We start from the raw sequence: 263,482 nt of genomic DNA on the forward strand, positions 1-263,482 counted from the left end.
TAAAAGAAAAGAAAAAGGCTACTGGAGATCTGATCATCTTCCTTTTGGCAGAAAAAACTCAGGATTTTCTTGCATGCTTTTCAAAATTGCTCTGCCATAAGAGGAATTAACCTATGCTGCAGCACCAGGAAATCCCCATTTTGCCTTGAAACTGCTGCAGGGTCAAATATGATGATATTATTTCTTTCTGCAAGCACAGAGCTCATAATTTCTGTGGTGATGAACTCCCATCTCCCTTCCCCCCCTGCCTCTTTTGCTGAGACCCTTCCCCTTGTGTTTGCAAAATTAAGTTTGCTGCAAATAAGAAACTCAAAACAAGAGAAGCAAAAGAAAAGAACCACAAGTTCCATATTGTTTTTCCTGTGTTATTTAGAAAGCCTCCTGCTCCTGTGGCAATCCAATTATATTTGAAGCCTGGCTCATGACTTTTGAATACTCTCTGGCACAACAGATATCCTTGGGGACCCAGAGCAGGCTCTGATCTTCCATAAACCTGTATTAGGTTAATACATAATTCACCATTTAGAAGACAAATAGAGGGACAGCCTTTCCAACACAAATTCTTTGTTTACTTTTAGGTGATAGGAAATACAGAGCCTGTATTTGAACTCTGATTAAAAATTTTATTAGCTCAACATTTCATATCACTGGCTAACAGCACACATACAAGTATGTGTTGTATTCATTTGGATTTGCATTTGCTTGGGTGGTTTTACCTAAAATGCAGCCATAGACACTTACAGGATAAGAATTGTCAATAAAGTAATCCATATACTGAGGAGATAAATCCCTACCTGGAGCATAAACAACGAATTTAAAATTCAGAACCATTGGCATAAAAGGTTTTGAAATGTGCCTACAGGGTAAGTGTCCTTTTGAAGCTAAGAGCAGGTAGCAAGAGGAAATTAGGAGACATCCTTCCACACTGAGCTGTGGCCTGGGAAAGCAGGAGACTGGCCAAAGTGTGCAACTATGTTCCCTCCTCCTGAGCACCCTTAGCTACACCCTTGAAGTAACACCTGAGGGCTGTTTCAGGCTCCCTGCTTGTTGAGGAGAAAGTTTTACTCTTCCCCCCCACCACCTTCTGTGTTTTTAAACTATTTTCATTGTTATGATAAAATTTTGCATAAAAACCTGCAGGCCTTTCCCAACGAACCAGTGATCCCAGACTCCAAGGCTTTGTGATTTCCTGAGTGGGGAAGCACCAGAGCAGCAACCTCAGCTCCTTCTGCAGACAGATTCCAGCTGACTGCAGTGCATCTGCATTTTCACTGCTTTTCTGTTCACTGACCAAACCAAGTCAAGGGTCAGGATGGCAGAGAAACATCTGCAAAGAAGAGAGCACATTTCTTCCTTCTGCTGCTGGAAATTCTGGCTAATTTTGGAATGCTTTTGGCTATGGCAACACGACAGTTCCAGCTTTGTGCTATTTTGTGCCTCCTGTGTTTTTTCCTTGCAGCAGGGGAAGTGGGAGGAGAGGAAAAAGATTTTCCTTGGCTTAATTGTTTGTGTCGGGTAAACTCTCCATAAATCTCTTCTTGAGGAATTCAGTTCATTAAAGCCCAATTAGACACCAATGGCTTGATTTACCTCATTAAGGCTAATTTAAATTAGCAGAAACAGCAAATTACTGTTAGGGATTTATAGCTAGAGTTTTCGTGGACTGTTGACAGAAAAAGCAAAGGATTTACTTTTCACTCACTCATATTTTTGAGCATAAATACACATTAAAAGAACACTTACTAAACCTGGAGTCAAACTGAACTTGCAACAGGGAAGACATTACCAAATAAAGTAATTTATCTTTAATTCTTTTGGGTGTATGTGGTGTTTAGATTTTTTTTGAGAGGGGTTGTTCAATTGGTTTTTTGGGGGGTTTTTTGTGTTTTTTGTTGTTGTTGTTGTTGTTGTTGTTTTCTTTCAGTTTTTTTGCTGTTGTTGCTTGTATTTTTTAGAAATAGTAGCACATTTTTCTTTGAGATATATTAAGGGAAAAGACAAAAAAAGGAAAATAATCTGGATGAGTTTTTCCTCTCTCAAAAAACTTGTAGTAAAGGAACTAGCATTTGCATATGTTGCATCTGCCAGCTTTGCAAAAGCACGTTTGTTCAGTTTTGGAAACAATTATATATGCAAGAGTCTGTGCACACATGATGGAGAAGAGTATGGACACTATAATGCACTTGCCATTTCAAGAATTTTCACAGTAAGTCTTCTGAGTAAAAAATGACCCAGGAACAAATCCACCTCTTTCAGAGGCCTGGATCCATGTGAAAAGGAACTTCGGTTCTTTTCTTTAGCAAGCTGAAAATGTTATCACTATCCTAGAAATGGCTGCTTGAGTACAGCAGAAAAGCACCTACACACATTTATGCGAGTCTATAATTCCTTAATTTGGATTCATAAAGTCAACTGGTGTTCCCAGAGGCCTGTATGCAATCCAAAAGTTTGACATCTGACCTATACTGCTCATCCAGTCTCCCTCTCAGGTGAAGAAATATGCAAGAAGACTTTTACAGGTCCCCTACAAGAGTTCTGTTGTCATCTTGTCTTTATTGCCAGATTGCATGCTACACTACTGTGTGTGCTGGGGGTGTGTTGCTTTAAGAAGGCAGAAGTTAAGTTAGGTTGTCTTTTTTTTTTCAGCTTAAAATCAACTGTTATATGGTACAATATCTTGGAGGGTTTACTAGCGGAAAAATGTCAAGATTTTTAGTAGTCATTGGTATTGAGTTTGCATGGCCAGGTTTTGGTAGTGGGGTTGCACAGGGGTAGCTTCTGGAAGACGTTGCCAGAAGCTTCCTCAATGTTCAGCAGAGCCAATGCCACCCGGGTCCAGGATGGTCAGGCTGCTGGCCAAGGCTGGGCCAACCAGAAATGGTGGGAACGCCACTGTGATAGGAGATAAAAGAAAAGGAAAAAATTATTGCACAGATGTAACTGCAGCCAGAGAAGAGAAGGGTGAGAATACGTGAGTAGAGCAGCTCTGCAGACACTGCAGTCAGTGGAGAAGGGGGGAAGAAGGTGTTCCTGGTGCTGGAGCTGGGATTTCCCTGCTGCTCATGGTGCAGATTGTGCTGAGGCAGCTGTGCCCCTGCAGCCCATGGAGGTCACTGGGAGTGCAGAGATCCACCTGTAGCCTGTGGAGGGGACCCATGTTAGAGTGGATGGATGCCTCACAGGAGACTATGAACCTATGGGAAGCCCATGCTTGGTCCTGGCAGGAACCTGCAGATCCATGGAGAGAGGAGCCCACACTGCAGCAGGTTTCCTGGTAGGACTTGGGACCCCATGGGGTTACCCACGCTGGAGCAGCCTGTGCCTGAAGAACTGCACCCTGAGGAAGAGTGACCCATGTCGGAGCAGTTTGTGGAGAACTGTTGCCTGTGGGACTCATTTTGGAGAAGTTCAAGAAGAACTGTCTCCTGTGGGAGGGATGCCATGCTGGAGCAGGGGAAAAACTCCTTTCCCTGAGCAGCAGCAGGAACAATGAGTGATGAACTGACCACAACCTCCATTCCCTGTCTCTCTGTACTGCTGAGGGGGATGAGGTAGAGCTGGGAAGGAGGGGGTAGTGGGGAAGGTGATTTGAAGGTCCTATTTTACTTCTCATTATCCTGCTCTGATTTTGTTAGGATTAAATTCAATTAAGATCTCTAATTCAAGTCTGCTTTGCGTGTGATGGTATTCAGTGAGTGATCTCTCCCCGTCCTTATCTCATCTCATGAGCCCTTTCTTACATTTTCTCTCCCCTGTCCAGCTGTGGAGGGAAGGGTTAAGAGGCTTTGGTGGGTGTCTGGCATCCAGCCAGATTCTACCCACTATCACACACCACACTCCAAAAACTATACTAAACTACAACATGGGGACAAATTGTGTGTGTGTGTTTGTGTATATATGCACCTATAATACCCCATTTGACAAACAAAGGCTGTAATAGTACATCTTCTGATGTATGCAAAAGGTCTTCCCTGTGAACAGCCAATCTCAGGAATTATTTCCACCCCAGATTTATATTCACTCATCTAAGGTTGCATGTACTTAAGATAAAAATACTCAGATAACATTTGTGCTTTTTCAGCCTAAGACTCTTAAAGGAGGAGGGACAGGTTGCACGAACCAGGTAGTTGAGCATTTGAATTCAAATGTCGTAACTGTAGTAAGTAATAAAGTTTTAGATATAGCAGAAAATTGTAAGTTTGGATCACAGTTTTCTCTTGTACTGAAGATATTGCAAAGATGTGCTCTGTCAGAAAGGGTTTCTGCTAAAACATCAGTTCTCTGCAGTTAAACACTCAGGCTACAGGCTGGGAGCTCATCAAAGCCATTGAACCATGTCAGACAAATCAAAAAAGGTAGGTATGCATTGAGCAGTCAAGAACAAACACAAACATTATAACAAAAATATTTATCCATCCCAAATGGAAAGTTATTTCTGATATTCTGAAGAGCTAAAGCATTAATGGCAAGAGAAGATAAAACATAACTGCTTCCTCAAGGTCACTGAAAGTTCTGTTGAAGGCTTATAGTTGTGTCTTAGCAACAGAGATAAATCATAACCTTCTACTTTTGGAAATTCATCTTCAAAATACCCATAGTTGCCACAGCTCTCTGTTCCCATTGCTCTCTCTGACCCATCTCAGAGTGCTTGAATGGAAATAGGATGCTGAGAAAAGACTGTGTCCCAGATCTGGAAGTTTCTTGGTACTTTTTAAATCTCCCTTCTCCGATTTTCCTAACAGTCATTGCTAAAAAATGCCTATCTCTTCTGTGCCACAGATTACTTTGCTTTTGAAAGCAGCGTTAAAATCTAATTGTTACATCTGGTAAAGTTTTCTCTGGTGATGTTCATGGGAGAAATTTGGAGATCATTTTACACAGAAACCCAGAAAACTGTGATTGCAATTTAAGTCACGTGAAGCCAGTTCTCTCAATTAAACTGAATTTTCACTTCTCCCCCTAGAAGACTTAGTATGTGAAAATTTGCACATGCCAACTAAGGGGAATTTCTTTTTAGGAGCTGTGCAGAACAGCCTTTCTCCATCACTGTCTGGACTGTGAATGAGCATACATTTACCCCAAAGTTAAAATCAGCAATTAAACTTTTAATACTCTTAACAATGTGGTCTGGCAAGCAGCTGAGCTGGTCTGAGTCTGCTGTTGCCAGAAGGCAGTACCTTCACCTTGTTGTCCCTTCTCTTCCCACACTTCTTCCCCAGCCTCATCCCCTCTTGAGAGCTGCAGCCCCCCTGCAAATCATCCACAGTCCAAGCAAGAAGGGAAAGCAGAAACTGAGCAACTGCCTCAACATAACACATTAGGCTGGCAGAAAAGAGCAGACCAAAATTCTGATCTCTCAAATGCCATCCCCCTTAACAAGTCTGCTCTGTGCCTTGTCTAAACAGTCCCAGATAGGTCAGCAAGGGAAAACAGGAAGAGGTAAAGTAAGCAGAAGGTTTCTTTTTCCCTCCTCCAGGAAAACAAAATGGTCAAATCAAAAGAACTGATTATCTGCTTATATTAGATGAAGGCATTGACATATAGAGATCATGCTCCAGTTTGACAAGTGATACCAAATAATACCTGGTTTATGCAATTCCCAGGGGAGTGCAGCAGCTCCATTTTTATCCTGATTTTGGAAGAGATGGGACTCCTGCAGCTGTGGTGTCCATCTGTCCATCTGGCTCTCCCCACCATACCCAACCACTTTTGAACCCACTGGCCAACTTCAACTCAATGTTCACGAAAAGCCATTTCTAAACAGAGGAGAAAGATACACAGATTATTAGTCTAAGAAAAACAAGGCTGCGGTCTGTGGTTATTCAGGAAGCAGAGGAGAGAGATCATGGTACTCTGGGAGATTTAGGAGACACAGGCAATTTAATGATACTGAAGCAAGGAGTAAATTGAGCTCAGGCTATGTCACAGGAAACAAGACTGCAGGAATCCAGGTTTTTTAATCCTATTCTTTCTTTCATGGACGAAAAAGTGTCTTTGTGGAGGTTTTGAAAGAGCATCAAGTGTTTGAATCTTTCCGTTCAAAATCTTGTCTTCTGTGTGATCTTTTGCTTTCAAAGAGGCAGTAGGAGATCATATGTTTATGTCTTTTGCGGATGAAGATCTTACACAGAAATAACTGATCAATGCATTTATATAATTTTGAGTCTCTCATGTGCAGTTTTCCAAAACAAAAAATAAATGCACATACCCGCAACAACATCTGTATTTATTTTGGCTTTTCAAAGTGATGTTCTACAACTTTCTACCAGTGTGTTTCTAATTGCTTAAGTAAATGCAACATCATATCCAAAATTTGAAATGAGACACCATAGTGCCTTTCCTAATTAGGAAGAGATGCTTCTGCTAATTTTTTTCCCATGAGTCAGAGGCAATGCAATAACATTCCTGAGCAATGGGACAAGTTCAGAAGAAAGCCTATGATCACAAGCAGTTGCACATCCTGTGCTTTGGAAATTAATGAACAAGGTATCTTTAAAACAGCCTTAACATTTTTGAGTTCATTCAGAAATAATGCTGACTAACATTCCTTTGTGATTGAAAAGTTCAGGTAAAGAAAGTCAATTGATTAAGTCAATGTCATAAATTTTATTAAGTAAAGTTTTTTATGCCTGGAAGAGCAGTGGAACCCCAGTGGAACCGCAGTCAGCTGCTCTGGCTGGAGGGACTTCAGGGTTTAAACAAACCTGCCCACAGGAACCAAATTCTCCTTGTTGTCTAACAGCTGTATCATAACAAACTGAGGCATTTCAGATCAAGCAGTTTCATTTTGGGAAGAGTGACAGAATGCTTTGGTATATAAAACAGGCTGCATGAGGGATATCCCACCTGGACTGTTCATCTGTCCTATACCATGCAGACTAGCCAACAATAAATAAAAAAAAAAGAGGTCTGAGGGAAGACATTTGCCTCCAGTACTTGATTAATTAGTGCAAATTAATAGCTGATACGTGATGAACTGAAAAGTCAGAGCTGAACATTTGTATTTCTGTGCAGAGGTATGCAGGAGCAGAGTGTCTCAGCATCAGTCAAGAGAAGAAAAGGAAAATGCTCCAAGATGGCTCTTGACCAAACAGACATGCAAAGGCCTTGCAAGCTTTCCTGGGGAGCTTGGAACACTGCCTCATGTATTCCAGATGTAACCTACAAGACTCATTTGTTCTGATGATGGCTAGATAGGGATATTTCATACAAAGATCTCAAATGCTAAGTGACTAGTGCTTAAAAATAGCCATCACACAAGCACTGTTCACATCAGTGAGCAGGAGATCTGGGATCAAACTTCACAAACTTTTACTTCTGGCTCCATAAAACATGAGAACATGACATCAAGAATGGCACAGGATAACTCTGCTTGGTCACCACATGAGTTTAGCAACAGCTCCTCACCATTTTCCTCTGTAATTTACCCAATGCTAACTTCTCCAGCTCTTGGTTTTTTAATCTATGAAATAAAGAGATTCTAAACATGACTCAAGTTCTGCAAGACCTGGTTTGTTAGTATTTATGAATTTGCTCTGGAGTGCAAAAATGTACATCTCATGAGACTGTATCAGGGCAACAGACTTTCTGAACAGGAAAAACTGTGCTGAGATCCTCTTGGGATAAGTAATAATTATTATCCAGGCACCAGTATTTAGCATCAGAAGATTGATGGGTGATCTTGCAGAACTGCATTGCCACTTTCTGCACATAAAAGTGTAGTTTTATGAATATTAAATGTATGCTGTATGACAGCCTAGAGAAATGTTCATGTTTTTGGTAGATTTTTAGATTAACTGTAATTTTTTTTAATTTTATGAGGTATCTTCCCCTCCAGGATTGATTGTTATCACTTTCAAAAACACAGAATGTCTGAGAAGACAGCTCATAGGTAAGTGCAATATAATTAACAGAATCAATCAAAGTAAACAAGTATAACAAAACTTAGTAAAACCAGCAGCAATATCCAATGTGTTAACATCCCTCTTCACAACATCAGCTCCTAATAAAAAAAATCACACAATGACAATATATCTTGAATAGGAGACTTTACAAATTGAATTTATTTACCAAATAAATTCATGTGAAAAGACTCTTAAATCTTGCATATCAAGGTGGAATAATGATGATGAAAGAGTAAAAAAAGCAGAAACTTCATTGGAAAAGGCAAGAATTTTTAATTTATTTCAGTGATCTAAATGCTAATTATAGTGGAATTATTCCAACTGCTACAGAAATTCTTAAGCTTGCAAAACATATATACTACTTACAGGTCTTTTTCTAAAAAATAAGAGAAGACTTCTGTCAACTGAAACAGGCAGTTTTGGGAGAATAAATAAAAAGCTGTATTTTTCTCATGATCATATAAGCATAACTGAAAGTGATTAGTTCTTTTAACTGCAAAATGAAAGTCAATGTTTCAAGATAATATGATGCTAAGGTTGTTGCATGCCATCTCCATTTTCAAAAGTCTATCCTGGAGAAAAAAAAGAACTCTATCACAACTCTGACTCATGGATTGCTTCTGAAAGTAGTCACCTGAAATGATGAATGATTCTAAGCTATGAATTTTGCTTCAATTTGTCCTAATACGAAATACCAAGAAGGACGGTGATGGTGGATGAGAGGCTGGACATGACCCAGCAATGCACTCACAGTCCAAAAAGTCAGATGTACCCTGGGCTGCATCCAAAGCAGTGTGGCCAGCAGATTCAGAGTGGGGAGTCTGCCCCTTCTGCTCCCCTCTCATGAGACCCCACCTGGAGCATTGCATCCAGCTCTGGGGTCCCCAGCACAGAAAGGACATGGGCCTGTTGGAGCAAGTCCAGAGAAGAGCCACAAAGATGATTAGAGAAATTAAGCACCTCTCCTATGAGGAAAGGCTGAGACAATTGGGATTGCTCAGCCTGCAGAAGAGAAGGCTTTGGAATGCCTTAATTATGGCCTTCCAGTACCTGAAGTGGGCCTACGAGAAAGATGGAGAGAGACTATTTATAAAAGAAAATAGTGATAAGACAAGGGAAATGACTTTCAACTGAAGATGGTAGGTCTAGATTAGATATGAAGAAGAAATTCTTTACTGTGAAGGTGGTGAGACACTGGAACAGGTTGCCCAGAGAAGCTTTGGGTGCCCCATCCATGGAAGTTCTCAAGAAAAGCTTGGATGAGTCTCTGAGCAACCAGATTGAGTGGGAGGTGTCCCTATCCATGGCAAGGGGGTTGGAATAAGGTGATCTTTAGGGTCTCTTCCAACTGTAATCATTCTATGATTCTATGGTTAAACTAGATGTTATTTATATTTTGTACATCCTACAAGATAGGATGTATTCAAGCATTCTTTTTCAGCTGAACATTGGCAGTAGAGCTTCTTGGATATGAAAATATTTGAATTATCTAATGAAATGTGGGGGGGGGTGTTATTTAGAATATTTTTTCTTGTGATTTTGTTTATGAATAATTTCTTTGGTTGATAGAGACATGGCTTTTTCAGCAAATCATACGATGACAACAATGTGATAGATAATTTATAGATAATTCTATAGAGAGGTGTTCATGGGAAGGAACAGAAGGAGCAAAAGAAGTATGATGAATAATAAATGAAAAAGAAATAATTTTCATGCACTATCTTGCACTAAAAAAAAATATAATTTCCTCTGCATTTCCAGCCCCTTCTGGGAATAAGCATTTACGTCTTGAACAACTGAACTAAAAGATTGAATAACCAGTGTACAATTTTTAGTGTTTTGAACAAGTTAAACCTCTACATTCCATTGTTTTCTGTACAAGAAGTGACTAAAATAAGGGAAATCGGTTGGATTTTAGGATTTCAGTGTGCTAATTAGGCTCAGAAATATTAGGACCTGGATACTAGGGTGAAGCTGCAATTAACTGAGATTTAATGAGCTGTGTAATGAAAAGTGGCAGGCCTATGTAACTTTACAGCCATAATTTCCTGATTAGATGAACTCCTAAACACTGCAATCCTGTGTCCTACCCCAAGGCATGTTGACCCTTCTAGCTGGCCAGAAGAGAAACAAACTTTTGCCTGCAAAGCTTTTAGGACCTACACAGTATTTTAGCAGCAGGAAATTCCTATAGTTTCAGGGCAATTTCTCACTCTGATCAGAGCAAGCATAATTTTCCATGCTAATCTAAACATTTTTTTTCTGCTCCTTTTAATCTAGTTTATGTGGCTAGGAGTGTTTGTCTGATGACAAGAGGATCCTCTGAAGTAGCCACGGTCGGATAGGATATCAAGGGCATCCAGTATCCACAGCCACATCAAACACAGTTTGGGTGATGGAGAGGATGCACAAAGAAAGCCCATAATAAAACACCTCATAAAAGAGGACCAGAAATGCAACCCCAGAAAGAAAGCAAATCCCAACTTTAGAAGAACTCTGTTTGTAACATTCATGAACATCAAGGGAAAAGTCTGCCCGATAAACCATGGGCCAGAGAATCAAGTGACTTGTTACCATTAATTGTTTCTGACTGTCTACTACTTTTAGCAAATTCTCTCAAATTCTCAATTTCTAAAATTCTACAAATTCTCTCTACCAATGTATTCCATGGGGAATATTAGAGATAAAAATTATTTGAAGATGATAAAGTCCTCAGATTCCCTGTGGGAGACCATAACATATTTCTCATGCTTTCAAAATCCAGTAAAGGTAAGATTTTCTTTTAAATCTTAAACTTACTAGGATAGAAAAACTTTTACATGTGCCATACCTGTGTAGTCACTTATATTTTTTTTCCTTCATTCCTATGCCTCCTTCAGCACAGAGCACATATTGGCCATGACTGATAAGCACTCAGTGGATTGGGCCTTAATTTTACCACATTTTTTTCCCACCACCATCCCCTGTCCTATCCTTTCACTTTAACAGAATTTATAGTGAACAAGACTCAGAGATAATGCAAAGATAGAACACCCAGAATATTTCAAAATGCCTATATCCTACCTAGAGTGAGATTTGACCAGAATTTAAATATCTGGATGTTTAAGAATAATAAAAATCTCCTTCTCCTGCAAGACATTTCCTTGGAGGCACCCAAGACCTTGCTAGACACTGGCACTGCCAGCCTGTTCCTGCAGCAAGAGGCTTCACTGAACACTGAGTTCCCACTCATGTTTGGGCATGGTACAGAAATTCTGCATAGGCCATGGAGATACTGAGCTGCTGGAATGTGGCAGAAAGCCCATCAGCATGGTTGCATCCTTGGAAAACATACACAAACCATATATACACACAAGTCATGGCACTACCTGGCACTTCAAAAACATCTTTGGAAAGTGGGTGGCAAGAGAGGGAGCAATGAAGGAAATAGATGGAACCTGGTGTTCCCCAAATGCCACATCTGCCATCTTTACTGTCATGTATTTGTTATGGTGGGTGTATAAAGCCAGCTCTTATCAAAAGCGCCAAGGAGATAATAACTGCTCTGATTTGTAGTTCAGAGCTTCTGGGGCTGTGAAATGTGTAATGACATGGAATTCTTCAGCAGTGTTGCCAGCTGTGATATCCCTCTGCCTTTCTCCACTGCCTGCCTCTCTTTGCTTCCTCAGTGGCTTGACATGCAATATAATTATATTTTTCTGGGGTTGATAGCCAAATAGACTTTTTTTACTTTGCTTTTTTTGTCTTGTTCCCCAAGCTGGTGCCCAGCCTGGCTGACAAGTAGTCACACTTATGCAGCAGAGAAGGCACAGCTGCTGTGACAAGGGAGTAGGAGTATATTAAGCCAATTTTGCTACAAGAAGAGTAATGTGTAATGAGATTGTGTGAGAACCATGACCTTATCTAGCTGTGAAAGGAGTCAAATACAATTGTAACTCAGTTGACATCCTTAGGAAATAATTGCCAACTACCTTTTGTGCAGGAAAGCTGGCCTAGTCCTGGACAAATATTACCATGCTTCACTTACACTATCACCAACACCTACAGCTATTCAAAACTGCCACACAATCTCCACTATTTAAATAATTAGGCAAGGAGGAACATGATTAAGCAAGACAAATTTTGTATTTAAAGATTGCAAGTTCTTTGCTGTGGAATTCTCCTGTAATCAACTTCCTGTTTTATCCTACCTGCTGGGACAGGAGGTAGGGAGGTTGCAGGCAGGGCTCAGGACACAGGTCCCTTGTGCCAACCTTTTTCTGGGACATGCCCCTCACTCTTTTTTTATCTGAAATAGGGAAAGGCAAATAGCAGCAATGGAGAAGGACAGGGATTTAGTTGATGAATGCAGTCTTAGGGGCCATGATGAAGAACAAAATCCAGTAGTGGGAAGTGTCTCTGGGGGAAAGGCAGAGCCATGATCCATCTCTCTTTGGAGAACTCCAACCCAGGACAGAGTCTGTAAAGGGGAATCCCCTTTTCAGCAGCACTGTGGATTGTGTTGAGGGAGGGCAAAAGTGGGAAAAGGAAGCAACAAAAGGTTGAGACATTTGGTTACTACTGCCTTTGACCCTGGCATGGCTAGCTGCCTGCTCCTTTTGCAATTTTGTGGGGACGCTACATCTTCATAAAAATCAGAGTTTACAGATTGCTGCTGGCCTTAGTTCTCTTTATTTCTTTGTTCATCTTGCTTGCACACTTCTCAGGTTCTGCAGAAAAGGCTTTAACAGATGGGTGGATAATATCCAACTATGACAAAAGCTTTCAACAGTCATCTAATGTTCCAAATGAGTAACTCAGTGTGGAACACAAAGACCATGGAATGAAGTGCCAATAATGATTATATCCAATCTTTCCCAAATAACTGCCACAACATGCACAATTATGCCTTGCCAAGTAACCCGAGAGTGAAATGTGATGTACCATCAGTCTTTGGGAGATAAGCAGAGGCGTCACAGAATTCACACTAGCATGACACAGACCAGCAAATCATCACATGCTCCTCACAGTTTTGGGATTTTGTGCCCCTCTTACATACTGGTGGCATAGCAGAATCACTGGTGAGTGGATAACAGGAGTTTGCTATGTTAAAGTCATTTTATGAAACCTGTTTCTCAGCCACTCACAGGGATTTGAAGGATAAAGTATACCATTCACCTTTTTTCTATTTCCAATTAAAATCGCAGGAGCCAAACACTTAATGCAAGAAGATTAAATGTATGTGAATTATTTCCTGAGGTCCTTTTCTCATTTCAGTATGAACAATGCAGCCAAAGTTGTGGGAAAGCCTGGATAAATGGCTAATTTGCTCATGTGCCATACTTTAATCACTGCCTAAACCTGTTGGAATAATATTTCCTTGAAAGTGGCAGTATAAAGCATATTCTAGAAAAGCTTAAAAAAAAATCTGTAAGCAATGTAATTAAATACTTCACCTTCAACCTGCAAGAGAGAAAGGTACCAAATTATTTTTTTGCCTTAGAATCAGCTTGTAGGCAATCATATGTCCAAGTAACAGAGAAAAAACCCACAACCTAATCTCCAAACCATAGCACAGAAAAAATATACCCATGAAAAAAACCCATGTCCTATGCTCAAGCAGCAAAAATGTTTTCATAAGATTTTGCAATTTTATCTTCAGTAAAATAATATGAATTAGTTAAAATCCCTTCTGAAACATTCTGGAATATAACATGATTTGAGACGAGGAAGCAGCAAGAGTTTTTGATCCCTCCAGAGGACTAAGTCTAATATAGTCGTCTGTTTTAAAAGGCTTTCCAGACAGACTTTCCTCTAATGCAGCAACTGCCTCATAACTGACATTTATCAAAAAGATAAACTGGTGGAAATTGTCCATCCCTGTTCCAGCATGAGCAGTGCATGAAGAGTGTCATCATTTGGAAACAATCACCTTCCCTCTGTTCCCTCCAGTTTCATCCAGCAATTCCAGTAGTCCTCTTAAAATAAGATTTATATCAGAAAACGCTTTCCCAGGAACTCTTTAGCTCAGTAATGCTGTTGCATTTAGTAAAGAACTACATATATTGATAATGCCCCACCAACACAATCTCTGGAATCTAATTTTCAAACCCAGCTTCTGGCAACTAATCACAAAAGCAGCTTTCATAATAAATCCACCTGCTTTAGCTGCCACAGTAAATACTCTACTACGATCAGGGCAACATGGAGCTAGAATCCCAGCTAGTGTCTTGAATTGATGGCATTTTTAACCTATGTGCTACAAGGCAATGCAAAGGTTGTTCAACTGCATAGTTCTGTATCTGTTTCATTTTCCTTGAAGTTCAATCTTAGTTTGAATTTCCTGAGGATGTAATGCTTATTCTTGTGGTAATTATCTTAAATGACTGATTTATACACAAACTCAATTGCAGTTTAATGCTGTCTCTAAACAAAAGGACTTCCTTCAGGTTTTTGTTCCTTTTGGGAGGTTTGTTTGTTTATTTGTTGGTTTGTTTGTTGGTATTTTGGGGTTGTTTTGGTTTGGTTTGGGTTTTTTTTAATGAATAAATTTATGTGCATAATTGAAATTTAAAAAGTCAAAGAAAAAAAAGTTGGTACAATAGTTCTTTGAGATTATGTACCAGGAGAACACATTTGAGCCAGCCAGAGGAGCTGGGGTGATTTCCAGCATGGACTGGCCAGGTGAGAAGAGTATTGAGGCTCATGGGCCTTGGAAATGGTGAAGGCAACAAATTTGAGAAGCTGCAGGAGCCTCAGAGGTGAATTTTGGGAAAATAGATGGGTAAGAAATTGTGAACAGTGTAGAAAACAAAAATTGCAGTGAGGGCTAAAATCCCCAACTCTGGGGCATTCAGAGGAGTAAATAAAGTGACTGAGGCTGGAAGAGAGATCCTTCCTTCCTTCCTTCCTTCCTTCCTTCCTTCCTTCCTTCCTTCCTTCCTTCCTTCCTTCCTTCCTTCCTTCCTTCCTTCCTTCCTTCCTTCCTTCCTTCCTTCCTTCCTTCCTTCCTTCCTTCCTTCCTTCCTTCCTTCCTTCCTTCCTTCCTTCCTTCCTTCCTTCCTTCCTTCCTTCCTTCCTTCCTTCCTTCCTTCCTTCCTTCCTTCCTTCCTTCCTTCCTTCCTTCCTTCCTTCCTTCCTTCCTTCCTTCCTTCCTTCCTTCCTTCCTTCCTTCCTTCCTTCCTTCCTTCCTTCCTTCCTTCCTTCCTTCCTTCCTTCCTTCCTTCCTTCCTTCCTTCCTTCCTTCCTTCCTTCCTTCCTTCCTTCCTTCCTTCCTTCCTTCCTTCCTTCCTCTCTGATTTTACTGATTTTTAACAAAAGGAGATGTCTAAAGGTCTATGTTGCTATTCATAGCAAAGACATTTTTTTCTAAATAAACATTACATTTCATCAAAGAGGTTTATTTATTCTTATTTAAGTTTTATGCCAAGTAATTATTAAATCTAGTAATATTCAAAATTTTGCTCTTTACATTTGGAGTAAGTGTGTGATGTCATTTGTACTTAACAAAACTCTTGAAAGCAAAATTTTACTCATACATGAGGAAGTGACTCATCTAAACAGGAGAGGGAAGTGACTGAATTATTTCCTAGCAAAAAATTTCCTTGGAGAGAAAGAAACTCACACCAAGCAGCCATAAAACATGACAATGGCTGGAAATTAATTCAGACATGTACAAAACTAAAGCATATTGCACAGAGCTTGAGCTAATTGTAATCACTCGGTTTAAACCCCTTCTGGCAGTTGCTTTGGTTTGGATTTGCATTCTGCAGAGATAAGCTGAGTGATACCTGCCTCAGCATGTGCTCAGTCAGGATCTGTGTGTTGGTTCAGTCCTCACTTCCAGCTTGCAGCATGCAAGTTACAATCTGTGACAGGAATTGTTCTCCATTTTGGAGGACAAAAACATGTATCACTCATCAGCACAGAAGCTGTGCAGCTAAGAAGCTTTGTAATTAAGAACCCTCACAATTGCATCCCATAATTTATTCATAGTATCAATTACAGAATTCCTGGTAGAGGAAGTCAAACTAATTATATTTTTTAAAATTTAAATTAGTTTCTTCTGTTCAATTAAGGGAAGCCAGAAGCTCTTCAGGGTACCCATACTGCCAGTGGCAAAGTGTAATAGCTTTGCAGTGAGACAGTCAGCTGGAGCAGCTGCTGAAGAACACTCTGAAAAACAAAAAGCACCAGTAAAACAATGTTGACCAGCTTCATCTTGGAGAGTGTCGGCTCAGCCTGCTGGGTACTTGAGTGCTACTGGCTTTATACATGGTTGCAATTCTGCAACTTTAAAAACAGACAGAATGAGCAATATATTCAATATTCAATGTATTCATCACTTTCAGGGTGATGAATAACCCATCTCTGACCAGATGAATAAATGCAGATGGTTGCTTGTAAGGTGTGTGCTAGGGACATCCTCATTCTAGACCCAAATCTTCTCCTGTGTCCTCCTCATCACCTAACAATGGGCAGAGAACAGCAATTTCCTAGGGCAGACCCCTCAGATGCAGGAGGGGAAAGTTTTGGCCCTGCAGTCCAAGAGTGCAGCTGAGCTGTGTGTTCATGCCATCCCCATGTGATGTGGGTCCTGTCACACCCTCCACGCTGGCACTGATGGTTCAGGGGCTGAACTCAGCAGAGCTCCCCTCTTACACCCTGGGCTGCATCACTGCCTCCCCCGTGCTCATTCCTCTGGTCAAGGACATCACTGCAGCTCTTTTGTGGAGTTGGAGGGAGAAGGGAACCATAAATTTGCACATAAAATGAAAGATGCTTTATTATATTAGATCCTCTAAAAAACCCACAATTGCTTGCAAGGAGAGTGATACAACAAGCAGCATTTCTGAGAATGCTATTGGCATTTTCTGACATACTTTCAATTACCAAATAAAAAAGCTCTGGGCATGCACTTCATCTGCAACTGCTTATGCCCTGAAAACAGAGCAGAGGGCCCCAGGACCCATCACAGCAGTTATTACAGGACATTCCTTCACATATCCCACACAGTGAGTTACAGCGAGCTGTATTATAAATCCAGCTGTATTTTTAGGTGCATTAGTGGTCGCTTGACTACAACTGAGTCTGGTCAGAGTTCAGATGATTGGTGGAGTTTTTTTATTCCCCACTTTCCTCCTAAGAGCTAGGATATTTCACTCAAAAAACTCCGCCCTGCAACTTCCATCTACTGACTGGAACAAGGGGAGTGTGTGTGTGTGTGTGTATTTCTTTCAGGCAAATATCCAGAAAAAAATTATATACTTCCAAGTAGTTTATCGTATTTTCTAATTACAAACACAGCAGGTTACCAGATCAAGCAAAACCAACACCTTATCTTGGATCCATTCCTCGTGATGCAACAGTAACTTCTGGTAAAAACTCAGTGTCTGGATCAGTGATTTGTGCATGGCTAGGGTACGGGATATGGGATATGGGATATAGGCAGTATGTAACCAGCAGGGAAAATAATTTCTGCACAGAAAAAAGACCAGACTATGTGGTTAGAAGTTCTTGTATGCATTAATGCAGCTAACAAGGCTTTATTGTCTTCATCACATTTTCAGTTTAAAACTATGCAACTACAGTCCAGTTGTGCAAAGTGTGGTTTCTCACATGGGTGAAGTAATTCAGTCTGGGAGCAATGAAAATTTTCCAAATCACTCTACTCTTCAGGCTCCTGTTCTAAGGAAAATTTCTGTGAACAGAATAAAAATTACCTCAAACAATGCAATCAGCACCTATTTCCAACATCACAATTATCACATAAATAAGGAAAAGACTCTCCTGATTTTTGAAATCTCTCTTAGCACTTCAAAGTTCGACATCATTTGATGCATTTTATCTTTTTTTTTTAAATCAGAATAGAGAAAATGGCAAAGTAACCCAGCTACCTCTCATGACCCAGAGAAATACATGTTTTCTAACAGAAGAGAAGGTGAAAGATTTTCTTTGCAAAACAGTCATGCTTCAGTTACCACATCTGCAATCTCCCTTTCTCCCAAGAGAAAATGTCACAGGGAAGCAAAGGTGATACTCATTGTCTTTCCTCCCACTCTGTGAGAAAGGGAGTGAGTAGCTGTTTAAATTTACATTTTATACATGCCAGGCAATGAATTGAAGCTAATTGTATCAAACCCACTTCCAGCAGTATTTTAGCCTATTCCTAGTCATTTGAACTCCATGTTCACAAGGTCTTCGCTTCTGGACTGTACCATGGGATGCAAAAATGTAGTTTGTACAAAAGGGCTGAATCACTTGAACTATAAATTAAAATGTTAGTCTTCTAAATATCTTTCTAGCAAAAAGTCCAAACTTTAAAGTGAGTTTGTATCTTCCATCAGTCATTTATATAATAACCTGCTATTAGCCCATGTCATTTATCTAAACCTCTTTTCAGATGCAACACTTACAAACAAGAGTCTTTTAAGAATTGTTTTTTCCCCTTTCTGGATAATTCCATAGAGAGTGTGAACATCTTCTGACAGGCAAAAAATGATACCTGTAATATCACTTTCAAGCTAAGAAATTCAGTCTGAACTGAATTATTCTGCTCTCCCATGAAAAATGGAGATTCCCTTTCTTTTAGAGTCTTTTAGAGAAGACTCTAAAAAACCAGATTTATATGGGGACCCAAATATGCAGTTATGACATGCTCTTATAAAAAACTTGGCTCATTATTGTGAAAATTCAGAATGATCCTGCCTCTAGAAGGGATTACAACAGTTATGAGGCAGGTAATCAGATACCTCATTTCAGCCTCTAATTTCATATCCAAATGCCAGAAAAACATAAGCAGCAGCTTTCAATGGTTTGACTTCAAGCACCAAGATCAGATCATAATCCTTATCATTTATGCTGGTCATAGCCATTCTGAGTGAGTCCATTGCAATCCTCAAATAACCCCTGCTCTAAGGGGAAATGCCTTCACTGAAATTGAAGTGCAGGAGAAGTCCATGACTTTGCAGTACAGCTGTTTCTGAGGATGGAAAGAAATTTCTCTCCAACCAGAGACTAAGCTCTAGTAAAAAAAGTGATTGGGTTTAGATAAAAAAAAACTATCAATAAACTCATTAATGTATAAAATGCCATTACTATCAGTCTCTGATAGTCTAAGCTTATACAAAAATGAGTGTGTAAGTCAAATATTATGTGTTTGAGTAGCCTCTTTGAAATCAGTGCAGCTCCTCCTCCTCTTGGATCAACATACACTGAAATGCATGACCACATGGCAAGGATAAACCAAATTTTACACTTGCTGCATTTAGGCTATTTCCTAGTGCTGGTATAAGAATAAGACATCTATTTACATTAAAACATGTTTCTTTTCTTGCACACCAACCAGGTGGCACAGCAAGGTGATTTGTTTGAATCATACTGAGGGCTTGCCTGGCAATAAAAGACATTATAGAAGTTAATATATTCTTTAATAGTCTGAGAGAGGGAAGGAAGATAGTTTTTACTATTATATAGCCAACCATATAATATCTGGAGAAACATACTGTAAACCAAGATGGATGGCTGTAGTTAAAATATAACCTCCCTAATAAAAAATTTTCTTCTACATGAGTTTGTTTTCTAGGTCACATTCTGTAAATTTAATTTTCAATCTCCTTCCAAGTATTAGTATTAAATGACTGTTTACATTTTTTTATATCAAATCCACACTGAGAGAAGAGAACACTTTCATATTACTAGTTCAATAATATGGCACAAAGTGTTCCCCCACACCTGGATGGAATTGAATTACTTTTTAATTTAAGCAGTTTCATATTTGCAAGCTAACTCTAGTATACAGGGAGGAGTCAAAGGTTATCTATTCTCCATGGAAGCTAATTTAGGACTATTTACACAGTGTAGGACGGGTCTGTTAAGATTTGTAATTTACTCACAGTCATCCAACACTCCTTTCTGTCTTTCATTTTCTATAGTGGACTAAGGTCTGCACTTAACCTCAGAGAAAATTCAGTCTGAACTGAATTATTCTGCTCTCCCATGAATAATGGAGATTCCCTTTCTCCCCCATTCTCCCCCTGCACCTCCTCTTCCCCACTTCCTTAACACTAGGTTCTGTATGGTTTAGTTTCTTGGTACCATTCAGTTTGAAATATTTAGATGTCTATGAATTCATGACATTTTTAAGCCTGCATTCAACAATACTTGAATTTGTGCCCAGTTCAAGGTGTTCTCAGAGAAGCTTTCCAGTTTGGATTTTAGTTCAAAAGACTTGAAACTAATGTTTTTCAAAGGGATCTCTTCTTTGTTTCCAGCCCTAAAAATAGGGCTAAGGGAAGGCTTATACATGCCTGAGTAAAAGTCCCTGCAGAGCTGAAGTGGACTATACTTACCTGTGTTATCATTGCAGTAAAAAATACTCATTAGAAGACAAATTCCATTACTGCAGGTACAATTCAAATAAATAGAGCAAAAATGTGACTTTTTCAGCTAATTTACAGCTTCAAGAATAGGCTTATAAATAGTTTCAACTATTATTTTACAATTGTACTAGAAGAAAATTTCAGCTATGTTGAGTGTTAGCTAATTATCACAGAACTTCTCCTTCAAAGCAATGGTGATGCAATTTATTTTCCTCCACAGAAACCAATAAGCATTGAATTATTATTTGTGTTCAGCTTCTACCATAAAAAAGCAGTCCTTGAGTTTGAACTTGTCTTATAAAATGGCCTGGCATAAATTGGTGTGAAGTCTTTCACCTTGTTTAGATTTGAGGTGAGTGATAGCACGATTTATTTCACTGTTTTAACAGAGGCCTCATCAGGTACATTAAACCTCTTCTAAAATTGCTGTTTTTCACCTTGGCTCCCCATTTTCCCCGGGCCTCCCATTTCTAAACACCAAAGTTTGTGGTCACATGAAAAAGCATTGAATTGGGTTTAGAATTGGTCTGGAACACCTTGTGTTGCTCTATGACATTTCTGTCACAAGTTAGTCCTTTAAGATGAAACAGTAGGCTCAGAAAAAATAGATTAATGATACCTTCACAGTCACACTGAACTTCTGAACAAATATCCCTTTTCTAGCATACTGTGATGGCTTTTATTACTCACACCAGTGTAATGTGTGAAAGAATCTCTTGGATATACTACATCAGAGACAAAAAAGCTTCCTTTTAAGGATTCCCACATTACTTCATTTCTACTGAGACAAAGATTAATGTATTCAGATAGTGCAAATCAGTTTTGTGGTCTTATTTTTTTTGTCTTTTTTTTTTTTTAATTGTGAGCTTATGAAAGCCACCTTTAAACATTTTTTTCTTTCTATTTGACACCCTGTGATTCAAAACATTTTTTTCCATGAGTATTGATTGGGGCATTAAGAGAAAGACAGAGCAACCCTGTAGAAAGGGATCTGGAGGTAGTGGTCAGCAATGGGCTCAGCAGGAACCAGCAGTGTGCCCTGGCAGCCCATCCTGGGGGAAGCTGTTCCAATGGCATGAGTCTGAAACACAGAGAGGAAAGGTTGTTGGGAAAGATAAAATCCTTTATTTGGTGAGTTTGGAATTGGCTTCTGTAAGTAAAGATACAAACAAACAAACAAAACTGTAGGCCTTTGGAGAACGTCCGCTGTCACAATTTTAGAGCTGGATATCCCAAAATTTAGTCCCCCAGACAGGAGTCAAACTTTGTTTTCAGCCACACAAATATGTCTTCACTGGAGGTGAACAATGGCAGATATAATTTTTGAAGAAATGACAAGCTGCCTATACATGGACAAAGATAAACAGGTGTTTATCTGACCTTGCTTCCTAGAGTGTCTGAACAATGAATTTTCTTTAAAGAATTAGTCCTTGTAGCATTCCTATGAGATGAAACAAACACCTTTGCCTACTTTACAGGGGGACACGAGCACCTGAGGCCCCATGGCCTCAGTGCAGGCCTTGAAAGGCATTGAGGTTATTAGAAACAGCCAGCATTGGGCCTAAAGAGGGTATTTGTGCCAGGTGAATCTGTGCCTTGCCTACGTGAGAGATTTTCCAAGTTTCGAGAAATGGGAATATTACAGCAGTTTATTATTTGCACATATGCAGCCGTATCAGCAAAATGTGCACTTTATGAGAGGGATTTCCCAAAACCAAACAAGACACATCAATACATGCTGTCAGAAGCTGCTAGGTCATATGAAATTTTACCAGGCTACTTTCTTCACCTGCTAACTGAGTGCAGAGGTATATCACCATCTCAATTTCCCTGACACAGCTGTCTCAGTGATATGGATAGGCTGCTCCAGGGCTGGGTGTGGAGTGGGATGATAGCCTGCCCTGGCTGCTGAGAGGGCTGGCACTGTGCTGCTGGGCCAGGAGAGAGGAATTTTGATAACCATTGCCTAGTTTTCTGAAGTCTTACTCACAGGCTGCATGTTTTGGCCCAGATCAAGCATGAAGTGTCCAAGGACTTGGAGGCAGGTGTCCAGCTTTCAGCACTCATGCCAGTCAAAACCTTTCTCTGTGGTGGATATGTTTCATGCTCCAGCCTTATCAAACTGGCTAATTGTTCCTTTCCAAGATGAGTAGTGTACTGCCAGACCTCTTGGAAGGCTAAAAATAATGCTGCCTTTTTTTTCTTTTTTTCTTTCTTTTTTTTTTTAATGTAGCATTTGTCTTCATTTATTGCTTTCTTTTGCTTATGTTAATGAGCGACAGATTTCTGTCTATTAAATGTGTAGTAATCCAGATACATGAGATGAGCAACAGTTATAAATAAGATGTGAAAATACTTATTGAAAAGCAAAGTTACACATTAGGCATACAAATGATAGGATTATGACAGTCGAGCTTGCTGGAACTTTTTTGCAGTGTATTAATTTGTGCTTAGAAAATGTCTGTGCCATAAGCTCCAACAGCTACGACCTGGTATCCACCAAAGAGCTCAAGGCTTCCTCGAGATCTCTGCTCAGCAGCGCCTTAAAACAGAGCCACTGCTGCTGAATGTGAAACTCATAAAGCATGTGGTCAAGCCCACATCAGCTCTCCCTAGGCTGCATATCTTCTGATTTCCATGGGATAAGTCAAACCTTCAGGGCCCACAGAGCCTTAGTTAAAGAAATTAAAACAGCTCTTGAAAGACAGGATTGTACAAACAGATTGTGAAGGGGCTCTGTTTGAAATTAGGCCAAAGCAAACACTGAGGCCAGCTCTTCCTTTCCCTTTGGTTGCGTCTCCGCCCTCGGCGCCGCTGCAAGGGACACCTTTTCCAGACGGCTCCTGACCTCCCTCACGCCCCTTGCTGACCCCCAGCCTCTCAGATGGTTTTAATTGCACAAGGCCGGCTCAAGGTCCTTCAGCACATACTTCAGTGGCATCTCTCAGTTTCTTCTCCTGGATATTTTTAAAGGCTTGCTCAGCCAGCTGCTGGATGTGCCTCTCCATCTCTTGTCCCTCAAGTCTGTCACTGAGGGGACTCTGCAACCTACATCTTTCAGACAGACATGCAAAATCCAGTACAGGTTCCTGGAGAAGGGATGTTTTACTTCTAAAAGATAATTTTAATTTGCTTTTGGTAACTAACAAAGACCTGAATGTCTTGGAACACATTTTATATAAGTCAACAAAACAGAGAATCAATTTGGGGATGTCTGAATTTTTTTTGACAGCTACTAGAGGTATAAATCTACCAGAAAATAATTTGAAAAATGGCTTTTCTTAAAGTAGGATAAATGAGTCTACTTAATTGCAAAGAGAATAGAGATAGAAAGAAAAGGTAAAGTTAATGCTACCCACATCCATAGGCAATTTCTTTGACATTGATCATAATCTGGAGTGTAGGATTATAGTTGTGAATTTAGCACCAGATAGTTGGTGCAGATTTCCCATCCTAAGATTGAAGGATTGGAGGGAGCACTGGGGTGATTGAATCAATGAGGTCTTTTAAAATGAGATCACATGGTCTGTTTTGTGTTAGGGTTGAAGGATTTCTCTCTTAGACTACCTCACAATATTTTTAAATTCAGCTTTCATAAGGTAACTATAGATTTCTGGTCTTTTTTGTTTCTATTTTCTTGCATCATTTGCCTAATCTATTCCTAATGGGCAAAAATTACACTTAGTGGCATAACCAAAGGGATTCCAGGTTCTATGGGCAAAACTGTCTAATCATCTAGAGGATTTGAATAAAAATATCTCATTATGTACAATAGAAATTGAGCAGTCCACATAGAAACCTGATCCTTTGAAAGTATTTTTTTCAGAATTATTTTAGTCATTATCGAGGAACACAGAAACATGACATGCCAGCTTTGTTTTCAAGCTCCTAATTCACCATGCACAACATTGGGTCTATTTAACCTGTGTCTAAATTGGTCATGGCTGCAAAGAAAAAGGCCAATGTCTGAGCAGAACAACAGGTGCAGAGCACCTGGAACAGCAGCATTCAGACCAATGAACTGCCCTATTCATCCCAATGAGCCCAAGGTGTAACTTTATGATACAACTGAGCCTCTCTGTGCAAACTGCTCACAAACAGCCCTTGCCCTCCTCCTCTACCATTTCCTTTGAGCCAGCTCAGGCATTGGCTTGAGAACAGAGTAAAGCAGATCAGAATTATTACATGGAATATTTTTTTTTCTAACACATCTCTATGCCCTAAAAGAAGAAAGGAAGAAAGAAAAGACTCTTTTCCACGAACTGAGAGGATAAGGAGAAATGGCTTGGAAATCTGTGACTTGCAAATGTATGAATCTGGCAACTTATTCCTTTCCTCAGGTGATATTCAGTATATGATTAAAACTCTTCTATTTACCTTGTTAAAGACCCTTGAGCAAGCTCTGATGGTGCTGACATGTCCGTGCTGCACTGGGACAGGCCATTAGCCACAGCATCATTGTGCTACTGTGCAAGCAGCCATGGATGGAAGAGAAGAGGGGTTCAGCCACCAGCAGGACCCCAGTGACATGGCACCTCACTTGGGACTTTGGGCTGGCACAGAGGTCACTATGTTTTGGGAATGACATACTGTACACTGCAGCTCCCTGAGGAGCTTAAACCTGTTATCTCCTCCTCTCCCCAGCTGATGCCCACCACTGTCCTGGGAGAGCAATTTTGCTCATTTCCCATATTCACCCAGTCAGGAGGTGCATGATCCTGGGGAACAGACAGGACTGACTGGGTTAGATGGCTCTTTTTGCCATCATTATACAGGCTTAAGCCCATGAGAACTTTCTTATATATGCGGGTGGTGACTCCACATGACATTATGAATGGCATAACTATGCCAGCAAAACTTTCTAGACTGGCCTGCCCTGTTTACCTTGCAATGTGGTGGCCTACATTGCCATTATTTAGGAGACTGATTGATTGCCTCTCTTTGCTTAACAGCCTGGTCTGGACCAGAGTCCTAAGAAAACAGGTTGTGCACAACTTCCAGACACATAATTTCAGAGTCTTAGATGAGCTGCAAATGGTAGTGGTCCACTCTTTTCCTCCTAATGTACCCTTTGGGCTCTCTGGTAGGAAGGTTTTGCTGTTAAGTTATAATCAAAATCAATGACCCATCAAATAATAGAGCAAAACTTACTTGTCTCTGCTCTAAATTTCCTATTTCATACAGTGACTTTGCCACGGTGTCTTCAGGAAATCAAATGCTGAATGAGAAGCAGCTGGCACAAACTGAATCTGGCAGGAATACAGTAATTCTGGTCAAGCTGGATTAAGAGAAATGCTTCAAAAAGTATGTGGTACATAAATATTACCTTTGCTTGCCTCTATCTTGCTCATGCCAGCGTCGATGTCCTAAATCATGCTAATCTCATCAAGTTAGAAAACCCTTAGAGGACCAGCAAAATATACTTTTGACTTTCCTTCCAAGAGAAGATCTGATACCAAACTGCTTCATTGTTCTTGATGCTAGAAAAGTGAGGGCTGGAGTGAAGAGTCTCATTCTGGCAGGAAAATGCAGCCTACCTGTGCTGGCAGCTGCAGATGTCCCTGCTTGTTCAACCATCTCTTTGTCTTCCCAGCATTGCTGGTCAAATTTCAAAATTTAATCCTCACATTTCACCAGCACCTCCAAATCCAGCTATCCGATTTCCAAGATTAATTATACAAGGCCAAAAGAAAGCATTTTTCTTATCAAAAGGAGTTTAGTTCTCACAAGCAGAGACTGTGGAATAAAGTCTTAGCAGTTAAAATGAATTTAATTTACCCTTAAAGCATTCTTTATCATTTCTTCTAGGACAAAGATTTTCTCTTTTTTTTTTTTACTGTGGGCATATTTTCATTACCGTAACTGCACTTTTGCCCAAGGCAGGAAGAGATTTCCTGAAGCACAAACAAACAAGCAAAAAAAAAAAAATAGTTTAGCATAATTTCCTCAAGGTAAAGTAAAATCAGTGAACTAGGGCTTCTTTACTCTTATAAATCTGAAGAAAGGCATAGGTTCAATACCATAAAAATCCAGGTAACCTATAATATTTCCTATGAGCAAAAAAGCTGAAGGTGTCGTATTTTATTCTGGAGGTGGACAGTGCTTTGCAGGAACATGAGACAGGTTTCTCTTTCAGGAAATGAGAGACCAATTTTACTCTAATGTGTATACGAGTTATGTTGGTAGGTAATCAGAATGGCAGCATACATTCCTTTACAAAGAGTAGAGTCTGTTTTAATGCTTTTCAAAAATAAGCAGCATTACTAGTTTATATGTCTTTTCTGACCTAAGCTGTATGGATTAACCAATTTCTGTGAAAATAGGCTGAGTTGTTTTCCAGAAAGTCAAAGCATAATGAAAGGAACCTGTCCCAGGCATTAGTGTTAGACACTGTCTAACCCATGCTAAGATTTCTAAACAAAACCAACCATTGTCAGAGTGTTTTTATGCTTTCTGTTGTTCATTACTACTGCAGCAGTGGCTTTCTTAATGAAGAAATCAAACTGGAATCTGACACTTCAGAGTCCGAGTAGCTGCAGAGAACAGAACTATAATGAAAACAATATCCTGGGAGCAGAGTTTCACATGTGGTAGCAGTTACTCCTGCTGCCTCTCCTCTCCCAGCACTGCCTATCTGCATAATCATGGGCTGCAGAGCGAGTTCAAAAGGCTTTTCTGCAGAGGAACCCCACACTGCCTCGGCTGCAGCACAGCACATCCCTGCATGGATGCCCAGCAGTTAGAGCTGAAGGCAACACCTTGACTCGCTTCTGTCCTACAGAGCAGCAAAGCTTGGGCTAGGGTACACTGAAAGACAGACCAACTCTCTTCTGTCCACTTGGTCACCTAATTATTTTGTCAAGCCTGTATTAAATACTGCAACTGACTCAAGAATTCTCTGGCCCCCAGATTGCTTGTCCTGCTTTTGTAGGTGTTGTTATTTCCAGGCTGCCATGGGCTGAACTGGCTGTAGATCTGGTATGATACAAATATTACCATATTTGCATTTTAATACAACTCTGTTTAGAGCAAGAATCAACACTTGGCTCTAATCTCATAAATTATACTTTGCCATTAGCTTCAGGTGGTCCAGGATTTCACCTCAGACTTTAAAAATCAAACTGTCTCCTTATATACATTCTGTATATATATATATATATATACGGTCTATTTATATATGTTCTAGACCAGTAAGTTAAGTAAAGGAACAGATCAGCCATGTCCTTTAAAATTCACTTCTGACCCCTTCCAAAAAATTGATTCTGACTCAAACTACTCCACGAGAGAAGAAGGACCCTCAGATGTTTCACTGGAGAGTTAAGTGAAGCAGACTTAATAGTTACCATGCTGTTTCTTCTACAAGTCCCTCAAGCCCATTGTGCTGTTGCTGAATAAAGGATGCCTTGTGCTCCCTCAGCTGGTTAATTCGTGAACGTTTCCCAGAGCTGTGCTGTTACTGGTGCTTGAATTTCCCGCAGCTTGCCAATGTCTTTACACACGCAAAGATATTCGTCTCTCCAAAAAAACAAAAGAGCTTACAGCAGCGATAACAGCACGGTTTGGAGAAGAAAAATGACCCAGTGCTGGGACACTGCCTGTGATCTTGAGTTGTCTGACAGGGGTATCGAAAGATAACAAATGAAAGCAAACATCCCTCTCATGTCCACACACTTAATTAGACTCTACCCTGACAAAACCCTATTCTTTAAATGAACAACCTTAAACCCATAATTCTGTGCTCTCGTGCAGCACTTCACATGGTATTGCAATTAATTCTGGAAAATAGTGGTTTTTATTATGGAATTCCCTGAAGTTTTAATTTTTTGTTTTGTTTTGTTTTGGTTTTTTTGCTTTTTTTACTGCTATTCTCAATGCATTTTTATTATTGAAACACTGGCCTCTCAGTGAAAAGCACGCAGGGCTGACCACAAGCTCTCAGCAGAGAGAGCAGCAGCCTGTGGAATCCATTCACTGCAGCAACCCGGCATAGGCTAAAATAGAAAAGTAGCAAACTTCTCATCCACTCAGCTGTGGTTTGTTTGAGGTTTTCCTTGGGATACCAGGAAATTCCATTTTGTCTCAGTACCTTTTTATTACCAAGCAAAATTATTTGCCATTATCTTTTATTCAATTATTTCCTATACTTATTTTTCTCCCTTTGCCTTCCCTTCTAGGCAAATCTAATTGAAACTTGGTAGGCCTACTTTCTCTTATTAAGTTACTGTAAAAATAAAACACAGTTTCAGTACGTTTAATGAAAATATGCAATTAAGTGTCAGCAAAGGAAATTTAATAATTCTGTTTAATTTACACCTTTGAGTAGATTAAAGCATTATATGCTTTCAACGTAAGTGGAGACTTCCTTTAGATGCAAAGAAGAAAACAAAGGAAAAGTAGGGCCTCTAGAATCTAAATTCTCCAGTGAGCATGTCTTCCATTTTTTGTGTTTCTTTATGAATAGTCATGTGTATTACAGGTGTCTTCCATGAAAAGTTGTGTTGGATTGTTTGGATGTTTTCTAGTATGGTCCTGGTATTTGCTTTTACTAAACAAATAAGTTGAAATAAAGTCATAGGAATCTAGCTATTATTTTGTCATGCAAAACTGTCACTAAATAGGGCTTCTACAAAAGCAGCTTGTACCTATAGCACCAAATTTGGAAAAGAAAACTTTTTTTTTCTCTCTCCATATCTGAGACACAGCTAATATTCTACAGAAATAACAAAATTTCTGTAAGCAATTTGGTACAGAATCTACTTAGAAATCAGATTAAGAAAATTTTGCAGGTGCATTTGAAATCAGAGGAATGTAGCTATCTGCCAGAGGCTCCTATGGAGACTGATTCTTGATTCTACTTAATTCCAAAGTTGTCTTTATATTAATGAAAAAATAATTGCACAGTCTTCAGAAAGGACTCAGATTCTTTTCAGAGTTCCTTGCAAGGATAAGGCCAATTTGGCACAGGAGAATAATAAAACGTCAAAGTGAATTGAGTGCAAGTTGACAAAGGAGACAAAGCAGCAGCCCTGGCAAATGAAGAATGTGTTTTTCTCTGGGTATGGCAAGGCAGTGGGGATACCAGACCATGGTCAGATGTCTTTCACTTTTGCTTGAAGGTCCTTAAGGATCTACAGCACGAGATATCAGCTTTCAGCCAGCCCTGAAATGTGAGCCAAGGTGATGCTCAGGGTCCAAATCATGGTGGTTCGTGGGGTGAAGGCCACAAAAAGAGCTGGCCTGCAGCTTTTCTGAAGCATTTTTAAGGTCAGATATTTAGATAAAATATTTGTATACCTCTGGGTCATCCTTGCAGATAGCCACATCACACTCTCTAACCAGAGGAAGGAAACCCAGCAAAAGTCTCAGAATACTACTTCCCTATGGAGTGAATGATGGAAAATAAAAGCCTTTCAACCAATAGAAAAAAGCCTTGCAGTAAATTATTTTAAAACATAATGTCTAGCAGCACCTTCTAGAGAGCTTCCAGATAACTCCAGGACTCAATTACAGATGAATTTGCTAATTACCAAATACAGTGGGGGCCTAGCTTTACAAATCCATGTTTCAAGATCCAGGCTTGCCTAACAGCAGAAACTGTTACATATTCTACCAAGAGGAGAATCCAGTGAAAATCCAATAGTACTGTAAAATCTCCAACAATACTTTCATGGACTTATTGTAATAAAGCATCCTATAAAAGAACTGAGATGAAGAAGAATCTATTGCAGTCAAGTCTCTAATCTTAAAATGTAAATCCAGTGTGTAACAGAACAGTAAAGCAAATTTAATCTAAAATTTATCTCTAGTAAATCTGGGGAAGATGGTTAATAATTTGTCACATACACTTTAAAAGCAATGGTATCATCTCCTGATTGATAGACTGCTGCTCTGAAATAATTTTCTGAAAGAACTGGGGAGAAATGTGCATAAATTGAAAGATGTGTGTGACTACTCTCTCTGTAAGGTATAGAGAGAATTTAGACCCACCTTTTTGTCAGGTGATCTGCTAATCTGGTTACAAAGCTGAAATATGCCAAGAGAGACCTTAAGAACCAGACTCTGATGCAGAGAAATTACATTGTACTTGAAATGCTTCATATTCACCTAAGACAAGGAATACAGGATTTAGAACAGAAAAATGTTCCTATCCCTCTTTACCATATGAGGATCCTAAATTTTCCCTATCATCATTCTGCTCACTGGTGTCTGTCAGAGAGTAAAGCAATGAAGATTTATTTCTTGAGCTCCCAAGTAGTTATAAAGTAAGATAGTTTCCAGGGACTGGGGGCTGTTTTATCTGAAGTAATTTCTCCAGTCACATAAAAAAAATTTTTCTGGTAACACAGAAATCACTAGGAAAAAAATCGGTAAATGTACTTGGACTATAAATAAAAATACAAATCAGGCTTATATAGGAAATGTTCTCCCAATTCAATCAACACATTAAAAGTACATTTACTTGAAATAAATAGCAGAGTTTCATATAGTTGTGGTTGTTTGGATTGGTAGTCTTATGATTAGAAAACTTATTTTGCTATGTTTATGGCACTTGAAAAGATATAACTGTCTCATTACTTGGTGTTGAAAATATAACTCCAGCCTGAGCAGTCATCTCATCCAGAATTCACATAGTTTGTGGGAAATGCAGCCAATACTAAAGGACATCACAGGTCACAACATTTCTAAACTGACCTTTGGAGGCAGCAATTTTTTTTTTTTTTTGCAATGAGATGATATTTAGAATTTCCTGGCTCATTTGAAGGAAATCTGCATTAAAGCTGAGCTAAGTTCTGTTTTCTTAATTCTGCAGCCAGCAAATAGGTACCACTGAGTCTCAGTGGAAACGGGATATGACAGTTTTCATCTGGTGAAGTTATAAACGATATTGTTGAAGGAAACAGATCTCTCCTTTCAAGAAGACAGAGAGGGAACTGCAGCTGGCTTTGGCTTAAACCCTGGCCATAAAGAGGGCTGTTTTCTCTGAAGTGCTGTATGCACCCCCCGGTTACAAACATGGTTAAGGTTGGAGAAAAGTTTTTTAGGCCGCAAGGCAACCATCAGCAACAACTGAGTATTTAAGTGAAGGGATACAGGGCATAAAAATGGCCCACCAGCCCTTAATTTCCTGTAGCTAAGCATGCCTTTCTGGAAATTTTAAACTTGCTTTTACTTTTTTCTCAGTTCTAGGAAAGGGAACAGCATTAGAGAGGGGGGAAGATGCGTGAAATAAAAAAAAAAAGTGAACCTATGAAGAGACAGCTGAAATCAGTTTTCTGCACTAGCCTTTGATTAGCTGTTCCCCAGCTTTAAACCCCTGAAGCTAAAGGAACTAAAAAAACCCATCCATAAACAATGAACGCTTTGAATTAGCTTCTCTTCATATGTCATGCAAGAGGAGAGGAGTGACGTGCCCACAGTGAATAGCCACAGAGAAGGTCAGCTGGAATCTGCAACAAAATCCAAGGGTGGAAACTAGCAGCTAAAAGCATCTTTGGGACAATTAAGGAAAGCTGCATAAAAGTCAAGACATCTGTTAATTAAGCAATAAAACACTTGTTAATGCAGGAGAACAGCCACAGTGTAAACCCTCCTGAACATGTGGTGGTGGTGGTGATGGCTCTGAGCTCTGTCCCTGTGCTGCCCAACACTCCTGCCCCACTTCCTTCAATGTTCAGCCTCCTCCAATATGAGCCTTCCTGCTCAGGGATGAGAGGAGACAACAGATCTAGAGGAAAGTAAATATATCTAATCAGGAAATTCATTCCATCCACCAGGAGATTTTGTTCCTCAAAACACCAGTAAAGCCTCAAAACACCAGGAGAATATCTGCTTCAACTAGGAATAAAAAAAAGGCCAAAAAGATATCTGATCAGTTGATAATATAGTATCCATTCTGAAGAATTCATTAACACTGAAATCACTGTCTTCTTCTGACACATATACAAACAGGCCTGTAAATATCTAAGTGGACTTTTCACTGACTGTGTTTATTTAAACAAAAAGATCCAGGCTGAGGCTTGCAAGAGAGCCAGTGGAGGCTTCTTTTTTTAAGAAAAAAGGAAACATCTACACCATGATGGTAGCAGAAGAGTTTAAAGACTTAAACCAGAAAAATCTTAGGAAAAATTAATTTATTTTATTCCCACTTGTTCATGGGAACTGGGTACTATGGTTGAATTTTTATAAGAATGAATTACAAGGCAAGTGATTTTTCTTTTACCACTTTGAATCATTACTTCCCCATTATTTTTCCCTGAAGTTTTTTATTTCTGATTTTACTTCAGTTAATAATTTATATTATGGGTATTACAGACAATTTGGTGCCCCAGAGAGATTTCTTAACACCAGTGATTATCACTAAAAGCACTAGCTTCTACAGGGCCCCTTTTAACATAAATTTCTTTAAACTATAAAGGGGAAAAGTATGAAATGGAGAGATTTTAGAAATTGCCCAGGAGATGTTAGCAGTATCAAATTCTGGGAGTGCAGAGGGCAAATGTTTAGAAAACAGCAATAATATAACCTAGGAAGCAGTATTTACCTGTACCAAAACCTTTCCACAACATCTTCATTTACTACACATCCTGTAACATTAGCCCAACTAAAGCTAATTCCAAACTAACAATAAAGAAAAATCTAGGGCACATGAGAAAGAAAAGCCTGCTCCTAGCTCTTCATCACTAAACCAGCTTGCAGGGTTTTGCTCATTTTTCCTTTTACCATCTAGAAACTAACATCATGTTGCTTCTTGATATTAAAATGGATAAATTATACTTAGGGCCTCTAAATTTTATGGAGAAAAGATTCTCTTGCACTTTTCTCTTATGGCATTCTATATAAGCCCAAGAAGATGGAAATCTGTATTCAAATTTGTCAACCTCTTTTTAAAAATCAGAAAGAAAACCCCAAAGTGCTTTGGATTTTCTGTCAGCTCCTTAGCCATTATGCTCTCACCACATTCCGGGAACAAGGGGTCTTCCATAGGCTGCAGACTTGCATACATCAGGAGGAATTTTTTTTTTTAAATATAATTTCTCAAGCAAGAATGATAATGTATGTAAAAGTGAAGTTGCTCATTTAGCCAAAGAGGTGCTCAGAAAATTTTTAGATGGTTATAAATAGATGTGTACTTTCATAGATCATAGAATCATCAAAGAATCATAGAAGGATTTGGGTTGGAAGGGACCTTAAAGATCCTCTTGTTCCAGTCCCCTTGCCATAGGCAGGGACACCTCCCACTGGATCAGATTATTCAGTGCCCCATCCAACCTGGCCTTGAACACTTCCAGGAATGGGGCATCCAAAGCTTCTCTGGGAAACCTATGCCAGGGCCTCAACACCCTCTTTCCTAATATCTTATCTAAACCTGCCCTCTTTCATTTTAAAGCCGTTCACCCTTGTTCTGTCACGACATGCCCTTGTGAAAAGTCCAACAAGTTGCAAAAGCCTTTTATGCAGCTGTCCCTCTGCCGGTGCATGCACAGGGCTCAGAAACTTGTCTCCAAAGGTTTCTATGCTTCTTAAGAACCTCTTGCTGAAGGGATGTTGGCAAGTACGGACCATTTACCTTCAGGTATGAAGGAGGAAATTTGTATTCAGTGTTTGTGCTTACAAGGTAGTCAATAGAAAACCTGGATGTACAAGGAAACTTGTTTATTCACTGATAAAAGATTCTTTTTTTTGTCAGCCCTGCCAATTTTTGAATGATGGAATTTTTCTATTAAACAAACCAAACAAACAAACTACTACAGAACAATATAGTAGATGTCTCCCTATTTTCTTTGACACGTGCTGCTGATTTCAGTGCCACATGTAAGAAATAACTATAATGCCAGTGTTATAAAATTAATATGACCATGGAAAATGTGCACAAGAGACACAGTAGCTACTGTATTTTCCCAGTATGTTCTGCATTATCAGTGTTGAAGCAGTTATAAATCCTGGTTTCAGTTACCCAATTTCAGCCACATTAAGTTTGTATTTTTCAGTCCAGAGTTTTGGCCTAGGACAATTTAGAGAAGAATGTTTTATGATTTAGTTTTTCAATGATTTTCAAGAGTTACCTTAAAACATCCTGGTAATCTTCCCTTGAAACATCTCCTATGTTTCTGGCTTTGAAACTGTACTTTGGCAGGATGATTACTCTCCACTCTGTCCAGAGGAAGTAAAGCTGATCTGGAGAGCAGTGAGCATGGGAGAAGATGGGATGGTAGATGGGGAATGGAAAAAGAATACACAGATGGTTGGCATGAGGATGGTGGAAATGGTCATTTTCCCTCAAAGGCTGGATATCAGTGTCTCAAAATGGAGAACATTAAAACTGGAGGAGAAACTGCAGGAGGAAAAGTTTGAGAAGGAGGTAGCAAGGGATAAGGAGGAAGGAACAGAAAAGGGATGATGCTGTGGGGAAAGGTGAAGGTGGCAAAACAAAACATGTATGAGCAGCTGAGGAGTCCAGCAAGCAGCTGATATGGGGCTGGAAGCACTAGGGAGAAAATTTAGGTGGAAGGCCTGGAAGGATTGGCTGGGTAAGAAAAATTATACTGGAAGATGAAAAAAACTAGGGAGGAAGATACAGAGCCAGAGGGAGAGAGGTTTGGCAAAGAAACACATGGGCAGGAAAAGATAAAGCAGAAGGTCAGACCAGGGGCTGGAAAGAAATCTCAGAAGAACCTATGCCTCATTGGATAAACAATAAATAGCTGCCTTGTTCAGGAAAGTCTTTTTCAAGTGAGGAGTTCAAAAGATAGAAGTTTCAGATTAAGGCTGTCTGTGTAACCCTAGCTCAATCTTATTTGGGGTATTTTTATCAGAACTCTCACTCAGATTAGCAACTGCTTTCTTTTCATGGCACTTCATCATTACAATTAAATGAAATTATTATCCTCGCATAACGAAGAAAACACAAAGCAGACAATGTTGGTGAAAACATTTTTTCAAAGAGTAAAAGTGGCAGAGAAAGAGGGATAAGAGAGTTCATTGCAAAGAAAATGCTACAGCATACTCTGGATAAGTGAAAGCCATTAATAACTCCATACTCTTCTGAAAATTATATATAATGCAATATAATAACCAGGAAAAAAATTGTATCAAAACAGCAAATAAACAGCAGCACACTGGAAGGCAGGAAGAAGCTTAATCAGGTATATCTATTTAAGTGCAAAATTTAACTGTTATATACGTTGAATGTAGGGGGAAAAAAAGATATTGCAGAGCTAGGAAAGTTAAAGAGGCTACAGAAGAGTGCAGACAAAATATTTAAGACCAGTTTGAATGTTTTGGATTTGCACCAATAGTCTATATATTGGATCCTCAGGATTCAGGCCCCCTTTACAGTCTGAATCAAAAATCCAGTCAGGAGATTCCAATATGAAGTAGAAAGGCCAGAAGTTATGGGGAGTACAAACAGTGAACATTCAGAAGAAGGTGTATTTTAAGTTTTCTACTATGGTTCCCAGTAAAGTTCACTGTGCTTGTACTCACAGGGCAGCAAAGAAATGTGGGTGCTACCAACAGTGCTATTTATTCTTATAAATGCAACAAAACCCTTCAACCAGGATTCAGCCCAGATAATAATGCTGGAAGGCAGCCTATTCCAAGATAAAGAAAACAGAGGAATTTCTGAAATAGTCTGCCCTATTTCTCAGAAACTTTTAAAACCTTCTAAATCCTATTGTCAGTGGTGACAGAAGCTCTCTTTCCCATGACATTCTCTCAAAGTCTCTGCTGATAGCAAGAGTTTGGAGAATGAATGGAGTTTAAAACCCAGTCTTCCCTTATCAAGAAGCCAGGAAAAAATAAAACCCAAAATAAACCAGAAAAGATGTAGTGAAGTGTTATCCTCTCTTTTAGTCAAGTGTTTTTCCACCTTTTCTGATTTAATGGAAAAAATACCCCATTTAGGGGTCACTATTGCTCGAGAATTACAGTCAGAAAACAATGTTTAGTGTCCATTGAATTCTTTTGATGCCCCCTGCAGGCCATGACGGATAGGAAGCCTGAATCCTCCTTGGAGAAATCCTGGAGGTAGTATCCAAATATCTATTTTATCAAGGAATACAGCTGCTACCAGTTTAGCTTGCCTCATGAACCTACTGACACGAAGTCCTTCCTGTTCCAACACGCAGAATCAAAATGTAAAGCAGTTCTGGATTCCTTCCCACTGACCTAATTAGGCAGAGTAACGAAGGCTGGGGAGCAGCACAGCACAGAGATGTGCAAGGCCAAATATGGGGGTAAAACTGGAGACAACCCTGCTACGTGGGGCTTGCAGGGGTCTGCCCCATCCCTGTGGGGATGCGCAACTTGGCTGTTTTCTGTCCTAAAGATACCAATCTCTTGTCTAGTGCTTTCGCCTCCCGGTGATAGTGACTCCTAGAGATGAAAAAACTCCTGGAATTAGTCAATAGCACAGCATAGGTGGAGTCAGACACCTTCAGGAAGCTGAGGGTTTCCCAATAGGGTGGCTTCTCCACACAAAACACCCTCCAAGACTTCACAGTACCTGCCTGAGAGTCTTGCTAGGCTCTCCTCTCCAACTTGGTGCAGGTTCAGGATCCTCAGGGACAAACGTGATAAAACTGCACTAGCTGGTTATTTTTCATTACTTTCCTTTTTAACCTTGGAGACTACACACTTTATTCATTTCTCATAAAGAATCTGTTTTGCTAGCAGTTTGGATGAAATATGCAACTTCAGTACTCAGGAGGAGAGAAAATCTGTAATCACACATCATTAAGTGAATCACCCCACTAGCCCAGCAGCATGTAATAGGATATGGCATGCCATGGAAACCTGCTTTAAAAAGTTAAAATGAGGCTTTCTTTAAAAATCGGGATCAATCACTCTTTTTTTTTTTTTTTTGAGAAAAAATACATAAGGTGTAGAAGGCATGAGGCAAAATGAGGTGGGATAATTCACCATAATAAAATATTAAGGGTATAGATTAAAGAAGAAATAGAAGACAGAAATTTCTAAAGGATGTTTGTGAGATAACTTGCAGGGAAGTGAATAATACTGAGAATAGATAATTAGCAATGGGAAATTAGTACAAAAGAATGTAAGGTTCTCATAACCTTTTGTTCCTGCTGTCATCTGTTTTTCAGGAGAAAAAAAAGCCCTCTGAGACAGGTAGTCGAAGTTTGATGGACGCACACAAGCTGATCTGGGATCATTCTAGACTTCTTAAATCAACCTACAGCAGTCTGGAGCCAGCATGCAGCCAGTGAGAATGATATGGGTAGGAAAGAAAGGACACAAGGTGCAAGCAAGTCTCTCCAGAGGAATCGCTGCTATTTTCTGGTTTTCGTTAAACAGATGTTAACTCCAAGCTATTCTGTGTGCTTGTTTGATAGCTAGTGTCTAAGGTATAGTGCTTTTCTTCTGAAATGTCATCTTCCTATTGTGAACAGTGAAATAACTGCCATGCTGAGGTTTTGGGGGTGGGTTGTTTATTTTGTAGAGTTTATCTCTGCCAGCCTCTTGCAGGATAACTCTGCCTTGGCAGAGAAGCACTCAGAAAAGATTGCTGTTTCAAGTCTTGCTCAGTTCAGGGAAACCAGAATAACTTTTCACTTTTATTCCTTGGAGGCGACCAACCAAACTTAATTTCCTTCCCAAAGAATGAGAGGAAATTAAAACAAGTGTTTAAAAGGAGTGGAGTAGATGCTTAAAACATTTGTGAGAGAGTCAGTTTTAGTTAAAGCACACATATGTACACACACACACACACACACACACACATATACACATACAGAGTTATTGGGTAAAGTTTTCAAGGCATCACATATTTGACTCATATGCTGAAAATTAAATATATTTACAATTTAAAGCACTTCTTTGTACACAACATTATTCACCTTAAGACTTGTTCTGATTTATTCTACTAACTGAGGTGGCTGTGCTGATTCAGAAGCAAAAGAAGTGGCTGGGTGAGTGAAACTACAGGCTTAGGCAGACAGTAGTGTGTAGTTGTTCACTTGGACAGGGTGTCAATGGGAAGACACTGGCCATTAATTTTAGTGAGTATGTCATTACAAGACATAAACTGATGGACAGAGATTTTTTACACACGATGAATGGAAAGAGAAGAATAAGAAGGGGATAGGCCAACATTGTGTATCCTGTTCCCTGAGCAAATATTACCACCTGGGTATCCACAATTCCAGAAGCTGATTCTTTCTTTACAGGCTGTTAAAGCAATGGAGAATAGGGGATATCCACGCCATCAGCACATTAATTTAGGGTAAGTGCCACAAAGACTTTGGTTCCCACTCCCATCTGTGGGATGTCCAGCCCACGGTGCAGTGAAAGTTGCACAGTGGGCCCTTAGGGCAGTGAAGAGGGAGAGTCATTAAGCTTGCTAATAATCTTGTTTCTTCTGCCATCAGACACTTCATTTGAACTAGTTTCTTAGGATCCTGGCTTCTGCTAGTTATTTAGAAGTAATTTGGAAAATGTAAGCTCTTTTTAATTTGTTGTGAGAGAGAATAAGACCAAAAACCTGTTCAGTCAACACAAATTTTAAATCTCATTATTTTGTTTTCCAAATTTTCAGAAAAATTTCAGAGCAGAGTCTCATAATTCCAAGAATCCCTTTTAAAATTAGCTGTTTAACAGTGCATTTAGTAATATTTTAAGCCCCAGCACAGTTAATGAAATCTGCTGTTTCTGAGCAGTATATGTCATTGCAGTCTCATTTAATCTCTTGCTTTGATTCTTAAACTCTTGCAGCTTCAGAAATTGGCAGTGACGGGGAGCTCCAGATCCCTGGTGAAGAGTCTATAAAATAGTTTTAACTGCTGCCATTTTCAAAAGAAAGGGTAAGCAAGAGCAGCTGCTCTGGGTGTCCTCTGGGTGGCTTGCAGTCCTTTATCTCTCCAAGCAAAGACTTCTGCTGACTCCTCAGGTTCCAGGTATGCTCAGCAAAGCCAGGAGAGCTGTTGTTTTAGACAATGTCATTTAATCATCCCAGGTAGGAAAATGCATCACAGATCTGAGACAAGAATCTGCTGCTGTGCTTACTTTGCTCTGCTTAATGGGCTATCATGTCATTCTCTTTTATCTCCATCTCAAGATGGTATGAGGAATCCTCCAGGCACCCTTTATCTAATGCCTCCTGCAGAACAAATTGCTTTAACTTCTTTAAGTTGTTCTCACTTTCACAGTGATACAGCAGAGGAAAAGAAAGTTTCTGATGATTTACAGCAAGAAGTAGATAATGTGCCCTCCTGGCAACACTGAAGCAGAAAATTTTCATAAACACATTTCTTAAAGGAATATCAGAAACAGCACATTGCAACTTCAGAAAAGCCTCTGCTACAGACTTTGTATTTATGTCCACAACCTCTTGCAATTTGGGATTTTTCAGCTCTCAGGGAGAGATCTAAGGCTGCTTTTCCATGATAACACAATTTAATTCTGAATTTTAGAAACAGCATTTCTAAGAGGTTTTATGTATTGATGCCACAGTTCCCAAAAGATAGAAAATTATAAGAAAAAATATTAGCAAAGACTAGGAAGGGTAGAGCAGCTGGAAAGTTGCCTGCTGGAAAAGGACCCTGGGGGTGCTGGTTGGCAGCACCTGTATATGGGTCACTGAGTGCCCAGGTGTCCAAGAAAGTCAATGGGATCCTGGTTGTGTCAGAAACACTGTGGCCAGCAGGACCTGGGCAGTGACTGTCCCCGTGTACTCAGCACTGGTGAGGCTGCACCTCAAATCCTGTGCTCAGGTTTGGGCCCCTCACTGGAAGAAACATATTGAGGGCCTGGAGTGTGTCCAGAGAAGGGCAACAGAGCTGGGGAAGGGTCAGGAGCTTATGGGGAGCAGCTGAGGGAACTGGAGGTGTTAAGCTGGAGAGAAGAAGGATGAAGGAGGATCTTCTCATTCTCTACAGCCACTTGAAATATGGTTGTGGCAAGGTGGGGCTTAATCTTTTCTCCCAGGTAACAAGTGTCAGGACAACAGAAAATGGCCTCAAGCTGCATTAGGGGAGGTTTAGATTGGATGTTAGGAAAAATTTCTGCATGGAAAGGGTTGTCTAGCATTGGAACAGGCTGCCTAGGGAAGTGGTGGCATCACCATACCTGGAGGTATTTAAAAGATGTGTAGGTATAGCACTTTGGGACAGGGTTTATTGGTGGACTTGGCAGTGCTGGCTTAATGGTTGGACTCAATGACCTTAATGAGCTTTTCCAACCTAAATGATTCTTTGGTTCAATGACTCTAGGTATTTAGGTCAGAAGTCTTTTTTCTTCTGTGTATACAGTGCCCTACAAAGAACTGCTCAGGAGCTTGAGACTGTGGGAAGAATACTGAAGGAAGATTTTAGCTAGATAAAATCTCCAGGAAAAGGCTCGTGGACTTGGTAACAGTAACATTTTTCAAATGCATGTTGGTTTCAAAGAAATATTTGCCTAGTACAGCAAAATAAGCTCCATCATTTTGACACTATCGAAGTAAAGGGAAAAAACTCCTAATTCTAAACATTGTTTCATCTAAACTGGAAATAGGTTTTCTGGCTGTTCTAGAATTTCCAGCAAATGAGAGAAAACCTCTATTTTATGGACTTTGGCTTCAGATATTATTCCAACAAAGAATAGACAGTAAACCTTCCTTCTCCTGACATGAGATTTTGCAAATGAAAAAAAGGCAGGACTTTTTTAAGTTCACTTATATTTCCATAAGGATTAAAATAGAACAATATAACAAGTGGATGTTAGGCCCTCTAGAATGTTCAGCATTTTAAAATAAAACAGCATAAAAAAAGGGTACCAGGCCCTGTCGAAGGTTCAGCATTTTCACAGCTCAGGGTTTGGGAAAAGGTAGTCTACAGATGGATGTAGTTCCACAACACCACATGCTCATATCTGGCAATAAAAACGAAAACCTGCTGTTCATTTGAAGACAGGATCTGTGGCAAGGTACAGCTGTTTGTTTGAGCTTCAACACTGAAAAATAAGCCAGATAACCAACAGCACAAGTTTGCACCCACATCCTAAACATGTCCATTCAAGGCTTTAATTGCATTTATAACACAGACCAGAAAATATGCTACAGGAGGGCTGGAACAAAAAACAGCTTCTGTGACTAAGAGAAAACAGACATGTGTGTGCTAATTCAAAGAGCCAAGAAAACTGTGAGGTTGGAAAAGATGGGAAGAAAGGTAGCAACAGCCTGAAAATAATATTAATATAGCTCTGTGAATAACTGATAGTTTTCTGGAGATTGTCTGAGTCCTAGGGAGAAAAGCAAGGAAAAGGCATTTTTTGTTGCTGAAATGAAAATCTGAAAGAACTATTTGGTGAGCAAAGTCACTTGGTGGTTTTGGACACAGGATAGTCCATTCAGCCTCAACGCTTTTGGAACTGAGTCAAGAGAAACAATCTAAAGAAAGGGTTGGAGTCAGAAAGTTGCTTGGGCTGTTTAAATGACTCATTAGCTAGAACTCTCAGCCAGCAGAAGAGATTGCCAGATTTTATTGATTCTCCTTCTTTCAGAGGCTGAAACTAGTATCTCTTGATCCTCTGGAGAGGTCTGTTTTGATTTTCCTTTCTCTATGAAAGGGCTGCAACAGGCAGTTCCATGCTCTAAAATAGTTTACCAGACAGTCTTTGAGTGAGAAAACAGAAGCTGAAGTGTTCTCCCTCAAGTCCATGGAGCAAAGATACATCCCAAGGAAAACAAAGAAATAGAAATACTTCTACACTCATCTATAACTGCAGTTTACTGAAAATCTTCACAAATTTACAAAATATTGTAGATGGAGACTCATTCATACAAAGGCTGAACTGTATTACAAGCAAAGCTGTTTCCTTTATGTTGCTCTTTACAGATTATGCTATAGGCCAAAACAGGTTAGACAAGGGCCTTGGTTAATCAGTGGATTAATTTGGGTTCAGCAATTATGTTGGAAGAGAGATGTTCTGTTTCATAAGCTATTGCAGTATTCATTTGGACACTACAGGCTGTATCAGAAATAAGCTGGTGGCTACACCTACAGATATTTCTCAGTCATAAAAGGTGTGTAAGCTTATATTGTTCCCTTGATCTGCCTTTCCATTTTTTGCCTTAAAGAAAACATTGCAGGAAAAAGCAGTTTAATTGTAACATCCCTAAGAAAAAGCTGCACTTTGCTCCTGTATCTGGATTAGTGGAAGTGATTCATTTGAAGATGATACTATCTGTTCAGCAAGCATTGTTCACTCCCTGATTTCTTTACAAGGCAGGAATCAACGCTCCATTCACCAGGTATAAAACATTACAATTTAACTTGTGAGCATATTCTGATTTCCTGGCATTACTGCTCCATAGACTTCTCTGAAAAGTTACTTCATGCAAATCAGCCCTGTCCTTTACCACTGGCTTAATGCTGATTGCACAGGCCATGGGAAGAAAACACTTCAGAGCAAATCCTTGTCCTAGCACTTCTTGCAGCACATCAGCAAGAAAGCAAGGCTGAAAATCAGTTTCCAGGAATTTCAGACATACATGAAACCTTAAAGAAATACTCACTTTCTCACTGGGGTTCTCAGACTAATTAAGCTGACGCACTGTTCTTGCAAAAGCCTGCTTCTGAAAATTAGTGCCCTTTTGAAAATTAACTGATATTGAAGGAATTTGACAGCAGTGGCAACCTGCTGTGTTTCTCTTGACCACAGTCCAAAGATATACCCTCTGGTTAGTGTGATCAGTAGGATATCACTATCTCACAGCTATACACAGAACCATTAGCCTACATTGTTGCCTCTCTCCTGGAGCAGCTGCAGGTGATATGGATGAATACTATCCATTAATATCAGTTATTATGATCTCATAACAAAATCATACATGGAAGGGTGGGTGTTGGGATTTTTTTAACCCAATCACTTACTTCCACATTATTGTAGAACGATAAAGTCACAATTTTATTGCAAAATTAGGCGCTAAAATTCCTAGGAAATTAATCTCTTTTCAGATGCTGAAGAAAGTGCAAGTGTGCAATAAAAAGACTGGTTTTTCTTTTCACACACAGCCTCTATGACAGAGCCAAGTATTTAGTATTCTAGGCCAGACTCCTCAAATCAGAGCAGCTACTTGCTACTCTGCTGCCTGGCTAATCTATTAAGCAGTCTTAATCTGACAAATGAAGGACAACGGCATTTTAGTAATGGACTTTCTATTTGCTTGGGAAGCCTGCAAAGGGGCTCTGAGCACTGCCACTCTCCTCCCAGTGCAGAGGAAGGCATGGAGCTCTCCCTGGCCGGGCTGACAGCAGCAGGGTGTGCAGGACACAGCAGCAGCTCTGGCAGAGCTCTGTGAGCTGCGGCGTGCTGGGAGCAGCGTGCGGCATCGCTCGGCTGCACGCCAGCACCCAGCCATGGCTCTTCCCTCTGGCTGGGCTCCCACAAACACCAAACTGGCAGCGTGACTTTCTTGCACTGGCAAGGCTAAAATTCATTTATCCTGCTGATTTAGGGTGTTAGTCACTCTGCCAGGACCCTTGCCAACCCTCAGGCATTCTCCTGCATGATTTCCCCCAAGGCTGACTTTTAGACTGTGCGTATGTTGGTCCAGTGCTTATTTTTGTTCTCCTAAACATTTTTTAAATTCCTCCCTCGCTCAGCATGGTGATACCTGATGAAAAGCAGGTAGTTATAAGGCTATTTAAAGGCCCCTTGCCCTGCTGGCCTGTGCTGCTATAATTCTTCAGCAAGTAAAGGAGATGGATCAGAAAATAATGCAAAATAAATAATGCAAACACTTTTGCAGCAGTATGAGAAGCATATTGGTTCCACTCACACAAAATCAATCAATCTTTAGCAAACAGACCACCCATCACTGTGAGTTTTTCAGGGGATTTCAAGGAGGGAACAGTCAGTAGGAAGGTTCTAGTCCTGAAAACAAAAATTAGAGATTAGACAACCAGGGTGCCCGAGGGCACTTCTGATATAAAATATCAGATTTAATCCCCATCCTGCAGTGTTTCAGTCATCACTCTGCATTTTCCTGGGTGCAACAATCTGAAAAGCCTGGGATGCTTTTTTTCATGGCCTTTCCTTTTTTGGAGGCTGGGATGGATGGGAGGCTTTCATATCCACACCTGTGGAAGGACTCGCTGAAAGCACAGGAGCACACAGAGGAATGAATGAATGCACCAAACCAGAAATCAGGTGCAGTACCTTGTTGGACCAACACAAGTTATACAGCTCCTTCCTTTTAATCCATTTAACCCTAGCTGCAACCTTTTGACTTAAAAAAGAGTTGAAGCAAGGTGTTTCTGCTGAAGATGTTAATTTTTTTATAAAGTTAAGTCCCTAATGCAGAGTTAGGGAAACAAGTGGAATTCACATCAAAATGGGAGCCTTTGATTCAGCTCACTGCCTAAAGATAAGCTTTCTGACATGGGCAAAATGTGTGTCTGTCAGCTAGATATTTTTCCAGCATGGTGTTCATGCGTTGCCTGTGTTTCAACCATCTGGTGAGCACAAAATTCCTTCAGAAAAGGCAGAGACAGCGGCAAGTGCGGCAGAGATTTGCGCAGTTTACATTACAGCTTTACACCCAACCGTGAGGCCGCAGCACCGCGCCCTGGAGCAGAGCTTGGCAGCAACCACCAGCACGTCAGAGGAGACCAGACACAGCCCTTGCACTCACAGGGACCACATTTCTTCCTCTCTTGGCAATTGACACAGATTTTTGAGAGCACACACATGAGGAAAATAACCCTGAGCAGACTGTCTGCGGGAGGTGCCATCAAGGCTCTTGAAAGTGCTACCACAGTGCACCAAGGTGTCCCAGTCTGGTTCAATCACTGTTTTCACAACATAGCAGGAGCAAGACACAGGAAATTGTGTGAAAGGAGTGACAGCGTGGAGAGGACACTAAAACCTACTCTAACATCGGTTAGGGAAAACTAACGCAAATAAAAGCTGGCAGGCTGTAACAAGCAGGGTGGAAGATCTGCTTTCAGAAAACAGGCAGGAAAGGTGTGAGGGAACATAACTTCCTTTTATAATTGTTGGTTCTCCTACCTTGGCACAAAAAGAAAGCACACAGATTTTATCCTCTGACTGACTCCAGGTCACTGGAACAAAACACTTCCTTTAATTTTAAGCACAACTGCTAAACAAAAATTCTCTACTCCTGTAAGAGTTGATGGTAGGTAAACTTTCCCCTTGTCACCTCTGAGGTGTTCTCAGAGGAATGTATCATTTAGTGTGGCTGGGAATGATGCAATCTGTCTCCTTTTGGCAATAGATATTTCTGTCCTCCTTTGATAATTTCATTTAAAGCTTTGTGTGAGGCAGAATGGTCAGTCACCTACTGCCATCCATGTTTCCCCATTCTCTTCCACTGTTGCAGCTTAGAATGTTTAACAGGTTGAGCCAGTTCAGGTATAAAGGAAGGTGGATCTAAAATCCTTCACTGTGGTTTGTCATTACTTAAGGCAATTTTTGGTTTTGGCAGTGTCATCATAAAGCCATCAGAAATTTGACCCCATTTCATTTAAAGCAGCCAAGATTTTATTATAAGGTGCATTGAGATGACTAAAGTAATAATATCCAGGATTCCACATCTCAGAGTGCAGATAAGTATCATAGAGGAATCAATTAAGTGATTTCTGGAAAAAAAAATTGGGTCTTTCCTATCGCCATCAAGTAACATGGAAATGCTCTGAAGTTTCACTGGGTACCAACTTACAGTTTTGAAAAAATGAAAAACTTCCTCCGGCAGAGGTCTTCCAGATGAGTGCAAATCAAAATATTGTTAAGATAGCAGGGAACAGATATTGGGCATAGACCCTATGCAGAACCCTTTGTATTTTCAAAGATTTACACCTAAAGTTGGTGATTTTCACTGTTGGTTTTGTGATTATACAAAGGGGATAGGAAGACAACCCTGAGTGGTATGTTTCTTGAGCAGTTCTGCAAAGGTGAAGAGTGTAAGAACTTGGCATCCAAAACTGCTCTAACTTGACAGCAAATCTCAAGACAAGGACAAGCTACGACACTTATGTCAAAGCTGTTTCTCAGGAAGTAAATAAAAGCAGACATCTTGCAAGAGGTTGGTTTAAGAAACTTGAGATTTTCTGTATCTTTTACCTACAAGTAACCAACTCACTGAGGAGTCCTTGGTTTTTCATATGAATGACAGACTATTAATTTTTAAAAGGAAAGTTCTGTTGAGAGTGGATGTGATACTGTGAAAAATGGGAAGGCATGTTGCATTGCCATCAGTTCACAGCTCTGACATAAATGCTATTTTATTCACTTCCATCCACAACCCTAAATAATACAAAGGATACAGTTTACAGAAACTAAATTTCTCTACAATTAAATTCACAACCATGGAATTTAATACTGTACTCAAAATCAATTTATTTCATTTATTTTTCTGGGCAAAAGCAGAGTGTGAAATTTCATCATACATGTTTGTTCCTGCAAAATTACTACTATAATTAAAGAAGGATCTTGTGGTTAAGACGTGACTAAAAGACAGCAGTGACAGAGGATGTGTATAGCTGCTCTACAGCTTGCAGAAGTTCTGGTTTGAGTCTTCAGAATTAGGATAACTTAGTCATAGCATAAAGTAGACAGGATAATGTGTATTAAAATCCATCTGCAGAAATAATTCATAACTGTGCATTATCCCAAATGCAAACTCAGAGCAAGTAGATATATTTTATTTTTTTGAAAATGCATTTTACAAGTTTAATGAATACTAGAAGCATCAAGAAGTTCAAGGCACTGCACTGGGACTTGATCTAGGAGGTGTTTTGTTTCTTTCCTATAGTGTAAACTAGAGAAGTTTATAGTACCACTGATAGACAACTAATGCATTTAAATTGTTGAACCCTCGTGTTTCAATATATGCTTAATAATCAGAAGGCCAATATCATCACTGAACACATTCCAACTGCACTTAATGCAATTAACTGGGTTTTAAGAGAACAGAATTGTAAATCCAAGCATACCTAGTGGACAGAAAGTATAGATTAACCTCAGTTCAAGGGGGGAAAAAGTGATAATTCGTTCCTTCATAATATATTTTTCATGTAGGTCTCATATTTTAACAGCTTTAACCAGAGTAATTCCATGTTACTCACATGCACATCAATTGTAGTGAATCAAGGCTTGCAAATTGGAATTTTATTAGCCATAGCAAGGTTAACAAGTAATCTTTCAGTGTAATACATCAGTGTTATTTACTCTTCCATTTTATCTGACAGAGGCTCTCGATACCCTCATGAAAGACAGAAATTATTCAGCCTTAGTGGCAACTATCAACACATGTGGCCAATTGGTCTTGAATGAAGAAGCCACAGTGGCAAAAAAAGTTGGCTTGAATGAAGCCACAGTGGCAAAAAAAAAAAAAAATTCACAAAAACAACTGCACAGCTTTGCAACCCCATCAGAAACCTGAAAGCCTTAAGCAATTAAATTATTGTATCTTTCTGCAGCAAAATCTCCTAACTAGTTTGGAACTAAAGTCACAGTAACCAAAAATTTCCTCCCTTGAAGACAACTGATGATATTTGCTCTTATGTGTTAATCTGTTTGAAAAAAAACAAAGTCTTCATTTAAAAGTGCATTGGCTGCTGCTTCTAGGGGCTAGAGCTACATGTGTGGTAATTGTTATCAGCTTGTGAAACATATCCAATATGATAGTGAGAGATCCAAAGAAAATAGCTAAGCATTAATTAAATCAACATGCTTTCAAGATGCCAATACAGTTGTGTACTTCTAGAGCACAGATCAGCCTTTGACTCCTGTGCAAAGTTCTAAATCTCTACTTTGAGCTTGCACCCACTTTTCTTTACTTGAGAAGTCATTCTGGACAGTGGAGGCTCTTTAACAGGAAACAGCCCACTGTTATTTTAGAGCTACTCACTTTCTACAAAGTAGCAGGATTTCTTTCTGAAATATATTTTTTGAGACAGTGACCTTAATGGAGAGACTCCATGCCAGCAACAACTTAACTGGTGTGTTGGCTTCCAGACTGGTTCCAATATATCTTTATGGTAAACTTATTTGCACAATGTGTTTTGTCAGGACAGACTGAGAGTCAATGTGCTCCCCTTGAGTTTGTAATAGATTTGGATTCTGGGATTTATTTGAAAAGCTTATTCAACCATAACTTTGGTTGGAGAGATTTGTTTGGCTTCTATTTTATTTTAGGTGTTAAAAATGCTAGAATTTTTCTTTTAAGGGAAGCGTAAGATTCCCTAATCCATTCTTCCATTACAACGGTGTGAAGAAAAGCAACAGGGAGATGGAACTCCTATGACAGTGTGACCATAATTGAAGTGGAGAGAAGGAAGTACCTTCTCTCACCACACCTACCCAGGCCTAGGAACTTTTTGACCCAGGGAGCTTCAGAAAACCTAGAGAACACCTGAGAAAGTCCATAACATTTTCCATTTCAATAGCATTGAACTGGCCAAGACTGTTTAGATTCCTCAGCTCCAAATGTCTCAGCCGCTGCAGGCTCCTGTTTCACTGTACATGGCACATTCTTATGAAAAAAAACCAATTTAAATAGGTTAAGATTATTCTCAAGCATAAAAAATGCTCAAATAGAAAAAATAAGACTGTATGTAACATATCTTCCCTGTGTGATTACTGAGGCCATCACAGGGCAATTGCCTCAAACAAAATGAAGTAAAGAGAATAGATTGGCCAAGTAAAACAAACCCCTCATTCTAATCAAGCGGACTAAAACTTGTAAATCAGATCTTGTTCTCTGAACTTTGTATTTTGAGCAGATGGAAGATTTAGAAGAACATCCAATTTTTTGAAGCTCTGGCTTCATCTGCTGATGGGATTCAGTTGCAGCAGAGCAGAATCAGCTTCTCTCTCTAAAACAGAAACCTATTACCTGAATGGCAGCTGAACAGCTTTTTGGGATCTGCAGATGACACTGATAAAATCCTGACTTGCTATAATGGAACCTAAGTCACTGAGACATCTAGATGCCTAAATTTAAGTGTCCTCATATCATGGATCCTACTCATTCCAGGGGGACTTGGATGGTTCATAGTAACCCTTCTTGAGCCACAATTTCGCAAACTAGATCATCCAAGGACCTAGAAGGTATGTCAAACCCTAGTTAAGCCTGAAAGACATTCAGAAATCAAATCAAGGAGTAAAAATAAAGATCACAAACCGTAGTTTTCACTTTCCACCCTATTTTGAGATATATTCTTGCAATTAGAAAGAAAAACCAAGACAAAATCTAAAAAGTGCAACTAAACATCGAAAGATTGCATCTTGTTTCAAGGTCATAAAGATATTCTGTGGCATAGTGAGCTTATAATACAAAGCAAAATCCCAAAGTTTAGGAGAGCTAACTATAGTTCTCAGAAAAAATCAAAGTATAAATCGTTCATGAATTGCAGTGAAAAACTACTGTCCACATTACTAAACACTAAAATAAATCATACTGAAAAAATAATGCTGATTCTAGATTTTGATAAATCTATTTCTTATGTAATTTCTCATCTGCTAATTTGATCATAAGTTTTTATCTGTTAATACTGACTTGTTTGCAGAGTCGAGTAACTTCAATGAATCCTGCCTCTTGATGCTGTCGATGGCATTGGTACAAGCTCTTTTGATTTCTTCACTTTTCTTGACTTTTAGGCTTTAAGCTGAGCTCACACATGTTTTATTCAGTAGAGTTCTGTCAAATTATTTTCCAAGAGTGTATCTACAACAAGAGATTCACAATACTACAGGATCCCTCAGTCTCTCAAGTTGCAGGCATTCCCTCACCTCACACCACTTCTGGGACAGTTAGGCAGGCATTACTGACACGCTCTTCTATTCCTCTTCCATTTGCAGCTGCACCTCCACTGCTGTCCTAGGAAGTTATAAAGCTTAATCATTCTCTGCTAGTGAAAGATCCATAGGGGATGCAGCTTCTTAGAAACTGGTCTAATTTATTTGATGCCATCATCCCTCAGGGAATGGCGTTTACGACTGAGTTGAATGTTAATGATCAGCATTCCATGTTCTAAAAATGGCGAAAGGTCTATGGAATAGTCTCTGTAGCTATTTCTTGGATGCAATCTCAAGGATAAATATTAACAGGTCCTCTATAAATATAATAATTTGCCCTGCAAAAAAACCACTTCAAAGAGTATAAAATCCTTCCCAGCATCTTACATGTACTAAATCAGGCACAATAATGACTCCCTGTATAATGATGGTATTAAATTGTGTCTCAAATTCGTGTAAGTGAAAATTCATTTAGTGTTTTTCACTTACAAGCATCACAGGAAAACGAGTTGAGACAGTCCCACTACTGGCTGTGACAGAAACATTTGTCTTCTAATGTCTGTAAATATGGAAAAAGGAAATAAGAATTGATTGATAAAAATTTGAATGGAAAAGAGGTTAGCCATTTATCGGTATGAAGAAACTACTATCACAAATCTAGTCTGAATAATGCACCATACTGAGACAGAAAGGTTTCCATACAGCCCAAAGATGAAATCAATAGTCACAAAACTCAAGTTCTAACTGAAGCTTTTGATAACTACTTTCTGATTCTAAAAGAAGTAGTAAAAAGTCTTTTTTTAAGAGACAAAATATTGTAAGATTCAACTAGCAACTAATGCTCTCTATTTCCAATTCCCTGAGAACAACAGTATGTGAGTTAATTTTAACATGTGGAAAGAACATTTAATTTTATCAGAAGGAAACAATGAAGAATCTAATTTATTCTCCACATGTGTGCATAACCCCCATTGATATTAATAAGAGTTAAGCAGCCTATGGAGAGGAAAATAGGGCTCCAGATGTGGCAAAATGTTTTAAGAAAATTATGTGCGGCTTTCTAATGACCACAAAAATTATTTCTTTTTCTGTATCAGTGTAGAGAGAAAAATTGCTTCATATCCAGCCAGTCACGAAATGTTTCTGGATTTCCTGAGGCTATGTGTGTATGAGCAGTGGTACACACACTCACAAATGTGTATATGGATGGTGTCTCATGGACACACAAGCACATCCTTCTCAGTTGTTGCCTTTTTCAACTAGGGAGATCCATGGCACAGGCTTGTTTGAAATTCCATTGCTCTTCCTACCGGCTGCTCTTCCCAGCAGGGGTAAAAGAAGGAAAATTTTGCTTAATTCATTTTTTTTAAGAGAGTCTTTAAAGTGCTGTCAGAGGTAGCCAACAGGGCAAATAAAGGCTGGTGAAAAACCTTCTTTGCCCTACACTACATTTGACTGTAATTCTACAAACTTTGGGGAGTGTGGAGGGTTAATCTTGATTAACCATGGGCAAATTTCCTCAGTTTCCCATTGGCACTCCTGAAGTGGGATGTGTTTTTACTTAATCCTTAACATTTGTACCAGTTACTTCCATTTTCATTTCAGGATGAACTGTGATATAAGAGATTGGTCTTTAGCAAGTCATTCCATCTAATTATTCATTCTTTGAGGCATTTCCTTCTGAAGACATAAAAATACTTTGCTGTTTCTATGGTAGAGCTCTTTCTCTTAATTTTCTGAACTTTATGAGAACACAGTGATCCTTATGCACTTGTCCAAACCAACCACTGCTAAACAGAACCTCTGAAGACCCTGAAAGGGTTGTCCTTTTATTGGTGTTCACAGCAGAATTTTAACTGAATGTCATTCAACTTTCTTTTCACAGCATTCCCTGGGGAACTGCCTGAGCCTTGAAATCCTGCGCTGCATGTTCTCTGTAGCCAAGAACTTGCAACTGAACCAAATCATCCTCAACACTTTTACAGCCCCCATTCTGCCCGGCTGAGCTTATGACATGTTAATGTTGTTTGCACACAGACACTTATTTATGACTCTTTTACATAGCTTTCATCCAATTGTAACTTTAATTTATTATGCAATTTTAGAACCAAACCATTTGAAGTGCTTGCCTCTGATAAAATTCCCTAAAATTTGCATTTCACATAATGTCTTTGCATGCTTCAAAATGTCAGAATAATAATGAGAGCAGGACTTCCAAGGTTTTGTTTCCCTATTACATCAATGGAATGAAAGATAGGTTGGGTATAGGCACCTCTGTTTACTTTCCTTTTGAATCATAGACAATAGGATCTTCAGTCACTGATAAAAGCTCATTTGTACTCCGAATGTTTTCCTGTCCACTTAAGCTGATTTTATATAACATGCAAAATGACTATTCAATATTCAGTTAATTATGCACCAAATGGAGTAAGCCAAAGAATTAGCTTAATCAAGCATTCTTTTTTTCCTTAGGAAAAACCCCCAGACAAACTAATCCAACTAGAAAAAAAACCAAAACCAGATAAGAGCTATGACAGGTATTGCAGATAGACTCCTGGCTTGACTGTCAGGAGACATTCATTTCCTTTTTGATGGGGCTGTTTACCTCTGATGGTGGTTTTAAACTGGAGATTTCATTTTGCCTTCATTTACTTTGTCAGCTTTTTCCGTTGTCAGGCTTAGATAGTTACTTAGCAAATTTCTACTCATGCTACAGGCTATATATATATATATATATATATAAACACATCTGGTATATATTTTTACAAGCTTTTCATTTAAATGTTTCCTCAGTTGTGCTTTTACCCTTGTAGGTAGAGACCATATATAAATATACATATTTATAGCAAACTACTTATGGAAATATTCTTTACAATCTGTTCATCAAAATGTTTCTTCAGCTGAGCTTTTATCTTTGAAGTCCAAATACACACCACCCCATCATCCCCCTCAGATCACAAATAAAAGGATTAGAAATACAGAAATTCTGCACTGGGACCAAGACCTGGCCTTCCCTTCAAAGAAAGTCAGGATTGTCACATAATTAATTGGACTTGACTAAGGAAATTAAAAAGGGCCAACAGCTCAAATTGTTAGAGTTCCTATCCCTATTGCTCACTGTCTATACTCATCCATAGTCGTCTATAGTCTGCATACAAGATAGCTTTACCTGGTTCTGAGTGAAAGATAAATCTGGATCCTCTTTTCCTTATATATATATTTGGTGTGGATGCTTAAACCTACAGCAAAGCATCTCAGGCAGAAGATAAATCATTGGGAAGAGTTAACTAAAGAAGCAAGGTAATCCGTGATGCCATATCTTAAAATGAAGTTGAATTTACTAAAATCTGGGTTTTGCCAGGATAATGGTTCAATACCTAAGACCTGCAGAACATGTTGGATATTTACACTTTTCTCAAACCCCTTAGAGCTCAAAATCCCATTTCTAACCTTCTTCGTGACTGAGAAATTATAAGAAGAGATTTGTTGGTAAACCTGTGGTTATCTTGTGACTGTCCTTGGTGGAATGGTACTAAGAGGTGTATGGGGGTTTTATTGTATGAAAGGATGTATTTTCATTTATAAATGCAACAAAAGCTTCAGTTTTTGACTAGGAAGATTTGTCTCTCCTGGTTTATTTCCTCCTCCCTCTACTGCACTAAAAAAAATATTGACACTACCTTGTGGCATTGCAGTTTTTACTCTGGTGCATTATAGTTTTCAAAGCACAGTAATTTTTATGATATGTGGTAGCTTAAAGGAAAAAGCAGTATCCAGCAGGGAAATGAAGGGTGAAACACTGGCCTCTTTGAAGTCAGCGAGAAAAACTATTACTGCCTTCAGTAGGGGCAAGGTTTCAGTCTAAGCATTCAGGGAGAAACATGGAGCTGTGTATTGATTTTACCTCTTAGGCAAAACTGTAGAGAAGAGAAGGGAAATGCATTCATCTGGAATCTAGGATGGTTAATGTCAGTAGGCCTTTAGGAAATTGTGTTACATAGATGAATGGTATGTTGGTCCAATCAAACATCCAAAATGTCTACATTTGACCTCCAAGTCTCTAAAAGAAGAATAAAGAATCCAACTGCAAAACCCATTATATGCTGTAAGGTTTCTGTTTACATATGTAAAACAGAGCATCCAAATCTGAACATATTGAAGAATAAAACAGCCAAGTTTGAGGCTCCCCCAGCTTATATTTGTAAATTGCAAAGTATACCCAATACATTTAGACAGTATTTTGTAAAGGAGCAGTAAACATTTATAAATAAAACCCATATTAATATGGGAATTCTCTCCTAGTAGCTGCCCCTCTCTAATTTAAGATATTTGTAGCTAATTAAGGGAATATGGTATCACAGTTAAACTGGAGAAATATTGAGATAAATAATTCATGAACATCTGAAGTAAATAACTTCTAAATAGATACTTTGACTAATTTTTTTTCGACAAATAAATGAGCAAAGCTTTGTTTTTGCAATAGTCTGATGAACTGAAATTTTCAGTTCTGTAGCTGAATAGAACTTATTTTGGACAACTGCTGGTTTAATTTCTAAAGCTTCATAACACACAACTCAGGTGACAAAACATACAGTTCTACCACTATTTATGAATGTAGAGTATCTGAATACATTTTTGCATTCAACTGTTCTCAAATCCATCAGCCAAAATTTGTCAATACCAAGAAATAGTGAGAAGGCTTAAATAGCAAAAAAATTCATTAATTAAATCTTAGTAAGTATGCATAAAATTCACATACAAGGTAAAGATGACAGGAGAGTTGAAGTAGCTCTGTTCTGAACCCCACTCTTTCTTGCTTCTTAATGAAAGAGTAAATCTGAGGCTTTGATATCACTGCTTTGTCATGGTAATTGGGAAAGTGGGAATTCAACGTGATGACTTTACTGCAGGTTGAAGAAAGGAGAGATGTTGAACTACGAGGAAAAGAATTTATTTAAACGGCAATCTAGAGAAAAGGCCAAAGGTTAATAAAAGCTATGCATTGTACACTACGGAGTTTCTTTTAAAGTGTGATGTACTTGAAACAATTCTATATGAAAATCTCAGTTTATGCCCATTAGGCCCATACTTCTCATTGAGTTTGTTAATACATAGCAAGATAAGAATTAGAATACTCAGAAAAGGAGACTGATTATTGTTGTTAAGTTCATCAAAATTGTTTCTATTCTTGTATGTTTCACCTCTTCACCTACATCAAATTATGTGGTAGTGCAATTGCTTCCAATAATTATAAGAAGTGGAAAGTAGCTCTTATACAAACATGACCTTCACAGTAGATAAGGACCTATTCTGTTCAGAGAAAGGCAATACAAAACCATGGAGAAAAGTCCTCTTTTCCTGTGTGTGTAGGAATTGTTTAATACTAGTTGCCTGGACCAGCAAAGAGTTTCTCTGTCCAAAATTATTAGTTTTTATGGTTCAGTAAAAAAATTAGACACATGGTTAAATATTTAGTAGCTTTGTGTTCCACCTCTAGAAAAATTTAAATTAAACACTGTCATGTTCCAAAGTAAGAACATAATCATGATGGAAAAGAGAACTATACTGCAAATAGTCAGGACTTTCAAATTGTATTCTCTAAGGCAAAATATTTGAAACTTGTTGATTGTTATTAAGAATGGTAAAACACACTGAAGTTCAATTTCACCTGAACTGATTCTGTATAATTTATTTTTTATAATAAAATCTAATGGCAGTTACATAGCTGACAGGTAATTTCAAAACCTTTATCAGTTTCCAACTACAGCTTAGAGCTCCGCAATAAAAAACTTTGAAATCAACATAACAAGGAAATTCTCTACCCCAGCAAACTCCCTATCTGAGGTTTAATTAAAATAGGATGTATGAGACAGGAAGAAAGAGGAAAGGACAAGTAGGATGGATGTTCATAAATTAGTCATAGCAGCAGCTTTAGCTCTCACAAATGATGACCAGCCCATTTGCTGCATGTTTTTTTGCAGAGCTAATAAAATTCAATAGATGCCTCTAGTTTGTTCACCAATTGAAGGTGCAGAGCTAAAAACCGCACCAGGCATTAGGGGTCTCAAGCCTTCCTCTTTGGAGTATGAGGAAAAAAGTGAGAAATCGCAGAGAGTCTTGAACTACACCACCACCTGCTGTTGCAATCATTATGACTCACATAATTTATTCATACCCAAATACAGTGTGCATCTGCTATTTATTGATATTTTGGTTTATTTTTCTTATTATAGCTTCTGCTTATATTGAATCAAGTTCCCAAGTACTGTGGATAGTATATAAATATGGATTATATGTTGCTTATAGAGGCCTTTCCCTTTCACAGCATCAAAGAATGAAAAATGCATTTCCTCCCTTTCCAGCTAAGCAATATAAACATCAAAGGAAGGATTAGAATTTTAGGTCTTTGCACACTAAATCTTTGTGTCATATGTCTTGCTGTCTTACACAGAACATTTATATTTCTATACCTATTACGTAATCAGAGCAGTCAGCCAAACATCTTCACTTTCCTCTTATTTGCATAATTAATTAAATTCCAACATTTTTGCCAAGTTATCTACACTCACACTGAAATAACAACTGCCACTTTTCATGCTGAAATGAATTCATTACCTGGGATTCAAACTGCTGCTCTCCCTGCCAGGTGAAAGTTTACAGCACACAGTCAGCCCCTGCTCCTCTGCTACAATATCCCAGCCAATGTCAGATATTGTGGATTATGGCAGATTCCAGAAACTTAATCCCTGATGCTGTGACTGCAAAACCAGAAGGGCCTTGAGGATTGTGCTGCAGCCACCTACAGGGGCCTGGCTGCCAGAAGGCAACACAAACCTTGGCTGTCATATGGCATGGAGAGGGCTTGAGGCTGAGGAGGCTCAAGATGTGCTGATTTCAAGCCAGATTCTTTTAGGAGGGTTATTATGAAATGTCCCTGTATAATGGAGACTTTAACATCTCAAATATAGCAATATAAATGATTGTCTGCCTTGGATTAATTTCTTTCAGATGAAGTAATCCAGGCTGATACAGAGATTCATGTTACTGCAGGCCTTATCTAGTGACTTTTTTTTTTCTCATCTATACTTGTGTTTTAAATCTCTTTTTCTGCAGCAGGAAGCATTCTGCCAAGTCAGTAAAATGAAAGAAATTCTATGCAGAGGTCTTTTCCTCCACTGTGAAAGTGCCTACTATGTCTAAAGTTGAATGAGAGGAAACCAGCAAATTAATATGTGGATACCTAGCTATGAAATGAGCCATTTGGTCAATAGGCAAAAATCTGGCTTCCTGAGAGAAAGCAGCACAGCTCTGCCTGTTTTCCTTTATTTGTTATTTCTAGGTTTTCAACCCACTGTATAGAAGGGACATTTTATCACATGGGAGCATTATCAACTATTTGTCAGCTAGGACTTGTCTTCACAAAGTCACTGCAAGTCAGCTATGGTAGTGATGGCCATGCAGAAGGCAGGTGGCCTTTCTCATCTGCAGAGCCTTTTTTTGAAATAAGGACACAAACTAGTACATACCAGTTAGCTGGGGAACCAAGGCCACTCCAGAGGTAACTCCACAGCACAAAAGCAGCACAGACATGTCCTCAGCTGTCAAAGTCATTATGTTTTGCACCGATGGCTCTCCAAATGCAGGTCCTCACCCTGCTTACCCTTACAATTTTACCAAAATACATTCTTTCACCAGAGTTTGCATGACAATGAAATTATGTCTGTACCTACACAGTAACAGGTTTCAAAACTCATGGTGAAAGAAAGTAACTTTCTAATATAATTTTACTTATTTTTTGTGTTTGGTTCAACAGTTCTTGGCCTGCAAGACTTATTATTTGCTGTAATTCCATGGTGTTCACTCATTTTTGTTTATTGGAGAGCAAAATGTGTGTGAACTGTTTGAAAAGGAGTTTCACCATGCCAAAGTATGAGTGGATAATTAGGCTACAGAAATAATCTTATACATTGAAAGTTTGGAGAAACACTTTAGGTATCTTCTGAGATTCATTTTTTTAATCAAGCAGCAATGGGTTTGTGTTCCTTTAATATTCCAGCTATTACCTTGAGCTTCCCATATCTATTAGTTTATGGAATACAATGGCCTCTTCCACAGTGAGTCAAATATTTAAATTATTTCAAATTTCATGCTGCTAACTGAGTTTTAGCATTAGGCGGGCATTCACGTCTTTGGTTTATAGACTAGGACTGGTTTGCTGAAACTTTGTTCTTCAACAAACTCTTTTATCTCTTAATAAAAATAAATAATTAAATAAGATTTTAAAAACCCAAAACCTAAAGAAACAACCCCAAAAAACAAACACTGTAACTGTGTCAGTAAAACAAGATTGAATCAATCTAGAAGCAAGGAAATCTTCAAGGAATCTTCCCCAGGAATGAAAACCAGAAAAGCTTTCAGATCTTTCTCATGCTTAATGCAAAGTATACAATTTTATATTTTTCCTTTGCAACTCACTGTCAATGTCAAATGCAGTGTTGTAAGGTCATAATACATAAGGAAATGTGATTTTTCTGAGTTCCTCAAAACTTTCGGAAGCTGTGACTTCTCATCAAAGTGCCGATATCATGGAAGCAGGCAATAAATTTAGTTCTATAGGGAGGGTAAAGTTTTATCAGTTTTTATTAGATTTTTATCAGATTTTATCAGTTATATGAAGCATACACTTATGGAAAGCCCAGGAATAGTTTACATAAGAGTTTACCGTTTAAAGTTTATTTTTGATACTAAGTGTTTATATCATTAGTAATGGATATATCTGGGCTCTGCCAAATTAGACTACAGTTTCTGTAGAATAGAACTGAGATTTTATTGCATTGTCTTTACTTTTGCACTTTTTGCACATAACAAGACTACTTCTTGTCATTTAAATTTGCTTCCCCTTTGATGTAGTAATTTCCCCTCTAGTTCAATGGCTTTTATGTTATTTGCTTGTAACAAGAAAAAGGCCATCCTGTCTTGAAAAGTGAGTTTCTTTTAATCTACAGTACATTTCACTTAACTTTACTAATTTACCTTTCAGTGTTGCAGCAACTGAGATTACACAACCTCATACCTGCTGTTACCACAAAAATTGCCAACAGTTGCCGGTTGATAATTTCAAAGGTACACACACTCATAACCAAACATGTTCATACTCATTGGTTTTGGATACAAAATACACCATTTTCAATTACTGGGATATCTGGAATAATCATTCGCTGAATAAATTGCTCTCTTGATTTATCCAGATATATATATGGGTGAAAGATAATTTAAATTAGTTAAGGAAATTCTTTTCTGCCTGCTAAGTCTCAGCAGAATGAGGGGGTTTTCTCTCTTTCAGGTTATTTGCCCCTGTCCCTGCAGGTTCTGACATTGCTGTTAACACCACCACATTTCACCAATCATTTGAGACACAACTCCAAGAGTTGCTGGAGAGACATGAGGGCAAGAGAGTGCTAGATTATGGAGGGGAAAATGAAGACACAGCAGGCTACAAGGAGGCAAACACTGGAAAGAGATATAGCAGATGGAGCAGGAAAAACGACCACGTAGGATACAAGGGAATCCCCGTTTGACTATTTGAAACATCACACACATTGCAAGTAAGAATTTACTAGGACAGTCTTGGTGTTCACTGTACTATTGCAGTATTTTCCTACATCCCAGGTATCAGCCTGGTTTTATGACCTATCTGCCTTTCTCATTTTGTCCTTAACATCCGGTCTTCAAGATGCGTGACACAAAATATTTGGCCACAGATCAAAAAGCAGTGACACGCCTGTCCCGGTTTTATGTCCGTACGTGGCAATTTACAGATTAATGGAGTTAGTGCTAAAGCCTGGTTTAAAGCTCGTTCCTCCTCACCACGGAGCGAGCCGTGGTGACAAAATAAAACCCGGAGAAGCCAGCTGGCCTCGGCGGCGTTGCCAGCGCTGCCGCAGGACCCCCGCGGGGGCAGCGGCACCGCAGCCGGGACAGCGGCACCGCTGCCGCCGCCGCCTCCGCCGCTAGAGGGGACTCGGGACCTGCTTTGCCGAGGAAAAAACGGGAACGGGCTGCAGCTTCTAGGGAGCTCGGGCCGCGTTTTGGCTCCGCGGGAAAAGGGAAGCGGCCGGGCGCGGGTTATAGAGCGGGCAGGCGGTTTGCACGCTGGTTTGGGACGCGGAGGAGCTGGGTGGGTAAGGCCAAAGAAACTTTAATGCGCTTCCTCGCTCCCAAAGCAACTTTGTGTTAGAGACTCCCTGTTATGAAACATGGAAGGCTTTCATAAATCAGCGTCATGGCAAATAGGTTTTAAGCTTCTTACAGATCCCGTGCCAGCAAGACTGTGTGCCATGCCATTCGGGCGCCCACCTTCCTGTAGCCACCCACGTTTTTAAAGTGAGATGGAAGCTTTGGCTGGCAATAAAACATTGGAAAAGGGAATGAGAAGGACAGACAACCGGCGGAAACCTTCAAGTGATGCTTTCTCGGCTCTTCTTCTTTCCCACTTGCACACTAAGACACAGGGCTGCGAACCCGGCTGGTCGGCCAGACCCTCCCATGGCCCCGTTGGATGCTGCAGCCGCCCCCCATGTACCCCAGAGCCCCCGGGCCGGGACCGCTGCGGGGGGACGTGGGAGGGAGAACCCAAACTGTGGCCAGGCCGGAGCCCCGCACTCGCTGTGCACCTGGCAGGGCAAAACCCCCTGTTGGCGTCGGCCTGTTTTATGGGGTTTTTTACTAAGAAAAACGGATGTCAGAAGGAGGAAAAAAAATGAAGACGAAAAAAGGCGAAGGTGGGCGCTTGCCCGGAGGGAGGGACAGCCCCGCAGGAACGGAGGGAAGCCCGCGGGGTAAGGAGGCGGACAAAGGGCGGCGAGGGACGCAGCCCTGCCCCAGCCGTAGCGGCGCAGCAGCGGGGTCCGCGGCGGGCGGGGGTCGGCGGAGCGACCCCGGGGTACCGCCGAGGGAGCGCCGGCCGAGGTGCTCAACAGGCGCTGCCGCCCCGCCGGGACGGGGCCGGCACACGGCGGGAGCCGCGCTCGCTGCCAGCCCCGTGCCAGGCGGCGGCGGGGAAGGGGCTTGGCCGCCGCTCGGCGGGGCTGCCGCGCCGCCGGGGCTCGCCCGAGCGGGACCCACCCTGCCCGCTCAGCCGGGGCCGGCAGCCCGGCCGGCAGCGCCGCCGCTTCCTTTGTGTGCGTGAGGGGAGCTGCGGCGGGTCCCCCCGGCGGGCTGTCAGCGCTGCCCGCGAGGAGGCGGGGAAGGGAAGGGACGGGAAGGGAAGGGAGGAGGCGAGGGAAGGCGCTGGCAGGGCGGCTCTCGCGTCCCCGTCACAAGGTAAGCCCTGCTCCCCAGGGCGGAGAGAGGCGCTGGAAGCGCCGCGGGGCCCTTTGCCTGACCTGCCGAGCGGCTTCGCCCAGCCCCGGAGAGCGGCCGGCAGCGGCTCGGCGGGTCGCCGCCGCCTCCTGCTCCCCGGCGGCGCGGGGAGCCGAGCGCGGGCTGCGGCGGCGGCTCGGCGCGGCGCGGCTCCGGCACTTTGCGATGGGCTGGCGGCAGCGGCGGCCGGACAGCAGCGGGGGCCGACGCGGGGCTCGCAGCTAAGGGGCGAGGAGGAGGGACCATGGCCGCATCCAGTAACTCCAGTTTGTCCGGCTCGTCGGTTTCCTCCGGTAAGTTTCTCCAGCGAGCGCCGCATTTCTCCCCTCCCTCCATTTTAGCAGGGAGCTACCTGTCTGCAGCGCCTCGCCGTCCCGCTCGCCCCGACCGCGCCGCAGGCGCGCCCCGAGCCCCGCCGGGCGCTCCCCCGGGGCTGCGATGCCCCTGCCCGGGGTCGGCTGTCCCTCAGGCGGCACCGAAAGGGGAAACCGGGACGGGGGAAGCGCGGCGGGGCCCGGTTCGCCTCCCCGCCTCCCTGCCGTGCCTTTGTGTGGGGTGAGGGAGAGGGGAGCCCCGCGCCCGGCTCCCTGTCCAGGGGAGCAGCATCCCTCCTGGCTCGGGAAGGGGCGCGCCCGCGGCCCCCGCGCCTCCGCGGCCGGCGCGGTGCCGGGAGCTCCCGGGAGCCGCGGGGCTTGGGGTGAGGAGGGCATTCAGAGACCAGCGCGCATCCTCTGCCGTGGTCCCCGCGGCACAGGACTGGCTCCGCATCGCGACCCGGCGCGTCGTGGTGCTCTGGGGCGGGCGGGGGTTGCCAAGCGTGCCACTTGGTGGGTGTTGTGGCACAAGTCGCGTTTTCAATACTCCTGCAGGACTGGGAACAATTAAATTCTCCATCCAGATTAAAAATGCTCCAGGTGACGGACTGCCCCAGGGTTTCGGCCGCGGGTGTGAGGCGCTAGTGCGTGCTCTGGGTTTTGGGGACGCCGGCTGGGAGGCGGTGCGGTGCGGCGCTCACGATGGGGGGCTGGCTGCGCTGCAGACCCGCAGGAGGGCAGAAAAGTTACGGTGCGTTTTTAACCCGGGCAGCCTGAAATTGAAAGCAGTGATACAAGAGTACCACTGCCTGCTGCTTAGCTCACGAGCAGTTACTGTAATATTTAAGTTATGAGAAATTGGCTGAGAGTAACATCCTGGCATTTCAGTGGGCTGAACGAGTAAATAGAAGCATGAACAACTTAAGGGTTCAAGGGACTTGTGACTCAGTGTTTTATTTGAGGTGCCAGACAGATTTTTAAGAGCATTTCTTAAACATAGCAGTATGTGCTGTGAACAGCAGACAAGCTTCTCTGACTATCAGTACAACTCTAGCAAAATATAAATAAATGTAAAGGCCAATAAGCAACTACATTTTTTAAAAGACAATGTATGTAACTTACACAACATATTCTATGCCACTGTTCCAGTGTTCAACACTTACAAACAGATCCAAAGAAGGAACTAGGTACTAAAAACATTTCTTAAATAGTTTTAACAAAAAAACACAAACATTGCAAGCCCTTATTGCCTCGACTCAAAAGCACCTGAACGAAGTAGGCATGAGAAATTCTGCCTTGTGTTCACATTCACAATGCAAGAGTTGCAAGACCAAAATGAAAATAAGCAAGAATACAGCCAACTTTATGGCTTATTTGTGGAGGTACTCATCTGGGCAATGCAGTTTTATTTTATGCATCATTTGTATATTTTTGCATCTAAGTTATGTGATAAAACCAGAAACAACTTTAAAAGCCCAGACTGGAACCTGTGACTCTCTTCCTTGGTGCTTTAACCATTAAGCTGCCGAAGCACGTCCCCAGCTTGGAGAAAGTGTGTAGCTCCCTTGCTCCATGAATCTCATGGTCTTTCTTGCATACTGCTCCAGTGTCTGTGGAAGGATACTGAATGCATCCCTCTGAATCCCTTCTAGCTTTGCTAAATCTGGAATTCAGGATCCTTCTTGTGAATTGAGAGATGTGCATGCCCTGCAGAGTTTGTTCAAATGCCTGAAATGCAGGGAAGAGTGGGAGTTCAGATACATCCTTGGTGTGAGCAGTTGATGTCATCCAACTCCAGGTGGCCTCCTGCTCATCAGGTACATCTAGTGCCAAAAATAACATCTAGCCAAGGAACTGAGATCTAGGCTTTAGCTGTACATCATAAAAAGATGCACATCAGGAGTTGACACATGACAGTACCCTGCTTTGTATGAAGCCCTTAGCTATGGCCTACAACGGTTTGTGGTTTGTCTTTTGTTTTGTGTTTTTGCAAGCGTGAGCACAGCTGAGCCTTGGCCCATGCCTGGGGCTCTTAGGTGCCACAGTAGTACAACTAATAAATACTGTCAAGTATTTATTTTATAAAGCAACTGAGTGACCTTGACTTTCATAACTTATGACCTTGGAATGGTTTTTGGTTTTGTTCCAATTTATTCAATCTATATTTCTTCTATGCATATACTAATCAGCAGCTAAATTTGCTGCAGCAGGATAAAGTTGCCAATGTTAGCAGACACACCATATCTGACTATGTGCAGCTGTATTCTGGCTGTCTGTGGTTTAAGTTCTCAGAACTCAGCAAGTCTTACAGCATTCTGTTTACATGGTCTAAACAAACAGTCTTGCCTTAAAACTCAGTTTGGTAGAATTTATATGTATGCTTAACATGCCAATATGAAGATTTCTAAATAGTGTAATTATTTCTATTCCACAGAAGAGGGAAGGCTATACTACCACAGTAGAATACTAACACAAAAAGGAAGTGAATTTTGAGGTTGATAGCAGAATACCATGCTGCAGAACTCAGCTCTACCACTACTTACTGATGCTGCCAGAGCTCGATAATGTGTTACTACAAGTGACCATTTGTTATGTAGCATTTCTTCTTCAATTCCTGCCAATTTGTGTCAATGAAAAAGTTCAACAGTTCAAATATATTTATTGTGAGGAAGCTGCCCAAGAACTTTATGGTGTAGATATTCTACTTGCTCACTTATATTTCTGTAAATGTACAAGTGGGATTTATAGTCTTCACCTAATCTTGTGTCTGCATTAAAGGTGAGAATCTGGTTATGTTCTGGAGTGGTTATTTATAAGCACTACTGCCCAGTGTCATGGCAGGGTGTTGAGCTGTAGCTGTTGTACAGATGGGGAGCTAAGATGCATGGAGGGCTATGACTTCAACTATCCACTGGTAGTAAAGCAAATATTCATACTTAGGAGGCTGTTGCTCCTTTGATTTCACAGCTGGAGGACCAGTCCCTCCTTCAGAGCTTGTGTCTGTGGTCTGTTTGCTCATCTCAAGAGCCACTGTGAGGCTGCTAATTATAGGTTCAATAATATTAGGTTCTTGTTACAGGCCCCATCTGACAGAGGCCTATGAAGGACTTTTTTCAGTAAGCTGGCACTCACGGGTAACAAAATCTACAGGAGAGCCATGGGTATTTATATTGTATTTCTTTATATATCATTTCTTCAAGCTCTCTACTTTTGGTAACAGAACTTAAGCTGCCCTGACTACCAGCTGTTGTATTTGAGGTGGCTGGGGGAGAAAGAAGGGTAATATTCCGAGGGAAGAAGGGAGCATGGTAAGCAATTACATTAAGTATTCTTTTTTAGACCTTAGATAAATCTGGACTTGGTATAAAAAGCTGATATTATAATTACTTCCACTGGGAATTCCACTTTACCTTCCTGTAATCTCTTCTTTAACACATACCCAGGTGATCTATTAGCTGTATTCACTGCAAACCCCTAAATTTTGCTTTTCTCCCTAAATGAAGCGCTGACTTAACTGCAAGCAGCATCTTTTCTCTCTCTCCTATCCTCTAAAGAAAATTGTGCATGTTTTTATGCTTTCCTTCATGTTGCAGTCTCCTTAAAATACACATTCCTTTGCCAGTGCCCATCTTAGTATTGATCCTTATTCTCACTCATTATAATCTTTCTTTTTAAAAACTTCTTTGCTCTTACTGAAACTTCTCAGCTTTTTCCTGGCAAACAATCCACCTCTCTCACTTTGTCACTAGCTGCCTCCAGTTTCCTCCACCCAGTAGCCAAATACTGATTATACAGAACTGATGAATTTGAGACTCGACTTTCTGGAATGTAAATAGAAGCTTGAGTGAAGAGACCTTTGTGGCTGTGCCTGCTTTGCTTCTCAAAGAAGTAAGAAATGCAGCATGTTTCCCACCTAGGCTCAGTGCAGTGGGATTTCTAGGCCCTGTACTTCTTCGTGCAGTTATGCCATCCAAAGTTAGTACAATGTGGCCATAAATGCCAGCTGGCTTTTAAAGCTGCCATTCTGCTTGAGAGGTCTTGTGCCAGATACCCTCCCTGTGGCAGGTGGATTGGTTGGATGGCTTGGGCTGTCTGTCAGGGAAGGGTCCACACTGAAGGTAAATGCAAATACAAGCTTGATAAATGATAAGGTGTAATCAGGCTTCCTCCAGCAGCAGGACCCAGAGTGTGCCAAAACCTTTGCATGAGCCTGAGCTTGTGCTGTGAGAGTGGCAACACTGCAGGAATTCAGGTGAGAACCCAAGGCAAATATGTAAATGTACATGCCAGTGTACCCAGTATTTTGTTTCTTCTTTGAGCTCCAAAGACAAGTTTGCAGGTGTTAGGCTGAAAGGATAGCTCAGCACCTTTCTGCTTCCCATCTGAACTGGTGCTTCTTCTTGTGCTGTCAGCATTTTGAGTAGTACCTGTCAGTAGAGCAGGTGATGGAGTTAAAACACAAAGGCAAGCTTTCTGCTACAGGCCAAGAAGGGCTTGTGTGTTTTGTCAGGGCATTTTTACTTTTCAACTGGGTCCGCTGCTCTAATGAAAGATAGCTGCTTCTCCCCTCAGTCCCCTCTTTTTTCAAACTCAAATATTGTATAGAAGACTTACAAAGTAAAGTCACTGATTATTAATGTTTTTTTTCTTTTTAATTGAAAATGAAACATTTTTCTGTCCCCAAGCTCAGTGGAAAAGGCCTTTAAGTATCATTTAAGAACTGATCCTTATTAATTAATAATTAATGTTGTGGTTCATAAACTAATACTTGCAATAAATTGAAAGGCAACAAATTGTTAGGTTTTTTAAAATAAATGAGCATGACTTGTTTAAAGAAAGCATAGTTCTCCACTGTGGGGTTTTACACACCCTCTACTTTTTGAGAAGGATTAAAAAATGCTTATCAAGGGAAGAAAAATCTTTGATGGTTCTAGTGACTTAACAAGGTCAAAATAAAATATTAAAGGCTCATGACTCTCTGGGGGTCATGAAGGTGCTATGATGTGAAATAGGCAGATATATTATAAAAATGAAAGTCAACATGGACCGATTTTAATTAAGATGCAAGCAAGTGGGAAGAAATGAAATTACTATTGTACAGAGATTCAGAGAGATTCTAATTGGGAAAAAGATTAGTAAATGAAAATAGATGTTTATTCTTAATGATTTAATAGAAATAGTGTTGTGAAACTGGCACATGAAAGCTATTGAAATCATGCTGTCATTATGCTGATAAGGTGCTGCTTTTGATTTTTAAAAGGGCAATAATGTTGTTTTTTTTATTTCTGTTCCTCATGCCAAGCTTCTGCTGGCCAGGGTGTTCTTGCTCTAAATTAAAGCTAAAATCTTTTGTATCTGATGATTACAAAGAACTCACCATTCTTATTAAAAATAATAAAAATTCAAAAAGGAAAAATGCCATAGTACTCCATTCTGATGTAGTTATTGATTCAACAGTTAGTTACTGACCATGTAGGCTGTAATTATTGAGAATAAAATAGCCTGGAAACTGGTACAATGCATGTCTACTTCACAATTCAGCTTATAAACACACATGCTCTGTAAAGCAAAAGTCTTGTTCTTAGGGATCTGCCTGTCTCACAGACATATGTGGAGGATCAGGTGAACAGTCTTTCACGCTGTCATGCTGGTGACCTTTTTGGACATCCGTTCCATTGGAGCTCTTGCCTCCTGTCTGATGGTTCTAAGGAAGCTTACATTTGCCAAATGCTGAGTGACTGTAGGCAGGAATATTTTTACAGTGGTGAATGTCATAATGAGATCTCTTGTATTCCTATGTCCATAATGTTTTACATGTCTGAAATCATAATGATTTGGCTACTGTGGTACATAGGCAAGTCCTAAACCTGGGGTTTTAGACAAAAAAATAAAACCTTTCTTCAAAGTTGATTTGTTTATATACATACCTTCGGCTAAAGGGCAGCACTGGCTGGATTGGCCTCACTTACAGCATTGAATGCTGGCAGAAGCTGTTCCCATGCTGAGGAGCCAGTCTGTTGTCACTCCTTCTCCCAAAGGAAGAGATACTGAGGAGATTAAATATTTGGAGAACTCTGTGTTAGGGAATGGCGCATTTATATTGTACGAAAAACTTTTGTTGCAGGGAAATGTAGCAGGATTTATACAAGAAGCTACAAATCTGAAATTCTATAAATATCACATCTTTTACAGGTGTAGTCACAGTTTGTCTAAGAATTATACAGTATCCAGTGTAAATGTATAGTTTTAACTGCTATGAATAATGACCCATTCTTGCTGTCTTTTTCTGACCTTTGATTATGAGAATGTAAATTTGAATGTTGCATTTGGAGGTGGTTATTACCAACTATGAATCATGCAGAATTCAGCAATAATTGTTTCATCACCCTGTTTCACTCAGCAATAGTCTAAATCCTAGGGCTGGAGGGTGAGTGTATCCCTGCAGAAGGGAACTGATGTTGCAATAGTGCTCTCATAACATTAACACACTTCAAAGTTAGCCAGTGAAACTTGACAGTGCAGGCTGATGTACTTGGTAAGGTAAGGAGAGGTTAAAGAGTTTTTAAAATTCAGAAGAATACACAAGTATCACATGCCTTGCTTCTGGTATTATTGATCAAGGTCATCACAAAAGAATCAGTTCAGTAAATATGATATCTGTTCTGAGGATATCTTTATCAGGCAGTCCAATTCCATGGAGACAAGGTGTTTCCAGTGTGGTGCTATTACTGACAGTGTAGAAAGTACTAGGTGGGGACTGTCTTATCATCACTAAATCACGTGTCACCTGCCGTGACCTGTGTGTCAAGTCACATTTCTCAGTTTCTTCTCACAAGCTTGTCATGTAGCTATTCCTCTCCTTCCTTCTCTTCTTCTTGTTGGCTGCTTAAACATCACTTGTAGCTTTTAGATGAAGTGGTGTGTTTGTGGTGTTACAATTTATATTTCATCACGGAACAAAAATGGATGTTAGGAGAGATGGAGACCTCAGTTTGCAAATGCGGCTCAGTTGTTGAGCAGATGTTTAATTGCTAAAAATTTGTCTTATCTTGACAGATCAATTGGTTCAATGTTTGGCTTTGTGTCTGGCAAGGAAGAAAAATGGCAAGTACACATCATGTAAAGGTATAGGGGGCACAGCCTTAGCAAAGGCAGGCAGAAGTTCCCTGGAATTAGTTTTCTCCAGCAGTGTGCCAGAGGATGCATGCTGTGGTCAAAAGCAAAAGAAGCCTAAGAGCTCTTTCAGCATTAAGTTTGCCATCAAAAGTCATGGATATTGCTGTCACATTTTTCTGCTGTCTGAAGCTGCCCTGATTCCACCTTAATTTCCCAATAAACTAAATCAGATTGCCTCAAAGGAAAGAGGAAAGGATGGGGGGATCATGAGAGACCCAGACTCTTCATTTTGTGAGAGACACATAAAATTCTCAATTCTCAGCTTCTCCAAGGCATTGGATTGGTTGCTGTTAAAGCCAGTTGAGTGGCACTTTTTGTGTGGCTGAACCCTACCTTTCTGTGCATGTAGCACCTGTGATATTTTGACACATTCCACAGTGCCATAGCTGCACAGGCAGTGTCAGCCCTTGTGTGTCCCATTTTTAAGCAGTTACGGTGTGTGAAAGCATGAATAAATTAATAGCAAACCATATCCTCTCCTGGTGTTGAGGATTAGGCACTGCCTAGAGCAGACACATAACTGTGGACCTCTTTGGTATGGAAAATTAGAGATTCTGGTGGCTGACCTGGGCTGTTAGCACATTTAGATAACTTTGCAGGAGAAAGATCCATCTACTGCTGATAAGCACAATGATAGCAGCCCTGCCTGAAGTCCCTGAGCTGTATGTGAGCTGGGAAGCTGGTGAAATATGTACGCTATAAAGCTGCTGTATTCTTTAACACTTCCTTATGTATCCGCTGATAGTCACTGTGGGAGATAATCTACTGATCTGACCTGTCACTGCCGTTCTTATCTGTCAGGCTGGTGGAGTTACTGCTGCTGAGTCAGCACACCTTTACTTCTAGTCCTGAGTTCTAAAGCCAAGGGCTCCTAAAAGAGGGGAAAAATTGGGGGCAGGTTTAAAATACGAAATGCTGACGTTATGTTTTGCAGGTTAAAAACAAAACCAAAACCTGCACCTGTGTTACAAGGAGACCTGATAGGAAAATCTTACTAATCATTTGCTGTGCTGAAAAGTATATAAATTTGTCTCAAGCTCCTTTCTTTTTTGATTGAAAGGCTTTTTCCCTCTTCTCCTTCGCCTTGTGAATACATGAACCAGATGGATTTATGATCCAGCTACAGCTGGATCACATTTCATTCTTACTGATTCCAAAATTAAGGCTAGCAATTAATGAACTTTCAAGAACTAGAACAGAATTTTTCATATACTGTTCCTCAAAGCTCCAAGATTTAGGGCTTGACAAGAAAGCTTAATGTTGCAATCAAATTTTTGTAATTCACAGAAGTGTAATAAAGCTAAACAAGTTATTTGTAGAAGATTTGGTTTGTCAATGAAAAACCCTTTATGAAGACAAGGTGTTAAGTCTTGACCCTTCAAGCTGCTTGGTCCCTTCTGTTCCCACTTCACTGAGTTAGTAAATCAGCAGCTACTGGATGCGATAGCTGCTTTTCTGAGTATCTTTATGCAGTTTCCATTAAAGTAGCATCTGCTGTTAGCACGGGACAAATTATTATAAGCTATGTGGTAAAACTCCCCTCATCCAAGCACATAACTTATTTAATATTAAATTTATTTATTTTATATATATATATATATATATATATATAAAACACATCTGTTCATTGGTGATGTATTTCCAAGGATTATGTACAAGGTCTGAATTATATGTAATTTCTATAAATACCTGCTTCTTGAGGGAGCATACTCTCCATAACTCCTGACTTTCTGCCAGGTAAACCACGATGATGAACAGCTTTTAGTGTCATGATGTGATAGCTCTCTATTTGTTTTATTTTGCAACCTGAGGCATGTGGTTAGAATGTTTCATGTTGACAAATGTATTTACTGAAAGAATATTGAACCCTTTGAGGTCTTAAAAAAAAATTGATCAACAAATTTCAATTCTAAGATTCCTCATGCTCCTTCATCTCTAGTTTATTGGTGTATGTTGGAAATTTTGCTCAAGTTTAGAGATAACTATAAATAATGAAATAGAGCTGACTGTCATGAATGAAATTTAAGGCTGGAAGATATATTAAGCCATGGAAATAGCAATTGACAGGCGTGCTTTTTTCTCCTGTTCCATTATGACACTAAAACCAGCATTAAATCAGTAAACCATTGAAAAATAAAGTTAGATAAGGAGGATGGAGGTAAGAGATGTTATACTGGTGAGTATTCACAAAGTTATGTAGACAAAAAGAAAATTAGATGTTTTTAATTTGGTTGTACAGAAAGAAGAATCAGGATCCTGAACTCTCTTTACAAAACAGGTTGCTGTATCAGCCCATATTATTTACCAGGGTGGAAATGTATGGGTTTCTTATGTAGAATTGCTGGTCATTTTGGTAGTGGATGAGTGCACTAAGCATGGGAGAGAGAAAGCCTGATAGAAAATGTTGAATGCTGCGTTCAGGCCTTACCTGGTGTTTCTGAGTGAGTGCATAAACCGATGAGCTCTAAGGCATAGAATCAGTCCCTGGCCACAAAAACTTAAGTTGCAGCCCCTTTTCCTCCATCTGAACCAACAGGTGACTGTCAAAGTGAAGAATTATCCTGTGCTGTGGTGGCATTTTTGGTACACGTGATACAATAGCATTTATATGGTGCAAAGTTTCAGGGTTTTATGGAACTCTCCAAGAGCTGCATTTCCATCCACATGGTGCCTGGAGTGACCATCTGGTGGCTTTCCCTATCGCAGTTTGGGTGATTTCTCCTGCAATGTGAAGAAGTATTGTGAATACATGAGGGTTTCTGGGCATGCTGTTGGGTAGCAAGGCTGGCTAGCACTTTTGCACAGTGCTAAACAGTTGTTTTATTTCCTTTCAGAATTGATGGATTAGTTCCTTCAATAAGCTCCAAGAAAGAAAACCCATGAAACTCTCCTCCCAAAGCCATTAAATTGCCTTATACCATTGATTTTAAAAGTAAATCTGAAGAAATGAAGTTTAAGTGCAAAACCAGAGTTAAGTGTATTATTTTTAATGATTAATGTAGCAGTAAATCTTTAAGCACTGGCAACTTAAGAAATCAACACATTTCCTCTAGCACTACAAAATATGGCAAATGTGTACAGGTTATATATGGGCTTGTTTGCACATGAAAGCTATTTTCAAAAAAAAGATTGTAAGAGCTATACTGAAAAAAAATTTCAGACATGGAAATATTATGGAATAGTTATTCTGGAACAGCTATTCGTGAACATTGTTCAGTTATGTTATAGTAATGTAGATCATTGACTTAAAAGGTGTAGAAATACAGCATTAATTATACTCATTCATTGAGTAACACTAAGCTTCTCATCTTTCATTTTCCTTTCTGCTGGATATATTCTTGGAAGCTCACTGCTCCCTTTCTTCAGAGACAGAATGCATTCCTGGCATCAGAAATTTAAAACTGAACCTACCATTTTCAAGGGTTTTTTCCTCTTTTTATTTAGTTTTGTGTTGTTTAGCCCAAGAGCTGATCACATGATGGTTTAACTATTAAAGGATGAAACGGAGATAAAGATGATTAATTTCAGAGTAAAAGCTTGCTAAACAAAACAGGTTAGAATTGCTCATAGGCATGTGAGAGGTGCAGTCAGGGCTGGAGGTCTACTTCGCTGAATGTTGTTGAACAGGCTATTATAATCACTACTGTATCATTTATGCTGACAATACACTTATATAGAAATCAGGTGAAAAAGCCACAGAGAAGTTGGTAACTGTATAAATATAGAATAAATGCCTCTTGGGGGAACAAAAATCTTGCAATTTGAAAAATGCTAGGAGCATGAGGGTAAGTGTGTGTAAACTACAGTCGAAATGGTGAGGAACTGGCACCATTTTTGCTAATGACATGTATCAAAACGTGTATGTGATGTTTAAGAAGCTAAAAGGAATGAGAATGTTTAGGAAAATGCAGAAATTTGCTCCCTGCCCCCCACGAGCCATTTCTCCTTTAATTCTGTTAACCGAGAAGAAGGAGGCACATTTTCTCTAAAGAGTCACTGCAGAGAACTTTGGCTTGTGGAAAACCTTTTTTGTCTTGTGTTTGTTTTAGATCCTTTGATCTCTTTTGGTTTGATGAGTGTGTGTCATCACTTGGTGTTACAATTGCTTCCTCTTGCTCAGATGTGACAGTAATAAATACATTCACTGAAAAGTGTAACTTAAAATTTATATTATTCACAGTTATTGGCAAGTACTGTAGCATAAGTGATGAAAATGAGGGAGAGTCTGGTTCAGGTTGATTTTTTTAAAAAGAATTTATTTGACTTATCAATATGCATAATAAGCTTTTGAAAATAGACTTTTCAAAAATTAAGTAAGAAAAAACTCAATATAAAATGATTGTAAGTGTAATTGAGTAGTGTAATTTACTTTCACTTTACAGGAAAAGGCTTTCAGCTCCACCTCTTAAGCAGCTTTAGAAAATGGCACACTGACTCCTGGCAGTAGCGTATTGATTGAAAGTGTCCAAAGCATCTAGAAAGCATAAATGTACATAGATTTGTCTGAAATGGATGTGTTTTATAAAAGAAAACTCCATCACTGTCTAGGATTTGTAGGAAGTATATTAACTTCAAAAGTACCGGAAATACTATAATATATAATTAAAAGCTTGGTAACAGCAGGATTTCTTTAAAAACTCTTTTTTTCACCACCCTGTAAATACTTAACTAATCTTCACAGCACCTGTTTCACAACTGGGAAGAAATTAGGCAGAAAAATGGAACCACTCAGCTACTATCATGAATAAAATTAAAGTCTAAATAGAAAAAAAATAGAAGATTCATCAGGAAACATTCTTTGTTCATCAGCAAATGCATTGCAGTCCCTCCTCAGACCTCATTGGGAACTTGACCTCATATAAAGGATGTATTTTTTCCCCCCTTCATATCATTTACCTTGTTTTGGTTTTGTGTAATAGTGTGTCCTAGTTTGTCTTATACATTTTTGGTTCTTTTTATCAAATCCATTTACAACATGTTTTGTGTCAGTAAGGTTTAGATAGATTTCTTTTTGTTTACTCCTCCTTTCTCACATGTACTGTCTTCCCCCAGATGAAAAGCCCTTCTATGCTTAGGCTTGGGGTTAGGTAGATTTATGCTTAAAGCAGTTAAGTAACTGCAAGAGATGTCAATCACATGAACAGTGTTATACTGGATTTATGTTCTAGCAGTTACTTAGTCTGATGCTGACTTTCCACATCCTTGATGATCAGACTGTTCCAGAGTAAACATTTCAGAACAGATTTATTCACTGCTACGTACTTAAGGAAGTTGGTGCTGTTCATTTCTGGGGCTGTGGAGCACCATTTGGAATAGCAGCTGCTGAGGTAGCGATTTGGACATGTCCCCTACCATCCCTGAAAGGAGAAACATCGTGGGCGCACAAAACCTTTCCAAAATATCAACGACATGCAAGCCTGAAAGCATTTGCATATTTTAGTTTAACAGATTTTTTTCCCCACCATGAATATGTTTATCTTGCTTGCAGATACTGAGTCTGTTTGTGAGATGTCAAGCAGGAATGACTTCAGGACTTTTTGTATATCTAGAGCTCCCATAAGCTCAAGAGCAAGGGCTTTTTCTTTCTGATTACCTGCCAGGTTGTGACAAAATTAAAGAAATATGATCTTATGGGTAAGACTTAGGAGTCAGCTCAGTTTACTGTATCCTGTGATTTATTGGAGCCTGCAGTCCATGTAATGAGAGATGCCAGCTCTCATTTGAGGGAACTCTAGGAAAGAATGAGAAGCTCATCTTCAGGCCTGTACCAAATTTCTGAAATTTGCTGAAAAGAAAAGAGCTTTGTAGTGAGGTTATTACTTGAAACCAAACCTAATTTTAAACCAGCCTGTCTTCATCCCACTGCTCCTCCAAAAACATCCAGACCTTCACCCTTCTGTCTAGTAAACACACCAGTGTTTACAATCTGTAATCCTAAGGGACCAGACCTTGGAGACAATCAGCTGGGTCCTTCCATCAGAGATTCTGCCTCTGCGTGTTCTATGAGAAGTTCTAGCAGTTGACCTGTCAGAGCAGTGTTCAGTTCCTGGCAGTGAAAAGGGAATCAAAACAGATCTGCTACTAAATATCTGAATCTGTACTGCTACTGTGGGGTTTATATTGTCAGGGGTATATTTCTTTTGGACAGGCTCAGTAAGAGAATATAAAAATCAGCCTTACAGTGGTACAAGTATGAGGAGACTTTCTCTAACCCTCTGCAGAACTTTGTCAAAATGTCTTGCTCATGCTGGTCCTTGCTCTTCCTACCTTTGGAAATAGTAGAATAAATGTATGAGAAGGCAGGTGAGCCGAAAAAGTATGAAGGGGGACAAACATATTTCCTGTAAGATGACTTTGTCTCCATTCTGTTTTCCCTGTTCTGGGTCCCTTTGCAGGATATTAGGCCATGCTGGGCAGCTGGCTGTAGCACAGCAGCCAGAACAGCCACTAGAGCTTGTTTGTGTAGGAAGAGCTGCAGCAGTGGCCACAGGCTCAGCTGCAGTTCCGTGTCCTCCTGCCACCTGCACCACCAGCCAGTGCTGCATAAGGATAGGGAAAATGCATGTAGTAAACTCCTGCAGGATATTCCACTGGCACCCAGAAATCTGTGGCTTGGGAACTTCCTGAGACAAAAAGCTGGGTTCTGAAGCTTAATATATATTTTTTATTCTTGTATTTGATGTCATGAATTTGGTAAGCTGTTATGCAGACCCATGTAAACTTTGAACATCCTGTGAGGAAGAGCTCCAGACTTTGAATGTGTTGTGCAAAATTATGCCTTTTTGATGCTTTTGAACTCATATGTCTAGTTTTATTTCATACATTGTACTTCTTTTATTTCAATAAACAGTAAAAAAAAATTTTTATATACATGTGTGAAATCTGAAGCAGCACAAAGCCCTTTATCATTATGCCACCATCAGCTCTTTTCTAGCCTGAAGAGTCAGAGGGTACTTGACCAATCCTTGTTTGGAGTGGCCTACCTGTCTGGTCATCTACATTTATTACTCTTTTCCTGTCCTCAGTTAATCTTATAAAAATGGACCAGAAATTAAAACAGTCATCATGCGATGAATGCATTTCCTATTTATTCCACTGAAGTTAGAAGGTGTTCTTGGTTCCTCGGTATTTGCTTTCCTTTTTCATTTGTATTTTCATGCTTTTATGAGAGTTGTGATGACTTACCTAATATCACATCTTACCATGTGTCTGCCAGTACTGTTCTTTTCAATAGTTTTATCAATTTTAGACTATCTGGGTTTTTTTTGGGCTTTGTCTTGGGGCCCTTTGTAAAATGGTCATGTTGCAAGCCATTTTGCAGTCTTTTGACTCTGAGATAGTTGTAAAAGAGGCAGTTACTCAGAGTGCTAGTGCTTTTTCATCCATGCATTCCTTAAGAATGCTTTCATAGTATCTTCTGATCTGTGCAAGTTGTTATTGTTCATACATTCATTCTGTAGCCTTTTCCACTGAAATCTCCATGTAAAATGGATGATCCGACCAGTACCTCACAAAGAAATGTTCTGACATGTCAGCTTCTCTTGGTTCTGGGTTCTCTGTATGCAGAGCTCAAAATACTTATTTTCTGCTCTAAGTGCTGCTTTTATCCCTTGATCATCTATTGGTCAGACTGACAGGTTTTGCATTCAGATGTGAAAAAGGGGCTGTGGTTAGTTCTTCTCACAGTCATTTCAAAAGCTGTCTTTTGACTTACTCAATTGTGGTTTAAGTTAGCTTTCGTTTTGGGTTGATTTTTAAAAATAATTTAGCCAACAATAGGTCATGAGTCTTCCTACTTCCTTCATTTGGACATGACCAGCTTTGTTTGCTTCTTACAGCCTCTCATACCCTGCTGTTCAGCTACACAGGCTTGCTTTACCACTTTCCCAAATCTTTCTGTGCTGTGTGGCATGTATTTGCACTCAGCCTCCAGCATGGTATCCCCATTTACCATATTACCTGGGAAGGTTTAATTCTCTTAGCTTCCCCATTTAGCTAGTTTCCTTTTAGCAATATTTATTGTATCCTCCAGGGTGACTTGAAAATCAGATTTTGAAGGTTTTATCAGTCCTGTCAAAATTTCCTGGTATGTGTATCAACACTACCTACAGTTACAAACCCATTAAAAAAGTCCATACTGTAAGAACCGAGTGTGACTGTGTAAGCATGTGTGTCTGTTCATCATAGATAGGGAGCAGATAATTGTTCTTGACAAGAGGAATAATTCTAAGTGTAGAATCTAGGCAGTCAAAGCTGGGTTTTGTTTGTTTTTATCAGGCTCTAAACCAGCAGAAACTGTCTCTTCAGACCTGATGCTGCCAGCTCCAGCACCTCTGGCTGCCTGAGGGTCAGCCAGGCTGCCTTTGTACCCAGAGTCTGGGAAGGGAGATCTCAGTTTTGACCTACTGTGGTTTGGAATTTGGATGGAGATGGTTTAGCAAGACTGCTTGTATACAATTAGACATACTTTTTTTGGAACCAAAGTGGGAAAACTTTATTCCAGGAAGGATTTGGAGCACTCCCCTAAAATTGCATGTCTTAGTCATATCTGACTGTCAAAAATCCAGCTGAGGAGTCAGTCAGTAAGTATTAGTGAAGATCCTTAATAAGTGTGGACTGATGTGGTCCAAACAAGTTTAGTAAAGTCCTGACACTTAGCTGTGGTATTGTTTTTGATGAAAAAGCTTTTTAGAGAGTCAGAAGCATAGGGGTAATGGATTAGGTCTTATTAGCATAGGTCTTATGGATTGCACCATAAGACGCCACTGACACTGCAGCTCAAAGGGAAGAGAAACTGAGAGGGATTCATGATTTGCAAATATGTTAAAAGAAGGCAAAAGCATTTCAAAGCTGAAACAGTGAACAGGCATTCTTCTTTAAACTAGAATGAGTCAGTTTGTTTAAATATAATAGTAGACTACAGAAACATATACATGCACTCAGAAGCTGTCACATTACCCAGCCATTAATCTTGATCTGACCTGTTCCAGGCAATAAGCGCTTGCTCTGTAAACTTTCTTCTTTAAACTTCAAATGTGAGCTCTCTTTATGATAATACAATTTTTTCCATGCTGACTTTCTGAACCTTCCTCCGTGTGTTTGAAATTTACAACACTGAGCTTTATCTGAAAGCAAATTTATTTTTAGACCTTGCAAGAGAATAGCTCAGCTGTGTGAGTAATGTGCATAGACTGAGCAGCCTGGAAATATTCCTCTCTGAGAAGCACCTCTTGCCTGGCCACAGCACCTTTCAGTTTCCCCATGACACAAAGAGTTATAGGGTGTGTGGTTTCAGGTTGCTTATTTGTAGTTTATTAATACTTTTTCTATATGATTGTAAGGCGTGGGGCTCTATGTTAGTTAAGGAAAAGCAGACACTGAAATGTGTTCCTGTGAATGGCTAGGGAGGTCCATTCCAGAAGCAGCAGAAATAACACCCCAGAGGCTTCCACCTGACTGGGATGATGTGTCCTCACCTCTCCCTTTCCTGAGGCATCTCCTTGGGGAGTATGTTCCTCCTGAGTGCACCTGCCATGCTCTGTGTAGCTCCCCTTCATCTTAGCCCTTGCTCCCTATTTTCCCCTTGATTATGGCAATCCTTTTCACCTTGCTCGGAGTAATCCCCAGCACTGGAGAAGATGTGTGGAGTGGGGTCGCAGTGTGAAGATCCAGGAGGCAGCTTGAGCAGGCTGAACATCCTGATGGTGCCAGGGAGAGGTGGTGTCCCAGCCTGCTGCCTGCTCCTGGTCCCTGCTCTTCCCGCTGCCGTGCGTTCGTGGCTTTGGCACTCCTCTTGTCCTTCTGTGAGCTGGCAGCCAGCACTGCTTGAGAAGCAGGGCTGACAGTGAAAAGCAGAAATCTCATTATGGCCTTTGCTTAGAAATGGTCTCCTCTCCTTAAATATGCTTCTTCTTTCCCTTCATACACTTTACATGGCGTGTTTATAATTTCTAACAGCTTTACTTGCAGAGGCTTTCCAAAATGCCCAGGTTTTTTCTTCAGTTCCTCATCTTGCCCCCCACCCTTCCTCCCCTCATTCAAAACTGTAAAACCTTTGGTGCCTGTATCACTCCTTTCATGTAACAAACAATATTAACCTTACCAATTGTACATGGATTTTGCTAATTCTTTAGTATCTGAGCCATTTTTAGGTTTTAATAGAGCATCTTTGCATATCTTTTTGAATTTCAGGACAGCTGACCATACTGGGATCTTTCTGAGAAAAAAAAATAAAACCAAACCAACAATATTCTCTAGTAAAAACAAAGCAAAAATGGTGCTAAGAAGTGTCTACTACCAAGTTGTGATAAACCATAAAATTCCAAAATTGGGAGTCTGGGTGCACATTTTCATGGGCTACTGTCAGCATCAATATTAAAATGTAATTATCAACCATGTGATGTAATGTTACTTTGCAAAATAAAAAATCACACTTTGTGCCTAGAATATTATCCCATCTCTGAAACATGCTGTGTTTTATTAGGTGGGTGAGCTGGAACTCAAGAGAGCTATTTAAATGAAATGTGCTTATTAAACAGAGGTGGCAATAGTCGTATAGCACCAAAGGATTAAAAAAAAAAAAAAAAAGAAAAGTAGGGAAAAGTGAACTGATGCATGAACATTTTAGAGTCCTGCTTTGCTGTCTGCATGAAAAGACTTGGTTTTTGTTTGTTTTCTTTTTCCTAAGGATACAGTCTTTTTTCTATAATTTTTTCCCTGTTCCTTTGAAACAGTAGACTGGAAATGATGATTTTCTGTGACCTATTGTATTAACTTGGGCTACTGCCAAGAAAACTTTTCTGCCTGGAAAAATAGTGCCAATTTTCAGGTTCAATATTTCGTTCTACCTGGGTGATAAAAATATTGTGGATTTCTGTGCAGCTGACAGTTTGTCTTTCCAATTCAATAAAGCTGTTACTAGAAACTGGTTAATTATTAATCATTGCAGCATTGCTTTCTTTTTTAACCCAAACTGTCTCTTGAGCAGCTCTAGATAAATAACATTTACTAGGGGTATATTTTACCATGAGATTTTTTTCAACTACAGATTTTAAATGCTGAATGAATAATTTCTTTCATATATTAAATATTTTGCAACTGAGACTTAGATTACTTTTAGAGCAGAGAGATTATCAGACTGTATCATTTTAGGGGACAGATTCCTCTAACTTGAGCACATTCTGCAAACTTTTTTCAACCTGTCAGTAACTTGATAAGTTTAAGTTTTCGGATGCATGATGGTCCTAAGTGACATGACAGTAAAATAAGGAACATAAAATCTTTATTCACATGAAACACTTTGGTCCCATTGAATCTTGAGAAACAAAGCATTAGAAATCAAACAGCTATGTAGGGAATTTCAGAGATGACACAGATATTAGTTTAATCTCTCAGAAAAAATAGTTGGAAAAACATAAAAACTTTAAAATCTTTTCAACAGGGACTAAATGCCACTTACGTTTTTGTCTCTAAAATATCTTTGGTGGAGTAGAAATGCTTTGGAGAACAGTAAAGTGGAATTGGCTCCATGGTTCAGAATATTAGATCTCTGTGAACGCTCAATAACAGATAATGAGGATATGTGAGAAATTCAACCAGGAGTGTAAAGAGAGGCTCATTCTTGCAATGAGCTCCATATGGCTACATATTTCTGCTTTGCAGAACATCACTTCTATCAGCAGGTCCCCACACAGTACATGGATCAGCTGTGTAGAGCTGATGGCATCATCAAAATGAAGTGACAGCATGTCTCAGTGGTCAGCTGAGGGTTGTGTGATATTCTTGATCATGGAGATAACGCCTGTGATTATTTTGTTTCCATTAGCTGATTCAATTGTGTGTTTCATCCAGTTATTCTTCCAGTGTTTGTTTATTGTCTGGGATAACACATGCCTAGGCCTTGGTTTGGAATGGAACTGTTTAGTCCTAACAGCAATTTCTGGGGAGTTTCTAGTGGACAACTTGGGGAATGGGGACTAAAATAAGGAATTCTGTGAACAGTTAGGCATCTTACCTCTCTTCATCCCAAGTGCTCTGAGCTACCCCCTACCATGACACTGGATTCCAGTTAGATGCTGTGTGACACCCCAGCTGCAGTGTTCCAGGCATTGTCCCCATCTGCCTTCCCCTCACATCTGCTCTTATTTTCCTCTCTATCCATATCCCTGCGTCCCTCCCTGACTTCTTCCACCTCCTCCTAAATCTGTAAGCTACTTCTTGAAGTACCCTCTGTATTTTTTAGCTTGGTTGGCCAAAAGTCACCCTGTCCTTTTGTTAGTCTCCAGCTGTACGTGAGCTTACTCAGGAAATGTGTGCAACCCATCAGGGGTTGTCTGTCTGTCTCCAGAATGACATCCCCAGTGGGGTTCTGCCCTCTAATACTATCAGTGGTGTTTGATTTCTCCCTGCCTTTTGAGTCTCACAGCCACATAAACCTACAGAAACATCATGTCTTTAAGATTTTTCACCCTCTTAGATTAAATACTAGTTTACTAGTTGGCAATGAATTACAGTAAGTTTTGTTGCCTGTAGGAAAAACAGGGAGTGTCATTTTGGAGCTAAGTTGGAACTCAACTTTCTAGAAATGTGAAAGCTGATTTGCTGTGTCCATATGAGTGATTGGATGTGATCACTTTCAGTCTGATTAGTTACATACATTAAAAAAGGGGAAAAATGAATTTGTTAGAGTTTGAAGTATGTCTGTGAATGAAACAATATCACTATTAAAAAACTTTTTGATTAATTAAAACACTGAGAAACTTCAGCTTCCTGTCATTTCAAGTCGGAATTTTTCCCTTTCATCTTGAAACTTACCGTAACAATAATAAGTAATTATATTTTTAGACAGATCTAAATTAAAGTATCCATAATTCAAAATAACTTTCAGTTATATCTGTTTGAGAAGGGATTTGTTGTTAAAGCCATCCATTTATTTCCACAAGAATGCCAATTTTAGGGCCGGGTGAGACACTACCAGCTGGTTTGATTGATGATGCCAAAAACTTATGTTCATGGAAGACATTTAATCAGGGAATTAAGGCTCTTCACTGCCTCAAATACACTAGAAGAAGAATTTGGGGGTTAAGTGCGGCCACAGCCTTCCAGCACAGAGCAAGGTCAACAGGTCAATGGTGGAAGTTAGAAAGCATCTGCTGCTGCAAAGGAGTTTGTAGGGGAGGGAACTGCAAGAACCCCAGAGGGGAGCTTAGCACCGTGAGTGAAGTCATTGCCGCTGCTGGTGTAAAATTAGTCATGAATTGAACAATCCACTGTGCTGGTTTATGGACTTTCTCTAAAAGGTGACACTGCAGGAAACACATGGAGTTTGCGCAGGAGATCAGCCCAGTGCAAATCCAAAGGACAACATTATTGTCACCTTCAAACTGAAGACACAGACTTGGCACTTCTCACTCCAGATGTTTCATGAGCAGCTGTGATTATCATCAAAGTCTATCACACAGTAGCTTTCTTTCAAGACTTGAAAATGCATGGGCTTAAACAGCAGAGGTAGAATCTGCCACATTTTTCTGTCTAGACATGCTTTTTGCTGCAGCATCTTCAAGTAACAGAACATAAATTTGTAAAAATTGAAATACAGCAGATAGAATCTTGGTGTCAGGGTGGGAAGGGACTGCATAACCATTTGATCATGACAGGGACACATGAAAAGAGAACTCGGTGGCTTATGCTAATGTGAGAGCTGATGCCTTCTTTCCCCACAGCAAAGCTGTGCTTTTACTTCTTAGTCGAATGATAAATACTGTTACTGAAACTCCTGGTTATTATTTTTATGTACATTTCTAAGCTCTTTCTTATTTCTTTGCAAATACATTTGAAGCATAAGAGTGATTTATAAAATATTAGCCTTTGACCATTTTAAGATCCACATTCAATAAAAATACCATTCAATTTCCAAGCTAAAATGGATACAAAGGGATGATGGCTTCACTGTACTGTAAAATTTATTTGCACTCCATTGCAGTGACTGCTGCAAAGCTGAGGTAATTCTCTACACAAGTTTTTCCTGCTTGCAAGTGTTAAGAGTAGCATATCTGACAAGCACAGGTTCAAACTGAGGTTCGAACTAGTAGTAAGAATTGCTTTCAGTCTTGAGGAGAAATTTTGTAATGAACCAGGATTTCCACAAATTTTGACATTTTAGCATTGGAGATGTTAGGGTCAAAGTGTGTTCCACAGCAGAGAGATCAGTCCTTTTCAGGTAGGAAAGATGTCTGTCTCTTTTCCTAAGGAGCAAGTACAAGGACAAGAGGAAACTTGGGCTCAAGTTGCAGCAGGGGAGGTTTAAATTCTGTGTTAGGAAAAGTTTATTCAGTGAAAGGGTTGTCAAGCCTTGGAACAGGCTGTCTGAGGAAGTGGTGGAGTCACCAACCCTTGGAACTTCAGGGTATATTTTAGTGGTCATTTTGGCAGTGCTGGGTTAATGGTTGGACTTTTACCTTAGAGGTCTTTTTCAAACTAAACACTTCTGTGATTCCATATCAAATATTCCAGAGAAGTGTTATTATTTAAAAAAAAAATAATTGTACATGTTAGGCTTTTTCCTTCCTTCCCTCTCCCCCTAGTTTCTGTAAAAAACTCTGGAAGTTTTCACTAACAACTTCTATCTTCTTAGCTGACATATGGAGAAGCCATGATGTTGGCATGAAGTTATCTCCCAGTTACAGTGCCAGCAGTGTTATTTTGCAGCATTGTTTAGTGTAGGAAACTGCTTTGCCTTTTGTCTGTAATTTCAGTTTTTCTGAATGTTTTTAGATTCATAATGTTAATATTGACAGCTTCTTTTGCATTTTGAAATGTCTAATAAAAAAGATAATGATAGTGGGAAATATTTTTTGTTGATCTTGTATTTCTCTTTTAATTCCCTCTCCATTATGTATCTTTAATGAGTTCTCTGGGGCAGCTATAGAAGAATTGAAGAATAGCTGTTTTAGGAAAAATTGCAACATAGAAATGCCCACTTTTTACATCTGAAAACCTTTTATTAGTGCTAACATTAAGATCCATCTTAGCTGTGTAACAGTGAACCGGGTGCTTCTCTATTAAGGCAGAAAGCAAAACTGTCAGCAGAGGTCAAATCCTGACTCTTTGCTCACAGCAGCAATAGGCAAGTCAGGAGGAAGGGAGTGGGATTTCCACATCCCCATTTGTTTCTTGACCTATGGACTGAGTAATTATGATTTGTGAAGTAACTAAGAAAAAAGGCTTCAAAATCATTTTAAATAATGACAGCCAACATTTTTGATAGCAAATTGTAGATAAAAACCCTGGTGCTGTTGAAGTCAGCATTAAAAAATCCCACTGGCTTGAGCAGGGCCAGGATTTCACATGCAGTGTTGGAAGTACTGTCAGGACATTGATTGATTCTCTGTTGCCGTGTCCAAGAGATAGGTAGGTGGGCAATATCATTGCCTTTGATTTGCAGAGCAAGATAGCACAGTGAAATAGCTTCCCTTCCTTCACAGAGAGTCAGTTAGTGCTAGGACAGGAATTTGGGGTTCCTTGACCTCAGCAGTCAGTTCATGCCTGACACCATCCTTAGAGAACAATTTCGTATGATATCCTCGTGTGTCACGTTGATACTCCCTTCCTTGGCCTTGTTTTTACTTGCCCATCTTTTTACTTACCATTTCATTTATCGTGTGCTTCTCTAGCATTTTTTTCCCCCTACTTAATTTACAGTGGTTCTATTTCTGGCCATTAGATTTCCTCTCGTCCTTTTATGGTTATAACAGACCACACTTGTAAATCATCCTTTGGACTGCATGCACTGGCTGCCTTGTTGCTGCAAAACACAAGCAACTCTACCCCAACACTGTTATGCACTGACATGTAGCAGATGTATTACCATTGTTCCAAAAGTACTTTTCCTTAGTATTTTTAAATGGCCTTTTTAATATTTTTAAATGGCCTTTTTAACTTTACTGCCCTTCAGTCTCTTTTCATGAACCTAATAGATGCATTCTAAAATGTGTAAATATTTGTTGAAGTATTTGGAAGCAATCTGTACAAGCTTAATTTTTATATTACTTTCAGTTGCAGACTATTCAGTTGGGTGACATGAAATTCATTTATCTGTCCCAGTTATATATTGTATTCTACACAAAAACTTAAATTACATTCTTAACAAAGACATCATGTGAACAATGGTGGACATGCCTGCTGTATCCAACATCTTATGCTGTGCTTCTGGGAACAAATAATGTGCTATCTTTTTAAATTTCCTATTCATTTCTCCAGTCCATTCCTTGTTGTACTTGTTCTCAGGTTCAATGCTGGCTTCTTTCCTCTATCAAATGAGATCTTTTGGAGTACCTTGGCATGTATTGTGATTTAATAGTCATTAACTGGGTTTTCTCTATGGACAAAGAAAGGCTGGCACAGGCAGAACTCCCTGCGTCCCTCTCTCCTTTCTCTTCTCCCCTGGAGCCTTGAGCTCCAGCTTTTTAACAGCTGGGGTCTTGTCTGTGTTCCCTGGTATTTGACATGAGAGTTCATCACTTAGTAAAAGACAGCACTCATTTCTTTTAAGAGTTGCATTCAATGATTTTGTAACAGCGTCAGATGGCTTGGGCTAAGTGAGCTGAATCTGAGTTTGAACACAAATTTTCTGTGGTTGGTAGTCCTTATCATTTTGTTTTTCACTTCTACTGCACAGTCATGGTGAAATTTGCAAGTTTAATTCCTTATAACAAAATGTTGAAATGTGGCAGCTTGGTAAGTGAATTGCCACTTGCTTTCTGCTAAGCATTATAATCAGTTTTGGCTCCAAACTGAAACCTTGTTCTCAAGTACTCCAACATTTTGATCTGGGAAAAATCCAAAATCCACAGAGTATTTGTCTCCTGATTCTGGTTGAGAAGGCATAAGGCTTTGCCAAGAGCAGTGTTTTTTACCACATCTCAGTGTAAGAGGGAATGATGCCTTTAAAACAAATAATTCTGTGATATTTCTACTAATTTTATGTAGCTAATTTTTGGAGTTACTGCCTTTCCTTGCAACTTGGCTTGCTCTTGCTGCCGAAGCAGTTGCTTGATCCATGCCTAAACTCTGGAGTAAAAACCACCAAAGTCTGTGCCCAAAGTAATGCTTCTCAGTGTATCTTTGCCTGTATTATCACATCACTATTAATCTATTTCCATAGTGGAGGGGAGGGAAGGATAGAGGAGGAACCACCATCCGTGTGAGCAGTTTCATTCATTATGTGCTCAGTAATGCATCCTGTGACTATAGCAGGCTATTCATTTTAAATGGTATTATTGCTGTTCATAGAGGCATAGCTGAAATCCTGGCCTGAGCATTAGATCATGTATATTTAAATGGTAATAGTTGTAAAAAAATGGTAAGCACTTAATAGCTGTGTAATTTATTGCTGAAATGACCGCATGGATTTGTACTGTTTTCTTGTGTGTTAGAAAAATCCATAAGTTGCTTTTGACTCAAAAAATAGGAATATACCTGAATATGCCTAGGGGAATGCCAGTCTTGTATTTTTTCAGAAATTTTGGAAATCCATCCAGATAGATACAAATTCTAATATTTAATGATTCTCCAGGTCCCTGAAATATTGACTGAAATGTAACAGAAGATGATAGCAGGGTTCATTCAAAAATCTTTGAGTATTCATTGACATCTAAGGGTGCTTGATTCTGTGAGTAATTACTGAAATACAACTGTACTTGCTTTTTATGGAGGAATTCAGTATTACTGGAAAACCATTTACATCAGTGCTCACTCTTCCTGCATTGTGCCTGCATTGTGAACAGGCCAGATGGTGCTTTGCTGCATGTGAGCACAGCAATAATTGCAGTTCTCGAAGTGAATGACTACATTTTGCAGCATGACACCAATTTTAGATGAAAATGAGGCCTGGTGTATTGACAGACACAAGCAGAGTGAAGCCATGGCCCACAGAGGGGGAGTGGACTTGCTTTCTGGTTATTCCTTCCTATTATTCTTTATGTACATTTAACAAATGTCTATGTAAAACAGGGCCATTTGAAGAAATGTTTGGGTGGGGCGAAGTTTCAGGAATTATTCTTCTTCCCAAGACTGTATGTTTCAGGATCCTGACAAATGTCCTACAGTATAATTTAAAGGTATTAAGGGTAATAAATGTTAGTATGTATTTTGAAAAGAAAGTTTTGATTGCTAGAAATGGAGAATATTTTGCTGCCAGTTACCTGTAATTTCCTAGTTGAAAACATCTTTTTCATAACTCTATACCAACTTGTCTTCAATCTCCAAATAATTTTATCAACTTTAGTGCTAAGTACATTTTTGTTCCCTTATTCTTCCCAAAGTCTCATCACTAATCTTCTGGCCCGCTCAGAAATAAGTAAGCACCCATCACTGCCTCCCTTTCCTGCTCTTCTCTTTTCCCTTTATCCCACTTACCAGGATGCCTTTTCTCCTCTCTGTTCTGTTTGAGGTCACAGTGTTCAGCTACCTGGGGCCTCTGCCTCCACTGTCCTCTTTTGAGGTCTCAGACTTCCATTTTTGCATGGGAGGGAAGGAGATGTTGAAGGCAAGTTGTCAGCTTCAGCAGGTCTTAATAGGAGAGAGGGATGGGGAATTGGGGAGGGGGCAGGGCTGGGAGAAGGTTGCTAAGGATTAGGTTTCCATCTGCCAGTCTCTCATCTGTCCTTACCCTGGCCCTGAGCTGCCAGTGCTCCCCTCCTTTTCTGCTGTAGAAGAGAGGGAAGAAAGCATGGGCTTTTGTTTGTTTAAAAGCATAAAAGAAAGAGGGAATTAAGCTTATTAGTCCTTCCTTATTAGTCACCATTGAACATAGAGAGTCAGCTTGAGTAAATGCAGGCTTGCAAAATGATGTGAAGTCATTCAATAGCAGCACTTAATGGGAAGCTGAAAGTTTTTTTCCTGCAAATTTGAAAAATACTGAAAGAAGATGATTTTACATCAGAGTAAAAAATCAAAATCTGACATATTGCGTCACCAATTGCTTCCTTCCCTCTTACTGATTGTCAAAAGAATCTAAATACTTAGGAGGCAAAAATTTTAATTCATACTTGGGTTGGCTCTGCAGTACATGCCACAGACTTGGATTGTTTAAATTAGTGCTCTGAGGTAATGTATATAAATACTTAAATCTGAAGTACATGAAAATTCTCAAATAGTTGTGTTTGGTAGGATATTGTTCTACTTTCTAGACAAGCTTCTGTTTTCCTGCTTTTGCCTTTATCTTTGATCGATGCTGCGCTAGAAAATAGACCAAATTCTGTTATCTGCTCTGATAAGAACTGTTTTCTTGATTTGAATCATGGAAAGCCAATTCCTGTTGACAAGTCACTGGGTTTACCATAATTAGAAATTGGCTGGGTGCTGAGAGTACTTAGTTAACTTAATCTTTATGATACAGAATGTCTAAATGCAGGATATAAGTAATTTGCTAGGATATTTTGAATGTACTGAAAAGGCAGCATTTGACGATGAAATAGTAACATTTTCATAAAAAAGAAAAAAAAAGGTATCAGTAGCCTAAATATTGCCAGATATTCCCAGATAAACTACTGATGCCTTTTACTGCTGCTACTGTGTTGGAGACTGCAGCAACTAGAAGCCACAGTGCAAACTGAAGATATTAACAGGGAAAATTATCTTGGGAAAGCAGTAATTAGTGCATTCTTAGCACATTTACATGTTTGATGAACGCAAGAGGCATAGCAACCAGGGTGATGTATTACCAGGTGCTTAGTGCTATGCCCCTCTGCCCTCTGTGGATGTGTGTGTGGGAATCCAATTTGCATCAAAATTTCTCTTAGCTTGGGATGGCAGTGGCTGGTGGAGGTAGTCCCATGCAAGTAGGATATGTAGAAAAGGGAAATGGACACTAAAATTTCATAGACAGCACTACTATTTTCCTCTTCCTCTCAGAGATTTCATACAAACAAGGTAGTTGCTCTTGACATTCTTTGAAATTATGAACACGAGTGTGGATCATTAGTATGTCTCCATGAAGTTTATTGTATTTTTACATTATTTTCATGCTCTTGAAGGAACCAGTTTCAGTGAAGACAGTTTCTCACAGAGCTTCAAGGCAATAAAACAGGCAATTGTTTACAGTACTTGTAACAACACCTTCATTGATATGTCTCATTTTTAGTATCCTTTTATCTACATGTCTAAAATTAAATTAGGTCTCCATTACTAAAATTAGAAGAGTCATTGGATTAGAAGTGCTTTCTTTCTGATCCTTAACTGAATGAAAGGAGCTTCTTTTGATAAAACCATAATAGAATTAAATGCTCCACATCTCATGTCCCGAAACCTTATGGATGAAGTATTAAGTTTATTATATCCATCAGGCTAAAAACACCTTAAAAGGTGGAACAAAATTCTCTGAAAAGGGAAATAAGGTTTATGTAAGAGAGATTAGTGATTCAGCCCCAATATTACTCTCTTACATACTGTTTTTTTGTTCAAGGTAGGATTTCTACCTCGCATAAACAGAACTCCTATTGTATTCAACACGAGTTTTTCTTGTTTAAGGCAACATGCTTTTCATAAACTTCATTGGATTACACTGGTGCTTAATACAAAGCTTGTACATAAGTGTTTTTACTAATTGGGATCTTAGCATTCAGCTTCATTGAGCTCTGGCATCTTAAGGACTTTAGGATTAAATCTACTTCTTGGCACTATTACTCCATATACGCGTTTTGTATGATTAAGTATTTGTATGTTTCTAAAATGCTTTCTTTTCCACTCCAGAAATCATCCATACCTGAACTCTAACCTGCTTCTTTTGTGCTGGAGTTTCTGGCTTAGATGCATTGAGTGAACCTTCAGGAGAAATGGTGTAGGGGAGAAACAGCCATCCCAAAACGCATCTATGCCTTTAACAAGTCTGAGCTCAAGGATTGAACAGAAATATAAGAAAAAAGGTTCCAAATTTCACATTTCTCAATGAGATACATTCTGTTAGCTGGCCAGCAATTATTTGAGTATTAAAAGCCAACATCATCTTTCTTAGGACCACAAAAAACATCTACATTTTCCCATTATTTAAAAGAAGAAGATCCAACTCCTTCAGAGCAGTTTAGCAGAGTTGGTCCTTAGGAAGATGTGAATCCTTCAAGGTTTTTGGGGACTGTGGATTCACCTGGTGTGAAATGGACTCTAGACAAGGCCTTTTCTGCCTGCTGCCAAGAAGCCTTGGCAGATGATACTGCATGATGGTAATTAAAAAGTGACATTTTTTTAGCACTTTGACTCAAAATCTAATCTATGCCAGTCCCACACTCTGAGGTTATTGGGTCAGCTGGGATGGTGCTGCAGAATATAGGATGGGAAAGTATATTCGGAGGTGCCTGAACTCTGTCCAGTTTTTTGCAAACAGACTACCGCCATGGAGTGCCACATCTCATTTCAAAATTCTTCATCCAACCTTGTCAAAGAACAAGGGCTCAAGTTAAGAGAACTACATTTTTGTGGAGATAAGCTTATTATATAGCTGTATGTGTCAAAATTTGCATGTACCCTAACAATCAAAAATTCAAAGTAAAGAACATAAAAAGCTGTTCCATTGATGCCATTTCAGTTGTTGAATGTTTTTTGGGGTGTGAAATTTACGTGTCTTTGAATTTATCTGTTAACTTGTCTTTGAGATATATGAGCATAATCAGCACGTGGGCATAGGAGGGAAAGCTAGTGTTTAAATGTCTTTAATTGGGTCATTCTCCATGAAGAAATTTTCCAACTGCACTGGGGTTATTTTAGCGTGATGCAATGTATTCTGCAATGTGAGCAAGTCTCTTTCATATCTGATGTGTCACTTTCATAAACAGAACTGTAGAGGAATATCTTGGAAAATTTCTAAGGTGATACTTGCAGTTTTCATGACCTTTTATTGGTTCAAGCTGAGGTATATTCTAACTGAGCAGTTCCTGAGCTTACCTGCTTTGGTCTCTTTTCCTGCCTTCCAGCTTTGAAGTGAAGATTCCAGATGCAAGTTGCATTGCTTTTCTGGAGTTGAGACTTCCACTGAAACCCTGTTTCTGAGTGTTGGGATCCCACCTGGTCTTGTGGACCCACTTTCTAGCCTGATATTTTGTACAGTAGTGTTAAAGCTTGGCTGGCCTTGCTTTAAACTGTTGTGGCATGCTGTTGTGTTTGTCACAACTGGTGACAGACGTGAGATTTATCCATCCAGCAGGAGAAGGTCCGGGCCTGCATGAAGAAGGCAATTTGTTGTCATTCAGAGAAGCAACAAGCAGCTACTAGGGGTAATGAGAATTCCAAAGGAAGTGTTCATTGGGAGGCGCTGCCTGTGAAATGGTGGAAGAAGCCCAGAAGAAAGCAAGGAGTGGGAGAGCTGAAATAAAAGTCTCATCTGCAGCAGGATAAGTGAGCTATGGTCTGTAGATCTGGAGCAAGTGGGGCTCTAAAAGTCATGCTTCACAGTTTATATAAAGGATTTATTCAGAAGGGTTAGTCAGAACATTCTTGTGGTGCAAAATGTGTAGTCGTCAAATGAGTCTATCTAATTCTAATTTTACATTTGGTTTGAGGGATTTAGGTAGATTATGACTTAAATCTTAGGCAAATGGCTGCTTAGAGAAAGGGAACTTGCTCCTATTGTTTCTTTTTAGGTTGGAAGGGGCTTGGAGTGGCAAAGGCTAGTCAAGTTCACAGAGGGGCAGGATGTAACTGGAAACATTTCCTTGTGTGCAGTGAAGCACTGATCTGAAGAGGAAGTGTTTGAAGGGTGGATAAATGCCTGTGGGTATATTTAGCCAAAACCTCTATGACAAAGGGCAGCAGGGACTGGAAGGATTGCCAGAACCTTGGTGTGCCGCAGAGGTAGTGGAGGAGCCTGGAACAGGCAGCACCCAACCTTCTGGTTGTCCAGGCTGGGTGCTGACAGCAGGGTCTGGCCTCGCAGAGTTTCTCTTAAGTGCCTTAAGGTATCGTTTCAACATCAGTACAAATTAACAGTTTAAAGAGTACTATTTTTTCACATATATTTCAGTGAAGACTGTGAAAACCTTTAAAAAACCAGCATTTTACCTAATTTTCAGAGTCTGTGAGGTGTGTGAGCAATGCACCTGCTTCACTGTTTACTGGGGAAACTAACGTTTTGATGTTGTGATCAATTTTTTGAAGGAAAGGAGTGTTGAAACTGCAGGAGAAATTAAAAATCCAGATTCAGTTTTGTGAATTCAGGTGTGTAAATAGGTCATTCCAAGACAAAGGGACAGAAAAGCCTGTGAACTAAAATCTCAGTTTACAAGTATAATGTTCTGTTTATTTTATATGAAATATATTTTATTAAAAACCTGACTTGGGAATTTTTTATCTGAGGGGGAAAAAGCCAAGTCTTAACTTCTTAGAAAATGCAGTATTTTCTGGAATGCTTTGTTCAGCATATATTAAACTATGTTTTGAGAAATTTATTCCACTTAACTCCATTAAAAGAAACCTGAGCATCTGGCAGCGTAATAGGAAAGACTGGAGCGTGTTTCTCTTCAAAATGCAGCTGAATGCAATCTTCCCCCTGATAGTTCTCATGAGTATGTGATAGCTATATCAGCTATTTCTACGTTACTTGTTTTGACAGATTAACATTTTGATGGGAATTTTTCATGGAATTAATCTTTTTGTAAACATGTACTTAATAAATTAGAAGTTGACTAACAGGCAGTGATGACTAAATTATAATGTAGGAAATATTAATATGACAAGAATTCCTGTATCTTAAGAGCGATTTGAGTTTCTGGTCTGTTTGCATATGTTGCTGTTAGCAGCAAGCCAGGGAACAAACAATCCATCCCCTTGGTATGTTTTTGCAAGTTTCCAAAATAATGTCAAGTCAAAAACTGCACACTTTTGTTTTCTAACAGCAGTTTTGCCCTTCCGTAGGAAAAAAGATTGGAAAAAAATCTTATTTAATGTAATTGATATATCACAAAAGACAAACTGAAAAGAAAAGTTACATCCCTCAGTACTTCTGCTATTTCTTGTATTTGGGTTTTCAGTCTTGTTGTCTTAAAGTATCATTTTCCATTTCTTCTCCTAGAGCACCAAGAACATACATATCCAGAAGACAGTATTTGCCATATAAAAATTCATGTAGTGATTAAAAACTTAGGGAATCATGTGTTGGGCGTGGCTTTTTTCCTGTTAAAACCCATAGCTGGACTAGCAGAAAATGTGATGCCATTTGGGCAACGTGTATTCTAATTCCTGAACACTTGAAGTTTACTTCTTTTTCCTCCTTGATGTGTCTTCTCAACTGATGAATAATAAATCAGTTTTCAGCCAGGGCACAGGGGACTGTGGCATGGAAGAAAATGCAAGGATGACAGGCTCATTTACTGGCTTAGCACACAAAGACATTGGGCATGTTGCCATTGCTCATCTTGTGTTTGGAGTTCAATTCAAAGAGATGCTTGTCAACGCATCTCCAAAAGGATGCGTCATTTCCATAACCATGATGATGGTGACTGCACGCTCAGTAGAAGCTGTGAAGAAACTGGAACTTCCTCCTTGTTCTTGTTTTGACATGGGATATATGGTTTATACAAACTAGGTTATAAGGTATTAAATTTAATGAGTAATTGTCCATTGTTTTCTGGCTAGAAGAAAGTTGAAAGCACGCTTTTCAAAACACCAAGCCCAGACTTTGTCTGCTGCATTACCAAAGAGAGAACATGCCCTGATTTGTTGAGTGGATCACCCTCATCCAAATGGACTTTCTGGGGCCACAGCTGGTCAGAATACCCTGAGGAAATGGGGATGCTGAGGAAGCTCTTGCAGATGGCATAGGTCTGGTCACGTCTGTCCACTGTCCTTCCTGCTCTCCTGTTAAAGAAAGGCAGTGTCTACAAACTCATTGAACAATGGCTCCAAGTAAGCCTCAACTGGCTGGCATTTCCAGAGAGGTTCTAGAACAAAAATGAGAAATGTATGTAAATGCATTGTCAGAGAGAAAAAATAAAACCCCAAAAAATGAATTTTATCCTGCACACCCAAAGAGAAAGTGTTCTACCTTCTTTTCTGTCCTGCTATCCAGAATTAGGTGTTCTGGTCATCCTGCAGGAGGATGTTAAATCTTCCTTTAAGGTTCTATTGTGGTAAGTGGTAGGATGTGGTGATGCCATCAGAAAACTTTAAGTAAATTCTCTTTCAGAAACAAAACACAACTTCAGTTTCTCGGAGGAAGCATTCCTTGTCAAACAAGGAATAGACTGAGGAGGAGAAATCCTGATGAAATCCTTGCTGTGTTTTTTTAAAGGACATTTTAAAAGGTCTGATTCAACAACTTCAATGGACATCTTCAATGGACATAATACTTACCTGAAGTTTAGCTGTGGGGCCCTAGGTATTGCCATAGGTGAGCAAGCCTGTATATGCACCTTACTTGACCTGTGTACCATAGATTGTACTTAAACAGTTTTATTCTACTTAAAAAAAATCTTCTGTAATGAAGTAAACTTTCTAATAATTTTTAAAATGTATGAAGTGAACTCTTAAAATCAAGCTCTTTTTAGAGAAAACTCCATGTCTATGAAGTCTTTCTTCTAAAGTATTTGAAAATCAGATCAAATTCTGTCTTCTAGTCTTTGTATTTAATACTTTGTATGTATTCCTTGTATCTCAGTTTATTTGTTTTGACATCAACTTTTTACTACCTACCACTGAGCCCACAAACATCTGTAACTTCCCTAACAAAATTAATTTCTTCTATTAATGAGAGACTTCTTTTCCCTGTAGAAACACATAATCAAAAATTGATTATGCCAAACCAAACAAAAATTTCCATGAGCTTGAATCTGAGGAATTCCCAGTACAGACAATAGAAATGAAGTGCAACTAGATCAGTGTGACTCCTGTTCGTAGTTATTTCTACAAGTAACAGGAACTAGGCTATGCTAATAAGCAAGTCAGCCTTTGAAGTACAAAGAGTATGCAAATGCATTAGCCAAAATTTGGAGTCTGGAATGTAATTAATTAAGCAGAAGAAACACTGAGGGTGCAGAAAAGTTACGGAACTACGTCCCACTTTCCGGGTGGAAATCACTGAATTTTGTGAAGTTTTTCATCATGTCCCAGTTTTTTTTCATTCTTCTGATTGCAATTTCAGATGATAAGTGATACTGTAAACTGTAGAAGTTCATGGATACCTGTTTTACAAGTTAATGTTCATGCATTCTCCCTGCTGTTTATGAAACCAAGGAACTTGTGCATTTACCTTTGCATTACCTGAATCTTAGAAGCACAACATTTTTGGGAATGCTCAAGCTTAGGGAATTTTGTTCCTTAAATTCTCTTAGCTTCTTTCCAGCAGCAGCATTGAGCCAATATACTCACCAGCTCTAAGGGGAATTTAAGAGAAAAAGTCAGCCCAGACTAGAGCTTGAACATGAGGAAAATAAAAAAAAATTACTTGTGAATGGATATAAGTGTTTGTAGAAGAAAAAGCCAACAGAGAGAGTATAGAAAAGGGAGAAATTGGTGGGCAAGTAGGGAAATTTTACAACACTTGGATAGAAGCAGAAAAGAGTAAATGAATTGATAGAAGAAACTTATCATAGATAGGAGGTGTATTTTCAAAGCATACCAAGCCCATCCTGACTTTTTCTGTGTAGAGGTCTTCAGCATCTTACTTTGCCTTTAAAATCTACAAGTACTTTAGCTGAAAGTTTTAGCACCTCCTTGCGCCCAGATCTGATTTTTAGGGAGCATGGTGAGAGTTGCAATGGCCCTGCTCTCATGCATAATGAAAGTTAATGAGTGAAGGTGAGTGCTTGGTAATGTGGGATAGAGTTCATTGTTCACTGTCAGGAGGACAAGAGGAGTTACTCTGGAAAAACAATATTTTTAATATGCAAATCCACTAATTGTATTGCTCACAGGAGCAGCTGTTGGAGCACTAGGCTGTATTCATTCAAAATCTTAAGGGTTGGGGTTGAAGTGGCACTATCAGAGTGGTACCAGATTGAGTCAGAGTAGGTGCTTGGAAGCTGAATGACCTCTTTGGATTCCTTTAGTGCATTGACCCATACAACACTGGTAGAATTTAGTGACAGAATTATAGTGACAGATTTTAAGTTATTCCCTTCACTGACTGCAGTGAAGGGAATACCTGGGAAACTATGCCTTTCATACATTAGTCATCTTTGTTTTGCAAGACTGTTGATAAGAAAAATGCTGGTATTTTGGTTTATGTTCTGAAGTTTCTTATAACACAGATGGAATTGAAAAAGAAATTAAAAAAAAAAAAAAGAAAATAGCATCTTATCCAAGAGAAAAAAAATGCTACATGGCACTTCCTGGGATGCTGAGATGTTTGCTTTTTCTTTCTTGGTAAAAAAAAAAAAAAGCTTTCAAATCAAATTTGAAAGTATTTGAAAGTATGGATTAGAATGTGTGCCCCATGTATGTGTCTCCTACTTGTTTAAGAAGGCAATATAGTAGTAATAGTACATACTACTGTAGTAATTGTCCAATGCAAATTACAGATTAAATTCTGAAGGAAATCTTCCATAATGAAAAGAATCTTCAGAAACATATTCAGTTTACTGAAATTTAATTATCAGATGAAAATCTTTTCTACATCCAGAGGAGCCAAGGGTTCAAAATTCATAATTTTACGAAAACTTCAGCAAGTAAAGAAATTCTATAAAGCTAGAAATCTCATGAAGTAGAAAAGCATAAACTTTTAGTGATATTGAGAACCCTCACAAAATATTGGAATCCAGGATAAATACCTTTGTTGTGGGTTGTGTTATTAAAAATCTGCCTTGAATTCTGTGTAGTGGAACACTTCTGAAAGGCATTTCCTATCTCTGATTGTTGATTAGCATGGGTCACAGAAGTAGCTGGTGAAGCCCGACAGGAAATGATCGTGTGCAGCCCTGCACGCTTTCACTGCCCTCTTAACTGTTCATATCCTGTTTTTTAAATGGGTAATGATTAAACATTTCACAGGAAAACAGAACTTGGAAGGTGTGGTATTCTAGTTTTGTTTATAAACATTTTTACGTGTATGTCTATTTTCTTGACTAGCCATGTTTATAGTCTGATGTTTTATTGCCATGCTGCCCATAATGTTCAAGCTGGGACTGGGAACCTCATCCCATAAACCACCCTTTACCACTTCAGAAAATCTTACTCAGTCTCTGTCCTGTGTAGAACAAAATTTACTTTTGTTGGCAGACATGATGTTCAAGGTTAAGGATGTTAAAACACCATTTTTAAAAATATGCTTTTCATGCAATTTTGGTTCCATTTGCCTTCTGCTCAGCAAAACCAGCTGGGTATGAACTGTTCAGTGTGGCTTGAGAATCATAATTCTGCAGCTGAGGAAAGAGATTATTTACCAAATGCTTCAGGCTTTTCAAAAATGAGACTGAAACCAGGGAATATTTTGAGTTTTCTCCTCACATGCACAAGCTGTGTATTATTTCCCCATATGATTTTGTGTGTTAAGATACTGTTTAGAATAGCTCCTGTGTTGCCTGTACTCCAGGAGTGAATGTGAATGGCAGTAGGAGGTTTGGGAGTGCAAGGAATATACATCAGAACCATTCTGTACAGATCTTATTACAGACCAAGTTCATAAAACATGGAATCAGATCTCCACTGAGAGAAAACACTGAAGGTCTGTGGAAAGCTGCAGTCATCATTGGCATCCTCAGGATTAGAATGAGGTTAGTGAGCTGCTGGCTAAGGCAAGCTGTCTAGGTCACAGGGATGGTATTTGGGTTTTGGACTTATCCTTTCTTGGCAAACTTACTCTTGGGAAGGATGTTAGTTGGGCTTGATGTAACTAGGTAACTTCATGTATGAAAAAACAGAGTGATTTCTGAGAACATTTATCCAATAGCAAGTTTAAATACTGTTAAAGGACAGAAGTCCAAGAAGAGTTGTTAGGATTATCCATCCAGAGCTTTGGAGACCCCAGGACACTTCAGAAATCATTATGTTTATTCATTCTTCCCTCATATGATCTAGTTAGAGCTGCAGACAACATTGCTGACCTGTTGAACGGATCAGCAATCCAGACAAGAGGTGGTGGGATTTGAAGAACAATTTTTGTCTTGTTCTAGGAGAAAACCCTAGAGATGTGAAGAAGTAGCACTGTATGAACATGGCTTGGACAAGGGAAGAGACAGGAAGTGCCTCCAGCTTTTTGAACAGAGTAGATAGAGTGTTAGGTAACACTGGCAAATGGCAAAAGGTATATAGCAGACAGAGTTCAGAGACAAGGAGTGTTGCATTTCAATACAGAAAGGTCCTTTCTGAAGATTGTCTTTAGACAACCTGTTAGAACTGGGTGTGTTAGACTCTATCTTCCTTTTAATGAAAGAAGACCTGAATGTTTCATACAGTAACATTCATTTGCATGCTGTGGAAAGTGACTTTTATGTTAAATGCATTTATTCCATAAGTTCAGACAAATGCCTTAAGGAATGAGCCTGATATAATCAACTTCAATATTAACAAAATTTTCACCAGGGAGAGGCTGTTAATGCAAATTTAAAATGACAAATTTGAACTTTTTTAAAAATAATTTGGAATTCATTGCATATTTCATGCTGTACAAATTGCTTAAAATATAATTCATATATACTGTTGTACTCAAAAATTGAGCAGAAAGAAATCAGTGGTTTCTCATCTCTGGGCAGAAGCCTCAGCTTAATCAAGCATTCCAGATTCAACAACCTAACTCAGAACAGTTTGGCATGGCTTCATCCTGGGCTCAGGGGTGATTTACTGAGGGACATGCTTACTATTTTTGGGTAGTATGAGAAGCCACAACAGTATAACTACCATGGGTCTCTTGCAGAAGATGCCACGATCATGACAAATCCTCAAGTACTGCTAAGTAATTTTCTTTATTGGACAGGAGAAATGGAAATAAATGCTTAATTCATGGTTTAAAATCTGCGTAATATGTTTTATAACAACTTGCTGAAAGTAGGTCATTCCAATTCTGGTTTACCCCTCTGTATGGTATTAACTGGAGAGGTGAAGTTTTTGTTTCCTACCCTCTTTGCAATGCAGTTAGGACAACACTTTTAGTAACAGATTGACTTCAATCCCATGTCCCAGCTGCCACTTACTTTTAAGTCTATAATTTGTTATAATGTCTATTATAAGGAAGCAAAACATGACTAGATGACTTTAAGAAATCAGATGTGAAAGTGTTGTGAAATAGCCAACACAGAGCTATATATATATATATATATATATATATGTAATGCTTCCTTTAGTTTTTGCTTACATTACATATGAGAATCTTTAGTTGGAGGTGTGATTCTGAAAGCCATGGAGAGCATATCAACAGTGAAGCAATTGTTTTAAGAGACACTATAAGGCTGATAATCCAGAATTTTACCTACGTGTTTTTTGTTTACTTTATGGGCTTGATGCTAGTCTAGACCTGCCACTGATGCTGCTAGCTTCAAAGCTGCTTTGGTGCAAGAGGAGCCTCCCTCTGCCTTTTTTACCTCCAGCAGTGTGGTTGTTTGAAGCTGTTCTTTGTTTTCAGTCTGCACATTATAATGTTAGTCTGCATATAACACAGGCATTCAGGTTCTTTCAACTCTGTGTAGCAATAAGATTTATGAGAATGTCGTTGGGGTTGTACTCAAAATGTTCACTGGTAATGTAAAAGCATGTTGTTACCTTAGGTGTACCTTTCAAATCACCTCACTGCAAGACTTTGTCCCCAGTAAATCAAAATGACTGAAAAACAAGGTTGAAGAGAATCAAAGCCAAGCAGAGATTACATTTTGAAGACTGTAAGTACACTTTGGTGGTGTGGAGCATCCTAGGTGAGGCAGTTAGAAAGCCTGCAGGGACTCTGTTGCATGAGTATTCAGGATAAATAAGCAATTGAACTTTTAGGGTCATGGGCATGCAGCAGAGAATCTTGGTGCTAGGCACTGAATTGATATGTGGAGGTTTTCACTTGGAAAATGTAACATAAAACAGTGACTTCAGTAATAACTGATGATTAGTCTATCCAAATTTTAGGTGAGCAGCTTGGTACTCCACGAACACCTGGCTGAAAGATTCTAAAGATGAAAAGATAGGGCTCAGAATCTCTTCAAAACAGGGCCAATGCCCCAGCTAACCTCAAATTTGCACTGCCAAATTCGTAGTATTTGAGAAGTATGAGCAGTTGGCATTGTGTTGATGCTGATAGGAGCACAGACCTTGCAGAAAATCTCATTTTTAATACTTGATGCCTAAACACAAGTATTTACATGTATTTTGCTTAGTAAACACTCATTCTTTATAACACAGACCATTTGGCAAAAGATTTGCATGTTGTTCTTCCTTTTATTTGGTTCCAAAGTTTAAGACAGTTTTAAATGTCTTTTAGTATCTGATTCAGATATGCTGTTCTCTCATGAGATGTTGGCTTGGTATCCAAGTGTGATAAGATCATTTGCTCTTAGTCATCAGGCATAGGCTAGAGAGCATACAGAATACCATGTAAGTTTATATGTATTTACCCCATCTTCATTGCCCAAACAAAAATGAATAAATAGTAAGAAAGGAACCTGGCAATTTCTACCTGTGAGTAACATGGCTGGCAGGTTAATTGCAGGCTTAGGCATGAATATGCAAAGGCGGATATGATTCAGAATTGCAGGAATAAAAGGACAATGAATGGAGTCTTTGGCTAGATGTACAGTTATGCCTGGCACCAGAGAGGGTGAATATAATACTTCCTCAATTGGGCAATCATCATGATCAAGAACAAGTTCTTCCATGAGCAGAACTGCAATGAAACCTGGTTTGCTGTGGGTTTGTAACATTCACCTCCTCACCTGTTCTTTTCCTCGGTATCTGCAGCTGCAGTTTCTTTGGTCCTCAGTGCTCCCTTGCCTCAAGGCAGTCCCCTGTTCTCTATCCCCTGTCATATTTCCTCCTCCTCTCATGCTCCCTTAACTGCCAGCTACGCAGTTACGCTCTGCTCTTCAATTTAACAAACCAAACTCTTAAATCCCTTCTGTGGCCTTCCCCACATTGGTAGGTCACAGATTGTAACCCTTGTTTTTGAGAATGCAGCTGATACAATGTGAGCCTTAAGACATGTAAAACACTTGTAGCCTTAAGACACTATTTAGATGGGGAAAAAAAAAAATTGAGATGTTTGAAGTCTAAAATTTCATTGGATTGTCAGAAGCTTTTAACAATCTCTAGTCCTTAAGATGCAGAGAAACCCTTGACTAACTCCTAGTTAAGTCTTACCAGCTAAGGAGTAAAGTGAAAAGCAATTCTTTCTATCAATCATGTATTTGTTGACGGGCTTTTAAGTTTTGCCACTTCATTGGTAACTTGTTTGCAATGCTACATAATGGGTTAGAAAAGTTGGGTTTTTTTATATACTTTGGATATTTGGATAATAAGACTGGTGCACTCTGTGTGGTTTTGTGACCATAAGGATTTGCAAAATGCTCATTTGCAGAATACTAAGATGAATCAGGACAGTCTTCCCACACAATGTGCTTTTAGCTGCAGTAAAACTTCACAGTTAATCTGTTGTGAAAGTTGTGGCACTGGCATTTTCTGCTGTTGTTTCAGTGCACCACAGTTGCATTTCTCTTTCTCCCTGGCTTTGCTTTATGTTCTGTGACAGTTGAGTCACTTGAGTGTTGATGAGCTCTGCTTTTTTTTGTGGCTTTTCAAAATGCCTGAGTGATGAAAAAACCTGGAATGAAACAAGATTGGCTCTACTTGTGCTTCCTTGCTGATTTTCTGCAGATTTTTTTTCAGTGTAATTTCAATGTGAAACAGATGATAGTGTGGTGATCCGAATAGGTTTGAAAAGTAATATGGCATTTACCAGAAAGTACTTACGAGGAATAAAGACTGAATTGGGTTTGTGGCTCTTTGGGTTGTTGAGGAATGAAGCTTTGATCAATAATCTTGAATTACACAAAATTGCTGTGGATGTATATAATGAGGACAAGGCAATTATGCTTATCTGAAACAACCCCAAAAAATCCTCTAAAGCAGTTCCTGCTTTAAAGGATGATCTCTGATTGACTGTGTCAGAATGGGACTACAGTGTTCCAGCAAATGGGTATTTTTTTTGAAGACTGATAGTGAAAACGCAACTCAAGAGAGGCTCTTACAAAATGAGCTTATAAACTTTGGGATCATGTAAGTAGGGCAGTAACTATCAGGAATAGACCAATGACTTCCAGTATGCATGTCACTGGTACAGCTGGTTCTAGAGTACTGAGTCAGTCCTCATCTCCTTCAAAAAGGAAGTTGTAAAAGGTAACAGCAAACAAGAGGCACAGCAGAGATAGGGTCTGAGTAATGAATGAGTCTCATGCAATACATATAAAAAAGACATCAGGCTTATTTTTTCATAAAGGAATTTGAGGGAGAGCTAGATTACAGCGTACAAATTCCTCCACAGAGGAGATACGGAGTGCTAAAAGCTTTTTAAATTCAGTAGAAAATGAGTCATAGTCATAAACAGAAACACGAATAAGTAAAAGTAGAAATTAGGTACTTGATTAAATGTGAGAAATGAATGAATGGGGAAATGGTGGCAGTGTCTATCCCTTGATTTCTTCCAGTCTAAACTGAACACGTCTCAAAAAGGTGCATTTCCATAAAATAGTATGAAAAGTAAGGATATGATATATAGGACATTACATAGTCTCAGGCCTGGTGGAACTTAATAAAATGACCAGATCACTTTGGCTGAAGACAGTAATGTGGCAACTTATCCACAAGAAGCCTATATGCAATTACAGTTACAGTGCCAGCTCTACACACCAACCTATTGGAGTGCTAAAGTAATGCAATGGTTAAACTCATGAGGAGAATCACTCACAAACTTGCCTCAGTCTTACATTTAATGTTTGTCTTTTAAAGCTCTTATCATCTCACAACACTTTTGTTTGTGAAACAGCATTTCTAATTAGTACACACATGATACTGAAAATGGTAGTAGGCAAACATTGCTGAAAAGCCAAGAGAGAAAGAGTTAAAGTACAGTTTCATTTGCAATTCCCAATAATGATTTGCTTTTCTTAAATTGGATGAATGGCAGTGGCCATGTGGATGCAAAGTGTGTGATGCTATTTTTCTAAAATTTTATGGCTTTGGGATTATCTCAGGATTGGAGATAGGAAAGCAGGAGGGAGATGGGCTTTTCCAAAGAGTTAGACAAAAATGTTTTAAATGGTATTTTAGGGTTAAATGGCTACAAAAATTATACTGATTATTGTTAGAGCAACTGCAAGAACTTTCATAAATGTCAGTCTTTATTCTGAATTAATTTTCTTCTGAAGGAGGCTTTCAGGAAAGATTATAGGAATTTGAGGTGTAACATTTACTGCACTAATTTTAGGAATGAGAAATGCTTCAGTAGCAGTGCAGCAGCCATAGTGATTTTTAATTTTTTTTTTTTTTTTTTTTTTTTTTTTTTTTTTTTTTTTTTTGGTATTGTTATGAGGGGTTTTCTTGCTTAGCTATATGGCCTTTTCATTTCTTTAAAAGTAGCTGCAGGGAAAGGTCAATTGATGGAGTACAGCTGATGCCTCCTGGGAGGGGGACATAGCTTGAAGTACAAAATACCTGATCATTAGCACCCTCCCCAGAAGGATCTGAGTGCTGTAATTAAATGCAGTGCTATATTTTTGTAGTCAGCTTTAGTTTTGGTAGGTGCTAAATACCCTCAATTTTAACCATACTCCGGTCTGAAAATGACCAGTTGCAGGAGCAATTGATGGTCTTACACGTTCTGTACCTTATCAGACTTTTAATGGTATCTACTCTGCATCTTGACCTCTGCCCCTTGCACACTGATCTCTACAAAAAGGGCTAGAAGACTGTTATATATAATAAGAAGGACATAGCAAGAAATGTTAGATGGGTCTGGAAGAGGAAAGCTGTCAGTAATACATGGTATTTGATTCCAAATGATGTGCAGCACTCTAGTTTTTAATTTTCTGTATTTTCCTTGCTCCAGAGCTGTACTATGTTATGTGTCAAGTGAAGCAGCTTGTAATTTTTCTTATTTTTGCTATCCTAGTCATTTAAACCTTAGTTAGTGTCATGAATTAGAATAATCTTCTATTTCCTTCCCTATCATTAGTGGGGCTTTGAGTGCTGAATGGCTTTTTAGGAGAACTACGCATTTCCTTTTACTTTCCTCTCTGGCCTGTAGAATAAGCTACAGGGAGGTGAATTTTATTTCACTGAAGCATTCCTCTTGGAAAATAAAATGAAAATGAAATGCCACAAGTCCATCCCCAAGCATCCAGTCTGGGGAAAGGCCAATGTTTGGAAATGATTTTGTGGGTTCTGATGGGTTGTGTGACAGTTCCAGTTTCTAGAGCCATCTTTGTGAGGGTAGCCTGACCTTCTGCAGACCTGGGAATGGAGAGGAGAGCATCTTCAACAAATGAGTAACACATGAGAGGAAAAAGTAAAACATAATTATTGTCACTATTGATGAAAAAACATGTTCTGATATCAGACTTGGTGTTGGTAATTGCCATTTACTGTCACCCTTTTCCATTTTCTTTGTGAAGCAAGTGCCCACTAAAAACTGAGTGAATGTTCCTCATGAAGGGAACTCTAAACTCAGGATTTAGAAACTAAAACAGTGATTTCCTGTCTCTCTGTCAAGAGAAATCATTTTAATTGTTTACAATTCTGTTCCCATTTCCTACCTTTGTTTTAGATATGGTTGAAAGAATTCTTAGGTGAAATAAGTACAGGTGCCAATAATTTTTAGCAGACCTACAGAACAGCCAGCATCTAATTTGTAGAAGGCAGACAGTGGATCTGATAGTGTTGAAAGAATTCTTAGGTGAAATAAGTACAGATACGGATAATTTTTAAGCAAAGCTACATAACAGCCAACATCTAATTTATAAAATACAGATAGTGGGTCTGAGCTGCTGCAGGTATTTGGGGTTCTTCTTTACATTAGATACATTCAGTTCCTTTGGCATTTTTTAGAGGTCCTAATGTTAATAGGAAGTTTGATGCATAACAACAGCAAAATATATAGCAGAATTTTTTAATGTGGATTTGAAATTGATTTTCCAGTGGTGATTTCACATAAATTAAAACTCTTGAGGGGCAAATTTTGCACTCCTCTGAAATCAGTTTGAAACTGATCCTTTTCTCTATCAGAATTCTCTTAATTCACATGGGGAACAGCATTTCAGTTTTAGAGAACTGGAAGTGCAACCTTGCTCTGAGCAACATAGATAAAGTCGTGCATATGCATATATGTGTTCTGCATCTCTTTTATGCATGAACATGTTCAGGATCTCTTCATAACCTTGGATGATAAATTCTTGGCTTCAGAATCACATTTCCAAGAGGCTGAAAAATTTAAACATTTTTGTCTTGTCATTATCTTCTATCTTTTCTTTCAGCACACAGTTGCATAAGCAGATTCTGTGCTGTAGAGGTGGAGATGAAAATCCTCTCAAAACTTCCCCCATTATGGACCACTCATCAGACTGTTCTGAAATGGCTTCTTCCCCGTGGCAGAAGTGGAGAGATGTAGCTCCCTTGGTGGGAGAAGGGAGTGAAAGAGGGGTGTATTCCATCCATCTTGCACAGAACTCAAATACACCTGGAAGCTTCTCTTTGGGCTGGTACTTAAAGTAGCCTAAATAACTAGCTGATACCTAGGTGCACTACTTCTCAGTGGCTCCATTGAGAGAAAAACCTAGACGTATTTTGTTGTGCTCACTCTGCCCAGACGTAGCCTTTGGACAGTCTGAGGCCTGACAGAGGAACCAAACCAGTTTGGTCACCAGTAACTACCAGTAACTAGTGGGTTTGTGTCCAGCTGTCTCACTGCACAGGTGAATCTAAAGTGTGATAGAAAGCAGATCAGATTAACCTGTTTTAAATAAGTATAAATTATATGCCAGTCTGACCCACCATTTCATTGGCAGATTGAGGCAAAAGGTAGTATATTCTTTGGAAAGAATATACCAAACACAGCATTGTGGATGCCACGGGACAGAGAGAGAGAAACAGCAAGCATTTGTCACAGCAGCTTGTAAGAATTTTCAAGAAGCTGTAAAAATGTGATAACTTGTTAGTATAAACAGTCTACAAGTGGTGTTTTTCTACTTTGTCTTTTTATTCTTCTCAAAGACAGTGTATAAGAAAAATGTTTTTGTTAACTAACCTATCAAATAGAATACATATCACTATTCTATCAAATAGAATATATCACTCTATATAAACCCTGTGGTTCTCTTGAATAAAGCCTTCTTTGCTCTTTCTACAATATTGCCTCCCATCTGCTCCTGTGTCATTCTTGGCACAAGAGTAACACAGGATCAGTGTGTTGTCTGTGATTTATTCTTTGTGACTTCTGACAGGGTTTCAGCCACTGTGGTTTATTTCTGGCAGTGTCACACCATCAGAAGCTTCTAGCTAAAGTTTTGACAGTTCTTACCTCTTTATCCACTGTCATGACACCATTTACTAGCTTTGCTCTCTGTATACTTACATGCATTGGATCTTGACTAATCAGCTAATTGGATTGTGTTAACCAGCTTTTAAACTGCTTTTATTGGAGACCTTTGACTGAGATGTTGGAACAGGGTCAGCATGGTTGGAATTTCTGCTTGGATGTAGTGTTGTAAATTTTAAACTCCAGATACAATGAGTTTTACTGTTTGAGAAGTGTACTGTAAGTCTGTGAGCTGGACCTGCCTGTTTGGTTGGAAGTCAGAAAAAAAGAGGACAAGACATGAAACTTCTTGCAGCTGTTTGTAGAGCCACTGTGGGGGTTAGGGAAGGTGTAGAGTTCCTGGTGTACAGAGAGCAATCCCGGCAGAAGCTAAAAAGTGTACAGCTACTAACGTAGCAGCTATTGCCAACTCTGAAACATGTTGCAGCTTTTTTTTCCAGCCCATCCTCAATTTCTTATCATGGCTGTAGTGCTGCAAGTAACTATTTTCTCAGATCTTCCCACAGATATGCTTATTTAAGATGTTTCCTGACCTTGTTCCATCCAAAACAAGCTTGGTTAATTCATGCAGCCTGGAAAACATGTCTGTATTTAACCCTACCTGATGCAGTTATGTGGGCTGAGGCATCTCAGGTTGGACTTGACAATCTTGGTGGGTTTTTTTCTGACTTTAATGATCCTATAATTCTATGGTCTGGCAGGGGGGCTGTGTGAGTGAGCTGGGCAATAATCTTTTCATTAAATCATAAAAAGTTGGATGGAAGTGGCCTTTGGAAATCTTGAGTCAAAACCATTTCCTGCAGTATCTCTGATGAACCTGGTCTTTGTCCAGCTTGGTCTTGAAAACCTCTAAGAATCAATGTTGCACCATCCCACTGGACAGCCTAGAATTTTGTTAATCACATTTGTCAAATCTGAAGCAGCCAAGCTGTAGTTGGTGATATTTACCACTTGTTGTATTTCTGCTACTACCAAAGTGAATTTGGGTCTGTCAGCACTCCAGAAGCTCTTTAAACCATTGTAGGCTGCAATTAGATTGCCTCTTGACCTTCCCTTTGCCACACTAACAAAGCCCAGCTCCCTTAACCTTTCATTGTGGGTCACATGCCTTCTGTGTGTGTTTGTATTATTTGTGAAGAAGGCACACTGTTGGTTCCTATTTATTTGGAGTGCACCATGACCTCCAGGTCATTTCAGCAGGGGTGCTATGCAAGCAGTCGATTTCCAGGTTTCAGTGATGTATGGATTTAGTCTGCTCAGAAACCAAACTTCACACTTGTAGTTGAACGTGATGAAGTTTCCGTTGTCCCAGTCCTCAGTTTAAGGATAATTGGGACCTCACTGTATTCTCAGCTGAATCTCTTAGGGAAAGATTGAGCTAAAAAGTAATTTACGATTGTCCACAAAGTTGCTGAGGGGTCTGTTTTGTCACTCGAGTAGTTGATGAAGATACTGAACAAGATCAGCCTGCTACTGATACTGCACTATGCTGCTGATTACCAGAGCAGTTGTAAAGTCCCTTCAGGACTGTCAGTCTGCCCAACCAGTTTTCAACAGACCCAGGAATCTGTTCTTCTAGCCCTTACTTCCTCAACTCTCAAATAAATATGGGAGAGTCACAATATCAAAAGTGTAATAAGCGGAGATATATTGTATCCCTCTCTCTCTCCTCATCCCCAGAGCAGGTTATTTTTGTTACAGAAATCAGTCAGCTCCACGAAACATGGTCTGCCTGTATTGAGTCTTTTTGATTGCCTTCTTGTCCTTCATGTGTCTGGAAGCAAACTCCCAGAAATATATTTCCTGCCTGTACAAGGACTGAGATGAGACTGACTGACCTGTTGTTTTCTTGGTCCTTCTTCTTGCTTTCCTTAAAATAGGCATATCAGTCTTTTTCCAGCTCTGTGATCATGTGCATTTTCTCATATATAATGGCCACACAATCACATCAGCCAACTCTTTTGGCACCCCTGGATGAATCCCCTGAGTCCCAGGTGTTTTAATAAATACACTGAATTTTGCTGATGAGTCCCTAACAGGTTACTTACAAACTGTCAACTGCCCAAACTTTCTGAAACGGTAGTGGTCCATGCAGGGGTCTGGAAGCAAGTTTTTCCATGTTGTGATTCTGCTCCAATAATCTCTGGGCCTACATTTCTCCTGAACTTCCTTCTGCTGCTGGCATTGCTTGCAGAAGCCCTTCTTGTTTCCCTTTGCCTAGCTGGCTGATTCAGCTGTAGCTGGCCTTTGACCTTCCTGGTGTTAACCCCTAGTGACTAAGCAATGTGTTTATCCTCTTTCTCTGGTGCCTTTTTAGCCAGCAGAAGTGCTCGTTGGAGAGGATGTGTGACTGCACCTTGGGTGTTCATTAGAGCTCTGTGAGGCTCTGAGTGCACAGACGGTGTTCCCGTTGCTCTCCCTCCAGGGCAGAGGAGTGCCTGCTAAAGATACCATCTTAATATTTACATCATTTCAGTCACTTGCTTTTGTACACATGTAACAGGTCATGAGAAACTATTACTTTCCATATCCCTGATGGCTATTTGCAGTATGACTAATTTATCTCAGCAGGGACTCTGTTATAAATATGTATTTTATGGGGATAGTGTTGAAAATGACCATGTTGTTCAGAGGAATTGCTGTGGTTCAACATAATCCTTTTCCAGTTACACTACAGTGCTACCATTTTTTAATTCAGTGCAGTTAAAGTGTCATAAAATTGAAATATAGGAAGTGAACCTGCCTATTTTTTTACTTCAGAGCCCACCTAATGGTACAATCCTGATACAATCTGTATTTTAAAGTTAAGGTAAAGCAATGCATGCATAAAACTTTGCCCATGCATTTTCTATATGAATACTGATGTATGCCATGGAATTGTTTATGTCCAAAGCACTTCAGAGTGAGTGGGTGTGATGGAGCTCTGATGGTGACATGTGGGAAGAAATCGCCTTCAGTTTGGTTCTCCTGCTCTGACATTCTTTAGAAGCTGTGGGTCAGCTGAGACAGGCAGTTTGTCTTGCCTTAGTATTGCCACCTCTTTGTTCTCATGACTTACGCATCTTGATACTTCTTCCTCTTATACACATTTTGTTTGAGTGAATGTATTTTCTAGTACATTTTATTGGTAACTACAACTTGTCAATAGGATGGATAGACAAATGATGTTGTGAAATCTTTTCAAGTCAAACTTTGCGTGGATGTGTTTTGTAATGCATTAATGGCAGCACAAATATCCACTATTTATTTCACTAATTGTATTTCTTATTCAAGCTGAAATGGCTTATTCCTGGGCTCTTTTCTAGTATCAAAGTAACAAAAGAGCAGTTGACTTTGACCTTAATTAAGTTTACTCAAAGAGACATCAATGTGCAAGGTCTGTTGCACAACTGTGTTTCAGAATTGTTTCTTTTTAGAAGACATCTCAAAGGTCACAAGAGACACTTCTAGAAAGATTTTCAATAACAGCTTGTTTAGAAGACAAAATTCCAAATCAGTAAATGAATAATGAATAGAGTTGGAATTCGATATATAACAATAAGTTTTAGAAGTGGGTAAGGTAGAACATGTGTTTGAACAGAAAAAAAAAAAAAAGTGCACTACTTGAAATCAGAAAAGACACCTGAGCTGTCCAGCTGTTTGAGATTTAGCTTTTTTTACTGGATAATTCTATCTGTCCCACCATACTTAGTTGATCTTTTTTGTGGGGGGCAGGGGGGAATTTTTTTTTTGTTTTTTGTTTGCTGGTAACTTTTGTCTCTGTACTTCAGTTACTTCCGGCACTTATCTGCTTCTTTGTGGAGTTAGGGAGTACTTTGTTATTCATGAGGAACTAAATCAATCATCACTTTCTCATGTCATCTTGCATTGCATCAGCTTCCTTTTTCAGATGAAATGGATGGGTGTAACTCCTTATGGAGTTTAGCAGTGCTGTTTGCTGTCTTGGTTTTGGGTGGTGGTTGCACAATATTAGCTTAAGCATTTAAAAATTGCAGTTAATTTATGTTTACCCATGTCAGTGCAAGGCTTGGAGTTTAAGCACTGTTGAGGTAAATGGGCATTTTTACTGCAGTGATGTTGTACCATTATCCCTACAGTCATAATTGCAAAGATTTGCATTTTCAGTGGAAGTGGGTAAGGATTAAGAACACAAGCAGGAGAGAGGTGGGCTGTAGAGATATTAACTGAGAACACAATTTGTCTTGCCAGCATCCTATAATTGCTAATGATGCCTTAGAAGAAATAAAAGAACTTGGGACTCTGCAAGATTGCCAATTAGTTTGTTTACTAGGGGGTCGATGGAATATTTTATAAGGTATGAGAGCTGACAGGTAGAAAAAAATACCTTATAATTTCAAGTTTACTTTTCAGTCTGGAGCTGCATTCAGGTTTGAGTAGAATTGAAATTCTATTAAAACAGAAAAACGAGATTTTCTTCAGTGCATTGTACAGTCTGCTCCACTCTGATTTAGTTCCCTGATGTCATAAGAGTCTGCTACCTAAGTTATTACATTAATATTCATTGGGTAGATCAGTATTGCACTGCTGGAGCCGATAAATTTTGGTTTAGTTTAAAATCAGAGATGATATTTTATACATTATGTTAGCATACAATTTTTATTAGCATATCAGACTGGGGAAGAGTGATGCATTGCAGTAAAAAGCCAAGTATTTCAAGTTAATTGCTGTTCTATTAAGTAGAAGTGGTGGTTTCAGCTTAAAAGAGTGTAGAGAAATGTTTGGCTAATGAAAAGAGTGCTCTGAGTGATAATAATTGTTTGATGTAGAGAAGCTGCTGGCTGAAAATACTCACCTCAGCAGTCAGAACTGAAGGCTCTCAGAAGGAGGTGCTGAGATGGGTCCAGTCCAGCACGCAGAAGCACCTATGGGATGAGCCCAAAAGCAGGGGTGCCCACCAAGGCCCTTTGTGGTACTAAAAATAAGTAAAAAAATAAAAGGCTGCCAAGATAAGTATTCAGCAGCAGGTTTGTCTAACCTGACCTGCTCTTTTTGTCCAGAACAAGTTGTACAAGAGAGGCAAAACCACATTAAAGCACTTGGTTGGAGGGTAGCTGGTAGATGCAGGTGTGATCCAGCAGATTTTTCTGCACCGTGCAGTGCTGGTGCATTGCCAGCCCACACAGACAGGCAGCTCCTCTCACAGGGCCACAGTGAGGGCAGGGAATCAGGGCAGGAGGTTGTCTTAGCTGCTTTCCTTCTCTTCTGCTCACCCTCCTGCTGTGCTTCGGGCAGGTGTGGAGCCAGCACTTCTTGGAACGTGCCACCAGTCACTGGCAGCTCCCTGCCAGTTCCTCCCAGTTTACACACTGAGCATGATACTCTGTGGTGGGAAACATCCCTCTGGCCAGTTTTGGACATCAGTGTTTTATCAACATTGTTCTTACCCAAATCCAAAACAGCACTGTACAAGCTACTGAGGAGGAAAACTAACTCTATCCCAGATCAAACTCCTTGATTTTCTTCCACACCCTGAGGTTCTTACTTCCTCTACCATGACAGGGTTGCAGATGAAACTAGTGTGGAGGAAGGGAATCCAGCTTTTGCTGACTGCTGTGGAGATCTCTGGTCAGGAACGCTGAATGAAAGCTCCTGAGACACATTTTTATTCATAATACAACAGCAGTTCCTTCCCTGTGCCCCTCTTCAGTGATGCTCTCAACAGCTGCCATGGATTTCTGTGCACTGGTTTCAGCACTGCAGCACCACAGGGTTATTTTTGTCAGATTAGAAATATCCAATCCCCTGAACTTTGCATTGAAGATTGGATTTGTTTACTTGAGTCTCCCTCTCTTTCTGTTTTTCTGCTGTAGAGAGCTGCTTGTTTTTGAAATGTGTCCTGTTATTTGAGGCAGCAGATGTATTTATGGCTCATTTTGTGATGATGTCTAAAGGGATTCTGCTGCTGCAGGGACAGCAGGGGTAAGGTGGCTTCTTTCCCAGGAAAGCTCAGAGAGGAAGTTTTTCTCTCTCTTATAGCAATGGAGCATAACACAGGGAGCATTTGAAAGAGTTAGAAATTAAACTTAGTGTCTGAAACTATTGAGAACTGTCCTTTAATTGCAAACCATTCTTTAAAGTTTCTAGATGTCAGGGTGTTCCCTCCTATTGCATCCCTGCACTGTGTCACTGGTCTGTCTTTTGTCTAGCTGGACACATGAAACTCTGAATAAAAAATGGGTAAAACCATAAAATTTATTTTGGAAGTCAGTGCAAAGAGGAAAGAAATCTTAGTGATTTATATATTATGAAAAATCCAGTGAAACTACAAGGAATCAAAAGAGTTGTAGTGAGCATGTGAGAGGGATGTAGTACACTGATCATATGTGTAAAAATAAAGACCAAATGATAGGGTAGAGAAATCTGCATCTATATATGCTGGTAAATGTGTATGAGCATATTCAGAAAAAAGAAAGTTGGACTTCAATAAATTTTTTATCTACATTAGGATATAATTATTGGAAACAAATTCATTTCAGAATCTGATTGTACAGCACTGGTGTTTGGCTAGGTGTACTGTCTTTGATTATAGGTAAAGATTCAGCTTTCTGTTCTAAAATAAGAATATCTTGCCTATATTTAAGGATGAAGGAATTTGACTTAAAACAGATTTGAGTCAAAATGTTTTCTATACTGCTTCTATTTTGAGATCTTGGTAGATTTTTAGGTTAGCTTTTAAAGAGGTTTTTAATAATTGTTTGGGTTTTTTTTCCATCAGGCTGGACACTGATTTCAGTGACTGGCAGAATCTGTATTTGTGCAGTGTATAGTTTGCTGAACAGACTTCTGTAGTTCCATAGATGCTTTTAATCTTTACTGCTTTAGCAGTGCATGCAAATTCTGTCATAGGAGAGTAGACCTGGACATGCAAAGATCAAGTGCCCTTTCAGTGGTAAAAGTCCTGGGCTGTAAGGGTTAATGAGAGTGGCAGGCTCTGGTTAGCATTATAAAGTGCATGAATAAAATTATTATAATTGGTAAAGGTAAGTAGAATATATTGCAGTCACTAGTACTGAGCTTACCAAAAGAACCATCTGCAGTTTAGCACCATGACCACTGGGATTTCTGAGCTCACAATGCTTATATATAGCTCTGGACAGCACTTTGGCTGAAATAAATCACTCTCACCCTACTGAAATCAATGGAGCAGTTGTAAGTTTTATAAATCAAAGTTTGGCCATCTCCGATATAAATTTTTTTATTGAGTTGAGACATCATGGAGGTCTCAGTTGTAGGCTGCATTCATTTTTTGTCTCTTAGGAGATGTTTCTTCAGTACGGATTATGCTACTTTATTTATGCTAAGTTCACTTTTTGATAAATTTTAAGCTAATACGTATTTTGTGGCACTTTTTAAGTAAAACATGCAAGGATTTTTTACCTATTGTCCAGAAGACAATAAATATAATAATTGAGATGCAGAATAAACAGTGCATGAATATAGTGCCCTAGTCTAGGATATGCAAATATTACACTTCTGTAGAACAGCAGGAGCAGTCAGGGCTCAGCTCTGAAATCCTTGTTGGAACCAGTATAAAAAGGTACTTGTACTTTGAAGGACATTGCAACCTGAAGTTGAAACTGTTTTAAGAGAAATCATAAGAGCTGCAAAGCCTTTCTTCAGAGATGGTATCAAACCATTTTGGCACCTAATCAGTTGTTTCTCTCGTTGTTATAAAAACACTGAAGCATTTTCAAGTGAGTGTTTTGAGAACAGCATTTGTACAAGGCTCTCCTGCTGTATTAGAAGCGCCTGCAATGCATTTCTTGGGGACATGTGATTTGCAGCTGATGATCATGAAGAACCACCTCATGTTAATATTCTTCCACTGCTTTTGTGCATAACCACTGGGTTGCTTGATGGAAACTCACATTTCACGTCTCCTCCTATCCAAGGGTTATGTCATCGTAAATTGCCTGCGGCAGAACCTGGCATTCTCCTGGATTTCACTATCTAATGGCACCAATTGGTGCCTCAAGGACCTCATCAGCTATACATGACTGCTCCCAAATCTGGCCTCCTCATGACAATGGGGACTGGGTCTTGGACCCTAATGAGTGAGAAGCTGGGAGGAAATGTGTCTCTTCTAGACAATAAATTAGGTTCAGAAAAGAAGCATTTATCAGTTGAAAATTTTTACCATTTGGGGGTCTCTGGACCACACTTTGCACAGCAGCAGTGTAAGTAAATTTACTGGCATAAGATGAAATGATGCACTGGAATCTAACTGCTGAGCAATAGGCTATAGGCATGTCTTTGAAAATGCAATAAAGTCAGCTGCTGTTCTCTGTTGCACCTTAAGCAGGGAAGGATATGCCCAGGGTGAGCTGCAGTTTGCTTTGGAATAATTCACTCTTCAGTAGAGATAGGTTATTATAAAACCTTGATCCAAAATAATTCTTTTATTTATGTGATGTGTCACTTCTATAAAAATGTAACATAAATGTATTGAGGTTGTTTTTCGTTGTGCTCTCAGAAGAAACTAAATCTCCACCATTTTTCTTAACATTTATAAGCAAACCTCTCTCATGTAGTAATAAATCAGCTTATCCTAAGTTATTTCTAGTGTATTTATGTGATGCTCTGTGCTACTTAATTTATTTTTTTACTGACATCTTCTTCTGTTTTCTAGTTACCTTTTCATTACATTCAGATGAAAGCACTCTTAATAGTTAGGGGAGGATGCTGTGACTGGTACTGATGGCTGACATGGATAGCACTCTTGTTACCCTATTCCTTTTCCATCTCTTTTCCTTTTATCTGCTGGATGCTTGCCACACACTATAATGACAAGCACTTTTAGGTCAGCGACTGCTGTGTTTTATTTTTAAACTGTACTTGTTAGCAGTTGGACGTAACACCAAACCTGATTTTGGGTTCCAAATGCTGCCATAATGGGAATATTTAATGATAATAAAATGCTTTGCTTCCCTTTCATTTAGAGTTCTACCTAATCTGACTAAGCAATCAGCAGTTAGTAGGCAGATCTAAATGAAATATTATTACTCTATAAAGCTGTTTAAATTTGAATGACCTTTTATTTAAGATGCATAAGCATTTTTGCAACATTTGCACTGTTAAGCAAAGTATATGCTATAAAATAAGCATTTATTGCTTGCTTGTAAAAATAAAATACAGTATTGGTTAGTTAGCTGGAAGCTTGTAGATATCCTAAAAAGATGTCAAGGTAAGATAAGCAGTAGAGCTAAGCCAAAATTGTTCTGGAGGTCTTTCTGAATAGCTGTCAGTTTTATGTTCTCCTAGCACAATAATGGGCACTCCCAGGAGGTGGGAGTCTCATGGGATAATTATTCTTCTGAGGTTTAGATGGTTTTTCTATGCCTTTTCCACAGATTGGTAAGACTGCCTTATAATTATTCTCCTCTTTCACTAGATTTTTCTAATGTAGAAATTAATAGAATTAAATTTGTATACATGCACTGTACTTACATTACCTAGCCTATTAATGAATTTCAAGCAATATTGAATGCTATCAGATGGCAATAGTAAGTGGTCTGGCTAGCTTTTATCTTGCAAATTGGATTTAAGTCTCACTGCCCTTGCCTCTTGAGATGTGTTTCTTTTTAATATTCAGGTCTATTTTCTGCTGTCATAAGCAGGCATATTTACTCTCTCAGATTGGTATACCTTTAACTATCCTTGAAAATAATAAGAACAAGAAATAAAAGTTTAAAATACACATATATTTTAGAGCTGTTGAATACTTTAATAGTTCTCGATACACAAAGCTGACACAGTTGCTCACTATCTCCCTTGTGAGCATCAAAAAATGTTGATGAAATTAAGCAAAAACCTGGCAAAACCTCAGCTTCCTTTGGGATGAGTTGTTGGGCAACGCACTGTCTCAGTCATTAGTTACAACTGATGTTGCCAATAAACTCACAGACAACCAGCAACCTTGTCCTCTGGGCTCTCAAGGAAATCTGTATTTTGGGAGGTTGTGCTGCTAGAATGATCTGACAAGCTCTGACAGGCTTTCCTGTATGATATAACATGAACATTCAGGAAAAGCAGGAAAATTTTTTTCAAAAAAGATACACAGGTATTGGTGTATTTCCAAGATGAAATACCCATCCTAGCTCTGGTGATGTTGGACATGAGTGAATTAGCTCATCTTTTTACCCAGCTTTCGTGTCTCCCAGGATGAGAGCAGAGCTGCAAAGCTGCTACTAAGACTTGCAGTTCTTGCTCAGCACCAACCCTTCCCCGTAGCTTAAAAAAATGGCATCATTTTGCTTTGGACATTTGCCAGGTCTTTCCAAAGGAAAGGCTTGAATGTTTTTTGTTCTCCCCTCTGTGCTCCAGAGAACATTAGTCAGTTTTTAGTCTCTGAGCATGTAGACACACGTTTGTCCTTTGGGAGTAATGAAATGCTTGAATGTGAACCTTGCTTGGATGAAGATCAGTACGTTATCAAAAGAACAAAGCTCTCCTTGGTTTCATTACTGGGAAGCAAATGATGGAAAGCATCTTTTTTGTGTCCACAGGTATTGATCTGCCAGAGTACTGGTACCTCCATGTGAGCCCTGGGAGCTTGGGCGCAAGGACAAAACATCTTCTGTAATTCTGCCTTGCATTTGGCCAGGTTTCATCATCAAGGCTGTGGTTATGCTATGGCATTTAAAGAATTCTGACTCATTTGCTGTTTAAAGGGAAGACTGTGCTGGATCATATAGATCAGCTGCTGATTTTGGCCTGCTGAAAAAAAATGAGGATATTTGATGTCTAAACTTTACCATTCAGGGTATAAATCACAATAGAAAGTGTACTTGCTTAATGGTATTGTATTGAATATTGTTTATTATTTACCTGTTGGAAGCTTACAGCAAATACATTTGCAAAACTTTTGATGACTACTGCTTCTTTTCCCTGAGCTTTTGCAATGAAATTTATTAAATACTGTTGTGCCAAGAGCATAACCTTATTAATAATTAATTGTCCTTACACAGAGTGTTTCAGGGGGATAAGTTAGAGGGTTTTTTTCAAAATTGTGGCAATTGGGTGTATCTTTAAAAATAACAGGATAGAAGAGGGTATTTTTTTCCTCACTGACTGATTTTATGATCGAAGATATGATGGATGTGCTTTTAGGCACTAGCTTTACCCTCTTCTGAGTCTTTCTGCAAGATAAGTGGAGTAAGAAACAAATTTTATTTGTTCTTTTTACAAGGGTGAAGAACAATTCCAGAAAAGTTACAGAGAAAAATTGTGCTTTCTCCTTCCCTTGTAATTTATTTATGTAAAAATAACCAGGCTATCTCCAGTGACATAGAAGTAAAATCCAGTTTAATATAGATATTACTGTTTCCACTCTATTTGATCTACTTTTAGCATGTAAAGAAATTTCATGTGCTCTAAGACACTTGAATACACTATTCTTGTGCTGTCTGCATCTTTAAAATTTGCAAAGTAGTAAACTGGGGTATTATCCAGGCTGCAGTTGCATCTTCCTTTGTACATTGTGGGTGGCTAAATTCTGTTCTCTCATGCAAAGCCACTGGAGACACTCCTACAGTTGTCCTATGAGCACCAGTTTGAAATTTGACCAATTTTAATTTGACAATGAAAATGCTAGAGAGACATGGGGTTGGCCTCATCAGACATGCTGATGGCCAAAGTTTCTCTGGGGAAAATGCTGCCAGCATTGCAGGTTGCAAAGAGAAATTGTCTCACCTATGCCCAGGCATCAGGACATTTTGCACAGACCTGTTGGTTAGTTGGATAAAACTTGTGGAAGACTTAAGTGTATTTTAAATTTTATAGGGTTTCAGACAAGGTATTTTGTAAATATATGATACTGTAAGAACTCATTATCAACTGTTATAGTGCCAGACTGTAGTAAGAAGCTCTTGGAAGAATTAAAGACTTCCATGAGGCAGTTAAAATTCTTCTCAAGTAAGGAAACAATACATAAACCATATTAATCTGAGGGCAAATACTCCATTATAGTATTTTAAATACTGGTAGTAATTATTTTATGGCTAATACTACAGAGAAGAAGGTGTAGCTACATAGATCTTTCTAAGACATAAGTTTCTTGTCAGGGTAAACATACTGTCATGGAGCTGAATTTTAAGAATGTCAACATTTCTCCAGTATTCAGATCCAGAGTAGTAAGAGCAGGAGCAGCTGTAGTGGGAGATCAGTTAAATAGTGGGTGATGATAGAATAGAACACACCTGTGAAGTGTTTGTACAACTGCACAATATACTTGATGAGAAGGTGAGTGCCTCAGTAATAGCTGGCCTTAATCCAACCTATTTTCTTAGAAAAGTTGAAGATTTAGAGACTAGTATCACACAAAATAATAATTCAATTGGCCTTGAATGTAGTTGATACACTTACATAATACTGCCCACCAAGGTTGTGATCAATAGTGTCGCATTTTTCTAACAGGGGAAGTATATAGGTACAGTGCTGCTTCTTATCCTAGGAGTCCCATTTATTCCAAGTTTTACCCAGAGCTGTGGGAATGATAAATATGCTTTGCAGGTGGTGGTGTTTTTCCTGTTTTTCATGTTTTAATGTAGAGACGTAAATGCTGCAGCAATACTACAGGACCTGAAAAGCAAGCCAAAGTAAAATCTAATTATTTGCTAAGATTTTATTCTTCTGCAGATCATTATGCCTGCTTTGAATGACAGGATAGTTCTCATCTCTGATTTCCAAGGCTTGAAGGTGTCTTTAGACCACAGAGTTCATTAGGGTCCCTGGGATATGCATAGCTCCTGTGGATTTCCATTTCGTTCTGAGTATGCAGTTTCAGTCTTTTCAGTAAGAAATGCTTATATTTTTGTATCCAGAGAGGGGCAAATGCAGGGCTACATGGGGCAGATGAGGATAATCTCTAAAAGCAAATGAACAGCCACCACAGTCAGCTGCAGCACTAGGACCACTTCACATCCACCACAAGACAAATACTTGTGCCCCTGCTCAGAGGGATGATAAAATGACTCATGTCAAAAATAACAGAGTTACCAAAAGCAATGAGTTGGACTTTGCTAAAGGTTAATAAGTTTTCTGGGAATTTGCTGGCTCTTTTGATAAGCCAGATAAAGGGGTATCATGTCAATGTATGAGTGAATTTCTGGAACTGGGAACATGCTGGCAATACCTCAACATAAATACACTAATTTAAATACTTCATGGTGACCATTTTAATGCCATTTTCCAGCGTTATTGTAGTTATTATAACTTGTAGTTATATTATAACTTGTAGTTATTTTTGTCATTTGCCCTTTCCTACCATGCCTGAACTGCTTTGCTGAGTCCAGGGATCACTGGCTGGAAGGTTGTGGGGGGTGAGTTTTAGGATGCAGTAAGTAAATGACTGGAAATGTGTTGCCATATCCTGTACAGTGATAAAATTACTGCACCAGAACTATGCTCAGATATGCCATCTGATTATCTGGTTTTGATTTTCAGCCAGGAACTAACTGGTCATTAGTTAGAAGCTAAAGTATATCTGTGCAAGATAGGAGGTCTGCTAATGTGATGTGATTTAACTTATGTGCTTATTCCTAAAAATATGTGGAATCTCTCAGTCAGGAAGAGCTCTGATAGTCCCATTTTAATGCCTTGATGCCTCTGGTTTATAGGTTAAAAACATGAAAAGGTGAAAATAACTGTGTTAGATTTTAATTACACTGGCTTTGGTGTTAAAACAGAGAATGGTAACAGTCATTTGGGTGTAATTTTTAGGGACCAGATTAAATTTAATGGCAGCTAATAATGACAACAGATTTTTTTTCAATGAAGGATGCAGATATTTTTGATGATTTTTCATTGTCTGCCTTTCTAGTTTTTAGAGACCAATCTTTATTAATCTGTATAAGGAAATTCTTCATTATTGTTCTGGGAAAAAAACCTTTCAGAGCACTTAGATTATGGAGGTTCTTAAATGCCATCCAAGGGCAATAGATTCAGTGTGATTCAGCATTAAAAAGGACCTACCTGTCTAAGATTAGGTAATATGATTTCTCCTCTGCACTCTTAAATCTTGCATATGTCCCAGGAAATATTTAAAGCATTGAGAACATTTTTATCAGCTTACTTAGATCCCTGTCAGCTTCTTGGATTTGCACTCTGGAAGAGATTGTTTAATTCTATTTTTTGGGCCCTAAGAAAGACTAGACTCCTAAAGAGACTTTGAAAATTAGAACTGTACAGATACCTGTCCCTTTTTTACTTTTCCTATTCCTATTGAGAACTCTGATTATTCTTTCTCAACTTCCAAATTTAAAATTATATTTTCAATGCTTTCAATTATATTTAAATCTATGCAAAATAGAGAGGCAGATTTTTTAATTAATGGGATATTGCTCCAATCTGATGGTCATAGCTGGCTGAACACCACTCACCAGCCACAGAACATGGCTCCTTATAATTTTGTTATACAAGTTTACCTGTGGATTTAAAACATTCAAATCTCCTGTGATCTGTTGGAGGACACCCCTAATAACCCAAATACTTCAAACTCATATTTTATTTGATACTTGGTAACTCTTCTAAATTATCAGGTTTATCTATTTGCATGATCTTTCATCTGCATTTTAGTAAAACAGACATGTGCATTAAACAAAAGTAACCAGGGACTGACCACCTGTCTGTGAATGGAAAGATACCATTTTGAAATCTGAAGCAAAAGCAGGAGAGAACACAATTTGGAATGACCCTGGTTCATAGAGCTGGCTAAATGATCTACCTTCAGAGCAGTGCCTTCTAATAGCAAGTTTGTGGTAGGCAAAAGGAAAAGATACAAAATAGCTGTCAATTTATATTGTGGTTATTAATAGCTTACTGTTTCAGTCTAATTGCTGTGTGAGAGAGAACTCCACCCTTTTGTGAGCATTTTTTGACATTTAAATTACACACTATTGCTGATTTTTAATTTTTTTCTTAGGAGAGAACAGCGCAGTGGGAAGCTCCCATCATCTGAATTAATACACCAATTATGAACTGTGTTGGAAGTAAACAGTTTGATCATTTCTGTACCTTATGCTGAAAGCTAAAGTGCCTCATTAAGACAAGAACTGAAGTCTCATTCCATATTTTAGCTGTCCATGTACTTGTGATGAGAAAGTTCAGTGATAAAGCTGGCAACTGCTCACTCCTCCATGGGCAATTCTTCATTCTGAATGAAACATTAAACAGAGTTTTTGACATGCTGAAATATTTCAACAGCTCCATTGCTAATTATTTACTGCAAGAGAGTTAATTTTGCTCTTCACAGTAGCAGTGACTTTTCAGGATTTAGGGTGGGGGACTTACTTGACAGTATGATTATTTGCAACTTTGAAAATGAGAATATTCTTTCTTAGAGTGGTCAGAGGTGCCTTGTAAGGGTAGTTAGATAGAATTCATCATGATGTCCAAAGTATATGCCAAATGAATGCCATCAAACATAGAAAAACGTGCCAATTTAAAGTGGTTTGCAAAATGACTGCAAAGTGACATAGTTGTTTGTGTGTGTATATTAATTGTTGAGAGGGCAAAATCAATTAAACCAGCCCTTCACCAGGACAATATTAGCCAGTAGGGGATCAGATAAGAAGAAAATGAACTTCTGTAATTGGTATTTTTTCTAATCACAGAATGGAAACCAAGAGTGGATCTATGTTTTATGTGTCAGAAAAGAACTAGCACCACATAAAGAAGCCCCCTTACTACTCTTTCACTTTAGTCTCCATCCACCAGTGTATGCCAAGAACCACCCAGCTGGAGAACTTCTTGGCAGAAAAGGACCTGGGGTTCTGTTGGACCCCAAGTTCGAAATGAGCCAGCAATGTCTCCTTCCCTTGAAGGTGGCTGGTGGGACTGTGGGCTGCAATTAGGAGCATCATTGCCAACAGGTCAAAGGAGAGGTGATTCTCCCCCTCTGCTCGGTGCTGATGAGGCCACAACTGGATGCTGTGTCCAGTGCTGGGCTCCCCAGTGTAGGAGAGCTAAGAAACTGCTGGAGAGATCCTTATAAAGGGCTGCAAAGGCATTGCAAGGCTGGAGAATCTCTCCTATCAGGAAAGGCTGAGTGGTCTGGGACTGTTCAATCTGCAGAAGAGAAGGCTCAGGGGAATCTTATCAAAGTGTATAAATATCTGAGGAGAGACTGCAAGGAGGACAAAGCCAGCTCTTTTCAGTGATGTCCAGTGACATTACCAGTGGCAATGGGCACAAAAATGAAACACAGGAGCCTCTGTCAGAGCATCAGGAAACACTTCTTCACTGTGAGGGTAACCAAACACTGGTACAGGTTGCCCAGTGGGGTTGTAGTTCCTCCATCCTTGAGATACTCAGGAGCTGTCTGGGCATGGTTATAGGTGGCCATGCTTGAGAAGGGGGTTTGGATCACATCCTCTCCACAGGTACCTTCCAATTCCAATCATTCTGTGGGTCTGTGATGGCCATCGACATAATAGTAAATTGAATAATAAAATTCTATCTGTACCGGGAAAAATATTAAAAAACCCAGGTCCATAAATAGTGCAAACAGTGTTTATGTTTCATAGAAGCTCTTACTCAGCAGTGTTCTATTCTATATATAATTACATATATAAAAATAAGAAAGATGTATTTAATAATATATGCTAACTTAATGTTTTGGAAACAAAGCAATAAATATGAAAGTGTACGTGGTAAACCTGTGAAAAAGGTCTTTAAAGGAAATATACAAAGAGCATTAAAACACTCATAATTATTAGTCCTGGTCCTAAAATAACAATAGAAGATTAAAAAAATTAGTAACTAGACTTGTTCATCCGGTGAATCATTTATCTGCACACTGCCAGTAAACCAGTGGCTTCCAGATTGGCTTTTCCTCACACACAAGTGTCTTTCCTTGCACATGCAGGTCATAGTCTTAAAATTAGTTGTTACTGGAAAGGAAGTCCAAAATTCAGACAATGGTGGCAGAGAATCCAGGCTGAGGCAGTTCTTCCAAGGTGAACTACAAAATATTTTTTTATAATCCTTTCGTAAGGACAAAGGCAAAAAAAGAAAATCTTTACTCTTTTTTCATAGAGACTATAAGAAATCAGCAAATAATGACAGTTCCCCTTTGGGAGCTGTCCTGCTGCTAGTCTGCTTAACTCTTTTCTGTCATGGGAATCACTAATACTTTTTAGCATATCTAGAACTGGGCATGACATATAGCTACAGTATGGATATTTGTTACTGTTTTCCTTATGCTTAGAAATGCCACTTATAAGTCATAAATATTTGATTAATGTGGTGTAATTTGTGGGCTTTCCTGTAAAACAGAGTTTATGCTTTTCAGTGCATTACCAGTCATGAGAGTCAGAAGAATCACTTTGAACTTAGTTTCTCATTAGAACTGCTTTAGCCAAATCAGCCACGATGCTGGTAGCACAAACCCACATGTGTTGGCATTACATCATCATTTTCACAAAGTACAAGGAAGTAGTAAAAAGCAATTCTGTCATTCCTGTGTCTTTCACAACTACATCCAGAAAGGCAACACTTTGGTACAGGGCCAGGCGCAGAGAAGAGCAAGGGTTGAAGTCCATGGATGACTTTACTTACTATATACTTCGTGTAAGATCATTTCTCAGGAATTGCTTAAGAATGGCTCTGAGTAATGTGTTAACCCTTTACTGCCCACTGTTGGCAGTAATACATATTCTGTCTTCATGTTTCTTTAAATAAAGAATCTTATGTAGTTTTACTTTTTATCTGTCTATTTCCCAACTTTTCAGTCCTCCCTTTAAAGTAGTCTTTCTACACTTACTCAGCTTTAAGTGTTCCATCAGCTTTAGGAAAGTATTTTTTCCTAAGATCCTTTTCATCCTCTCTGCTCTGTGAAGAATAAAGCAAATAAAGTGAATAAATAACCTTTTTGTTCCTTACTCCCATTTTCCAGTTCCAAGTACCATTTTTCGTTTGACAATTTTTTCCAATACATTTTTTGTCAATTTTGCATTATGAGAAACCTTCTCATAGCTGCAATATTCCTCAGGAGTCAGCATTCTTCATTCCTTTTGTTCTTCTGTTTAGCATACAACTGACTTCTAGTACTTTTTTAGGTTTAATAAATATTCACTTTCTTAGCTAGTATGTTTCAAAGCTTTTAGCTAACAGTATTGCCTGTAATATTATTTATGGAAGTCTCTCATGCTTTTTTTGCCAGTTCTAGTCTTTGCAGTAACTGCTCCAAGGTTTTCTGGTTTTGCCAAGGTCATTTATGATACAGTTTTGAGAAGACTTAAAAGAATTTTAAAAATACCTTAACTGGACATTCTGTAATTCTTTTACAGTGAGTCTTTCTTATGCTGACATGCATAAAAGTATGTCACAGATGTCATTGGGACATTTTGTTGGGTTTTTCAGAGCTGTTACTCATCTTGTCTCCTTTGACAACTTCTTTCAGCCTTAGCTGGCACATTTTCTGAATCTAGACAAGAAGTCTCTGTAGAAAATATGAACCTTTCAAGAAAAGAGCAATAGGAAAGACCCTGTCTTATCACCTGAGACTACCTCAGTGAACCTTTTCCCCACGTTGCCAGTCACTGTTTTGGTAGTCATTACAATCAAAGTTCATATGAGGGATATCAATTCATGAGACATCAATGCAGGGCATCCATCATTTGTGCCAAGTCTGATTGATTGATTGATTGATTGATTGACTGATTGATTGATTTTTGCTAAGTGGCTCGAAACTGAGGTCTGTTGGCCTTGCTGAGACCATTACCATGTGCAGAACTGTAAGCACAATCTGTGTGTAAAGGTGTCCTGTAGTAACTGAGCCAACCACCCAAACTTTTATTGTTAATTTCTGTGAGCCAGAACTGCTGTTTAAAGCCTCATGATGGAGAGTGGAACACAATTTAATGAGCAAAGCTGCTGTGTAATAAAGAGGAATAACAAAATACAGAAGAACAGAAATTTCAAAAAGGGCAAATAGAAGTTATCAAATCTGCTCAGGCAGGATTTGCCTCTTTTGACCTCTAACTTAAGAATGGTTGAAGTTCAGTCTAATCTAGTCAACCAGGATGGGAGTCCTAAGACTTTACCATACAAGGATGAGGGTTGTTTAAGCAGGGGCTCAGCAGCTTCCTGCCACAAAGGAATAAAGATATTTCTATCTGGGTTCCATTAGACCTCTCCCTGATCCTCAACCATGACCCTTGTCTCCAAGTTGTATTTAAACAAATTATTCTTTATTTCCTACAAATGGGTGCCATCAAATAGCCTGGCAATAAACTCCATTAGTACTATCACTATGGCATTTTATTTCCTGTGATTCAGGGACATGCTTTCAGCAGAAGGGATCACAGAGGATGTGGCAGTACCTCACCAGTAATGGTGAATGAGGCGCTGGTGACACATGGGGTTTCCTCCAAGTGTGCTGTCTTTTAGAATTATTTTAGCTATTGAGGAATGGTTCTGTCCATGCTTTCTGGGGCTGACATATTCATAACTGTGACAAATCAAGTGCAATCATTGGGAGTTTGTAGTATGATTTATGTCTTGGATGATTCTCCATTTTGGCTGCAGTGTTTTCTCTCTATCAGTCTGTCTCCATCTAATGAAGCACTTTATGGCCACTTGTACATCAGCTTTCACTGTTGAATTTACTCTGCACTTTTTAATTAATTTGGAAGACTAATGCAACAACTGATACTCATTGGTTTTTCATTGTTTCTCTCGCTATTACTTCCTTATCCGAAGTCACCAGTACAGATAATAAGATATTTGCATTATCTCAGTGTTTCTTCAGTTGAAAAAATATAGTACGTGAAGAAGGAAATTCAGAAATTCTCTTGCAGTAGCACAGAAGTATTGACAGAAGAATTTAATATACAATATTACAGTGTTGTGATAAACTATATGTGAAGCAGTAGATGTATGGGGGGAAAAACGGAGTGACATAATACTATTAGAATTTGAGAAGAGAAAAAATCATTTCTTTTATGAATAAATTTCATTAGTCTCATGAATAGCCTCATACAATTTAAAATAAGTTTTCTGCATAATGAACTTGCAAGTTAATTACTCTTGGATTGCCACAGCACAGTATAACTCTGTTAGTCTGAGAGTCTTTTGAACTTTGCCTAAGTTGAAAGGTGGATTCAGTTGAAACTGAAACTGAATGGGTTTCCCAATCAATATATCTATAAATTGTTGCAGGGTCCTATTCCAGGCAGTAACTGTGATTGTTGCTAGATTTATCCTCTTCTAAAACAATAGAGTTAAAAGTGGCAGATGGTAGTTAGTGATTAAAATTCCTAGTAAACAGACTTTTGCAGGGATATATTTAAAGTAGTTGTGTATATGTAAATAGACAAGGAGCATGAGCTATGCAACTGTAATTGAATTATATTAGCATAACTTAAGTAGAAGTTTAGTAAATAACAAGTACCTTAATTAAACTGCACAGTTTTGGCAAGTTAATGACATACCCATTGTAAATGACTTCAAAGTTTTTGGCAGCATGGCAGTTCAGAGTCAAACTAGTACCCAGTTCCCCACCCTTTATCACTGGTGTTGCTCCTTCTGCTCCAGCTTGGCTCCTTCTGGGATTTCTGTAGGTTACAGCAATTGGCTTTCTTGCAGAGAGCTGGAAACCTCCCCGTGGAGTGGTCACTAAGAAAAAATACCAACTCTTTGTGCCTCTTTAGTCAGTAACATTAGAATAACGCAACCTATTTGTGATGGCAGGTTTTGCAGTCTTTCCTTTTTCTATCTTTTTCATATTGTTTTTGTTGATTCATCTTCTGGAAAATATGCCAATTACATATGGGTTCAATAAGTGTAGTTGACTTTCATTGAAACTGTCAGGTCTGTGCATCTGTGTCCAACCTGAGCTGTGCATCTTTTTAGCCCCAGTGTGTGTTATTCATTGATGCTCATTTTCAAATCTTACTAGTGGGGTTAGAAACCACATCGAAAACCAGTAGTGATTTGTCTGTTTATCATGCCAGGTAAAGCAAATAAATAATGTAGTTACCAGGCGAGTTAATTATTTTAAAAATACTGGTGATTAGTAAAAATTGGTCAAAAATTAATTTCTTCCACAGTTGAATAATTTGGGAAAAGCACATTGGATCCACAAGTGGTTGAAATTTGTATTCTTATCTCACATAGCAAACTGTACTGTAAATAGGCTATCATCTCTCTTGGGAAAGAAATGTGAATTTTGCTGACAAGAAGAGGTCTCTCAGCAGAAAAATGCAGGCTGACAGTTTGACCCAGTGGCCAAATAACTGATTTCTTTCTCCCTTTTTGCTTCTATTTTAGATGCTGAAGAATACCAGCCTCCAATATGGAAATCATACTGTGAGTATACAAGCAATTTGAATAATCTTAGTGCCTTACCAAAGTGTCAGTCATTGTTAGGTATTTTCTCCTTTTTTGTTTGAAAGAAAGACATAAATTTACTAGATGCTTGTTCAAATTACTGTATGGGACAGCAGCAAAACCTGAACTTTTATGGATTTCAATGGAACAAGGGCAGCAGGATTATGTGTGCCAGATTCCCTCCATTGCCTTAAAAGTGTGCAGCTCCTGGGTTTCATGGTTTCTCTGCTGAGATTTTCAGGAAGGATTTCAGAGGTAGAGGTTAATGCTTTGTATGTTTACTAAAGGTCAGGCTTGAGAATACTTGTCTTTTTATACGGGTCACCAAATCACTTTAAGATAATATTTTTGATCCTTAGCAATAGAAGCTGATTTTTGAAGTGGTGGTTTAGAAGCTGGAGACAACATTATCAGCTCTTTGAACCTTCCTGTCTGCCTTTAGAAAAATCATTTACATAGAGTGCAGTGCAGAAGTGCATATTTTATGCTCTTTTGCTTTGTTCCAAATGTATTTTCTAATAGAGCCGCACAGATCTAAGACAAAATATTGGCTTTTAAATCCCTTATTAAGGACAGCCTTTAAATTTGATCTTTTATTTTAAACCCTTCCTGGAACTTTAATAGAGTGTAGCTTTGGGTATAGAGAGCTGTTTTATTCTTTTTGTTTTCAGATACAGAGCTTTCCTAAGCAAAAGTTCTCTCTTTTATTGTGGCAAATTCAGTACAGTGCCATTACCAAAGTGCAACTACAAAAACACAATGATCACAGTAGCTACATGCAGGTACATGTGTAATTTTAAAGACTAGAATAAACTTGTTGACTTCACTTATATGCACATTAAACTGTCTTGCTGACTTCAAAGACATCACCTCTGTGTTACCTGAGAATGACATTCTGCCCCAGAATGGACTGGGATTTTTTTCAACCAAAATTTGAATATGCCATTAAATTACAGAACTTGCTTCTCAGAACGCTGTTTTCTAGACACTTTGTTGTTGTTGTTGTAATGTTTTGAACATGTAAGAGAAACCTCCTAAAAAGACAGCAAGAGTGTTGGACCATTCCAGCATTCTTTGCCGAGTATTTGAAAGGAAGGAGACAGTTGAGTGATTTTTTTAAAAAGAGCTTACTCAAAATCAATGAAAAAGCTGCCATTGACTCTGAGAAGACCAGCATTTCAAATGACAGATGCTGCCTTTTCAGCAGTAAGTTTTCATTAAAAAGTCAGGAAATAAGAACCTACCTTTACTTACCTGTTCTTAGTTGCCCCAGTTGTGCAACAGACAGATCACTGCATGCAGTGAAAAAGTTTGGTTACTTTTATCTGATAGCTTATATGTAATCCAAGGAAACATTCTTTTAAATGGAAAAAATAAACCAAATGCAACCAGAATGGATGAATAGTCTATGAATATATAATTTCCTATTCCACTATATGTAGGATGCCAATATTGTGATGATGACAAAATCATGGCCTCAGTGTCTAAACTCCATGCATGAGTGACCTTGGAAAAAGTTGCACAGCTCCAAAAGGCAGAAAATAGTTTAAGCTTAGAAAGATTTACTCCTGAGACTGCTTAGCCACAGATACACATTTTTCTTTGCAATGATAGTTGATGTATGCTTCTTTACTCAGCAAGAAGAATTCTGATCTGGTAAATTAATTATAGAGATTATGTCCAGAAATAGTTTGTCTATGATTCAACCTGCTGTCCTATCTCATGACAGTTTTAACTTACATATTTATTTCATGCTTAACACTTTGAGTTTACTGCCTACTTAACAATTATTTTCAATGTATTTTCCCTAGTAATTTTTAAAATTTTGCTAACATACTAGTAAGATACTTTCCATATAGTTTTGATTTCTTATTTTAAGTCCTGGATAAATTTAGGTGACTATGTTGCCTTTTACTGATGTCAAGATCAAGGCTTCAATCCTTCTAGCTTCTAAACAAAGGCAGATTTTCCTGTTTATGCCAACAAAGTATTCAAATAAACAGTGTTGCACGTGTCCATGGACAAATACTAATCAAAGTGCAACAGTTTTCGGATCTCAAGCCTTACTGTTTTGACATAATGTAAAAATTTGATTCAGCTATATTTGGAAAACATGAACACTTCTAGTGAAGAAGATCCTCACTTGCTTGTGAGGAATTGTTAGAATTTCACGGCTCACAAAGTTTTTCAGACTTTTTCTGATAGCCCTGGGACACAAACAATAAAAGAAATGGCAAGAATAATTTTATATTAACAGGAAGGAACCTGGGAAAAAGTTTGGAAAGTTTCTAGCAGCCAGCAGTCTCTAGGCAGTGGGTTTGATTGCATTTTTACCTGAGAAGCAGATCAACTAATAACAGATTTCTTGCATTGTTCCAATAACAGATTTCTTTTTGTAGTCTGCCATATGTTGGAAGTATTATGGAAAACAGTATTTTGCCATTTTACCATCTCTGAGGTAGTAAATAAAGGAAGATAAGAATCACAGAATGTGGGTTGGCAGGGCTTCTGGGGGGAGCTGATCTGGCTTCCCACTCGAAGCATGACTGTTGTCGGCTCTGGAGCAGAGCAGCCATGGCTTTACATAACTGAGTCCTGAAAAGCTGCAAGGGTAGAACCTTTGTGGGTAACCTGCTCCACTGCTGCACTGCCCTCTTAGAGGACAAACTGTTTACCCTACCTGCTTCTCAGGAGGAGCAGGCAATTTGTTTGACTGAAAGAGCATAGTTATTGCCGGTTGCCAGCCTCAGCACGTATGTGCTTGAATTTTGAAGAGATGTAAAACCACTTTTTTCCTCCTTTTACCCCTGTTGAGATTGGCATGTGCTGAGTCAGTCATGTGTCAATGCCACTTAAATGTTTGTCTGCATTATTCAAGACGAGTGTGTTGGTGGGAAGCAAAGTGGCAAGGCACAGAGCATCAGCTGATGCCATGCTCCAGCTCCTCACGAAGTTTCCCTGCCTTCTGTCCTTCATCAAATAATAGGCACAGTGTCCGAGACTCATTTTTGTTAGAAATTAAGTCTTTGTTTCAGCCAAGCACTTAGGTTCCTAATTAAGCATGTGAGTAATCCTGCAGAAATAGGACAGCTCATATTGTTCAGGCTCAGCACATGGATAAAAAATGCCTGACTGAGATGAGGCTGAGGAGGTGAAACTGAGGAACTCTGCGAAACATTCTGAGACAGAAGGCGGTGTGTTTGTGTTTCCTTGCTGCTTTATAAAAGCCATGATAGGATTTTTTCCTCTCCGCTGGAGCATCACTGAACACTCATCATAGGTGAGTTAAAGGAGAAAGCTTGAGGTCCTGACACATTGCAGAATGAAAAAAAAAAAGTATGAAGAAAGGGTGATAGCCCTTCTTCCCTGGCAGAAAAGGAGTAAGTGCTGATTTTTGCATGTGACCCCTTTGTTTCTTAGGCAGATTGGATTTTGGAATTAGACAGTTCTTCCTAAAACATACTGTAGAATTTCCCTATTTCATCCCCTGAGACAAGACTCGTGCTCTAACAGGAACAAAAGAGAGAAAGATATATTCTAACCAGCTACTTTACATCTCAAAGAAATGTTCCCCAAGTAATGCAATAATAAATTTAAGTTTTGTTAACGCTGTAAGTTCCAATGTGACTATAATACTATGAATGCTGGCAAGCTATCTGAAGTATGAACCTGATAAAAGTGTTCAAGGGTCAAATAGAAGCCACTGCATTTTTCTGTGCTGAATTTTTGCCTCATATTTAATGTGTATTATTACTGTGCATTTCATTTGCATCTGATGCTGAACAAAAAACCACTCCCAGTCTGATGCAGTTCTCTGAGAGCAGTAATAATACATTTTCTTTTTGCATGCAATTGACTTTTTATAAGGTTAATTTTCTCAGGGCTAAAATAATAATGCATCATTATGTTTGAGTGTCATCTTTTCTATGATCACAGTGGGTTTGTCTGTAACCTGCCTGTCAGTTCTAAAAGCTGGAATTGACTGGGTCAGATGTCAATCACTGCTTGCCACTGCATTAAATAAGTGTGGTTTTCTTTTATTTCACTTAACCATGGTCTTATACATTGAATTCTGTTTTAAGATTTTCAGAGATGGGAAAATGAGGCAGAAAGGCAAGATTGTTTGCCATTTGAGCAAGTAGGTGAGGGATATGTGCCTTCTGAATCTTTGACTATCCCCTGGACTGTGCTGGGGTCTCAGCAATGTCAGCCTCACTGCCAGTGCCCAGCACTTTGGAAAAAGTGTATAATGAGATCAGGCAGAGCTGCAGGATGTTCAGCACTTCTGAAAATGAGGTCACTTAATGAGGTGTCTGTGCTCATTGGAACTTAGCTGTAGGGCACATTTTTCTCAAGTCACCTTAGCCATAATACTGCACTGTATTCATAGCCCATTAGCAGGATTTCTCACAGCAATCATTTGAAGCAGAAACAGCAGAGACCTTTCTAAGGGAAAACACCGCTTTTGGTAGGGTCACACTGGCTTTGCTCCTTGATGCCTTAGTCTGGGAGACACTGCCTTCCTTGTTTTCCACTTCACTGAACTTCCACTGTTGTTTTACCTTTTCCACCCTTGCCTTACTGTGTGTCCTTACTGGGAATCCTTGGCAGCTGTGTGTCTGTCTGTCTGGTCCTTCTCTGTTGTTTGTCTCCCCCTGAGCTGCTCGATGTCCCTTACCACAGTGCCACTGGTGGTTTTCAGTCCTTTCTCTGCTCCCAGTCTCTCTTCTCTCCCTCCATCTAATGGTTCTGTGTCTCCCTCCAATTGTTCCACTGGTTTGTCTTTCTGTCAGATTAATAACTATCAATTTAGAACTAATATAGCCAAGTGTGAATTTTTTGTCCTTCAGAGGAAACCATTTCCCATTTCCAGCATTTTCAGTTTTGATCATGCTTGGGCCATTTTCTCATCCAGTACATTTAACATATAATTTGTAATTATTTATTTGTATAGTTATAATCTATGTTTTCTTCTGATGTATTTCTAAATCAGATATGTTTCTCAGTTCATATTATTGCACAAATTATTACCCACCTCTCTCTGAGAACAACAGCAACCTTTTCCACTCTATTCAAAATACAGTTGCTAAGATGATTTGTCTTCCTTGCACTCATCATGAATCCTTGCACTGATTTATCCCACTACATCCTATAAACATCCAGGTTTTTGTGTTTGCTTTCATGTCTTTCATGTCTGTATCTGCCCTTTCCTGTTAATCATTCCTTCCTTTGTTTTGTTAAATGCTGACTCTTCTCCCCACCATTGCTTATTTGGTGTTGTCAGCCTCAGAGATGCTCTTGGTCATGTTAGAGAGCTCTTTGCTTTTTTCATGTCTCAAAAATATAGCACATCACAAGATAGGCTTCCTGTGTGTTCTTCAGACCTACTTGTTTTACATCACTCTTATCAAAGCTGTCTTAGAAACTCCACTAGTTTAATTGGCTGTGTCAGTCTATGTTTAAAAGATTTGATTATTGAAAAATGGAATTTTTATGAAGTATGATTTTTCAGTTAAAATTCTAATTAATTAAATGGGGAAATAGATAATTTACTTTAAATGAGAAGCAGTCATATTCTTGTCATATTTTGAATCCTTAGAGTTCCTTCTCTCCACTGGAAATGGAGGGAAGGAAAAAATTGTTATTTTCCTGTTGGATGTGTTTAGTTTTAAGCATCATTAACTTGCTCAATCAGTGGTTATGCTCATTTCAGACATTCAGAAGTTAATTTTAAAATCATGCTATTGGGCTCCAGAATAATCAGAGGTTTAAAAACAATCTGTGGGTTTTGAACAAAATTTTCATGCATTGTTTGACACTTTATTCAGATACACAAGTCGGTTGATCACAAAAGAGTAGAAGTCTTTGAATCTTAGTCACATAATTACAAGAGGTAAGAAAGACCATATTTATCATGGAGTTATCAAAATATTATCAAGTTATCATAAATCTTGTGCAAAAGTAGCAGGAGATCTGACAGTGCTGAATGATGCATCGTAAATCCAAAGCCTAAGTAGAAATTTAGAGCTGGATCACATCCAGCATTAAAATTGGTAAGGAATATAAGAAATTATGAACAGTTTTTCAGTGCCTCTCCCAGGAACCAGGGATGAAGGCTGGATCAGTTAAAGAAGAGAGGTTATGGGTTTTTCTACTTTGATGTGAGCAGGAAGCAGGAGCCCCCAAAGCTTTCACATCCCACTGAGTTTTGTGTGAGAAACTTGGGTGCAAGCTGAGGATTTCCCCACTTTCCAGATTTCCTTCCTTCTAAAAGAGAAGTTAAAGAGAAGGGGGGGAAAGGTGCTGCCTCAATTCACACCTTTTCAATTCACTTTCTGCAACAGAGTTTCTGTGTTTATCAAAGCTAGAGACATTTCTATGCCTCCCATAATCTACCACCTTTCAGGGCATAATTCTGAGCTTCACTAGCATTGTGAATAAACGTGTCCTGGAAACTCAGTCTTTTAAAAAAATTCATGGGCATGACATGATCTTTCCAAATACAAGAAGGTCAGCATACAGAAGGCCTTTCTCGAGGGAGGCAATCCAAACCTCTGGGATTTTTACTGGAGTTATGGAGAGACAGTCTGTCTGTGCTGGAATTGATTACTGTCATTGCATGTCAGCTTCTTCTCACGACTCTGCAGTGGAAGGGAGGGAGAGGATCTCATTAAATACATGCAGTGAAGAGTCTGGGGGCCAGGCAGCATGTACCCCTAGCCTCAGGTCTCTCTCCTGCAGCCCTCAGAAGATTTGCAAAATTGATCCAGGGCCATTTGAATAGGGCATAATTGCTCTGAAAGGAATGTTTGCTTGCTCTTCAGTAATTGCCAGTATATCTTGAAATAAATAATGAGATTGTGATGAGCCCATTCAAAGGTATTGAACTTTTTCTTGGCCTATCCAAAAAACTCCTGGTGTTACTGGTAAACAATCTGTTCTTGGGTTGTTACAGCATGGTGTATGCAAAAGTGAGATTTTATCCTGAGAAAGACCTAGTGGGTCATTCTGGCTAGTCTTCCCTGGCACATAAATGTAAAAACCAGTACAAAAGGATAATACTTCTAAAAGTTAAGGCATTGACCACTTTAGTTAGTTTGCCAGTCAACAACTGATTTTCATATAAATTACTTAGACACACTGAAATTCCTCATTTTGCTGTCATCATCTTAACATTTGCATTTTTCTCTGCAGCCCCCAGCTAAAAAGACTCATCTGAATAAAAGTTTGTGTATGTTGCCATTTTCTAATGATCTGTACATTTTTTGTGTTTGACAGTGTATCAATTGCAACAAGAGGCACCACGTCCCAAGAGAATCATTTGTCCTCGGGAGGTCAGTTCTTTTGCTCTACCTTGTTATATCTGATGAATTGTCAGCAGCATATGATCACCAAAACATCTTTGGTGCAGTCTGGGGGTGTTATATGCTTTAACTTTTCTATGCCATTATTTTATATAATCATTTCCCTTAAGGCTGATTAATTAGGAATGGCAGCCTCATTCTACCACTAGAAGCACCTTTATTAGACAAGTACTTGCCCATCATTGTTTAGTGTGCTTTTTAGTGTACTACCTAAAGTTTTGAGTTTCCTTGTCAAAATGAGGATGTATTTTTCTTCCTGCATCTGCATAATAACGTCTGTGTGATATGTTTCAACATGATACATATAGCTTCAGTTTGTTGAATGCTTCCTGCCAAGTACTATCTCCAAGTTAAAATACTGAAATGATAGCCAGATAACTCTGTTCTCTCACAGAGACCTTGAAAATTATAGAATATTTAGAAATCTGCTGCAGGTTTGGCTGAGTCATCTTTCTGCTTGTTTTCTTCTTTTGTAGTTATTTCTCCATTTCTACTTGCTTTAGTATATCAGTTCATCACCCTGCGTGGCATAATAGTAACAGAAAACATGTAGATGTCTCTGCTCAATGAAAAAAACTGCAGTAGTTTTATCTCCTATAATGTCAGGGGCAAATTTTGTGCAAACAGACATGCAATACTAGCAGTAGAAGTACTAAACACATGAAGCGATTGCACAGGGTGTAAAAGATGATGTGCAGGAAGATAGAAACCACAGCTCATCAGTGTGATGTTCAGCTCTACTCCTGGGCATCATCCTGAGCTCTGTCCTGCTTCCTACACTGTGTGCCCCTGAAAGCAGAGTCCTAGCACCTCTCAGACATTTACATACTGTCTCAAGACAATTCTGTGTGAGGCAGAAGGTTTTGCAGCAAGGCACAGGTACTTGCCTGGGTTCATGAAGAAAATCCATTGCAAACCCAGGAACTGAGTACAGTTTACCAGAGCCTTAACTAAAAGAAATCTGCGTTTTTCTCTCAAGTGCCCTCTACTAGTTGCAGGGCAGGGAGAGGCTCTTGGCCTCAGTCGGGAAGTCTTCAAGTCCTGTCAGTTTGGGATGGTCTCAAGACATACACACAGAAGGACAAGCAAACCACCAGAGTGGGTGAACCCTTGTGTCATCCTTTCTCCCTGTCAAAGACAAGGCTTGGGGAGCAGAAGCATGTGCTAGCCCTCTGAGACTTCAGTGCACATGTGCTGACAGGTTTATCCAGACCTTTCTCTCTGAAGTCCTCATGCAAACCAAAGGAGAGACCTCTGTGGCTGGTATGGTATTCTTTAAAAAGAAGGACAGTAAGGTTTTTACTGAATTAATATCACATAACAGATATCAAACTAGTCATGGTATAGTAAAAAATAAAAAGTTTTTAAGGTAAAAAATTAAGGTAAACAATTTATTTTCTTCCAGTACAGCCTTAGAAGAGTTTCTTTCTTTTCTTGATATAATAGTGTATCTATTTTACCTATTTCTTATTGAGACTACTTTGAGGAAGGACTTATCTTTAGAAAAACTGATTAATAAGCACAGAATGCTTAGAAAACCATGTCTACAATATGAACTCATCTTTGTGGGAATACAAGTTAATTGGTAAAAGTTTAATCCAAAATATATTATGCTAACTCAAATTTAAGCATCTTCTATTTTGCCTCCATGAGAGAAAATTTGAATCAAGGTAAAATAGTCAAAGTAATGTAGCAATTGTATTCTTGTTCTAGAAACAAGGTTATATACACAAGGGAAGTGAATGTGCAGCTGTGAGCTCCTTACCAGTGTGCTGTATCTAACTTACTTCTTTGAACTCAAGACCATGTTATGTACAACAGAAAGTATCCTCTTTACATAATGTTTAAACACCAAACATATTCAGGTCACCTCCAGAGATTTGCAGAAAGAAGCTAAGGTCTCATTACTTAAATAAACACAAAATTGACATAGCAGGACATAACAAAATAAGCAAAAGATGTTTGTTTCACATAGTCTGGGTTTGGTTCTAACTAATGAACCATTTTCTGTTGCTCACTTCATAGACTGCCGGGTCCTATTTGGAGTTGCTTGGAATTTTGTCTTGTTAGTTAAACTGCTGAAAATACAGAGACTTTGTTTAGGGGTTGGTATATAAAGCAGTATGAATTCCCACAAATATGACCTTTGGTTCTTTTTTCTTGGATTTTGAATCTTTGTGTAGCTCAGTTGTATGTGTTCACAGCCTGATTGCCAGAAACACAGATTCTCTGACCCAAGAGCCAAAAATCCACCATGACACTGCTGATGTCCATTATTTTTGCATATAGGTGGGGAGGTGGGGCAGATGGGATGTCCTGATACCTAGAAGATGTCAATATACACAAATATGTGGTTCATATTATCAGTTATATTATGAAAGTAGAACTACACAGTGGTTTTATAGAGCATCACAGATTATTTTAGAGAGGAAATTCAGGACTCTGTTCCTATGGCACCTATTACCTTTTTTGTTAGAATGCAGTCTGCAAGGTGGGTGTTTTGGGGTTGTTTTTTGATTCTAGTTTGATTTCACTCTCATCTGATGATTTTACAGGCTTGCTTCACTAAAGATGGTGTTTTATTAATACTGAGTTGGCCAGTTACATAGAAAGATCTCAAAATCTAATTTTGTGTTGTTTATTAATTAATAATAATTAATTGGAAATACAGTAGTTATTTAGTACACAACTAAATGATGGTTATCCAGTACCTAGAGAGGTGTCAGCAGGATGTGTGGCTGACAGAAAAGATTTGTCTCTCCATGTGCATATCATAGGGAGTGGACTTTGCCGGGGGTGTTCCCATGTGTAATTTACTATTCAAACTAATTCAAACAAATCTAAAAATTGCAAATAATTTGAAATCCTTCATGCTTATGGGAAGATGTCTTTCATAATTGGCAAATTGTACACTGTTTGCAAGGAAAATGAAGCATCTGCTGCAAACCAAATCTGTAACACATAAACAAGGAGAGGTTGGTTTTTTTTCTTTCACCATTTAGCATTTTCATCATTCCTCCATCTTTTCCATTGTCATCTTTCATATTCTCCACATTCATTTGCTCTTCCATTACTTCTCTGTTGCTCCATAGTCACAGGGGTTTCAGTCTCAGACCTCTGCAGTTCTACCATCTAATTTACGCAGATTTCTTGATAAACTATACTGCAGAGACAGAAATCACCTCTCCTGATATGTACACCACCAGACTAAAACCTGGGACTGTAAATAAAACATGAACATTTATATCTTTGTGTCTTTGAGCTTTGCTATCATAATTTGCCTTTTCTTCTTTTGGTTGCATAAATATCTCGTCAGCAAAAGCAATGGGAATCATATTGAATGAGCCATTCAGGCTTCAGGTATCCAACATCTTTTAATTAATCACCACTGGCAGTGGACTAGTGTGAATATCCTACCTTCCCAATAACATTGGATTTCTGCCAATATCCTCATTTGTAACCATATTCCTTCCAGCAGTGTTTTAATGATTTAGCTTTTAAATACAAAAAGTTCCCTTTAAAAGCGCTGTTCAGATGGAGGAGTAGCTTTTAAATATTGAGTGGTGTAGTGATAGGCACCAAAGAATCCCATCCAGGTTGTGAGGAAGTCATATTTTAAGGTGTCTTTTAGGGTTTATTCTACAGAAATGCTTATGAAAAAAAATAAATTCTCAGAAAATAACTCAAGCTTTCAACCTCTTTGTTTTATTCAAAAGGAACATGTCAAATGATTCTTAATTTTAAGAAGTATTTCAGGAATAGATTATTCAAAGTTAAAATATATTTTTAAGAAATTGAGGCTTCAACAAAGTAAAAGAATTAAGGAAGGATTTGGACTATTTTTGGTTAAACAATAGGAACATTCAATTTTTTTTTCGAACAGTGAATGAGACTTACTCATGGCTTCTTGGGTTATTTGTGTAGAAATATTCATACCTGTGAATAGTATTCCCATTTTGTTCCAAGAAGTCCTTAACTGCTGATAGCAATTTTTGAGGCTGGTGAATTTGTCTGCATTAGACCTTCCACATTCCTAACAGTGCCTTGGCCAAGCCAGTGTCAGCAACACTGAGAAACTCATCTAAATTTCCCTAGTGTAGACAAAGCCTTAGAGCCCTAACTTATATTAATGTGTAGAAAAATGTCAGTTAATTGCCTTCCTTGTCATTCTGAATTCCAAATAGGTTGTGTCAGAAGTGAGAGATCATTGTTTCTGCCTTTACAGCACAAAATTTATGATTTCTTGACTAAAAACAAATACAATTACAAAAGGGAGACTGTTCTCTGGAAAATAATAAAAAAAATTCTTTTTGCTTAAGTCATTGTAAGAGATTAAAATAATGATGGCAGAGTGTACTGCTGAGAGTCTTTAACCATCCAGAGGGTCAGAAACTGTTCTGACCCTCTGGGGATCCATTACCTAGATTTATCAAAACAAGTGTACAAATAGTGGCATTTCATGGAGCATAACTGTTGAAATGGTCACTAGCAGGTCTCTAAAGCTGTTGCCCTCTTGTGCACTACTGGCTGCAAATATACAGGATTATTGAACTTCTCCAAAACTGACCTGTTGCAAATTTGCTCAGTTCTCCCCAGAGTTTCTTCTGAAGCATGGGATTCAAGCTGAGAACAATGCAATAAGAAGAGAATCATTTAAACAACTGCATTATTAAAAACACTGGTACTTGTACCAGTCCTTCTTTCAGATACAACAATACTTTATATTTGTACATTAGGAAAAGTTTGTGCTTAGGCGAGCTTGAGCAAGGTTGTTAAAATTCAGCCTTACTAAGATATTGAATAGTTTATCTGAGTGGATAATAAGTATTTAATCCTTGCAATAAGTCTTCCATGAATTCTCTTATTCTACTCACTTATTGACCTTTACAAGCTGAATATTTTCTCTTTGCCTCTGCCCTCATCTTTCTAAAAACAATTTCTATGCTGTGGTAAAGTACTAGAGAGCTGTAATAGGGCATTGAAATTGGCCATAAAAATGGTGGTAAATAATGGGAGTAAATGGGAATTTTCATGGCACTTGTTCAAATCACTCTACTGCAAAAAGTCAGACACTGCCACGAGGTGTCTTTTACTGTCAGTCCTCAGAGCTTATCTGAGATAATTCAGAATATTATATTATCTTTCCCTTAGAAAGAAACCTCAGAACACACACAGTGACACACCAAGAGACTCCATTAGCCAGCAATTAAGTGAAAATGAGCAAAATAGTGCTGAAAACTGTTTGTGTTAATGAAAATGTTTGTACATATAAGACTTAATGGAGCCTATATTTTCAAATTCTTATAATATTGCTGATGCTTTAATTGTGTGTTTATAATCCTCTTTATGATGGAAACAAAGAGGACACAGCAGTAGTCTGTGGGCAACTGGAGCTAAAGAGCAATTTTGAATAGACATTGACAAAAGGAGGAAAGTTCTTCAGCTGAAACCCATAGCAAGGGAGTGGGAAGCCTGGCTGCCCTGGTGGTGGCTGAGAATATTTGAAGGCCAGGAAAGGTGTTCAGTTTAACTGGTGCAGAGGGCCTGTGGAATGTCAAAATATATTGTATCCAGCATCCCTCTAAACTGGCTACCTGCAGGTATTTCTAAATAAATTTCTAAATAAAAATGTTATTTTTCTGTAGTATCTCCATAGTGAATTTTGCCCCACAGAATGCCTGTGGTTTGCAGCTGAAGGGAAAGAGAGAAGGGGGCTGGAATATTGCTTGCCCAAAATTCCCTTGTATTCATCATATCAGAGAAATTTGCTGGTGCTTTTTTCCAGGGCATTTTAGTGACTGACAGGAAATCTCATCTCTCCTAGAGTCCATGAGCAGTCTCTGTCTGCTGCAGTAGTGAGGTGGTGGAGCACTCAGACGAAGCCACATCATTCTCATTTTAACAGTCCATTGACTACTGAAGAGAGAAGAAATCTTCCTAATTATTCTGCAGGCATGATAGTAAATATTTCAGTTAAGTAGTTACAGCTAAACAAAACTAGAAGAGGTTTATCTGTTTCACTTGACTTTCCTCAGTTTTGATTTACTAATGGCTAGGTTGTGATTTGCAAATTAGACTAGTGCTCATCTTCATCAGAGGAATACAGTATGAACCAGTCGGTGCGTTCATTGATCACTGTGAAATGGAAAAGTTAAAACCATCTTTTTGGAAGACATGATAGCAAGCTCTGACTTGTTTGATGAGCACAAACTGTAGGTAGCTGTCTTTATGGACTGATGAACATGCTAATTATCCCTCTGGGTTTGCTTGAAATCTTTGCAAAGTTTCACGCTCCCTTCCATCACTCCTTGGAAGTGCTTGATGTGTGTGTGTGTCTGTGTTTGTGATTTTTGCTATTCTCATAGATTTTTATTTCCTTTTACATATCCTTTTTACATATCACTCTTTTAAGCTGTTTTTTTATTTAGACATGGTGTTGAATATAAGGAGTTTTCAAGCCAAAATAAATGAAAGCCTCTTTCATATCTTGACCTAGATAAAGTTTATCAATAAGCCTACGTGTAGGTGAAAGAGCTATGTGCTTGTACAGGTTTACATACCTGTTCCAATTCAGGCCAGTATTCCTTGTGCCTGTAGAAGGGAGTCTTGCTGTCTCTGCTCTCCGACTTTGTGTCTGGTATCTTTTTTCAAGTTTCAAGATGAGGAACTGTCCTGGTTTAACCCCAGCCAGCAGCCAAGACCCACACAACCACTCAGTCACTGCCCCACCAGGGGGATTGGGGAGACAATCAGAATAATAAAAAGTAGAAAGCTCATGGGTTCAGATAAAGACAGCTTAATAGGGAAAGCGTAAGCTGCACACACAAGCAAAGCAAAACAAGGAATTAATTCATCAATTCCCATGGGCAGGCAGATGTTCAGCCATCCTCAGGAGAGCAGGGCTCCATCAGGTGTAACAGCTACTTGGGAAGACAAACACCATCACCCCAAATGTCCCCCCTTCCTCCTTCTTCTTTCCACTTTATGTACTGAGCATGATGTCACACGGTCTGGAATATCCCTTTGGTCACTTGGGATCCTTTGTCCTCACTGTGTTTCCTCCCAGTTTCCCATGCATCCCAGCCCCTCAAAAGCATGGCAGTACAAAAAGCAGGAAAAGCCTTGGCTCTGTGTAAACCCTGCTCAGCAGTAAAAAAAATTCTGTGTTATCAAATGTGTTTTCATCACAAATCCAAAACACAGCCTCATACCAGCCACGGTGAAGAAAATTAATTCTGCCCCAGTCAAAACCAGGAACTCAAAATATTGAGCAACTGATGAATTTGTATTTCCTAATATGAATAAACATAGAAACTCTGAACATCTCTGTCTTCCTTCCTACACTTCCTGTATATGTATGTATCCAGCTAAAGACAAGAATGATCAAATCACTCAGTTGCACATATCTTTTTGGAACTGTGGACTGTCATGGCATGCGTCATAGCAATGTTTTAGTGCTTCTCAGCTGTTACAGAAGAATCGAGAGCATTGATGTTGCTTACTGCATTTATCTGCTGCTGCTGGGGATATTTTTCTTCCGTTTAAATGACTCAACAGATCATTCTTAGAAAAAAGGAGCATAGTTTAAATGTCGTATTCAAATTTTTCATCCTGCATTCAGGATAACATTGATATTCCTTTTACATTTAATGATGCCCTTACTGAGTGAACGGAAGCTGCACAACAAAATAGATGATTCCTGCTTTTGCTGTTGAAATTGTTTGAACCTGACCCTGTGTCCCCTGACTGTTTAGCAGAAGCCTTCTTGATTAAGATTTACTTCATTTTGTTTTAGCTCATGTTCAGGGAACCATTATTTTCTTTGCTGCATGAGAAAATATTTGGATTTTCTTTTCCTATTCAGTCTTGATCTTTTCTGTTAGAGCTGAGTATATATAGAAATATGTCATGGTTTAGTAGCAATAGAGATGTCCATGTTGGGAGAGATTATTGTTATCTTCTGGAGTTTATAGTGTTTTGTCTGGTGTATTGATTATTGGCTGCTGGTCAGCTTGTTCAAGGTCATAGAAGGTCACTCAAACCTGAGTTAAAAATGCCATTAGAAAAGATGGCTTAAACCAGCCCTTTTGAGAATTTGGCACAAGCAAGTAAGTAAACAAATGGTTTAAATTATTTGAACATAATTTGTCTTTAAAAATGGTAGAAATATCCTCGACTGAGTGGAAATCATAAGTGCTACAGTAACAGTCACATCTGTGGAGCTTCCTGTGTTTCTTTGCTGTGTGTTATCCTTCTGCAAGAGTCATTATGCATTTTGCCTTCTCTGTAGGTTGCAGCATGCCATCAGAGCAGAGATGTGCAGCTTTAAACAGCAGTTAACAAAAACATTCTTTGTGCTCTTTACTCTTGTCTTATATTATTTTACATTCTTTCTAGTGGTGAAGAACACTCCTACCTTCTCCCTGGTGCTGTAAAATTTTCCACAGAATTTTTTTGTTAGAAGATACTAAACACAATTTGGCACTTCATTATGATGATGATGATGATGGATTTAAACTGGCTTCTGTTATTTAGTTAAGTGGTGACAAGTTTATCACTTGAAGGCTTGGCTTTCTCCTCCAGAACAGTTCTCCCGGTGCCTTGCCTTCTCAGTGCTTCCTTCTCTCCTGAGAGCCCCATAGAGGTGGGCAGAGTATTATTGTTGTTTTAGATGTGATTTTTACAGCCTGTTCAAGTCTGCTCCTTGCTTCTCCCTATCTCCTGAGAGCAGTCCAGGCAGAGGTGAGGAATTGGCTGGGCTGTGCTATCTTGGGGCCAGAAGAAACTCAAGATGTTGTCATTCTTGGGTCAAGAAGATAGGTTTGGATATCCATTTTTTAAAGCCTTGAAAAAGACTTCTTGAGGATTCTTGACTGCCTCTACTTGTTTAGATAGTGTTTAATTATTTTTAACATTTTTCTACGTTAGCTCTTCTTTTTTAGCAGTTTAAGCCTCTTTCTTCTTGTCACATCTAGTCAACACAGAGACAACAAATCTATTTCCTCTGGAAAGCAGCCTTCTTTATACCTTTCTGCAACAGCCCCTCTCTGTCTTCTGTTCTTTAGGCCAGTCTTTCTTCATGTCTTTTCACAGTTGTTACATTCCTGCTCACTCCATTTGTTTGCTCCAGACCTTCCTGAGATGTGGTGTCGAACCCACAGTCGGTATTCCATCTAGAGACTTTCTGAGTGGACATCCCAAGGAGAGGATTCTTCTAAGATGTCTTGTCAGCTGCATTCTTGACTTTGTGCCTCAGTATGACACTCTGGGTTTGGCAGTTTTTGCTGCAGAGAGCATCCAGTGATTCAAGTTAATCTATTGATCTGTAACGATGGCAGGATCCTTTTCTGCAGAGATGTGTCTGTCATTGGCCCTCTGGTGTTTTGAACGGGTTTGACATGTAGCTCCCAGCTACTTTCCTGGAGGCACTGTATTTCCTTCCTTGCTGTCTCGTGGCTAAATGTGCTTCCTTCAAGTGGCCACGAGGCTGGTGGCTCTGTGATTGACTGATAAAAGGAGATGCACACTTCCAAACCATTCCTGTCCCCTTTCTCTCTGCACAGCTTCTGGCACATGGGCAGTGCAGGTGGAATTTGTTCTGAGGCTTTGGGCATTGCTGGTTTCTTTCTGAGGAACGCCTTTGCTCCTCCATCACCACACAATCACAGTACAAGAATGTACTCAAGAAGTTACATGTGACAATGACTGAAAATCTAAAGGGAGAAAACCATCTTTTCATTATATAGGGGCACTATAAGTTCCACAACTTGGCTGGGGACTAGAGATGTTGTGTTGCTGCTATTCCTACTGACAAAATTAGCAACAGACTTCGTGGTGTGAAACATTTTACAAAACCCAGAGTTGTTTCTCTTTGAAAACACTGGTGCCAGAAAGCCATGGCACTGGCACATGGCACATTAGCCTGATAAGGTAATTAAGAGAAAAATAGTTAAAGATAAAAGAAAAAAAGATAAATATTTCCCTTCCAAAAAAATGTTTTCTCAAATTGCTTAAGAATCATTGGTGTGAAATAATTTGTCCTATTTGGAAAGAATTTTAGACATCCTAATTGATCTAAGGAGAATTTTTCTCCTTAAAAATGTGGAGGCAAAAAAAAAAGGTTTTATAGGAGTAAGGAAATACAGCATAGTTTTCCTTCATTCCCTTTAATAGGGGCTTGCAATTTCCCTTAATCCATTTTGGTTGTTGATTGTGGGTATAAAGTTTGCAGTGGGCTTATGATAAATCTGCCAAAAGCTGAACAATACAGACAATAAACTCCTTTTCTTTACAGTCTGTTTTTTACTGGGCTTGTCTTGAAAGCTTCTCTTCCAACCCTTCTATTTCTCCTTATGTCAGACTGAGCTGAAAAACATATTTATATCCAGTCAACCAGTGTTACTGAAAAATAATTAGGATTATTCCAAACAGAAAATATATCAGATTAAACTTCCTTTGGGAAAATGCCTCACTGCCTGTGCTGAGTAAACACACCAACATTATTAACTCGTGGATCTTGTTTCCCTGTTCTTTCTGTATTTTGAAGAATATAGAACAAGGTGCAGCTACCACCTTATTGTTTCTTTCTGAAACAATATTTATATTCTCATCATGGATGTATTAAGGTAGTGGCTGAAATGGGTCCACAGTACACAATGCTACACTGTGCTGTCCCTTCTGACTTAGAGAATTGCTGTCCTAGGGGGATTTCTAAACTTTCATTCCAGCATTTCTAGATTTCAGCTCTGGCCACTGGATAAGGAAATATGTCTTGTGCAATGAAGCCGAAGAGAAATTAAATTTTTCTGAAATTAGGGTTATTTTATTTCTGTGGTAATACTTAGGCAGAAGGAATTCTTCAGAGTATCTTGAACTCTTCAGTGCAGTATGGCTTGGATGTCAGGGCTTGCAAAGAAAATCTGACACATTAGGGGATGCTCACCTTCTGCCTGCATGATTCCCAGTAGTTTTGTGATGAGTTATTTTGCAGAGTGGTGTGTGATTTTAATACAATAATCTGTACATTAGTGAGAATATGTCATGCTACGGCTAAACCATCCTGGCCAGAAGAGGAGCCACAAATCCCAGTGTATTGAAATTCAGTAAACTTTGAAATTATGTAAACATACTATATTGAATTAGCTCAGATAGCTAGTTCATTTTAAGAAGGCTTATTTTCTTCTCAGTGTTGACATCAAACCCAAGTACAACCTTGAAGGATATGCTGTAAAAATTGTAAAAAAATATGTAAAACTAGACTGTGAACAATTAAGGGCTTTTTGGGGGTTGGGGAGAGGCAATCAGGTTTGGCAGGCTGGCAGTCAAGGCTGGAGGATGCAGAATCTCTCAAACACAAGCTTCCAAAGGTTTTTGTAGAGTGCCAGGAGAGCTGTGCAGGGTTTCATTTCTCTTTGAGCATGCATCAAGATAAGATGTCATTGAATGTTGCTAGCTTTGTAAGATTACTGGATTAGTAGTGATTTAGGTTGTTTTACCATACATCTTATTTCCTGATCAATGTGACATGAGTTTTAAACAATTTTGGCATTCACTGGTTTTTCGCAATGTATACAACTATGAATTTCATTAGTGATTTTCAGCATATTCCCCATGGCTTCTGGAACAACAGCCAGAAATGCCTATTCTGGAAGAACATTTTTGGTTTGAAATTGGCAATAATGCCTTTTTTCAAGCCAAAAAATTATCATCTCACTTTTGAATTGAAAGCTGCCACATACTTTCAGTGGAGAGGGAGAAACCATGTAATTTATCTTCTGCATGGGGGAAGTAAAAGCAAGCTGTGATGCTCTTCAAGGCAAAATATGTTTTCACTAGTGAAGAGCCGTAGTTTTCCTTATGTAATTTTCCTCATTTTTATACTTTGTTTTTGTCTGTTAGCATAAGGATCCATAAATTACTCAAACCCTCTGATCTCTCCCCTTGCTCCCTGTCTAGGGAGTTAAGCATTAGACCCAACTGGTTGCCTAGGAAAGGTGGCTCTTTTTTCAGCAAGAAAATTGTCAGGACTGTACTGAAAGTGATGTAAGTGTTCTTGATGGGCATTATCTATGCAACAAAACCCTAAGTGTGTGTGTGTTCTCAGAATAGGGCTGATTGTTCTGAGCTCCTATCACCAGGAAATAGTCACTTCCCCACCAGTGGATTTTCTGCTCTTTCTGCTGCTGAGAGTTCTTTCAGGTGGATCTGCTTGACTTTGTGTCTGCAAACCCATTTATAACAGGAGAGGGAAAGCTAATCCCAACTGAATTTCAGTCACCTTTGCCTTCTGGAATATATAGAATTTCCCTTGAAGTTTTTACAGAGTCTGCAGTCGGCATAAAACAGACCTACTGGCTCCTTTGATATTTTTAAGCCTCTGCTTCATCAATTGTGCAGGCTTTTGGTTTATTTCCAAGTTCAGTCGAACGTTCTGGTTTTGATGTAGAGACCCTGATGTTATTTTTGATCTTTTATCTTGCTTTAACTTTGTTTCCTTGTGTTTGTTCCTAGTCATAAATTTGGTTAGAACAGAAATTGTTATTTCAGGGCAAAGGTTGCAGTAAGCACAAGAGGGGATTTTTAGATTCTGAGGCACCAGGATGGTCTGACAGATCAGGAGCTTCATTTCAGGAAATGCTACAGCCAGAAGTTGTGGTGATTTTAGACATGTGAATGCTGAAAGATATTTTGGAGTGAAGGTTTCTGTTCTATGGGATAGGAGGAAGAAGAGAGAAGTAGAGAGACTTTGTGTGGATTCTCAGTAGAGCAAATCTTTTAGCTCATGAACAGCAGGGAAAGAGGAAATCACATTATCCCGGGTCATTCGGTCAGTTGCTAGTCAACTGATAAAAAATTTCACAGAAAAGTTTGTATTTTTTATTTTTGCACAAATAGTGTCTGAAGGATGAAAAAATGTGCCTCTCTTTGTTCAAGGAGTTATTTCCAGATTGCTTTTATACTTTATATTTATATATATATATATATATATGGGGGAACTTGTGCTTAAAGTTAATTTTGAAGTTGTGTCCAGTAATTCTTCAATTTTTCTGAGACAGATTGAAAGTGTTGGGTTTATTCTGTATATACATGCAATCAAGGTAAATCAGTATCTTTAAACAGAAGCAGATTCTGACTACTAAATGAAAGTCATGCTTTACTGCTTTTGTCTAAGTGTTTATTTGGCAATTTTCAGTGTACTGAGTAGCCTTTGTTTCCATGAAAGAGAAGATTGCATGTGGTGGTCTTATGTAACCCAGCTTCTGATACCCAATTTTTAATTGAGTTGCCAGCTAAATCTATGCTTTCAAGGGTTATTAAGTTCTATAAGGATGACAGGAAGGCTGCACAGTTCCAAGATAATAAAGTCATATAGTGCTGTTGAAAATGAACATATGAACAACCTCCTTTCAGAGGTAATACATCTTTTGTTGATATTATTTTTTACTTAAAAATAGAAAGCTAAATTGAATCAATGTACTTTCTTCTCTAAGTTCCCGTATATGCACATAGAAACACAGCACCTGCACTTGGCAATTCCTTTGATTTTGCTCTCTCTTCAGTTCTGTGTATTCTTTTCTCTCTTATTCTTGCCCCTCAGAGCTCAGAAATGTTTGTATCAAGGTATTATTCCTGGGCAGGAGTTCCAAGGCTATGATGCTGCTATTGTTAATGCCGTGCTAGAAAAGAAATGCCGAGCTGGGGAAGAAGCACAGTAAGGACTTGATTGAACTCCCATAGGGCTTCCATTGAAGATTCTCATTATCTTGTACAGACTTTTGTTCATCTTGTGCTGTCTTGTAGCCCTAGTGACTGCAGGGTAGAAAGTCAGCTGCTTCTCTTCAGTGCCTGGCATGTAGAATCAAAAATGTGACAGTTATGCATTTGCTATTCAGAAAAAAAAAAAAAAAAAAAAACAAAAAAAAAAACCTTTGCCAATTTAAAGTTTTTATGAGCGAAATAATAAGGATTCGTGAAAACAAGAACAAGAGCACTCGTTTCCAGTCAGAGAAATTGAGGGAAAATCCCTAAATGGGTTTCATGCTAAAGAATGAAACAGTCTTGAAGCCACAGTTTGTCATACACGTGTTAGCATGTATGAAGCAATAATTCCACCGATTCTCCATCTTCATGGAGATACACAGAGGTCAGATAATCTTCTTCAATAATTTGGACACTTTATGTGTATCTTAGAGGAAGGTCTGTATGTCTTCCTGATGAAAGCACAGCCTGCAGCTGCAGCCCGGCGAGATGGCACTATTGGTATGCTCTGTGGCTGGCGAGGGAGCGGCTCTCCCTGCAGACACGTGGGTACGGATGTGCTAATGATGCCAGGGCGTTAATGATGCCCGGGCGTTAATGATCCCGGGCCGGGCCGTGTTAATTGGGGTGCCCCGGGAGCGGCCCCGCGCCAAGGCTGGGCCGACGGCGCCCCCTCCCGGCCGCACCGGGAATGGCACCGGGAGCGGCACCGGGAGCCGGGACTCGCCGTGCCACGCCTGCCCAGAGCTCCTGGGTGGAGACCTGGCATGCCTGAGATGTGGTTCAAAGATCTCTGAAATGATTGGCAGTCTTCCAGGCCATTTCCAGTGTACTTTGGGTCAGGCCCACAAAAGCTTGAGACTTCACGGAATTTAGGACTAGGTCTAAGTACGTAAAACCCTGTTTTTTCCAAGGATTTTAAACATTTTGTATTGGGTCAGTTGCCATATAAAGGCAAAAAATGTATATAAAAGGTATATAAAACTCTATATTATATATAGTATATATACATTTTGCATATGTAACATAAATGAAGGCTATACAAATGTATACAAAGGGTATATAACAAAAATACATTATGAATACTAGATTGGCAAAACTGCAGTAAAATATTCTTTGTCTGTTTGGTCAGATTTCATACAATTATGTGTAGTTCTATTTTTTGACCACTGATACATGTTTTCCCTCCCAGAAATATATCAATAAAACCAGCTCTTCTGTTTTCATGTTCTGTGTAGTCATGTTCCAGTCACAGTTTTGAGTCTACAGAATATTGTAGCTTAGATGGGTGCAGTAGTCCTCCTTATTAATCAAGAGTAATTTATTTTTATGTTGTTTATTTAGAATTATGTTTTTAATACTTTCATTCTTTCTTTCAAAATTTAGGTGGAGAACAGACCAAAGTACTATGGAAGAGAGTAAGTGTTTTTCTCTTTTAAGTGGCTGTTTGGTATATCCAAACGTTGTTACACTATAACTAAGAAAAGAAGGCACAAGGGAGGTCTAATAAAATATTGTATTTTACTTCTAACTGGGAACCAAATACAGTGAAAGCCTAATAATACAGCTGTGTTACAGTCCATTGCTGCTGGTCACAATCCTTGGATTATGCTGTTGTGTGAGCCTGCATGTTTGTTTTACTCCTCTCAGGAGAGCTTTGAGCAAAAAATGTTATCTAGGGTATTCCTTCCTTTTATTTTAGTAGTTGTTTAAACCTGCTAGTGGTTCTGCACTGGCCTGGGAAGGGGAGAAGCAGCTTGTCCCTTGCCTTTTTGTGTATGTTCCTATGCTTTCACCACCCTACTGAGTTGTGGAAGTATGTGTATACTGCTGCTTGTGTAGCTGCTGCTCTCCCTGCTAAAGTTACAAGGTCCAAAATACCCAAAGAAGAGCAGTATTTTTCTTTGAAGAAAAATACCAAACCACCAGAGTGTAGTTCCTTTGGGCTCAGTACTGTTTTTGCCAATAAATAACTAGGAAGGGGCTGTGTTGGGCACTAGCATGGAGATCTAGGCAGGTGAAGGGGAAAGGCGCAGCCACTGCAGCAGCCACCCAGCCTTGGAATTCTGCCTTTACTGGAGTAATATGCTGAGACCCCAGCCCTTATCACTAGCTGAATTACTTAGATCCCATGTTCTATTTCTCATTCCATCCCAGACACACCATATATGTCTCATGATCCTTCTCTACCACCAGAAACCTCAAGAACCAGTAGCTTTTCCCCTAATTCCTGAAGTTTCATTTTTTAAATATTACCTTTGCAAATGAGGAATCCAGATCTAGTCACTAGAGTACAACAGAGCTGAAGACAGCTGCTGCTTGAGTTACACATCACACTGCCTACAGCAGGACTTGTAAAACCATTGCTGCAGCCTCTTATCCAGGAACGTGCCTGGGTTTGTGGGGCAGCAGGGCTGACAGGAACTGTAAGATGTCATCTTGGTTAACCTGCCCAGGCAGGATCACCCTAGTTATTATCATTCAGAAAGGAGATTTCAGAAGTACTGAGGTAGTCCTATAAAAGCAGCTGACTCGGTACTCAGAAGTACTTGGAAAGAGAAACAGCCATTTCTAGGGAAACTGGAAAAGCCATCATCACTGTATAAACCTGTGATGTGGCTGCATTTCAGGTAGTTCACATATTTCTGGTCCCTCTCTACCCTTTACTCCTCCACCCTTGTCTTGAAGGTTATGGAAGAAGAGAAAGGTGCTGTGAGGGGCAGCAATGGCGGAGTGAAGGGATTCGGCTCCTGCCATGGGAGGTCACCTCAGTAGTGCCCAAGAAGGGGATATGCACAGTACCTTTTTCAAGTTCATTGCCAGAGGCAGCTGCAGAGGCCAAATGCACCAAGATCTAAAAGGGCTTACAAGTGAGATTCTCAAATATGTGAAGGGTAAGGTCACAAGTGATCAGACACAATTGTGTCTAAAGCAGTGATAGATAGGCAGGGATGAGAAGTGAAAGAAATATGTCACTGTTTCCTGCACCCTTTCTGTAAGCATTTCTTTTCAGCTGCTGTCAGAAGCAGGCATTAGTTCAGGGGATCTTGTACCACATGCAAGCTCTTTTCATGCTCTTATAAAAATGTACTAAAAATATCCATAAGAAAGCCCAGATTACCCAGCTTACCACTTATGGTCAAAGAAATTTCACAAGTGTCCCAAGCATCACATCCAAGTGATTTCTTAAATTGATCACAGATATTTTGTCCTAATGTCTAACCTAATGGCTGCTGTATTTTGTGGGGAATACCTAATGCTTATTATTTTTGACTAAAATTATGAATTGCCCTGAGTTTACTGGTTAAAATCATGTTTCAGTTATGTCATTTAGAGGATGTTTGTCCCCCACCTGTACAGAGAGAAAAGATTAATCAATTCACATTACATTTAACATAAAGTCACACTGGAAAGGTCATCTAAACCTAATATTTTCAACATGTATTAGTTGTGAGAAGACAACGTAAAGAGAACGGAACAATTGCATTTGCATCCAACGTGTTTTTCTTCTCTTTCACTGCCAAGCCAGAGGCAGTGTTAGGAATGTGCCACTTCATATGTATTGTCAGAAAAGAGAAAATGCTGAAGGCCAGTACATTTTAGTGCCTTTTTTTAGACAGCAGCAAAAATAGAAACTTTCAAAACCTCTGAAGAGACCCTCAGAGACTTATCAGCTAGCAAAATGTGCGTAGGAGTTAAGACTCAAACTGCTGTCAAGACTGAATTTGTACTTATGGAGACATCACTGCTAAATATTGGTTTTCATAAGGTTAATTGTGCATCCTAGGCCCTCTTTCTTTCTTAAAATAGCAATGACAAAAGAATCAGAGAAGTATTGCTTTTTTCCAGCACTGAATGACGAGCTCCTCGACATGAAGAAAACAATGTTTTTCTCAAGACTTCTCTGTACCTTCTTCTACTTTAATATATGCAGAATAGAATTTTGAATAATTGTTTCCATTTTTGTCTCTGTTTTCCTTACAAACTTGAGGAAGCAATATAATATTAAAATGAAGCAAATTGATTATAAGAACACCTATGATTTTAATTATACTTAAATATTTATGTATATAAATACCTACCTTTAAATAACTGCATATTAAAGTGCAATAATTCAAATTTTTTTAAATGCCTTTTTACGTAGTTTTCAATTCTGTTGTAAGGCCACCAGAAAGGAAACAAGGAGGAGGGGCATAGACTGGTAAAAGAGAAAATTGTGAAAAGAACAGGCATTTACAGGAAAGAATCTTTTGGTGCAGCTGAGTTTATCCTGAGTGAAAGTGCGTTTCCAGTGTAATTTTTGTGTCTGTGCTGAACTTGTCCAGGCCAGGTGACCATCCTGCTCCTTGAATGCTACCCTGATGGCTTAGACCACGGTGCTCGAGAGTGCTGGAATTTTCAGATGTTTTCTGGGATGGAGAAGGGTGTTTTTCTGGTTGGATTATTCTGTAAGTCACTGAAATATCTCCCCTCAGGTTTCACGGGATCATTTCTCGGGAGCAAGCAGATGAAATTCTTGCTGGTGTAGAAGGAGCGTATATTCTTAGAGAAAGCCAGCGGCAACCCGGCTGCTACACCCTTGCTCTCAGGTAAATGCTGGTTTAATAGAGGCTTATAGTTCCAGTGCAAGTGTGCTTCATGGAGGGGATTATATTGGCCCCTTTTGAGTGAAGTCTGTCTCCACCATTACCTAATACACTGTGTGACACCAGAGTGCTTTTACACCCTCTCCTCAGCAGTTTGACCATCACGGTACTGCAGCAACCCAGTCTCTCCTTCAGGACCTGCCTAGGAAGTCCTTTTTCAAAAGCAGTGCCCATTTTCAGATTTTTTTTTTTTTTAACCTAGAGTTAAGTTTTGTAAAGATGGATCTTCTCCTTCAAGACTCTATAAAAGATGTGAGTGAATACAGAATAGGAATGCATCCCAGTAGAGGACACAGCCAAGCTGTCCTTGGAGCTCATTGCTGTGTACAAACAGCAACAACTATCTGTGATAATAACCCCAAATAAAGATGGAAAATCATGACATCCAGAAGCTGAAAACTGGCAGTTTTCTTCTCCAGTAGGAGCTCAAGTTTTTTGTAGGAATACATTGTGAATCATGGGATGCTGCTGCTCAAAGTAGGAGTCTGCTATTCAACTGAACAAAAAATGCAGGGCGAGCCCAAGCTCCAAACTCACTGCCCCTCACAGGTGCCTTTCCTGTCTAAGGTGTCTTTCCTGACACATTAGCTGTGTCATTCAAAACCTGCCCACTCAAGTCTTAAAAACACTGTGTATTAGCAAGAGAAGCAAGGGAACAAGATTTTCAGTTACATGAAACAAACTCCTTGACAATATTTTGCAATTCTTGTAGCATTATTATTCCTGTGAGATATACACAAACTACAAGTCTGCATTTTTACCCTTCTGCTAGTAAGACAGAAAGAAAAATCCTTTGAGGAGTTATCCCAAGTAGCTGTGATACAGTGCTGAAATCATGCTTAGAATTTGTATTGATGTGCAGATGGTAAAGCTGGAAAAGCTGGTGAGTCATGCCAACTAAAAAGTGGTGTAAATTAAAATCAATTTGTGTCAGCTGAAAAAGAACAAACACGTTTTTTTAGTTTTGGAGGAGATTTCAAAATGAAGAATAAAAAAATAATAAAATATAAGAACTATGGCAAAATGCCTATTGTTTTGATGAAACAACATATTTTCTAACTCCATCTGGATAATTATTTGTAGAATCAAAAACTGAATTTAATTATAAATTGGGATCTTATATGAAAAATCTGGGTGAAACATAAAAGGCTTAAACCGTGTGATTTGAAGTCCCAACAAAATTTGCAGCCATGCAGTTTTGATGCAATGTAAGGACCATTTAACTCAATAGTGTATCTTTGAATGCTTTAATCAGTGATGGGATTCCAACCTCAGTGTCACAATCTGAATGTGCTACTACAGCACTTGGATTATTAAAACACTTAAAAAATCCCAATAGGTTACACCTGCTGTAAATAGGGCTAGAGTTTTCCCACATAACTTTGGATATTTAATTGAGCCTTGAATTAGGAGCTTGGTCTCCCTGGCTTCCTGACAGAGCCTGATTCAGACCCTTAGGATTTTGATTACTTGGTAGATGTCCATCTCTTCATTTACTGTAAATATGCCCATATGTGGTTAAGCACCTGCTTTCTGCACCTCAAAAATGCTTCATGATGGAAGAGCCTTCACTGAATTCTCTCTTTCTTTCTTCTCTCCCTCTGTTATTTTCTGATGTTTGCAGATTTGGTAATCAGACCTTAAACTACAGGTTGTTCTACGATGGGAAGCACTTCGTTGGGGAGAAGAGATTTGAATCAATCCATGATCTGGTTACAGATGGCTTGATAACATTGTACATAGAAACAAAGGCTTCTGAGTATATTTCCAAAATGACAACAAATCCCATATATGAGCACATAGGATATGCCACTTTGCTTAGAGAAAAAGTGTCCCGGAGGCTGAGCAGAACAAAAAATGAATCAAGAAAAGCAAGTGTGACGAGTGAAGAAAATACTCCAGTTGAAAAGGTAAGTATTCAGTTTAAAATTTTTGTAATTAATACCAGTCTTTCTATCAAACCTGAGAAGAAAATGTTTTGTGAGAGGACCTGTTTCTATTTTCCTGTACTTTAATAAGTATTGCTATCCCACTACAAAGTTAATATGACCTTGGGTCCCAACTAATATTTGACTGGAGCTTATGATAAAAACTTTCTAATAAGTACCAAATGTAAATGTTTTCACCATGTAAATATATGGGTATATACCATTTACCTTAGGAGCTGCATCTAAATTGGTCACAGGTTATATTTGTCCATGTCGACACTCAAGCATTTTCCACAGCAGGGTTATGAATCTGGTTCCCACCAACCCTTCACCACAGCTCAAGTTTGTTATCTTTCTGTACGGGGTTCAAAGCTCCTTTTCTCTGACAAGCCTTTGGTGGATGGGTCTCAAACTGGGATACTGTGTGTTTTCTTTCCTTCTCATGGATCTGAAATTGGGGTGTTGCCTGTTTGCCTCAATTTCTTCTCGCTCTTCTCATTTGAAGTGGGCTTTGCTTGATCTCCTTCTCTTATGCACTCGTATCCCAAAACGTTGTATGGACTAGGACTTACATGATGATAAACTGAGAATTTTGTGCAGTTTGCAGCCATATGAAGATTTAAAATTAGAAATTATTTTACATATGAGAAACAGCCTTGTAAGAATTGACATGTGGATATTTTCATTTCCCAGGTGGTATGGCAGCAAGAGCTGTCAAACAAAACTTTGTTTTTGAGTCTGGTCCTTGAGCTGAATTGACTTACTGACATTTGTTAAGCATACTTCTGCAGAGTGACTTGATTTTAGTGTTCAGTGTGCTGGCCAGCTAGTTGGGAACTAGAGCCAGTTTTTATTTGGAAAGCAGCGAGTGAATTTCCTGTCATATAGTCATGGAGAGAATGAAAGAGATCAGCTTTTTTATATGTATCCTCGTGTCTCTAGGGCATTTCTAGCAGGATCATCTGTTGGGTTCACATATCTGCATTGGCTGATTATTTACTGGTTTGGATTCCTCAGTAGTAATAATTGCTTGAGTAACTGACCTGACATGTAAACCTATTCATCCTCTATAACAAATCAATTCCATTGACAATGACATTTTTTAGGGAAGGCATACTGATGCAGGGAAGGCCTTTGGAGAAGGACATAACAAGTCCTCCATTCACATTTTATTTCAAAATAAATCCACTGGTGATGGCAGTTTTTGGTTCCGTTGAATGGTGTTGTAATACCCAAAAGGATAAATGCCATTGAGATGCTCGTTCAGTTGATTTCTGTGATTGGACACTGGGTAATTTTGAATGCTGTGACAGCCATAAAAAAGGAAATTTTTACTTTATGTGAGGCACAATAAGAAGTAGGCACAGTGCACTATGACAGATTTTTTGGTGTAGGTGTTGTGTAAGTAAGGGAATGGTCCAGAGGGTGGTCTGGAACTGGGTCATTACTGGGATGATTGTAAATATTATTGCATGCATGTAGTGTAATAAAGCAATCATGGCAATTGAAAACCATGCTACATTCTCTAGGAAATCAGAAGACTTTGATCTGTACAAGGAAAAGTACAGTTTCAAAATTGTGTTTAGTTTTACTTACAGTTTTTGCAGTTTAGGAGCAAGACTTCTGTTATTCTCCAAGTGCCCTCAAAGGCTTCAGAGGGGTTTGCTCTAGTACCAAATATTCCATAACAGATTATGTTTTCTATTGTGCTTGCCATTCTTCAGGTTGGGCAGTTTTAAGTAGGCATTGCAAAAACCCTTTTAGACCAACAGAAGGCAAACCATTGTGGAAGGGATCCCTGGCCTCTCTCCTTCACCACTACCTTTTTATTGATGTATGGCTTTGTGCAGCTACACAATAGGTGACACTAGCAAACAACTCCAGATTAACACTGACTCAGTCAGGAGAAAAAATAAGTGAGTTTTCTGCCACATCTGCTACCTGATCTACTTCATATGAATAGAAATGCAGCACAAAACTCTTCCCTGATAATAGCTCAAAAAACTTTTATTGGCTTAATGTGAGAGAAGTGCTGCATTCTTATTTCCAAGTACCTGTGCTTAAAAATGTTTGGAGTTGATGTGATGCAATGGCAATAGTGAAAACACACCTCTGGACCTCATTAATGATTGTGTTAGGTCCTCTTTTGTATTGCTGCTGAATGAAATGTGTTTAGAGGATTATTTGTCTCTGAGGTGGTTCTAATGTGAAAGGCAGGTCCTTGGCCTACAAGGACTTGTGCTCATCTAGATTTCTGTACGTGCAGGCAGGAGCAGCCTGCAAGGCTGGGCTCTGTGGCTGTGCTGTCATGTAAAAATAGCTGGCTTCAGCTAAGCGACTACACTGTTGGCAACCCTCTCTGCCTTCCTCCCACAGAGGGGAAAAACAGAAGGAGGAAGAGCAGCTGTTTCTAACATATTTTACTTGCCAGGAGGAGTAGGAGCAATCACAGCTATAAGAGGAGTGGGGCTAAATAGACAAGGGGATCTGCTCAGGCTGAAGACCTGGTGTAGCAGCTGAAGCCTTGATATTGATGATTAGGACTCCCAGAGGGCTTCTCTACCAGTAGCAGTAGTTTTCCACCATCTCATGCAAATCTGTGGGGAAAAAAAAAAGGATTACATCAAGTAAAATATTATCAACTTAAAAAAAAAAAGCTTACAAAAGTCTGTATGATGAAGCCTACCATGGCTGCTTTTGATTCAAATGCTCCTGGGGGAAGTCATGAGAGGTTTGGTAGCAGACACTCAGCGGTCATCTTCCAATTTCTTACAGTAGCCTCAGATAAAGTATGGACTGAGCTTTGGAATAAGCTGGTGAATTATCAAGCCATTGTCAGTCCTAACAAATGGGGATAAAACAGGATAAAAAGAATTTCATGTTTGTTTTTATAGAAACTTTAGAAATCCTCTAAAATAGAATAATATTACAGGAAAGTGGTAGTTCAGTGAGAGGTCCATCAGACGTTTGGCTTGAGGCTGATATGTCTTGTACAGCATTTTAAACAAAGGCCATGATTTGCCCACAAATCACAACTTTCACCCACTTCAGTAACTCCAGTAAATTTCAGAACCCTAGAAATAAGATCATGAATATTCAGTATGATGTTTTTCTGCAAAGTAAATTCTTTGCTGATTGTGTGAAAAATCATTCATAGTTTTTTTTTTTTTCCTCTGGCCAGCTGAACAGGCAAAATGTTAAAAATTAAGATTATTGGGCTGTGTTATTTGAAAATGCTGCGTAGAGTGTTTTGAATGATCCAGAAATGATGGGGGGAAGCCATACACGCAGGACAGAAATTTCCATTATTTCTCAAGAGGAAGATGAGATTTCAGTGCTCCAAGGTTAAGCACCAGTACTCTCTTCTAAGAAATTAGGCTCTTTACAAGCGAGATTTTGTTTCATACTGAAACTAATTCCAGAGTGTGAAAGTGCAGCTGAAGGCATTCATCTCCTCCGTGGGTTTGTTAACACCGTCCAGGGAGTCTGTCTGTTCTGTCCCCTCCCAGGATGACAGCAGGGGTTATTCACTGTCACTCCAGTGCCCCCGCTTCCCTGAGGTGGGTTGGCAGAGGGGGGGCCACCAAGGCACAGGCTGGCAGGAGGAACCAGCACTCGGATGAGATGCCTTGGTACTGCCTGGGGTACTTGTCTGTTCCCATAATGATAATTTCTTTGAGGTTGTAATTAGTGGAGTCATGCCCATTCCAGAAGGGGATGTGATAATTGGGCTGGATTAAGCTGTTGTTGTTAGTGCTTTTTTTATCCAACATTTTTTATATCAGGCCTAAGAAAACATTTATGCTCTAAGATACTTAATGCTGGTGTTTCATCCAAAAGTTATTCCTGTCTGATTTTGAAGAGGTGCTTGATTTGTAGACACAAATTCCAAATTTTTGGCTGAATAGTGTAACAGATCTTTAATCTGAAAGGAACTGCAATGATTTTTAGGAATGAAGTGTTGTGGGGGAACAGCACGCTGCAGATTCTTTCTTAGCAGGGCAGGCAATTGTCGTTTTAATGGGATCCAGGTTCAACAAGGATTTTGGATAGAGTTCTTTATGCCAGAAAATTTGATGATCACATGTTGTCTGTTTAGAGTTGTGATTTAAGCTTGGGAAAGTTGTGATCACCTGCTCTATGTTTGCTCTGCTTATGAAATGCTGTACTTGGGGCAAATGAACACATACCAGAGAATGTACCTGGTACTGGTGCAGCCTGTAATTAATTGCCAGTAGTTCCAGTTAATGGTGAATGTAGGAGAAGTGTAACCTGCTGTAAGCAATTAATCTTCACATATAGGAGTGAAAAAAATTGCAGTAATCTGTCAGTAAAATATGTAGTTCTGAAACATTTATTGCTATTGCGTTTTCCTGCAAATGCTACCCTTACTGAGTCAGCAGTCTTTGTGCCACAGACAGGGAGAAAATAATACCCCTTTCTTATCCTACCTCAGCAAGTGTAATTTGGAAAATATATTTGAAGAATTGAAATGCGAGAAGTAAATACAAGCTGTAGTTTCATGAATGCTCTCATCAGGTAAAAGCTGTCCCAGCTGCTGATGGAAAAGCCATCCTGGTTCCCTGCTTTTGCAGTTTCAGTCCCATTCCTGTGACCTGCTCTGTGCACTACTGCAACAACCCTGTCCCTGGGTGAGACCTGGATGCTGTGATGCAGTGCCCTGTGTCAGACAAAGGCTGTGCCCCACAGCTTATTTCTTTGCTGTGCTGCTCTGATGCGAAGAGCAGGCTGGAGTTAAAGAAAACCCATGGCAGCATTTGAGCTTAAAGTGTTTGCAAAAAGAATGATCTTAATCTATCTGAAAGAGGACAAACTGTTGTAAGTGCAGTAAAGATTAAGGAAGGCTTTTTCCAGTGTCAGGTCTCTGCTTACTTGGATCCTGGCAAAGCTCCCATCAACTTCTCTCCTGGTCGGATCTGGCTCAGTCAGTTCAAACATACTGCTTGTACATGAAATATGAGTTTGCTTGGAGCCTGGGCTGCACTGCTTGTCCTCTCTCTGGCTCCAAGTACATGCCAGAAGCAGCATGAGGCATTTAGCAGTGATGGCCTGTACAGAGCAGGGCAGAGTTTGAGCTAAACCAAGAGCGAGCTGTTCGCGCTTAGCAGCGGGACAGTGCAGAAAACTCTGTGTTGCTGTTTCACATGGCAACCTCTCTGTTTTGGTGGAACTCATCACTAGCCATTGAAGTGCAAATGACAGAGCCCACAGTTAATATTGCAGCTAGAACTAAAGAGCTGAAATGATTAGCATGTTATGAAGTCTGGGAGGCTGTAGATTTCCATGGCAGAAAATACCACACAAGTAATAGACAGATAAGAAAACTATTCCTATTAAGGCAAAGGTGACAGAAAAGGAAGAATAACTTTGCTAGAAGTTGATATTGCTATCCTCATTAGTCATGCTGCTCACACACAGTTTCCCATAGAAGAAAATACAAGACTTCCAGGAAGGACTATTTTCCAACATCCCTTAACTGGAGATGTAATCTGGTTATAGAACTAAATTTTTAAGGGCATTGTTGTTTTTGTTACATCAAAATTGTACAAGAGGCAGTCAATTTTAAGACAACCTATGATTGGGTTCAATTTTTGTAGGTATTTGACACTTTTCAATTGTTATTCACACCACATCCCTTTCTGAAGGCTTTTTAGCCTCATCTTATGACTCCATTTTTGTCTCTTCATTGAATTTTCTACAGGTACTGCTATTAGCCAACAATAAAGAAATCTTTTCAGTCTTTCATTTATTCATTATTCTTCCCATTCTGCAGCTCCTCTAAACCTCTAATGATCCTATTACAGGTTGCTAGACAGTGTTTAATTCTCTGCTGGGATGTCTATCCAGATGTTGAGCATTTCCTTCCACAGGAGGGCTGCAGGGTACTGTGCTGCCCCAGCAGCAGATCCTGGGGTTAAGAAGGTAGTGAGCAGAAGCATCTGTTCCCGTAGGCTCTGGGCTGGAAAGGCACTGATAATTTGATGTGGTGTATTTTACATTGCCTTCAGCTCCCTTCTTTTTACATCGTGCTTGGTCAGAAAAAATTAAAGTGCTCAGTTCTACATGGATGTTAACAGCCCACCATTGTCTTTTATTAGTGGTTACAGTCACACTCCTGTATGCATGGCCACAGAATTCACAAGGGACTTCTCCCTGGCAGAACTGATTTTTCCCAGAAGATGCTCAGACACCGCACTGATAAAAAGCAACATAAATCCTGTACACAAAGGTGGCCTTTATCTGCAGGGTTAAGTAATACATGCAGTGATAAAAGGTGTGTGGCATTTTTGCTGCTAGAAGCAACAAACTAATACATCAAAATGACTTTGGGAGTAATGAATTCCTTTCATCAGTCACTCAGGCTTGTCCTGCAAGAGTAGCATTCTACACACAGGTTACCACACGTACGTACTTAATTGTATCGTGCCTTGACATGAGTACTTAACTACATAGCTGACTCTCTTTAAATAACTGTTAGCAATTCAGGAGTGATCCCATCCAGAATACTCTTTGGTATTATAGCACAGCAAGGAGGAGTTTATATCAATACACTAGGTCTACCAGCATATATTTTTAAATAATTTTTTATTTCAAATAACAAACAGCATCATACCAAAATTATATTCAGCTGATCATTTTCTTTTGCCCTTCGGTGTTGGCATTCTTTTGTATTTTCCAGATATGTCTCTGCAGCTTTTTGTTTATTTAGTACATCATAAATATAAAATAGACACTATATAAGAAATAAAAATAAGAAAGCTACCAAAGTAAAATTGTGAAAAGCATCTGTTTCAATTCTCTCCCTCTGGCTGTCTATGTTTAGGAAAATGGACAGTAGTTGACTGTGGAACTCCTAACTATTTAGACTGATTAAAGAAGGATTTTTGAAAGGAATAATTCTTATCAGTTATAACAGTAGCATAAATTGAGGGAATCAAGAGAAAGAGAGGTTCCATAGCAAAGTATTTGCTTACATTGCTTCTCTGAACTGTCAACATCTCTCCAGGTTCCTGGTTTATGTTATTACTGTCAGCTTAGTATTCATGACTTTTGCCTCAAGCAGAATAAGTGATATGATTATGCCTGAAGAGAACTTGTAAGTTGGAGACAATACTGACTTACACAAATGACATGATGCAATGGGTATAATCTGATCCATATGCTGCTGAATTAAGGGGAAGACCCCCAAGGATTTCACTGAGTCTTGGAGCAGTTCAGGGCGTTGCTAAGCATATGGAGCAAAGGTAAATAGCCAGTCTGATACCATCATGGTGTTTTCCAATCCAGTATTTTAGAAAGACAGCCAAATGGAAACAGTGTGAACGTCACAATTAGGTTGAAATTTTCTCAGGTAAGAATTTCAGTTTAGTACTAAAAATTATTCAATACACCAGAAGTGCTTATAGTACACCTAAGGCAAACGGCCCTTGTCTCTTCAAGTACAGTTCTGTCTATCTGCAGATAGGCTCTATCAAATTCATAAATTAATCATTTTCTCTTGGATATGTTCCTCTTATGATCTTGTTAATAATTCTACTAAAGCTAAATGTTTGTTGCATAAAAACCATGCTTAGTTTGATGTACTAAAAATAAAAGCTTACATGAGAGTATATTATCTTGGCTTTTATACTCTTTACACAGTTTGATGGCATTCAATTCATATAAACAAATTTCTGCAGGGATTGGGATGGAGCTTTCAGCATAAACATTTCATTTGTCTAGCCACTGGAAAATGAAAAGGCATTTTTTAAATAAAAATCTATACTTAATTATCTTATAGGAATAGGCACTAAAATTTTACAAGCGCCTTTAAACTGCCATGTTTTGATATTGGAAGACAAGTGTTCAACTTCTTAAATATAAGAAATAGATTAATTTCTGGTAGTGGAGGACTCGGAATTAGTGTTAAAAAGAGAGTATTTAGGTTGTGAGTAGTAATTTTCCTTTATATTTTGATTAGAAAATAAGTATTTTAAGTGATGTGCGTGTCCGGGTCATACATTGGCTTGGTTAATTATAAGGAAAAAAATAACCTGTCCTCTGTGTTCATGCTGAATATGACAAGAAATGATAGGACTGAAATACAGTGATAAGCATTGCAGGTTAGCTATTAAGGGAGAAAAGAAAGAATAATGAAATGCTGGGCTAGAGTGCCTGAGGGGGTGACAAAATCTCCTTCATCAGAAGGCACAGAAACATATTAGAAAACATCTGGCAGAAATGGCACAGATAGCATGGATACCTGAGGCAGGCAGAAGAAAAACATCTCACAGTACCTTCTAGTTCTATTTCTCTGTGGTTTTCTGTGTCTGAAAATATATTATCTAGGGTCTGCTTCATCTTGGCTAGATGAAGACAATGTACTAAAGTAGGACCAGTTATTTGATTTCTCCCCCTGGGACAAGGGGATGTTCAGCCTTCAGTTCACAATTGCCACTGCACTAGTGAGGCACTAACTGCAGCCACAATCCTGGTGTCCAAGGCTTTTTCATCTGGTCTCTCATCACAGAGATACAGGTTAGCAGCCTGCATTCACATCCTGCAGCTGGGACACCAGGAATCCAGGTGCAGGTATCTCCCTGGTCGCCTTTAGGCTGGGTCAGCAACAGAAAGTTGGGCACAGTCTCAGTTAATAGAGCTTGATGGCTCTGCCAGGCAGGGCAAGGCAGCAGCCTGGGCAGGAGGACAGCTGGTAGTGGCCACAGTGCTGTTGACTGCTCTCAGCTGAGGTTGGACTCCAAAGTTCAGGAACCAGTTATAAAAACTGCTCATATTTGGAAAAGAGGACGCTGTGGAGTGACAAGTACAAATGGTAACAGTGGGCTCTTCCTTTTAATGCATTCCCAGCCCTGGAGATTGGTGGGACTGCACACAGTTGTCAGCATGGTTATAAAGAAGGAATGCTGCCAGTTAGACTTGATTGCCTTTTTGATAGATTTACAAAAGTACCGAATGAAAAGAATGCAGCAGATGTAGAATAATTGGATTTTTAGTAAAGTAGTACAATCTCTCATGAAACTGCACTCTTGACATTAATTCAAATTTGGTTGGCTCATGAACGTGGTTACATGGACCAAAAATAGGTAGAGGAATTTCAAGCAAAGAATAGAGATAGACAGCAACTTGATGAGCTGGGGGAAAGTGGCTGATGAAGTACTGCAGGAACAGGAGTTTGATTTAGGATTTTTATTGATCTGGAAAAAGTGAAAACAAGACATTACCAAAAACTCAGGACAGTTTGAACTATGATGTCACTCAGTACAGGAATTTAATCCCTAGGAGCATAATGAGCATCCATGACAGAAGCATCAAGAGAACCTCATTAGGATTTTTAAGAGGAGAATTTGGTGGTTTTTAAGTGTATAGAAAGGAGCCAAGCCACATATGGGCAGTAGCTCTTCTTTGGGGAGGGTTGTTTGCATTTAAGCCAGGTATGTAACTACTGAGCAGGAGCTGGAGGTGACAAAGGAGGAGATTGCCATGTCTTCAAGAGAAATTGTCTTCTGCTTTTGAGGATGTTATACTTTGAAAGCATCATTCCCTGATTTTCTGCTGGTTCCATCTATCAAACCAGTACCTACAGCATTGGTGACTCATCCACTTTTGGCAAGCTGTAAGGTAGAAACAGTGCTTCACCTTCCCAGGTGAATAATTGTGCCCAGTACCTTCAGTCAGGGAGATGTGGGAAGCCTGTGCCAGGTGCCATTTGGCAGGTGGTACAAGGCAGCTTTTCTGACAAGTCTGTCAGGCTTGTCTGGGACCTTGACAGCAGAGATGACCCTCTGAGGTCCCTTTTCAGTGCCTTCTGCATTGCTCATGGCAGTCTGAGCTGTGGGCTCCTCAAAAAAGGACAAGCTAGGAGTGTAGCTTGGCAGAGTTTATCAGGAGCAAAACAGAAGTTGAGACAGGGCTTTTTGTGGGGGAGGGAGGGGGCAAATCTGGAGAAAGCATTTCCAGATAAATCTGCCTAGACTCTATACAACCTAGACTTGCAGGGAGCAGCTTGGGAGGAATCAATCAAGATGATTTATGAATGAAATTGTCACAATTAAACACTAGGTGGCATGTTTACTTAAGAGTTTCTGGGGACTGACTTAGGGTATCTTGCTCTGCTGACACCATTTGTGCTTGTGCAATGAGTGGTTTCATGGGAACATGACCACCCAATGCCTTTTTTTGACAACAAGCATTCATCTTGTTCTTAAAAATGTGGCACAACAACACCATTGCTTACTTCAGCCTTAGAGTTAGTCTTTGGCTTCTCAAATTCACTTCTGTTTTAAAACAGATTATGAAGTGCAGTGCTGTAAGGAATAGGTGTGTACATGGAGACGGTCCTACAGAGGGGTCCAGTCTCAGAGGACTTATGTGAATAGCAGTAGGGGTTAGTATGCAAAAACATCATATGATTTACTTGTTTTACTTATCTGAAAAGCTAATGTGGCAATATATAATGCATTTAAAAATACAAATGAAGTACACATTTATTTTTATGTGAACGAAAAGCACAACTTTTGATTTCAGAGCTGGAATTTTAAAGTAATGGCATCCAATGATAAGGGCTAAATACTTACTAGCAGAAAATATATTTTTATTCTGCATGTCTGTGTGACACGTTTTACATCAGCCAGGCTGCAGTTTTAATGTATGCTGTTGCTTCTCTGTTGGTGAAAGAATAAATGCAGCTGTCTTCTGTTGTGTGAAAAAAAAAACCTTTTCACACAGTTCATCCTTGAGAAAAGCCAGGACCACAGTCATCACCAGGGCAGAGCACTTAGCCTCTACCAAAAAATACTGTTCAGTTTGCCTGCTCAAAGTTGACAAATAGATCCTTTGGACTAACTGCAGATACTGTGAGGATGAACTTTGTTCATGCAGGAGATACCCATATTGCTGATTGCACAGGTTTTTGCAGCTCCCCTGGAAGAGAGTTGTAGGTGCCCCAGCAGCCAAAATTCTGGGATGGATGCTATTGTCTGTCAGTCTACTCTGCCATAACTCATGTATGGACCTGAGTTGACAGAACTGTAGAGTGTGAGCTCATACAAACAAGGTTGGCCATATAAAAAGGGAGCTAAATATTTAGGGGTGTGCTCATTATGCCAGTGCTGAGAAGTGTGGAAAGTAGACTTTGCCATAGGAACAAGATTATGGGGATAGCTCCTCTCCTTGCTTTACTCTAGGTGTGTCCCAGCTATGCCTGGTGTTGGATTTAGGTGACCTTTAAGTCCCCTCAACCCAAGCCATTCTGTGATTCTGTGATTCTATGATTTTAACAGCTTGCATTAGGACATCAAAACTGCGTCCAAAGCATCTGTGCTCTGGCATCAGGAGAGTCTTAGTGGTTTGTACCACAAAGATGAATTTATGCCTATTTCCATTTTCAGTAGTCCTGATACCCATATTCTGTAAGGGGTTTTATGTCTATTATTTTTGCAGGCCTCAGGATAATAGTAATGGAGCAGCACATAGTTTGGACAGTGAGCAGCTGTCCTGCATGTCCATGGCTGCATCCCTCATTGCTGCCAGGCTGCATTCATAAAACTGTGGTTTGCAACCTAAGTACATAGAGAGACACCTGGGAAACTGTTTCAAATAAATTAATTCCATTTCTTTATATATTTTAGGAAGTAGAGGAAAAATATTTTTTCTTTAATTCTCTCTTGTCCTTTCTTTAATTTGATCAATCCAATCAGTGGACTTTCCTAAATCCATCTGGTCTATAATACATTGCCAAAATTGAAGCCAAGTGAATTTGCAGACAGAGCTTAAGGCACTTCCAGAATGGCTGAAATTGAAGTATACTGACAGAGATCGGACTAAAGAGTATTTTCAAGGATACTATTCACCTGATTTGGTTCCTCATAGACCTCAAAGTACTAGGAATTAAGAGAAAAGTCTGGATTGTGGTTTCTTTGTGGGCTGGCAGAATCCCAGTTGAACAGAGTCAAGTCATCATGTGATATAACTTGCTTTTTATGAGACACCACATTCAATGCAGAATTCATATAATTTCCACATGATACTTTGTAGGGAATTTTTCCATGTGTGGTTTTTTAATGAGCTCTCAATTCCATGTCTTGTTTCCTTCTCCACATACAAGCTGTGTATCATCCAGCTACAGACAATTTCATGAGAAAATACAAAACATTCTCTGATTTCCTTCGTTCTATTTCTCATAAATTTGATGTTGCAAATATTAAATTAAAAAAAAAAAGAAAAAAAGAAAAATGTAGCTAGGGTACCTGTAGCATTTTCTTTCTTAGTAGGCCAAAGTGTATGCTCTCAGACAAAGGTGTGATACTGAAATGAGACCAAGCCTGCATAGCCACGGGCTGAGGCACATTGCTGTCCCATTAGAGCTGCCCAGGACTAGAAATGTGGACCAATGTGTGGTGATGCACATCTCCAGGGCCCAGGGCCTTGGGGCTGTGCTGGGCCAGCCTCCTGAGCAAGCACAGCCTGAGCTGTCTGTGGAGTAATAAATATTTGTATATTCTCAGACTCAGAAGAACCCTCTTTGGTGCTAGCAGATGGAGGTGGGTGGCTTGATTCTTCTGCAAGGCGTATTTGAGGTAGAAGACTGCAAATAAAAAGACAGTAGCTGAAATGTTAATATTTTTCCAGTTTATTGCCTATTTTCCTTTTAAAACACGAGTTGAAGTACCTGAATAAGGATAAGAATCATGACACTAATAAGAAAGAGATTAGAAGTTTCAGCCATCAGCAGCCTTTCTGACTGTATGTAAATTGACTTAACAACTGTGGAGGTTTGCACTCTACCGCCACCACCTACTTTTATCTTGTCAGGTGGTGCTAAGAATAATTCAGTATTTTGAATAGTTGTGTGTTTAGAGATGTGTGCAAGAATGCAGAGAAAGTCCTTGAATATTTAATATTCGAATAAACAAATTAAAAAGTTAATTCCATTTTTGATAGCACTTCCAATCTAATATAACATTATCAGAGCAAATTGAGGAAAAAATATATCCCTATGAATTATTTATAGTTTTACCTTGTGTAAAAATTTAGCAGATAAATTTGTGCATAGAAAATAATTCTTGATATTCTCAGCTTGTGTTTAAAAAACACAAGTTCTGCATCATCCTCAAGGAAAAAACCAATACAGTAGAATTTGGTAACAGTATAACTGAGTATTTATTGCAGTAGGGAAGATGTATTTTTCACAAGGCTTAAAAAAGAGCCAGGGGAATAGGGGGATGTGGGAGGAATTGTTTGTATCCCTGAAAAAGAGAAATTGGGAAATAGGAAACAGTTTCATAATAGCTCATTTGGGAGCATTTTGGATTAGCCATGCACCACAGGTAATACTAGTTTATCTTTTTATTATTGTTGTTCCATTCACAACACACTGTATTTCAAGATGCTATCCATGGCCTTTTGGGGCATAATTACATTTTTCACTTGATCTGTAATTTAGTAGCTGGAACAAGAAGACAAAAGGTTATTTGGAATCAGACCTGACAGCCAGGAGGCTGAAGTGCTGACATTAGTATGCCTCTGAAGGGTCTATGCCTCATGTTTTGTCTATGCGTGTGTTTGTGATATATTTAAAAAGCAAGAAACTTAGTAAAAAGGATTCTCAGCCCACACACAGGTGCAGGCAAAATGCACAGTAATGAGCATTGAACTGTCTGTTTTATTTTCAGCAGGATGTCTTTTTTTGGGGGGTGCTGGAGGTTTTTTTGGCTTGCTTTTTCTGAGCCTGGTGAAAGTAACTGTCACACAGAAGATCAGAGGATGCTTTTCTCCTTCCATTATCAGTGCACATTCTGTGGAACTTCAATCCATATTACTGAGCTGGTTGTCTGCCTTGCCATTTTTGGACATCCCAGTTAGTCCCTTGGTGGACTTCTGTACTGAGAACCTGTTGTGTTGTTGTGATTGGCATTTGCTAACCAAATAATGGAAGGTTCTTCACTATCTGCCCTTCACCTCTGTATGTAGCCATGAATTAATGTCTGTATTTCAGCAGTTGGTGAGATCCTTCCTCGTGGCTTCCACAAAGACCTTATCTCCACTGCTATTGCACAAGAGACTTTGCATGTGGACACTCTCTTCAATTCACAGAAAGGAAAGCAGGAAAGCAAAGATGCACAAACAGGGGCTTTAGGACAGAAGTGCAGATCTGTCTTGCTTAAGAGTGATATGTCAGTGGCTATGGTAATTAGGGTTGTTTTGCAAATATGGTCTCATGATGGTTTATTTGGAATAGTAATATTGATGCCCAAAGTATTTTGTATACTTAAAGCTGGCAGAAGTCAGTCTCTAGAGGAGGGTGTGTGGTGGGGAGGGTGTTAAGGAGGCACACGTATGCCAGTGGAACTGTCACTAAAGGTCAGGGTTGTACCCAAGCATGTCTCCATGACAAGCCAAGACCAAGCCTACTTTGGCATTGTACTCAGGGCCAGTGAGGTGTTGCTGCCAAAGGCTGTGATAAATCCCAACAGAAAAGTACAACCTTCAGCAGATTTTCTTTTAATTAACATCTCTTTATTGATCTCAGTGGCAAACACAGAAAAGACAGCTATTGTGAAGAAACTATGGAGCCATGAGAGACAGAAACAATAGCAGAAATGGCATAAAAGCCTTTGAAAAAATTGCTTGCTGTTCTCAGTCATCAGCCTTTTTCCTTGAACGTTCTTGTGTGGCACAATGCCAAAGTCAAAACATTTTGCCTTAATTACACTTTTATAGATTTCTTGATAGTTCAGACTTCTGGACCTAAAAACTGCAGAATTTTTAATACATCTCTGTGGGTAAGCATAAGACAAATACAGGAGATAGAGCTACAGATTTCATCAGTTTTAGTTGCCAAAGCCTGAATTTTCAAATTCCCTTGCCTTTAATAAATCTTCCCTGAGATGAGTAGACAAGCATGCAATTTGCATCAAACATAGCAGCACAGGGATGTGGTGAGCCTTTGGCTGCAGACAGTGAGATGGGAGAAAAGGTTTGAATGTAGCAGCTTTGGGCTCTTAGCTCATCCCTTGGTTCAACAGGTCCCACTACCTCAGTTTTTCAACTCTGAGTAAAATTTCACGTTGTGTGCTAAGGACAGACTTAGTAAATAGAATGTTCTTTTTCCAGTTAAACATTTTGCAGCTTCCACATCTATGACTTTGCTGAGGCCTCATGGGTGTATCTCCGGTAATGGTGCTTTGAGCTTTACCTTCCTTAGCTTTGGGCCCTTCTGTTCAGTCTCATTACTTGCTTTTACAGGGCTTTACTTTTTTCTTCTCAAAATCAAGCTTGAGAACTTTTGGTGGTGTAATAAAGGAGTCCAGGGAACTTGTTCTGACATATGAGACTGTCCAAACCAGAAGCTGGGGAGAGTGATGTTGAAATACAGTCTCTAAAAAAGTTGAAACCGTGGATGTGGTTAGATTCCACATCTTTTGAAGGAGACACTTCAAAACAAGGAGCTATTGTTGAAGCTAAAGATGTGGTCTGTATATGTCCCACGGCAATAATCAATTTTTTCTCTATTTTATATTTTGTTAAAAATACAACTGCTGTGCTGTCACTTCAGAAGAATTTCTGCTGCTCTGCCCAGAGGGATAGCCAACAGAATTGAATGTTGTCCTCCAGTACTGCTGTCACCTCAGGCTATGCTTCAGGCTCTTCCACCAGGCAAGAGGGACAGGAGAGGCAGTGACTGGTAACTGCACTATCTGCACTCCTGAGCTGATGGGCAGCAGGAATACAAACCCACTGGGCTTTTAAAAAGCCCCATACACCAGCTGATACAAAGAGTCACCACCAGTTTGCCCCAGGATATGAGATATTGAATTACTGCCATTGCCACCCTTCAGTGAAGGGGAAACTCCAGCAGTAGGTCCCTGCTGATAGTTAGAGGAAGAAATTCAGGTGTCTGGACCTTGGGAAGAGGCAGCACCAAGCTCTGATGTCCTGTCTCATCCTTTGCCTCTCTGTGGGATGACCAAACATGATAACTATCATAGCTGTGTCGTGGTGTCCAGCCCAATCCCAGAGAAGGAAGAGTGTGTAGCACCAGATTTTATTTATCCCACTGGATATTTGCAAATCTTTCCCATTGTTTGAATACTAACCTGAAGGACAGGAGATCAGCCTCAATCCTTCTTTAGCAACATGAATCTCTTATAAGGGGTGAAATGACGAATAATTTTGGCATAATGAGGCTTGAGTTTTATCCAGATTCTGTTGCAAGAGAAACATGATAAGAAATGTGACTTCCTGTTGCTGCTACTAAGGAACAGAGCATTAATAATTTCTTCTGACAAGTGACATCACTTCCAGAGAAGCAAAGAGAAAAAAAGCAAAATTCAAAAATATGAAATAAATATCTGTCTGGGCAGATCTTAGTATCTGTTTACTTCCCTTTTCATTTAAACAACATATACACATTTCTAAACAAACTCTCAAGGATCAAACATGGGAATTTTTGAGGGATATGCAGAAACTGCCTTCTTATCTGTCTTTAGTCTGAAGTGACATTGAAGGCACAGAAACAAGTGGAAAGAAGTCTTCCAAATTCAGAACAAAATGGTCGTGTATTACAGACTAATATATAATATATAATATATACTATATAATATATACTATATACTATATACTATATACTATATACTATATACTATATACTATATACTATATACTATATACTATATACTATATTATATATTATATATTATATATTATATATTATATATTATATATTATATAGGGTTGGATCCTGCTAAGCTACAGTATTTTGTTTTAGGAGCAGCCCTTTAAAATACCCAGGGATTTTGATAAATTGTGATAAATGTTGTGCTTACAGTTATTTAAAGGAAGATTATTAAGAAATAAAACTAATTATTTTTGGCCCCAAATGGATACCATAACTGTTATGTAGATTTTGAATACAACTAATATATGAATATAAAAATTATGTAAAGTTAAAAAAGTTCCAGATGAAGAAACTGTTTGATCTGGTTCTCCAACACCTTGTATCAGCTTGAGGCTGGTGTAAGATCTGCCTGCCAAAAACAGACATTGAAGAATTGGACCATTATTTTTGTGGAATACACGCTTTTTTTTCCTAACAATAAATTTTAAGGAATTCTATGTCCATAATATATTTTTTCTATAAAAACAACACCTTTTTTAGTGTGTGCTCATGTACACAAAGAGGGGAAAAGTGTTGGTGCTGTTGTTGCACTTTTTTAACTTCCTCAAGGTCATCCAGGCTGGTTGGGGGAAACCCTCATTGGGAAGTATTTTCATATCTGACATTAAGTGTGTAGCAATCTCAGCTTTTTCCTTATTAACTAAGGAAATTATGGACATCACAGTGTGTTGGTCATAGCAGGATTAATCAGAGCAACATCAGGACAGACAATATCTACAAGGCTGCTCAAGCCCCTGCTGACGTGTTTCAGAAGTCAAAGGGGGAATGGGAGCTCTCCTGAGACTCCAGGGAGAAGGATGTCCAGGAAAAGTGTTTGAAAGGCTTTTTAACCCAGTAGATGACTTGGTCTCTCCCCCTGAAGCAGATGCTTATCAGGAGGCATGCTCTTTTATGTGTAGCTTTCTTGGAAGAGGAGCGTGGAAGGGAGAGGAGAAAGAGCCAGTGACAGCAGGGAGATCCAGACAGGAAAAAAGGCAATTCAGAGCTGCTCCATGAAAAAAACCTAAATACACCTGTTCTTTGGGAGCCAAAAAGAACAGACTGACTGAGAACACAGCCTGCTTTGTGTTTCTCCTCAGCCTTCTACATTCCCTGACAGCAAGCAAACATGTTGAGCCCCAACATTTTAGGTCTCAGATTGGGATTCTGCCTGCAAAGTTCTCAGGTGTTGCTCTGAGTAATCTTGGAGGAAATGACAACTTTCACCCCAGTCAGCTGTGATAAAGGGCAGCAAAGGTTGCAAATTCAATTGCTGTATAAAATTGTCTCTCAGAAGCATCCCCCAGCAGGAATTTTGCCTTAACACTCTAAGAATTTAAGGAGAGAGATCTTGGTAAAAACATCATATGAGAAACCAGCAGACTTGTCTCCAATCTGATGCACTGAAATATCTCCCCATCCTTACCTCATGGGTTTTCCTTCAATCATTTTTTTTCCTTTATTTAAGCTATCATCCTAAAAACCACATTATGCCACCCTTAGTTTGCCTCATTATTTCCCCTCTTGCCTTCCCAGGACAAGAAAAAGTCTTTCTTTTGGCTTTTTCCCACTTTATGCTTCAGAAACCCCAACACAGATACCCTGGTTTCTGCCTATGGAGCACCGGCACAGCAAAGGAAAACTGTCACCTTCTGCCGCAGCACAGAAGATGCAAGAAGAACCAGCAGCAAAGGGGTTAAAGGGAGTCCCATAGCAAAGATATGCAATGCCTTGAAATTTTAAGCACTACAATCTATTAATACATAAAAGAATAAATCTCTGCAATTCCAGATATTTCTGGTTGACACAAAACACTTGGAGCCAGTCAATAAAGGGGGCTTTTTTATGGTGAGCATTGGAATTGGTGATGCCTGGCTTCCCTATGCATTTGTGCTCTGTCTTTCTGCACACTGTACTCCCCCTTCAGCGAGCCCAGCCATCCCTCCAGACCTTTCACACATCCATCCCTCACCTCCATTCCTCCTTCCTCTACCCTCTTCTCCCCTTATTTCCTTTTCATTTCACCACCTACAAAGGAGGCAGAAGGCATTGCTGCCAGGCTGGTGAGGAGAAAGCACAGCAGCTCAGGCCACATCTCTCACCTCAATCAAGTTATCAAGTTTCATGAGACTCAGACTGTTGCTCCATCAATTTCAGCTAAAATCAGTCAGTTGATTCAAAAGATAGTCAGGGCAAGTGGCAAAAGACATTGACATACACTGCAATCACATTTCTAAGGCTGCCTTCTAATTTGAAGCTGATATTAGTTTTTCTTTTTAATAATATTTTTAAGCTCCATAGGTACAGTTTCTAGGCATATTTTTTACCTTCCTGAAAGTATAAGTGTAGTGATAAGATATACCTCTACCTTTTATTCCACCCTATCTTTGTAAACATACTTCTATCTGCAAAATACATGGCTGCAGGGGCTCCACTGGTTTCAACTAGTGCCACACAACTTGCTTCTGGGTGTTTGTGACTTGCCAACTTATTATATTTCACAGATTGGCTTCAGGTGGCTTAAAAAAACAAAAACAAAAACAAAAACGACTTTTGCTTTTCCCTGAATACCACAGGTGTAGCAGACCACAATTTTCACTTCTTGATAGCTGCTGGAAGAAAATGTGTCTGTGGGGGAGTTGGGCACTTCACCAAAAGTCTGAGACCTGCTCATTTGAAATTGTGAGGAGGGTGAGTCCTTCCTCTCCAAAAAGTGGCTGGTGTTTTTACATGGGATTGAGGAAAAAAAAGAGGTACTACTTGAGCTGTTTTTCACATAGTTGACTAGCATGTAGCTCCCAGACTTCTCTCTTTTCAAGTGGACTGAAGGGAAGAGAACAATTGCTCCTGCCTTTAGCTCCTGGAATAGCAGCTTTGGGAGGGACAAAGAGCCCTTATCTTTACCTACAGCAGATAAAAATGATAAAAAATCTCTTTCCCTTTCCTCATCTATCAGAGATCTCTGACAAATTTTTCATTTTTACCTCCTTCCCTCAAAATGAGGGCTCTTGGGGAAAGGGGCATCTCCCTTCTGTGATGGAGTTAGGTCTCTAGCTAAGGAGCATACACTGCCTCCTTGCAGAAGTGGTGAGAAGGGCCTCCAGAGTGGGTCTTGTACCTGAGTAGACACTAGAATCATTCAGGACAATCTCTTCTGAACCAGTTTGCAAACTCCAGTTTCCCAGAATATGCTTGGAGTTACATACACTCGGTGATACAGAAAAAATACAACAGAAAAATAGGCAACAAATGGCGTCCTCTGGGTTGGGTTTGTTTTAAATCTGTGATTAGGCTACTTCTAAAACTTGTTCTTCATTTTTCTGATTGCCCTTATTCCAAGTGCAATCAGAAATTGAGCTTCCTTCTCTTCCTCAGTGGCACTGTTCTCCAGGTGAGTTGCTATCTTGGTTGTGCAGAGGGATAATTGTGTGATTTCCTCCATTTGAAAAAGACCCAAAAACATTCTTCTACTCAGCCTCAGCCATTTGGCTGGGAGGTTTCCACATATGTGTCAAGCTGGATTTTCTTCTCTGACTGCTGAAAACTACTCAAATGAGGCTGAGGGAAAGTACAAACTTTTGACAGCACACAGAAGATTCCAGCTGATGTAGTTCATTGGGAATTTTTCTATTCCCAAATTCTATTCTTTTTCTACACAGCATTTTTTCTGTTGAATAGTACCAACTCCTTGTAGTGGAGGCTCAGCTCCAGCAAATTGCTCACTTTAACAGATAGAGCCTGAAGGAGGATGGCCAACACACGACACTCTCCCTTTTAGGACTTAAAATTCTGGGTCCATTGTCTCATAATTGCCCTGTTGTCAGAAAAAAATTGTGAAAATTCATTGATTCCTTATGCTCTTCCCATGACTGACCCATCCACAAAGTTATTACCTATTCCTTGCTGAGCTCTGCTGGCTCATATTACAGATGTGTGTCCTTGTTTTTTTAAGCTCTGGTCCAGTTGGGCAATTAACCATGTTGGAGTCATCAGGGTACCCCAGCTCACACTTTTAGCCTGAGAAAGGGATTCATGTTGTTGCAGGAGCCCAAAGAAATGAGATTAAAAGAACTTTCAAGGCACAAAATTGAGATAAGGAATGTCTGACAGAGGGTCACCAGTACAACCTTAGCTGTGCATTTACATGAAGGGGGAAGTTTTAGTTACAGGATCTTTTCTTTGGTGTGGGTTTCCTGCCTCACTCAGTGCACTGGAGAACCTTTGCTCCACTAAAGCAGCATGGTTATATGGTTAAACGTGCTGCTTTCCCTGGGTTCAGTTCAAGCAGTTTAAAACTAAGAAGAATTTCCAAACTTTGCTTTCCCCTGAATGCCACAGCTCTAGCTGACTACTGCTTCAATTGTTTCCACTTTTTGATGACCATTAAATCATGGCTGTGAGCGGGTGGGTTGCTGTGGTCAAGCAGCTTTGCCCAGCTATTTATGGAAGTGAAAGGCATGTGATAAAAATGAAAAAAGAAGTCTACTGCAGTGATGAAACTGGTTGAAAGTTGCTCAATAAGGCTGGATTACATCCCTGCCCAGAGCCTTCATTTTGTGTTGGCAAGTAGTTCAAACATGTTAAGAGGCTAATGAGGCTACCTCTGCTTCTGAGTGCACAAATTAGATTCTGCAGAAGTATTGAGTAAGTGCAGGTGAAACTAATGGCATCTGTTATCTAAATATAGAAAATAAAGCCTATTAAATTTCATTTTAAAAATGCAAGCTGCAACTCCAATTAGGTGCCAAAAATGAGAAAATACTAATACAATGAGTCAGCCTCTTGTCAATGAACCAGGAATAATACCAGCTTTCTGATGAAAACTGTTGTGCAGCATCCAGCCTCCACAACTTCCCAGTTCCCTCACAAGCCAGGAGGGGAGAGTAATTAACATTGTGGATTCTGAAGAGTTTGAGAGGAGCCTGCATGATGTGAACTAGCTTGGAGAAAAATAGTCTGTGCTCGTGTAAACACAGACAGCATCATAAGACTTCAAGGGTCAGAGCTCAGCTTGAATTAAGACAGATCTCTCTTATTTAATATTTAGCATTGGGAGGATGAAAGAAGTGTTGCCCTAGAAAAATCAGTTTTAAAATTCTGCTGGATGCTGGGATTTCACTTTAGAAATAAATAGGGATGTTCTTTCCTTTGCTTTGCACTTCAAAGATTTACATACGTGACAATGAGTAATCAGCTGTTTGCTGAGCACAAGTCAGTGTGATGGAAAAATAGCCACTGGTTTGTTCCGTGAAGTCATGGGAAGAACAAACAAAACAAATTACACAGGGAATTTTTGGGGTTTTTTTTAAGAGTATAATATGGCTGATTAAAGCATTTTTTAGCACTAAGGGTAACGACCATCTTCATGGTTGTTAGAAGCAATTTTTTTTTAGTGAGAATAGTGTAATAAAAAAGAAAATAATCAGTTTTTTCAGAACATGCTCTGGAGGGTTTATCCCTAGACCATGCCCACTGTGACCCTCAGTTTGTCACTTGCTTCCCGTCACCCAGAACAAGTATCTGCTCATCTCATAGATATCCTGAGGAATACTGTTATTAGTTTCTCTTCTTATTAATATATTCTTTCTTTAGTAGCACTGATGTGTGCTAGGCACTTTATGTACAAATGAGGAAGTGAATTACTTTTCCTAGAAACTTGTCATCAGTTGGGATTTGCCTGAAGTTGGGTAAAATGAATCTTCCTGGGCTGTATTTATTTATCTATTACTTGTAACAATTTATCTTTCATGCCCAGCTGCAACAGGTCTTGTTTTACAAAACCCAAAAACATAGTAGGTGATCCACAGTAGAGTCTAAACATGGCCTAAAGCTGGAATGGCATTTTCAGGGAGATAAAAAAACAACCAACCAACCAATCAAACACCAAAATTCAAAAAATATTATGTTGGCAGGTCAGTCTTGCTTGGTACTCTTCCTTGCTATTCACTCTCCAAAATCCAGCCAATCTCAGGAACCCGTCCATGCACATGTTTTTGAGCCTGCCAAGTTTAAATGTTGGAAGGAAATGGGAGAAGCAAAGTTCCCAATGCTGATGGAGAACCACTGGGTGGAAGTGAGTCCCAGGGTGCCCCGTGCTGGGTGCTCTGGGCATCCTGTCCTCACCAGGAAGACAAGGCTGGTGGCTACAGCCTGGCGTGCAGAGCCTCAGGTGGGTGCTCCAGGTTTGCTCCTGAGCAAATGGCTTGGAGGTTCTTTCACCCTGGAGGTGGTAAAGCAGGGAAAAGTCTTGCAAATTCTACATGAGAGAAAAAAATTCACATCCTCATTGGTGTTTTAAATTATGTAAGGCACTGCTCTTCCTGATGTCTTAGAGGGGATAGTAGCTCTAATAAATTCTGCTAATTGCTGGTACCATTTCAGGGAAAGATGATTTATCTTCCTTGGGTAGAGAGTTTAGGTTCTTACCAAACACATTCACTGACACAGCTGCTGGAGATTCCTATTTTAGTTGGATCCTTCCTTGCACAATCTCTTTTTAAACAATAACATTTCAAAGGTATGCAGGAAGAATAGGTGACATGTATGGCTAAAAAAAAAAAGCTTTTTTTAATTTGACTATGAACTTAGATCCATGTGAAAAAAATGTGGTGAGTCTTTCTAAATGCTGTACTTTTTCCCTACACATCCACTACTATAAAATACAGTTGTGTGGGACTGTAATATCCAAAATTGTGTATCCAAAAGTCTAAATATTTGCATATTTCTGATGAAACTTCTGGTTATTGTATTTTACCCATACACAGTTTAGCACAATAATGTCTAATTTGGAGACACACTCTGGGTATACGAGGGCAGTATTTACTGTGCATGGCTCCAGTTAACATGCCCAGTCTTTCTTTTGTCTTTAATACATTTTTCAAATATGGAGAACTAATTAAATTTAGATATAGAGGTTTTTCTGTACTGATATGCATATTATATGTATATATAGCATGTGTGTAACATTTCGAAAGATATGTACATATGCAGACATACTAAAGACAAATAGTTAATGTTACATTACACGCATATAATAGATTCATAAATATAAAATACTTTCACTGTTCTTTGGTTTCCATGCAGATTTAGGGTCTATCAAATGGATTAAAGCCTGTGGCTGCTGCATAGTCAAGTAGGCAGCTGCTCAATATTTATTTTTATTCTTCATTGCTGAAAAAGTAGGCCCACTGCTCATTAAATTAGTCCTGGTTCTTCCAGTAAGCACTATCTCCTTCAGCAGGAGTACAGGTTAGAGATATTTGGAAGTTTTCCAGGGTTTTTTTTATTATTTTTTTAGAAAATATATATTTGAGCCTGAAATGTTTCAATCAAAAGATTTTTCAGAAAAAAAAAACCTTTTCTGAGTCCAAGTGACCATATGTATTCACACATCACACCTCCACCCTCTGCATTCACACCTCACTACTTCCTTGGATTTCTTTGGGTGTCCTGAGCCTCAGTTTAATCTGCCTGATAGATGGGCTAATTATGTTGAAAGCTAATGATCCCTGGGCCTTCGGCAGTCTGCCATTAAGCTGAGAACCCAAACCACAGTCTGGCTGGCAGATCTTCCCCAGGCACAGCAGACCTGAAACTGGGCCATTTTTTGCCAGAAGACTCCTTCCATCAAAACCCCACCACTTCCCCTGGCGTTTGAAATTTTGGAAGAAATACAAGAAATTTCCCAGAGAACAAACCCCATGCTTTTCAGCCAAATCTAGTCCCCTCACAGTAGGATAAAACATCATGTTAATCCACAACACCTTTATATTAATATTTGCCTTTTCCTATTATGTTCATGGAATGACAGACTCTGTGAGTACATACATATATATATATATGTATATCTCTGTGTGTGTATATATAGATACACACACACCAAATTAGACAAAATATGTTGTCTGTAAGTAGGTAAGATTTCTGTTGTGCCCAGAAGGGCAGGGGGGGAATTCTTCAGATAGTTCTTAGCTTTGGTATTTCTTGGCTCCTAAATGTTTAAGTTTGCAGTCTATTTATAAAGTTACAAAGTTATTTTAAAGATGTATTTTAATGGAAAGTCTAAGAGAGGCTCATTTTGAACTAAATGACGTATGATTTTTCAGTAGATTTTCTAAAAATAGTTTTGTTGTGTATGTGATGTGGACCGCAGAGTTTTGCAATAGCAGGGTTCTTGGGCAGATTGCAGTTTGTCAGGAATTACAAAATGCAGTATCGGGTTATAAAATAATCTACATCCCATGATAATACTCAGGGAGAACTCTGGATTCTTATAAACATTGAATACATTGACAGGCCATTGTTATACACATTCTCTCTTAAACTTATGCTGTTTTATTCCCTGAAGAAATAAAGGATCTGGTTATTCTGGGCACAACAGGGACAGCAAGGAGAACAACCTTTGAATTAAAATGGGATTTCTACTTCTGTCCTCTTCTTCATTTGTATTTTAGTCAGGAATTCAGCACTTAAGCAGAGACAAGAATTTTATTACGTGGGGTATGACATATAGTGCACTTTTAAAGTACTCTAGTAATTTACTATTGAGTCCTTGATCTGATATTTGAAAATTCTTCTTTACAGCCTTAAGTCTCTTGTGGTTATGTTTCATTTCATGGTTTTGTTTTTTTTTCTTGTGTGAAAAAGAAAAGTGTTTGTTCTGAAGGTGGGGCAGCTCTCTAGAGTGTAAGCTCTGCAGGGCAGGGAATGTCTCTGTGTTTGTACCCCTCGCTGTTGCCTTGACCTGCTCAAAGGCTCGAGCTTCTGTGCACTGTTGCAATGCAAATAATAAACCCTTCTGAAAAGTAACGAGTCTGTCCAGTCAATTGGAGTCTTACCCAAGGATGAACTGAGGGAAATTTGGTGTCAGAGTCAATGCTCTCCATTGTAGGATGTTTTAACATGTGGTGACATTTTAAAATAGTAATGAGTTTTATAAATTAGCTGTGCAGCTACTTGATAATTTGCAGACTTTAGAAGATTTGCTGATGGTAAATATGATGACACTTCTTGTTAACAATAAATAGTGAGACTGTACAGATTTACAAACAAAGGAGAATTCTTACTCTGGGATCCTGTCCTAAAGGGTTTCTGTGAGTATAAATCTCTGTAAACTGCAGTATTGTTAAAGCATACAGCTAAGTACTTCAGTAAATGCAGAGAGTCTAATCACTCAATTTACTGCATGAATTATCATAAAAGTAACTGTAGATGGCCTTTCTATTTTCTTTTTCTTCTAAAAAAAATAAATTTCTCTAGGCAATGGCTTAATGTGTAGTGGTGATTCCAGACATCTTAGCAAATAAAAATGGAAGTTTACAAGCTGAATTAGTTCAGAAAGTATTCTTCTCATTTAATGCTTCATGAGGTTATGGGTCCAGAGTCATCTCAGCTGAATGTGAACAGGAAATCATGAGGATATTGATGTTGTGTATAGCATGTGTAAAACTGCATTGAAAATAGGTGCCCAAATGTGTTCAGTAGGATGGATGGCCCATTTCTAATCTGAGAAAGGCAATTACACAAGGGCAGGAAGCGGAAGGTGAAAAATATACAAAGTAGAAGTCTGTCAAAATGACAAGGCAGAGATGACTGTTTAGAGCTGGTGCTGAACTGCAGAAGAGTCTTGACTGAGCATTCACTGAATTCTTCTCCTTCCAAGTGGAACATTTTATGGTACAAAAGTAGAAAATAAAAGAGCTGCTGTTGTTAGTTGTCTTTGACACTGTAGTTTCGAAGGAATGTTTTAGACATTATTCTGTCTGCTCAGGACAACTTTCTGATTGCTTAGATGATGTTTTTCAGATATGGAAAAATCTGCCAGGATTGCCACTGTTCTTCTTCACTTGAAGGTTTAATTTCTGTGACACTGGTCTGTGTGAAACCAAGAGCTAATCTTCTTATCCCTGACTGATCGCCAAGGTTCTTCTGATCTCATTTGGTGCTTAGCACTGACTGCTATGGTTTTAAGAGGTGATGCTTCCCCATCCTTGTCCCTTTCCTTTGCAACCCTGCCAAAACCCAGTACCTGGTCCTTATTGGTTGGGTGTAGAGAGCTGATACTTGGATGGTTCCTAACTCTTCCCCTCATCAGTAAATATGTATGTTTTTCACACTGCTGTGAACCCATCACTGATCACACTGTCAGTGCAAACAGTTGTCAGGGGAAACAGTTATAATTGCTTTTTAGTGGCCTTTTTTGTTAGCTGAGAGCAATCACTTGTTTATTTCCAACTGTTGGTTCTTTGTCCTGGGACCTCCCTAGGACAGGTGCTCCTCCTTTTTTTCCACCCTGACAGAGGCCAGGCAGCTGTGGCACTCCAGAGGTGCAGGGCTTTATCTCACCCACAAATGGTTGATCTGCATCTTGCAGATGGAGGCTGCCATGTGGAAGTCAGTGGCACAGGCAAGTTCTAGAAAACTTGTAGCTGAATCTGGGTGATGTGGTGAAGCCACCTGGAAGTCTCTTGAGGGTCACAGCTCCTTCAAGTCCCAAGGCTTGTCTGTGGCGTGTTACTAGAGCCTGCAGCTGAGGTATTGCTGCACCATCTGCTCCTCTTCAGCACTTCTAGGCAGTGGTATCTAGTAAGGGCACTCATTTGTGTACCTTGCAACTACTTGGTAATTGAAGCTGTGTCCTCAAGGAACATTAATTGGCACCACAGCCTGCCCCATTGCTGCTACAGCTGCTTGTTCCTGAAAGCCAAGCCAGAAACCAGAGTTGGAGCAAGAGCCTCTGCAGTGGCTCATGCATTGCAGAGCAAGGGGTACACATGAGCTGTGGGGCACGTTTTGCCTGTTGGTTTGCAAACAAATTTAGCATGTTAAGGCTTAAAAGGCTTAAACCTATAAAGCTTGAGGTGATTTGTGAATTGTTGCCTGAAACTGAACCTTTCTCTTCCCAACATTTTGCCACTGCTGGAATTAATGAAGATTAGTAAGAAAGCAGAAAAAAACCCAGCTGGGAAGAGCTTGTTCTACACATCAGGAAAGTATCCAGGTTTGATGCCATTCAAGTACCATGCAGCACTGATGGCTGTGAAACCGGGATGCAAATGAAACATTGAGCACATGGAAAATGGAAGCAACTGGTTTGCTATCCATGCCAGTCTGTGACATTACTAGGAACCCATGTTGGCAAGGAACAAAAAATTGCTATATATTAAGGTAAAACAAGGGCAGCATGCAATCATAATGATGCTGATAGAAGACAGCAGGTCATTTGATGAAATCTCCCTGTATTACAGCAATAGTAAACCACCTCGTTAAATTTCTGAAAGATTAAATGGCTTAAAAATAAAGTAAAAATGCATTTAAGAGATGAATTAACTAAGTTTTTTTTGAGTGAACAATAAAGTGCTCAGCTTATTTTTCAAATGTAGAACCAATAAGCTGTTATTTTTAATGTGGAAATAAAATAATATTTTGGAAATTGATGTAATATAAATGAAGGCAATAACTTGAACCCAAATGGACATGCATGGAGCTATGGTTTTGTCTCAGTGCAGTGAAACCTGATTTCAGTTTTCTTGTGCTCTGGCAAGTTTTTGTTTGGTTTTTGTGCGCTCCAGGTTTAAAATGCTTCGTTGTCTGGTCCTGGCTGAGTAAATTCTTTGTTAATGCTTCTATATTAAGTGTGTCTGGCCCCTCCACAGGGGCTGAAGTGCCATACTTTGCAAACAGCTGAGAGCCTTTCCAAGGCATTCCTTCAGGAGCACTTCTCATCCCTCAGCCTTCCCAGAGGCATGGCTGTGGTGTGTCCCTGTACCTTGCTGGCTGGGTTAAGTCTGTTTTTCCATTGGAAATCCCCAGAGAGCAAAAATGAAAGCGTAAGATGGCCATGATTCACATCAGCCTTCTAGGACATGAGTCTTTTGTTACTGCTTTCTTCAGCTAGGAGAATGAGATTCTTTTCTGCTTGAAATTATAAAGTGTTTAGATATGTGCCTTTTGTTTTAATAGCAGAAAAGGCATTCTCAGCGATATTGAGTCTGTCACCGCAGATTAAAAGAGCCCAGGGGAACAACTGTTTAACAAAAAGAAAATTAATGTAAAGCCTTTGTGTCTCTGTATTGAGCTTATACAGGGGAATACAACTTGCTTAGCAGTCATCATTAGAAGATCACCTCTGAAACTAGCATTTTATCAGAGCATGTAGTGGAGAATTGTAATGGGTAATTTCTACTCTTTTGTTTTTACTTCTGTCTGATTTGCGATGAAAGTAAAACTCAACTTTTCATGACTAAGCACTGAGGAGGCAGGATAAAGGCAGAAAAATATTTAAGTTTGATTGACTGAAACTGTTCAACTACTTTTAATGTTTTATTAAGTGCTTTTAGTAAAACGTTTCAAACTGGAAACAGAAAACTGGTTTTTAAAATACTTTAAACCCTAGTGTTTCCACATTTTAAAAAAAACATAATTTGGCTCTTGGTCAGAACTTCCCTGTGCAAGTTCCTGGTCTGATGAGTCACATGTTCTGCAACAAAAACTGTTCCCCTTAAAAATTCACCCCCGGGTTCAAGCATGCTGGCTGATAAGATGTTCTACTCTTCAGATTAGCAAATAAAACATGATAGTACTTTATGAAGCAAATGAATCATCACTCTTCTTACTCATCACCTCTTGTCTACCTCTGTGATTTGCTGAATTCTGTCTGCTCTGAATTAATGACAGTGAAAACTGTGTAACAGCTGTGTAGACAGTAGAATTCTGTCTACTCTGAATTAATGACAGTGAAAGCTGTTGGTTCAAGGCTCTATGCTGGTGTTGCCATCAGCATTGCTGAGACAGTAAAACTCAGAGTGTGTTTGGATAGCAGTTGTTACATCTCTTGTCTCATCAGCATCATGATTTTCTGTGCTTCTATCCACTGCTCTGCAGACGTACTGAAAGACACAGCTTTGCTCCTGGAGCCTCCCAGACAGAGCTGGTTTGCACAGCTGTGCCCAAGGGAATAACCTGAACCTTACTCTGGGTGGTTACACCCAGAAAAGGCTCTGCCTGGTTCTTTGGGCAGAACCACAAACACACAGTGATGTCTCCCACAGATGCTGGTCAGCACTTAGGAGCAAAACCCTCCTCAGGCCTGAGCCTGATTCTGGGGCTGAAGCAGGAGCTGTGCCAGGGTACTGTCAGGTGATGGGTCCCAGCCCCAGCTCAGGCTGCATGGAGGAGTGCATCTCTGATGTTCCCAGATACTCAAGGAGAGAAGAAATTGCTTGCTTTCTTTCCTTTCAGGGAAAAACAAAACAAAACAAAAAAATAAGACCAAAAACCCACCTAGAAGTAGCTTTTTATTTTTTACGTTCATTGTGGAATGGCTTCACCTTCACGTGGCAGCATTCCTGCACATTTTAGTGCCTGCCAGTAGCATAGAGAGGGTGGTAGCAGCTAACGTGGCCACTTTGACAAGTGCCTTCAATGAGACATCTGTTGCAAAGCAAAAATCTTTCCTCTGGAGAAAAACATTGGTGCAGATGGCACCGAGCACCACACACAGAGTGAGGCCAAATTCCCATCTCCCAAACAGTAACCAAGTAATGTGCTTAAGATAATAAATAAATTCAGATAAATACCTTTGGTGTCTGATAATCACAAAAATGAGAATTCAGTGATTTCATACATCTGGAGCTGAATTCAAGGCAGAAAAGTAACAACAAAGCTCACTACTGCCAGAACTAATGCTTTGCACTTTTTTTGTTGTTTTTTTTTTTTTTTTCTGTTCAATTGACTCAAATGGGTCTGTGAGATACAGATTAAATCTTTTAGCTACAAAGTGTTATAGCAGGACTGGACCTAATGGTGAAAATCATTTACTCTGTATTATGTTTCCCCAGCTACATTTTATGGACTCCTCATCACAAGTGAAATAAAATAAATAAGCTTTAAACCAAGTTACTGCAATTGAGCTACAGCCATAGATAGAAGTAGAGTATAGTGTCAGTCTTGCTTTCAGAGTACTTTAGAAGTGCTGCTGCTGATAGGATAGTATACATTCAGATTAACTAAAAACTGTTAAAGAATATAAGTATCAGAGTGTTGGCAACTGTATATTTTTTTTAATGTCTTTTAGTCTGCAAAATGCACTTTTTCCCTGTCTGTGGGCCGAGTGAACTGGAGTGTTAGGCCATGCCACTGGTAGCCCCACAGGTCCCATGAATTAAATTGCAGGCTGAAGAGTGATGTCATTCCCTCAGGTTTTTTTAAGCCTCTTTTTTGTGCTGAGAGCAGCCATCTGTCCCTCTCCAGACAATGATGGAAGCAGCTGTGCACGGTGTGCCTTCAGGAACAAAAGCCTCTGCTTCATACCAGAGGGCAGTGGCTTCAGGTCAAAGGGGTTATAAGGCTATCAGGGTCAAATGACACCTGTACAGAAAAATAAAACTAGGATTATACAGCCTTTGTGTGTTCATTCACTAGCAGAGAAGTGGGGTCAGCCTTCGTCTGAGTGTTTCTCCAGTGGCCATGGGAATGCCTATGTGTTTTCAAGGATAGCTGTGTCGCTGCTTACCCTAGGAGTAATGGAGTAACAAAGCCAGCTTCAAGCAGAAGGCAAAGAAACCAGGACACAAAACAATTATTATGAGGGGAAAATAAAACAGCTTGGATACATTCTGGTACTTTATGTGAGTTTCAAAGAGTGTGATTTCAAGTGGTTTGCATGTCCTATAACATGCTCTTCTAAAAGTGCAGTGAACCGTGCTTTTCATGTGCACTCTGTGGCACACAGGAGCTCCCTTGCTGCTTTGTGAGAAAAGGGAAGCTGAACGAGGGCCAAGGTGCTCAAAACCTCATCTATGAGAAGAGGAAGTTAGTTATGATTAGAGCAGCTTTTTCTGCAAGGTGAGCTGGAAGGAGCTGGAGGAGGGTTCATGCCCCATAGCATGAAATTACCCATTCCTGCAGGTGCCTTTTTACTTTGCCATATGTGGTGCCAGTCCCTGTCCCAACTCTTCTCTTCTGTGCTGGGTCCATTTCAGAACAGAAACTGATATAAGTGTAAGTTATAGGGAACCTTCTTATATAACAAGGAGGAATGTAATACATTCCTGGAGTAAAGTCCAGGCATGTAATGAAATAGGTAAGTGAACCTGGCTAAGTTCAGAGCCTTCTGTCTTTTCTTTAACCCCACATCACTTTTTTCTGCATTAATTCCTTCCCTGTTTTTAAGCAAACACACATTTTGAAGCCAGAGATATACCAGGGACCATACAGCCTTACCACTTCTTTTGGGATGACAGCTGGGATTTGACACTGTCTCTCACTACCAGGGTTAATGACACTGCTTAAAAGTGATGGGACAGAAGCAGAATATTTCACAAACAGGTAAGCTGTAAACACTGTATGCTCCTGTCTCAGGGCCACATGTCCTGGGGCATTCATGGAGGTACAAGTGAGCTCAGACAAGCTCTCAGACAGCCATGGCTGGGCCATCACCAAGAACAATGATCTTCTCCAAGCCACAGTTTCACTTATGCATGTGGACAATGGTTCCCTATTGCCCTCTTTGGTTTTTTTGCAATGCAATTGATAAAGAATACTGAAATGAAAGTTCACAGTCATAAACTGCAGCATTTTTATAAAACTAGCATTTCTCCCTTTTTTATCTGGTTACGGGCTGTTGGTTCAGGCTTGTTAAAAAGTATTCTTTCAACCTGAAAGCATGTTGTGTTCTTATTTGCTAATTGCCTACTTTGTTTCCTAAATGGCATGAATAAGTCCTTTCACCTTACATTGTCTACTGAGTTTATGCTTTTTTAATGGGAAAAAGTCACAAGATGCTGCAGTAAAAGGAGACAGAGATATTACTAATGATGGAAAACACATGACTAGGTCATTGTACTGTGTAGTTTATCTGAAGGTGCCATAACTGCTGAGCAGCAATGTAATTCAATCATGTGAATTAAGTTGGAGTCTGAAGATTTAGAGAGAAGCCACCAAAACTGGAGAAAAATCCTGTTTGCCACTTGATGCTGATGTTGGCACTGTCCCCCCCAGCAAATTGCTTATCATTCCCATCTCCCTGTGAGTGCTAAATGAACAGAGCATCACACCATTGAGAATCTGTTCCTGGACTGTTACTGTCCAGGAAGAATTTTACAGATTGCCAGTTTTTTAGACAATGTGATCACCAGTTCATGAATCACTGGTTCACAAATTATTTGTTCCCTTTCAGGCTGCATAAATCTCTATTTAACCCACAATAAAGTCTCTTGTTTCAAGCTGTCTTAAGCTAGGGCAAAACTTGAGGCACTGCTGTTGGTTCCTGGGACTGCCACAGCATGCTTTACATTCTGGCAGCCCCGTCAGCATTGCTTTACAGCTCCTCCAGAGATCTGCTGGCTCTGCTGAGCGGTTAGTGGCTCCAGACATAAATACCATTTCTGTCCCACTGCTGTTTCTGGGAAACATTCATGAAGCCTGTTTTTCTCCACATTTTATCATAATCCCAGGAGGGGCAGATTTTTCTTCTCTATATGAGCAGGCACTCTGACTGCACTGTATAAGTTTCAGTCCAGAGCATGTGCTGAAAGACTGAGTTGATCGCGCTCCAGGACAATTTTATTGTCACTAACATATAGTATCAGAAGTCAAAATGAGAAACAGAACTTTCTGACTTATGTTTTCTGTAATGTGTTTATTTTTATTGTATTAGATTTCACTGTGTATGGAGAAGATAGACAGTTATTGTGTTTCTTTGGGATAACACCGTGGCTGTAGGGTGTAGTAGTGTTTGAGACAGAGAAATGAGAATTATACCAAAAGTCAGGGTGTAGGTGTTTGTGGAGGATGCCGTGTGTACATTTGGGAGCATAATGAGGTACAAGGTCAAACATCCAAGCCTTGTGCCCACTGTACAACAGAGTATCTGTATAGCACTGGGACTTATTGAAAAGCTGATATTACACAGACTTAATGCACTCTCACAAAACATGGTCCTCAGTCTAGCCCTGTGTTTGAGCATGACATCCAGCTAGCTCCATTAAGCAGCTGTGGTTAAGGACAACCCCACATGAGCAAGCTTGGAAGCCCCAAGGGCGGGTCTGCTATTGCAGTGGCATCTCCAGACCTTTTGCCTTCTTTTCCTTTTCCACTTATCACATCCTTTCAAGGGCACTGCCCTGCACTCACAGGACTCGTCTTTCTCAGAACAGACGTTCTTGTCTCCCTGCCTCTCCCCAGACAGGGAAGTAAGAGAATTAACTTCTCCACTTCTTTGTGGCAGCCCAGTGGGCTTGGCTCTGGTTCAAGCTCTGCAGTCTCCTTGCAGGACAATGATGGTTTTAATCAATGGCAAGCTGGTTCTCCTAAACAAAGTACTGTTTCTTTGGAAAGCAAGAGCTTCATAGTGAAAATGTAAAAATATGGGCAGGTTGTACAGGGGTATGGCTTACATGGTGCTGAGCCAGCATCCACTCCCCAGTGGATCTGGATAAAAACTGTAATGTTTAGCTTATTTTTTTTAATCTCTGTCTCTTGACTAACAGTCCCATATATTGTAGACACCATGAGTCACTTCCTTCTTAACTCACTGAGGCCATTGTCATATGTCATATTAAGCTCATTTTGTTGTTAGGCTATTTCCTCTGTGGGTGAGATGTCAAAATATTGGCTACCTACATAGTCAGTGTGAGAAATCTGTATTAATATAGACTCTTCCTTCTATAGTTACAATTCTTGAAAAAGTTCATTCAATGAGTCCAGATAAACCTATAAAGTTGCATGCAGCTGTGTAACAGAATGATGTAGTAAGCTCAATATTCCATGTTTCCAGAGCTTGAGTCTTAGCCAGTCTGAAGTATGGGGAGTATTGATAACCAAAACAAAGTACACTCGTTAATCTATAATTACATATAGACGTGGTTGAGGCTGATAACATAAATTATTCCTTAATTTATTCTGAAATTGAATAGCTAACAGAAGAATAGAGACAGAAAATAGTTCAGAGAGATATTGATTTTACCTAATTTTGAATATCTTATAGTAAGGCTTCTGTTTCTACGAGAGCCATCAAGTTTTCCTGTATGATCCGTACAGGACCTGCAAGAAGGCAATTCAAGCTCATCCATTTTAGACTTGACCTCTCATAGAAGACAATGAATCACTGTCTGGAAGTTTCTGTTTTTCTCCTCTGTTTATAAAGCAAGGGCATGTTACTGTTTTAGATTAGACACCTGCTATGCATCCATCCATCCATCCATCCATCCATCCATCCATCCATCCATCCATCCATCCATCCATCCTTCCTTCCTCTTCTTAAATGTCTATTTGTTAGAAAAATACTGTATTAGTTCTGTTGTCAAAAAAATATCATCATCATTGACAAAATAACAGGATCATTGCCAATATTTTGCAAATATCAGGATAAATATCATGCTTGAATTTTCATTTGCCTGCAGGCCAGATGTTATCATGGATACACATTGATCTATACTACGTGTGATAACAGTACTCATTGACAGATGCTGCAGGCAGGAAAATCCAGTCAGCTATGTGTGTCGTATCCCCAGAGGGAACAAGAGGTATTCAGAAATCAATCCAGTGCAGTTTCCCTGAGCAAGCCCTCTTTGCAGATAAAGCAGCTCCTGGCAGCCCTGTGAGGGGCTGGTGTTCTCTGAAGAGCTGGTGTTTCTCTTCCAGCACAGCAGCAGCAGTGGCCATGGTGTGCAGTTCTGCTCCCATCTGCCCCACTCAGTCCTCATGCCTCTTCACTCTCTACCATTTTGGTCATGAATGGGTTAGAACTTAAGCCCAGATGAGAGGATCATGAACTTGGCCAGGAAAATGTCATTAATAACCTTGACAAGTATGGAGATGGATTGGGAAGGATAAAGGAGAGAGTGGGAGGAAAGGAAGTCGAGACAATAAATAGGATAGACCTGCTGTTGCCATGTTAATCTCTACAGGGTTATTTGACAGAGTTGCTGTGGTAGTTCATACTGTGCCTAGGTCCTTTCCTCAGTTCTGCACTATTTTTTCCATGATACTGACATTACATTTGTAACGCAATGCCTATTTATTATAGTTGGCAAAAATAAGAAATCAAAATACTATTTCAGATTTATTGAATACAAAGGTGGATAGGAAATACACAAATTAATGCATTCAGTGGTAGAATTGCCTGACAACGTAGAATCTTTTAATTCACTCACTATTTTTTAATTGAAGATGGCTATGTAATTGCATACCACTTAATTTGATCTCCAGTTGTCGTTCCAAAATAGACAATAGTTTATTCTATTAATACACCATAAGAGGCTTACAGCAACTATTATTTTTAATAATAGTCACACTAGTGCTTTCCTGATTATACACTATTTCACCTTTGGCTGTTGTATTGTTTGGTTGACTGCATTGTTTTGAGAAAAATAATCATACAGAAAATGATTCATACAGAAAAATCTGCTTGAGGAGGATTTAGAAAGGAGATCTAGTGTTTAAGGGAGATTATGTTTCCATTTGCTGCAGGTAAATTATATTTTTATCTGTTGAGGAATGGACTGAATACATACATGGTCAGAAATAAGTGCATATAAATGACAGCTGGTTGCTGAGATGCTAATAAATAATCAATTACATCAATTTAGGAGATGTATGAATATTACAATTTTAATTACTTTTAACATCAGAGCATGTACTTTGGAAGTCTTCCAAGATAATAAACTGTTTTAAATAAACAGTTTCTTTTGCTGTGGATTATCTGCAAAAGATGGATGTGAATGATGGTGGTGGAAGTGCAACCAGGTTCTCCAGAACAAGAGCCCAGTGTAGATAAGTCTGCCGTCTAAACAATTATGCATGTTGTTGACAACTGCTAAGTCATAATTTTTAGAGGTATTGGTGGTTATTTAAAAAAAAGAAAGTTGAAATTCCAAGTAGTAAAAAGCAAAACTATAGATAAATGTTAATCCTTAAAAAAAAACCCAGTGGTATTTTTTGGTTGTTTTTTTTTTTTTATTAACAGTGTTCCATTTACTGAATGACAATTCACCTTGAAAGGAATTTTTCTGCTGGAAACAAGACACTTTTGGGTTGGGGTGGGGAAGAGGCAAACCAGAGAGCAGCAGCAGCCCAGTAGCTGTGCAATCTGATTTCTTCCCTAGCCCCTGGCCACATGTTGTGGATCTTCCTGGCCCTGTTCACCTGTGCAACCTCTGCTCACCTAACTGGCACTGGGAGCCTTCCCCCGGGAGAGAGGGTTTCTTAGGAAAGCGGGGTTTGTGAGACCAGGTTGGCAAACACCACTCTTCGGGCACTGTGCTTGGCTTTGTGTTCAGCATGTTTTCTGCTTGGAGCTTGTTTCCTCCCACTGCTTCAGCAGCACAGAAGCCTTTTAATGGCAGCTCACAGTGCCGTGGCAGTGGGAGGCACGGACCAGTGGGATTGTGGTATGGCAAAGGCCTTCGGCTGACTGGCCTCCAGCACCATTTCCTCTCTGTGCCCTGTGTCTTGCTAAGAGATTTGAGATTTGCTAAGAGGTTTCTTTGACGTGTGCTGAGTGCATCGTGGGAAGAGCTCCGTGGGAGAAAACTAGGAAAAACCCATTAGCTGCAAGATTCTGCTCCGTGTGTCATCTCCACCACGTGTTTGCGATTGAGCAAACATAATCTGTCTGGCAGATAACCCAGTGTGCCATGCCTGCAAGGAAACAGGCCTCTCTTTGACCTATGACTGTATCTATGTGCAGAGTTAGGTGTATTTAGTTAGAGTTCAGTCACGGATTTGTCACAGCTCCTCATCATGGAGAAATCTCCGTTTCACTTGTGGTGTCATCCAAAGAGACATGCCCGTGCTTTTCCTTTTCCCCCCAGCTGTGTCATTCTGCAGGCAGAGCAGGAAGCCAAGGATGTGCTGCCTGATCTCCCCTCCCTGGCAGCCACAGTCAGGCATGGTGGCAGCTCAGGGAGAGGAGCCACTCCTCCCACAGTGTCTCTTCCCACCACGTTGGAGCTGGCACAGACAAGCAGCAGGCAGAGTTCCCCCACCTCTTGCTTCCAGCAAGTCCTCTGCGCTGCCCACACTACTGCAAGAGAAATCATACCACATGTACACAACCAAAAGCTTTTCATACTTCAATTTGTTCTTTCCTGTGCCCGAGGCCTTTGTTAGCAAACAAGATGCCAGTATTTGGGGGGAGAGACAATGGTGTGGTTCAGCTCATGCTGAGGAGGTGTGCTGGAAATGGTGCAACAGCTGAGTTGTCGCCCTCTTCGCCCCTGCTCCGCCCCTTAACTTTCTTATTCTGGTTCAGTGACATTTATTTGTCTCTAGATGCCCAATTTCCTATACAGCACATCTGTTTTACAAAGAGACAAGCAAACTAAAACTGTACGTTAGGCAGAAATTCTGTGGTCTGAAAACACAGATAACCCATATTTGTCTGCCAGCCTTCAATGGCTTCACATTCAGTGACAACCAGCAGTAATATTCTTAGCCAGTGGCCTTTTTCTCTTTAGCTGCAGGCTAACTCACTAAGTTGATCAAGATATGCAGTTTGAATGAGTTGACACCATGTGCAGCCAATTTCGTATTAGGAAAAAGAAAGATAAAAGAAGAGCGCTGGGTTGAGCCTGTGGTAGCAGGAACTGATTGCAGCTGAGAATTCGTCATTGCTGAAGTTTGCATTGTATTTAGAGAAGGAAGTGGTTGTATGTGTGGTCCAGCTTGTCTGAGGTTTGCAGCACCACTTAGATACCAAACCTGTCGGGGCTTTGATTAAGCTCCCTAAGAGGATGCAGTCACTGCTGGCCTTCTGTGCACATCCTGTGTCTGCAACGAATCCCCCTGAACAACTGTCTAAACAGGGCCCAAGCAAGGCAGATTCCCAGGGGATAAATAAAATTTCATTTATGATAAACAGTAAATACTGCTCTGCCTTAGTCATATGAACCGGTTTGGCTGAGTTTTCCTCCCTCAAGTCTATTAAGTTTAATGCTTCTGTGCGAACACTCAGAGTTTCCATTAAATATGTCTGTATGTCTGATCCCAGGATGACACTCTGATATTCCAAAAATAGTTTAATAAATTGAAATTCCAAGATGTATCATCATAAGCCAGTCACTTGAGTATCAAATCTGCCATGTTATGTAAAAAATATTGGTTATATAATGGGATTTTTATCAGTCTAGTGACATAAATGCAAATATTAGAGCATTATTAGGAAACCGACCTCTCCCTGACTTTGGATGTGTTATGCTGGAAGTTAGAGAAAAAGTAGCTTATGTACATGTGGGGGATTTAGATGCTGTAGCTTCAGAGGTGTCTGACAACCCAGAGCTAGTTTGGAGGCTTTCTTTCTGATAAGTATAAATACATTTTAAATGGCATTGAGGAAAGAAACTGGAATGTGGTAAGAACTTTGAGCAACTCCAAGGTTTCCTCTGTGATGGCCCAAACTGATGCTGGCAAAAAGCAGTACTTTCTACCTCTTGAAACACATGGAGAAAAAACTGGGCAGCTTTGGTCAGCCTCATCTGCTGGAAAGCGGATAAAGGTCCCGAGCTAGCAGAAACTGGGACTCACTACAAGAGGACATGTGGAAGAGCAGCAGGGATTTCCTGCAGGCAGAGCAATGTTCATGCATGCATCCACAGCCAGTTGTCACCAGTGGTCAGATAACAGTGCCAAGCCCCAGGGAAAGGCTGAATGGGCAGCAACTGCTCAGGAGCAGAGGGTTTGTGTGGAAGTCCTCCCTTCTGGGGAACAGAAGCTTTGAAGTACAGAAGTGTGTAAAAAGTGCTGTTGTGAGTTACCTGAAAAAGAAAGGAATTAAATGAGCCATATATAGAAATAAGAGCATGGTTTTATGAGTGAGAAGCTGATTTTGCAGGTTGCACAACTTCTTGAAAACCCTAAGTAGGGTACTCTCTGAAATTGCACAGCCTGATGTTACTGAGGGACAGCCATCTGTCCCCATGGGCTTTCAAATCAGCAGAGCATCACTTTTACTAAGCACAGGCAGTCTGTGTGGTGGAGGGGTTAGTAAGTGAATTAGATGAACCTTCTGACTTTTCAGCCTGAGGTAAAAGCAGACTGAAAAAAATAGATGCAAGGTCAACTTTACAAGTTAATATAAGTGAATTAAATACTTCAATTTCATGTATTTTCTGGGTTAGTTGAAGTGGGGCAGACTGTAAAAGGCTGATGTGGTCTTTAGTGTCTCCAGTTCAAATAGGCAGTTTTCCCAGTAGCACTGGCAACTCCCCACTCTGCCCTATCCCAGCACTTGGAGCATCAGGCACACCTCTAGACTTAAATCTCACAGTGCTCTGCCAAGCAGGTAACTCCTATTCTCCTCTTATGGATGAGGAATTGGAATACTTAGTAAAGGAGTAGAAATGGGGAGCTGGAGAGAAGGAGCCAGTGGGGAGGGGGCACTGAATGTGCTTCTCAGCAAATGCTCAGTATCAGACATCCACGTCCTGGGACACAGAACTGCCTGCCTGTAAAAAAGTCGATGACATGTCCAAAGTAACACTGAAAGCTGTTACTGATCAGGGTCCCCAGGCCTCCTTTCCCTGGGCTTTAACTAGAAAACAGTTCCCCTCACAATCTATAGATACAGGTAACCAGAGCAAAGGACAGCCACTCTTGCCACCATGAAGACCCTGTTCTGCAAACAGAGCTGTGCATATGGGCCTCCTGCATCCATGTGAACTCCCCTGCTCCTCATCCATGTGAACTTCTCTGCTGCACGGGGCTCCAAGGCTTCCAAGCCCTCATAGTCCCAGCTGGGCTTTCAGCTTTCCCTGGCAGTGAGCTACCTCAGTGCTACCAAGTGCACACTGACAAAATGCTTAGTTTAAACCATGGCATAAAAGTGCTATTAATGTATTAATGCTTGGAGTGCTGCTGTATTTTTTTCCTTGTACAGGATAGGAAAAGGGAAAAAAAAAAAAAAAAAAAAAACAACAGAAAGATTTTTTGCCCTGTAAGATTAAACAATCATCATGGTTTTAAGGGCTTAATCTGCTAGTATGCAGACTGCTGGCTGATAAGTCTCTGAGTCTGTGTGTAATTGGAGGCAGCATCGGATTCGGTAGTGTGGGCTTTCCAGGGGCTTTTTGTTTGTTTGTTCATTTTTTACCACGCTGCAGAGTTGAAAAGATCTGTCCCTGGAAATGCCTTTGGGAGTGCAGCTGTAAAGCTGTGTGCCGCCCAGCCGGTATTTCAGCATCACCTATCTGGAGACCCCCTCTGGGGGAGCACGCTGGGGGAGGCTGCTCAGTGCATGAATTCGAGCTATTGTTCGAGGCTCACATCTGCCTCAAGAAACTGCACGGCACAGGCCGTTACTTATTCAGATGCAGAAGCTCCTTCCGTCCCACAAGACGGCCCATTCAAGTCACATGCCAGAGGTCTCAGCAGAATGGGCTGCAGCTGCTTCAAATCTGCTGTCTAACATCAGAAGCAGTTGGACAAACTGTACCGTGCTGACTACAGTCAGGCTCCCCGGCGCCGAGGAAGACAGGGAAAAGATTTGGGATCCCAGCGCTATGTTCTCAGAGGACCTGTGGCTGGAAAATGACAAAAACTGTGCTGTTGTTCACAAGTCCAAGCGAGGAAGGAAGCGCCAAGAGCTCCTGGCTGTGGCCCTGGGGGTGAAGGTGGGAGTCAAGGGGGCACTTTTGTGGCAACCTCTGAAACTCTTTGCCTATTCACAGATCACCTCCCTGGTCAGAAGAGCAGCCTTAACTCAGAACGACAACCACTTCAACTATGAAAAAGCACACAATTTTAAGGTAAGCCCAGCTTGCTAATATTTTCAGGTTAAAAGTCCTGTTGAGATGCCTCAAATTTTATTTTTTGCTGTGATGAGGTTTGTATGCACCTATTTATACTAGCTCTAAGAAAAGTGTTAAAAAATTAATTTTTCTTTCTACTTTAAGTTCCATTAACTGATTTCTTAGTATGCTGTTACATAGGCTCTTAATCCAAATAATGGTTTTCCTGCTAACTGTACTACTTGACCGGCAATTTAACTCTTTTTCACAGATTCAGTTTTCTTTTTTATTCAGAAACAAAGTACTTCATATTTATTGCCTTCATCTTAAGTGTATCTACTTTTAAATAAGAAAAAGGTCCCTTTTCAAAATCCAGCTATTATCAGAAGCCAGTAGGATTTTTACAGCAAACATTTTGCACCATTTCTGATTTCAGAAGTTGAGAGAGCTGGGGTGCTCCTAACAATAAATCAAAGCACAGTGGTCAGTACTGTGTCCCAGCTTTTGTTCCCCCACCATATGCTAAGGAAATGTTCTCAGAGTCCCACTGAGCTATAGATCTGAGCTTGTGTTTGCTTGTCAAACTGAGACAAATCACTGGGCAAACACAGGGATGTTTAAATGGATCATCTTGCTGCTGTCTATACGTACAAAATCAGATTCTTAGGGATTCTTTTCCCAAGTGCTGTCTCTGGCAGACTGCAGCAGGGAAGTGACTCAGCTTTGGAAAAGGACCTTCCAGGCAGCTTGTATTAAAATGTTTTGCCAAAAGGACTGTGCTGGTTTCAGAGCATGCCAGCCAGTTACCGCAGCTAGTGCTGTCAAATTGTATTTTGATGCTTATTGGGATGAGCATCAAGAATAAGGGCAAGAAGACAAGACAAGAAAGGAACATATATCAGCTTTGAAACATCAGTTTAGCTAATGCTCCTTGAGGATGCTGATCTCGGTCACTGTCAGTATAGCTCAACTCATTAGCAGAACAAGAATTTTCAGATACTCATCTAGGGCCTGTCAAAAAAGGAGAAGCAGTGATCAAAATCATTTCACTTAGCAAAAAAGTTTCACTTCTTATTTTTCTACATACTCTGCTGTGCAGACATTGCTAACCTCTGCAGTGCTTCTGCTGTCATTGGCAAATCAATAATTTAATATTAGTGAACAAAGCAAATAATGGCATCCCTTTTCTCATTCCCCTTCCTTGACCCAGTCTACAGGAAAGTCGATATTTATCTCTCTGATCAGCACAGAAGAAAATAGGGGAAACAGTCTGTGGTTTCTTGCTTGATTAAGCTAAGTTTCATTCTTTTTGGGTTTTGTCCTCATTATCATTTTAATATCAAAACTATTTTAGTTTAACTAGAAAATACTTTCTCATGACTGAGACTTCTTTCCACTCTGACCCATGCATTCTTTCCTCTTCAAAATTTCCCCTGTTTTGGCTTTGATTTATAATTGGACCTGTGCCCAGTTAACTTTGTGCTTGCACAATCTAGCTGTTGTACAGTTTCTGTTCCTTTCTGTTTCAAAAGACTCATAGTTTAACTGGAAAGCCACATGATTAAAATAGATATGTATTCAAAGACTTGACAGCAGAAAATAATTGTTCTATCCTAGTAAAGGCAATAACAGACCCTGGGGAACTAACATTTTAAAAATAATTGTCCAGAAAGGTCAATCAAAAGTGTTACATTTGCTTAATGGACAAATATGTTCACTATGAAAATACAGTTACTTTTCCAAAGGAATATATTAGAACATGTCCAGTTGTTGAACAAAAAATATGGATAGTATACTCAGAGCAGAACATTTAAATTTAAAACATGGCTCAAGGCTAATATCTTTAATATATTCCATTTCCATTACATAAAAGGGTTAAGCAATCATTTAAAAAAGAAAGAATGGCTTTATGGGTCTTGGCGAAAGATGCTTGATGGCTTTTGACAGCATTCAGGCTATGATGATATGGGGTTTATCTGAAGGACAATGCTATTTTGAAGACATTCAAAAAAGTTGTCTTCCCCATTTTTAGGTGAATATTGATGTGCATTATATCATTCATCTCAGTTTCTAGGGATAAAGGTTATGTGTCACAGTGTCCCTCATATCTTGTCATAGGCAATTCTTCATGAACAAACAGGCACTATTTAGCTTTTTGTCTTTTAACCATGAAGAATCTAAAACATGAAGGGCACATTGCTAGCGAAGCTGATGGGATTTTTGTACATCTTATACAAAGATCTTACTGCAAGAGGGAAGGAACAAAAGCAAGAAATAAGTGAAAGGCACAAATTCAGAGCAAGGATGGCTCTCCCTCCATCCTTGCCAAGCTAACACAAAAAATAAAAAGCAACACTGAAATTTGGAGTATGAAGGCACCAGGTTTATGCTCTTCTGAGCATCCATGCTTTCTCATTCAACCTCTCTTCCAAATTTCAAGGCACTCAATGCAAGTGGATAAAAAAAGATTTAGTGTCCAGGCTGATTTGTTAAGCTGTGTTCATCTTGAACACACCACGCAGTCACATGAATTTAGGTTTGGAGCTGGCGTCTGTCTGGCGGGACAGCTTTGCCTAAGCCAGTGCAGACATACCATAACTCAGGAAAGGGAATAAATCTCTGAAGGCCTGTTTAGAAAAACACAGAGGTATTTCTCTAGCTCTGTGGGTGTCAGCCTAAGTAGATCCCAACGTCCTCTTGTGTCTTGTTCCTGTTTGGATCCAGCAGCCTTTTTTGGATGTGCTTTACCTGCCAACTTCAGTGGGGTCCTAGCTGGTGGTGAGGTCAACCTCGTGCCTGAGGATAGCAGCATGGAGTTTGAGGATGCTCCACACTTTTTGTTCTAGGCTGGAAATTCATGAGAGGGCTTCTGTACTGCTTTAAGTGAGCAAATACGGATCAATAATGTGCATTTTCCACAATACTGTGCCTGTTTGCCACCATAGCATGGGCAGATCCCATTTGCAGGCGGGCTAGCAGAGTGAAGGCAGCTGATTACAGACAAGTCAGGAGATCTGCCAGGAGAGAGGGGTCTCTGGGATAAATTTCCCCTTGTGTTAAGCACTGCAGATAGTACTGCTTCTGAGAGACAAAGGGTTTGAGGGGAATATTTTTTACAGACATCACAAAGATTATGTGCATTCATTTAAACAAAAATAACAGCAGAGTCAGCTTTTTTTCCCTTCAAATGGCTCAGGTTCAGCAGGAGTCCACAAAAGAGTCTAAATGTGTCTGTATTCAGGCAAAAGTCTGAAAAAATCTTATTTTCTTGGAAAGCAAATAGAAGAGTCTTCAGACCCAGTCACATAAAACCAAAATTGTCTCAGAAGCAACACTGTATAACACCAATTAAAAAAAATAAGGTATTTCAATTCAAGACAATTGTTTTTGTTCATTTCTGCAGTATTGCTCACAGTATTATTTTGGTTTGCCTCTGTACTGGCATTCCTTAACTCTGGTCTGAGTTTCCCCCTCTGTGGAGATGACTCAGACACAAACTGGAAGTGAATAAGGTAGCACCTGCAGGGGAAATGCTGCCATTTGAAAGCAAGGGCACCAGGGGGGCGAAGGGCAAAGAGAACAGGAAGGCAACAAGAAGAGGCATGCAAGGTAGTGTTGTGTGAGATTGTCCAGCAGGGAAGAGACAGTGAATGTAAGAGAATTTTCGTTAGAGGAGGATGAAAGACTGAATAAGTACAGTGTAAAGTCTGAAATGTCAGGGGGTTGGCTTATTTTAAGAAATAGTTCCCTGAAAATTCTTTTTAAAAGTTTGAATTATGTGTCAACTGTAGCTCAGGCAGCTTAAGTCTATGTGTGCACAGAGAAGTCTACTGAGACTTCAGGACGGGATAGGAACCAGCAATAAATAATTCCAGATCATAGTTCCAAAATATCTATGCCCAGTCTGTTTGTAGTGATGTGGTTACAAAGGATGGGGCAAAAACTAAAACTCCATCTCAAAAAACTGTGACTTGCTGTTTACATCTCCCTGTTTGAAACAGAGATGAGGCCAATCTTGCAGGAAAAATTCCCATTTTACTATTCAAAAATATTGTGTTCTTAAGAACAGGCTGCCTCTATTATTTCTTTAAAATCAATGACAAGCCATAAGAGACTTAGTTCAAAACTTCATCTTAAGGGAATTTTTGCACCTTCATTTAGAAACTTTTGAAGTTCTCTCTTTTTTCAGTTAGTTTCCCTTTTTCAACTTGGCCAGAAACCACCCAGACTAGCTTTTCACAGAGTATTTCAGCTGGAGGCTTGCCATTTGAGCTAAAATGCGGATCCGTGAAAAATTGGAGTGAATGAATAAAGAGAACTCAACCTTTGAGGGCTACCAAGCTGAATGGAACAAGGGAAGGATGCGCTGTCAGCACTTCTCAATTGGAGCCCTCAGTCAGCATTGATGACTTTCCAATTAATGGCAGGAAAGATCAAGGAATAATCAGCTGCCATTTTCAAAATAAGCCTCAGCCAGATCAGTTGAAATAAGCTTTATGTAAAACGAACAAGTAGGCCCCAAATATCCTAGCAACTGCAATGGACTTTATTTGTGAAATGGTGCATTTTTAAAAGTCCTGGCTGAGCTCTTACAACCCCTTCTCACAAGGTTAGCTTTTTTAAACTGCTGCAAAGCAGAAGACACAGCTAGTTATCTTCCCACAGCAAATGATTTTCACCCACAATTAAGTGCAGGTGCAGACCTACTAATTATGTGGCTTTCAGTCTATAAATGATAAAGATGCAGGCATAATTAGTTTTATCTGTAGTTTTGTTTCCACTGAAGGTCACATAGTGCATGTGACTGAAACCCAGGTCATCAGCTGCTACATGCAGCCATTTACCCCCGCAAAAAGCCGTGTCTGAAATTCACGCTACCCACTCTGCAAAATGAAATGAAATTAAATGGGAAAGAAGTACGGGGCTATATCTATTAATATGTCTATCTCAAACTTTATTGCAAAGCCTTGTTTCACAGATATGTGTTTTTCTGAGAGGTAAAATACCATCTCAAAAAGTCAAACATTCCAGTTGTGATCTTTCACTGTCAAAAGGGAGGAAGAACTAGTATTGCTTTAAGTTTATTAATGCAGTTATTTAACTGTGAATAGTTGGTCAGGAGCCATTTGCAGCCAGGCACATTTTTATCTCAAAGTCAGGAAGAGAAGTCTGTATTAAAATCACAATACTTCATCTTTCTGGACTCAAGAGTACAGGCTTGTGTCGGTGTGCTCCTGCAGACAAATGAGGCAAAAACATTAGCATGCAAAATGCTTGGCCTAAAACTTTACAGTTTATCTGAAAAGGGCCAATGACTGTTTTTTCACTCTATGAAAAGCAAAGAGCAGCTTTTCCCATCCCAGGGGTGGAAGTGGCCTTTCAGCCATCCACCCAAAGGGGTAAACAAGAGCAGAGGGAAGGAAAGGATGCATTAGCAGCCAGAGTGTGCATGATTTATGTTTTGTTAAGCTCAATTAAGTCTCTGGCCAGAACTAGCTCATACCATGCCCATTCACAGGGGCATAGACCTCACTATTTACTCTTCATTTCAATGAAAATTAAATGCTTACTTTACCAGAATACACATCTTAAATAATAAGATCTTCTGCTGTAGCCTTTGGAAAAGCAGTGGCGGAAGCAGCAGTGGTCTGCAAAACGTGGCTGGGGAGATGTGGGCTCTGTCAGCACACAAATCATTTTATTCTTCTTTATTTACTTGTGTGTGGACTGTAGAAAATGAAGTTTGATCTGCTGAAAAAAGACTCTATTGACATATTTTTCCTATCTGAGTTCAAATAACCTACTAGACTGGGGTAGGGTGCTTTTATCTACAGTTCTTTGGATTATTTGTTTTACTTCTTTTTCTCCTGGATTCCTCCCCTCTGCTATAGCTAGAATGACGGCAGGCAAAAATTATTTGTTTTCAGTGTCATCCACAGCCTGGTTCTCTGCTATGTTAAGCCTATTGAAAGATAAACTTCAAGATCAAAGCAAATTTCTGTTCCCATGGTTTATTTCATCTAGAGGTTGGAAGGATGTGGGCACTATGTGCTAAAGATTTACTCCTACTGAGTCTTCTGTTGTTTATCCATTTCAGTTGCTCCATCTGTCAGACCATCTGCCTCCCAGTGACCCCATTTCTTTCCCCCACCCCCACTTGTGTTACAGGTCCATACGTTTCGAGGTCCGCACTGGTGTGAGTACTGCGCCAACTTCATGTGGGGTCTCATCGCTCAGGGAGTGAGGTGTTCAGGTAGCACTCCAACCTTTTCTGTCACTCTCTTGAAATGCTCAGACATCTGTCCCACCCCAGCCTGCACTCCCTGCAGGAGTGGAAGGCTGGGATTTCTTTAAAGAACAAAGCAGGAAATCCTCCCATAGAACTTAAAGCATTTTCATTTGCCTTGTTAGCTGGTTCAGAAATGAAGCCATCAGCCCTTTGTTGCTGAGTTACATCCTCTCCTAGTACCTTGATCCTGCCTCTGCCTGTGCCTGCTGTATACATCCAAACTTGTTCTTTATGATTAAGTTATCCCTGATGTTTTTATGTCTTAAGATGCAAGCACTGGAAATGGCAAAGCCAGCCAGCAACGAGACTTCAAAACTCCTCTTTTTGCTACCAATTGCTGGGAAGTGCCCTTGTCTGCAAAAAAGACTGCCACCTGTTTCCCATAAAAATACCATGCATTGCTGGAAGCCTGAAGTATCCCACCTCAAGATTAAAAAAAAAATATGACACTGATTTTCCAAGAGGGATTTGTTTTCTGGTGCCTGTATTGGCATTTTAATAGTGCCTTAATTATTTTAAATTTGTTTGTTCTTTTGGGGAAAACAATTATCATGTAAAAATTCAATAATCATCACATCATGTGCTTTTGGATTCAGCAAGTGAATTCGTATTTGGTACATTACAAATGTATTTTCGTAACTTCTTTCTCCAGATCTGAAATCAATTCACAAACTTGTTTGTCTTACCTCTTCCTGCCCTGCCCTCCGGGCATTCCTGATCTCAGACTGGCACCAAACATATCCAACCCTGACATCTGCCTTTCATAGACAGAGGAGGTGGTTGTTACCTAAAATTCATTTAGATCACAGTTTGAAGGATCAAAATAGCTTTCACAAATGCACAGTTTTAATAAGTGCAGTCTCAGGTGAGACTGTAGGTGAATAGTGGTAACACAAAGAATATGAGAAGGACATTAAAAAAGAGGAATAGCAGTTTGCTTTTCAAGCTATTTGATCTTAAACACAAGTGTGCAAAACCTGACCTCCCTAATGCATAGCACTGTATTTGTTCACATACATAAAATATTAAACTTATGAAAAGGCATATTTATTTAGTAGGAAACATAATACTCTCCCTCATAAATTTACCAGCATTTAACTTTAACTCCACAGATGCATTTAAATTTTACTTCACATGCCTGGAGAACAGCACTGAACACAATGCAGGCAGGATCCTATTTGCAGCTTCTCACATTTGTTTAGATTTCACAAATAATGAATTATGCGGTAATAACTGTACGGAGAAACACACAAAAACCTACCCAATTCCATTAAATGTTAAGGTGTGCTTATGATTTTCCTTGATTAATATTTTATAGAGTATAATATTGAAACATGCTGCAAGTAATAGTCCTGTTGACATTTTTAATAGCTTAATGTTAAATTAACTCAAAGAGTCATCAGTGATGAGCATGACTGGGAAGGTATTAAAAAAGGAATCAGAGTTATATAAGATAATGCAACTCATGGTGGTGGTGTTTGCTTTACTGAAGCTTATAAATTCATTTGGCTGAATACTTGAATCTATTAGAAAAATTCAGTTTGTGGAGGTGAAGCAGTGGTGGTTTAACAGAAACCCACCTGTGCAACCGAGGGCAGTATTTGGCTCAGGAGTAAGACACCAAGAACTATTTGTAAAATGAATCACTTTTTTACATCACGCCTTTCACAGCATTTTATGTGCCTAAGCTGACCTACAGGCTAAGCCACAGGGGACACTTAGTCACCAGTGAAGTGATGAGCCAGGGATGGGGAGTCTGCTGATGTGGCAGAGTGAGCCAAAATGTGACACTGCAGGAATGTGGAAGGGGGAGTGAGGCATGCTGGCTCACAGCACTGTCCCAGCTGGAGTGCTCAGGTGAATCTAAGGTTCTCTGACCATGATCAGTGCTAAGCCACAGGACAGCCAGCAACAGACAGTCATGACTGTGCCAATTTTAATTACAGCTAATCCAAAATACCCACCAGTTAAGTATCACGTGTTTAAATGCAACACCTTGAGCTGTGTGTCCGGTAATGAACTGATCCAGACTGCACCAGCAGTCTGGATCAGTTCAGAGGAGTGTAAGGGACATCCAGAGTTTTTAAAGCTTTTTGACAACCCTGCTAGACTTTACTTGTCCCACCAGGAGATTTTTACACATTTTCATTCTCATCCTTCTCATCTCCACACTATTCTATCTTTCCTGACTGGTGGGGAAACTGTGCCCCTTACTTTATGTGGAGCAGGGAAATAAATTCTTAGGCAAGACCTGTCAACATTAGTATTAATAAATTAATGAGTTAACGTGGCTAACTCTGCTTGCAGACTGCGGGTTGAATGTACACAAGCAGTGCTCCAAGTACGTGCCCAACGACTGCCAGCCAGACCTGAAGAGGATAAAGCGAGTCTACTGCTGTGATCTCACCACGCTGGTGAAGGCCCACAACACCCAGAGGCCCATGGTGGTGGATTCCTGCATCCGGGAGATCGAAGCGAGAGGTTTGTGTGCTTGGGAGAGCAGCAGGCACAGCAAAATGAGGCTGACTTGAATTACGTGCTGAGCTAGAACACAGTGCTGTGCTCCTGCACACTGAGGACAGGATGAGAAAATGGGTTTTTTAGTGCAGGTGATACATTGCTTTGCATTAGCTAGTAAAATTAAATCATGGCATTCCTTAATGCAATTCCCTGAAATGCTTTCTGAAAACATGTCAAAACATGTATTACGTTACACTTCTGAAAGGGGTGAACTTTAAAGTGAACTTTCAAGTTCATGTTTATGTCTTTTTTCATTACTTTATTTTAACATACCTAGGGACACATCCCATTTCAGAGTAATCAGTTTAAATCAAATCCATTTTTAATAACCTTTATGGATGTTGTGGGCAGGAGAACACAAGTGACTGGAAGTGACTCGGACAAGTGAGGTCAGGGGCTATGTTGTTTTGTGGCAGGACACATCTCACGATGCTCAGTTACTGACTGGTGGCTCCTGTGGCACAGGCAGCACATCACAGCCAAAACTGAAGCTTGTGACAGGTTTTTGGTAAATAGATGTGTGGCAGACTGAAGGAAAAACATATCCCCTTCAATAATCATGTATCCCCTCTGTAATATTCATGTATTTTTCCTTTGGATAGCAAATGTGCATGTTGTGCTGCCCAATAAGCCAAATTTTCCTGTTAGTCAGCTTCAGCATAGGAATCTAATAATGTTGAATTCATGGCATCCCAGTAATCTGCATAGCAACACACTGATACTAGCCATAGGGATTTCAAACCCACGCATCATCTACTGAATTGACTCAAAGACTTACTAGTAAATCCCCTGCACTGCTCTGTAAAGCTCTAGTAGGATTATATCATCATCACAGGGACAAATGGAAAGAATAGTATGGACTAAGACAGAAGAGCTTTACTCTGATGATATAGCAGGAAGCTACATTGCATTTGAGATCTAATCACTTACTTGTACATTTATTGATTGAGATAAAATCTGCTGCCTGCTCTCCTTTTTTTCAACATCTTTATATTTCTTTCCTTAATTGCCATAGAACTATGAAAGATTCTGATTTTGTTCTTAAGAAGACAAAGAATATTGGAACTTATAAGTAGGTTAGCACAATGCATAGTTACAATTAGGGATTTGGGGATTGAAATTAATAATGGGTGTGTAACTTGGCTTGCTCTGCTGAGCTGCCCTGCATTTCATGTTGGTGTGGAGCAGTTGTGCAAGTGAGCAGATCTCTTGTGGTGAAAGAACTGTAGAAGGGATGTACTGATGTGGGAAAGAGCTGTATCCATCGCATCTATCAGCTGTGAATAAGTAAAAGCTGACAGCAAAACATGAACAAATTATGCTCATAGAGAAAGGCAGTCTTTTACTTGTGTTGCTATTTGTCATTAAGTAACTGGTAAAAGGAAGGGAGACCTCTAAAGCTTAATTAATTATAGCCAAATCCAGGAAAATCTCCTACATAAAATGAATAAATCGTAATAACATCACATGCCTCACCATTAGCAAATTGCAGTATTTTTCTCTAACACAATCAAATCAACCATGTACCTAACAAAATCAGAAAGTATAAATTCTAAAATACTTTAATCCTTTAAAAAAAATTTTTACATCATCTTGATCTTTCCTTAATTGCTCCAGAGTTTCACATTACAAATAACAGTTTGCTGTGCTTAGTAGGTTTGCTGTTCTTGCTTTATTGTTCTTAGGCCTAAATACCTGTTGGTTACTGAAGCTAAGTTAACAAGAACTTTTTGTTTCAGGTTTAAAGTCCGAGGGCCTCTATAGAGTTTCAGGCTTCACTGAGCACATTGAAGACGTGAAAATGGCCTTTGACCGAGGTACACCATTTCTTAATCTTGTACAGTTTTAATCTAAGCTTTCAGTTCTAGGACGTTTCAGATCTTACGGGGTTTATATATGTACCATGAGAATGAAACTGACATATAAGCAGAAGTACAGAAAGTAGCCAATCTTTTCTGAGTTTAAAGTGATCTGTAGTCTTTTTCATAAGAAGAAATTATGTTTGCTAGTTGGAAGGAATAATTAAATGTGACTATTGGTGTGTAGAAGCTTAAGTGGGGGACTGGCTAATTGCTCAACCCAGCAGCACAGACTAGGGACCTAATTTAAGTGTGAGCATAGGTGGTACCAGGGAAAAGTTGTTAGTCCTGTCTTTAATAGACTCAGCACTTTACAATACAATAATCTGTTTATGAGTTGAAGGATCAGGAACTCCAATTGGGAAGTCCTTCTGCATGTAGCCTTGAAGAAAGCACTGCACCACAGTGCACGTGATTGCATCTGAACAATAGATGAGAGGGGCATTGAGGAGATCAGTTGTACAGCCTATTGAAAAACTAACAATTAAAACTCTGCCTGATTACCATCCTCATTGCCCTTCTAATTGATTGAGCTGATTATGTTGGTTCTGGTTGTGCACACAGTCTTTGCACACAGGACTAACTTTAAGAGTGTATGTAAGTGAGCAACAGGGTAGGTCCTCCATTAATAGAAAATACCTTTGCAAGTACATTTGAAAAGCTACATGAATATTCTTCTCATTCCCCATAAATAGTGGTTTCCTTCCTATTTAATTTTTTCAGATATTGCCTCTGCCATGGTAGGGAATAGGGTCAGACACAGCCCTGTGATCACAAGTCCATGGGTACGAGGCAGGTCCAGGTCAAGCCAGAGAGTCAGCCTGTGGGTCAGGGTAGTGACCAGGAAGGGTGGATGGCCCCACCCCAGCATGGTGCAGCTGGAGACAGCTGTGATGTCACTCAGGCAGGAATTGAGGACCCTGGGAGCCCATGGGCAGGAGATGGGGGCTCCAGGGGAGGCTACAGTTCAACAAGGTCTGTAGGAGGCACATCTTACACTTGCTGTGCCTCAACATTTCTTGTTTGGCGCAGTTTGTTATGCAAACATCTCCATAAAGAAAGTCCAGCTAGGAATTTCTAAACTGGCTGTTTTCATCCTGAACTATCCTTTAAAAAATAATACATATTTTAAAATATGTTGGATGCTGTGAACATATGCATACGCACACATAGGTCACCATTCTTTGGGCCAGAGAGAAATGCACAGTGGTATGACTGCTGTCATGGCCAGATAGTGTTCCAGATGTGCCACATGAAGCCATGATCCTGGGAGCCTCACAGTCCTCACAGGTTCCATTCTGCTCCCTGCAGTTAGATCTGGCCTGGCAAACTCTTTTTTTCTGTGTGTTAATTCTCACCTAAGTGTAACAACCTGGATGAAACCCAGAAGGAGAGGCACAGGTTGTAGAGGGAAAAGCTGGAAGCAAGCAGATTTAAATTTATGTCTGAGCCTGACTTCAATACTGCTGCAGCTGTAGTTCCTTTGCAAATGCTTTGAACCACTGGAGCCACTTGAGTTTATTGCCTATTTATTAAGTATACTCCTAGCATATTTGATGGCAATACACACTTGGATTAGACCCACAGCAAGGGAGACAGTGTGATTTAAAAAGGCAGCAGCACCTAGAAACAGGAAGGTGACTAGCAGTATTGGATTTCCAAAGGTAAAAAAAAGCATGGATAAACAGGAAAGCAGAGAAAGCAAGAACAGAGTTTGTATACAAAGGCTGTGGGGAAGGCCATTGGGCAGAAATAGACCAAAATCTGTGTCTTCATTTTTTTTTAACAGTTTCATGACAGGGGAAAGGGCTAAGAAAGGAAAGAGTGTTGCTATTAATAAAAAAGCATGAATAAAAGCAGGAGAATAAAGAACATAATCCTGTTATGACCTAGACAACTAGAGTATTGAGGGACCAGAAGCTGACAACTTTCAACACATTCCTGTTTTGAAAATGTTTTCTCCCTGAACTGGGGTGGAAAATCAGGAAGAGTTGAGAGTTTTTACAGGAAAGGATTTAAGGAAAAACAAAATAGGGGTTTTTATGTTCTGATTTATGGGCTGTGCAGCTTGAAGATGGTTGTCACCTGGCAGAAGTTTCAATTGGCAAGACACTTCCAACCTGAGACCTCAGGGCTTGTTTCCCTGTCAGATCCTTAAGAGACAGGGATGCCACCTGTCTGTGAGGGTTTTACAGAATTCGTATTTCCACATTCACTGCAGAAAAGAAACTTGGGAAAAAAAAAAAAAGTAAATTACAGGAAAATTAAAATTACAGGAAATTATCTTTTTTGGGGGGGGGGGGACACAGTCAAAGGAGATGCTAAGAGTTGGGATATGAACCAGAAAAGAGAACTCTTCAATTGTAATTCTTGGCACACTACTGGAGGATGTACACTGTCCAGGAATAAATTTCATTTAACAATTTAAGGACCATTTTTTAACCATCTGAAAGCAAGGCTTTCAAACAACCTTCTAATAAGAGCAGGGATAAAAAAACATTAGCTAGTTTTGTAAATGGAAGTTGTAGGGTTTATGAGAAGGTGTCTCTCGTGGCAGAACGCTGCACTTCAGCATTCCAGAGGCCCCTCCCTGCCCATCGTTTCTGACTCAGTCCCCAGGCACCTGGATAAAATTCCAGGACACTTTCACATCTCCAGAAATACAGTGTTGAGTAAAAGGGTTTGAAAACCGACAGGCAAGGAGTCCTCCCATATTAGTGCACAGGATGCATCCTTCAAATAATGCCATCAAGTGTTCTGGTTCCAAGCTCCTCATCAAGCCACAGGGGCCAGAAGACAGCAGGATACAGTAGGATGAGGCATGGGAGCTGACTTGGCCGTCGGGGACCTCTCCTGCTGATCTCATGTGCAGCTGAAGGGGTGCAGTGAAGAGCAGCCAGCTCTCCCTCTGACTAATTCTGCCTTGACAAAGAGGCACTCACTTGGTGCTTCCAAAGAATTACAGCAAGAACAGAAAAAAAAGTTCCCATCTCCAGAAGAGAATAGCATCCCACATCATACTACTTGGGCCAAATGTAGCTGTGACAGTTGGTTTTAAAAAGGGGTGAAGTTGGTCCTCATCTGATTCAAACTGCCTTCCAAAGCCCAAGCAGTGTAAATACCCCTACTGTAAATTAGCATTAGGCTCTCTGAGGCATTGACAATGTTCCATTTTAGTGATTTTTGTAATGAGAAGGAGGGGAATAATGTGGATTTATTTAATCTGGTGAATGTTGGTGCTGTAGAATGACAGTTGCTCTCTGTCAGCATTGTGGCATTGTGGCATCCAGAGAACACCCATTGTGCGTTTTGTCCACAGAGCTGCCATTGTCACCACCACATTCTGTCCCCCCACTTGTTTGTACAACTGGCTGGTACAATACACTGGCTAAAAATATTATGCTGTTAAATATTACATGAGCACTTAGAGGCATCCTAAATCATACTCTTTTGCCAGTGTAGCTGAAAACCTGTCAAATGACAAGAAAAAACTAAAAGAAACATGCTAGCACGGTAAAGGCTGTGCAATAAAAAAAAAAACACTTAGGAGAAAGCAACTTAAATAAAACCTAATTCAGTATTCAGAGGGCATGGATGAGCCTTTAAGAATGTAATACTTATTCTATTTCATTTTGTAATGAACTATTGATAATTTCTATGGCATCCGAAATCAGCTGAAACCTTTAAGGAAAAGAATAAAAACTTTCTTTTTTTGAGTTATTCAAATTTTAACATAATACAACAAGATACATTGAGAGTCAAACTAACAAAGAGAAATTATGGGGTTTGGGTAGAATTAGGTTTGTAAAGCTGAAATCGACTACGTGTTTGTAATCCAAAATATAAAAAACAAAACTACATTAACATATGGATGCTGCAATTTTACTGAAAATATCAGCTACAATCCAAAAGAGTTCCTACATTGAAGAGTGAAAAAATTATTGTGGTAATGCAGAAGGTACCATGTAAACCACATGTAATTCATATATGCATACACACAACAATCCCTACATATCTGCTGCAAAAATGTGCAGGGTATATCATAACAGATGTATTGCTGGGCTCACTTTAAAATAAAGTTCAGTGCATTTCAAATGGATGTGTATTTGTCTCTGAAGAGAAGAGTAAAAGCTTTGACTCAGGAATTCATAATTTTTCCTACAGTAAGCACATATGTAAATAAGAGGTATGTTTGAAATACATTGTACTTTGAAGTACCTCGAGCTGAAGTGCCCCTCTAAGGAAGCTTGCTGGGCTGCTTTGTAAAAGTACTAAATAAATAACGCTTCCATTTAGTTTACTGGTGACCTGGATAATAGATGTGAGCTTGTGCTTTGCTATATCTGTTCTGATGCAGCTGCTGGCTCCTTGGAGGTATCTGTTTTCAGTGGAGCATTTTGAGTGTTCAGTGTCCATCAATTAAATAGAGCTCTCCACACAAAGCTTTACAAGACTAATGCTACCGTGCCTGGAATGTGTGGATTAAACAAAAGATTGGGGCAGTGCAAACATCCTCCTAGGGCTTATTGATGCTGTATTAAATTAAATGCTGATGGATGTATTCAGACTGCTCAGCTGCATCAAGAAAGGCTGTTTGTTTTAAACACTTAAGCATATAATCTCCTCTTGATGAGAACATGTAGTGCTATTAGTCTTAATGAGAATTATATGCATACATTGGACAGGACGTATCCCAGCAAGATTGATGCCATAGGTTTGTATAAAATGTCTGCAATCAATATAAACTCTTTTACTGTGCTGTGAAAGCCTTTATCTCCATCTTGGTATCAAGCAGCCCCACTCAGCTGTCTGTATCAGGGCATGTCCACAAGCCCTGTTACTGTGAGACAAGCAAGGCAATGGCTTTACAACATGTCAGCACCTCGGTGGTAGCAGCCCAAGCTTGTGCCTGCACCTCCTGGCAGACACAGCAAACCCCTCTCTGCTGCACAAGCAGGCAGACTGCATCACCACACTCACCATGTGATCCTCACCTGCACCACCTGCCCTGAGCGAAGCGTAGTGTCCTTAGCTAAAGGGTGGGAAACGGGGACTACAGGTTATAACTGATCTCCAAGAAGCCTGAGGTGAAGCTGGGGGTTAAATCCAGACAGCCACACCCTGTACTTAACCATATTTCTACTGGAAGACCACCAAGATAATGAGGTCCCAGGAAGGGACGATGGCAGAATTTCTTGATATGGAGAAAAAATGTGCGTTATGAGGGCACTAGGTAGTACAGAACAGAGGTAGTCATTTGAACTTGAAAAATTATAGTGCTCCTCCATTGCTGCTACTTTTTGTAACTTCACTCATTGCAAGCCAGGACTTCCCAGCAACACTGGTAAACTTTAAGCTCATGTGTTTGAAAGTGCTCTTTCACAGAGTTCTGACTAACTGTTATATTGTGGCAAACAAACTGTATGCCTTTTTAGATGCATCTGTTTAGTATTTCATCCATTACAAGTATCCATATTAATTAAAAACCTGTGATGCACACTTCAGAGTAATTGTGTAGCTAAATTCCTTAGCATGCCTATTTGAATTCAGATCTTTGCTATAAATAAATAAGTCATGTATTAAGACATTAGAAGATAGCAGAAAATAAGGCAGCTTTCTTTTCAGCTAATCACTATGGAAATGTTGGTACAAGACATGCAAGATTTGGATGTTTCTTGATTTTTCCTACTGGTCTCCTGAGGGTCATTGGAAATTTATGTTATTTCTCTATGCCTCTCTTTCTCCAAATAGGGATGAAAATATGGTGTATATTCCTATGCAGATGGAAAATATTATGTCAGAACAAATTATTAATAGCTTAGTTTCAGTGGATAAATGGGCTAAATGCAAGAAATATGTTATTAGCATGGTTTTTCATCCAACATTAAAACAGTATGTTTGAGGTGGTACACTGCAGATATGGATGCTGTAATCACCAGCCCCTCCTAAAGATGTGAGCAAATAAATTGTTTACTAAAACATAAAGAAACTACCATTCCTCATTGATATACTGTAAACTTGGTAGCAATATATTCTCATTTAAGCCTTTCAAGCACTTTCAAGTTGATTCTCTTGTCAGGCTGCACACAATAAATCTGACTTAGAAGACTAGCCTTGCTTCCCTCAAAATTAGGGTGGTTTTAAACAGATTTCTTCCTCCTTTTCTAGATGGTGACAAGGCTGATATTTCTGCCAGTATTTATCCAGACATAAACATCATTGCTGGAGCACTGAAGCTATATTTCAGAGACTTACCAATTCCTGTGATCACCTATGACACCTACTCCAAGTTCATAGAGGCAGCAAGTAAGTATTGCTTAGCATTTGTAGCAACGTTTATTCACATTTCCCATCTGTAAAGCTGTCCACGCTAAAGGAAAGGACAGAAAAAACCTGGGAAAATGGGCGCTGTCTTCATTCCTTCTCTGCCATGTCCTTTATTCACATGAAGCTTTTGCCTGATTGTTCATCAGATGGGATGTCATGCAGGTTAAAAAAATAAAAGCAAATGTATGGTGTCAAAATAACTGACTAGTACCAGAAAGTGTGGTTTTTTCAATGTCTTTTTGTATGTCAACATAAAAGAATAGTGTAAATCCTGCTCAAATTTTTAGAAAGATTGCCAGACAGTTCTAAATGAGCACTGATGCTCAGTATATGTAGGTATCATTGATACCTACATATTTAAATACATTGAAAAATCTTGAAGTAATTCCATGCCATTTCAATCTCTAGCTAAACCTACATATTCAAGCATAGTCTCCTAAAGTCATATATCTACACTCGATCTAGTTTTGAAGGCTAATGAAATAATCTCTTGTAATATTTTAAATAGGCAGTTCTGGGCAGAATAGTATTATGAAGCACTTAACAAAGCTCGGGTACTGTATCTACACAGACCTGTAGATAGAGCTACAGACCATGGAGATAACTCCTGCGAGGTCTTTGTTGCTGATTTCTTTTTAAAACCTTTTTTTTTTTTGAGGATGCAGAAATTGCTGATAAGCATCACATTTATGAGTGCAATATTTATCCCTGCAAGCACAGTCAATGGCTTGTAAATGATTCCATAATAATAAGTTATCTTCCTGATTTATTGCTGGGTACACATGGAAAGACCTATTAACATTAATCCTGTTTGGTGTTTTTACAGAAATCTGCAATCCTGATGAACGACTAGAAGCAATACATGAAGTGTTGATGTTACTCCCTGCTGCTCACTACGAGACACTTAGATACCTAATGATTCATCTCAAAAAGTGAGTTAATTGACATGCAGGGTAATTCTTGAAGAGCTTAACAGTTTTCTGCTTTGAAAAAGAAATATTACAGAAAGTCCTAATAAAGCTTCCATTAGGGCACTGCCTTTAAACCAATAATGTTACAGATAAGCAGACAAGCTGTTTGTATAAGTGCATATAAGCTGTGCACTTATGTAGCATAGATCTTTTTGCTGGCATATTATTTCAAACCTTTCAAAAGTTATGGACATTTGTCACGCTTCTCTAAGGCAGATAATATCTGAAAAATACCCAGTGGTGGGTACTCCAGAGATGTGCTACTGTGAGGCAGCACTTGACCATGCTTTGCTTCTGCCTCCCCTTACCTCCTATTTTGTCTTCCTGAACAATAACCCTAAAAGGAAAGAGCTTTCTCCTATGAGTTGTTTCCTCACATCACAGGAAGCCAAGAACCAAGCAGGGCCCATTTTTATATGACTAATAAAAGTAATACAGGTCCCAGTTATATCTCTATTGGTTTTAAACCTGTTCTGCCTCATTTGCTTTCCAAAGCTTCTTTAGGCATACATAAGACATCCATGAGGGGTTTCATAAAGCTTCATAAGGCATACAGAATTTTCAAAAGTGCCTAAATTTAATTTTTAAGGTACTTAGGAGTGTACCTCCAAGTTTAGCAAGTTTTCAGCTAGGTACATAGAAAAATTAAGGACTGCTCCACAGAGGGTCCATCACTTCCACTCATTTCAAGCAAAACTGTTTTTCAAAACCATGCTAACTCTACTGTGCTGCTTTGGGTATTTACATGCCTCAAGAGGTCTTCTTTGTAAGTTTTTAAAAACTGATGCTGAGTACAGACTGGTGCTGTCATCTCAAAGCAGACCTTCATTTATGGCTATATTGCCCAAGTTATTTCTTGTCTCTGGTTAAACTTTGCTACTTGGAAACAACAGAAGAAGGGATAAGGGAGGAATAAAGCTACTGACCTTTTATTCAGAAAATCACTTCTTAGTTGTCCCACTACTTGCAACACAGCTGTAAATGTGGAGTACTCCCTGGGCTTCATCTGCACTATTCTGCACTATTAATGCCAACCTAAAAAGACCTAAATTCATATAAAGCTGCATCAGAGAAGTTTTGTGAAGTGAATTTCATGCTCTATCAGGTTCTCATTATGCAGAGACTTTTCCTCATTTTGAATCAGCTCAGGTCATTACAATTGAGTAATTTTTCCCCTTGATGGGACATTACCTGGGCATGCAGGAGCTTCTTTGGACTCTGCAGAAATGAGATGTGCAAATACCCACTCTTGTCAGTACATATGCATGGACAACTGATAATGACTCACATTAGCTTTTAAGAAGGCCTGTGGAGGCTGTAGAAAAGTGACCTGCACACAGAATCAGTACTTTCATATTCTGGCAGCAAATTTTTACCTTCCTGCTTCTCATGAACTGCAGTCCAGGCTTTGGTTCAGCTGTTGAGCTGAACTACTGATGAGGCAGGAAGAGTCTGAAGTGCTGATTAGGCTTCCTCTCTCAAATATCTGCAAGTCATGCAATGAGTTTCCTCTCCATTCCCAAATTGTAGCTTTTGGTGTCTGCATGGAAATCAAGTGCATGTCAGTTCCTATGGAGACTCTGTTGGAGGGATTTGAATGTGAAAGGAAAGAATCATTAAGGTTCAGACTATCCTGTTCTGTAGATTAAACACAGAGTTCCAATTTCAACCCCCTAGGATTCTTCCTGCATGGATAAAACATACACCAGTATAAGGGAGTCTATGTAAGGACTGCTGGGTTACAGCATCTACACCACTGCTCTTTCTCAGTTGAAAAGAAACTCCAGTTGTTGTTAAAACGACAGGAAAATTCAGCAGAGGACAACATCAGCAACAACAACAAAAAAAGAGTTTGTAGGTCAATTAATTACCTTTCTGATAATTTTTTGCTCAAAATTGAAGGAAATGCAATAGCATGAGCAGTCCCCCCTGTGGTGAAATACATACAACTCCATCCACGCTGACATTGCAGTCAAGCTCTGAATCTTCTCTGTGTTCACCCAGCTGTGCAGCAAGCCCCACACTCCTGAACAGAAGTGCTAGTAAGATCTGTGTAGCTTTGCACAGCTGTTGAACATCTGTGCTGCATACACGCACAGAGGGAAAGCAGAGTGTCAGACAAACACTTGCTTCAGCTTCAAGGGGATGAGGTGGCTTCAGCTTCCCAAGCTTGGTTTGTCTTTGCTCCTTGCAAAGCACAGCTAATATATGTGCTAGAAGATGAGGATGTATCTGTGAGTAGGGGCACTACTGGATTGCTGTCCTGAAAGCAAAGAGGAACAGCATTTCCTGTGACAGAGCCATTCTTTGCAGAGAGATGACAGCAGAAGCACAACCAAGTCATACGAGTCATTGCAAACACGGGAAGACCAGAGTACTTCTGGTTTCAGCCACTTTGTGCTCCTGTGATGGCACGAGTGAATCCGGCTGGGAATTGCCATGGCTAGGGAAGGCCTCAGCTGTTGCCAGGAGAGCTGTCTCCAAAACCAGATGTGCTTCACCCTGGCAGAGCAGTTAGTTGTATGAAGGAGATGTGAAACCTTATCCAGGCTGTACTTCTCACAGGAAATGTCTGGTCCATGACTGATTAAGGACCCTGATGGATCAAGGGACTGTGGCTGTCCTACACCACAGTGCAAGAGCACTCTCAGGACTGAACTCAATATGCCACTCAAATAGGACAACACTGATGTGATCCAGCACTGCTACCTGGAGGGAAACCTTGAGAACACTTTGCATTTTCCAGCAGGCCTGACTGATTTTCCAGACAGGACTGACTTCTCTGCAGCTTGGCCAATCCTTGGTGGGCTTTCTTTGCTTCAGCCACAAGCAGTCCATCTATTCTTGTATTTACATTATATGACCTATGTCAGCAAACAAAACAACCTGGGCTCTTCCCTGAAGTGCCTCTGTTCTCTGTCAAGGATAGGTGGCATTTATAGCAGCCTGATTTAAGCAAGCCACCTCTCAGGTGGGTGCAGGATTCAGCCTACTCCTGAAGTGTAACAAGGAGTTGGAATCACTCAGCTCCTGGTTGGCCTGAGGCAGCCAGCAAGGCAGAATATCCATGTGAAGGTTCCTGCAGGCTGGAATCATGTCTGGGAGCATCAGTAGTCCAAGGAAAATCCATGCCTGAATTTGTGGAGCACACCCTCACCCCCTGTGTGATGATATACAGCAAGCAGAGCCTGCCAGAGAACTGCAGATACCTGTAGCATAAAGGACTGCTCCATACATCATCATTTAAATCATGATTATGCTTTTAAAAAAGCAATTGCCACTAATTCTTAAACCCTAACAGACAGTCACGTGGAAAAATCACTGAAGAGGCCCATGAGAGGTGTTTAAAGGCAGTAAAAATCTCAGTCCCACCGTAGCTGCATTGTATTTGTTGTGAAAAAGTAATAATATAGAACTGTGAAATAGTTATTATATCGAGAAAAATAAAAAATGTCTATGTACCACTGCTTGATGTGAAGCAAGGCCACAGACAAAGATGCAGATATTCTTTTTTTCTGGGAAGTGAGCAACTAATTATTTTTTCTTTTTTCTTTTTTTCTATTTTAGGGTTACCTTGCATGAAAAGGAGAATTTTATGAATGCTGAAAACCTGGGAATAGTGTTTGGACCTACTTTAATGAGACCTCCAGAGGACAGTACCCTTGCTACACTGAATGACATGCGGTACCAGAAGTTAATTGTGCAGATTTTAATAGAAAATGAAGATGTTCTCTTCTAGTCAGAGAGGCATGTCTTCAAAGCCATTTGTTTTAAGATAATTAGTCTGAAGTAAAAACAACATTTCTTTAAATTTTTTTAAACAGAAAGGAAGAGTTCCTTGACTGCACTTCAATTTCTGCAAAGTTGCAGATGGATGCCAAAATGTTTAGGGAAAGCCTATGTCTCATAGACATATGCCTCTTTGTAGAAGGGAAAAAGAAGGTCAGAAAAAATCCTCTTACCTTGTATCTTTTGCCTTGCCTCAGATGTATATTTGTTTTGAAAAGTTTCAAACAATTTTATTGTTAACTTATTAAGAAACACAAAACGTATTTTAATATGGCTAGAGAAGCAAAAAGGTACTTAATCAGTGTTACTTGTATATGCCTATACCTTTCCTTCTTCATGAGACGTAATTATATATGTCAATTGTGAAACAGAACCTATATTATAAAGATATTTTTACTTTACCTAGCTGAAAGAATGGCATTTTATTTTAGCAAACTATACATCAATGCGGTGCATTGATTATTTTCACGTAATAATTTCCTGCATTTTTGCTATGATATATTGAAAACAATTGCCACTAATGCAGTATTATCCTGACATACCTCTTCCATTGCAAGTGTTTTAAAGGAGAATACATTTCTTGTGCATATTTCAGCTTTCCTTAGATTTCTTTGCATTTAGGCACTAGCAAAGAATTGTACACTTTCAGCCATTTGCTATTTCGCAAAACATATAGTATATTCTCTTTTTTTTTGTTTTTTTTTCTCCCATGTGAAATAAGGTCTTGAGAATTGTTTTCAAAGTCCTGGTGGTAGTATCAGTTTCACATGCCAGATTTTTTTTGGATTACGGTAATATATAAGTTATGTGATGCTGGGACACTGGATATTTTCTGGCCTTGTTGAAAGTCAGCACTTTTTTGGGTGAATGATGAAGGATTTGGTTTTTCTGTAAAAACTGACTTATGTTTTGTCATGTTTCTCTATTTATAAATGTACAGTAAATCTGCTAAAATTGTAGGTATTTATCTTGAATGTGTTTCCTGATGGTTTGTTAGAAAAAAAAAAAAAGAAAGAAAGAAAGACAGAATACGTAGGACATGTGGGAGCTGGTAAATTTAATTATTACCAAATTTTAATATTTTTCTCCCTTCACAAACATTGACCTACAGAGTTCGTAGTCTAACTTCAACTTATTCCTAATGTTAAAACTGTTTCTCAGCATGAAATGTTTCTGCAAGCATAGAAAATCAACATACTTTACTACCAAACTCAATTTTCAGTACAAAAAAAATTCTAATACTCCCTCATCTTGATCATTTGTATCATATGCTTGGTAAATCAGTGATGCAGTTTCCTGAATTATTTCAGGGAGCACATGTTTCTATTCAAATTGAAAAATATGTGTAACTATGATAATGAAGAGAGGTAGAGGGTATGACTGTAAATTTGTTGTCTTCTAGAGAAATAACTAAGGGCTAGATAGATTAACCCAGATTGCAGAGCAGGTGCTAAATAGTCTGAGTTCCCAATACTTCCATAGATCCTCCTGCCTTGTACAGGACTATTTGTTGTAGGTTATGTACTACTTAATACTGTCAGAAAAATGATCTGGAAATGGTTTTATTTTGTGAAGTGAAATATGCTTTGTAATTTATGATAGTGTAAATGGAAGGAAAAATCCCATTAAATGTGTTAAAAGAGTTTTGGTGTCTGTCACTGACTACACAGCAAGCTGCCAAACAAAAATCAATCGCTAATTACCATTCTGACATTGCTGGGAACTTTCCTGCTCAAAAATTTGAACAGTTTTACTGCAGGTCGCAGTTTCAGATTGAAACCAGGTTGCCCATACTACCACAGCCAAGCACGTGCACACATTTATTTTCAGAGACCACCCTGAACCACCTCTATGCAAAACTTCAAACAAGCAATGAATCTCAACATCAATTTAATCAATATCTGAGAATCAATGCCATCAGAGTATTTTTCCACACTCTTGAACACAGACATTTGACTAACAATGGTTTTCTTTATTTTTTTCTGGTCAGTTGCATTATAAGCTGGTTTTTTTTAAGGTAGAACACAGGCATCTTTAGCTTGTCTCACTGCCTGGAATCTCCAAACATGTCCCATCTTAAGGATTTGATGACAGTACAAGGCAGTGTGCCTAGAAGGACCCATGCTTAGTGTCTGGAGAGCAGTTTCTAATCTGTTGGACAGAGGGATGAATATGATTCTGCATTTTAAAACACAAATATCTACGAAATTGCTCACATTTCACTTGGCTAACTGATCAGCCAATGTCCAGCATCCTCGGGGCATGCTGAGCACGGAGGTAAAAGGCCCCTGTCCCCTCCACACCTCATTAGTGCCACCTTGTGCTGTGCCTGCTTCATCTCGTGTCAGACTTGCTGTGCCCATCACTGCTGCACTTGGGGTTGAGCAGCACAGTGAGGTCAGACCATTTCAGATTCATCATTTGAGGAAGTAAAAAGGCAGCAGACTTCCCTTTACAAAACTCACTGCTGAGACAGTAGAAAAGTCATGTTTACCTTTAATGGAAAGCTATAATCCAGTACACAGGGGGAAAAAAATGGGTTTGACTGGATTAAATCAAATCCTTCCCTTTGGATGCTTTGCTGATGCTTTGCTTCAAAGCATCCAGCAAGAGCATGATGACATATCTCACATGAGGCACTAGCAGCAAGTAGTAAGAGTCCTTTGAAAGATGCTCCAGGAGGCTGTGTGTGAGCCCATGTAACTTCCCTGCTAGGTCACTTCATCTCAAGTAGAAGACAGCTGCACCTCTGGGGGCAGGTGAGACACCAGTGTCTGACTGCAGGGGATCCTGCCTGCATCCAGGTGTTCAGCAGGAACCTTGTTCCCTTCCAGCTATTGGAGAAGGCCTTTGGTGAAGCAGCAAGTCCCCTCCTGCAGCCACCCACTCCCTATTCCTGCCTGCCATTCAGCTGTCCCCATGTTCTGGGTGCCCTGTTCTCTGTACACCCTCACAGCAGCTGAGGGGAGACAACTTGCCTTCCATAAAGCTGAAGTGTCTTAGCCACGATCAGTGAAACATTGCATCAAAGTTATGTTAATGGTTTGTAAGGTGGTAGCTTTCCAGAGTGCTGTGGAACAGCTGAAATCTCTTCTTTATACTCATCTTTGTGAGACTCATTGCTGTCAGGTTTAAGTATTTGGAACCCAGCAGGGAAGTGAGCAAAGGAATTTTCTCTGACACCACCATGCTGGAGACAAGGCAGCATGCTCTGTGTCTGACTCCAAAGCACACACATCCTGAGAGGGCACCGGACAGGGAAGTGCCAAAGGGTTTCCTCAAATGAGACACCAATTTGGGTCTCCTCCACCCAGACACTAGTAGCTGAGAAATTTAATTATCTCTCTCCTGATGTCAAATACTATTGGAATTGGACAAAGGATGTAGAAGTTACTGAGGAAGGAGAAGAGTTTGTGGGGGGGGAGGGGGAAGAAAGAGAAACAAAGTACATAGAAAGGAAAATTTTTTTTAACATGAAGTTACAAAGTACAAAGAAGACAGAGCTTTGTTCTCAACTCTCTGCTTTGCAAGCTGAGGTCAGTTTAAGCTACAAAACAGGTCTAACACAGCACAAACCTGGGTGAATTGGAACCACATTCATTTTATTTCTAAAGAAGAGGTAAGATTACACTTTCCCCCACATAACATTCTCGTTCTCAAAGCTCACACAACACTTGAGTCGTATTGACAGAGACAGTGCTGCAGGGGCACTTAGCCTAAGACTCTGGGAAGGAATGTATCAGGTTTGGGGTCTCTTCTGAAACAAGGTTTTGGACAGACCTGGGCTGTGTACTACTGGGAAACACAGCACACGGAAGGTAGAAGGGATTGCAGGTGTGGTTAAACTCTGGGCTTAGTGAGACCTTGGAGAGGTGCTGAAAATACCTGGAGTAAGAAATAGCTGGACTGAATCACAGAATCACAGAATCACAGAATCACAGAATCACAGAATCACAGAATAGTTTGGGTTGGAAGGGACCTTTAAAGGTATCTAGTCCAACTCCTCTGCAACCTCCCTGCAGGAGCCTGTCTGGCCATCTTCTTATTTTTTTTATTGACAAGTACAGAGAGAAGTTCTGCAGAAAAGAGAGAAAAATATTTCAGTGCCAATAAACCCCCTACTCATAACCAGGGACTGAAAGCACAAAAACTCTTTGAGTAGGGAGGTAGTTCACAAACACTTAGGCAAGAAGAATGCCATCTAACTGGATCTTCAAAGCAGTATTACATTGTTATCCTTACAGCTATCTAAAGGGAATGAAGAGACTCTAGGGCTAATAGAGATAAGGATGAGAGCATCAATAGGCTTTATGTTTTTTAGCTGTAGAGATTAATTCCTTGATTAAAGAAAGCAGTTAAGATTCAGAAATCTGAACCTTAGGGAGCTAAGATTATTGCTGAGTGCTCTAGAGCCTGCAGATTCAGGACATCAGTGGATCTTACATGGGGCCATACTTTACACTATCTTTCTCCAAAGGCATGGTGTTCTGAATATAATTATGCTGATGCTACAGGTAGTGCCAGGAATTCAAAGCCTGAAGGACATGGATTGTTGCAGGATGTTTTAAGGACTGCAGTTAGTTGTGTCGGATGGAGCAAGTGCTTCATAAGCTACAGTAGAAATGAACAGCTGCTTATAAGTAGAGAAACTGTCAGGGTTCCGTTTGCAGCAGATTTGGGGATGGCACAAACCAAGGTTGCCACTGGAAGCTGCTTTCATTGCAGAGCCTGAAAAAGTGCCAGTCAAAATATTCTCTCTTTTCTTGAAAGTATGAGCCATTTGTTACCACTAAAAGGAATGTTATAATGAGGAATAGAGTTAGATCTTGAAGAGCATAAATTGCTGCCAGCCATATTTGAAGATACCTTAATTTCTGTTCTACTGTAGGGCACAAATGATGATAAATGTACAGAAAAATCCATATTAATTACCACATGCTGCTACCCAAGAACTTCAGGAGACTGGGCTCCATAGGTATCATAACGTCCATAGGTAACAGTTAGGGTTAAGTTAATAATCCAAATATTGAAGAACCAGACTTGTCACTGCAAGTTGCACAGCCCTCAGTATTGGGAATAGGAATGATGCTATAGGGATGATGTCAACAAGGAGCTATTGTTCACGGTGGGGTTTTTGTTGTTTCAGACATGAGTGTCACAGTTACAATTAAAGTAGGAATTAATTAAAGTAGCGACAGACCTTGGAAATCTAAAGCTCTAATGACTGAGTGGTTCCCAAAGTTGTGAAAACTGCAGCATGTTGGTATCACCAATGATCAGCTCTGTCTTTCCAAACAGTGCATGGATTCTCTGGTTAAGAATAGGGATATTGGATGAACAGACTTTTGCAAGGCCTTCAGAGCTAGGAAGGGTACTGGTGTCAATAGTCACCATATATGCCCATATTTTTCTGATCTGCTGAAGGAATAGAACCTTAGTTTTGTCTTCAGATACTGTAAGGGTGAAAGAGAAGACAAATTCTAAGAGTTTGGGATTCAAAGAATCAACTGCTGCTGGACATAAAAATGTAAGAATAGAGCTGGTGTCAGAAGCTGGCTGGGTACTGAAAATTTGAAGAGCTGTGTTTACAGTCTGTTTTGATGAAGTTTTGAGCCTTGTAGTGTTTTAGGTAGAGTTTCAGAACCTGTTGAGTTCTGAGATAGTTTTATTTTTGCAGTTGAACTTCCCATTGAATGAGAATGAGCACTAGCACTAAGCTAACACCTTGCATTCCACTACAGGACTAGCTCCCTTCAGAGAGCTCCCTTCACAGGGCCCATGTAAATAAGGATGTTGTCTGCCCTAGTGTTGGAGGTAAGATCAGAAAACTTAAGACTACATCTGTGTCAGTCAATAAAGTGGAGTCAAGGCAACCATGCCCCATCCATATTACATTGTACTTAAATGAGGTCCTCTCAGTGTTACCTGTGACCTTTGAGACTCTTTTTTTTTTTCTACAGGTACTGGTTCAAAAATTGTGCAAGGGCTGTGTTTCAGCCCGCCAAACAGCTGCTTTCATACCCAGAAGCTATGCTGCAATGCATGTCCTAGGCTGTTAAATGAGGAGTGGTTGTGCACAGAAGTTTTGGAGGGTGCAAAGCCTGTTGCAATAAAGCTGGGGAGGGTGACAAACTTTCATCCATCCTGCTTAACGGGAATAATCCTTTGCTTGATTATTCCCTCTTGCAGTGGGGAATAATCCCACTGCCTTGAAACCATGCCTGACCAGTGCACAAATAGACAGAGGCCCAAATTTGAAATTATGCCAGGGAGTCACCACTAATAGGCTAAATACACCAGGTGCAGGGTTAAAACCTATGCCTTGGTAATAATTTTTTTTTTTTTCTTTTGGCAGGGCAGATGTAGACTGGTAATGAATGCTGCAGTTCCACAGTCCTAAGCAGCAGATTACGGTCAACAGGGAAAATGTTCTTGCCCATTATAAAATGGTTGGAGTCCTTCCTGTGGTTATTATAATAAAGATTTGAGATGCCACTAGCACATAGAAATCTAAATCTACAAGAAATTAAGTTACTGCTGGCTTCTTCTGAATTGGCAGCTGGACACAGATGGGACACAGTTGTTTGTGTGATCTTTTCCTTTGCACAGAGGTCCATTGGTTTAAATTAATGTAACATTTAGGCTCTGAGACTTAGGAGTTTCAAGAACTGGTTTTAATGCTGAAAAAGGGCCAACTTGTGCCAGGAGGTATCAGTGTTGCTCTTTTTTTTTGTTTTTTTCTGTGAGCCACTTGCTCAGTTGTGTATCAGGGCAGGGTTAAGAGTTTAATTGAAACTTGAAGATACAAATGCTGACTACTGGAAGATATTCAACAGGAAGATGGACCTTAGCAGAGCTCTGCTCTCTATAGGTGCCAGTGCCATGCTTTTTTCAGTTGGTGTGAACACATCGTTGGCCTTAACATTAGTATTTGAGAAACCTAAGTTTCAAACATCCAGTATGTTTGCTGGATGGTTGGGGTTTCAGGGTAGATGAGAGTTCTGACAGAAATATTCACTAGTGGATATGTTTTGCTTCTGGGGATCCCCTTGGTATAATTGTAATTGCACTTAATATCAGAGCTTTGGAAACCAAAGGGTTCCATGGTGTTGGGAAGGCTGAAGTCTGCAGCGGACAGTGCCACTCTTGTCCTGCCAGTAGAGATGAGTAGCCTCAACACAATTTGATAAGGGTGTGGTTTGGCAATCCAAGCTTTCCAGAGCCCAGTTTCAACATGAGCACAGGAGGGTCTGCAAAGTTTGGAAAAAGGATAGTGGGAACTGCAAGAAGCACTATTTTTTTTTCACTCACTGCAGTAACAGTTAGGGGTTGTAAATAAGATTAGTTTGAGGACTGACATTCAAATCAGTCTTTGAGAATCTAAATCTTGAAAATACCAGGATATTTCTGAATTTTGGAGACCCTTCAGAATTCTGAAGAAACTTATATCAATATGGTCCAACTGTACACAAAAGGAGCATGTTATAATGTAAAAAAAGCCTATCATTTTATTTTGCATCTGCTAGAATCCTGCATATCCACCCTAGCTGGGACTAAAAAAACCTCACTGATTTTTTTTATCCCAGCCTTTATTCCTGCAAAGACAGGACAGAATTTAACTGCAGTAGTCTTATTAGATGAATGTCCTATTCAACCTCCATGCATTGAAACAAGCAATATGTTTACTTTTCTGTTTAAATAAACACTCTAAATATATGTATACTGAAAGAATGCAACAAGTACTGTTTGCAGCAAGAAAGGGAGAGAGCATACATTTTCACTGTCAGAGTTGTTTTGGTATAAACACTAACCTTAGTGACAATCTTGTGGAACAGCATGTTGTGACTTTCAAAAGCAGAGCAGGTTTTGCTGTCCTCCTGCACCACCACAGACTCATGCAGGCAGCATCCTCCCACTCCCACGTGTCTTACAAAGCCTCCCAACCTGCCTCTCTCTTTTCAGTAGACTCTGCTGTCAGTACACTGTCAAAAAGGAAAAATCTCTCATTCTAGGACTCTTTGAAATGGGTTTAACTGAAAAAAACCCCACACTGATTTGATGTAAGTTTGGTGTTTTGTGAGCTAAGAGGTCAGGTGTATGGTAATCAAAATAAAATAAATACTAAATGTTTTGTATAAGCCTGTTTGCGGACTGAAAGCTATAAAAGAAAACCAGCAATATTTTTGTGAAAAGAGCATTTAAACATAAAAACTACCTTTATTTCTACATAAATTCCCTTTTCCCCAGGCACTTTCCTTGGACACAAGATGGAGAGAGATGCTGGTGTTCTCTTTCTCTACAGATAGGAGTAGCAAAGCAGTAGGTCACAGTCACAAGGAGAAATTTGACTCTGTGGTCTGCTACCATCCTTGGCCCAAGAGAGCCTGATGCCCTGGTGCTTTGCGTCTTGGAAAATGTTAGTTGCTTACTTGCTAGGAGGGAATGTAAAGGCCATCCTTTATCACTGGAAGTTTGTGTTTTATTCCCTAGGAGATTTTTTTTGCTGTTGATTTTAATTGATTTGATAGACAGATTGGAGTGTATGCTTTCAAGTGTATGCTTCCTTATCCAATAGCCTTTGCCTTTGAAGAGGGCAATCTACAGAGTAATGTAAGTGCATGCCCCAGGCTCCTCTCCCTCAGTAACCTGCATTCACCAATTTCTATACTTCTTATCTTTATGGGCTATTCTGGGAAGCTGCAAGTAGCAGAAGTTGATTGGCAAAAGAAGACGGGGCTGAAATATGCTGCTTTCAGACAACTGCACCATCATAGGCACCCTTGAGTGGCTCACTGTTGATGGGAAGGGCATTAGGAATCAAACACATACTACATGGCATAGTTCTACAAAGAACAAATAATCACTTTTAACACATGGTGTGACAAAAGCAAATCTTTTTTCTCATTTCTGGGTGAATGAAAAAAGACAAAGTCGTTTGTATGGTCATATATCCATCACCACACAGAAAGTCAAAGTCCCAATACAAAGTCAATTTGAATACAAGTACCAGACTACATCGTGTGACCTACAGCACAACTCGTTTTTTAAAGAAACACAGTTAACCACAATTCTATTTTCTTCAAGGCTCTAAAATACCCACCCACGCACATCCATCACGTGCACAAACAAAAAGCAGTGATATTTTGTTTCAGCCACGCACGCTGGCAACACCGCATCCATCTCGGCAGCCCCGGATTTCACGGCGCTGCCTCACCTGCGCTGAGACTCTCTGCTCATCCTCCTCTTCCTCTGCCCCTCCCCCTGTCTCTCCACCGCCGGGTCTCCCTGGAGGGGACACCGACCCTCTTCCCTGCAGCCCCGCGGGCCCGGGCCCGGCCCGTCCTGCCCCACCCCGGGCAGGTGAGCGGGAGCCGCCCGGCCCCGGGGCTGGCCGTGCCGCCGCTCCGCCCACGGGGGCGAGCGCGGGGCCGGCCGGCACCTGCCGCTCCGCTCCGCTCCGCTCCGCTCCGCACAGCCGCCCCGCACAGCCGCTCTCGCCGCCGGCCGCTGCCCTCCCTCCCCGCCGCGCCGGGGAGCGCAGGGCCGAGCGGCGGCGGCGGCCGCGATCCCCGCGGGGCAGGAGCGCGCTCCGCAGCGCCGGGCGGGCCCCAGGTCAGTGTCGCTTCCCGTACCTGTTGCGCAGGGAGCCGGCGGGGCGGGGAGAGGAGGGAAGGAGGGAGGGGGGAAGCGAAAGGAGCCCCATCTCAGGAGCCCCACGACGCGCCACGCTCCTGGCCTCGTCCCGTGGGGAGGCGGCAGCCCCAAGGTATCGGACCTCGGGTCTACTTCTGGGAGCGGGGGGTGGTGAGTGCAGGGAGCGGGTCCCGCGGCCCGGCTCCAGGGCGTCATTTACCTGAGACCGTGCGAGCCGCGCACGGAGTGGGCAGCGCTTCCGAGCCGCTCGACGGGGCCCGGAGCGCTCCCCCCGCGCCCGCCCGGCCGCCGCCGCCGGACCCGTCCCTCCCCGCAGGCCGCTCCCGGGCACCGGGCACACCTCCCCGGCAGTGCTGCCTGTCCTCCGGTGCTGGGCAAGAGGAGTCCCGGCGCCCACCGAGCGGAGAGGCGGCGTGCCCGGCTGCCAACCCGTCTTCGCCCTCTTCCCCCCCCGCAGGAGCCCGAGATGGCGGACAGCGCCGCGGCCACCGCCGCTCCTCGGGCCGGCGTGAAGGGCTCGGCCGGGCCCTGGTGGAAATCGCTGACCAGCAAGAAGAAGCACAAGGAAGCGGCAGTAGCCCCGCCGCACCCCGTCGCCAGCGAGACCCCCGCTGACACCCCCAGCCCCGACGGCCGGGAGGAACAGTCCGGTCCCTTCGGCAGCGGCGACGCCGCGGGAACCGGAGTCGGCAACCGGCGGAGCCTCCGAGTGTCCCATTCGGGCCGCTTCAAGGAGCGGCGGAAGGTGCGCACCTCGCTGCTGGCCGACAGCCCCGAGGTCTTCGACGGCGGCGGCGCCCCAGGCCATGCCGCCCAAGGGCCCGAGTAGCCCGGGAGGAGCTTGCCGAGGAGCCGCCGCTGGATGGGTGGCCGGTGAACTGGCGGGACAGGCAGCCGGAGTCGGTGACTGCCCCACAGCTGGGCTTGGACCCATGGGTGCCGTGTAGGCAGCGGCTCCCCACACCCTGAGCGGACCCTGCGGGGAGCCCGGCAGCGCTGCCAGGCGAGGGAATCGCGGGCGCTGTGTTACACGAACACCGCCAATAGCAAACCCCTGGATGACGGGACGATGTGATTGTCTTTTAAAAAACCACAAATAAACATCCCACTCCCTGTACTGTGGTGAGCAGACTCAAAGGTGCTATCCCAAGGCCGACGGTGGGGTCTCTGAACCTTCCCGCAGCCCTCGCCAGGAGCCAACGTGCTGACTCTGAGGCCTGTGATCCAGTTCCTTCTGGCTCTCAAGCCAAGGAGGCTCTTTGCTGCTTTCATCTCACAAGCTGTCTTATCAAACGAAGGGGGGTGCAAAGTGCTCTTATCTAATTTCAGGGCAGAGGACCTCCGGTGGTGCCGAAAGTGCGCCAGTCCTGCTGTTAGCCACAAACACATCTTCCATCCCCCACGGGGGTCCAGAGAGAGGCATTGTGAGGGGCAGGCTCTTGCTTTCGCCCATGTCCCACATCACATCGCATTTGCATATGGAAAAGGCAGGACCATGCTGGTATTCTCCCTTTTCTTACTGTGTAATACTAAGAAGGTGTTTCAGAGACTGGTCCCTTGTAGTTCTGTTAGAGAGGGAGGCCCATGTTGTCTAGCAATTCACACTATTTACCCAGGGGATACATGATTTTTGCATAATTGGTGATAACTGGGATAATGAAGCTTCAGTGAAGAAATTGTGTGATAAGATGTAAACATTCTTTTGGGACATGAGACCAGACCTGGAGAGCACAAGTAGGGTTGCAGTTCTAATGTGGAAATAGGCTTGGGCACCACTGGAAGTGTTTACTGCTTACTTTGTCTGAGGCTTTTGAAGCAAGGTAAAGTGTCCCAGGATTTCTTCTGACGGTGAGATAATGTGCTTTCACTCGAGTAGTTATCCACTCCCTCTAAGAGCTCTTGGATTTTTTTTGGACAAATAAATATAAGCCAGATTTGTACTGGTGTTGTGCCTTACAGAGCAAAATTAGCTAAAAATACTTGGCAATTACACATTTCTTGACAGTAGGTGATGTAGCAACAACTGACTTATTTATTTTAAATGCATTTGCAATATGCTTTATATTGTTAAAATGGTTTTAGACTTTTTCTGAATACAAGATACTACATAGTGGCAGGTACTGAAAATTATTTCCTAACAGTCAAGTATTATGCAGTTATGATTCTGTTTGGTTGTAACTAATCATTTGAGGTCAATTAAAAATAAAAAGACTGGAAAGGAAATAAGAAATGAGTTCCAGTTGAAAATATGGATTAAACCAGCCACTGACAATCACTGAAATGTTGCACTAGATGCTGGGCAAGTGCCCCGTGGTTCAATGTGCACAATAATATGTAATGAACCTTGAAAGCTCCTGTGCAATAAACTCAGACAACGTAGCTGCTGAGGTGCTCACTGGTCATTCACTCCTTCAGACCCTGGAACCCAAGGACAGAGGGACTGTAGTATCAAATCCATTTCCATGAAAGTTTTTCTTTTTTTTTTTCCTCCACCCAGTGTGTAGATACATGCTTTTAAAATTTCCTTTAGTAAAACTACAAGGTACTGGATTTGGACTGTATTTTTATATTGCTGACTCCATGATGATCAAGAAAAGGTCTGGGTGAGGTGAGGGGAGGTCTTTAAACTTTCTCCTCAGGGGTGCTTTTCTTATGGGAGGCCTCTTCAGTCAAGGGACAACTGAAATGCTTCTCTTGAGAAGAAGCAATCAGAGCAAACCTAGTCTTGAGAAAAGGGGGGTAAGAAAGAAGGGGAAAGTTTAAAAGCTGGAAACAGAGAGGTGGATGATGAAGAACCATATTCCAGCTACAGGATGGGACTGGGGAGGAAGGAGGCACAAAGTGGTGCATTTGCTGCCAGGGTTGTCATACTACCTTTGGAGGCCAAACTGTTCATGTTTATTATAGGCAGAAGTAGTCTGCCTGTGTTTATGTATTCTGAAGTCCAAAGAAGTGTTTTTGTATATGTGTGTGCCCAAAATGGAAGAACAAGTAAGCAGAAATTGCACTGATGCATTTCTTAATTTCTGCATCTAGTTTGGTGTGAGTGCTGTGAGAGTCAGATCCTCAGAACTAGCAGAGGCTGGAGAATGAATGCAGACTAGTTTTTTATATCTCATGTAGATGCTTTTTTTCCATTTTTAATCCTTAAACTGTTGTGAAAATACAGTTTCCTCCTCTCTTCTCTACCTAAAAGCTGCCTTGTTCTACAGTGAATCTCTGTTTGCTCTTTGGAAATGTCTCAGGTTTGTTGTTTGCAAGTCTTTACCTAGGCACAAGAAATACCCAATTTGGGTTTTATTCAAGAAGTCTGGTGTGCTTTCAGATGGCTGCTTCTAAGGTTCAATATCAATACTGGCTAATATGTGACTAAATATTAGCTACGTCTTAATCCTTGCTTATGATACTTTCACCTTGGAAATTCGGTCAGAATACGAAGTCAATAAATGCACGTAAAATACCTCACAGCGCTCCTCCATCTTTATCCTGACCTTGAGCTGTGGCAAGGAGACGTAATTCTATCTTCCTGCTCAGTCAAATCCTTGCTTCAATGAATATGATAGCAGCCACTGAAAAACTAGATCCATGAGAAAAAGGGCTGGCGGCCTCGTCTCACTTTCCCTGCCCTCTGTGCACAGCAGTACCTGCAGCTTAGTGCTCACCCACGCAGCAGGGCCAGCAGGAGGGAGAAGGCCTCTTGGCCACAACCTGTTGCACAGAAATAGTCCTCTTGTTTCCCAGCCAGAGCACCAAAAAAAGCTTAAGTAATCTGTACACATGTAAATTAATTAAGCTGACACAGAAAAAAAAAAACAAAAAACCTGGCATTTTATGGAGCATCTGAATTACTGTTTTTAACCCTTGAAGTGGAAATCATTTCTTATGTATTGGACAATACTTCCTCTGTATAACCATAGAGCATTTCTGGCCAGTGGATTATTAAAAGGCAGTTTGCACTCTTAGTATGGGTATTTTTTTCATCTTCTTTATAAAGATCATGGATCAGAAACAAAGTTGAGGAAACAGGGTGACTGAAAAAGTACTTGCTGTATATTTTTAAAAGTAAACAGTGACATATTGACAAAATAAATAGAAATAAGCAGATGAGGTGAACCTCAGCTATGTCAGTTACAGTGCAATTTTCTTAATATTAACCTAGATACTAAGGATTGCTGGTTTGGGGCAAAAGATAAATATTTAGCAAATAGAATGAACTTTTCAAATAAACTTGCAAAGTATATGCTTGCTTATTCCTACTCTTGCCAAAACTAAAAATAAATCTCTGAGTGGTTGCCTGGTGAATCATTCCCTGCTATTGTAGGTTGGTCAGGCTGGACCTCAACAAAGATTATAGGGAGCACCTGCAGAAAATGATCCTAAATTGGAAACGCTGGAATAAATGCCTTGAAAGCCTCAAGACTTCTAACCTCAGATGTTATGTCAGGGTATGACTTAAACTGAACTGGAAAAATGGAGAGGAGACCTGACTGTTTGGAGGAAGAGGAGTCTTCACTGTTTGGAGGATTGGTTTTGGTTTTTTTTTTTTTTTTTTTTTTTTTGAGCTGGGGGAAGGGGAAGGTGTAGGGTTTTTTTTTGTTTGGTTTGGTTTTGATTTTTTTGTTTTTTTTTTCTTTGGGTTTTTTGGGAGTTTTTCTGTGATGGTGGTGTTTTTGGGGTTTTTTTCTTTGTTTTTCTTTGTTGTTTTTTTTTAGTTCTCTCTTCACTGTATTGGCACCAGTGATAATTTTATATTTAAAATATCAAGTCTCTTGTCCCTGAGCAAGATAACCTCATATGAAGGCTAAAATCTGAAGGACAGAACTTCTGGCCTTGGCCTGGCCAGTGCAGCTAGATGCTCGACCTTAAAGTCTATGTTTAATGTGGCTCATTTAAATAGCTGATATCACAAGACAAGCTGTTTCAAATGCAGCCACAAACTGGAAGCTCATTTTGCTGCCTCTTGGGATTCTATCTGGTAGGACAAAACAAAAAAACCCAAACCTGGTATTTTCTAAGATGTCTTTTAAAAGCTGGGGCAATAGAGGATTGGTTATAGAATGATATTTGACACCATATAATTACACCATTTTGAAAAGCAAACCTTTCCTCTTCATTTCTAATTTATTGTAAATAAGAGGAGAAACCTGCTGGCTCTGATTTTTCATTTCAGAATACAACAAAAGAGATAAAAGTTGCTCGATTTTATAGACACAAGCAGTAGTGAAGTAGTTTATCAGTTTTATCCTTAATGACACATCTGAAATTCACAAGTAGCTCTAAGAAACAGTATTTGAATGTAGTCTTCAACTAAAGCATATTGATTAGCAGCTGCAGCTTATGAATTTGAGTTACTGCCCATTTTATCTAGATAAAGCAATATAACATCAGATAATGCGTGTTTTGGGGATAGCAAGTGGCTTTCCATGATAGCTGTAGGGCATGATTTTAAGAAAAAATCTATGCTGGTGAGTTATCCTCATCAGATCAAAACATCAGGTTTCTTCTGAGTTAAATAAGAAAGAATGGTTCTTTTCAGAATATTAGTGACCAGACTATCAGATGTTTTGGGATGTGGGAAATAAACTTGATTTTCAGACACAAGCCTGTGCATGCTGTGAATCTCCTGCTGCCTGTTTGCAAAGTTTCAGGTCTTTCCCCTCATCCAAAGTTATTGTTCCTCCTGGTCATTCCTTTTACATAACGAGGTAAAGAGCATTACTCTCCCCATTACTGAAAATAAGAACCATACCTTTGTATGCCTGTTGAAGTGAAAAATTTGAGGTAGTGTGTACTTGAACTTTGGTGACTCACCTTTTTTTCCTCACTGCTGACTTAAGTTTATTTTGCTTTCCGGGTCTTTGTTCTTTGCTCAGTCTGTAAATGTTTGAGGAGATAAACCATCCACTGATCTCTCAAGATGACAGGAGAGTGGGCAGCACTTCAGTGGCCAAGAGAAAAGGAAAAGTTAAAATAGATCTGTTTCTGGGCTCTTTCCCACTGAATTTCATGAACAGAAGCAGAACTGAGCCTTAGTCTTGATTCTGGAGCTATGACTACCTGGGAAACAGAAGGAGCCTCATTGTCTGTGCATTCTTGGTTGTGTTTATCTTGGCATGTCCTTTCAGTGACAAGTTTCCAAAAAACAGAATTGGTTCACCTGTCCTGTTTAACATCATTGAGTTCAGGACTAGGAGCATGGTGTAAACTTCAAAGAGAAATCCCGCCAGCAGTACTTCCTAGAAATGCTGTAGCTCAGACCACTGCAAAAAGGGGAGGAGGAGGAGGAGAAAAAAACCATATTTTCTGACTTCTCTGTTCTTGTGTTCTTTTCGTGTTATAACAGTGCTATAATAATCTCCTTGCTAGAACCTAAAACAGCTAGAGAAGTAGAATTTATGAAATGTACAGAATATACAAGGACAGCATTTTACACTGGCATATATCTGAGGAAGAGATAAGCCCATGGCTAGATACTGCACTGAGCATTTAGAGGTAGTTTAATTCTTCCTGCAAGGCTGGCAAGTTATGGTTTGTTCCTGGCTCAGTTCTCCACTGACTAACAGTAGGTAGGAAAATGCCTCTAGGTAATATATTAGCTATCACAGGTGTTAATTAACATCTGCTGAATTGCCTCTGAAATGGCAAAGAGTGAGAAAGTGAAGAATCACATTAGAACAGCAGACATTGTGGAGCATGACTGAAATCACATAAGCTTTAGAAAGCAGAGGTCCCACTTTAAATGATCAGTTGAAGCACTTAAAATATTATCTATTTTTGTTGATGACAGCTATTTTTTCTTAATCCATATATTTTTATTTTTCTGCTGTAATAGTTTACCATACAGACACCTTTTTAATGAGTATTCTAACACACTATGTATTACCTCTCTAGTTTTATTGATTGCTTTTTCACTTTTTTTCTGCTGAAACGAGAATTTAGCTGAGCTTGTCATCTGCAAAAGGTTTCCACAAAATTAGAAGATAAACCTATGACTTATGCATAAATCTAAACTCAAATTCATAACCTTGCAGTTGTGGAGTGCTCTGGAGAAGTGAGCTCACCTGAAGACTGATCCTTTCATCTTCCTGAAAAAAGGCATCCATCATCCCTACTTTAAAGAAAGGAAATGTAGGAAATAAGACTAAAGTAATGCTTCTAAGCATGTGAACAAAGTTATGCATCTAGTCTGAGAAGTCAGACTATGCCAAAAAGTACCTAAGAAAACCAAGGTGTAAAAAGTGGAGGCAAGAGTGTCAAATGAGATTCCTAAAGTTTTAGATCTCTAAGAGGAAGCTTTAGGTATGTGGGAGTTTTAACACGACTTAACACATCACTGCACAGTGACTTCCAGGACATGGCTGAGACTTCAACTAGAGCCAGAGATGGGCAGAGGTGGAATTGCATCTGTGGCATGTGTGTCCCACTTGCACAGGTAGGAAAGACAATTCAGTTATATCCTAAGATGTGTATGTAAAGTAGTGGTGTGGGAATGTGTCTCCCCTCGTGCAGCTGCAGATTTCCAGTGTGGTCAAAGGGTCACACTGACAAAAGCATTGAGGTGTCTGATTCCATTTACTTCAATGGTGTCTCAGTACCCTTGTGTCTCTAAGCTTCAGTAAAAACTCATAAAAAGGGAGTGTAGTTACACAAAACTGTCAAAATTATACTAAGGTGAGAAGGTTAAAAAGGAAAATTTCTGCTTTATTTATCAATGCAAATGGAGTTAACAATGCAAAAGAGCTGTCTAATAACGTATGTATTTTTTATTCTGTATTTTCAGCTGTTTGTACTGAAGCAGTGTAGCTGCTTTCTCCCCTCCTCCCTGGTATATTCTTGCTTTCCAGCTGCTATTTGATCTTTTCCAGTCAACTTGAAATTATTCCTTACAGAACCTCAGCCCCGTGTAGCATTTCGGCAGGGCTATTGTTCTTTTGTCCACTGCCTGTAGATCAGCTTTTACTGCTAAACAGCTTCTTTATAAAGGCCAATGAAACCTTCTCTCATGCTTTTGTTTGCATTGAGAGCAAGACCAAAGGTTGAAGAGGGTTTTAAGTCCTGAGGTGTGCAGAGCACCCCCATCCCTCCCTGTGCTTCAGTGTTAGTTACTGCTTTAGCCTTTACCTGTTTTGCTCTGCCAGCCAGGATGGGGCACACCCTTACACAGCACAATACAAACCCATTTAATTAAGAGCTGTTCAAGCTCTTTTTAAAAATATTTGCTTCAACAAATGCCTATGTCAAGCAGCAGTCATATGACACCTTTCAAAACCCTTTAATCCAGAGTAGAAACCAGCAGCACAATTTTACCATGTTTTTGGTCTGAACCATCACTGTAAATGTTGTCAGGGCTTGTTCCCAAGGCTAGGGAAAGGTCAGTTGCCAAGGCTTTGCTGGTCCTTTATGGCATTTGGCAGTTCCTACAAGTGATACCAAAAAGTGCCTGCTATTAGGTGTGGGATCTCAGCACATCGTTCCCGATGTCCAGAGATGCCAGGAGAACCCTTGGGGGTCTCGAAAATCCTGGAATGTTGCCAAGAGTGTTTGGTGGCTTGATTTTGATCCATCCACAGAAGTAACAAGAGTTTGAGGACATGAGAATCACTTTAGAGTGAAGGGTGTAAAAGGGACACATTTAGAGGGTGAAATATAGACTTTAAGGTTTTTGGTACAGGGGGGTTATGGAGACCAGATGGAGGGATCAGGGCGTGTCTCGTCCTTCTTCTTTCTTCTTCTTGTCCTCCATCTCCTGTGGTGATGTTGGCACTTGGGGATTGGTTTAGGGTGAAGGTGCACTTGCTAACATGGGTGAAAAGCATTGGAAAATAAAGGTAAATATTATGTACGTAGATTTTAGTATAAAAAGACATGACCGCCCCGTGGGTGATCAGAGAGTGCCTGTGACTGCTTGCAGATCAGACCTCTGTTGGGCAGACAGAAAATTTTGTAGATAAGAAATAATAAACAACCCGAAGACCGAAAAGCTGAAGAGTCCAGACTCGTCCTTTGAAACGCGTGCCACCCAAGAACCACCCTACCCGTGTCGGGACAGAGACAGACAGCCGAACCCGACAATTAGGGAAGAGGCAAAAATTGCAGCACACATTTTGCTTCTTGAGATTGGCAGCTTCTGCATGGAAGTGCCCAGTGAGCACTAAGAAGTGGGATATTTTCAGGACATACACCCAGCCTTTGGTATCTGCACGTAAGATGCCAGCTGCCAGAGTGTGTGAGGGATTTGCTTTTAGACAGGGACCTGTGCCAATCAGCATGCAGGAAACATTTTGAAAATGCTGTCCTTCCTGTCTTGCTTGGGAATTGGGGCATCCCCCCATGTGACTCCTCGGTGGCGCTGGGCCTGAGGAGGCTGAGTCTTCTGCATGTCTCCTAGAGCACCTTGGCAGTCCCTTGAGAGGAAAGAGAACTTGCTCAACCAACAAAATGGGAACTAAAAGCTACTACCAGCAGTGTTAATGCCACAGGGATCCTGGAGAAGTGCCTCTCCATCTTCTTTGCCAAATCAAAGCTGCTTGTGGGGGCTGTGTTCTGCTGCCTGTTGCTGTGACAGCTTTACCACCTGCTTTCATCTGCCTTTAAGTAACATGGCAATATCATTTGCCATGTTTGACAGATTTTAGAAGGGGTGGGGTTCACTGAAGGCTTGACTAAGGAGAGAACTTGGAGAAAAGTCATTTTTAGGTGATAAAACATGGCTAAATTTATGGGGAGGGATTCCCTTGTCTAATGCCTGTATCTGTTGATGAACACACCAACTAAATTCTTGTGAGTATGAGTGGCAGGATCTTATCTGAAGATGCAGCTGACTATGGGGGATGCATCTAGGTGCCCTTACACTCCAGTAGGAAATGGTGTGTGCTCTGAAGGACTTAAAACCTGAGGCTCTTCATCCTTTCCAAAGGATGAGATCCCAGCATGGAGAGAATGTGCAGCCTTTTCTGTCATGTAATTGGTTTTTAAGACAGGCACATTGGCAGTCCTCTTTTTATGCTTATGGCAATGTATTACCCATGTGCCATTTAATTCAGTCTTCCTTACAGCTGCTCTGTTAGCCTGTGCTGTTGATCTTCATCCTGAACCTGCCCAGAGGCTATTAAAATTATGCCTGAAGAGGAAGATGCCTTGTGGTATCTGGTAGTTAGAGAAACCTGCCCATCCAATAGACTGGGAAGATTTATGGCCCCAGGTATCTCTCGTGACAAAGGTAGGGCTGAGTGCCCTCAGACATGAGGGAAACATAATTGAGGGAGCCACCTTCCCTGTAAGTGCTTTAAATGTCAGCTTAGGTATCGCAGTGCTGTTGATGGGGCTCAAAAACTATTAGGCAAATTCCAGAACAAAGACAGGGTTATAACCCCCAATGGGAATTTCTTGAACAGTCAGTGTTGATGTCTTGTCAGAAGTGGGAGAGCATAGCAGAAGCGTTATCCCAGTTCTTCCTATTCAAGAGATAAGAAGGGAATGTTTGTTATCAGTTACTATCAGAGGATGCTGGGTTAGATGGATGTTTGGTCTGACCTGGTAAAAACCTGTGTCTTGTTAAAGAAAAAATGAAAATAAGCTCTATGTCTTTGTGGAAGGAATGGTGCTGGAAAATGAGTTCAAGAGGCAATCCTAGGCTCTGGAGGTGGCCTTGGTGAAAGCATGATCTAGCAGAAAGGTAGGATACAAAGTACTCATGACTGTCCTTAGAACTTTCACCTGAACCCAGCACCTAAACTTTGAGTTTGGAGTGGAGTCCAAAACTGAAATTCCTTAGGGAGCATGGCTGTGCTATCACACAGAAGTAATTTGCACCAGAGCAATGACCCTTTATGAAAGACTACAGTAAAGGTGAACTTGTCAGGGCTGGTTTTTCTCTGGCTCAAACCTAACAGGTACATTTTGCAGCTGCTACAATGAGCTATAACTTTGCCATATTTTATCTAATTGTGGCTGTACTTTTTCACACCATGTACCTTGTTCACAGGCAGATAGTATTTCCTAAATGCTTTTGAATTCTCTGCATGGGAGCTGCATGAACAGAAGGGATGGTTTTCTGCTCTTAAGGGTGAACGAGTACTTGGCAGGAGCTCCCGTGCCTGCATTAGAACATTAAGTATCTTTAAAATGCTTTGTCATGTTCAATATTTTAAAAAAACCCAAACAAACCAGCAATAAACACAAAAGACAGCTCTAGGCAAATGCAGGGTGAAATGGCATGCAGGTGTTTATGGCAATTAAACTGTCCAATGTTCAAACAATAAAATATTCAGAATTACACTGTAAAGACAATGTCCTTCCTGCTACAGGGAGGGGCTGATGTGAAGTCTTTTCACCCACATCCCTTGGGAGGTTTCATCTCCTTCCCAGTGGAGACACCCAGATCTGTCATCATCAACATTCCCTTCACAGTAGAATGTAGCTTTTACACTCATGTACTCTTTCTGATGACTCCAGATTTTAAACTTACATATTAAGAGAAATATTTTTTATATCAGTTATGTTGTAACCTTAAGATGATCTAGAGTACACCCCAGTAAAAGTGTAACCTGCAAGAAGAGTGAGAATTTTACAATTCCAGCTATGTAAAGCTGACCCTTTCATGTGTACATAAAATTGCTTAACATTGATCATTTCCTGAGCTGGCACATAGTAGCTTTTTATAGATTATGTTCATGGTTTATGTTTTTAGGTCTTAGTTGTTAGAGCATGGTGACAATAATGCCAAAGTCATGAATTCAACCCGCAATGGGCCATGCACTTAAGAGCTGGACTTGATCCTTGTGGATCCCTTCCAGCTGAGAAGGAATTCTGTGATTGTGTGGGATTCCTCAGCAACAGCCTCAGTCTCACAGAGACTGGCTGTCTTTTTACACTGCTGTAGTAAGCCCAAGGAAAAAAAAATCACTAAAAATGCTTCTTTTGTCATAGGTACTTCACAATCTGTTTAGAAAACAAAACAAAACAAAAAAAAATCCAGGTTTTATTTTTAAGGAACTCCAAGTTCCTCAGGAGTAGGGGCTATTGTAAATTGCATCACCAAGGTGGGGCAAGGAAATCAGACAACTGACTTTTAGTAACTACTGAGGCTTTAACCTGTAGGAATTGTGAATCCCAGATGCAATCTGCCACTCACAATTTTTTTTTCCTCATCCTCCTATGAGTTTGAAAACATGCAGTTTACAAGCTTTATTTGTTGGGCACTGACAATAGCTGCTGCTATTGATTCTGATTCTCTGTCAGGAGTGATCCTGTTTGGAGGATTTAAGCTTTCCATAACACTTAAGTCTTTTGCTCTTTGATGCATCAGTCTTCACACTCACTCTGCCTCTGAGGTTTCCAGAGGCATGCTGAAATTGCAGACTGGTATGTCAAGGGAAAACACAACCAGGAGATTCCAAGAGGTTTTAATCAGGCTTTTAATTATGTTAAACCTAAATATCCTAAAGCTTTATGCATCAGCAATGATGGTATAAATGTTAATTTTCATGTTTGCAGGCCTGCCTCTTGACAGTGACGACCCATCTAAGGACACAACTTTCACAGATTTTCTACAGCTGTCTGCTATCCACTAATAACACATCGTAGGATTAGGTTAATTATGCTTAAATTTAAGAGTACTGTATGTTACTAAATCAGGAGCAAGTCAGGCCTATAATTTTATTACATTCCTTGGGGAGGAAGACTTAATCTGATGTTCTTAATACTTGTGTGAAAGTATGTCTGGGTGCTTAAGGCATTACAAAGAATGAATGGTTCACCCTTGCCAGAAGTGGTGGAGAGCTTTAAAAAAGAGCACAAAGGCCTCTCACCAGTTCACTGTATCAATATGGTTTTGTCTTGGGCCTGGAGCAATCTCAGTGGGCACCAAAATAGTTTTTAATCTCTCTCTGCCACCTTCCCTAGTAGATCCTTTCACAAGGTGGGATGGTTGCTGTCCTCTGCTCAGCTGTGTGTAGCTGCTATGGCGTGAAAGGTCCTTGACTCTGTATTCTCCATGTAAGGTTTTTTAATTTTCCATCTGCATGTGCTGAGTAGCTGTGCTTTTTCCTGGCTTAGAAAAGCTGATCAAGGGATGTTTCCCATCCTACACTCATGCACACTGCCCTCTCCACAGAAAGGATGGCACAAGACCCCTAACCCATTGACAATATGCTCCTGAAAATGTCCAAGAAGGCACCTGGAGGGGGAAGCCAGAAAACTGCAGGGCAAAGTCTGTCTCTCCCTCAGACAGAGCAGGGGAATACAGTTCATTCTTTGTGATTTTGCCATGAGTGCTAGAAATGCTATTGGTTTGAACTGTAAATTGTTCAGATCTGGAAGGTTGAAGGAGCAGGCCATCATGTGCTCTGTATTGGTCACAGTTGCAGCAGGGTAACCTGCCAGAAAGGAGCAAGGTGTGACAGTATCCTGTCTGCAGAAGTGACATCAGTAAGAAACAGGTTTGGACGTAAATATTTATGCATGTTTTGTGCTCTTTGAGGGGCAAGCAGTCTGATTTGGAATGGTAAGAAAAAACCCACTAACAAACTGGGGGCAGGGTTGACACTCATTCTGTCTTTTATTGTTATTTGCATTATTAGCATGACACAATGCCTAAAAACAAACCCTTTATTAGCATTTGAAGTTGAAATGTACTAAAGCCAATCCTGATCCATGGCTGGTGGATGAAAGGACATTTAATTTCCCAATTGAGAAAAGCTGCTAAGGACAGAAAAACTTTCCTATTATACTGTTGATATCTGATACTCAGTGGAATATACCAACAGTCCCTGCTGGCCTGAGAGACAAGAGAGCTATTATGAGTTTTTTCTGCTTTTATTGTCCAAGATTTATATGCAGAGACATCTTGATTTCCTGCTGCTTTGGAAAACAAATAATTACTTGTAGATACATGCAGAGGTTTACTGGACCATACGACTATATCTCTAAAGCAATGTTTTAACTTCAGTATGCAGCAGTCACCATATGTATTTAAAACTATACATATTTGACTGCAGCATCCAGAGCAGTTATGTATAAATAAAGACATTTCTTTTAATTCTTTTGTGTGAAAACTGAAGCTGTAAGTATAAAAAGGGTGTGGATTTGAAAAGTTGTCTTCCACAGCAATCAAAACTGAGTGGAACAACTCTCTTGTTACTTGGGCAGTTAATTATTTAATTGAAAAAGGAACATTCCTCTCATGAATCAATAACATTTTAAAAGACAAAACTTTTAAAGGGTAATAAATGGTCAAGTGCTGGAAGCATTTTCAGCTCTTGGTGAAAAGGCAGTGGAGGGCAAGATGACAAGACTATTGATTATTCAGAAAAATCAGAGTTTAAACTACAGTCTCAGAGTTGATAATAGAATGACAGATGTCAGTACAGTAATGAGTCCAAGGAAAATAACCCTTGCAATGGTAAACTCTCCAGAAATTATCACTATGCAATAAAGAGAGCTTAAAACTGCTGTGTTGGCTTTTCCAGCAAGAATGCCAGTTCAGTACCCTGTGACAGTCCAGAAAGGTAAATCAAATGTTAAGATTTGTCAGTAAAGGAACTGAGAGCAAGCAGGAAAACTGCAAGTTCATGATGTGACTGTCAAAGGCAGTTCTGCTCCTTTTTTCTATGAAAAGATGGTAGGACTAGAACAGGTGTATAGAAAGGTAAAGAGGCTGTCATAGGTTGGGAGCGGTTTTTGTTCAAGATGAGATTAGACAGATTTGCTTGGGCAAAAATAGTGACATAACAGACATAACACACCTATACAAAATCAAAAACAGCAAAGAAAAGTGAGCAGAACACCATTATTTTCTCTCTATGCAAAAGCTTGAGAAAGCTGATTTAAAGAAGTTGGGAAGTATTTTTCACAGCCAATGGATTAAGATGTGCAACTCCTCACCATAGGGTGTTGTGGAGACAAAAAGTATAAGTTGAAGAAAGTATTATGAATAAATTTGCAGATGAAAAAAAAGCCATCTGAACTATTAAATACAAAGATATGGATTAAATCCCTCTCTTGGGTCGACTCTAGCTATTCTGGTAGGATCTGTGAGGATATACCAGAGGAAGTATAACTGTGCATATGCTTTATTCTTACAGTCCTTTCCAAACATTTGCTACTGGCTGCTGGAGAGACCAGCTACCAGCCTGGACGGACCTTTGCTCAGATCCAGTGTGACTGCACTTGGGCACCATAATCTGTCTGAAATTAAGTTTGTACACCAGATAGTGCTGGAAAATACATCCTATCTTGTGAGTCCCATAAAAAGTATACAAGCCATTTATCATTCCCTTGTAAATATATGGCAGGGAGCTATTTTAAAGCAGCACGATGTGCTCGTTATCTGTGCTCTGTCAGACTATGGGTACTAACTCAGTACTGTTATATTGCCACAGATTATGTTATTTTCATAACACACATCATGGCAGAGTCTTGGCGCCAGGACTATCCTAAACTTAGGATAGTTTAAAAGGTCATTTCTCTGTTGTAGTCAAATATTTGTTCTGAGATCAGGGTCTTGCTACCAATTGGTCTGGTTTAACAAATTCTTGTATAGGATCTTAAACATCAGGATATGCCTAAACTGCAAGTCTGAGGTGCATTAGAGTTCACAGTTTTAGATTAATCTCTGAAAATAAATGAGACATCAAAGAACTAAGATTTTTCCAAATATTACCAACCTCAATAAATTAACAACCCTAACCCTTGTGTTAGAGAGGGCTGAGAAAAGGGGTTTTTTTCATGATTAGAGAGAGATCCAGACTAAAGAGTGATTTCTTTTTAACAGAGATCAACCACATTTTCCCATTTATGTAGTAACATTCATTATATGGGGAATTCAAAGTGCTTTACAAACATGAATTAGCTAATGGCTATGAAGCAGATAGACACTGGAGTAGCCTCATTTTTTAGAATGAGAAGACTTCTCTGAAGAAAATTTAAATGGTTTAAAAAATTTCCCCTGGCAAAAGGCAACAAAAAAGTTATTTTTGTGAGCCTTTCCATGTCGCTGCAGTGCTGTGTTTTCACATTATTTTTATATGTTGTGCTTTGAATTAAGGAAAGATTAAATACTTACTGAAGGAATAGCTGAGACTCCAGCAGTTATTAAAAAAACAAAAACCAACACCTTCCTGTAGCTGTGGCTGAGTTCAACTGAACTTCACTTTCTATAATCCTGTTCCTGTTGGCAAACTTCACTTCTGCAACTGCATTTCCCATGAGCTCATTACTCACAACAATGCCACCCTCTGAACTCCTAAGTGCTAACTTAGAAATCACTCCTTTCTCTGGAATATTCCCTGCAGGTTAAGTTCACGTACTTTCAATAGCAAAGGCATTAGTCACTGATCAGCATACATTCCCTTTGAGAGGGGAGAGAGAGTACAGCATTTTGGGGAAGCTGCAAACTGGCAACTCAGGTGGAGCAAAGCTGGTGTCTGCTATTGCCCTTTACTATGGAAATGGATGTTTTGGTTCAGCTGGAGGATCAGTAACTGGAGATGTTTTAGCAAACGTGCTTTGGGGTTGAAGACAATTAATTACTTCGCATTAAAAAATAAATAAATAAAATATAACTCTATGACCAAAGTTTCAGTGGAAGAACAACTGTGCCCCTGTGAAATGGCTTGTGAACGTAAACAATGAATGCAAAAGGGCAGGAAAGAGAGCGTGGAGGTAAAGTTTGTCCTGATGATGAGTCACATAACTTCACTTGACATCTGCCAAGTTGTGAAAAGTGGGTGGGAAACTTGGCCTCCTGGTAAATGGATGGGATATTTCCAAGAGAAATTAAAAGGCAGAAACAACCCTGGAACTGCCAAGCTCTGAGCTGGCGGCCCTGGCTAAAATGCTAAATTCTGCCTCTCTGTTGGCAGTTCTTTCTCTCAGGAAAAACTGAGCTCCTCCTTGAAAATATTTTAAATTACTTTTCAAGTTGAGTACTCAAACCATGAGTCACTGCTTCTCGCACCAGTAGTGATCAACTCATGCTCATGGATCTGTTTAAATGCCTTAGTGTTTCCTGTGGAATATTCTCCACAAAGTACCAAGATACGTTTCAATGTCTTCTATTTTAAATTAAGAACATTTCAATGAAGAAAAGCAACAGAAAGAAGGCTCTCTCAGAGAGAGACAGAACAAAGTGTGGAACTATTCTTCTTTAAAGTCCTTTGCCTTTCATGGCGTGACTGCTGTTTGCTCTCTGTTAAAATGAAACATGGAATTACTCACCTGAGTAGACAAAATGTTTAGAAATGAGTCCCAGTATTTTCAGGGAGTTACAAACAGCAACCTTTAAACCAAATATCCTTTATTAAAAACAATGGACCATTTTATCTTTCACATAATGCAGAGGCCAAGCAATCTTTCACAATTGAGCTTTCCCACTGTCATCAGTGGGAAAAAAGCATGGAATTCCCCTAGCTATTCTTGAAATGTCTCTTCTAGGTTTCAGCTGACCTCAAATGCAGGTTTTAAGGAACTGAAGGAAGACAGGAAGGAGGTTAGTCATCAGTTTAGAGGGAAATCGTCAGTAGGCACCACGGGAATATGGCTGTTGGGAAGATTTGCTCTAGTATGGCATTTACCAGGAAGGCAGTGCAAATACTGCATACAAATGACAGGCTATGGTAGCAGAACAACCAGGGCAGCGAGAATTGCTGCAGTCTGGACGAGCTGCATCACAGAAGTAGCTCAATGAAATGAAGAATGACAGTAATTTACCAAAGAGTCTATATCCTTAATGAGCATAAGATCCCTATAATTTTACTGACAATGCATTTGATGTACTGTGCTCCAGTTTATTGCAGAAACAGCAGGAAGTCTCTTTGAAAGCAAAACAACGTCAACAACAACAACAAAAACTGTAGAAAAGTAATGATTGTTTCATGTGTCCAGGCTTCTGAGTCCTTTTCTTCCTGAAGGTACATTCTGACCCTGTGACCAGGAATGCCATGCTGATACTTGAAGTTCCTTAAACACCATGACTTGCTTTTTACCACAAACAATGCTATTAAGCTGTTGCAGAGAAAGTGTTGAATCAAGGGTAATGTGGCCTGGGAAACAATGCTTCAAGTCTGTTCTGCACTGATGAGATTGCAATTTGAGTATTCATCCAAGTTTGAATCCTTCAGGCATTAAGAAATAGGAAGGGTAAGTAAAAAGATTTTATGAAGGTACTTAATATGCATGAGCAGAAGCCTAGAAAGCATGATATATGAGGTCAGACAAGAGAAATTAGAGGTTTTTAATCTAGAAAGGAAAAGAAAGAACAGGAAACATAATGGTCTCGAAACACCTATAAAATTGCTGTAAGAAAGAATAATCTGCTTCCTGTGTCCTTGGTAGCTAATGCAAGGAGTAATAGGTCTTGACTTCAAAGTGGGAGCTTAGGCTTGACATTTGAAAAAGCAAAGGTTGGAAGGCTTGCCTTTGCTGTACGCAGCTTTAAGATAAGGGCGTCTCAGAAATATAGCTGACATTCCCTTGGGGCAGGAGACTGGAGCCAGGGATCTCCTCAGATTCCTTCCAGCCTTCCAAGCAGTTGGTTGTAAAGGGAGAAATAGTGGCTGTCTGTATCTGATGGCTGTTTTATGGACACAGGAGGAGCATTCCCACCAAGGAAAGAAATTTATATGAAGCCAATCAAGCGTAAAACAGTTGTTTGGTCTGGGAAACATGCTGAATAACTGCAATCCCTCCATGGACATAGGATATTTTTGACACCAGCAAAGGCCATAACACCTTCATGATACCTGAAGGCATGTACTATGGAAAGGTAGAGTGATATAATGGAAAACCTCTTATTGGGGATGATGTTGGGTCTTTCTCAGCAGTAAGATTTATAAGGGGTTATAAATGCCAAAACTTGGCCCTTTCCACAATGACTCTGAGGATTGCAGCCATCTGGCCTTGGGGAAGCTGAAGCCATAAATGACTTCTGCAAAGTGCATGTTAAGAGGAACAACTGGCTCTGATGAAGAAGTAGGAGATAAAATCACAACAAGAACCAGTGAGCACAGGTGTTTCCAGGGTCCAGAGCAAACCAGTGTGGGAAGATTCCAAGTTTCATGTGTTTTACTCTCCCAGTACTTCTCACACTGTGCCCACAAACATTTACCTTTTCTTGCCTGAGCTGGAGCAACTAATTTCCTAACCAATTAAAAATGTTGTTTAGATAGTTTGGTCTGCATCTAGAGAACCCTAAAACAGGCATGAATCAACATGAGGGAATGTTTCAGCTCAGCCCCTTGCAGCAGTCCCCTGAATGTTTCATTTAAACAGCAGGCAACACAGTGCCCACCCTGGAGCTGCACAAATCCAAGGAGACAGCAAATGTTCACATTCCCATCTGTCAGCAGCAAGCACAGCCTCAGAGCAGTAAATCTGCCAACTTAAGTTAGCAATTAGCAATAAAAATCCAATTATTAAATAGCAGCAAAAGTCTTTGGCAGAAGAGTTCCAGAGCATGGAGCAAGAACTGGCATTTGCTGGCCACCCATTTGGTTCTGCAGGAGGTTCATCTGTTCATGTAATGTGGCTGGGTGTCCTTACAGCAAGATGAAGACAAGCTTTCACTGCTTCCTTGTAAACAGATTTCACAGACTTCTGATTTTCGTGGGAGATGGAACGCAGGTTAAAAGTTGTCTGGGTAAACCTGTGGCAAAAGTGTCAAGCATGAGGGAGACTGCAGAAGAGCATGTCCCTGAAGCAGGAAGATGTAGATGCAGATAGGTGCTCCTTAGGGAGCACAACCTCTGTAAGAAGAACTTGCACCCCGCTGCCCTCACTGTTGCTGGTCAGGAGTTTGTCCAGCTTCTCTCTAGACAGAAGGATTTGGTCATGTCCTGGTGCTCACTGACCTTATCACCCTCCAGAGCTCCCTGAAAGGAGTTTGTAGCCAGGTGGGAGTCAGTCCCTTCTCCCAGGCAACCAGTGATAGGACAAGACGACACAGTCTTAAGCTGCCCCAGGGAATGTTTAGGTTGGGTACTAGGAAAAAATTCTTCACAGAAAGGGTGATTAGACATTGGAATAGGCTGGCCAGGGAGGTGGTGGAGTCGGTGTCCCTGAAGGTGTTTAAGGAAAGACTGGATGTGGCACTCAGTGCCACATGGTTTGGTTGACAAGGTGGTGTTGGTTCATGAGCTGAACTCAATGATCTCAGAGGTCTTTTCCAGCCTAATTGGTTCTGTGATTCTCTGATTCTGAGGTATACTTGTGCCTCTGTCCTCCCTGCCCCTTGACAGGACTATGGAGATGGGACAATGGAGATGGGACTAGCCTTTTCCTCTCAAGGTGTTTAGATTTCAGTTTTAAAGCCTGGATGGAGAAATTGCAAGGAGAAGAAATTGACCCCTAAATACCTTGATGATAAAGTAGGGCTAGTAAGGTACAGAAACTGTTATGTGCAGAAATATCCATGGAAAAACACTAGCTATTCTATTAATGATCAAAAGAATACCAATGAAAAGTAAAAATTTTTAATAGTTAATACTGGACATGTCCAAAATCTCACTGCTAGTAGGAAATTAACGTGGATTGTGTTGCCAGTAAAATCTGACATGAATTGGCTCTTATTTCTGTGTAATTTAACATCTTTCATCAGTGACATGGAAGAAAAATATAATTCCCAGTCTTAACAATTACTGAAGTCTTGAGCTTACACAAAGACTGGAGATAGTGGGTAAAAACCTAAGAGGTGTCATGCACAAAGACCAGTCTTTGTCATCTGGTCACATCAAAAAATACATAGAAACAAAAATCAATTCCTACAGAAACTGTAGGGCATTCAGACCATGAAAGGCAAGCCCTCTTAGCAAGCTTCCAGTGGCCAAAGTATGCACCATAAACCTTGATGTGTGAGCAGGAGAATGGTGAGAATGAGTGGGGAAGGCAAACGGCCTCCATCATTCCACTGGTGTAGCCACTTCTAAAGGAACATCTAGTTCGTTTGTCTGGGAATGATTAGAGAGAAGACTGATCATGTAAGATCATACAAGGATGATTAAAGCGCTGGAAAATAGACCTCAGTGTGAGACAAGAAGAGTTCAATCTATTTAGCTTAACAAAGGAGCCACAGCATGACAAAACTTTGATCTCAGGCTCCTTCATCTTACAGGCAAAGATATAACAAGATCTGGGACAGGATGGCAGCAAACCCAGATTATAAATAAGATGTAATTTTTTATAAAATTGTGGCAATTTTAAGGTAGTAATAAAATTTTATAGATAAAAGGCTTTAATTCAAGTAAGAAAATGTTTGTCAAATCCTCCTAATTCATGGTGTATGTGAAGTCGGATTCATTAACCAAAGTAATCTCTCAACCCAGATAATCTATGGGTTACTAAGAAAATTTCCCATGACTACTGTTTTATTATTTCATTATATGTTACAAGCATGTCAAGAGGCTCTCAATAAAATCCACATTTCTTTGTAGTCAATACTATGCACCTATGTTTCAGAGAGAAAGTCTGTACCCTAAACAGGCTCTAAAAGAAATTATTTTATGCCCTGTTTTGCAGATGAAGTAATTTGACCAAAATCAGACAGGAAGCTTGTGACAGAAAATAGATTTAAATCTATGTAGTCCTTAGTGCTACCTTAAGCAAAAAGTCATCCACACTTCACTGGGACATCTGCCAGTGTTATGTGCTTACAGAGTGAGTGCCCTCCTAAAGTCTCAAGAGTGCCTACGTGCTTTGTGCCACAGAATGGTGATGGAGGAGTGCAGAAGGAAAGGGAATTTCGCATAGTTCATAGGGAAGGCACCTCGACTCTTGCTCATGGGACAATACTGATGGGATTTCTGGATCAGTTTTCCTTCTTTTTATTAGAGCCTGCAGAGGACAATAAAGTCAGACTCACATAATGTGAATTAGCTATTAACCTGTCAGTGCCAGAAACAGAGATATAGAGAGCAGTGCATGGGAAGCGCAGGTCTGCCGTCCTGACGTGCACACAGCTGAGGACACATCAAGATTTGTGCTGCTCTGAAAGCATTTGAAATGCAGCCTAGCAGCTACATCTCAGTCCGCTATAACCACAATCACACTCTGCTTGTGGGAAGCCATTGCCCCTGATGGATTGTGTCCTGGCTTTGGATTGCACTGCAGGCTGCCTATGGTCCCAGTCCTACTGTCTCCCTCAGCTCTCCCTGTGTGCTGTTCTTCTCCCCATTTGGAGAAGGGAAGTAGAAGTAAATGATTCTTCTCTGCTTTTGTTTTAATTTTCTCTTTTTCATCTTGCACTTTTCAGACTGCATTTTTAATGAAGCTTAACATTTTGAGAGGAGTGTTTCTGCATGGGGGTGGAAACAAAAAATCCGTGAGTGCCATCGGGAAGATGGAAGCCCGCTGTCAGAGAACTCTTGTATTGGAAGATATGTACATCCTCTGGGGACTTTAGGTGCGTAGGAAAGATGCACCTTGACTCAGTGGCTATTCCTTTGCTGGAGATATCCCTATGCTTCTTGGCTATGTGTCATGCAGAGTGGGGAAGAGAAGCCTTTATCTGTCCTGTGCCTCCAAACATGCACATGAACTCACACAGCCAGACACTGCCTCTCCCTTCATCCTGAAGAGTCAGCTGATGCTTTCAGGTGTTTATGCAACACTGTCATTGCTAGCTAATGCAATGGAAATTCTGAGCAGCAATTACATGGCAATTAGTGAGCTGAATGCTTTATTGTGGTCATAATTCCCTTCCATTTTATTCAGTGACAGCAAGAATGTCTTGGCCAAAAGCCAAGCGATTCCTCAGAAGGGTGATTCTGCATCTCCACGGCACCCAGAGAGTTAAATTTCCTAAAGAAATCCAAAAGCCAGCAATGAAGATGTAACTCTGTGAGATGCATGGCAGGAATGACTGCTACAACAATGTTACACAGGGACAAGCATTTTGGAAACAGTCCTTTGGCAAAGGAGCCGCTCTCCTCCTATCTCGTAGGTAGGCTAAGGGCTTTTCCTCGCCTTCCGTGTTACTGCTTTTTTATTGTTTCATACTTTGAACTTTTCTTAGGAACTTGAAAAATTATGACACATTTTCTTATCTCATTAAGATAAGCAAGAGGTGAAAATTGTGGAGATCCAAAGACCCATGTCTATCTGGTCCTGCTGATCTCCCCAGCATGTCCTGTGACTGAGGAAGGCATATCTCAAGCTGTTCAGCTGTTACTAAGCTGACTAAATGAAAACAAGCGAGCTAAGGGTAGTGGGGTGTGGTGCCAACCTTTGCTCGTGTGCTTTTGTTTGCAGTTGGCAGAGTCCAGGCTCAACTTATTTATCTTATTCCCTGAAATCCATATCTCTATATTTAATTGTTGTCAAAAGGAAATGGGCATGCCTTGTGGCTGCTGATTGAGTTAGGAAAAGGTAGTGGTCACCTTCTATTAAATATAATTTTTTTGCTGCAAGACTGCAGTGCTATGCAGCTCATTGTCATTAGAGTTTTAAAATGCTTGTTAAAAACTTCACCAGAAGCATAAAATAAAAGACTTTTTCAATCATATGTCAGCATCAATCAGAATAATCCTTAAACTACAAATACTTTTTTGAATAGATGCAGTAAAATAATGCACCCATCTATGAGGTACCATTTTTGTAAACTTTCTCAAACCTGGGAGATTTTTTGGGGGATGCATGACCAGCTGCTACTTTTCTATCTAACCCACAGCTCCTTTGAAAAGCTCAACTAAACTTCAACTCATTAAAAGAAATTGGCGTATACAACCATGCTTCTATACAGACTGTGCCATTTAAGGCTATGAGATAAACCCATTTAGAAATACTATCTGTGGAAAATACATACCCTCAGTATATTGAAAAGGCTAATTGCTAGGTTTCTCAAAAAGATTTCTCTGTTTTTCTTTGTCCTGTTGCTCACATCACCTCCTCCATTTTAATTTTTTGGGTATGATAAAAAGAATTGGTGTACCTGCAGAACAACAGCTGGTAGGTCTTCATTAAAGGTAAAGCCTTCCTGGTGACTTCCTAATCTGGACAATAATCAGAGAATGAGATTAAATGTATTTTGGGTAGGTACTCCACTCTTACTGCTAAATGCAGAGAAGGATAATAAGGAACATGCACAGCAGCACTGCATGTACTGAAAGTATGGTAAAAATCAGAAGAGCTTGGAATTTAGGAAGCAGCACTTTTTTGCAAGAAAAGAGTCACCATTCACTCTCAGTACTATAGTATTTGCAAAAGTCTATAACAGAAAATACAAATTCAAAGGTAGATTAACTAATGTAACATTGCATTCCTAGAGAGCTAGGTGAGTCTAATCTTTATTTATTCTTATAATAAATATGTACATGGGACTTGCTGTCATGACAAAGTCACTTCCGAGTGCAAGCAGAAAAGTTTTGCTTATGTGTATATATGTCAGGGACAACAAAAGCCTCAACAGGGACTGAAAAGCAGCTGCAATTCACTTTGAAATACATGCCAGTCAGAGAGATTTGCACCTAAAACATTTCATCAAAGCTGTGAGTTACATCTTTTTGTTTCTTCTGAGAAGTCATAATAAACTCTGTAGTACTTGGATACTTTGGCACAAGTGGCATTACAAAATGATGTTGTTTTCAGCATAGCCAGATCTGCTGGGATGACTTATACCTAAAATGCAGACTCTAGAATATTGTTTTCCCCTAGACAGACCTTATGACTGCTATTCTGATGTATTAAAGTCTTATCTTTGAGTTTTCCTTTACTTATACCGAAATTAGAAGAGTGAGCAAGATACTTTTAGCTTCCATAATTTTTAAGAGATCGCCACCAAGTGGAAAAAGGGAATCAATACCATTTTCCAGCTCCCAGAGGCAGCAGGTGTATGGCACCACTTAGAAATGATGGTGCGGATCAAAATATCGCCATAATAACACATGCAAAGTAAATATTAAGGATCATGCAATCAAAGGTAGTTCTTATTTTAGAGTGAATTAATCAAGGAGGTAAACCATTTAAATGTAGATGACATAGCTTTCACTACCATGCCCTGCTCTAAAAGAAACAGCCCTACGGAGGTAACTTTTTATTTGAACCACTGACATTGGTTATTACGAAGACAAGAACCACCTGAACTGCACAACTGTGACTTATCACCATTTAGAAAACTCAATAGAGATGATTGCATTAACACATCTACCTTTTTAGCTGGATGGGTTTCAAGTAGCTAAGTCTCTTAAAAATTAGCATGCTATTATTCACAATTTTTCTGACCTAATAAATGTTACTTGTAAACCCTGTGTTTGCATAGGGAGAACAGGATTACTCATAGAGGGTCCTGGACAACAAGCTGGACATGCGCTAGCAGGAGTCCAACAGTATCCCAGGCTGCAGAGTATGAGGAAAGGCTGGGAGACCTGGGGCTGTTCGGCCTGGAGAAGAGAAGCCTCAGCAGGGGTTTCTCATCAATGTGTACAAATATCTGAACAAAGGAAGATGGATCTCTTTTCAGTGTTGTCAAGTGACAAGACAGTGGGCATAAACTGGAACACAGGAGACTCTGTCTGAACATCAGGAAACACTTTTCATATCATAGAATGGTTTGGGTTGGCAGGGACCTCTAAAGATCACCTAGTGCAGCCATCACTGTGAGGATGACCTGCACTGGCACAGGCTGTGGCACAGGTTGTGGAGTCATCATTCTTGGAGGCATCAAAAGTTATCTGGGAACTAGCTCTTCTTCCATTTACCACACCAAGTTTACCAGAACCTATTGCTTGAAACCAAATGTCGTGATTCGCAGAAGGAAACTGTTGACTTGAAAGCCCTGAAAGAAGAGGTAACAGGACATTCATCTGCTGCATCTATGTAGAGGTCAATCTGTTTAGTCCACTAAATATAACTTTGCAATTACCTCATCTATTCTTATTTGCCATTTCAAAACCATTTTCTGTATTCTGTAACAGAAGTCAGAAAAACACACAAAAAATGACCACCATTGATTCTTCTGCAAAACCAACACATTTTTACATAATTTCGAGATACCTTAATTCTTGGGATCACAGCTGGCAATTTTTTTGAAGTAATCTTTAAATAGTACTTTCAGACCACCTTCATCCTATGTTCCACACTACTGTTGGAGGGCTCTGCAATAATAAGGCCTTCTGTGGTCCAACATTATTTACTATTTATAAAAACCAGACAGCTATGCACAAAAAAACCCATTGTCTTCAGGAAATTTGTATTTAGGTGCAGCTACAGAATCCACAATCAGAGGTGGCCAGTTCCTGGTCCATGGACTTCCCCTTCCATGTTCCTGGACTTCATGAGAAACCACTTCATCCAGAACTTCTGCAGGCTGTGTTCCGCTACCTAACAAAAGCAAGGGCATTTAGGATCCTGTCCTTTGCAAAATTCAGTGCTTACATAATCATTAATCCTCTCCTGCATACCCCAGGTTTTTTAAATGGCACTTACAATGTGGGGGACAAGTCTCTAGTTCAATGTGATTTATTAAATGAAAAAAAAAAAAAGAAAAAACTAAAAAAGCCAAAGACTGACTTCCCTCTGGGCTCTTAAACAAAGCAAGTCTTCTGCATCTCCAGTGATCCATGAACCATCACGAAATGTTCGTGTTGGTGATTCATTGCACCGTGACCAAACACATCACCAAATGCAACCAGCTCCAAAGACAAAAACACACAACATACACAAGACAACTTTTCACTCTTTCTCTGGAATTAAGAGCTTCCTGCCAACTACATTATACTCTGTTTTGAGCCAGTGATCCAACACAGACAAACTTGTCTTGGGAGCCTTGGCTTGTGTTTCATCAAACAACCGATATTGCTAACAGGCTCCCTGTTGAGCAGCAAGGATCAAGTGCCTCTCAGGAGCAGACCCAAAAGAAATTTTACTTAAAGATTGCTGCTTTTTAAAATAACTTTATCTTTCAAAACCAATTGCATGCTTAAGTCTGACTTGTGGCAGTGGCATTGAAAGTCAAACCTTAAAAAAAGGTCTAGCTCCAGTCACCCCGTGGACATCAGAGACTGTGCTCAGGCTGTGGCCACTATGCCACAGTCCACTGTTACAATTCATGTCCTGAAAATACTGTGGCAAAACTCAAATACCCAATGCCTTATCATGCATGTAGTTATGCAAACATTACTCAGTGTTGGGATATGTTCATAAGACCATGTAGCTAGGTATGTGTTTGTTTAAAACCTGGGAGGAATGCCAGACCTATATTTTCCTGCTTCCTGTTGATTAAAGGAACAGGGTGCAGTTGAAATTTGTTGTGCAGTGAGCAGCACACACCTAAAGAGTGTGGGAATTGAAGACTCCATCACACACAGGAGCCCCATCCTCCCTTTGTGCATACAAATCTGTGAGAATTATACTGGATTATGGAAAGAGCCTTGGTCAGGACAGGAATACTGGTTGGGAATAAATTCTAAATTGAAGGGACTAGGTCAGCCTTGTTTTAGCTGGATGATGGTTAGCATGTTAATTATATTTGGTTTTAAGCTGATACAGCTTAAAAGTGCAAATACTGGAGGCTAACTGGGCAACAGTAGGGAATAAAGATGCAAAGCACCTCAGATTAGTGTGTTATCTGTCCTCTACTCAAGTAGCTGTTGCTGGATTAAAATACCTGATTTATGCACCTTGTAATAATTACATCTTCAAATTGATCATGCAGTTGTAGTCCCTTGATTAGTGTAAAGCTTTACTTGGTGAAGGTACATTCAAAGTTAATGTCCCAGTCCACTGTGTGGACAGCTTTTACGTGAAAGGTGCTGATCTCGTCTGTCTGGGAGGTGGTGGTGTCTAATCATATTTACTAGGCCATCTTCTCAGTCATATCAAGGTCTCACATGCAATTTCTTTTTTGCAGTGGAAGCCTGTCTGCAGTCTGCTGCCTTGACTGATACATTGAGGGATGAACCTCAGTCCTTGGGGGAAACAAACCTCAGGGATCTATGTGCTGCTACAGTTTGAGCTGAAGATCACTGACATCGTAGCTGTGAGCTGTAAAACGCCTCTGTGCATCAGCACAGATGGGATCTGTATCACATCCCACAAGGGGTTTGCACTTCAGTTCAGCCAAGTCTGGCTACCTCGAGCAGATGAAATTTGGCCGTGGGGCTGAACAATGAACTGCTGTGTTTAAACTCCTACTTGTTTAATGAATAAATAGCTATGAACACCACTATCAAAATGGTCTCTTAGTCCCTTTGCCTTTATTCTCATTCCTACAGTGATGGGAATAGGAGCAGTGTCAGTTTGTGACTTGTAACCTCTGTGATGTGACAAGGTTATTAATCCTTTTGTCAGTCTAAGCCACATTGAGAGACTGAAGCAGAAAACAAGGATCAGCTTTCTTTAGCAGCACCCTCCTGTGTTTGGGTGCATGTATACTCTGCAATAGCAGTGACAATTCTATCTATGTCAAACCTTTTCCTTTTTACATATTCATATACATTAATGAAAATTTAACATATTTTGTATAGATTTTATTTCTCTGTTGCGATGAAAATAGTCCCAATGTTGGCAACTGTCTCAGAATATAGGGATCTGGCCATGGGTCTAAGGCAATGTTTGGCTGTTCACTGTGCAACTCCCTTGATTATAATGTGTTTATACTATTTCATTAGTGTTAAAGTAATGAAATAGTGAAGTAGGCACACTGTCTTCTCTTCACAGACCCAATGCTGCAATGAACAATCTGTTGAAGACATTAAAACTCTTACAGAAAGTAATAACCTGACTGCACACATTCAGGGCAGATTTTGTAGGTGTCCCATGATTGCCCTAATCTCTTTTGAACATGTGGCAGCCTCCTGGTGGCTTGGCAGGAGGATTCTGCTGCATCCAGTCCCACCAGTCTTTGATAGATGGTCTTCATCTTCATAGGAGGAGGCTATTAAATATCTGCTGCATTTCATTACATAATTGATAGGGGAAGAATATTCCTGTAGTTATTAGCTTCAGGGAAGACCCTGAGATGCAACAATTTGATCCACATTGGCCCATATTAGCTCATTTTTGGAAAGAGGGTTGAGTTTAGGCAATATTGAGTTTTGAATGTTGGGATTGATTTGAAAGCTCCTCTTTTGTGTGCTAGCAGGGCTGAAAATGTGGATAAGACAAGGTTTGTTCAAAAGCAGCTCTGTTAACTTGTTTCAGACCTATTATGTTTCATGACATGAGAACCAAGCACTCTCAAATGAGCTCTTCCCACAGGCCCACCCTGCCCTGGCTGTTCCCCAAGGCAGACCTCACTCCAGCTCCTGGCTCCCCAGGGTGCAGCTGCTAAGCCACGATTGCCTGCTCCTAAATTGATTTCAAATCCTATTTTTCCCAGGAACCAAATTCACTCCCAGCCTCGTGCTCAGCCACGGAGCTCAGGCTGACAGATGATTTATGACTAGCCTTACTTTATTAAGGCAGGATAACAAACAGAAATGGTTTACTGTCAATCGAGCAGTGGTCAGTTGTCCAGCTCCTGGAATCCCATAACCCTCAATCTGCAAGTGTCTTCTGTATACATTTATTTGGTTTCTTGTACCTTGCAGCATATTGTTGGGTATTCCCTTTTACCATTCCCTTTCTAAAGGGTTACATACTTTTCCCAAGCCCTAAGGAGGCACACAAACTCCAAGCCTCAGCAATGACAGGTACTCAGGTCAGACTGTTTTTTCAAGGCTGCAGATGGGCTTGTCCCAGTCCCTGGGTGGACAACAGACATTTTTCTCATTTGTCTGGTATTTGAGCTCTTAGCAGTCACACTCTTCTCTTTACTTCAGTTGCTCAATTGTAATGATTAGACTTGCAGCTTTCCAGGCCCCTGTTGCATTGCATTAACCTCTGCCTGGCTGCAGTCTGCAGCTCCAGCATTTGCAACACAAATGCACCTGACAAGAGGCCTGCAGCCCTGGCAGTGCCTGCCAGAGTTGCCCCATAACCAAAGTAAGACTGCACTGAGGTCACCCCCAAGCAGCAGCTGCAGACCCCAACCCTGCATCTGACATTCATTCCCTTGGGTGCACCCATTATTCTCCTCTCTTCATCCATCAATTTTGATCAGGCCTTTGGAGTCTCGTGCATCAGCGGTCAGGTGAGTGGTCTGCTATACAGCAGCCATTTGTTCAGAAAGGGATTCTCTGCCTTTCTGTGCAGACTTGTCTGCATCCACTCTTGTTCTTGCTCTCCTCTGTACTGAAAACCTTCCTCTAACCAGCCTGTAATGTTTAGTGCAGGCTTCCATGTAAGAGCAAAGTATGATAAGGTATCTGCAGCAACAGCCAATTAAAGTGAAGTAAAAAAAGGAAAGCTTTTCAAGGTTAAATATATAGCAGGAGGTGATTTAATTACTCACAGGGTAGGGGGATTGAGAGCCCAAATAGCCAAATCAGTGCAGCTGGAATAATGACACCCAGCAGCCTCCCAGGAAAGTACAGAGGAGAGATAAGTCTGTCTTGAAAGAGGCTTAAGATAACTCACATTATATCACATTTGCTGTGGGCTAAGCCTGAACGCAGGACAGTTGCCATGGCTTAGCTGATGGGCAGTAACTTTAACTCTCATACCTCAGTCACATGTGTGAGCCCTAAGATTGCAGAAATACACACTAGATCAGATTTGCAGAGTTCCATAAAAACAGACAGAACTTAGAAATGCAGGAAAAGAAAACAGAAATTGGTTCAGGAAGAGAAACAAAACCAGTTCTTTCAGGATTTTTTTTTTGTAGACTCAGTTCAAATTCCTGCAACACCTTAACCCTGCACTAGTGTTCCATAAAAGAAAGGAACCATTACAAGAAGAGTGAAAGTCAATGATGTTGTTGTTAACATAATGTAAAGCTAAACATAAATTTCAGTTGTGTGCTGAACTAACTGGGTGAAAAGCAGAATGAGGAAATGGATGTTTTGGTGAGAATAAAAAATAAGTCTGTGCTTTGGGAACCAAGAACAGCATCCAGCTTTAGTGACAGTCATGGAAACAACACTTTTTCTCAGTTTTTCCCACAGGGCTTGTTCATAGAGGTCAAATGTCCTTTAGGTCAGAGAGCAAAGAATGGTGCAGCTCAAGGCTCGTGTGTGTGTCTTCCAGGGCCAGCTCCAATGACCACAGTTAAACAAAGTGGATAGTTTCAAGAGCAGAGGTTCATCCCATAATCAATGACCAAGGCACTCTCGTACAACATCAGACCTAAATACAATTTCTTGCTTCAAATCAGACAAGAAAGGGATCTGAACATCATCTTCCTGTACCCTAAGTGAGACCTGTATGTGGATTTAGGTCAAGTATAAGCGGCAGAGACAACACGAGCTGTACTACAGGCAGCAGACTTCCATGGTCCTGCTTCTCATTTTGTCAAAGTTGGAGCCTGAAAACCTAATCAGGGCTGTCAGAGTAGGGAATGAACCATTTCAGAATAAGCAGCTGTCACCCCCACTCCTTCCTCTGGCAGCAGCAAGTCTGGTGCTCCTGAACTGTCTTCCCCACTTTCTCCATAGTCCTATCCTTCCCTTCGTTCCCTCCCTCCCTTACTGTGGTAGAATTAACCTAGGCTTTAACTGCAGGCAGGAAAATTCTTTTTTTCTGATGCTGCTGAGAAGCCTTAAGCTGAATCTCCTGTAAGCACAACATTTTTGCCTAATAAATCTCATTTTATTCCAAACTATATATAAAAAAGATCACAAAGAAATGTACCATCTGCAAAAAAAAAGTTTTGTTTAATTCTCAGCATATTTACAAATTATAAAATAAAAAGTCATGTTTTCCAGTCCAATGAAAAGGATTTTTCCGTTTTCTCTTCAAAAGACAAATTAAACTGGAAAATCTTAGAAAGATTTAAAATAAAGGAGCAATATCTTATAAATCAGGATGAAAGAGACATAGATGATCTCAAAGATGAGTAGAGAGAAAAGATCTATGAGAGATCACTAAGTACATTAAAAGCAGTAGCTGAGATAGAAGCCACTTGGCATGAAACCTCTGATTTCAGCAAATTCTGCATCAAAATCTCTTCCTTTTTATTGAGTCCTCCAAAAACTGCCCCCCAGGTGGAGAAAAAGGTGGTATGCAATACACTGGAGAGTCCTAGAAGGCAAAGAAAAGGCAGAAATTAGCTCTTAAGACAAAGTGGTTGCCTGCTGGGTAAAAAGGAAACGGCATAGCTGAGGAAGACATGGTGACCTTGTTGCCTGGAAACATTTAAAATGTGTTTTGTTAGTGACTTTCCAGTTGGCTGGGATGGACTTGGCAGTGCAGTACAAGCCAGAGGTGTTGGCTGATTGCGAGCAACATGCCGGCGGCTTGTTTTCCACAGGGTCACTCTGCCCTTTGTGTCAAGACTAATTTGGCTGGTGAAACGTTCTGCACCATGTTTGCTGCTCCAGAGCACCTGTGGTGTTTAGCACCTGCCCTGCTGCAGAGTTTCCTAGAGGGGAAGGGAACTGCAGGCTGCCTGAGCACCTTTGGTGGAAGCCTTTCCCATTCCAAAGCCCTCTCGTGCTGAACACCAGAATAATTAGCCTGATTAGTGCTGAGCTGCTCCTCTGCACACTGTCGTTGCTAACCTTGGAAATTCAATTAGAAATTATTTCATCTGGGCTGGTTCTGTTTATTCATTTAGCTTTTGAGCTGAAGTATATCCTATGCTTACGAGATGAGTTGATTGGGCAGTTCTGGATACTGCAACATTTTCTAAGGGAACAAATATTCTTGCATCCTTTTACTGTTGTACTACCAAGGATCCTCAGACGGTTTTCTCTGATCTTACCACAAACATCATCCTTCAGTCTCAGAATAAAAATGTGATCTCTGCCTTGGTACATTTCTTCTCCCAGTATTTTCTAAGAATGTGTTCAGCTTTGACCCATTTTACCTCATGTTCAGGTAAGTTTTCTTTACTTACAAGAGTTTATCTGAGGATGAACATAGTGACTTGATAAATATATGATTAAAACCAAATGACAAAGCACAATAATAGAACTAAATAAAAGGGAGTTCAATGGCAAGCTTCTGATAGAGAAAGCAGAAAAAAATATCTTGCTCCAAATTCTGTTCATAGGTTTTCCACTTGTGGGTCTTCTGCATTTATAAAAACTACCAACTCCTCTGCAAAAGATTATTAGTCTTGTTTTTCCTGGGGAATGATGAAATTTGTGGTGTTACTCATGTTGCCTTGTACTGAGGAGCACGAATGCTTGTGGTTATTTGGGCTAGGTTACCACAGGTGGAGAAATCAGAGAGTGAGGGCTGGATTGTACTCTTGGTGTTTTGTCACCTCAAACTAGATGGTAGCAAACCTTGCAACAGCACATGCGTGTCACATGTCAAAGAAGGTGAGGGGTCTTTGTCAGCATCAATAAGAGCTGTAGTGGATCTCTCAAACTCTCACAAACTCGAAGGAATCCTGCTTTGCCTTCCATCCTTTAACACCATTCACTTTGCAAACTAGACAAAAACCAAAATTTTATTTTCATCTCAGTATCTTGAACAGATGAGTAGGCAATTAAGCCTTTTCTGTGCCCTACAGGAGAAGTGGATGCAAACAAGAAGATGAAAAAGAGTGGTTTTGACACACCATGCCTTTTGTAACTTGCAGGACAGTTACTGCAGGCAATTGAACTATTTCTCTGGGGATTTTTTTTTTCTCAGATACTTTTACATCTGGCTTTTAATGCAGAATTCATTAGCACTTTAAGTCATAATAATGGAAAGTGCATTGAGATCCTGAAACAAAAACAGTTGTTATTACAAAGTATTAAACATTGAGTAAAAGAAGCAGCTCCTCAGTGGTACGTAACAGTTACAGCTTTTATTCCACAAATCACTTAAAGCCACTTATAACTACTATTATTAGGCATAAAAGCCCACTTGGGCTTTATGAATTCTGGAGAACTGAGACAAAAAGATTGCTTCAAAGAGAACAGTGTCTTGATCATCATAATTTTTTTGGCCCTTGTTCAAACCTGGCCATAAAAAAATGGAGATTATACCAGCCAATTGCATAGAAAAAAAGAGTCTGAAGATTTAAATACAATGTATCTACAAAGATTTTATTTTAATTAGAACATAGCAGAATAACAGCAGCAACCTGCAGTGATATCATCAAATCAAGGCTGTTTCTATGGGAACACCACCAACTCCCAGAAATTATCGTGTCAGTTTGCCATAAATAGAAAAAAAAAAGGAGAAAATGGAGAAAGGAAAGGGAAAAAAAAAGATTACAGAAGAAAGAGAATGAAGAGATTGAAGTTCTCTCCTTTTGATACTTATTGCCAACATGTTGTCAAGTTTTATTCTAAAATAAAGTAGTGAGGTAAAAACATCAGTTGCACTGCTCCTGCCTCCCATTTGAGGCCTTTCTGAAGACTTTCTAAAGTGTTTTGTGGAAGGAAAACTTATGCCATGCATTGTTCTATATTGATCTCCCTGCTTCCTGCATTTTCTATAGCATGAGTGAGCTCAGGATTGGTGTAGGAGAGAGAAATACTTTTGATCATAGATACTTGCTCTGTTTCCTCATTTCCATTTTTCTGCTAGCTCTGTAACTTGAAGGTCTGGCCTGAAAGGGATACACTGCAGAGAAAGAAAAGTAAACAATGAACACACAAACAGAAATTATCATTTCCCTCCATATGCTTATCTGATTGTCCCCCTTTCCCAGCAATCTTCTTTCCAATAGCTACCTCCATCCCAGTGCCTTCAGTAACCTCATAAACAAAGGGAAACCACTCAAGTTCCTCCCAGGAGTACCTAGAGAAGTAATTTCCCTTTGGGACTCCAGTCCAGCAGCATTTCTGCCCTCTGACACTCAGCAAGCTTGTTTCTCTGGCTCTCCTCGCCACTGACAGAGACTCCCGTCTGTGGAAGTAGTGCCTTTCCAAGAGCAGCCCAGGCCAGGAGGAAGAGATTCCTGGAACTGTATTCCCAGCTGTGAAACTCTCTTGCTTATGGTTTATGACTATTTTTTCCTAAGTGCAAGATGTCTGTTCTATTCTCAATGATTCTCTTTAATTTCTCCCTCTCCAGCCATTCCTCCTGCAATTATCCATTATATTTTTGAGTCTTGCCATATTGTTGTTAGTAATATTTCCTCAATGTCACACCATAACTTGTATTATTTGCTTTATATGAGAAGAAATCCTCCACTTAGAAGTAGTCCATGATAATAAATTATTATTGAATTTTACCTCATTGAATGACTGAAGTAATAATGTCACTTTCAGCAAAATGAGACAGTGATAGTAACTACTGCTGAGAATATTGGCAGTGAACTTGATGATAGTGCCTCAAGTGCAATCTTTCCCCTTAACAACTTGAT

The 263,482-nt window shown here is 39.9% G+C and overlaps 2 protein-coding genes across 2 annotated transcripts; both read left to right on the forward strand.

The window, feature by feature from the left end:
* Window positions 1-61,538: 61,538 nt before the first annotated feature.
* Window positions 61,539-220,193, forward strand: CHN2 (chimerin 2). The gene is made up of 13 exons (XM_036406589.1): window positions 61,539-61,677; window positions 127,643-127,681; window positions 134,981-135,036; window positions 150,211-150,242; window positions 153,300-153,413; window positions 155,095-155,380; window positions 196,736-196,813; window positions 202,964-203,048; window positions 205,392-205,565; window positions 207,344-207,421; window positions 213,632-213,769; window positions 214,617-214,722; window positions 218,329-220,193. Exons 1-13 carry the CDS (start codon window positions 61,629-61,631, stop codon window positions 218,498-218,500), a joined length of 1,407 nt encoding a protein of 468 aa, XP_036262482.1. The 5' UTR covers window positions 61,539-61,628; the 3' UTR covers window positions 218,501-220,193.
* Window positions 220,194-228,090: 7,897 nt separating this feature from the next.
* PRR15 (proline rich 15) lies at window positions 228,091-232,166 on the forward strand. Its single transcript, XM_036406495.2, has 2 exons — window positions 228,091-228,162; window positions 228,662-232,166. The coding sequence occupies exon 2, from the start codon at window positions 228,671-228,673 to the stop codon at window positions 229,031-229,033; it is 363 nt and encodes a 120-aa protein (XP_036262388.1). The 5' UTR covers window positions 228,091-228,162; window positions 228,662-228,670; the 3' UTR covers window positions 229,034-232,166.
* Window positions 232,167-263,482: the final 31,316 nt, after the last annotated feature.

The sequence above is a fragment of the Molothrus ater genome, chromosome 1 (assembly GCF_012460135.2).
Source record: "Molothrus ater isolate BHLD 08-10-18 breed brown headed cowbird chromosome 1, BPBGC_Mater_1.1, whole genome shotgun sequence".
Lineage (NCBI taxonomy): Eukaryota > Metazoa > Chordata > Aves > Passeriformes > Icteridae > Molothrus > Molothrus ater.

Bases quoted from the DNA above. Each gene is read 5' to 3' on its own strand.
- CHN2 (XM_036406589.1), top strand. From the start codon at position 61,629: ATGGCCGCATCCAGTAACTCCAGTTTGTCCGGCTCGTCGGTTTCCTCC. The intron at 61,678-127,642 runs GTAAGTTTCTCC...CTTCTATTTTAG, and splicing joins CGGCTCGTCGGTTTCCTCCG to ATGCTGAAGAATACCAGCCT. The intron at 155,381-196,735 runs GTAAGTATTCAG...GCCTATTCACAG, and splicing joins AAAATACTCCAGTTGAAAAG to ATCACCTCCCTGGTCAGAAG.
- PRR15 (XM_036406495.2), top strand. From the start codon at position 228,671: ATGGCGGACAGCGCCGCGGCCACCGCCGCTCCTCGGGCCGGCGTGAAG.